This window comes from Perognathus longimembris, chromosome 1 (assembly GCF_023159225.1).
Source record: "Perognathus longimembris pacificus isolate PPM17 chromosome 1, ASM2315922v1, whole genome shotgun sequence".
NCBI classification, from domain to species: domain Eukaryota; kingdom Metazoa; phylum Chordata; class Mammalia; order Rodentia; family Heteromyidae; genus Perognathus; species Perognathus longimembris.
Genome location: NC_063161.1, coordinates 69255256 through 69528129, shown reverse-complemented (window position 1 = coordinate 69528129; position 272874 = coordinate 69255256). Strand labels below are relative to the sequence as shown.

The 272874-nt window shown below is 47.4% G+C and overlaps 4 protein-coding genes across 15 annotated transcripts; 3 read left to right on the top strand and 1 right to left on the bottom strand.

Moving 5' to 3' along the window:
* The first annotated feature begins 44190 nt into the window (after window positions 1-44190).
* On the top strand, window positions 44191-68078 carry LOC125350276 (importin subunit alpha-8-like). Its single transcript, XM_048344712.1, is given in 12 exon segments — window positions 44191-44256; window positions 47899-48024; window positions 51001-51083; window positions 51694-51718; window positions 51720-51963; window positions 54261-54343; window positions 55354-55478; window positions 55480-55615; window positions 57233-57466; window positions 59028-59210; window positions 63295-63441; window positions 67980-68078. Coding segments are annotated over 12 exon segments (1551 nt in total).
* Window positions 68079-71607: 3529 nt separating this feature from the next.
* Smurf1 (SMAD specific E3 ubiquitin protein ligase 1) lies at window positions 71608-145558 on the top strand. 2 transcript variants are annotated; one of them, XM_048367665.1, is made up of 18 exons: window positions 71608-71937; window positions 130604-130642; window positions 131538-131646; window positions 133770-133903; window positions 134246-134311; window positions 135149-135224; window positions 137251-137492; window positions 137831-137915; window positions 138545-138691; window positions 139107-139305; window positions 139569-139672; window positions 141359-141473; window positions 142064-142242; window positions 142575-142712; window positions 142804-142924; window positions 143144-143345; window positions 143697-143772; window positions 144430-145558. In XM_048367665.1, the coding sequence occupies exons 1-18, from the start codon at window positions 71883-71885 to the stop codon at window positions 144527-144529; spliced, it is 2187 nt and encodes a 728-aa protein (XP_048223622.1). In that variant the 5' UTR covers window positions 71608-71882; the 3' UTR covers window positions 144530-145558. The 2 variants fall into 2 exon arrangements, with proteins under 2 accessions (XP_048223622.1, XP_048223617.1); XM_048367660.1 differs by having other exon boundaries at window positions 143688-143772.
* Window positions 145559-146029: 471 nt separating this feature from the next.
* Window positions 146030-251265, bottom strand: LOC125366930 (transformation/transcription domain associated protein). Of its 11 annotated transcripts, XM_048367626.1 has the most exons (72): window positions 251193-251265; window positions 248932-249093; window positions 248475-248524; window positions 246215-246325; window positions 244278-244382; window positions 242408-242491; window positions 240886-240942; window positions 239714-239839; window positions 236835-236912; window positions 236041-236129; window positions 234916-235012; window positions 234107-234245; window positions 230474-230552; window positions 227913-228147; window positions 226382-226748; window positions 226197-226294; window positions 225158-225352; window positions 224642-224833; window positions 213283-213448; window positions 212472-212728; window positions 210864-211064; window positions 209747-209898; window positions 207191-207390; window positions 205915-206132; window positions 205633-205830; window positions 204548-204808; window positions 203490-203651; window positions 202314-202410; window positions 200584-200705; window positions 200196-200366; window positions 197382-197450; window positions 193077-193196; window positions 190796-190915; window positions 190171-190335; window positions 189913-190094; window positions 189537-189735; window positions 189033-189161; window positions 188296-188562; window positions 186383-186589; window positions 185195-185353; window positions 184969-185103; window positions 183671-183781; window positions 182274-182420; window positions 181030-181243; window positions 180493-180618; window positions 178625-178771; window positions 177736-177938; window positions 176795-176916; window positions 176306-176519; window positions 172947-173126; window positions 170325-170471; window positions 169021-169140; window positions 168360-168647; window positions 168087-168224; window positions 167276-167388; window positions 166778-166913; window positions 166235-166426; window positions 163607-163835; window positions 162831-163096; window positions 162300-162400; window positions 158865-159066; window positions 157455-157619; window positions 155638-155728; window positions 154058-154257; window positions 153150-153411; window positions 150534-150759; window positions 150113-150330; window positions 149113-149297; window positions 148649-148852; window positions 148366-148564; window positions 146520-146811; window positions 146030-146458 (listed from the first exon to the last, which is right to left on the bottom strand). In XM_048367626.1, the coding sequence occupies exons 2-71, from the start codon at window positions 249029-249031 to the stop codon at window positions 146531-146533; spliced, it is 11586 nt and encodes a 3861-aa protein (XP_048223583.1). In that variant the 5' UTR covers window positions 249032-249093; window positions 251193-251265; the 3' UTR covers window positions 146030-146458; window positions 146520-146530. The 11 variants fall into 11 exon arrangements, with proteins under 11 accessions (XP_048223583.1, XP_048223585.1, XP_048223605.1 ...); XM_048367628.1 differs by lacking the exon at window positions 251193-251265 and having other exon boundaries at window positions 146520-146815; window positions 148370-148564; XM_048367648.1 differs by lacking the exon at window positions 251193-251265 and having other exon boundaries at window positions 154058-154203.
* Window positions 251266-254352: 3087 nt separating this feature from the next.
* Tmem130 (transmembrane protein 130) lies at window positions 254353-269114 on the top strand. The gene is made up of 8 exons (XM_048367654.1): window positions 254353-254484; window positions 258268-258573; window positions 260958-261117; window positions 264756-264922; window positions 265561-265645; window positions 266151-266353; window positions 266896-267008; window positions 267879-269114. Exons 1-8 carry the CDS (start codon window positions 254397-254399, stop codon window positions 268026-268028), a joined length of 1272 nt encoding a protein of 423 aa, XP_048223611.1. The 5' UTR covers window positions 254353-254396; the 3' UTR covers window positions 268029-269114.
* Window positions 269115-272874: the final 3760 nt, after the last annotated feature.

Below are 272874 nucleotides of genomic sequence, written 5' to 3'. Positions count from 1 at the left end.
GGGATAGCTCGATTTCTTCCTTGCCGGTGTGGATCCCTTTGATGTCCTCCTCTTGCCTTATTGCTATGGCTAGGGATTCCAGCACTACGTTGAAAAGAAGTGGGGAGAGTGGGCATGCTTGTCTTGTTCCTGAGTTTAGGGGGAATGATTTAAGTTTCTCTCCATTTAATATGATGTTAGCAGTTGGTCTGTTCTATATGGCTTTTATTGTTTTGAGGAATGTTCCATCTATTCCTGTTCTCTCCAGAGCTTTTAATAAGTATGGATGTTGTATTTTGTCAAAGGCTTTTTGGGCATCAACTGAGATAACAATGTGATTCTTGATTTTAGTTCTTTTGATTTGGTGAATTACATTGATTGATTTACGGATGTTGAACCATCCTTGTGACTGTGGGATGAAGCCTACTTGGTCATGATGTATAATTTTCTTGATCAGTTTCTGGATCCTGTTAGCTAATATTTTATTGAGGGGCTTTGCGTCTGTGTTCATTAGTGATATTGGTCTGTAGTTCTCTTTTTTGGTTGGGTCTTTGCCTGGTTTGGGAATGAGTATGATATTAGCTTCATAGAATGAGTTTGGGATTTCTCCCTCTGTTTCTATTTCGTGGAAGATTTTGAGGAGTACTGGTATTAGCTCCTCACTAAAGGTTTTATAGAATTCATTGGTGAATCCATCTGGGCCTGGGCTTTTCTTTGTTGGGAGGTTCTTGATTACCCCCTGTATTTCGCTGTAAGTTATTGGTTTATTTAGTTGATTTATTTCTTCTTGGTTCAGTTTGGGCAGTTTATACTTCTCTAAGAATTGATCCACTTCTGTAACATTATTGTTTTTTAGTGAGTAGAGGTTCTGGAAATACTTCCTTATGATTGTTTGAATATCGTGTGTACTCGTTGTTATTTTTCCGGTGGAGTCCCTGATTTTACGTATATGAGTCTTTTCTCTTGTGGTTTTATTTTGTTTTTTTTTTTTTTGTAAGTCTCGCGAGGGGCCTGTCAATTTTATTTATTTTCTCAAAGAACCAGCTTTTAGTCTTATTTATTTGGTGAATGGTCTTTCTATTTTCCATCAGATTTATCTCTTCTTTAATCTTTGGGATCTCCCTCCTCCTAGTCATTTTAGATTCGGTCATTTCTTGTTTCTCCAGTTGTTTTAGTTTCATCGTGAGGTTATTCACCTGCTCTGTTTCCATTCTTTTAATATGAATGCTGAGGGCGATGATCTTGCCCCTCAGTACTGCCTTAGTTGTGTCCCATAGGTTTCTTTGTGATGTATTTTCATTGTCATTGTGCCTTATGAATTCGTTAATTTCATCTTTAATTTGGTCTGTGGCCCAAGTGTTGGGTAACAATGTGGGGTTTAGCCTTCAAGAATGTGTATAGCTTCTGTGGTAACCATTGTTATTGAGGGTTACCTTTAATCCACTGTGGTCAGATATAATACATGGGATGACGTCAATACTTTTGTATTTGCTGAGGTTCTTTGTGTGGGCTATGACATGGTCTATTTTAGTATGATCCATGGGCTGCTGAGAAGAAGGTGTATTGGGTCTCTGTAGGGTGGAAGATTCTGTATAGATCTGTCAGATCCATTTGGGATATGGTATTACTTAGGTCCTCAGCTCCCCTGCTAATCCTCTGTGTGTTGGATCTGTCTCTTGGAGAGAGTGGGGTATTAAAGTCACCCACTATGATTGTGTTTGGGTCTATCTTGTTCTGTAGTTCTGTGAGAATTTGCTTGACATATGTAGGGCCTCTTTTGTTCGGTGAGTATACATTTATCACCGTGATGTCTTGATTCTGGAGTTTTCCTTGTATTAAAATGTGTGTCCTTCTTTGTTTATTTGAGTTGATTTGAATGAGAAGTCCAGCTTGTCTGAGATCAGAATGGCTACTCCTGCCATTTTGGTAGGTGCATTTGCTTGGAAGATCTTGCTGCATCCTTTCATTTGGAGCCGGTTTTTATCCCTTGCTGTAATGTGGATCTCTTGTAGACAACAGATGGCAACTTTTTGTTTGCGGATCCATTCTGCCAGTCTGCTCCTCTTTATTGGAGAGTTTATACCGTTTATATTCAAAGAGATCAAGGATAAGAGTGTTTTTTCTCCTTCCATTTTCTTGTTGGGCTGTTTTCCTCTTTTTTTTTTTTTTTTTTCCTTGTCTTTAGTGAGCTGCTCTTTCTGTTGGGCTCTGGCTATTGTAGTTTCTTTCTGTTTCTGTCTGTGTGTCCTGTACGGTTTCTGTTGGATGGGAGTCCCCTCTTAGAATTCGTTGTAGGGCTGGCTTTTTATTCACATACTCCTTTAGATCCTCTTTGCTATGGAAAGATCTGGTTTTCCCCTCGAATATGAACTCCAGCTTCGCTGGATATTTTATTTTAGGTTGGCAATTGTTGGCTTGTAGGACATGGATGGTGTTCTTCCATTCTCTTCGTGCGTGGTAGGTTTGTGTGGACAGGTCTGCTGTTATTCGGATCCTTTTCCCATTGTAATAAATTTCTTTCTTCGCTTTGGCTGCATTCAAAATTTGCTCTTTATTCTTGAGATCTGAAGTCTTGAATATTATGTGCCTTGGCGTGGCTTTTCTAGGATCTTGTCTGCCAGGTGTTCTATAGGCTTCGGTTACCTGGATGGGGTCCCTTGTGAGATTGGGGAAGTTTTCTGCGATCACTTTAATGAGAATATGTTGAAGCCCTCTGCTCTGGTATTCGGCTCCTTCTTCCATTCCAATTATGCGCAGATTATATCTCTTGTCTTTGTCCACTAGCTCCTGGATTAGTCTGCCCTGGAGCTTTACCGTTTCTTGGAGTGTGGTAATTTTCTGGTTCTTATCGGCTGCATCATCATCCAAGAGAGAAATTTTGGCTTCCATATGGCCAATTCTTTGTGCTGTGGATTCAAGTGCAGAGTTTATGGATGCCAGAGAGCTATTTATGGTTGCCAGATTAGCTCTGATTGTGGAAATTTCTTCCTTTAAAGAGTTGTATTTTAAATCTATTTTTTTCATGCATTTCACTTCTCAGGATGTTAAGGTCTTCTTTGATGGAGGTTTGCACTGTATCCATTTTGCTTCCATTTCTTTCTTGCCTTCCTTGATGTCCTTCGAGACTTCCACTCTGAACTCCTGGAATTGTTTTCTGATTTCGTTTCTGAGGCTTTCCATCATTTCTGTTAGCATAGCCTCAGTTGTTTTTTTATTCTCCATCTCCTCTTCAGTCGCGCTGCTTTTTGGAGCTGGCGAGTTGGCTTGCCCTGTGATGAAATTTGTTATATTTCTTTGTGATTTGCGCATCTGGAGATCTGAGGGTGGCTTCCCTGGTTTGGCTTTGTGTTGGTTCCCGCTGGTCCGTCAGTGGTAGACTTGCTTGTGTCCTGGCTCTGGGTTTGAGTTTGGCGGTTGAACCTTACTGCCCAGTGAGCTAGCGTGCCCATCTTGGTTGTTGCCGAGGTGGTCACCCTCACTGCACTTGGGGATGGGTAGGTTCTGTGTCTTTCTCTGCGGGATAGTGTCCTGCCGCTGTGTTGTGCTGACCCTAGCGTGCCCCTGGTGGGGGTTTGCTGGTCGCTGATTTAGCGTGGCGTGGAGGCTTTTCTCTTCTTCGGTTCTTTTTTCCACTGGGTACCTTGGTCAGAGGAGCTCACCTCTCAGATTGAGAATTGCCGCTGAGAGGCGGCTTGCCCCCCTGTGTGGCGCGCGCCTATCAGAGCAGGCGCTGCCATTGAGGGGCCCTGTTGCAGCTTGCCTGCTTGTGTGCTCCCACAGGGGGTTGGGCAGACGATCCTCCTGCTGGTGGGCTAGCACGCTGGCCCATGCTGGCTCTCCGGGGGGCACGAGCGCGTGCACTCTAGTGCTTCCTTTGGGGGAGTGTTGACCAGAGTCGTTGGAGAGTGCTTGTGCCCTCTCACGAGTTTGCTGTGGGGGGCGGTATGGGTGGGCCCCGGTAGGATCAAGTGTCCGGGCTCGGGTTGGTGCCCACAGACTCTATGCCTCCGCTGTGAGTGGGGTGTGTGATCGGACCCAGATGTCCCTGCTGGGCTGGTATTGTACACCGGCGAGTCTGTGGTTGTTGTTCAAAAAGACTGCGAGGACCAGGCGCCTCAGGTGAGGCTTCCAATGCCTACCAGACCCCGGGCCCCTGCTGGGGAGGGGGCGGGGCCAGTGTGGCCAGGTTCTGGCTCCTCTGCTGGTGGTTTGGGGGGGGGATGCCTTGGCCCTGCTCCTTTGTTCCCTCGGGGTAGGGAGGGAGCTCTAGCTTCTTTGTAGGTTTTGGGTCTCTGCTAGGGCTGGTCTCCCGTTTGGGGGGGTGGGGGGGGTAAGGGGAACTTACTGGTCCTGGATTGTGTGTGTGTCCCGCGTTGCTGTGGGCTTTCGGGGCAGGGTGTCGGGGTGTGGCGATCGGTTGTTTGGTGGTGGCGGTCCCCAGTTCCCGGCCGCTCGGTCCCGCGCTGTTGTCTGTCTCAGTTGGTCTGCGCTCCGTCTGGGGTTTGTGGAACTCCTGGCGTGACTTTTCGGCTGTTGCTTCTCTGGTGGCTGGAGGTCTGTGGCCCCGCTTGCCAGCACTGGGTCCCCTTTTCCAGCCTGGCCCTGTTTGGGCCAGGGTCGGTGGGTGGGGGAGGGTACACTGGAGATTTTCTGGCTCCGTGTAGGTTATAGGCTCTTCTTTTCTTTTTTTCTTTCTTTTTTTTTTTTTTGTTTGTTTCCTGTGTTTCTCTGTTGCTTCTGGTTGTTGGGTTTGCTGGGTTCTTGATGGGGTGTTGGGTGCTGGAGTTCCCAGCTCGCTATTCAGTTGGAGCGAGTTGGGGTACCTCCTTACTGTGGTGGCACCATCTTCCCTTGTCACCGGCTGTTGACTCTTTTTTTTTTTGGCCAGTCCTGGGCCTTGGACTCAGGGCCTGAGCACTGCCCCTGGCTTCTTCCCGCTCAAGACTAGCACTCTGCTACTTGAGCCACAGCGCCGCTTCTGGCCGTTTTCTGTATATGTGGGGCTGGGGAATCGAACCTAGGGCCTCATATATCCGAGGCAGGCACTCTTGCCACTAGGCTATATCCCCAGCCCCGGCTGTTGACTCTTAACGCCCCACTTCTGACGGGGTCCCCTTCCCCCGCCACTGTCACCGGAGTTCTTGACTAAATGCTGGGAGGACAGGGGGCAAGCAACATCCCTACCTCACACCCCATCTCACTTCAGCTCCCCAAACCAAGAGAAGCCACCACTAAGAGACTTGACCCCTGGGCCTCATGCTTGCTAGGTCAGCGCTATGCCACTTCAACCATGCCCTCAGTCCTGGCTTTCATTCTTTATATTCTCTTCAGAATGGGTAGAAATGGAGTGGCTGGTAGGTTCTGCATGGGTGAGTGTGGTAGTGCGGGGCACACTCATGCCACCTTGGAGGATCCCAGTGCAGCCAAACTGGCAGGGGACAGGGGGCGGGAAGAGCAGGGTGGGGGTTATCAAATGTCGTTTCTCAATGCTTCCTAATTACATCTTTCTCTTGATGTTTTCTTCCCTACACATGGGGAAAATCAGTCTATGCTAATCACATAAGTGTCTCTTCTGTATCCCGGGCTATATACATATAATTAGGTCGGTACCTTACACATATAATTAAGCTTTCTTAGATTAATTGGGAGACTCTGAACAGAGCTGGCAGGCAGGGAAGGGGCTCACCTGCTCAGCCAGTAGGAAGGCGGCCCCACAGGCTGGTTGTGCAGGCTACAGTGGGGTGGGCTGTGGATAGGAAGGTGGGTCTCATGGGCTGGGAATGTGGCTTAGTTGTCGAGTGGTTGTATAGCATGCCCGAAGCCCTGGGTTCAATTCCTCAGTACCACATAAATAGAAAAAGCCGACGTGGTGCTATGGCTCAATGGTAGAGCAAAACAAGCTCCAGGACAGCGCCCAGGCCTTGAGTTCCAGCCCCACGGTTGACAACCACCAACAAAACAAAAGTTGGCTCTTTCTGTGACCCCCCCCCATTCCTCCTGCAGGGGAGAATGTAGGGCTGGCAAGACAGGGAACAGGAAGAAGGGCATCCAATACTTTGCCAGCACCGGAGCTTCTGGAAAGATCATCGGATAACAAGGTAGGGCCGCTGCGAGAACCATCCACAGCCACGCGCAATAGAGGAACAGGCACGGGACCCTCGGCCACTCTGAGGGTTAGGACATGTCCCACATGAGAAGACCGAGGAAAGACACAGGGAGGAAGGGGCCTCAGAGCCGCTGGGCTCCACAGAGAAGAATCAGCATAACTCCTTGTCAATGCCTTGTGCCCCGGGGAACACATGGAACATTCTCTGGGCAAGTGGCAGTGGTGCAAAGGAAACAGCGATCTGAAGCCTGACCGCAGTGACCAGGGCCAGGTTTCAGGCCCACTCAGGGTCTCTGCACCAGGAGCTCCATGAGAGAGGGCCAGCTCGCACCCCCCCTGCCACTGTCCCCAAGCGGCAGGGTGACCAAGGCACACGCTGTCCATCTGGGGCTTTCGTCTGGCATGATGTGTGGCCCCTGCATCCTGATTTCCCAGCCTCTTCGGTGCCATTCAGTCCTGGCTTGGGGCACACAGGTCCCATTCCCTGTGGCCCTCCCCGAGGTTCCCCCATGGCAGCTGACTGCTCCTCCCTGGAGGATCAAATCATCCAGACAAACCCAGTGATGGAGGGCTTTGGCAATGCCAAGACCACCAGCAACAACAGGTCTTCTTGCTTTGTGAGAATGCACAGGGGCAGTGGGGGCCATGGGTGGGGGATAGGATGGGTGTCAGGAGGTGAGAGTGATTTAAATAAGGGGAAGGGACAAAGGGGTGCGGCATCTCCTCCCTCGGTGTTCAAGGGGTAGCAGGTTCTAATCCAGAGAAGGATGTAATCAACTCCCAGAGCCTGCTTCCTAGTTGCATCAAGGGCTCAGCTGTGGACTTGGCTTAGGGGCAGAGGAGCTGAGAGCCATGAAGGGTGAGCCAGGGTTTAGAAGCTGCAGGAGGTGACCCTAGGGGCAGAGCAGAATCTTGGGTGGGGTTGGTCCTGAAGCCCGCAGATCTGCCAGTGGGGAGCTGCTGTCATGGAGGGAACTTGCCACTGTGAGCCTCCTTCACTGGGAAGCCGGCTGGGGCTGACCCTCCTGCCAGGCCACAGAGCCCTTCTCTGCTGAGCCCAGTGGCCTTTCTGGAGGCCTAAGAAGATGGGCCAAGGGTCAGTGAGGAAAAGCAGGTCAGGAGGGGCTGAGAGAGGCCTGATTCCAGGGAGCTAGCCTCTGGACACCTTCCCTGGGGCCTTGGCCTCTTCTGTGGAGCACACCTGTTGTACCAATGCCCCTACCTGGGTAGCTAGCTCTGACCCGCTACCTCCCCTGCACACCTCTGGGGTACCTCCACAGCACCCTCCACGTCCCCTTTCCATTCCTCACAGCCCACTGCAATTCACGGGCCACATCTGGCTCAGGCAGTGAGCATCGTCCCTCAGGATCCTCTCCTCTCCCCCTGCTCAGGGCAAGTTCATCCAATGCACTTGGGGACCACTGGCAAGCTGGCAGGAGCAGACATGGAGAGCTGCAAGTCAGGGCCATGAAGAGGGCTCATCCTAGCAGAAATGTCTATCTCATGTTTCAGGCCCCAGGCCACATGAACATGAGGAGCCTTCATTAAAAAATATATGAAGAAGTTCAAGTCAGATGTGGTCGTGCAGGCTTGTCACCCCAGCACCTAGGAGGCTGAGCCAGGAGGATTGTGAGTTTGAGGCCAACCTGGGCTACATAGTCAAATTCTGTCTGTAAACGTAGAAGGATTAGATTTGTGGCTGAAGTGGTCGAGCACTAGCAAGCGTGTAGCCCTGAGTTCAATCCCCCAATCTGATCATGAAGAAAGAAGGAAAAAAGAACAAAAAACTAAAAATGCAAAATTTTTTTTTAAAAAAAAGATGACTGGGCTGGAGACATGCTTGCTTAGGGGCAAGAGTGCTTGCTTCCTATATATGAGACCCTTGGTTCCATTCCTCAGTACCATGTACGTAGAAAAGGCCAGAAGTGGTGCTGTGGCTCAAGTGCCAGAGTGCTAGCCCTGAGCAAAAAAAGAAGCCAGGGACAGTGCTCAGGCACTGAGTCTAAGCCCCACAACTGGCAAAAAGAAGAAAAAGAAAAAAGATGACGGAAGTGGCATACATCTTTAATCCTAGCTACATAAAAGTCAGAGGAAAAGGATTGTGATTTGAGCAAAACAGGTTTTTTGCTGAACTCAAAAAGGAAGCTGGCATGATGGCTCACACCGCTAATCACAACTACTTGGAAGGCAGAGGTAAAAAGCCTAAGTTTGAGGCCAGCCTTAGGCAAAAGCAAAAGACCCTATGTGAAACATAAACCCAAGCAAAATGAGGCTAAGGGTATGGCTAAGTGGTACAGTGCTCATTCACCAAGTACAGGACCCTGAGTACAAACCTCAGTTCCCCGTAATAAAAAGGGCCTGGGGCCTGGGAATTTGGCCTATTGGTGCTTGCCTCGTATACATGAAGCCCTGGGTTCGATTCCTCAGCACCACATATTTAGAAAAGGCCTGAAGTGGCCAGAATCCAGGAACAGTGCTCAGGCCCTGAGTTCAAGCCCAAGGACTGGCAAAAAAAAAAGTAAGAATATAAATTAGAAAACAAAAGTAAGTACTTCACACAGCCCCAGTGGAGCATCCAGGACCTCTCTGAGCACTTGCCGTCCTGTACTCAGGGGCCGTCCCTGCTCTGGACCTGCCGCCCTGGCAGTCAGTGAACACACATGTTCACACAGAGGCTGTGGGACCCCATAGTGACTGTGCCTGGTTCTAGGAGAGGGGCACCTGCTCCCTAGGGAACCTGATCCCCTGGGGATATGCTCCAAGCTTCTCCCCTCTCTTCTTCAGATCTCTTAGACAAATCTTGGGTGATGTCACCATAGGTAGCCGAGAGGAGCCACCACATTTTCTACCAGATTCTCTCCAACAAGAAGCCTGAACCGATTGCTAAGAGGCCTGGTGCCCAGTTCTCTGCCCTTGAACTTGCTTTGCCTTTCTTTCCCCTAGTGAAGCGTTGGGGATGGCTATACCTTTAAGACCTGGGACTGCTTGGCTGTTATCCACTCTTACCTTCTCCCCGGGTCTGGAACCTCCCCTGGAAGAGGGAGCTAAGCCAGCCCCGCCATCCATCTGTAAGCACGCATGCCACCATGGCGCCAGCCTGAGCCCAGGGGGCCGGTCCTGGGGGGACTGTGATCTCCGCCTCTGTGGGAAGTTCCGTGACATCACTGTGATGGACAGTTCATCAGCCAATCATTAATACCCAGTTAGTCCCTCCTCTTCCTGCTGCCATTACTGTTATATAAACCCCTCCCCTGAATAAAACTGCGGGAAGCTCCTGAAGCTTACTCCAAGCTGTCCACCCGTGTACCTGGCCTACTTGGCGAGTATAGGAGGGGGAGGGCATTCTCATGGCCACACCCGGTCTGGAGCTTACCCGTGGCCCTCGCTCCCGCATTACTTCCTACTGGCCAGACGCTATGTGTGAGAGCGAAAGGGGAACACATGGAGGGGGCAAATAGGCCCGGGATCTCCACGGAAGGGGGTTTAAAGTTAGCCCGGCAGTGAAGGAATTCCCCTGTGAGCATTTGGTTTAAAGGTGCTTGTCAGGGCAAAGGGCAGAGGACAGAGGGCAGAGGACAGAGGGCAGAGGACAGAGGGCATGTGGCCCCAGGCCTGACAAGTGGCAGTGGGAAAGCTCACTGGTGGCATCATACACTGGGAACATGAAGTTTAAGAAGAACCCAAGAGGAGCAAGCTGAGATGAACACCATAGGGGGCAGCTGCTGGGCAGGTGCTAAAGTCCAGGAGCTCCCGGCCACTGCAGAGACAGTCCAGCTATCTCTAAATCAAGCATGCTCCTTCAAGTCTTGCACTTGAAAGCCATCAGAAAGGCATGAAACAGAGCCTGAGGAGTGAGTTTGGCTTGGTTGCTTGCTTGCTTCCCTTTTATGACTGGCTCTCCCCATGTAGCTCAGGCTGGCTTCAAACCTACCAGTCTCCTGCCACCTCCTCCTGAGTGCTGGGATTACAGGGCTGCACCTCAAAGCCCAGTTGATTTTGGTTTCTTTGCCTTTCTTTGCTACCTTGAGAAAGTAAGGAAATGGCCTGGGATTATCTCCTGCCTCCCCTATTTTCCTCCCAAGAGCACAGTTGAAGGTGCTTGCTGTCTCCTGGGTGTGCCACCATCTGCCTTTCACCCATCTGCTTTCTCCATCCCCCATGGTGGCTGACAAAATCTCCCATCTCATGGGTCTCAATTCCGAGGATCTCCAGAAGGGCTTCACCAGGCCCCATCGACATCGGCAATGAATCTGTGCAAAAGGGGCAGAACCTGGAGCAGTGCCAGCGCTCCATTGGGGCTCAGGGAAAGGCTATCTAGGACAAGATGTTCAAGTGGCTGGTGGTCAGGATCAACAAGACCCTGCACCCCAAGGTGCAGAGGCCATTCTTCACAGAGTGCTGGACATTGCAGGCTTTGAGATCTTCGACCTGCATCTGGTCTTGTGTTCAGTGTCAGCTCTTGAATGGCAAGCCCCCTCCCTCCTCTCTGCTGAGGTGGTTTAATCTCACGTCTTGAGCTTGCTAGGCTGGTGAGTTATGGCTGAGCCACACCTCCGGTCCTGTTTTTTGCTAGTTATATTTAGGATAGAGTCTCACCTCCACCACTACAAGCATTGAGCCTTCCTCCCCCTCTTTTAGGCTTCCCCAGTGGCTGGGATGGCAGGTGGCAGGTGTGTGCCGGCTTCCCACCATGGAGACAATGTCTCATGCACTTTTCTGCCCAGGCTGGCCTGGATTTGTGATCGTCATAATTTCAGTTTCCTGGAGCTTGGATAATAGGCATGTGCCACGGTGCCCAGCTATGACAAGGGGTCTTAGGGAAACATTTGGTTTGTGGTGTCCTTGAACCTCAATCCTCCTGTTTCCAATCTCCCAGTGCCAAAAGAGTCTGGTTTTCCATCGTCTTTTTTTTTTTTTTTTTTTTTTTTTGGTGCTGGTCTTGGGGCCTGACCTCAGGGCCTGGGCACTGTCTTTGAGCATTTTTGCTCTAGGCTAACACTGTACCACTTGAGCCACCGCTCCAGCTTTTGTGCTTCCAGCTTTTGTGGTGGTTCATTTCCTGCAGAGGCTGGCATCAAACCACAATACTCAGATCTCAGCCTTCTGAGTAGCTTGGATTACAGGCATGAGCCACCAGTGCCTGGCCTCTCATCATTCCATTTATAAAGTACTTTTCACTATGGTTGTCATGTTCATCACTGGGGATCTGGGTCAGGACAATCTCAGTTTGCTACTGGATTTCCTGACTTTTGGATTCCAGGTATTTCCATCTCCAATTCTATGGTGCTGAGTTGCAAAGAATGGAAGGAATGTGTGAGGTGCTAGACCCAGCCTGTGCTGGCTGAGTGTTACATTTTCAGGAACTTCAAGAATTTTGGGAGCTAACTGATACTATGTGAAATTCACCATGGTGGGAACATTTACCCCATGGAAATTGGCAAATGCCACAAATACAGGTTGGCTTTCGTCTTGTTTAGGGTGAGCTGATCTGCTGACACATCCCAAGTGGCACATGATACGTCAGTCCACAAAGGCTCTCTGGGAAAGACAGTGGTTCTCTCCACAAAGGTTTTAATTAGCCAGAGGAGCTTGAGTCTAGGCTGACTGGGGTTTCTCTCCCAGCACCCCCACTACAGGGGAGATAACTGAGAACCTCTTCTCACTACTTGACCTGACCTCAGCCTAGTCAGCACTTAGGCCTTCAGGGCAGGGCCCAATCCTGGTGGGCCTGAATACATCCTTGCACATGTGCACATCTTGCTCCCCTGGGCCTGCATTGATGACATTCTCTGTCCTTCCTCAGTTCAACAGGTGAGCTGTTCATCAACTTTCCCAACACGAAGCTGCAGTAGTTCTTTAACCCCCACGAGTTGGCGCCGGCGCAGGAGGACAGAGGGAAGGCATCAAGTGGACGTTCATTGACTTTGGCCTGGACCTGCTGTCCTGCATTGGTCTCCTGGAGAAAGGCCCTGGTCTAAACAAGGCTTTCAGGGATGTCATAAGACCCATAGGAGGTGACAATTGGCTGCGGAGCAGTGGGAGACACCACTGAAGGTCTCGGAAATCCTGACCCTTAGCTCACCTTCTACAAAATGGCCACAGCAGGGCTGGGGATATAGCCTAGTGGCAAGAGTGCCTGCCTCGGATACATGAGGCCCTAGGTTCGATTCCCCAGCACCACATATACAGAAAACGGCCAGAAGCGGCGCTGTGGCTCAAGTGGCAGAGTGCTAGCCTTGAGCGGGAAGAAGCCAGGGACAGTGCTCAGGCCCTGAGTCCAAGGCTCAGGACTGGCCAAAAAAAAAAAAAAAAAATGGCCACAGCAGTAGCCGCAGTGGCCACTGTTATACCACCCCACAATGGACACTCACACCCACTGTGGGAGGGAGGGACTTCCATTACACCCATTTCACATTGGGAAGTCACCCACCAACTCCCCCAACCTGCAAGTGTCAGCATCAGACTCTACCCCACCTGTAATCACACCTCAGGGAATTTTTTTGTCATGTCATGGGGTTTGGTATCGGTCATGGGGTTTGATCTCTTGGGCCTAGGCGCTATCCCTGAGCTCTTCGGTTCAAGGCTAGCACTCTACCACTTGAGCCACAGCACCACTTCCCTCAGGGAATTTTTTTTTTTTTTATCAAATGGTGTACTTCAAGAATATAGGCAGGCATCATACCACACTCCTATAATCCTTATAATCTGGACACATGAGAGGAAGAGCAGGAGGATCCTAAATTTGAGGCCAGCCTGGGCTACCTGGGAGTTTGAAGCTAGTTTGAACCTACATAGTATGACTCTAATTCCAAATAATATACACACACATGCATTTATATATTTCCTCAATACAGGTCCAGCCTGTACTAGCAGAGTGTCACATTTTCAGCAACTTTAGGAAAATATTGTTCATAGTTGAGGGTATCCATGCTAAGCCCTAGCTTTCAGTACTGTATAATAATTAATGTCAATGTGCAGGTTGGGTCAAGAGTCTGTAGGAAGAATTTGTGTTCTTTGCAGCAATCTGCAAGTTGCTTGCATTTTTTTTTTGCAAGCCTGAGGTTATTTCAATGTGAAAACTTTGAAGAAAGAACAAGACAACATGAGGGGCCAGGTGGGGCTGGGGCAGATGGGGGGGTGGAAGCATGACACTGATTAGGGTACACTGTGTTCATAGACGGACATGTGAAACTGAAAACCCTTTGTATAATTAGTTAAGGGTACTTTTAAAATATATTTTAAAAGAAAAGGACATGTCTTGTTGTGGAGGCTCATCCCTGGCCAGCAGCAGTCAGACTTGGAAGCCTCCCAGCCAGGCAGAGGCTCCTGCATGGTCCCCTGCCCTCCAGTGCCTACACATGCCTCACCGAGAGCTGGACATGGCCTCATTTTTGAGCTTTGGATTTAGGCACTGTTTCTTCCATAAATCATCTTTCAAAATCCAGACCCTTAGGGTTAGGCCTGGTGGTGCATGCCTGTAATCTCAGCTACTCAGGAGGTGGAGAGAAGCAGAATGCAATCGGAAGCTAGTCCTGACCAAAGTCACATGACCCCATGAGAAAAATAAACTGAAAAACAAAAAGGGTTGGGCCACAAGGCAAGTGGTAGAATACTGGATTAGCAAGTGCTAGACCCTGAGTACAATCTCTAGAACCTCTGAAACAAAACAAAACAAAAGCCAAACCCTCCTTGGCTTGGTGACAAATGAGGTCACTAACAGCAGCTGTTATTTTCCCATTTTTCAAGTGAGAATCAATTTGGAACAGCATGAGGCCCCAGGCAGACAGAAGGTGGGACAGAGCAGCAGGCACAGGAGAAGAGGAAGCAGGGAGGACCCATCTATGGTCCAGGTTTTCCTCAAGGCCAAGTTGCCCTCTGCTGATAAAGGTGGGACCGGCACTCAGGGACCTAGTGCCTCTTCCAGCCTCAGCCTCCCTTCTGTTAGACTAATGATTCCTTTCGCTTTCATGTCTAAATGGCTATGTCTTTTGAAGATGAGGCCAGGAAATGTCATGAGCTGTTTCTGGGTGTCATGGCTCCAAGTTCTGCTTCTGGATCACGTGGGTAACTACATAGCCTGGTAACCAGCCCCAGCCTAAGGCCCCCTCCAATGCTGCTGCTCTTCTCCCTCCTAGCCCACGGGGATCTTCTCCATCTTGGAAGAGCAGTGTGTCTTCCCCAAAGCCACAGACACAATATTCAAGGCAACCCTGTATGACAACCACATAGGCAAATCCAGCAGCTTCCTCAAGCCCAAGGTGGGCAAGGGCAGTAGAGTGGCTCTACAAGGTGGCTTAAGCACTAGAGTGCTATACTTGAGGAAAACAAGCTCAAGGACAGCACCCAGGCCCTGAGTTCAAGCCCCACAACCAACAAATAACAACAATAACAATAAAGAAAGTACTGGTCCTAAGAAAGGATGAACCTTCTTTATGAGCACTAGGGGTACTGTATAGCAAGAAACTGGGCCTGCTAGCATCTGTGGAGAGACGCTGCACCTGCAGAGACACAGCAACCACGATGTCTGAAGTCAATTCTGAAGCAGATATGACATAGCCCATTGCCTAGTCCACCTCCTGCCCTGACAAAGCCTGCCCTCCCAACACTATGGGGTCACTCATCACCCAGGTCAAGCCACTCCTGAATGTGGCTCTACAAAAGGAAGAGACGAAGGCTAAGGAGGAAGATCTGAGGAGCACCATGGCCAAGACGCAGGAGCTGGTAAACAAGGTGAAAGAGCTAGAGGAAAAGACAGCCTCACTCAGCCAGGAGAAGGCCCTCACCATATAACTGCAGGCCGTATGTGGGACTTGGGGAGAAGGGTAGGGGCTGGGGTGGCCTTGGTAATGGCTGAGGCCTCTGGCTGCTTCAGTTCAACCCTGAGAGAGAGAGAAAGCTAGCCTCTACTACTTGAGCCACAGCTGCACTTCTGGCTTTTTGCTGGCTCAGGTGAGATAAAAGTCTCAAGGACTTTCTTGCCCAGGCTGGTTTCGAACTGCGATCCTCCTGAGTGGCTAGAATTACAGGCATTGCTACTGGCACCTGGCTTTGCTTTTGCCTTTGACTAAGGCTCTTCCTCGCAACAGAACTAGAGAACATGACAGACATGGAGGGGCGGATCTGGAGAGCCAGATTTCCCACATGCGCCATGCGGGAGCAGCTGGAGGAGGAGGAGGAGGAAGAGGAGGAAGGCACAGCAGACTGGCTGTGCACCACCCAGGGCAAGCAGGAAGGGGAGCTGAGTGATCCGAAGTGGGACCTGGAGGGCCTGGAGGCTGTGTGGGCCAAGACAGAGAGGGAGAAGCAGGTGTGCAACCCCGCAGCCGGCTCAGGCAGGACCATGCTGCGAGCCTCCCCGTGCACCCCTGCCCCCAGCGGCCTGCCATGGAGGATGTCTGAACTCCCATTGGCCCAGCCCAAGTTCATAAAGCACCTCAGTTGCCCCAGCCACATTCTGAATGGCTGAGGGGCAGCAGGTGGAGGTGGACAGCTCGCAGAAGGAGTGCTGTGTGTACATGACAGAGAGCACCTGGAGTCGGTGAAGAAAGGGAACAGGACCCTGCAGGGTGAGTGGTCCACCCCGTCCCATTCCCAGGCCTGGCTCCTGTGGCTGTGCCCTGGGAACTAAGACGTGTGAGTTTCTGTATCTCAGTCCCCTCATCTGCAAAGTCAGGAAATAATTTCTCCTTGCCAGGTTCATGTGAGAATAACATCTAACATGTATGACATCTTTGCCTGGCACACAAGAGCTCAAATGACTTTCTGTATCGAGTCCATGAGTAAATAATCCATGTTGCATGAATGTGAGACTCAGAGACTGGAGTTGTATTGCATTGGATATTGCTTTACATGGTTGGCCTGTGTAGCTGGGTGCCGGTGGCTCCTGTCTGTTAGCTACATGGGAGGCTGACATCAGGAGGATCGCAGCCCCAGGCAAGGTCAGGCAATCAATCAATCAATAAATAAATAAATCGGTGGGACACCATCTCCACAATTGAGAGGTTGCATTCTTTGGTGCATGCCCGTGATCCGAGCGATAACAGATTAAGGCCCAAGTACACCCTTGAATAGCAAACATCTTAAAAATAACCTCCCTGAGCAGCAGCCCCTCCTCTGCCTTTTATGTAGCTAGGGTAAAAGATGTATGCCACATCAATCATCTTTTTTTATAAAAAAAAATTTGCATTTTTAGTTTTTTGTTCTTTTTTCCTTCTTTCTTCATGATCAGATTGGGGGATTGAACTCAGGGCTACACGCTTGCTAGTGCTCGACCACTTCAGCCACAAATCTAATCCTTCTAGGTTTACAGACAGAATTTGACTATGTAGCCCAGGTTGGCCTCAAACTCACAATCCTCCTGGCTCAGCCTCCTAGGTGCTGGGGTGACAAGCCTGCACGACCACATCTGACTTGAACTTCTTCATATATTTTTTAATGAAGGCTCCTCATGTTCATGTGGCCTGGGGCCTGAAACATGAGATAGACATTTCTGCTAGGATGAGCCCTCTTCATGGCCCTGACTTGCAGCTCTCCATGTCTGCTCCTGCCAGCTTGCCAGTGGTCCCCAAGTGCATTGGATGAACTTGCCCTGAGCAGGGGGAGAGGAGAGGATCCTGAGGGACGATGCTCACTGCCTGAGCCAGATGTGGCCCGTGAATTGCAGTGGGCTGTGAGGAATGGAAAGGGGACGTGGAGGGTGCTGTGGAGGTACCCCAGAGGTGTGCAGGGGAGGTAGCGGGTCAGAGCTAGCTACCCAGGTAGGGGCATTGGTACAACAGGTGTGCTCCACAGAAGAGGCCAAGGCCCCAGGGAAGGTGTCCAGAGGCTAGCTCCCTGGAATCAGGCCTCTCTCAGCCCCTCCTGACCTGCTTTTCCTCACTGACCCTTGGCCCATCTTCTTAGGCCTCCAGAAAGGCCACTGGGCTCAGCAGAGAAGGGCTCTGTGGCCTGGCAGGAGGGTCAGCCCCAGCCGGCTTCCCAGTGAAGGAGGCTCACAGTGGCAAGTTCCCTCCATGACAGCAGCTCCCCACTGGCAGATCTGCGGGCTTCAGGACCAACCCCACCCAAGATTCTGCTCTGCCCCTAGGGTCACCTCCTGCAGCTTCTAAACCCTGGCTCACCCTTCGTGGCTCTCAGCTCCTCTGCCCCTAAGCCAAGTCCACAGCTGAGCCCTTGATGCAACTAGGAAGCAGGCTCTGGGAGTTGATTACATCCTTCTCTGGATTAGAACCTGCTACCCCTTGAACACCGAGGGAGGAGATGCCGCACCCCTTTGTCCCTTCCCCTTATTTAAATCACTCTCACCTCCTGACACCCATCCTATCCCCCACCCATGGCCCCCACTGCCCCTGTGCATTCTCACAAAGCAAGAAGACCTGTTGTTGCTGGTGGTCTTGGCATTGCCAAAGCCCTCCATCACTGGGTTTGTCTGGATGATTTGATCCTCCAGGGAGGAGCAGTCAGCTGCCATGGGGGAACCTCGGGGAGGGCCACAGGGAATGGGACCTGTGTGCCCCAAGCCAGGACTGAATGGCACCGAAGAGGCTGGGAAATCAGGATGCAGGGGCCACACATCATGCCAGACGAAAGCCCCAGATGGACAGCGTGTGCCTTGGTCACCCTGCCGCTTGGGGACAGTGGCAGGGGGGGTGCGAGCTGGCCCTCTCTCATGGAGCTCCTGGTGCAGAGACCCTGAGTGGGCCTGAAACCTGGCCCTGGTCACTGCGGTCAGGCTTCAGATCGCTGTTTCCTTTGCACCACTGCCACTTGCCCAGAGAATGTTCCATGTGTTCCCCGGGGCACAAGGCATTGACAAGGAGTTATGCTGATTCTTCTCTGTGGAGCCCAGCGGCTCTGAGGCCCCTTCCTCCCTGTGTCTTTCCTCGGTCTTCTCATGTGGGACATGTCCTAACCCTCAGAGTGGCCGAGGGTCCCGTGCCTGTTCCTCTATTGCGCGTGGCTGTGGATGGTTCTCGCAGCGGCCCTACCTTGTTATCCGATGATCTTTCCAGAAGCTCCGGTGCTGGCAAAGTATTGGATGCCCTTCTTCCTGTTCCCTGTCTTGCCAGCCCTACATTCTCCCCTGCAGGAGGAATGGGGGGGGGTCACAGAAAGAGCCAACTTTTGTTTTGTTGGTGGTTGTCAACCGTGGGGCTGGAACTCAAGGCCTGGGCGCTGTCCTGGAGCTTGTTTTGCTCTACCATTGAGCCATAGCACCACGTCGGCTTTTTCTATTTATGTGGTACTGAGGAATTGAACCCAGGGCTTCGGGCATGCTATACAACCACTCGACAACTAAGCCACATTCCCAGCCCATGAGACCCACCTTCCTATCCACAGCCCACCCCACTGTAGCCTGCACAACCAGCCTGTGGGGCCGCCTTCCTACTGGCTGAGCAGGTGAGCCCCTTCCCTGCCTGCCAGCTCTGTTCAGAGTCTCCCAATTAATCTAAGAAAGCTTAATTATATGTGTAAGGTACCGACCTAATTATATGTATATAGCCCGGGATACAGAAGAGACACTTATGTGATTAGCATAGACTGATTTTCCCCATGTGTAGGGAAGAAAACATCAAGAGAAAGATGTAATTAGGAAGCATTGAGAAACGACATTTGATAACCCCCACCCTGCTCTTCCCGCCCCCTGTCCCCTGCCAGTTTGGCTGCACTGGGATCCTCCAAGGTGGCATGAGTGTGCCCCGCACTACCACACTCACCCATGCAGAACCTACCAGCCACTCCATTTCTACCCATTCTGAAGAGAATATAAAGAATGAAAGCCAGGACTGAGGGCATGGTTGAAGTGGCATAGCGCTGACCTAGCAAGCATGAGGCCCAGGGGTCAAGTCTCTTAGTGGTGGCTTCTCTTGGTTTGGGGAGCTGAAGTGAGATGGGGTGTGAGGTAGGGATGTTGCTTGTCCCCTGTCCTCCCAGCATTTAGTCAAGAACTCCGGTGACAGTGGCAGGGGAAGGGGACCCCGTCAGAAGTGGGGCGTTAAGAGTCAACAGCCGGGGCTGGGGATATAGCCTAGTGGCAAGAGTGCCTGCCTCGGATACACGAGGCCCTAGGTTCGATTCCCCAGCCCCACATATACAGAAAACGGCCAGAAGCGGCGCTGTGGCTCAAGTGGCAGAGTGCTAGTCTTGAGCGGGAAGAAGCCAGGGACAGTGCTCAGGCCCTGAGTCCAAGGCCCAGGACTGGCAAAAAAAAAAAAAAAAAAAGAGTCAACAGCCGGTGACAAGGGAAGATGGTGCCACCACAGTAAGGAGGTACCCCAACTCGTTCCAACTGAATAGCGAGCTGGGAACTCCAGCACCCAACACCCCATCAAGAACCCAGCAAACCCAACAACCAGAAGCAACAGAGAAACACAGGAAACAAACAAACAAAAAAAAAAAAAAAAAGAAAAGAAGAGCCTATAACCTACAGGGAGCCAGAAAATCTCCAGTGTACCCTCCCCCACCCACCGACCCTGGCCCAAACAGGGCCAGGCTGGAAAAGGGGACCCAGTGCTGGCAAGCGGGGCCACAGACCTCCAGCCACCAGAGAAGCAACAGCCGAAAAGTCAAGCCAGGAGTTCCACAAACCCCAGACGGAGCGCAGACCAACTGAGACAGACAACAGCGCGGGACCGAGCGGCCGGGAACTGGGGACCGCCACCACCAAACAACCGATCGCCACACCCCGACACCCAGCCCCGAAAGCCCACAGCAACGCGGGACACACACACAATCCAGGACCAGTAAGTTCCCCTTACCGCCCCCCCACCCCCCCAAACGGGAGACCAGCCCTAGCAGAGACCCAAAACCTACAAAGAAGCTAGAGCTCCCTCCCTACCCCGAGGGAACAAAGGAGCAGCTCCAAGGCATCCCCCCCAAACCACCAGCAGAGGAGCCAGAACCTGGCCACACTGGCCCCGCCCCCTCCCCAGCAGGGGCCCAGGGTCTGGTAGGCATTGGAAGCCTCACCTGAGGCGCCTGGTCCTCGCAGTCTTTTTGAACAACAACCACAGACTCGCCGGTGTACAATACCAGCCCAGCAGGGACATCTGGGTCTGATCACACACCCCACTCACAGCGGAGGCATAGAGTCTGTGGGCACCAACCCGAGCCCGGACACTTGATCCTACCGGGGCCCACCCATACCGCCCCCCACAGCAAACTCGTGAGAGGGCACAAGCACTCTCCAACGACTCTGGTCAACACTCCCCCAAAGGAAGCACTAGAGTGCACGCGCTCGTGCCCCCCGGAGAGCCAGCATGGGCCAGCGTGCTAGCCCACCAGCAGGAGGATCGTCTGCCCAACCCCCTGTGGGAGCACACAAGCAGGCAAGCTGCAACAGGGCCTCTCAATGGCAGCGCCTGCTCTGATAGGCGCGCGCCACACAGGGGGGCAAGCCGCCTCTCAGCGGCAATTCTCAATCTGAGAGGTGAGCTCCTCTGACCAAGGTACCCAGTGGAAAAAAGAACCGAAGAAGAGAAAAGCCTCCACGCCACGCTAAATCAGCGACCAGCAAACCCCCACCAGGGGCACGCTAGGGTCAGCACAACACAGCGGCAGGACACTATCCCGCAGAGAAAGACACAGAACCTACCCATCCCCAAGTGCAGTGAGGGTGACCACCTCGGCAACAACCAAGATGGGCACGCTAGCTCACTGGGCAGTAAGGTTCAACTGCCAAACTCAAACCCAGAGCCAGGACACAAGCAAGTCTACCACTGACGGACCAGCGGGAACCAACACAAAGCCAAACCAGGGAAGCCACCCTCAGATCTCCAGATGCGCAAATCACAAAGAAATATAACAAATTTCATCAAAGGGCAAGCCAACTCGCCAGCTCCAAAAAGCAGCGCGACTGAAGAGGAGATGGAGAATAAAAAAACAACTGAGGCTATGCTAACAGAAATGATGGAAAGCCTCAGAAACGAAATCAGAAAACAATTCCAGGAGTTCAGAGTGGAAGTCTCGAAGGACATCAAGGAAGCCAAGAAAGAAATGGAAGCAAAATGGATACAGTGCAAACCTCCATCAAAGAAGACCTTAACATCCTGAGAAGTGAAATGCATGAAAAAAATAGATTTAAAATACAACTCTTTAAAGGAAGAAATTTCCACAATCAGAGCTAATCTGGCAACCATAAATAGCTCTCTGGCATCCATAAACTCTGCACTTGAATCCACAGCACAAAGAATTGGCCATATGGAAGCCAAAATTTCTCTCTTGGATGATGATGCAGCCGATAAGAACCAGAAAATTACCACACTCCAAGAAACGGTAAAGCTCCAGGGCAGACTAATCCAGGAGCTAGTGGACAAAGACAAGAGATATAATCTGCGCATAATTGGAATGGAAGAAGGAGCCGAATACCAGAGCAGAGGGCTTCAACATATTCTCATTAAAGTGATCGCAGAAAACTTCCCCAATCTCACAAGGGACCCCATCCAGGTAACCGAAGCCTATAGAACACCTGGCAGACAAGATCCTAGAAAAGCCACGCCAAGGCACATAATATTCAAGACTTCAGATCTCAAGAATAAAGAGCAAATTTTGAATGCAGCCAAAGCGAAGAAAGAAATTTATTACAATGGGAAGAGGATCCGAATAACAGCAGACCTGTCCACACAAACCTACCATGCACGAAGAGAATGGAAGAACACCATCCATGTCCTACAAGCCAACAATTGCCAACCTAAAATAAAATATCCAGCGAAGCTGGAGTTCATATTCGAGGGGAAAACCAGATCTTTCCATAGCAAAGAGGATCTAAAGGAGTATGTGAATAAAAAACCAGCCCTACAACGAATTCTAAGAGGGGACTCCCACCCAACAGAAACCGTACAGGACACACAGACAGAAACAGAAAGAAACTACAATAGCCAGAGCCCAACAGAAAGAGCAGCTCACTAAAGACAAGAAAAAAAAAAAAAAAAGAGGAAAACAGCCCAACAAGAACATGGAAGGAGAAAAAACACTCTTATCCTTGATCTCTTTGAATATAAACGGTATAAACTCTCCAATAAAGAGGAGCAGACTGGCAGAATGGATCCGCAAACAAAAAGTTGCCATCTGTTGTCTACAAGAGATCCACCTAACAGCAAGGGATAAAAACCGGCTCCAAATGAAAGGATGCAGCAAGATCTTCCAAGCAAATGCACCTACCAAAATGGCAGGAGTAGCCATTCTGATCTCAGACAAGCTGGACTTCTCATTCAAATCAATTCAAAAAGACAAAGAAGGACACACATTTTAATACAAGGAAAAATCCAGAATCAAGACATCACGGTGATAAATGTATACTCACCGAACAAAAGAGGCCCTACATATGTCAAGCAAATTCTCACAGAACTACAGAACAAGATAGACCCAAACACAATCATAGTGGGTGACTTTAATACCCCACTCTCTCCAAGAGACAGATCCAACACACAGAGGATTAGCAGGGGAGCTGAGGACCTAAGTAATACCATATCCCAAATAGATCTGACAGATCTATACAGAACCTTCCACCCTACAGAGACCCAATACACCTTCTTCTCAGCAGCCCATGGATCATACTAAAATAGACCATGTCATAGCCCACACAAAGAACCTCAGCAAATACAAAAGTATTGACGTCATCCCATGCATTATATCTGACCACAGTGGATTAAAGGTAACCCTCAATAACAATGGTTACCACAGAAGCTATACACATTCTTGAAGGCTAAACCCCACACTGTTACCCAACACTTGGGCCACAGACCAAATTAAAGATGAAATTAACGAATTCATAAGGCACAATGACAATGAAAATACATCACAAAGAAACCTATGGGACACAACTAAGGCAGTACTGAGGGGCAAGATCATCGCCCTCAGCATTCATATTAAAAGAATGGAAACAGAGCAGGTGAATAACCTCACGATGAAACTAAAACAACTGGAGAAACAAGAAATGACCGAATCTAAAATGACTAGGAGGAGGGAGATCCCAAAGATTAAAGAAGAGATAAATCTGATTGAAAATAGAAATACCATTCACCAAATAAATAAGACTAAAAGCTGGTTCTTTGAGAAAATAAATAAAATTGACAGGCCCCTCGCGAGACTTACAAAAAAAAAAAAAAAAACCACAAGAGAAAAGACTCATATACGTAAAATCAGGGACTCCACCGGAAAAATAACAACGAGTACACACGATATTCAAACAATCATAAGGAACTATTTCCAGAACCTCTACTCACTAAAAAACAATAATGTTACAGAAATGGATCAATTCTTAGAGAAGTACAAACTGCCCAAACTGAACCAAGAAGAAATAAATCAACTAAATAAACCAATAACTTACAGCGAAATACAGGGGGTAATCAAGAACCTCCCAACAAAGAAAAGCCCAGGCCCAGATGGATTCACCAATGAATTCTATAAAACCTTTAGTGAGGAGCTAATACCAGTACTCCTCAAAATCTTCCGTGAAATAGAAACAGAGGGAGAAATCCCAAACTCATTCTATGAAGCTAATATCATACTCATTCCCAAACCAGGCAAAGACCCAACCAAAAAAGAGAACTACAGACCAATATCACTAATGAACACAGACACAAAGCCCCTCAATAAAATATTAGCTAACAGGATCCAGAAACTGATCAAGAAAATTATACATCATGACCAAGTAGGCTTCATCCCACAGTCACAAGGATGGTTCAACATCCGTAAATCAATCAATGTAATTCACCAAATCAAAAGAACTAAAATCAAGAATCACATTGTTATCTCAGTTGATGCCCAAAAAGCCTTTGACAAAATACAACATCCATACTTATTAAAAGCTCTGGAGAGAACAGGAATAGATGGAACATTCCTCAAAACAATAAAAGCCATATACAACAGACCAACTGCTAACATCATATTAAATGGAGAGAAACTTAAATCATTCCCCCTAAACTCAGGAACAAGACAAGCATGCCCACTCTCCCCACTTCTTTTCAACGTAGTGCTGGAATCCCTAGCCATAGCAATAAGGCAAGAGGAGGACATCAAAGGGATCCACATCGGCAAGGAAGAAATCGAGCTATCCCTATTTGCAGACAACATGATCTTATATCTGAAGGACCCAAAAAACTCAGTCCCCAAACTCCTACACCTAATAAACCATTTTGGCAAAGTAGCAGGATACAAAATCAATCCACAAAAGTCAGCAGCTTCTCTGTACACCAGCAATGTACAGCAGAAAAGGAAATTTATGGTAACAATTCCATTTACAGTAGCCAAAATAAATAAATAAATAAAGTACCTAGGGATCAACCTAACCAAGGACGTGACGGACCTATTTAATGAGAACTATTAAAATCTAATAAGGGAAATCAAAGAAGACACAGGAGATGGAAAGACCTCCCATGCTCATGGGTAGGCAGAATCAATATAGTGAAAATGGCCATATTGTCCAAATTGTTATACAAATTCAATGCAATCCCTATCAAAATCCCAGTTACATTCTTCACTGAAATAGAGAAAGCAATCCATAAATTCATATGGAACAGCAAAAGACCTAGAATAGCCAAAGCAATTCTAGGCAAAAAAAGCAGTGCAGGAGGTATCACAATACCAGACTTCAAGCTCTACTACAAGGCCATCATAACAAAAACAGCCTGGTATTGGTATAAAAACAGACCGGAAGACCAATGGATTAGAATTGAGGATCCAGAAATAAAACCACACTCTTACAGTCAGGTGATATTCCACAAAGAAGCTAAAGATATACAGTGGAATAAACATAGCCTCTTCAACTAACTATTGGTGCTGGGAGAACTGGGCAGCCATATGCAGAAAATTCAAAGTAGACCCAAGCCTATCACCATGCACCAAGATCAACTCAAAATGGATCAAGGACCTCAATATCAGACCTGAATCCTTGAAACTACTGAAGGACAGAGTAGGAAAGACGCTAGAACTTCTAGGCACAGGAAGGAACTTCCTGAATATAGTCCCAGGGGCACAACAAATAGGGGAGAGACTCGACAAATGGGACTACTACAAATTAAAAAGTTTCTGCACAGCTAAGGACATAGCCACCAAAACAGAAAGACAGCCAACCATATGGGAAAGGATCTTTACCAACACAGCAACAGACAAAGGCCTAATATCTGTCATCTACAGAGAACTCAAAAAACTAAGCCCCTCCAAGCCCAATAAACCAATTAGGAAATGGGCAAAGGAGCTAAAGAGAGACTTCACAAGAGAAGAAATAAAAATGGCAAAGAAACATATGAGGAAATGTTCAACATCCCTGGTAGTAAAGGAAATGCAAATAAAAACAACCCTGAGATACCACCTCACTCCAGTTAGAATGGCCTATACCCTGAACTCAGGCAACAACAAATGCTGGAGGGGGTGTGGGGAAAGAGGAACCCTTCTCCATTGTTGGTGGGAGTGCAAATTAGTACAACCACTTTGGAGAACAGTATGGAGGTTTCTCAAAAAGCTCAATATAGACCTACCCTATGACACAGCCATACCACTCTTAGGCATCTATCCTGAACAGCAGGTCCCAAGATATCAAAAAGACATTTGCACTTCCATGTTTATTGCTGCACAATTCACAATAGCCAAAATATGGAATCAACCCAGATGCCCCTCCACAGATGAATGGATCCAAAACATATGGTTCCTATACAAGATGGAATACTACATAGCGATTAGGAATGGTGAAATATTGTTATTCGCAGGGAAATGGTCAGAACTTGAACAAATAATGTTGAGCGAGACAAGCCTAGAACACAGAAAACAAAGGGGCATGATCTCCCTGATATATGACTGTTAAGAAATGGAGACGGAGAGACAGTAGTGACCAGGTCTGTGAAACCAAAAACTGCTTGTCAAATGGTAATTTCCCACAGGATTGGAGCAGCGACCCAACAGTATGTAAGTAAAACCAAACAACTACTCAACATATAAAGGTCAAAAATTGACCTCTCAGTGGAATACAATAGCTCAAAAGCTATGTATGTACGTTCATATAAGACTACTTTCGACATATAGTCTAATATCGACATTACACTTAAAGACCTAGGCGAATTTTCTTGGGCTTGGCCACGTGGCTACTGTATATGTTCTTGATACATTGTGTATTGTATATATGTCTACCTGACCTAGAGAAGGGAAAGAAAAACAGGGCGTAAGATATCACAAGAAATGTACACACTGCCCTACTATGTAACTGTACCCTTTTTGCACAACACCTTGTCAAAAAATTTTGTGTTCAATTAATAAATAAATTAAATTATAAAAAAAGAAAAAATACTTTGTACAAATAATATATGCAAATAAAAATAATCTGAAAATTAAAAAAAAAAGAGTCGACAACCACAAATGGCCAAGGAAGGTCTTTGTCCCCGGTGCCAGGAACTCACCCATGAGCATGTCCTGAGGCCCTGTCAGTGGTGGAGAAGAGATGTGGGGTGTGCTGTTCTCTCCCTTGTCAGTGTTTGCCACGTGGCTCTGTAGATGGGCAGCCTCCTGGAGGCGCCGGCTGCCATGCAGAACAAGCGGAGCAGGTGTGGTGGAGAGAAGACGAGGTCCTGAGGCGACCACAACCCCTCTGGGCTGGGCGCTGCATTACCCTGTTTGTCTCTCCAGGAAGCACAGCAAAGCCTACACGGTAGCATGCATTAGTTTCATTTTCTTTGGCATGCCGGATTGAAAGTAGGCGGCACACAGTCCTTTGTGGGCATCACAGTACCATGTCCTCGCTTGGGGTCTCCCTGCCCTCCTCCCATGGGGGGCGCAGGGTTCTTCCCTCCCCTGTGGCTCCAATGCACGCCAGAAGTGAACCCGGACGCATCCTGGTGGAGTCCCAACATGTCAACACCTGGGCCCAGGATCCTTGTCTCCATCAGGATGGCTGCTGGGGGGAGCGTGGGAGCACCCCAGCCCTGCCACTCGCATCAGTCCTCCTGTGGGTGGAGCGCTGGCGCAGGCTGTTAGCTGGCTGTCCTCATTCAGGAAGGGGGTGTCTGCCATGGCGCAGGCTCATCTGTTGGACGGTACCCCTCTTCCCAGCGAGCGTCTGGTGTTGGGAAGTGGTGAGCACATGAGGAACTGGGCCTTTGTGGCCCTGGGTCACCCAGCAAGCCCCACAGGGCCCTGGTGTTCTGGAGGGGCCGGAGGGAGTCGGGCTCCTGGCCCAGACACAGCGGCCTGCACCCTGTGCTCTCTGCAGCAGGGACAGCAGGAACTACATGAGACACCTCACCTGCCTACACAGTGCTCATCCCCACATGGCAGCCCATGGGCCCACTTTTTGTTTGTAGTACTGGGGTTTGACCTCCAGCAGGTGCTCTACCCCTTGATCAGGCAGGGGAGAGCTATTTTGCCTGGGGCCAGCTTGAGGCCAGCCTGGACCAAGATTCTTCTACCTATGCCTACAGATAGCCAGGGTTCATAGGTGCCTGCCACCACACCCCCCTAATTGATTGAAAGGGGGTCTTGAGAACGTCTTTCCTGGGTTGGTGTGGAACCATGATCCTCCCCATCTCTGCCTCCCAAGTGCTAGGATTATAGATCTGAGCCTCCACACCTGCCAGCTTTTTCAATGTCTTTTTTAGTATAATTTTATTGTTATGTTATTTGTTATTTTAAAGAAACACAGAGAAAGCAAACCACCTTTAAAGAAAAATTTGAACTGGGAGCCAGTTGCTTACACTTATCATTCTAGCTTCTCAGGAGGCTGAGTTCTGAGGATGTTAGTTTAAAGCCAGCCCAGACAGACAAATCTTTAAGACTCTTATCTCCAATTAACTAAAGGCCAGAAGCAGAGCTGTGGCTCAAGCTGTAGAGTACAAGCTATGAGCAAAAACGGCAAGGGATAGCAAGAGGACATGAGTTCAAACCCAGTATACAGACACACACAGATACACACGTGTGTATGTGTGCATGCAGATGGAAAATGTAAATGGCAGCACAAGCCTAGCAATTGATGTGTCTTGCTCCTAGGTGAGGCAAACAGGTTCACCCCTCCTGCCCACAGTTTCTTCATCCATATGAGAACAGGACCAGCTCTTAAGTTCCAGTGTCTAGGACACACGATTCAGAACAGAAGTCACAATAGGACCAGCACGGGGTAGAAGTGACAGCTTTCATTGCCATCTAACATTCCCCTCATGTCAGATGTGACATTATGGCCTCCTGACACCAGCAGCCAGATACCATTACAATACCACAAATACATTTGTAATTTATTTTATTTTTTTAAATGTAGTTTACCTATTGTGGGGCTTGACCGCAGGGGCCGCACATTGTTCCTGAGCTGTTTTCCTAAAGGCTAGCACTGTGCCACTTTGAGCCACAGAGCCCTTTCCAGTTTTTTGAATGGTTAATTGGACATAAGAGTCTCTTAGACTTTTTGCCTGGGCTGGATTTGAACCTCGATCCTCAGATCTCAGCCTCCTGAGTAGCTAGGATTACAGAAGCAAGCCACTAGCACCTCACTCATGTATAATTTTTTGAGAGGTTGTGTTAGAGGCTCAGGCTGGCCTCTAACTCATGATCCTCGTGCCTCGGCCTCCTGATACTGGGGTTACAAGTGTGTACCCAATTTACCATTAGTATTATAATAACAATATTTCAATTTGGCTTCCTTTGTAGTCTGGTGTGTTTGATTTATTTAAAAATACTACCAATGGGCTAAGTGCTGGCGACTCACCCCTGTAATCCTAGCTACTCAGAGGCTGATATCTGAGGAGCACAGTTCAAAGTGAGCCTGGGCAGGAAAGTGTCTGTGGGACTCTCAACTAGAAAAGAAGTAGTTCAAGCCCCAGGACCTGCACAAAAATAATAATAATAATAAAAAAAATCTAAAGGTTGCAGGAATGGGGTAAAGAGGGAAAATGGAAGATAACAAAGGAAAAAGTGGCACTGTTCCAAAAGAAATGTACTCATGGGGGCTGGGAATATGGCCTAGTGGCAAGAGTGCTTGCCTCCTATACAGGAAGGCTTGGATTTGATTCCTCAGCCCCACATATATAGAAAATGGCCAGAAGTGGCGCTGTGGCTCAAGTGGTAGAGTGCTAGCCTTGAGCAAAAAGAAGCCAGGGACAGTGCTCAGGCCCTGAATCCATGGCAATCACTGACACCTGGCTAACCTTTTTGTTTTGTTTTGTTTTGTTTTTGACAAGTTCTCACTGTGTACCCATGTTGATTCTCAAGATTCTCCAGCCACTGCTTCCCTGGTGCTGGGATTTCAGGTGTGTACCACCGCTTCACAAAGGGCAGTCTTCTCCAAGTCACCTTGAGCAACTTGGTCTAGGGCTTCTCCTAGGGCTTTCCATCCTCCCAGGCCCTCTTTGGGAAGCTACAGTCACTCCATAGAAACTTCCTTTTGTCCTTTGTTGTTCCTTGATGGCTCCAGTAGGGTATCTTTTTGCTGTCTAGTTCCTGTGGTTACACGGATGGAAGTCTCTGGGAAGATGAGACCAAAATCCACAGGAAAAGAAAATGTAAGGATCGGGGCTGGGGATATAGCCTAGTGGCAAGAGTGCCTGCCTCAGATACACGAGGCCCTAGGTTCGATTCCCCAGCACCACATATACAGAAAATGGCCAGGAGCGGCGCTGTGGCTCAAGTGGCAGAGTGCTAGCCTTGAGCGGGAAGAAGCCAGGGACAGTGCTCAGGCCCTGAGTCCAAGGCCCAGGACTGGCCAAAAAAAAAAAAAAAAAAGAAAATGTAAGGATCAACCAAGTCATATTGAGCTACGCTGGGATGTCATTAGTGCAGAGTCTCTGCCCATGTCTTGTGGTTCTTTTGCCTGGCCCTTCCACCCTCCCTCCCTCCCTCCCTTCCACCCTCCCTCCCTCCCTCCCTCCTTCCCTCCCTCCCTCCCTCCCTTCTTCTCTCCCTCCCTCCCTCCTCCCTGCTCCTCCACCTCCTCCTGCTCCTTCTCCCCCTTCTGTCCCTCTCTCCCTCTCCCCTCTCCTTCCCCCTCTCTCTGTTTCTCTTTGTTTCTTTCTCTCTTTGTGATTCTGGGCTTTGGACTCAGGGACCCTGTTTTCTAGCTTAGTGCTCTACCACTTGAGCCCACTCCTTTTCCTTTTCATTTTATTTTTCAGACAGACTATTACACTTGTTCCCTGGCTAGCCTTGAGCCCAGATCCTGCCATCTCCATATCCCCACTCATTGGGATTACATGTCTTCACTACTAAATCCGGGTCCCTGGGTTGTTTTTCAGTTGTGGGTGAAGTCAAGACAAGACACTCTCCTTTGTGGATACCATAGTGTGCTTATGTATATGTGTTTAATTGTCCTGCTATGGACCACATGTTTCTGTCATGGTATTACCTGGGGCAGACACCTTGCCTCCTTCCCAAGGAGTCATGTCTTTCGTACTGGTCTCCTCCCCAGCTCCCACCAGCCCCCACTGTATTCATGGCCCCTGGCAAGACCCGTGGACTCACCCCACTCCGACTTTCCAAGACTGTAGCTCTTCTCAGGCATTTTCATAACCAGGACCCAGGTGCTTTTTTTTCTTTTGAAACAATGAACCAAAATCACAAAAAACTAAACTGGGCTGTAGAGTTGGGAAGCTTCAGGCATGGCTGGGTCTGAGGCTAGCGTGGCTCTATGTGCCTTCCTTCCCCAGTGGATAGGGCAGGGGAAGGGAGCAGATCTGGTTTTCCATCCTCCCTGCCTGGGTCTCCCTGTAGCTTGGCTCCCTCCTGTCCCCTGGGAGAGGGCTGCCAGCACCCCTCATGGACGCCATCTTCCTGGAGGAGCTTTCTGCTTGTCCGCAGCACCCCCCACTCCCTGCCTCCCATCTCCCCACACCTCCCTGAGCGCACACTGGGAGAGTCTGGGTGTCTGGCCAGGCCAGGGGGCAGTGCCTTGTATACCTGCCTGATGGTCTGAGCCAGCAGACCCTTAGAAAGGAAAAGAAGCCCTCGGGGCCCTGGAGGTTTCTCTGTCCTGCTGTCCAGGGACACGCTGAGGGTTCAGGACACTCACCTTCCTCTCCTTGGCCTTGGGAACCCAGTCACCTCCGCTGGGGTGCAGGCCAAGGACAGAAATAGACCAGCAGGGTCATAAGCTCTCCTCTAAAGCTAGAGGCAGAGCTGTGCCCAAGTCGGTTCACCTACAGGCTTTGGTGTGGAGATGCTTGGCAGCCGTTTGGTTGATTTCTTAGGGCCTTCCCCGTGCTTTGAGTGGACATCGTACTTGGGGTCACACCCACGGCTCCCCAGCTCCCATAGCTTGCAAAGGCAGCATGTGACATGTGACTGTATTGTGCTGACCTCTGTCCTGAATCCCTGATGCTGGCTCTCAGGGTCTCCCCAGGCCAGCAAGGCCCTGCTCCCCGCTGGTCTCTCCCATCTGTGACATGGTGCTGGGCTGAGCCCTAGTCCTCTGCCCAGGTTTAGAGATGAGCCTCGGGGGCATTCCTCATACCAACCACCCTCACCTCCCTCTCCATCCATCAAGGTTCCAATGACTTTCCTTCAGATTTAGGTGAAATGGATATGACAGAATAAACCAACCAAAAGATCCAGTGGCATGTATTGTATAATTGGGGTTGTGCGAATGACACTTGTGCCTAGTGTCCCAATGTCTAGCTCTATCTGTCCATCATCTATCTGTCAGTCTGACTCATCTACGTGAGACAGTCTCCCACAGAGCCGAGACTGGTCTTGAACTCGCCGTCCTCCTGCCTCAGCCTTACAGATCCGCAACTCCACCCACAGCCAGTGTGGCAACATTCTTATCGGACCCCCCTCTCCCAAGGAAACCTAGTGTCCCATTATATGGTTTCTCCGCAGCCCCTAGGAAGTCCCACGTTGCCTTCTGTTTGTGGATGTGCCTGTCCTGACTGTCTCCTATGAGCGGGGCCTCCGACACACGCAGCCTTCCTCCTCTGTCGTGTTTTCCACGGGGCATGTTTTCCAGAGTCACAGGGGTCAAAGCATGTCTGGAAGCTTCTTCCTGAGTGGCTAACAAGAGTCATGGGGAGGAGGCCCCAGGGGGTCTGAGTACTTGCCAGCTGAAAAGCACATGGGCCACTCCCACACTGGCTGCTCAGAACTCTACTGGGAACTGCTGTGCAGAGTGTGTTTGTGTGTGTGTGTGTGTGTGTGTGTGTGTGTGAGAGAGAGAGAGAGAGAGAGAGAGAGAGAGAGAGGGAGAGGGAGAGAGACAGAGAGAGAGACAGAGACAGAGAGAGAGAGAGAGAGAGAGAGAGAGAGAGAGAGAGAGAGAGAGAGAGAGAGAATGCCTCTTTTCAGTCCTCCTAGCTCTTTGTGTAGGTCTGGCCATCATTCCATGTTCAGCTTCTTGAGGACGCACCACGCTGTCTCCCAATCATTTCACACTCACCAGGGCTCCCGATTGTCCACTCCGTGGCCAGCACTTCCTCCTCTCTTTTTCTGGTTCTTTGGTTTATATTTCCTAGTGAGGAATGGTATCGGGCACTCCCTGTGCTCCTTGGCATCTGTGTTCCATCTTTGCGAAATGTCTCCTAAGTCCTTAGCCACTTATTTTCCTGTGAATTTGGAGACAGGGTCTCACTGCGTGGTCCAGGGGGGGCCTGTTTCAGCTTCCTCCCCAAGTGCTGGCATTACAGGTGGGAGCCACCACACCTGCCTCCTTTGGCCAATTTTCACTTGGGTTGTTTGCTTTTCTGTGGTTGGGTGGCAAGTCTCCTTTATATATGTTGGGCACTGGCTCCTTACTACATATATGACTTGTCAATATTTTTCCCTATTATTTTGCTTTTCCATTTTTAGATAATATCTTTTGATGCCTGATGCTTAATTCTGATATAGTCCTATTTATTCTTTAGTTTTCCACTTGTGCTCTTGGTAAATTCAAGGTCTTAAAGATTTGCCTGTTTTGCCTTGTTTCTGTTGTTACTGGGGTTTTTTGTTTGCTCACCTGAGACAGGACTTCATTTTGTAGCCAGGGCTGGCCTTGAATTGACAATCCTCCTGCCTTCTCCCTCCTGAGAGGTGAGATCACATGTATCCACTCCCGTGCCTAGGTTTTCTTCTATGTGTCACCTGGTTTCTGATTCTGTATTCACGTGTTGACCAATAATGGGCTATCTTTTATTTTCCCTGAAGTGTTGTGGATTGAACTCCGTGGCATGCTAGGTAGGCAGGCAATATACCATCCGAACCCTTCTGCCACACTGGTCATTTTCCTTTTGTTTTATTGCAGGTGTGGTCTCATGCTTTTGCTTGGAGCCAGTCTGGGATCTCAGTCTCTTATTTACACCTCCCGCATAGCGGGGCACAAGGCTCCTGGATGTCTATGAAGGAGTCTTAAGAGGACACAGATGAAGAGTCATGTAGAGAGAGCAAAGTTTGGAGGAGTCCAGGCAGGCAGGAGGCGCCTCGCTCCTGGACCTGGGGTGCAGAACCCTCTCGCACTTGAATGTACCATTGCTCACACCCAGGGAGCTGTCTGCACCCGGCAGCTCCAAGATTACTCAGCAGGCTTCATTGCCCAGTGCCTGTCTATTATTCACTCAGTTTCCAGTCCCTTTTTCTTCATAGATGATGGGTGGGGCTGGGAGCCCCAGGCTGACAGCTGCTGATTTTCCTGGTGAGCTCACTAGGAGCAACAGGGTTAGAACAAAAGATGCCCTGTCACCTGGGGAAGCCCAGAGGACCTGGGAGCTCTGAGGTAGGCTGGGCGTGGTGGTGGCAAGCCCAGCATCCCAGCTACTTGGGAGGCAGAGGTGGAAGGATCCTGGTATAAGCCTGGCCCATTCAGAAAATTAACTGAGGGCAAAAAGAAGGAGAAAAGAAAAGAGTTAGGAGGGAGGCGAGTTATGTGGCCTAGTGGTAGAGTGCTTGCCTAGCATGCATGAAGCCTTGGGTTTGAATCCTCAGCACCACAGAAACAGAATAATCCAGAAGTGGCTAGCCTTGAGCAAAAGGACAAAGCCAGAGACAATGCTCAGGCCCTGAGTCCAAGTCCCAGGACATGCAAAAGAAAAAAGAAAGAAAGAAAGAACGAACTAGGAGGGAAACCCTGAGTTCCATGCCGGGTGCTAACAAAAAGAAAAAAGAAAAGCAAAGGAAAAACGATGTCTGGGTCAGAAACATGGGCTTAAATAGCAAGTAAGGAAGTACAAGGCTGGCTTGCCATCCCGTGACTCAGGAAATGATCCGGGCATAGGGTGGCAGAGCAAATGTGCATTTTCTGTGTGCCACACCTCAATGCTTCCCTGGGGCTGTAGATCTTGCCAGTCAAGAGCTTGGACTCCGGGGGTTTGAGCCACCCCTCTGCCCCATGCCTGCTCTTTTGCTGCCTCACTTTTCTATCCAGGAAATGAGTACCACAGAGCCACCTTCCTTAGTAGCTATTAAATGTGTTCATCTAGGTGAAGTACTGAGAATTCCAGAAGCATCAGGTGGGGTGAATGGAAGCCAGGCCACCACAGGCAGGGCTCCCTGTGGTGGAGGGAGCAGCAGGGGTAGGGGCAGAAGGCCAGTCTACCCCACAGCAGTGAGGAGCCCCCCTCCCCACTCCCCACCCCACCTTGCCTGTGTATCCCTCCCTCCCTCTTCCCTCTTCCTTTCTTTCCCAGCTCTGTGTTGGCTTTTTCTTTTCTTTCAAGGAACTAGCAAAGACAAAAATAACTAGATGCTTCCTCTGCCCTTAGGCTTCTGTCTCCTTCCAGGAGTTTCCTTTGTTTTTCTCTGGACCTCCAGCAAGCAAACCCTGAGCTAAGGCAGCCCCAGGAGAAATGAGGAGTTGGTGAGACAGAGGCTGAGGGGTGAGGCCTGCTCCCTGCTAAAACCATGGGCCAGATCGGGATAGAACCCAGTTCTCTGTCTAGACAAGCCAATGTAGGCCCCGTGTGGTGGCTCATACCTGTTATCCCAACTGTGGAGGTACGGTATTTACAAAAAAGTTGAGCATGGTAGTACATGCCTGTAATATGGGCTGGATATGCCCCCCACCCCCCAGATGGCCAAGCAGGCGGCGGCCTGAGTCGAGGACTGGGCATAGGGCTGGGCCCTAGGGGTACTCAGCCGGCTCTGTGGCAGGTCCCCTCCACTGGCTGCCAGTGCTGCCCGCACCAGGTCCCCAGAAGCCCCTTGGGTTCATAGAAAGGGGCAGCTCCAGAGGCTTCATTTCCCCATCTTCCTTCTGCACGTGTCGTATTTGTCTTGGGGTCTGGTTTCTTTCACTTGCCATCATGATCTTTGGCTCCATCTGGTTTCTGCTTGGTTTTTCTTCTGTAAATCACATCCTTTCACATCATTGCATGCGTCTCCATGGCTAATGTCCAAAGTTTTCATGGCCAGCACCACAAAAGGCTTCTGGAATCTGAAATGATTTTGAATGAAAAAGAGGCCAAAAATGCCAGTGGATACCAGGGGGCTCCCCTCAGATCCCCACTGAGCGGCTGGGAGGGTCCTTTCTGGAACCTTCCCAGAGGTTCATTCCCAGCTGTCTTTGGCCACCAGGGAGGAGGAGAAGGAGGAGGGGAGGGGTCAGCGCCCTCCCAGCGGGGATATGGGGTGAAGCCCTGGCCAGATCACTTTGTGCTCTTGAAAGACCAAACATGGACACAGAGCCTGGGCTGAGAAATAGCCCCTTGCCCCAGAGAGCCTTGGAATTCTGCAAGGTCCTCTCAGGGAGGGGCACGGGACACAGCTGCTGGAACCTTCCTTCCTGACTTTGATGGGGAAGATGAGGGCCTGCCACCCGCTGCTCTGCACACGAGGCTCCTGCATGTCCAGCCCAGGGCCTGAGTGAAGATTTCCCCAGTGCCAATCCCACCTCAGGAGTCTCTCTTCACAGCCACCTGGAGATGTCCACCCAACTGGGATCCGTGGGCGCCCAGGGCATCTGGGGCAGCCTTGCAGGTCTCCTTTCTCTCTCTTGTTTGCTTGTGGCTTACAGGGCAGCTAGACTTCTATCTCATGTATGCAAGTCACATCTTCCTTTATTATTACCTTGGGAATATATTTTTTTAAACTTTCTAGCCTTTTATTTCCCTTCCCCTCTCCCTTACCTCAGCATGACAGCACTGGTGTTTGTCAAAAAGTGTCTGCCTGTCTCTGTTCCTCTCTGTTTCTTTAGGACAGGGTCTCATCCTGGGGTCCAGGCTAGCCACATACTCACAATCTTCCTCCCTTTGCCTCCCCAGTGTTGGGTTCGCAGGTGTACACTACCTTGACCAGCCTTCGTTTGGTTTTCTCACAGGAGGGGCATCTATCAAGCTCAGCTGCATCCGGCACATCCATGTCCTCAAGTGGCTTCAGTGATCCCAGGGTTCACTCTGGCTGGCCGGCTGGCTGTGGCTCATCTCTTCACCTCTGTTGAGTTCTCACAGTGCATTTGTGTCTCCTTTCAGAAACTGGCCTCTGCCTATCTCAGGCTTTCAGAGTCTCAGTTAGATGTCACAGCTGCTGTGGCCAGTGTTTATGGCACAGATGTGGACTGGGCTCCACAGCTGGATAGGAAGGACGAGTAGCAGCAGAAATGGTGAAGAGGCGATTGTCCTGTAGAAGCACAGGGAGGCTGGGAGTCATTGGTGGGTGAGGAGGGGAGGAGAGAGGAGGGATGGGGCTGCCTGAGCTCCATGAGGGCCTGGAGAAGGCAGAGGTGTGGGGGTGAGGGCCTCCAGATAAGAGCCCTGGTTCCTGGCATCACTGGGAGCCATTGCTGGTCCTGAGCTATGGCTTCCTTATCTCAGATGCTGACACTGTGTTCCCTCTCCTCCCTCCCTCCCTGCCTGCCACTCCTCCCTCCTTCACACTGTGTCCTGTCTTCTGCTCTTCCTCAGTTTCCTCCTATGGGAATCTCCATGAGTGACACAGCTCCCCTGTGCAATGGGGCAGGGAGGGACTGCTCAGGGAACAGCGGGAAGCGAGGAAGTCAGGAATGTTCAGCACTGACACATTTATATCCCTGTGTGCATCTAGGGGGTGCACTGACACATTTACATCCGTTTGTGCATGTAGGGGGTTGCTGGACACTAGACACAAGTATGTATGTAGGGGGGTGCTGGACACCAGACAAGGGACCTCACGTGCACTCAACCACCGAGCTACATGCCCATCCCTTTTTGGTTCTCATTTCCAGACAGGATCTGGTTAAATTACCCAGGCTGCAATCTGGCCAGCCTCCTGCCTCAGCTCCCTGGGTAGCTGGGATTATAGGCACACATCCTAGACTGGCTCATGCCTGTCATCCTGACTACTCAGGAGGTTGTGATGTGAGGAGGTTGAGATGTGAGGATTGTGGTTCTAAAACAAGCCTGGGCAGGAAAGTCTTTGAGACTCTTATTTCCAATGAACCAGCAAAAAAGCTAGAAGTAGAGCTAGGGCTGAAGTGGTAAAGTGCTCACCTTAAGCAGAAAAACTCAAGGAACTACAGAGCTCCTGAGTTTGATTTCCAGGGCAGGCAAACAAGCACACACACACACACACACACACACACACACACACACACACACACACACGCTGACACTCTGGGGGCATGGTCCAAATGGTAGACCTTCCCACCAACACAATGACCACAGTGGCTCATGGCTGACATCTGCCACTCAGGAGGCTGAGGTAGGAGGATCATGGTTTGAGACCCATCCCGGGGAAAAGTGCAAGTTTTGATCTGACAAAAGAGTGAAAGCCAGAAAGGCTGGGCTTGGTTCAAGTGACAGAGTCTGTGCCTAGCAAGTGTGAACCCCAAAAGCTACACCCCTTGATGGGAGTGGGCATGGCTTTGGTGGCTCTGGGAGGTGAGCTGGAGCAGCCCCTGGTGTCCACTTGCTGCCACCCCCACCAACATCCTGTCTCCTTTGACTCCATCTCCTGGTTTGAGGCCAGATTCCTTCCACAAGAGCCTAAAATTAGCTCCTGGAGGAGCACAGAATCTACCCCCCTCCCGGGGGGGGGGGGGGACTGTGCGGCAGTTGGATGCCCATGGATGGGGGGTGTGGCCACCGCCAGTCCATGTCAGCAGCCCGGGGTGCTGGGGGCTGACCTCGGGACCAAGTCCTTCCTGAGTCCCCCCACCCGACTCCCCAGGAGCCATCCCAGGGACTTGGAGTAGAAGCCCTTTTATAGTAACATGATAAACAAGTGTTGCTATGGCAGTGACTAGTGATGACCAAGTTAGGATGGTAAGGTCACCCAACTCCCCTGCCTGGGGGGATCCAGGGGGTGGGGTTGTAGGGGGCACCATCCTAAAGGGAGAAACATGAAAACTGCTTTTGTTTTCAAGCACACAATCAGAAGGTAAGAAATTCTTTCTCTTTTCTTTTTTTCTTTGAGATAGGGTCTTACTGTGCAATGTAAGCTGGCCTTGAATTTGTCGTCCTTTCGCTTCAGCCCCCAAGTGCTCCGATGACAAGCAAGCACCACTTTGTGGGGCCACACACAAGGCAGCAGATCTTTAAAAACTTTTCTTTTGTTTTGTTACACATTAATTTTTACTGCACCATTATGTCATAATTAAAGTTTGTATTTTTTATTAATTAAATTTTATTGACAAGGTGTTGTACAAAACGGGTACTGTTACATAATAAGGCAGTGAGTACATTTCTTGTGATATCTGTTACACCCTCATTTTTCTTTCCCTTCCCTAGATCAGGTAGGCATATATACAATATCCAGTGTACCAAAATCATATACAGTAACCACGTAGGTACGCCAAAGGAAATTCACCTAGAACTTTAAATGTAATGACAACAATAGAATCCTCCTGTGTCCTTCTTTTGGAGTTGTTTTAGCTTATCCTTGTCTTATATGATCATGTGTACATAGCTGTTGAGCTATTATGCTCCACTGATAGGTCTATTCTAGACCTTTTTATGTTTAGTAGTTGTTCGGTTTTAGATACATAATATGAAGTCGCTGATCCAAACATGTGGAAGTACCATTTGAAAAGACGTTTGTTGTTTTGCAGACCTGGTCTCTACTGTCCCCCCACACCCTAATAGTCATATATCAAGGAGGCCATGCCCCTTTGTCCTCTGTGTTCTAGGCTTGTCTCTCTCAACATCGTTTGTTCAAGTTCTGACCATTTCCCTGCGAATACCAATATTTTATCATTTCTAATTGCTATGTAGTATTCCATTGGGTATAGGTACCACATTTTTTGGATCATTTCATCTGTAGCAGGGCATCTGGGTTGTTTCCATATTTTGTGTATTGGGAATTGTGCAGCGATAAACATGGAAGTGCAGATGTCTTTATCATATCCTGAGGCCTGCTGATCAGGATAGATGCCTAGGAGTAGTATGGCTCCGTCATAGGGTATTTCCATGCTGAGCTTTTTGGGGAACCTCCATACTGTTCTCCAAAGTGGTTGTACTAATTTGCACTCCCACCAACATTGAAGAAGGGTTCCTCTTTCCCGCATCTCCTCCAGTATTTGTTGTTAAGGCAGCAGATCTTGACACACAAGTAATTGAGGATACTGGGCTGAGCGAGGCAAGCCAGGCCCAGAGGGTAACAGCCATGAGCCACCCCTGGGGGTCCCTCAGAGGTGGGGACCAGAGCTAGGCAAAGCAAGAAGGGGATGTTTACTGCGATGGAGTCAGTGAGGGATAAGAAAGCATTGCAGACAGGGATTCATGCCTGTGATCCCAGCTACTCAAGAGGCTGAGATCTGATGATTATGATTCGAAGCCAACTCAGGCAGGAACGTCTGAGACACTTAGTTACAATTAACCACCAGAAAACCAGAAGTGGAGCTGTGGCTCAAAGTGGTAGAGCACTAGCCTTGAGCAGAAGAGCTCAGCTTAGTGACAGTGCCTAGGCCCTGAGTCCAAGCCCCACGACTGACAAAAATAAAATCACTGGAGATGAATGTGGTGGTGGTTGCACTCTGAACATGAGTTGTGTGCTGGACTGTCCCTTAACAGCATGGTTAAGATGTGAAGTGGGAGGCAAGGAGGAGAGAGTGAAGACAGGACATGTCAGCTTCCCTCCTGTCTTGTGTGACCTTGGACAGGTCCACCCTACCCACCCACCCACACATGCCAACTCGAGAAGAGCGTGACAGTCAAGCCTACCTCGGTGATCCAGTCTCAGGAATGTGGGAGATTGTTAGAGGGGCTCTAAAGAACCAGTGGACTGGTCTTCCCCATCCCCCGCCATGGGCAGCTGGGAGGACTGAGGTGACAGGAGTGCAGGTGAGGCAAATGTGGGGAGGGAGGTGGGAAGGGGACAGGATTGGGATTTCAAGGTGCACTGGCTTCTATTTGAGGCCTCAAATCACACCCAAATGTTTTGCTTCCCCTCCTGCATCTCTGATCTCTTTGGGTCAACAGTTTTCAGGAAGGGAATCACCCCACCTAACCGTATCATAGGAGCCAGAAATCGTCAGGCTGAAGTGGGCCTCAAAAGAGCTGCAGCTGTGGAGGCTGAAGGCTGAGGGCTCCACCTGAACCTGAGTATGGCCTGGGAGGAGGAGGTGCTGGGGAGGGGCTTGCCGCCCTCCTGGACCCCAGCCCCCATGCTCCACATGATCCCAATGAGGGTCAGAGGAGGCCAGCTCCACCAGGAGCCACCTGTGGCCCAGAGGGTATTTAATGTTGCCCCAGGAGCCAGAGGCAACTGCTCTGAGCCAGGTGAGTAAGAGGAGGCTGGTGCTTGTAGCTAGATCCTGCATGGATGGGTGGCGGGGTCTCTGGGGGGCCCTTGAGCCCCTCTGGCTCTGTGGCAAGGGAGGGGGTACATTTCTCTTGTGCTGGTGGCTAGCCAAGCAGCTGAGGCCTTGTCCGGGAATAATGCCAGAGGCAGGTGGCCTGACTCAAGCAGGCCTTCTGTGTGCCTGGCGGCTATGTCTCTACTGAATGGGGCCTTGGGGTTCAGGGTGCTTGCCTAGCCTGTGCAAGGCCCTGGGCTCCATCCCCAATACTGAAGATTCAAAAACAAAATAGAATCATGGGGCAGGGGAAGGCAATTATCTGGTTGGGTGCTGAGGCCGTGTCAGCCATTGAGAGGATGAAAATATGAGATTTACCCAGGTAAAAAGTTAGCAAGACCCCATCTCAACTAACAAGCCAGGGGTGGTGGTGATGCCTGATATCTCAGCCCCCAGCAAGCTGTCAATAGGATCACAGTCTATGCTGGCCCCAGCCCAAAGCAAAACTATCTGGAAACAAACCTAAAGTGCAAAGGGTTGGAGGATTGGCATCAGGGGTTGAGCGCCTGCCTAGCAAGCTTTAACACTGGAATTTAAGCAACTTCAGAAACGTGAAAACAAGAAAAGAAATCAGAAGGGTCCGCCTGACTTCTGGCAGAGTGGATGAGGATGGGTGGTTGCTTAGCTCCTGGTGTACACAGGGCAGTGGCCTCCTGAGCCGCTGGCCGTGGCTTGTGTGCTCAGTGGGCTGCCCTGAGTACTGTGCACTGGAGTCTGCCTGAGAGACCTGGTCACAGGGAGGAGGGCCCGCCTGGCCTTGAACCTGGCTCTGGAGCCCACCCCGCAGGCGGCACCCATGCTGGTGAATCCTCTCAGGAACCAAAAAGCCAGATGGAGGCTCAGCCTCTGTGGGAGACGCTGCTGGGCCTGGGCTGCTGCTCTCCCATTGTCCCCAGCTTGTGGACACAGGGGTCCAAGTAAGTGGGACCCCTTGGCTCGCCTTCCTGCTGAGTAGGGGTTGCCTCAATGTGTGGCTTTCAGCTGCAAACCAGCCCTCCTTGGAGGATGCACAGCTGACCATAGGAGCCCAGGGAGGCAGGAAGGGGAGGACCCTTGTGCTGCCCACCACACATGCCCCTAGTGAGCACTCCCGCGTGTATGTGCATGTGCGTGTATGTGCATGTGCGTGTGTGTGTGTGTGTGCGTGCATGGCATGGTTGTGGGCACAGAGGCCCCTGCCCACTCACCTGCTTAAGCACCTGGCCTTGAGTTGGAGACTTGAACTTTAACGCTGCCTGGCTTTTTTGCTGGTTAATTGGAGATGGACTCAGGCTTTTCTGCCTCCTCTAGCTTTGCACCATGATTCTCTAGCAGCTTTCATCCTCCTTAATACCCCGGTTTATAAGCTCAAGCCACCCTGTCAGCTTTGCGGCCTTGGCCTAGAAGTGTGTGTATGTGTACATGAGTATGTATGCATATGTATGAGTGCAAGCTGGTCCTGGGGCTTGAAATCAGTGCTGAGCACTGTCCCTGAGATTTTTTACTCTAACACCTGAGCCATGGCTACACTCAGTTTTGTTTCCCCCCCCCCCCCCCCACACACACACTGATTTCCAACTGTAGTCCTCAGACTTCAGCCTCCGGAGCAGCCAAGGTTCATGGCAGGACCCCCATCACCCCCGCTGGGTGCTAGATCTTAAAGGTGGGCTTGGGGCTGGCATGGGATGGTGGAAGCTGACGCTCAAGGGTTTTCTGACACTACAGATGCGTCCAGACTTAAGATCGGCTTTACAATTACTGGGTTTTTTAAAATTAAAACAATACAGGCTGGAAACATGGCCTAGGGGCAAGAGTGCTTGCCTCCTATACATGAAGCTCTGGGTTCTATTCCCTGGCACCACATATATAGAAAACGGCCAGAAGTGGCGCGTGGCTCAAGTGGCAGAGTGCTAGCCTTGATCAAAAAGAAGCCAGTGACAGTGCTCAGGCCTGAGTCCAAGGCCCAGGACTGGCAAGAACAAACAAAACAATACGTTATGTATTGGGTAGGAAATTCGTTCTCCTCTTTCCTGCCTTTCCCTCAACCCTCCCACCTCTCTCTTCCTTCCCCTTTCTGAATACCTCCTTCTCTCTCTTTCTTCCTCCTCCCATCCCCCTCACCTTCTCTCTCTTTCTCCCTGCCTCCTTCCTTTCCTCCCTCCCTGTACTTGGGTTAGAATGGAGCTAGTGCTCTGAGGCAAGCACACCACCACTGAGCTACATCCCCAGTCCTAAGTTTGTATCTTTCCACTAAAGGCACTGGATTTGACACTGTTGTGACATGCTGTCCACTATGGATCAAAAGGGGAAGCAGCCCATTAGACTAGAGTTACATAAGGTATTTAGCTCATTTATAATGTAATCTATGTAGCACAGAGTTTTGATCAAGTATAGGCTACTAGTTATGTCTCCCAAGCTGTCGAGGGTAAGCAAGGCTACATTAGCATGTATAAGTGTATTAAATGTTTTTGTTTTTCTGATACGGAGTTTGAACTCAGGGCTTTGGCTTGGTTGGTGTTCTAGAGCTTGAGGCATACCTCCAGCCCAGTTTTTTGTTGGCTTAGTTGGAGATGGAATCCTGTGGACTTTTCTGCCCAGGCCAGCCTCCAACTGACATCCAGATCTCTACCTTCTAAGTAGCTTGGATTATAAGCAAGAGCAACCCGTGCCTGGATTTAAATGTATTTTTCATTTCCATTATCAGCTCATGGTTTTTTATGGTTATGAACCCATCTTAAAGAGAATCATTTTTACATGTTACCTCAAATGTAAAAGAAAATAAAGACTGGGCTTGTGGGGCACATCTATAATCACAATCACCCTGCAATTCAGAGGTAGGATTGAGAGTTTGAAGTCAGCCTGCAAAGGGAGCAAGATTCTGTCTCAAAAACAAAATGTTAAAAAGGCGCTGATGTATGATCAAGCAGGTGAGCACTTGGCTCATGAGCTGGACTCCCTACTTTCAATCTCCAGCACACACACCAAAAATAACAGTGGAGGAAGGGGGCCTGGGTGCCAGTGACTCACACCTGTAATCCTAGCTACTCAAGAGGCTGAGATCTAAGGACTGTAGTTCAAAGCCATTCAGGGCAGGAAAATCTGTGAGGCTCTTTTCTTCCTATTTAACCAGCAAAAAAGCCAGAAACAGAGCTGTGGTTCAAGTGGTAGAGCATTAGCCTTGAGCTAAGAAGCTCAGGGACAGCACACAGCCTCAGGACTGGCCCACGGGCACTCACATGCCCACACATACACACACACAGGGGCATTTATGTTTTCTGTCCAGCTTGTGTTGGCCACCGATGGTCAGGTTCCAGCCTGGTTTCCTTTTAAAGGACGTCTTTACTCCTGCCTCTTAGGAGCGGCCCCTCCACATTCTTGCCACCGTGCTGCCATCGATTCCCCGAGAAGCTTTGACCTAGGAACCCAGGCCCTGGGCGCTGAGTATCTTTGTGATTGTCCACCAACACGCGTTTCCCTTCCTCCCGTCAGCATGCCTGCCTTGGATGCTCCTGCAGAGAGGATGAGAAAATTCAAATACCGAGGCAAAGATGCATCCGTGAGTATGAGGGCCAGGCAGCGGAAAAGGGTGTGATGGCAAGGCGTCAAGATGGGATGCCAACTAGGTATGGTGGGCATGCCTGCAATCCCACCCCTGGGAAGGCTGAGGGAGGCTGACCTCCAATTCCAAGCCAGCCCAGGGGCATAGTAGGACCTTGTCTCAAAACCAAACAAAGATTGTGGGGGCAGAGGACAAGCTCAGTCGCATGTACCAGGTCTCCAGCTCCATACTGAGAACTGAAAAAAAAAAAAAAAAGTGTCGGCTCAAATCAGGATTTCTATGTGGTCTTGAAACCACATTTTTAAAAATGTAATTATTACTCTTGTTTTGTGTGTGTGCCTGTGCTGGTACTGGTACTATCCTTTATCTAGGATGACATGTGTTTGGGGCACTAGAGCTGGCCCGAAAACACATTTTTTTTTGTTGTTTTGTTTTTGTTGCCAGTTTGGGGCTTGAACTCAGGGCCTGAGCACTGTCCCTGGCTTCTTTTTGCTCAAGGCTAGCACTCGGCGACTTGAGCCACAGCGCCACTTCAGCCTTTTTCTATATTTGTGGTGCTGAGGACTGGAACCCAGGGCTTCATGTATACGAGATGAGCACTTTACCACTAGGCCATATTCCCATTCCCCAAAATCACATTTTTTATCGATAAAATGGAACTAAAGCCAGATACAGTGTTAAATGCCTATAATTCCAGCTACTCAAGGCACAGAGGCAGGAGGATCCTAGGCCAGGTAGGGCAAAAGTCTGAGACCTTATCTACAAAAAAAGGGGCTGAAGACATGGCACAAGGGGTGGAACACCTGCCTAGCCAGTATGAGGTCCCGAGTTCAAACCCAAAACTGTCAAAACAATAATAATGGATACTGATAAATACTGATAAATTCTAAATGGGCCTTGGCCAGCTGCATAGACACTGAGCTGCAGTTCTTTCTTCTGCTTTTTTTTTGGGGGGGGGGGCCAGTCCTGGGGACTTGGCTCAGGGCCTGGCCGCTGTCCCTGACTTTTGCTCAATGTTAGCACTCTACAGCTTGAGCCACGTTCCTAGCCCTGCAACTGTTTCTATCTGGGAGGTTGACAGAGGCTGCAAATGGTGCCGACAAGCATACCTTGCAGAAGTCAGACTCAAATCAGAGAAGTCTAGACTGTTTGGTCTTATGGTTGAGACAAGCAGGGGAAGGGACAGATGTATTTTGCGCGCACAGGTGCCTGCTGTGTGTCTTTTCCTCCCATTCAACCACTCTGTCTGAAAGGCTGCTGCCTCTTTTATGTCCTCTGTGTGTGTGTGTGTGTGTGTGTGTGTGTGTGTGTGTGTGTGTGTTACTCATGTCACATAAGATTGGCAACATCTGGGATTTGAAAGGTAGCTGAGATCAGGGGAAGAACCTGCTTCCCCCAGCACCAGTGACTCTTAGAGCAGTGCTCTCCAGTACGCATGGTGCCTGGCTTCTGAAACCACTGCATGATAAAGAAAAGTAGTTAGAAGCCAGGCGTGGTAGCTCATGCATATAAGCCCACCACTTTGTGACTAAAGCAGGAGAATTTTGAGTTTAAGGCCACCCCTGTCTACGTAGTGAGACCTTGTCTGAAAAGAAGGAAAGTAGTTAGCACAAAGCCAGAACAAAGGCTAGCAGCCCAGCAGCTGGGGGCCACACCGACAAGATCTCCTTTCAACCAGGAGATGTGATTTGGCCGCCGTGCCACAGGCACCATAGCCCTCAGAGGTGTTCCTGCCTTGCTGGGTGGCACTGCCCTGGCCCCACATTCAAACAGGAATCACATCACTTGCCTCAGGATCTATAGTCCTGATGCATATGAACTTCTTGTATGGCTAGTGAGCCAGTCAATCTTTGTCTTTCTCTGCTGGTGTTGAACTCAAGGCCACAGGGCCTGACTCCGCCTTGGTTGTTTTCAAGATCTGTTCTGATTTGACCCCCAGGCCAGCCTGGGATGTGATCCTCGAGTTTGTGCTTCCCGGTGTCACTGGGGTGATGGCTATGAGCCATGGCACCCAGCCACTGTGCTTTCCCCATAGCGGGGATTGCAGGCTTGTGCCCCCACACCCAGCCCTCTTTGAGAAGAGTGTTTGCAACTCCTCTGCTCTGCCTAGCCCTGATCCTCAGTTCCTCCACACTTCATCTACCAAGTAACTGGGATTACAGGTGTGAGCCACCAAGCTGGGCTATCACATCCTCTGTGGTGGTCCCCTAAGACTTTAATGCCTTGTGATCATTGAAGCTCTCCTAGTTTTTGTAACCTCATTCTGTCATGTGTGCACAAGACAAAGCAGTCCTACAGCCCATTTCTCCCAGTGCACCCTTGTTGATAAGCAATGCATGATTGTAATTACTATTTCAAAGTTTAGTCAAAACTCATCAGGAACATGGATATATTTTCTTTGAGATTCTCAATACTGTCAAGTCTGTGAGCTGTCCAGACATAAAAGAAAGTTTTTCAAAAAAAATTAAGGTCAGGCACTGGTGTCTCATGCATCTACGATCCTAGCTACTCAGGAGGCTGAGATCTGAGGATCGGGGCTTAATGTCAGCCTGGGCAGAAATGTTGGTGAGACTATTATGTCCACTAATGTCCTAGGGGAAAATCATTTCTGGAAGTGGCACTGTGGCTCAAGTGGTAGAGTGCTAGCCTTGAGCCCAAAAACGTCAGTGAACAGTACAGAGTCTCTGAGTTGAAGCCCCAGAACCAGTACGTGCACACACACACACACACACACACACACACACACACAAACACACAAACACAAAATGTAGGGCCAAGCTTTGATGGTTCACTCATCCCAGGTTCTTGGGAGGCAGAGATGGGATCATGGTTCAAGGTTATCTACGGCAGAAGTGAGACCCTATCTACAGGACAAATAAAAGCAAATGGACTGGGGGTGTGGCTCAGTGGCAGAGCACCTGCCTAATAAGCCTAGCTCTTGAGTTCAAGTCCCAGGACTACGAAAGTCTAAATCTCCCAAAGATATCAAGGTCTGGATCACGGCCTGGAAACTCTGGTCAGGGCATCTAGATCTGGATGGTCCCTAGAAGTCCCCCCTCTCAACTGTCTATGTGGGAAGGCCTGGGCCCATTCAGGAGGCAGCATGATCTCCAGGAGTAAATGGGCATTAGGTGTGAATCCTGGCCTGTCAACGCCCACACAACCTTCCTTTACTTGGGACCAAAATGAAATCATTTATTGTTTAGGGGAGTCAGGTCTTAGATCAGGTGAACGCTCAGAAATATTTCCTGTCTGTGTTCTTAGCACTTCCAGATCATCGCATCTATAAAAACTAAACCAAGCCAGGCACTGGTGGCTCACGCCTATAATCCTAGCTACTCAGGAGGCTGAGATATGAGAATCACCGCCAGCCTGGCAGAAAAGTGTCCTTGAGACCCTTATCTCCAATTCATCACTCAAAATCTGGAAGTGGTGCTGTGTCTCAAAGTCGGAGAGGGCTAGCCTTGAGCTGAAGAGCTCGCAGACAGCACCCAGGCCCTGAGCTGAAGCCCCATAAGTGACTAAAAGCAACAACAAAATGCAGCCAGATGCTTTGAGACGTGGGGAAGTGCAGCCGTTGACATCCTGGGTGGACTTGCTGAATTGTTTCTCCTCCCCCCACCCCCTTTCCCTCGACAGATGCTGCGGCAGCAGAGGGTGGTGGCCAGCTTGGAGCTCTGCAAGGCCAAAAAGGACGAGCAGACCTTAAAGAGAAGGAACATCCCTCTCCTGTCCTGTGATCCGGCTTTGGAAACTCCAGGCAAAGTGGTGTGTGGGCATGGAGCCTAGAGAGCAGTGTGCATAGAGTCCCTTCTCCACATAGCACTCTAAAGTGACCAAGTCTGAGAGTCAGCTTGTGACTTCTCATTTCTTTTCCTTCTTAAAAGGGGAGTAAAATAGCCAGGGGCTGGTGGCTCACAGCTGTAATCCTAGCTACTCAGGAGGCTGAGATCTAAGAATTGTCACTTGAGGCTGGAATAGTTCTGAGGCAGGGAACTCCACTACAATCTGTCTCCAAAATAACCAGCAAAAAAGCAGGGCTTGGAGGTGTGACTCAGGTGGTAGAGTTCCAACCATGAGCCAACAAGCTGAGCAAGCAGTATGAGCAAGTTTAACTCCAATGCCACCTGAAGGGGGTGGTAGGAAGTAGTGCTGAGGGATCAAGCTTAGAGCTAACATGTCTTTGCTAGAAGGCTAAGACTCTTTGAAGCTTAGAGCTAACATGTCTTAGCTAGAAGGCTAAGACTCAGAGTCTGGGATCTGTGTTCTATTGGGGGTAGAGAAATTGCTCCCTTTGTTTGGCTACTACTACTACTACTACTACTACTAGGGATGGAACTTAGCCTTGAGTGTGAGGAAAGAGATCACCGTTGAGCTATACTGCCTGTTCTTTTCCTTTGTAGGTTTTCAGATAAGGGCTTGCACTTGGTACTTTTGCACAGGCTGCCCTTGGACCATGATTCTCCTATCTCTACCTCCTGAGCATCTGGGCTTGCAGGCATGAACCACCATATCCAACCCTTGTGGTTTTGTTTTGTTTTGTTTTTCTCTTTGAGACCATTTTTTGCAGCCCAGGCTGGCCTCCAACTTGTGATCCTGCGGTCTCAGCCTACCGAGTGCTTGGGATTAGAGCTATCTAACACCATACCTGGCTAGAAATGATGACTTCTAATTGAAATTCTTCTTTTTCTCCCTAAACATGGAAACAGAGGAAAATGGGCACTTATGTAGTTCTAGGACCTACAGGGAAAATCACTGGATGCTGACATTCTCTGCATTGTTGTGGAGATCCCGGCCATGTGTCCTGTTAAATTAGCAAGCTTTTGTGTTCCACTCACAAAGGAATGAAGCAGAACGAGGAGGAAACATGGTTTTTTCCTCCACACGAACAGTTTCTTTTTCTTAAGAAATTAAGCTATAATTCAAAATTGAGATACAATTGACTGCTTACAGGGCACACTATGTGTTCTCGACCTCAACGTTGTTCAACTAGATCATGCTCATCACCTGCAGCTGGACCGCCATTGCTGCCAAGTACTGCCTCCCAAGCTCCCGGCCAGCACCCAGCCACTTTCTGCCTGTGTAGAAACCTGTGTTGAACACTTTATGCAGATGAGAATGTATGCCGTGTCACCTTTTAAAATTTGTTTTTTTGTGTGAGTTCTAGTATTAGGTCTCTTGTTTTCCTTTCCTTCTTTCCTTCCTTCCTTCCTTTCTTCCTTCCTTCCTTCCTTTCCTTCTTTCCTTCTTTCTTTCTTCCTTCCTTCCTTCCTCCCTGTCTTTCTTTCCTTCCTTCCTTCCTTCCTTCCTGTCTTTCTCTTTCCTTCCTTCCTGTCTTTCTTTCCTTCCTTCCTGTCTTTCTTTCCTTCCTTCCTTCCTTCCTTCCTTCCTTCCTTCCTTCCTTCCTTCCTTCCTGTCTTTCTTTCCTTCTTTCCCTTCCTCCCTCTCTCTCTCCCTCCCTCCCTCCCTCCCTCCCTCCCTCCCTCTCTCTCTCTCTCTCTCTCTCTCTCTCTCTTTCTTTCTTTCTTTCTTTCTTTCTTTCTTTCTTTCTTTCTTTCTTTCTTTCTTTCTTTCTTTCTTTCCTTGTCAATCATGGGGCTTGAACTCAGGGCCTGGGTGCTGTCCCTGAGCTTTTTGCTCAAGGCTAGCATTCTATCACTTTGAACCACAGCTCCACTTGCAGGTTTATTGTGGTTGGTTGGAGAAAGAGTTTCCTAGACTTTTTCCTTCCCAGGCTGGCTTTGAACCACGATCCTCAGATCTAAGTTTCCAGAGTAGCTAGGATTGTAGGAGTGAGCCACCAGTGCCGAGCTAGTTTTCTATTTCTTTTGGTGGCTGAACATTTCTAGGATTTTGATTTAGGTTCATTTTTGTGTATCTTTGTTCATAGTTCCCTTATTATTTTTTTTAGTTCTATAAGCTCAACAGTTATTTCTGTACTTTTCATTCCTGAATTTAGTAACTTGGATCTTCTCTCTCTTTTTCTCTTAGTAAGTGGACCTGAAAGTGTTGTTGTTGTTGTGTTGATCATTTTTAAGATAATTAGAAAAGATTTTTTGTTTCATTGTTTTCTATTTTCCCATTCTGATTCGATTTAGTCATCTATCTACCTTCCTCCCTTCCTTCCTTCCTCCCTTCCTCCCTTCCTCCCATCTATCCTTCTTTCCTTTCTCCCTCCTTCCCTCCCTCCCTCCCTCCCTCCTCCCATCTCTCCATCCCTCCTCTCCATTTCTCCATCCCTCCCTCTCTGAAGACTGAGCCTAGGACTTTGCACATGCTCTATCCTTTGAGTCATATCTTATCCCTTCCTTTTGTCCTTGAGATAGTCTCAACTACTTTTGTTGGTCTCAAACTCTCAATCCTTCTGCCTCCACTCCTCAAGTACTCTAGATTAAAGGTATGAGCCACCACACCTGGCCCTAGTCTTGGTTTCCTTCTTCTGCTTAGGTTTGTGTTCTCTTGCTTTCATAGAGGATAGAAATTTTGGAGGTCCTCACTTTCCTTTTCTATTTCTTTTTCCTGCTGTATATACAGGCATGTTCTTATTGCACAGGGTAAGAAAATAAGGTCCTGGGGAATCTATGTGTGGAATTCTCCTCGACCTACAACCTGTACCATGGACCAGCATGCACAGTGGGCCTGCAGCTCATGCTGGCCTGTGTATTCACCTGGACACCCTGCTCCATGATGTTTATGCTTCCTTTTGGTGGGGCCTCTCACCTGGATGTGTGCTTCTTGCAGGCCAGCTTCACTTTGGAGGAGATCATCGCAGGTCTGAATGGATCAGATCCAGACCTCTGTTTTCTGGCCACCCAGGCAGCCAGGTAGGGCCAAGCCCTTGGCTGTTCTTTGCAGGCTTATAACCAGAAAGGTGTCCCAGTGTGTGGCATCTTGGGATTGGTCAAACACCCACCCACAAAATTCAGGGGAATGCTCCTGCATTCAAAAGCAGGTGGCTAGGCTACCTTGTCCTTGAGGCAGCTCAATAGACGCTGGTGTTGACAGAGATGAATGACTTCATTTACATTGGCCTCTGCAGGAATGTAGCTCATAGATAATTCCTGAAGGCAAAATGCTGCTGTGTTTCAGGGCTGCAGAGCAAGTGCTGCAGGCTGAACAGCAGATTTTGAAGAAAGTCTGGGGCGTGGCTCTGGTTGTGGGCGGGGCTTGGAGGTGGGGCGGAGCTGCAGGAGCAGGGCCTGGGTATGGAACTTGCTGGGGTGAGTCCCTGGGGTGTGTGTGTGTGTGTGTGTGTGTGTGTGTGTGTGTGTGTGTGTGTGTGTGTGTGTACACGCGCTCATGTATGTGAGTGCGTGTACATATATATATATATAATATCACAGGGCTCTCAGGTAGGTAGAGCAGATGTTCCCTTAGGGTGTACCTAGGAAGGAGGCCTTCGTCCTCTTCCCACTTGCCCCTGTCACTGCCCAGGAAGATGCTCTCCCGGGAGAAGAACCCCCCCACTGCATGTGATCGTGGATGCAGGGATCATTCCCAGGCTGGTGGAATTCCTGAAGCCCTCGCTGCACCCCCACCTGCAGCTCGAGGCTGCCTGGGCTCTGACCAACGTGGCCTCGGGGACCTCGGCACAGACCCGGGCCGTGGTGGAAGGCGGCGCGGTCCAGCCCCTGGTGCAGCTCCTGTCCTCACCCCACAAGACCGTGTCGGAGCAGGCCACCTGGGCCCTGGCCAACATAGCGGGTGAGACGCCATCCTTGGCGGGGGCTTGCTTGGAGGGTGGGGTGCCCCTGATATCCGGGGCCCCTCCAAGTGCCAGGGAAGAGACAGTTCTTTTGAGCCATAGTCAAGTTCAGAGACGATAAATGGAAGCTGGAAGTAGATGATGGGTGAAAGTAGACACCTGTGGGTGATGGATGATGGGTGAAAGTAGACACCTGTGCCAAAGGTGGAAAAGTTGGACTGGCCGCAGGAAGGAAACACCAGGCTGCCTTCGGCAGGTAGAGACTGGGGGAGCTTGGCGCTACCTTACATAGCTCAGAACCCGCAAAGTTATTAAGGGAACATACTGGAAAATGTATTCCTAGACTGACTATCCTCTGTACACATACTGACATATTGAACTGGAACCCCTTGGTACACATCTACAAACTTATTGTCTTAGCTTAGAGAGTCTGCTCTGAAAATGAAGCCTTGGGGTGGGGGGCGGGGGTCACTCGAGAGTGCTTACCTAGCATCTATGAGATCCTAGATTCAATCCGTAGTACTACCAAAAAAATTTTTTTTTTTAAATTTAAAACTAGGCCAGCCCTGGTGTCTCACACCTGTAATTCCAACTACTTAGGAAGTAGAGATAGGAATGCAGTTCAAGGCCAACCCAGCCCCAAACAGGAATCAAAACTTTAGCTGACAAACCCAACCTGGTGGGGTGTCCCTGTAACTCTGGCTGCTTGGGAGATGGAGGGACGGGGATCTCTAAGATCAACCTTGGGCAAAGACATGAGACAAGAAAAAGAACTGAGAACCTCACTCAAATGTAGAGCATTTGTTAGCAAGTTTCAAGTCCAAACTTCAGGTATCCCTCCCCCAATAAAACCATAAAAGCAATCTTAAAATCGCCATATGGATTTGGGGCTTGATGCTATACTCCCTGTATGGCCTGTGAAAGCACAAGGTAGGAAATTAACACGGGAAGAGTTGGAAGTCCTATGTTTTCTGACTGAAATCAAATGCTCTCTAGGGGGACAAAAACTCAACTGGGCCCCTCAAGATTGTGGGGGGGTGGGGAATGTGTGTGCCCATGTATGCTGATACTGGAACTTGAACGCAGAGCTTCTTGCTCTTGCCTGGGCTTTTTTTTTTTCCTCCCTGCTCATAGATGGCACTGTATCACATGAGCCAAACCTCTAGTTTTCATGGTTTGGTTTCTTTGTTTTGTTGGTTTATTGGAGCCAAAGAGACTATGAAATATGCCTTCCCAGGCTGGCTTTGAACTACAGTCCTCAAATCTTGTCTTCCTGAGTAGCTAGAATTATACACCTGAGTCACTCTTACTCAGCTTTCTGTGAAGGTTTTTGGCAACTTAAGATGAGCCAGATCTTAACCATTTCAAGTATAGAAAAAAATAGAAGCCAGCATCATGAGCCAGCACAAACACTATCAAGCAGGACATAAAATAATGACTTTAACAATGCTCGCAGAGGTGATACATGCATTACAGATGCTGTATCTTGTCTTGCTACATGCAGTAAGAAGCAGGCAAGAGTGAGTGGTATAATGTGACATGTCTTGCTTTAATGGCTAAAGAGAGAAGTTGAAGAGCCAACCCCAGTGGCTCATTCCTGTAATTCTAGCTAAACAGAAGATGAAGATAGGAGAATCATGGAAAAAATTAACCAGACCCTCTCAATAAGGGTGTGTGGTAGCAGAAACTGTCCACCATAGCTTCTCAAGAGATCTTATTCTGAAGGGCAAAATCTATTTTTTTTCTTTTTTGCCAGTCCTGGGCCTTGAACTCAGGGCCTGAGCACTGTCCCTGGCTTCTTTTTGCTCAAGGCTAGCACTCTGCCACTTGGGTCACAGCGCCACTTCTGGCCATTTTCTGTATATGTGGTGCTGGGGAATTGAACCCAGGGCTTCTTGTATATGAGGCAAGCACTCTTGCCACTAGGCCATATCCCCAGCTGAAGGGCAAAATCTGGAGCCTACCTGAATCACCCTACCTGGCTACCCTGTGTGTCAAGCCCTGTGGACCCCCAGATTTTCTTCTGAATTGCATTTGGAAGGTATTGTTGTAGCCAAAGCTTCTGCCACCACCTCTGCCGCCAGCTGCCACATAGCACCTGCCCATAGCCCAGGGAATGTCCATCCAACAGACCCCTAGGAGAGCCAGCACCTGGTTCTTGGCTTGCCTGGCTACTTGACAAACCCAAAGAATGGGTTGTAGTCTCTGATCCTTTGTATAAACTTTTGAAGTTAGATACCTATTGCAAGATTCACTTTGTTCTCTCTTTGGATGTCACGTTTTGATCTATTTGTAGGCGACGGCCCAGAATTCAGGGACCTCGTTATCTCCAGCAATGCGATTCCTCACCTGCTGGATCTTATGACATCAGACATATCAGTGAGTGTTTTTAAGCCACCACACCCAGGAAGATGACCCTATTCAGGCAAGAGGCTGGGAAAGGACTTCCATGTGACAGCTGGACTGGGGGCTGGCAACTAGATGTTGATAGGATCTTTTGGGTAAAGACTGAGTTAGACTGGTCTTTAGCAGCCAGTAGCATGAATCTTTCTCTGAGAGATCTAACAGAGGTCTATTAGTTAGTTTTTTTATATTTCTACAATGCCATGATTTGAACTCTGAGCCTCATACTCACCAGGAAAGCACACTAACACTTGACTACCATTCGGGCAGCCCAGACAGATAGCTCCAGTTTTGATCATGGTCAGTAGGGTCTAGGTTTGAGGCTCAGGGTCCAAGTTAAGTAAAGTGGTTTAGAAATTGTCTTCTAGCCAGGTATGGTAGCTCCTGTCTATCATCCCTGCTACCAAAGGTGGGGATGGAGGGGGTTTATACATAAAGGCCTGCATTGAGCCAAAGTATGAGACCCAGTCTGGGAACAAAAACCACCCAAAAAACTAAAAGCAAAAAGACTGGGGTGGGGCTCAGTTAACAGTGTTTGACTTAGCAAGTAAGGCTCTAAGCTCAATTCCTAGTACTGTAAAAGGAAAAGGAAGCAGAGAAAGAAGAGAAGAAGGGAAGAGAAGAAATGGAATGCAAGTCAGGAGGGAAACATGGGTGGAAGGAAGGAAGGAAGAAAACAGAGGCAGAGTAGGAAGGAAGATTCTGGAAGAGGTCACAAATTTGGTTGGGACGCTATTGCTAAAACTAGACTGGCAGAACGAGTGTGTAATTCCTACTTGGAGATTTTGTTGAAGATGAAATTAGGTCATGAGGGCAGTAGTAAGGGAAAGGACATGTTGAAGGGCTGTCCTCTGTGAGACACCCTCTGTATTTGAATCCTGTTTGGTGACAAAAGCATTGGCTGGTCCTCGTTCCTCACATGGATCTGAGATGGGTGGGAAGGGAATGCCGCCATTTGTTCTGTTTCCTGTTGGGCCTCGTTACAGATCAGCTTTCTGCGCAACCTCACGTGGACCTTGTCGAACCTTTGCCGTAACAAGAACCCATACCCCAGCAAGGTGGCTGTGATGCAGATGCTGCCCTGCCTCACCCAGCTCCTGTGCCACCAGGACTAAGATCCTGTCTGACACCTGCTGGGCCTTGTCCTACCTCACCGATGGCCACAACGAGCGCATCCAACAGGTGGTCAACATGGGGGTTCTGCCCCGGCTGGTGGAACTCATGACCTGCTCAGAGCTCAGTGTCTTGGTAAATGTCTCCCCACATTCTCACCCCATGCACCCAAGTTCTTCTCAGCCAGCTCAAATCCTGTACCTGGAACTCAGCTTCCTGCGGGCATTGTCCTGATCCTTGCTACTCTCTAACCGGACAGGCTGGAATCCCTTTTGACTTGCATCCTAGTGGACATTCTAGAGCCTGCTCTTCCTTAATCTGATAACTAGGGAAAAAAATGAAAAAAAGTGATAAACAGCTTAGAATCCTGCCATTCAGGAAAAGGCCTTTGCCTCCTTTCCTTCTCATTGTGTAATTTGGATTTCTTATGTAAATATAAGGGGAGATTTCCTCTTCTTTCTCCAGTTGCTTCTCAGATTACCTAGATGCAGTTCAAGCATTGGAGACACATTGAATACGTTCCTACCCCTCTGAGTTGTGGGTGCTGGCTTAGTGCTTCCCCTGGGACTGTGTATGGTCACGTAGTGGCCATCTCCTCTGAGTTGGTGTCCTGTTGCCCAGGTGGCTTTGGCAACAGTGCCAGGAGCAAGGAGGGTCAAGGGAAGAAGAATAGATTTTCTTTGTAGACAGTGGTGAGGGCCTCGTGCTTGCTAAAAGCCTACCACATGAGCCACACTCCCAGTTCTGTTGCTTGTTTGTTGCTCATGTAGGGTCTCCAGCTTTCACCTGGGCCGGCCTCAGTCCTCAGTGTTTCTACCTCTACCTCTTGAGTAGCTGGGATTAGAGACATCCCCCATCCTGCCAGTGTGGTATTGAGATAGTGTTCCACTAACTTTTCCCTCTGCTGGACCAGGAACTGAGATCCTCTTATCTCTGCTTCCAGTGCAACTGGAAACACAGGCATGTGCCACAACGCCAAGCTTTACAGCTTTATAGAAGTGCTGGGGCTCAGTTGAAGCTGCCCTGACAAGGCTCTGATCGACCTGCAGAGCTGCTTCTCTGTAGAGTAGCAGGTATACAATTCTGATAGGTTAGGAAAACTCTGGAAGAGTTATCAGACTCCATTGTCCCTGGGGCAGAGAACTCAGATCAATCCACAGTCAGTCTTCAGGGGCATTTGTTGAGTCCCATCATGAGCCATCTGCAGACCTTCAGGGTCACTGCGAGGCAGTTTGTGAGCACACTGGCCAACGCCCCTGTGTTGTCCCACGTCCCACTTAGAAATACAGCACTGTCACTGGCTTAGCATTTGCCCCAGCTGAAAAGGTCATGTAAGTGGCAGCATTTCCTTTTGACTTATTTCAGGTACTTGCTGGGCAAGCCCTCTATCACTTACACCACTCCCCTAGTCCTTTTTGCTTTAGTTTAATTTTTCTGGCAGGACCTCATGCTTTTGCCCAGGGTAGGCTGGACCACCAGCCTCCTGTGAATGCCTTCCCCAGAGCTGGGGTGACAGGGGCTCACAAGTTAGCTGCATTCCTTGCTATTGCTGTCCTTGCCCCCTAGCCAATTAATGTAGAAAGCCAGCAAGCTCCTGAAAGTAGATGACAAACAGCTGCCATAACTTGATGCATGACAAGGGTCATGAGTATGGTTATGGTTCCAAAGCTGGCCCCGGGGGTCCAGCCATCGTGTTTGGGAGGGCAGGGGGCTGACGTGATGATAGCCTTGCCTCTTGCCTTGCTCCTCCAGACCCCCTCCCTCCGCACCATGGGGAATGTCGTCAGTGGAACGGACGATCAGACACAGATGGCCATAGACGCAGGCTTGCTGAAGGTGCTGCCCCAGCTCTTGAAGCACCCCTCGTCCTTCATCCAGAAGGAGGCCATGTGGGCCCTGAGCAACATAGCCGCTGGGCCCCAGCAACACATCCAGCAGCTGATTGCATGTGGCATCCTGCCTGCTTTGGTGAGGATGCTGAGAAATGTAAGTGTCACCCATAGCATGTCAGCCCGTGAACCCTCCCTGAGGCCCCATTCCTCCCTGCTGTTGCAGGTGAGAAAGGGAAGCCTGGGGCATTGGATGCCTAGTTCCAGCCACTCTGAAGAGGCAACAGACATAGCAAGTATTGGTCAGTGGATAGGGGACCCCTTGGCCCCAGAGAATGTGAACCTGCCCCAAAAGTAAGAGTGTAGTGCATGCTGGTGTAGTTCAAATGGTAGAGTGTCTGGCCTGTAAGCCTGAGGCCCTATGTTAAACCTCAATTTCAGGAAAGAGAGGCAGAAGATTTTAATATAAAAGTAAAATACAAACATTTCCTTCTTTTTTTCTTGCTCTTCCCTGAAGAGAAATTCCTACCATCTGAGTTTCCTTTTGCCACCTTTTAATGAATGCCTAGTGATTAAACTATCTGCATGCAATTGGGCTATGGTGGGAGGACATGGGGCGGGAAATCAAGGCAGTTTTGCAGCTCAATGGCCTCTTTACATCTCTCACATTCTTATCTTGCCTCCTATTTGTTGAGTATGTACAGGATTTTTCTTGAGGTACTGAGGTTTGAACTCAGGGCCTTATGCTCATTAGGTAGGAGTTCTAACACTGAGTCACAACTGACCTCGCTATGGCTAGCCTGGAACTTAGGATCCTTCTACCTTCACCTCCTGATAGCTGGGATTATAGGTGTGCACCATCATGCAGAGCTTCAGAACTTGTATATTTGGTTTTATTTCACAAGGAGGGTAACTTTCCCTAGTCATAAAATGAGACTAGCCCTCTTCCCAAGAACGGCAGGGTCCATGAAGAATTATGCACATATCTCAGGGGCCAAACATTCATTGAGCAATCTTTCAAGAGTCTGCTTGTTCCCTCTGGCCTGACTCGGGCCCCTGGTTGGCATCTATGTGCCCTGCCATGGAACTTGTACAACTTTTATTAAGCAAGAAAGATGGGAACTGTGGCTTATAGCCACTGCCCTTGGAAACTGAGTGTAATTCCTGGTTTATATTCCTGGCTGGAGTGATGGTTTGTTTTCTCTGTATATAGAGATAGGAAGAAGCTTCCCCATCCTCCCTACTCCTTCCTCCTTTCCTGACTGAGGGCTTCATGGCTTCATATAGATACCATCTCCTGATCAAGAACTGGAGGCAGGGACAGGTGCAAAGAACGGTATGATCACAGCTTGAGGCCAGCTTGGTTAGGAAGTGAGTGAGAACCCATCTCAGCAAGCAAGCCATGTGTGGTGGTACACACCTGTGGTTCCAGACACAAGGATAGATAGGAAGATTGTGGTCCCAGACAAAAACTCCAGACCCTATGTGAAAAATAACTAAAGCAAAAAAGGCTGGGAGTGTGGCTCAAGTGGTAGAGCACATGCCTAGCAAGCCACAGGGCTCTTGATTTTAATTCCCTGTCCTGGAGAAAAAAAAGGTCGGGCAGCCAGGGCCTTCTGCAGAAATGGCCTGTATAGACTTGAGTGAAGGCAGTTGGCCTGGAAGGCGAACCTTCAGGTTTTCAGGATCCTGAGAGTGTAAGCATTGTGTTCCTGCAGGGAGAATTCCGAGTCCAGAAGGAGGCTGTGTGGACGGTGGCTAACTTCGCCACAGGGGCCTCGGTGGACCAGCTGTTCCAGCTTGTCAACTCAGATGTCCTGGGGCCGCTGGTGAATCTACTCAAGGCCCCAGATGTGAAGCTCATCAGCATCATCCTGGATGTCATTGCCTGTATCCTCCAGGTGGGTGCGAACCCACGGCTCTGCTTCTGCATCCTAGTTCACTTTTGTGTTTCCACATAAATTTACTATTATGAAGGTGCTGTACAAAGGGGTTACTGTTCCATAGGTTGGAAAATGAGTACATTTCTTTGTTTGGACAATGGCACCCCTTCCTTTGTTTTCCTCCAGTTTACCTTCCCTACCCACAAATTTTATATGTACTTAACATTTGTTGGGGAGGGGGCCGCGAATGTGGTAGAGTGCTTGCCTAGCATGCATGAAGCCCTGGGTTCAATTCCTCAGGACTACATAAAGGGAAAAAGCTGGAAATGATGCTATGATTTAAGTGGTAGAGTGCGAGCCTTAAGCAAAACAAGCTCAGGAACAATGTCCAGGCTCTGAATTCACACCTCAGAACTGGCAAACAAAAAATAATGTTCTGGGTGGAGGTTGGTACTGGGAATGGACCCGGAAACCTTGTACTTTCTAGGCAAGAAGAGCTTAACACAGATGCTCATGATGACTGCATCATTTCTTTATCCTCCAACAGTGCTTTTATTTTGTGTTGTTTTTATTTTTATGTGTGCATCACTTGGCATGTACATGTTTGTGTATGTGTATATGTGTGTATATGCCTAGGCCTACACCCTGTTCCTAAGCTTTGCTGCTCAAGGCTGGCGCTCTACCAGTTCAGCCACAGCACCATTTCCAGCTTTTTCTTTGTGGTGGTTAACTGGAAATAAGTCTCACAGACTTTCCTGTGTGGTCTGGCTTCAAACCATGGTCCTCAGATGTCAGCCTCTTGAGTAGCTAGGATTAGAGCTTCACCCTCACTGGCCCACCTATCCACACACTCTGCAAACAGCACAGAAACAGACATCTCACAAAATGACCTCTGCCTTCATTTCCTCACATCAGGGTCTGTGTGCCAGGATTTTTTCTGGGTGCTCAGAAAATGGGATGTTTAGTCCTGTTATTTGTTGTTTGTTTATTTTGTCCCAGGGCTGGAGCTTGAGTTCAGGGTCTGGGCACTATCCCTGAGCTTTTGTGTTCAAGGCTGGCAGTCTACTTCTTGAGCCACAGCTGCACGTCTGGCTTTTTGGTGGTCAATTGGAGATACAAATCTCATGACTTTCCTGAGTGTCTGGGCCTAGAATTCAGATCCTCAGATCTCAGCTTCCTGAGTAGCTAGGATTACAGGCGTGAGCCACCAGTGGCCAGGGCCTTGTTACTGACTGAGATGCAATGGCACAGGCTGGTCTCCTGCCTCAGCCTCCTGAATGATGGGGTTATTCTTCTGCATGACCGCACCCTGCTCTATGTCTTTGTGCTAGTGGAGCCTGTGTGTTGGGGGGAAGGGAGTGGTGGGGAAAGTAAACCAGATTAAAGGGCAGTGACTAAGGGTGCAGGTGGGGAGTAGGCAGAGCCTTCACCTGGTGACAGGATAGGAATGGCTTGGGAGCAGAGATGTGGGGTGAACCAGGAGTGGTGAGTGTGTTGGCGGAGAGAATGTGGTCGGAGCTGAGGCCTGGCAGTGCTGGGTGATGAGGCCCGTGGGGGCAGCAGGCAGGAGGCAGTGACGAGTTCTTTGTAAGGCAGAGAAACCCACTGAAAGTTTGAAGTGTGGCCAGCAGATTAGAACAGCAGTGCTCCAGGGAGTAGCAATCGGTTACAGACCTCAATACTGAGGACTGTGGGGAACTTGTGCTCCATTCACCAGTGCACCTGGGAGGGGAGGGACTGCAAAGCACTGACTCACAATTCTAGAAAAGTCTTGTTTCTCACATATACCAAAGTTAAACCCAATAGTTATATACTACTTGAGTTACTTCTATATTATGGCACCACAAATTCCCCATTGGTTGTATGCAGCCTCCTAAGCCCACCCTCCTCTTCCAGTCTGTCTGCAGAAAGTGTCTCCCACTAGGTTTGCCTGGGTTGGCCTCAGATCACAGTCCTCCTCCCTCTGCCTCCAGGGTAGCTGCATACTACCATAGCCAGCCTCCATAGTGTCTGAACACAAATAGGTTTCTGGAGTTAGGAGTCAGGGCCGGCTTAGCCAGAATGTTCTGCCTCAGGGTTAGTGATGCATAAGGCTTAGTTCAGGTGTCATCTTGGCAGATGGGGAGGGGGCAGACACTGTGACTCACACCTGTGATTGGAATCCCAGCTACTCAGGAAGTGGAGATCTGGAGGATGGTGATTTGAGACCAGACTGGGCATAATTACAGAAACCTCACCTTAGCTGAATAGTATTGGTGCCTATCATCCTAATTAATGGGGGGGGGGGGGCGGTTATAGGTGTGAAGACCACATTCTTTTTTTTTTTTTTTTTTTTTTGCCAGTCCTAGGGCTTGGACTCAGGGCCTGAGCACTGTCCCTGGCTTCTTTTTGCTCAAGGCTAGCACTCTGCCACTTGTGCCACTGTGCCACTTCTAGCCATTTTCTGTATATGTGGTGCTGGGGAATCGAACCCAGGGCCTCATGTATATGAGCCAGGCACTCTTGCCACTAGGCCATATCCCCAGCCCAACATTCTAAAGGTTTACAGAAAATGCAAATATGTATCTCCCTCCTTCCCTTCCTTTCTTTGTCTGTCCTTCTTTCCCTCCCTCTCTCCCCCCTCCCTTCTTCTCTCCTTCCCTCCCTCTCACCCGTCTTCCCTCTTTCCTTCCTTCCCTCTTTTCTTCCCTCCTTTCCCTCCTTTTTCCCTCCCATCTTATTTCCTTCCCTCCCTCTCGCCTTCCTTCTCTCCTTGCGCCAAGGACTTCATCCTTTGTCAAGCTGTCGCTGCTGTGATGCAGGACCTCATTTCTCTGGTCAGGCTCCAGGCACACAGGACCGAGCGCTCATGTTTCCATAACCTTACTTGACATTCTATATTTAAAAAACCTACAAGGTTGGGAATATGGTCTAGTGGCAAGAGTGCTTGCCTCATATACATGAAGCCCTGGGTTTGATTCCTCAGCACCACATGAATAGAAAAGGCCAGAAGTGGTGCTGTGGCTCAAGTGGCAGAGTGCTAGGCTTGAGCAAAGAGATGCCAGGGACAGTGCTCAGGCTCTGAGTCTAAGCCCCAGGACTGGCAATAAATAAATAAATAAATGAATAAATGAATGAATGTTTTATTTTTTATTTTATTTTTACATTCATTCATTCAATCTACAAGTTGGGCCCCAGTGCACTGCTCACGGCCCGTAAGCCTAGCTATTCAGGAGGCTGAGGATTACAGTTTGAAGCCCAAGCAGGAAACTGCAAGCCTCTTTATCTCTACTGAACTATCAAAAAAGCCGGAAATGGAGGTGTGACTCAGGGGGTAGAATGCTAGCCTTGAGCAAAAGAAGCTGGGAGACAGCACCCACGTCCTGAATACAAGTCCCAGAACGGGCACCAAAAATACAATAAAAACTTTCTTGGCTGGAGTATAGCGCTTCCCTTTTAAGTCCTGGGTTTGATCTCCAATACCAAAGAAGAGATAGTCAAAAACTTCCAAAACTTCTCAGTAATTAGAAGACCATTTCTACAAACTAGTCATAAAAATATATTTAGTTAAACAAAAAGACATCATCCTAAAACCAAGTGTGGTGGTTTACATAATCCCAGCAACTTGGGAGGCAGAGATCAAACCCCATCTGAGAAAGGAAGTGAAGAGCTGGGAGCATGGCTCAGGGTGGACAGCACAGCCGAGCAGGCAGGAGATTTTCCATTCATACATGACAGAAAAGAATACAGTGTGTATGTGTGTGTGTGTGTGTGTGTGATAAACATGTACTCCTGCAGTACTGTATTTTGTGCATAAGTGAATAGGCAAAGAATCACGCGCATCTCTGTGCTATGTACATGTTTGTTTTACACGGACATGCATGGATCTACATGCATGATAACTGCTGTGTTCCTGCCTAGGACATCCTATATTCTCCATATCACAGGTATGTGAGGGGGAGGTGGCAGTGCCATTTCTGGCCCCCCTGGAGGACACACTGGAGTACTTGTGGCCAAGCAGGGGTCTCAGTTCTTGTTCCTGAGATGAGGAGTCAGGGCAGAGGGTCCCCCGGGGTGCCTAGGTTCTCATGTGCTGCCACCTCCCCCCTTTCCCCTTCCCCAGGCCTTAGAGAAGACATCTCAGCAGGAGCACCTGAGGTTCCTGATGGAAGAGCTGGGTGGCATGGACGTCATCGAGGCGCTGCTGGTGCACGACAACCATCAAGTGAGCCACAGTGCACTGAGCATCATGGAGAAGCACTTGGGCGAGGTGAGTGAGCCCTGCAGCCAAGCCCTGGCGCCCTCTCCACCCTGCTGGGAGGGCAAGGGGGATAGTGTGCAGCTTGACCTGTGTGCTCCTGTGGGTGCCAGGCCTGGGGCTTGATCTCCGGGCCTAGGCACTGTCCCCAAGCATTCGCGCTCAAGGCTGGCACTCTACCACAGGAGTCACAGCTCCACTTTCTGGCATTTCTTTGGATGTTAACTGGAGGTAAGAGTCTCACAGGCTTTCCTGCCTGGAGTGCCTTCGAACCTCCATCCTCAAGATCTCAGTCTCCTGAGTGGCTAGGATGGTGGGTGTGAAGCGACTGTTGCTCAGATGTGCAGCTTGTCTTGTTTCTGCAAATTTGTGCTTTGCAGCCTTTTGGAGAGCATGGGGTGGGACAGGGAGTACTGGCCTGGCAAGCTTGAGTCCCTGAGTTCAAAACCTCTTCTCCCATGTGTGCCTGTGGACTTGTCTGTTGGTGGGACTCAGTATGTGGAATTTACCATCCCGTCCCTTTGTGACTGGCATATGTCTATTCAGGTTCACCGGAGTTAAAGTGTGTGACAGAATTTCATTTTTTAACCAGATGCCAGTAGTTAACGCCTATAAAATCCTAGCTACTTAGGAGGCTGAGATCTGAAGAAAGTGGTTCAAAGCCAGCTCAGGCAGGAAAGTCTGTGGGACTCTTACCTCCAATTAACCACCAGAAAACCAGAAGTGGTGCCATGGCTCCAGTGGTAGAGGACTAGCCCTGAGATGAAGAGCTCAAGGACAGCACCGAGGCCCAGAGTTCAAGCCCCATGACAAAAACAAAAGAACAATAACAAAAAAAACCCCAAACACCTGTAGAATTCCATTTTTTATTGAATTTTATTTTATTTTATTTATTTATTTATTTATTTTTTGGCCAGTCCTGGGCCTTGGACTCAGGGCCTGAGCACTGTCCCTGGCTTCTTCCTGCTCAAGGCTAGCACTCTGTCACTTGAGCCACAGCGCCGCTTCTGGCCGTTTTTTCTGTATATGTGGTGCTGGGGAATCGAACCTAGGGCCTCGTGTATCCGAGGCAGGCACTCTTGCCACTAGGCTATATCCCCAGCCCAATTTTATTTTTTATTGTTGTTAGCAATACCAGGATTTGAACTCAAGGTCTCACATTTGATAGTCAGGTGCTCCACTGATGAAGCATATCTCCAGCCCCCTTTGCTTTAATTTTGGATAGGGTCTGATGCGATTTGCATAGAGCCGGGCTCTATGTAGCCTCCTTATATACACCTGCTAAGTAGAAGAGATGACAGATGTGAGCTGTAGCTTTTCTGTCGAGATGGGGGTGTGCTCACTTTTTGCCTAAGCTGTTGACCATGATTATCCTGATCTCCAATTCCTAAGTAGCTGGGCTTGTAGTCATGTACTACTATGCCCAGCCCTTCATGCTTTTTAAAAACAGTATAATATTCAATCTCATATATATATATATATATATATATATATATATATATATATATATATATATATATACCACATTATGTTTAGAAATCATCCATCAGTGGATTCAGGCTGCTTCCTCCATTTGAGTATTATGAATAACAAATAATCTGTTAGAACTCCAGCTTCCAATTCACAAGTAGAATTGGTGGGCCACAGGGTATTCTGTATTTTTGTTTTCTTTTTCTATTTTTCATTTTGTTTCCTGGTTACTGGGGTTTGAACTCAGGGCCTCACACTTGTTCAGCTTGCTTATTCATGGCTGGGATTCTACCACTTGAACCACACCTCCAGCCTGGCCTTTTGCAGGTAGGCCTTCTCTGGTTATTTTAGAGATGGAGTCTCACAGGCTGTCCTTGAACCAGGATCCTTTAGTTCCACCTCCTGAATAGGGAGGATTACAAGTGTGAGCCACTGGTGCCGGGCTGGTACCACTGTGTTTTAGCTTCTGAAGAACTTCCACACAGTTCTTCCAATGTGTCTTTTCACTGCCACCAATAGGGTTGAAGTCTTCCAGTGTCTCCATCCTGACCAGCAGTGGCTTTGTTCTATTGTTTGGATAGTCGTTGTCCTCATGAATGTAAAGCACAATGCTTTGTGCTTTGGACTTAGGCACTCCTTATTTGTCCATTGATTTTTTTTTTTTTTTTTTTTTTTTGCCAGTCCTGGGCCTTGGACTCAGGGCCTGAGCACTGTCCCTGGCTTCTTCCCGCTCAAGGCTAGCACTCTGCCACTTGAGCCACAGCGCCGCTTCTGGCCGTTTTCTGTATATGTGGTGCTGGGGAATCGAACCTAGGGCCTCGTGTATCCGAGGCAGGCACTCTTGCCGCTAGGCTACATCCCCAGCCCCCCCATTGATTTTTTTTTCTATAACCAAATACCTGAGGCTGGTACTTGTAAAGAAAAGAGGTTTAGTTGGGCAGGTGCTCTACCACTTGAGCCACATCCCAGCTCTTTATGCGTTCGTCATTTTTTCAGATAGGTTCTTGGGATTTTTCTAGGTGCAGCCTTGCAGCAGCATCTTCCTCATCATGCCTCACAGACATTAGATACTTTGCCTGGCTTATTGGTTGAAATGAAATCTTGTTAACTTTCTGCCCAGGCTGTCATCGAACTGCGATGCTCTTGATCTCTGTATTCCAAGCAACTGGGATTACAGCTGAGAGCTACTGTGCCCAACATTTGAATATTGTTAATGCCACCAAACTCTTCTACTTTCAAATGGTGAGGATGATGGATCTTTGTGCCGAATGTTTCACCAGTGATCCAGCTGCATTTAAAGTTCACCCTGAGCCATTCCAGCTCTCTCCTCAGAGGGGGCTCCAGGCCACTGAGAGCAAATGATGTGGACCAGGCTGGGCCCCTGGGCGGTAATGGTGTCTGTCTTCTCTGAAGGAAGAAGCAGCCATCATTTTCTCTATCCTCTGCCTAGACTGAGGGTGGAGGTCCTCAATGTGAACTCAGTCTTTGACGAGAGACTGAAACCCAGATAGTCTAGGCTAACTTCTTGGAGAGGCAGGACTCCAATATCTATCAGTGTCACAGATGGAAAACTTTTAAGACTTAATAAAATGTTCAGTACTTTCACCTGTTAGTATGGTTTGGAATCTTGAAAATCCCCTGAAGGGCTAGACACTTGGTGGGCAGCCTGTGGTGCTGAAGTAAGGGCCTGGCTACTTCCTGTTCTCTGTTCCCTGGCTGCAATCCATGCATATTTTTAATTTTATTAGGATTATATTCTTTTTCCACTTAAAAAAAAACTATTGTCAAAGTGGTGTAGCTAGGGGTTAAAGTTTCATACATAAGGCAGTGAGTACATTTCCTATCAAACTCGTTACCTCCTCCCTCATTTATCTCCCATCTTTCCTTCTCCTTGATTCTCTCTCCCCACTCTTTTTTTCCCTGTTAACTAGGTATTGAACTCAGGGCATCACTCTCTAGGTTTGTACCCTACTATTTGAACCATGCTCCCAGTCCCTTTGCTTTTCGCATTCTTTTCAGAGAGGATCTTGCACGGTTGTTGCCCAGGACAACCTCCAACTTTGATCCTCCTATCTCTGCCTCCCGAGTAGCTGGAATTAGAGGCATTTGCAACCATGTCAGGCTGCTTTTTAACATTTAAAAAGCAACATTTCTCCCATTTATAGACTGAAGTTGAGAGGAAGCCAAAGGTTAATTACGTTTACAAAAATACATCTATGACATTTGTTCTCAGCACTGGGCTTTTTGAACTCAGAGCCTCGTGCTTTCTAGGCAGACATTCTTTCATACTGGCCACACCTCTAGCCCTTTTCCGTGCTATTTATTTTTGAGATAGGATCTCACTTTTTGCCCAGGCAAATGCAGGCCCCATGTTACCCCATCACAGTGGAGATGGTGGGTATGCACCCCTGTCCCTAGTTTTTTTTTTTTTTTTTTTTTTTTTTTTTGCCAGTCCTGGGCCTTGGACTCAGGGCCTGAGCACCGTCCCTGGCTTCTTCCTGCTCAAGGCTAGCACTCTGCCACTTGAGCCACAGCGCCGCTTCTGGCCGTTTTCTGTATATGTGGTGCTGGGGAATCGAACCTAGGGCCTCGTGTATCCGAGGCAGGCACTCTTGCCACTAGGCCATATCCCCAGCCCCTGTCCCTAGTTTTTGATTGAGATGGAGGAGGAGGGGTCTCCCTCACTTCTGCTTGAGCTTGCCTCAAACTGTGGTCCTTCCCATCTCAGCCTCCCTAGTAGCTAGGGTTACAGGCATGAGATACCATTATACATGTGAGAGACAACTTTTGAAAGTTAAAACAGTTGTAAACTCTTGAAGTTAAGTCCCTCTGCCCACGTGGTCTAACTTTGACTCCACTCAAGTTTAGCCTCTTGCCTCTCACTCAACTATTCTTCATTCCAGTGGTGATGCAAAGGGACTTGTGTACTTGGAAGTTACTGGTCACTGGCTGGTCTAGCAGGGTTTTTAAAAAGCAGCAATTTGTTCTGAGGACCTGGCCTGGGTGCACACTGAAGCTGTTAGTCACTTTCTGGCTGGATGCCTGTGGGCCTGCACTCAGCCTTTTGGGGTGACTGGCAGGGTAGCAAGGACAGGAAGGCCAGAGTGAGCAGCAACCGGCTGGCCTTCAGTGGACAAACCCACCTGGAATCACAGACCTTGCCCGTGGCTGCACCTTAGTTCCACAGCACAGAAGAGCCATGGTCTCTGAGCTCCCACAGTACAGGCAAATCTGCTGTCCTTCAATATGGCACCCATGTCCAGCTGAGCACTGATGGAGGGCAGAGTGGAGGGGCAGGCCAAGGGTCCAGCACCTGTGGCTTCAGCCAACGTTGATGGAAACATGGTGGTCAAAGTATCTTAAGAGCACACACAACCATCCATATGCACATGTGTGGCCCTATGTACACGATTGCATTTGCAGATAGACCCAGAACAAGTATGCACCTTCTTGGAAGGGGAAAGGAAGAAGTGAATCATTTAGTATTACAACTGTATGGAAACGGCTCAGAGCTGGTGATGGGTAGTGGGTTGGGGCCAGGGAAAGAGAAGCAGGCTTTGTGGGTAAGTATGAGCAGAAGGGGGGTGGTTTCAGAAGGATGAGGAATAAGTGAAGTAGTTTGTTTGTATATATGAAGTGGGGAGGATACATTGTAAAAAAAAAGTGGAAAATATCAGTTGAACCCCCTTACCTTTTGTAACTAATGTAAACTAACAAAAGCAGGGGGGAGGGGGATGGTATCTTCAAAAATGGATACAGGAGAGAAAAGGGAAGACTTAATTACATAATTCCTCTTTCATAAAGGAGCCAAGATAATCTTAACTTTGTGAATCAAGAAGTTACAGGGTGAGGCTGTGCACCCCTGTAATCCTAGCTACTCTGGGGGCTACAATAGGAGGTTCGCAGTTTGAAGCCAGCTCATGCAGGAAGGTCCAAAAGCGCCTTGGGTTCAATTACCCAGCAAGAAGCTGGAGGCAGAGGTGTGGCTCAGGGTATAGATGGACAACTTTGGGTGAGAAAGCTAGGGAAGGGAGAGTACAGGTCCCTGAGCTCAAGTTCCAGGGTGAAGTTTCAGGTCAATCTGACCGACAGGGAGACTGTTTACAAAAGGGGAGGATAGTATATATGATTATAAGTCATATATGTGGCTTTTATTGTTGGTCATGGGGTTTGAACTCTGGACCCAGGTGCTGTCTGGATCCAGGTGCCCCTCAGCTCAAGGCTAGTGCTCTACCACGTAGGCCACAATGCCACTTCTGGTCTTTTCTGTTTATGTGGTACTGAGGATTAGAACCCAGGGCTTACTGCATACTAGGCAAGTGCTGTACCACTAAGACACATTCTCAATCCTCCAAGTTGGGTTTTTAAAATCAGTCCTGGGGGTTGAACTCCGGGTCTTGGTTCTAGCTAGGCAGGTGCTCCACCACCTGAGTCACACCCCCAAGCCGTTTTGGCTTTATCTGTCTTTCAGGAAGGGGCTCCCTCTTTTACCCAGTGTTGGCCCAGACCATATCCTCTCACCACTAATCTTCCACATAGCTGGGATCACAGCTTGGTGCTGAGCACCACCACACCCAGCCTCACACAGTAACAGTCTGATAAAGGGTCTGGGAGTTACCTGGCAGCAAAAGGCATTTCCTTATCAGAGCTGCTCTCCTCCAAAGAAAACAGTCTTTGTTCACATGGAGTGATTCATAAACGGGAAACGGTCCAGTCCCTAGCTCACTTGTCCTAGAGGAATTGCACTATTTAGAAAACCTCTACCTTTTTTGTTTCTGTTCCATGATGGGGAGAGAGGAAAGGGAATCCTGGTCACAGTCAATGCTTTCTTTTGAGAAACTGTATGGAGGAAATGACATTTTCTCTGGTGACAGTTTTAGGCACAAATCTGCTGAGATCAAGAACTCTCATTTACCTTCACTTAAAGGATTTCTTTGTAAAGTACTTTCACAGACATCCTCTCTCCCTCCCTGCTCTCCCACCATCTTTTCCATGCTGAGGGGTGGAGAACCAGGGCTTTGTCACTTTCCCAACCTTTGTTTTTTTATTTTACTTTTTAATGCAGGGTCTCATTATCTACCTCATGCTCTACTCTAGATTCATGATCTTGGTTTCTCAACCCCTCATGTGTGTATAGACGCATGCCACCATGCCCAGGTGAACAATGCTATGTGTATTGTTCATAAACTTGAGTTAGTGTTGTCTCTGGGTTATAGATGAGGAAGTTGGACATCAGATTTAAAGGATCTCAGGGTAGCAAGTAGGAGAGCACTTCAGCCCATCCTGTTGATGTCTCGCTGACATCTCTACTCTGGAAATTACCAGGGGAGTCATTCTTCTGGGATCTCTTGTGGTTCCTGAGTGTGTTGGGTGTTAAGTTTTCTATGCATTCTGTGTGCTGGAAATGCAAGTTGTTTTTTTTTTTTTAACAGAATAGCTTTTACTCTGTAGGTTTAAGTAAAAATAATGTTTGGGTGACCAAGAAATCAGAACCCCAAGGAGGAGTGAAAAGGTTACAGGTGTTCTCCTTTGGTACTGGGGTTTGAACTCGGCTTTTGCTTGGGCGGCAGGTGCTCCACCACTTGATTCTCACCCCCAACTCTTTTGGGCTTTACTTATTTTTTGGAGAGGGTCTCATACTTTTGGACATAGGTGGCCTCAGACTTCACTCCTACCTGTGGCTTGCTGAGTAGCTAGCCATGTACCATCATTCCCAGCTCTATAGGAGTCTCATCCCTGAGGCCTTGGTATACAGTAAACACAGACTTCCTCTGGTGTACAGCCTGAATTTTAGTCCTGATTTATAGGCACTACTGAAACCCTAGGAACCTTATAATGTGAGGGACAAGCCAAGATAAGAACGTGGATTGCTTGTAGTGGGGTTTGAACTCGGGGTCTCACTCTAGCTTGCTAGGCTGGTGATGGACCACTTGAGCCACCTCTGCAGCCTGTCTTTCTTGCTGGTTAATTGGAGATGGCATCTCAAAGACTTCTGCTGCTGGCCTGGAACCACGATTCTCCAGGCCTCGGTCTTCCAAGCAGCTAGGATTGCAGGTGTGCGCCACGGGTGCCCAAGGGCAGCTTTTCCTTTTCAACTTCCAGGGCAATTTCTTTGAACAAAATAACTTTCCAAAAAAAACCCCAAAACAACCAACCAAAACGCCAAATCCATATTCTAGGCAAGTGGCCGGTTCCTTACTTTCCTTAGTGTTTTATTGGCACCCACAACCCACCTCCATTCGTGTCTCGGTGTCAGTTCTACTGAAAAGTCTATAAAGGCAGAGGCTCATGCCAGTCATGCCGGCAGCAGGAGGTGGAGGTAGGAAGACCCGGGCTGAAGACCAGCTGGGCCCACAGCGAAGAAGGCAAATGAAGAATAAGAAGTCAAACGCTACAGGACGTGCCCACGCGAGAGCCCGAGCCGGGCCTGGCGGGGCTCGGCGGGTTCCCACAGCCTACCTCCGCCTGCCTGCGCGTCCGCACCGCCCAGGGTCCCGCGCGCCGCCGCCCGCGGGTGACGTGAGACGCAGGAGCGCGCCCCGCCCAGACGTGTCGCGCGCGCGCACGCACACTCGGGGGCGCGCAGGGCCGGGCCGGCGCGGCGACGGGCGCGCGAGTGGCTCCCGGAGGCGGCAGCGCGGCGGAAGCGGCGAGGGCGGCGGGCGTCCGGCTCTGAGGAGGTGGAGGGAGGAGGAGGAGGAGGCGGCGGCAGCGGGAGCTGCGGAGTGGGCTCGCCCAGCAAGATCAAGGGTCCGGGCGTGGGGCCGAGCACGGAACCCCCACCCCCTCCCACACACACCCCCGGCTCGACCACCCTGTCGGCCGCCCCGACGCCTGGGCCGCGGAGTTCGTGTCCCGGCTCGGACCCCGGCGCCCAGCCTGGAGCCGTAACCTTGAGGAGGCGGCGCCGGCGGGGCTGGGCCGGGCCGGGCCGGGGGGCGGCGGCGGCGCTGGATCCACGGTTGTCGGAACGTTGGCGGGAGATGTCGAACCCCGGGACGCGCAGGAACGGCTCCAGCATCAAGATCCGCCTGACAGGTAAGGCCGGAGCCAGGCCTCCCCGCAGCCCGGGCGCCCCCTGCGTCCCCGGGCATCCCCCACGCAGGGCATCCTCGGATGTCGCCCGCCCCCACAGCGCCCTGGTCCCCGGACCAGCGGGGACCGGTTCCCCCCTGGGCGGGAGCCCCTCGCTTCCCTCTGCAGCCCCGCCCCCGGCCTCGTGCCCCGCCCCCTGGCTGCTCCTCTCCTCCCCCCCCCCCCCCCCCGGCGCTGCCCTCCCTCTCCCCCACACCTGCGGGTAGCTGCTGCAGGCCCCGCCTCCGGCAGCGAGGCCACGCCCCCTGGCATCACTCTCTTCCCTCCTTCCCCCACCCCCCTAGAAATCCTGACTCTGGATTCTCCAGTTCCTCCCCCAACCATCAAGGCCACGCCCCCTAGGTTCACTCCTCCCCCTCACCTGCCGGGGCTTCTCTTTGTCCCTCCCGCTGCTCCGAGGTCACGCCCCTTACCTCTTCCTTGGTACCCCTTAACTGCCCTTGGTTTCTCAGGGCCCCACCCCCCGGCTACCAGCCCCAAGCCCCTGACTGCCTTGTCTCCTGTCAGTCTTTCCCTCCATCCCTGCCCGGGTCTTCTCAGACCCCCGCAGCCACGCCCCTTGGTGGTTTCATTCCTCTGTCCCCTTGCCATTCGTGCCCCTTGCTTTTCCAGTACTTCATAGTCTCCTTTCTCCCTCATTCCGCCCATACCTGTCCCTGGGTTTTCTTGTACCACGACATGCCCCCTGGCTTCAGTCTCCTCCGGGCCCCCTCCCCACCTGCTCTGTTTCCCCCCAATTCTTGCTCCTGGCTTCTCCCACCCCGCAGGTCAGGCCCCTAGGTTTCACTCCTCTCCCCCCCCCACCCCCATTCGTGCCCCTTTCTTTTCCAGTACTTCATAGTCTTCTCTTTCTTATTCCCCCATAGCTGTCCCTGGGTTTTCCTGTACCAGTACATGTCCGCCGTTCCCGCCCCCCCCCCCATTCCTGTCCCTGGCTTCAGTCCTCCCTCCCCTGTTGTTCTTCACCCCTCACATACCTGTCCTTGTCTTCTCCCCAGCCCCGCTCCCTCGTTGTTCCCCCTTTTTCCCACCCCTCACTCTCCCCCACCAGCCTCCTCCCTGTTTTTTCCCTCCTCCAAGCCCTCCTGTCACCCACCACCTTCCCACCTTCTCCATGGCTTCCCTCCCTCATCCCCAGCTTGCTCTCACTTCTCCCTTCTGTGCCGCCTTCACGCAGTTTTACTCCCATTCTCTGCACCCACTCATGCACTTGTTCCCCTTACCTATTTCCCTTGGACCCCCATCTTCAGCCCACCCTCAACTCCATCCTCCTTCTATCTCCAAGCCCCCAACCTTGTTCCCTCTCCCCTTGGGCCTTGCCCACTGTCCCCAAAGTCCCACCCTTCCTTCCCATGTAGACCCACCCTCTCCCATCTCTCCACCTAGCCCCCTCCCTTCTGTCCAGCAGTCACCCTTTCCTTCCTCCAGCCCCAATTCCTCCAGCCTGGCTTGGAGAGAGAGGCTCCCAGGCCTATTCTCTCTTTCCGCCTGGTCCAGACCTCTCCTGTCTCATCCACTTCCTTCTTCCTGAGGCCAGGCCACTGTTTGTGGTCCCTTCTGCTTGGTCTCTTCATCCCTGGCCTCCCCCCACAGCCTGGGGTCTGTGGCACCCTTTTGGGTGCAGGCTCCTAAATCCACTGAGCCTTCAGTGTAATACCTATGTTTCCTAGGTGGCTTTGGAGTGCCACCTTCCAGGGCCAGTGCTGAGCCCTGCTGTGGGCTTGAGAAGTGGTTGTGGTGGTTTGGATGCATGGGGAGGCGAGGTGCTTGTTGTAGCCACCTCCCTTCCCCCTGGGGCTCCCCAGGTTCCTGGCCACAGGGCATCCCATCTCCCCTTCTCACTCTGCAGTCCTGGCTGTGGGCTGCAGCCTCCTCCCCCTGCACCTCCCTTCCCTGCCAGGGACAGCAGGTCCCTCAGTGGTGCAGATAAGGTTCTGTTTGGAGACTTTCAAAACTCCAGTATTTCCAGTCCTTAAGGGAAAGAAAAAGTTCATTCTCAGGAATTTGACTGGATTTTCCTGCTTGGTGGCCTGAGGACTCCAGGATCAGGGCTGGCCAAGTCCCTTTAGAGTGAGCATTTTGAGCTTTTGGGAACAGATCATTACCATGTGAACAATAGATGGCTTTTTCGTACTGGAATTTACTTAGAAGCCTAAGAAAGGGATTTATATGAAGATGTCCATGAGGTTATTTGGCCCCAAGGAAGTAAAGTGACAGTTACATTTGTGAGAGCTTTGCTGTTGGAAAAACACGCTCATTTGTGCTAGGGCACTGAAACCCTTCTAGCCAAGGCATGCTATATATATATATATATATATATATATATCTTTTGTAGTTACCTTAAGTCATTTTTGATATTGCTATGCTTGTAAAGCTTTAATTACAGATTTGGTTCTGGTTTACAAGGAAAGAGGCAATTGACATCAGATTGGTTTCAGTTTTCTTGTTAAAAGGAGAAGTAATTGGTTTGGGAAGTTGCAGTAGAAAGGAGGTCACTGTTTTAGGGGAGACTAGAGTTCATCTACAGTGCTTGTGTCAGATGTATGTATATTAACCAGTCCTAGTTGGCTGCTCTGGTTTCTTTCCTGTCAAAAGGGAGGACTTTGTTCATTTAGGTGTTACAGATGCAGAGCTGCCTCAGTTTGGGGGTGTTCTTTATATGGAAGAGGTACTGCAACTTTGCAATGACTATCACAATAAGCATAATTAATGGAGTTCCAAGTCTGTAGGACATTTGAGTTCTTAAAAAACATGAAGGACTTTGGGCTCACAATGGCTCATCTGTGGTGGTGAGCATGTGGTGGAGGTAGGTTAGGAGCCTGTGTTGTTGAGATCTGTACTGTGTGAGTGTTTACCATTGCTGGGTCTGAGTTCTTGGACATGAAGAGAGGTTTCCACTCACTTACACTTTCAGATGTCCTCAGGTGATATAGCCACTTAGCTGTCCACTTGTTTGAAGTGACTGTTGGGTGTGTATGCTTTCTTGTTCTGGTCCTGATAGCAGAACAACATCCATGTTTGATTTAGGCCCAGCATTGATTTTGTGTGCTGATTACATTTGTGCTGTTTTTCATCCTGGGCGACCTGTTTTGATTTTAAAAGCTGTTGGGTAATATATTGAACTACATTTGGAAGTTTGGTCCAAACAGAAGAAGAATGTCTGAGTCTTTGAAATAATATCATCTTAATGAATGTCTTTGTGGTCTTTTCATAGGGAAATAGTTTCCCAACAGTTTCATTAAGTTTGGGTATATAATAAACACAAAATCAAGTGATGTTTGGTAAAGAGCATTATCCTGCACAAGTCTTAGCGCCCATTGGCAAAGCCAACACTTGCAGAAACATTTTGATTTCAGACTCAAGCAGAATTGCAAAAGCTTTGTTCTTATGTAGTACACAAATGAATCCCAGACATTCATCTAGGTCACTTTGGGTAAAAGGATGAAATTTGGGGCTCTAAGGATTCCATGGTGCTCTTCAAGAAAATTATACTCTGATGTTAACTTGTTAGTTAACATCCTAAACTTTTATGCCTGAACTTTGTAAGTGCTTTAATGCCAACACCCTCCTAGGCCACAAGACCTCCAGTCTTCTGCCTTTTGGAGCATGACTATCAAGACCAAGGTTTCCTTATGGAAATGTGAGTCTAGTTTTTGTTTTTTGGTGCCAGTACTGGGGCTTGAACTCAGAGCCTGGGTACTGTCCCTTTCCCTGTCCCTTAGCTTTTTTTTTTTTTTTTTTTTGGTCAGTCCTGGGGCTTGAACTGGCGGCCTGAGCACTGTCCCTGGGCTTTTTAGCTCAAGGCAAGTGCTCTACCACTTTGAGTCACACAACTCCACTTCCGGTTTTCAGGTGGTTAGTTGGCGGTAAGAATTTCTCCGACTTTTCCTGCCAGGCCGGTTCAAACCATGATTCTCAGATCATGGCCTCCTGAGTAGCTAGGATTACAGAGGTGAGCCACCAGTGCTCAGCTCTGTTCCTTAGCTTTTTCTCTCTAGGTTTTCACTGTACTACTTGGCTCACAACTCCACTTCTGGCTTTTTTCTGATTAATTGGAGTTAAGAATCTCATGAACTTCCTGCCCAGGCAGGCTTTGAAGTATGATCCCCATATCTCAGCCTCCTACTTCTGATCCTGGCTCTCAGCATAGGGCTGTTTGCAAAGAAGGGTCACAGGTAGGTGATGGAAAGTCCAGTTGTTCTGCAATGAAATAGCAGCCTTCAGGGCTTGCTGCTCTCACTATTTCCTCTGCTCAGGAGCAGTTAGGTGGCCTAGTTGTTCAGCATTGTTCACCTTCTCTTGAGAAGGCTTAAGAAAACCACTAGGCATGTTGCTCTTGTCCACTGTACCAGCAAAGAGCCTCACTCACTGGCTGGCCTTAGTAAGAGGTCAAACTTCACCCACTCTGGTAAGATGCAGCTAGTGTCAGATCATGATGTAGCCATGTACTGCATCTCAGTTTGCTTGATGGTTTCCTTAGCGTTTGCATCAAATCTAAGCAGGAACAAGATTTAGGCCCCACAGTCTTTCATACCTCTTATTTGTGCATGTAGTTTTGGTTTTGTGTGTGTGTGTGTGGGGGGGTACTGTGATTTGAACTGAAGGCCTTGCTCTTGCTAGCCAGAGGCTTTGCCACTGGAGGCAAGCTCCTGTCCTTTTGGCTTTAGTTATTTTTCAGCTAGGTTCTTGCTTTTTGTCTTTTTTGTTGGTTTGTTTGGGGCTGGGGGAAATGCTAGGCTGGTCTGGACTTTGATTCTCCTATTTGTGCTTCCTGGGGTAACAATGGGTACCACAGCTCCTGATTGAGTGTCTGACTTGTGGCTGGGGCTGGCCTCAAACTGTGGTTTTCTTTATCTCTACCTCTGAGTGGCTGGGATAACAGGTATGAGCCACTGTGCAGTGTGTGTGTGTGTGTGTGTGTGTGTGTGTGTGTGTGTGTGTGTGTGTGTGTGTCTTGTGCCAGTTCTGAACCTTGACCTCAGATCCTGGGTATGGTTTCTGAACTGCTTTGCTCAAGGCTAGAGCTCTACAATTTGCTCCACTTCTGCCTTTTTTTTTTAAAGTTCATTGTAAGTAAGATTCCCAAGGACCTTCCTGCTCACGCTGGCATCTCAGCCTCCTAGGATTATAGGCCTGAGCCACCACTGCCTATGTGTATTTTTTAAGTAACTGTGATCCATCAAACTAAAATGTTTTACTCCGTGTTTATTACTCAGAGTTCAGTGTTGCTATTTTTGCCACCATTAAAGTTGTTTCTGGACATGGAGTTTTTTTCTCCTATAAAATTTTGTCTTCTTAGGTCAACTCTGCAGGCTGACTACTAGTAAACTATTTTCTCAGGGATTGAAAAGGAAGGAAAAAAATGAAGAAACACCAAACACATTTCAACATCAGCCTAATGGTCCAGTTAAGTAGATGGGCTATTTTGTAACTCATGTGTGGCACCATTCAAAGTTAAAATAGCCAAATTGTGCAATTCAGTAAGTGGTTGAAAGCTCTGTTGGGTGGAACATTCGATATCTTTACAGTGCTTTGAACTTCTGCTTGAGGATCTTTTTTCTTGGGTCAATTTATTTTTATAATTTCACAACTTCCAGAAGTTAAATACTTTTCTGCAAGAAAGGAATGAAAATCCTCGTCACTAAACAACTAATTTATGGTTTGTCGCTTTCTAAGGGCATTTTATCAAGAGCAAGCCTCAATTTACATTTGCTTGTCTGCAGCTTGCTGGCTTTGACTCTTTCTGTCTACAGCTGATGGAAGTCCCAAAGGCCATTGCTAGTTAAAGGAGAGCAGACATTACATAGCCATATGGAGCAGGCGTATCTTCTTTATATGGCATTATAATGCATTATACTGCATTATACTGTTGGGTTTACAGATGCCATTTAATCCATGTAGATGTTTAAACCTAGTGGAATGTTGTTTCCCACTTTCTGGACTAATGGGTGGGGTGTGCCTGGGAGAACTTTCATTGTCTTAAAGCAAGGCTAAGTCATGTTCAGTGCCCTGCCACTGGGCCAGCCCTGCCATTCCAGCTGTGTGCACCTCCTTTGCAGCTGAAAGGAATTCTAATAGGCTGAGGAATGTTGGCAGCGTCATGTGTCACTGAGCAGAAACCTATTCAGCTGCCTGATGCATTTCAGATGTTGCCAGCTCCTGACTTCAACTTGGAAGTGGTGCTTAGGTTATCAATGGCAGCCTGCTTTCTTTATGTGGTGGGCGTGTGCTCAGTTCTCAGCAAGCACTGGTCCTTTTCCGTGCCAAGAAGCCACCGGCTTGGGAATTGGAAGGCCTGAATTTGACTTGTAATTCATGAAAGTATCACCATGAAGACAGGAGATGTGGAGAATTACCATGTTCTTATGCCTCCATTTCCTGTCTGTAATATGAGCTATCTTCCTTTTCATACCATGCTAGACCTGAATAGGATGGGTTAACTGTTTTGATGAATTCTTTATGGACTAGCACAGTGTAATCCTGGGTTGCTGGTCTGCCTTGTGCCTGTGTGACTGCAAGTGGTAAAGCTCATGCTGTACGTTGACACTGGAGAAAAATCTCTGGAACTGATTGATAAACATGGAATGTGATACTCAGAAATGAATAGTTTTCTCTGTGTCCAGAATGTTCCTTGGGGAGATAGTGTTACAAGCCAAAGCTGCATCTGCAATGGAGAAACCTTGGAAGCATTCCTGTTAAGATGAGGAATCATTCGGTGATGCAGTGTCTCCATGTTTATTAACCAGAGAAAGGTGTCAGTATATAGGAAACAAAATGGCTTGTGATTTTCAGGTTATGTGTTTGTATATATTTTAGCTCCCCACAATCATCTGAAAAATAATAAACAATAAAGATTTTTTTGGTAAAGTAGCTAAATAGAAATTGTCTCCATTGTAAATATATGATGAAACCAATAGGCAAGGATAAACTAGGGAAACAATTTCAAATCTATATGGAAATGAATGTCTGGGAGCCTTAGCATAGGTAGTGCATGCCATGCAGAGATCAAGAGGATCATGGTTCAAGGACAGCACTAGCAAAGAGCCATATCCCATCTCAGCCAATAAGCTGGGCATTGTGCCTTGATTCTTATGCCAGCTACATGGGATGTGTATATGTGTGTGTGTATATATATGTGTGTGTATATACATATATATGTATGCATATGCATATATATGTATACACACATGTGTACATACATACACAGTATATATGAGAGGATGGAAGCCCAGGACAGAAACACAAGACCCTATCTGAAAAATGACTGAAAGGGGAAAGAGCTGAGGGTGTGGCTTAAATAGTAGGGAGCTGAGGTCCTGGGTCCAAACCTTACTACTGCCCACTTAAAGAGAAAAGAACAGAAAATCTGGTTGGCTGGCTGGTTGGCTGGATGGCTGGATGGCTTCCTTCCCTTTCCTCCCTTCCTTCCCTTTCTTTCCTTTTTTCCTTTTTTTTTTTTTTGGTTGTGGGGCTTGATTCCGGGCTGGGGCACTGTCCCAGTTTTGTTCAGAATGCTAACATTTTACCACTTTGAGCCATGGCGCCACTTCCAGTTTTCTGGTGGCTAACTGGAGCTGAGTCTCTTGGATTTGTCTGCCTGGGCTTGCTATGAATGGTTATCCTTAGCTCTTGGCTTCCTGAGTAGCTAGGATTACAGATGTAAGCCACCAGTACCTGACTTTGAAATCCATTCTGTAAAATTAATATACACTAATAAACACTTTAAAGGTTAATCAAGAAAAGGGCAGTGACAACAACAAAAATATAGACAGTTCACAGACAACAAAGTGAAGGTGGATTTCAAACACATGAAAAGACACTGAAGCCTAGTTTTGCCAAAAATACTTTCCATTTAAAAAGTATCTTTAAATTCATAGCCTCCTCTGTTCACATAGAACAAAATATAAATTGGAGATTGGGTGTGATGATTTTTCATAGCTCCCCTGAGTAGGCAGGAGGAGGACATGTGGGAAAAGCAGTTGCAGTGGGCTGCAGACCCAGGGCAGACTTGTGCCGGGAGGTGCTGTCAGGTAGGGAGTGTGCACATCCAGTTAGCTCTAGGCCCCCGCACTTTTCCTCACAGTGGTATTGAAATCTCATGAACAAAATGATTGGGGCATTGTTTGCAATTACAGAGAAGGAAATCAGTTTAAATATATAGTCAAAGAGAACTACTTAAATAAATTACTGTGTATCCCCAAGGGTGTGTAGCTATTCAAAAGAATAAGATAGTGCTTTTGTTGTGATTAGGAACATTCTCCCAGATATGGGGCTGAGTGGGAAGGGGCATGACTCAGTAGAGTGCATAGTGCACATACTAGTTAAGTAATAAAATTTTAAAAGGGTGGGGATGAGGTTTGTAGATACGTTTGTATAGAATGTCTTGGGAAGGCTGCTGTTGACAATAAAAGGCTGTGGGAGAGGGAAGAAAATGCTAACTGTGATTTCTCTCAGGAGGGGAAAGTCTTCTTATTGAATTCCCTTTTTATTTTTACTTATTTATTTACTTGTTTGTTTGTTTATTGTGCCAGTACTGGGGCTTGAATTCAGCTTTGTGCTCTTACTTGGTTTTTTTGCTCATGGCTGGTGCTCTTCTACTTTAGTCAAGCTCTACTTTGGCTTTTTGCTGGTTAATTGGAGATAAGAGTGCTGTACTGGCTTCAAACAGTGATCCTCAGATCTCAGCCTCCTGAGCAGCTAGAATTGCAGGTGTGAGCCGCTGGCACCTGGCTTCATTGAATTGCTTTTGTGTGGTTTAGTCTCCTCTACCTTTTACCTTTCACTCTCTTGAGTATATATTGGAAAGAACCTATAGCTCTTACGTTTTTAATACATTAATTTCCAATAGTAGTTGTTTTACAATATAAGTATTGTGAACATCTGAAACACTGGTACCAAATGTATTTTATTTATGTATATATTGAGACAGGGTCTCAAGATGTAGCCTCAGCCTGGTGATTCTGCTTTAACCTCCCGAGTGCTGGGATTGAAGGTGTAGCCAACATTGCTGGCTCCAAATACAGTTTCAGGGCTGGACCAGCATCCCTGAAGTGCCACGTGTCTGGTGTTTCCTACAGGAGGGCTTCAGCTTCTGCACAGTGAAACACTTTGTACACTCAGAACAATCTTGTTTTCCTAGAGAGTGTGTTTACTCTGATGCTGAGACATCATTCCTCTCAAAATCCTGTTAGCGCCTGTTACATTAAGCCTCCGTGATTCTTTCCAGATTCAGAAACTGGAGCTCTGGAGTCCTGGTTCCCACGGAGTTCTTGGAAAAACTGCAGTCTCAATTCTGAAAATTCATGCTGGTTTTGTAATTTATTTGGAAGGTTAGTTGGGGTTATCACCATTTGTTGTAAAATAACCTCTCTAGAGTAGGGGGAACCTTTACTCCCATAAAGCAGTGATAAGAATCTGCTACTCTCCAGGTGTTTGTAATCATCGTGCTTGCACTGAGTTGTTTGAAACCTTTTTAACATTTTTGTAGCCTTGCCCGAGAAAGAAATTTTGGTATCTGTCTCATGCAGAGTAGAAAGGGCCATGGCCTCATGTGTTATTTTGTGTGTGCTTTACCGTTTAGCTCTTGGGATGAAAACCCCAAAGTTTTACTCACTTGTAGGTTACTGCTGATCCCATCCCACTACAGATTGGCCGATGCTGGGCTACACACTTGTCCGCAGCTGGCTGCAGTGCTAAGTAAGGCCTCAGAGCCGTCCGGAGCTGCACACTGAGCCTCAGACTTTCCAACAAGTGTGCCTACACAGCTCTCCCTTGAGCCAAGTCAGAAGCTTCTTTTTTGGTGGTGCTGCTTTTATGCTGAGTTAAAAAATAGCATGCAATTTGTTTTATTCTCTAAAAACATACTGTACCAGAGAGAAAAGGGATGTTCTCTTGTCTAAATGGATAATGCTCCAGCGTACAGATACGGAACACTCAGAGGCACACTTTAACCATTAGAGACTCATTTGCTTAAAATAATCAATAGTCACATGACAGAGAAGGGATACATTTATTGGTGGACGCCGACAAAACTCTTAACTCTTAGGCTGCTAGGTAAAGCTTGGGTTTGTTTTTGGACAGGTAGCTTTTTACACTGTAATTCTGCAAGGCTGGAAGCTTGATATCTTTTGTGTGTGTGTGTGTGTGCCAGTCTTGGGGCTTGAACTCAGGGCCTGGATACTGTCTCTGAGCTTCTTTTGCTCAAGGCTAGCACTCTACCACTTGAGCCACAGTGCCACTTCCAGCTTTTTTTTCCTGCTTATGGATAACTAAGGAATCAAACCCAGGGCTTCATGCATGCCTGGCAAACACTTGGTAGAGTGCCACTAAGCCACATTCCTAGCCCATTGATACTCTTTTCTCTAGTGGATGTTTGAAGCTTAGTGAGTCCACGGAGTCCTCTCCAACCACAGACCTTCCCCACTCCTCAAGTCTACCCGGATGCCCGAATTAAATGTCAAGAATGAGTGGGGCACTAGTGGTTCACACCTATTGTAGCTACTCAGGAGGCTGAGATCTGAGGATCGTGGTCTAAAGGCAGCCCGGTCAGATAAATCCTCAAGACTGTCTTTCTCTAATTAACCAGAAAAAAGCCAGGCTGGAGGCATTGCTCAAGTATTGAGCTCCAGTTGTGAGCAAGAAAGCTAAACAAGCAGCCCCATCCCAGCATATACACCCCAAAATGTCAAGCTCCATTGTTATTTGCTGATTCATTATTAGATCCTCTCGTTTCTGCCACTATCATTTCCCTAGACTTTGTCTTTCCTCCCTACCCATTGTTCCACCCTAGTTAAAGTGTGAACATCTCTTTCTTGCTCACCCAGCTATGGCTTACCCTGTTTTATCAAATGCTCATGATCTAATTACTCATGACCTAAGCCATCCTGCTACTGTGTTACTTGTTTCCGATAGTAAAGGATTGGGTATAGCCAAGCATGGTGTCATCCCAACACTTGGGATACTAAGATCTGAGTTCAAAGACAGCCAGGTCTATGCACTTAGATCTTTTCTAAAAATCAAGGAAATAATGAAAGAAAACAAAAACAAAAAAGAGGTCTGAGAGCTTAGTGGTAGAGTGCCTCCCTAGCATGCACGAAGCCCTGGGTTCAATTCCTCATTACCACACAAACAGAAAAAGCCAGAAGTGGTGCTGTGGCTCAAGTGGTAGAGTGCTAGCCTTGAGCAAAAAGAAGCTCAGGGACACTGCCTAGGCCCTGAGTTCAAGCCCCAGGGTGGGAAAAAAAAAAAGAAAGAAAGAAAGAAAGAAAGAAAGAAAAAGGAAAAGAAAAGGCAAGCATGGTGACTCATGCCTGCAATTTCAACTTCCCTGGAGGTGGAGACTGAGATTCTGGTTCAGGACCAGCTAGGGAAGAAAGCCAGACCTCATCTCACTGAGTGAGGTGTGGTGGCACATGTCTGTCATTCCAACTATGTAGGAGGTATAACTAGGAGTTTCACTGTCTGAGGCTGATCTGGGTCAAGAAAAGCTGGATGGATGGCTGTTTCTACTCCTCTTTCCAGCTGGCCAGAGTCTGCCCCTGCCTCTAGCACAGCTCTGAAAGTTCCAGGAAGGTCTACCAGAGGTCTTTGTCAGGGTGAGGTGTGATGACTTAGGGATGGCCGAACACAAGCCTAATGTATGTCCAAGGCAGCCTTCTGGGGAGGGGAGCTGAGCAGAGACCCCAGCCTAGAGACCCCAGCCTAAAGGCCCCAAGACCTCGCTTGGAGAACGAGCAGTAGTCTTTTCTGGCCCAGAACCCAAACCCGTTCCAGTCCTCTGGTACAGCAGAGCACACTGGGAGCCTGTGGGTAACATGGGGTTCCATAGCCCTTGCCACCTTTTCCTGGAGACACTCACCTATCTGTCCCAGCTTTGTAAAGTGACACCGCCACACAGGGAATTACCCAAACTGCATTGTCTCCAGTCCAGACCTCGAGCTCCTCTCAGCCAGTGTCCTCACTGTGTCCTCCACTGCATTCCACAGCTGTCACCCCTGATTCCAGACCCTTCCCGCTCCCTGGGGTGTGTCTCCAGCTCTCCTTGCCTCTGTCACTTATTTACAGACTAGGGCACTGGTTGGTGTGTGGATATTTTATAAATCAAACATGCTCATGGAATTAACAGCTAGGTTACAAGTGAGGCAGCTAGCAGGGTCTGGACCCTGTGGCTTTGTGGGTGATTCTGATATCCGGCAGGAAGGAGGAGCCCAGGGAATCTGTTAAATGCTCTCCAGTGCAGGCCCTCCCAGGAATTTATCCAGTCTAGAATGTTAGTACTGTCAGCGAAGTCCGAGTCTAGATGAAGAAACTAGAGTGCTGGCCAAGCGTAGTGGTGCACACCTGTCATCCCAGCTACCTGGGAGGAGGTAGAATGGGAGGATCGACTTTCAAGGCCAGCCCTGAGGGAGAACATGAGAGCCTATCTGAGAACAAGCTAGATGAAGAAGGGTTAGGGTTACCTGAACTCCACCCCCCCCCCACCCCAGTACAGAAGAGAAGAGGAGAGGAGGAGAAGGGAGGGAAGGAAAGAATCTGTCCACTGGCCCCTAATCACCGTCATGACCTAGTGAAACCCTTCTGGGTGTGTTTGTGGGAATTGCAGGTTGGGGGTATAGAGCACACATCTTCTCTCTTGTTCCAGGGTTCTGGCATGTGAATGCACCAGGACTTCTGTCCACCTGTTGCTGGTTCCCTGTGTCCTTCCAGGCTTTGGCTGTTGTGACTGGCGCTGCAGGAGCACCTCAAATGCCCTTCTGTGGAGTGTGTGTTTTTCAGTGTATTTGGAGGACTAGAACTGTGGGTGAGAATAGGGTCAGCATGGCTCGGCTGTAACAAAAGTTGCCCAGCACTGTCCCAAAGTAGGGGGACAACAGTCTATTTCCTCACCAGCAGAGCACAAGAGTCCTGCTCCACATCCTCTCTGGCCGCTGTGTTCTGCTGCGTTCCACATGTGGTGTAGTGTAGTACCATGCTGAGCTGAGATTCTGTTTCTTTCTCCCCCCCCCTCCCTCCCCTCCCCTTCTCCATCCTGGGGCTTGAACTCGGCCTGGGCACTGTCTCTGAGCTTCTTTTGCTCAAGGCTAGCACTCTACTACTTGAGCCACGGTGCTGCTTCCAGCTTTTTTTGTTTATGTGGTAACGAGGAATGGAACCCAGGGCTTCATGGATGTTAGGCAAGCACTCTACACTAAGCCACATTCTCAGCCTGAGGATCTGTTTCTTAATACTTCATCATCTCTCTGAATAGGGAGCCCCTGTGAGTTCTTCCCTAAGCCTCCCTCATTCTATCTGTCTGTCTAGATATCTATATCTATCTGGGCAGTATTGGGGTTTGAACTCAGAACCCTGTGGTTTCTAGGCAGGTGTTCTACCACTTGAGCCAACTCTCTAGCCCCTTTTTTTGGTTTAGTTTCCGATAGTCTTGTATTATTGTTCAGGGTCATCTTTGGACTATGATCCTCCTACTTACTTTTCTTGAGTAACTCTGACTACAGGTTTCTACCACCATGCCTAGTTATGGTTGAGATGGGGTCTTGGTAACTTTCTCTGAGCTGGCCTTGTACCTTAATCTTGATCTCTGCCTCACGTGGCTGGGATAATAGGCGTGAACCGTGTGTGGTGTTCAGCTGATTTATTTCTCTCCTTTTTGTTTGTTTTTGGTGCCAGTTCTGTGGCTTGAACTCAGGGCCTGGACACTGTCCCTGAACTTTTTTTGCCTAAGGCTAGTGCTGTACCACCCACTTGAACCACAGCTCCACTCCCAGTGTTTGGATTTTTTTTTTTTTTTGGTAGTTAATTGTAGAAGAGTCTTGTGGACTTTTCTGCCCCTTCTGGCTTGGAACCATGACCCTTAGATCTCAGTCTCCTGAGTAGCTAGGATTACACATATGAGCCACTGGTGCCTGGCTCTCCTCCATTTAATTTTTTTATTTTTGGCTGGTCCAGGGGCTTGAACTCTGGACCTGGGCACTCTTCCTGAGCTGTTTTTGTTCAAGGCTAGTGCTCTACCACTTGAGCCACAGTGCCACTTCCAGCTTTTTCTGAGTAGTTTATTGGAGTCTCACAAACTTTCCTGCCTGGGCTGGTTTTGAACTGTTGTCCTCAGATCTCAGCCTCCTGAATAGCTACAATTATAGAGTGAACCTCCAGCACCCAGCTTAAGGTGTAATCTAGGGTAGTCTTGAACTAGTGATCCTCCTGCCTTATCCTCCTTCCTTATTCCTGGCACATGCTGTGACGGCCCACCTCCATTTTTAATATTTTAACCATAACTTATCAAGCCAGGAAATTGACCATCGCCATTGGTATAGTTCACAGAATTTGTTCCCATTTCCCGTGTCTATGAGCATGTGTGTGTGTAGTATGTGGATTGATGTAGCCATCACCACAGCGAGGATGCAGAACTGCCCCTCTGCCAGGCTGCTTGGTGCTATTCGTCATAGCTGCGCTCCTTCCCTCCCTGGGGCCTGCCACCAGATGTTTTCATCTGGAATTTTCTCGCTAGCTTCTGGTTTCCGGGCCTTCCCTTAGCTCTTCTCCATTGGCTGTTGAAACTAGTGTTGGGGAGAGTAGAACAAGGATTTTAATTTTCCCCTTGCTTGGGCCACACATTTGCATCCTAGACAGTGTTTTCTGTTTGTGGAGGAAGAATACCTGTGTGGTGCTTGGAGCCTGGAGTGGTAGCTCACATCTGTACTTCCTACTTGTAGCAAGGAAGAGCTAGGGGGATTGCACTCTAAGTTTGACCCTTGGCAAACGTGATAGACCCTATCTGAAAAACAAGCTAAAAACCAAAGAACTGGGGATGTGGCTCAGCAAGAGAGCCTTTGCCCAATTGAGGCTTTGAGCCACATACTCAATCCTTGAGATAATGAGGTCAGCCCTTTTCTATAACAAGTGCTGAGAAGTAATGTTTGTTCTTGATATTTAGAGCTTTGTATTGTCACTTTGGGATTCTTTTTTAAAAAATAATCTGGTACCACTGGCTCATGCCTACTCAGGAGGCTGAGATCTGAGGATCGTGGTTTTACAGCCAGCCCAGGCAGGAAAGTCACTGAGACTCTCGTCTGTAATTAATCACAGAAAAAGCTTGAAGTGGTGCTGTGACTCAAGTGGTAGAGTACAAGTCTTGAGCAAAAGAGCTCAGGGACAGCACCAAAGGTCAGAGTTTGAGCCCCAGGACCAGCATTAAAAAAAAAAAAAAAAAGTCCTTACAAGAGGCTGGCTGATGTTTGAATTTGTGCCCCTGGAGTGGTCTGCTCTCCCAGTCCCCCAAGCTCTTCCCTCTGTGGTGTCAGCGAGGTGGTGGCCTAGGCCAAGGGCTTTACACAGTGACCCCCTTGCTTATAGCCTCAGTTGTGAAAGGGGGTAGAGAACTGGAACCTGGAGGTTGTGGGTGATGTCATCACATGAGTGCAGTCATTGTGTGTTAGCTAGTGTTCACACTGTTTTATTTCACCAACTCCAAGATGGCTCTACCTGAAAGTCACATCATTACTTTAGGTACCATTGAAAAGAAGCTCCAGTCATTTCTCTAGAATACTTGATTCACCTGAGGAGTTCAGAGAGGCAGGGATGGCCTTGGAGTGTGTGGTCTGTGGCATTCCACTGCTACCCACTCAGAAGTTCTGGAGGATTTGCCTCCCCCATGTGGGTACCACCCGGATTCAGCCACTCACTAGGATTGCAATCTGAGGCTTTTCTTCATTTTCTACCTCCGCCCTGAACTTACACTGGCTTTGGTCTCACATGTTGCAGTATTGGAAATTGAACAGCATGGATTCATTCCAGTGGTTTCAAGATAGGCTTGGTAACTGCTTATTTGCCCCTTGTTAGCAAATGAACAAGCAGTCTGAGCTGTGTTTTGGAAGTCATTATTGTGGGAAGCTGGAGGCCGGTTAGATGGTGAGGCTCAGACCTCCAAAGTAAACCCCACGTGGTCTGTTTGGAAAGCAGAGGATTGATATTTCAAAGCAGTGTGCAATTGTTGACTTCTCATTAAAATTTAATTGTGGACAATGTATTAGAGAGCCTGCATGACAGTCACCCCATATTTCAGTGCCAGCTCAGCATGGTAAAAAGTTGTGATGTCAAATGCTTAGCATTTAAATGCAGAAGTGCTGCAGAGAAGATAGCACACACCTGTGTAGAGCTGGTTTCCCTTTAAAGTCTGCTGGTTTGGATATGTCAGTGCCTGGTCCACAGCTGGTCTTTTTTATATTAATTTTGCTGTGAATTATAGAAGTCTTTGGGGACTTGACCTGTTTGCTTACTACATTATTTGTAGCTTACCTCATCAGCTGTGCGTTGGCAGATTGTACTTTGAAGAGAGCTACATAAGAGGCACCCATGTCCTGGTGGGTTCTCTTGTTGTGAGCCCCAAAGACTGCCTCCTGGCATGCCTCACATGTGTCACACTTGGATATTATTTGAGGACAATTAGAATTTACAAAAGACTGCTTCCAGTGCTGGGAACTGGTGGCTCACATCTGTGATCCTAGCTACTCAGGAGGCTGAGATCTGAGCGTTGCAGTTCAAAGCCAGCCTGGATAGGAAAGTCTGTGAGATCTCATCTCCAATAAATTACTCAGGAAAAAGCTGGGTGTGGCACTATGGTTCAAAGTGATAGAGCGTTAGCCTTGAGCAAAAGCAGCCCAGGACAGCGCCCAGGACCAGAAACCAGGACCAGAAACCAGGACCAGCAAAAAAAAAAGAAAGAAAGAAACAAAACCAAACAGAAATAAGATGGCTTCCCAGTGTTGTATTTTAATGCTTCCTGAAGCAGCAGTGTTTTCTGAAGCCAGCAAGCTTTATTTACTGCATCTGTGGTGTGGAGAATTTGTTTAGTGGTACCTGAAATTCACTTTTATTTTCTTCTGCCTCAGTTTTTCTGAGATAAAGTCATGCTGTGAGTGTAGGCTGGTCTGGAACTCAATGTGTAGCATAGGTTGGCCTCAAACTCATAATTCTTCTACCTCTGCCTCTTGAGAGTTACAGGCATGCACCAGAAACATGTTTTTATTTTAGAAAGGCAGTTCCGGTTTTAGAAGATGGTTCCTGAATTGAATTACAAAGGAAATGGCTCTTCACTGAGGCAGGGTCTTAGGAAGTCCTGTTCATGTCTCCTATGTAGCAGGTGGGGAGCTGCTTACGTTTCAGGTAGATGGAGCCGGACCACGCCCTCCCTGCCGGCTCACTGGGCAGCAGAACACAGCCACTGAATGGCGTTCCTGAATGGCTTCATTTGCCAGCAGAATGAGTCAAAGGATTCTTTGATTTTACTAGAATAGATAGACTTCATTTAGAAAAGAAAGGCTCACTAATTTGAAGTAAATGCATACCTCATAGCCTAAAATGTATTTTAGTGTTTTTAAATAGATAGTGTGTGCATATGCTATCAAGGGATATCCATTAAAAATAGGCCTCCCAGCCAGGCGCTGGTGACCCACGCCTGTAATCCTAGCTACTCAGGAGGCTGAGATCTGAAGATCAAGGTTCAAAGCCAGACCTGGGCAGGAAGGTGTGTGTGAGACTCTTAGCTTCGGTTAACCCCCAGAAAACTGAAAGTGGTGCTATGGCTCAAAGTGGTAGGTTGCTACCTTTGAGCAAAAAGAGCTCAGATACAGCACCCAGGCCCCAAGTTCAAGCCCATGACTGACCAACCCCCTCAACCCCTCCCCACCCGTCAAGCGCTTTGCCTGCAGAAAAGCAGCTCCTTTGCCCCACCTTCCTGTCCATCTCTCCTCTCCTTCCAGGGCTTGGTGTCTCCCATCCTCACTGATAGCACGCTGTGTGCTATGTTTGTCACTTGTCGGCTCTACTGCTTCCCAGAGGACTGTGTGGCAGGCCCTGCTCAATGAGCCATGGTGCTTCACAGTTTCCTCCTGCTTTGCAGTGATGTGGAACCACGTGGCAGGCTCAAAGCTCCTGGAGTCCCACTTTGGGGCTGGGGCATTGGGGCCTTCCCTGAAACTATGTCATATGCTGTGTCCTGTAACCTGGGTCACCGTGTGGCCATGTGGAGTGACCGCCCTTACTCCCATGTTTCTGTCACCCCCACCTCTCCTAGTCAGTAACAGCCAGTTTCTTGTCAACAAGTGGGAAGTGACTAACACTTTGAAGGAACCCAGTGCAGATTATCAAAAGAAGCACCTAATTAAGTAATAATAATGGAAACAAATGCCAGGTAAACCAGGTAAACACACATTACCCAAAGTGTTACTATACCAGTAAATTGATTTTTTTAAAATAATAAAGGACTATATATTTAGTGAAAAATGTAAAGGAGGAATAATTATTTTAATGAGGCTTGATTCTTTTGATATGTTTTTCTTAGGATTTGATATTTCCTAATCATTGTTTTTTGGTTTTATTTTTATTTATTGAATTTTTTTCTTTTTGTGCTGGTCTTGGGGCTTGAACTCAGGGTCTGGGTGCTATCTATCACTTGAGCCATGTCTCCATTTCTTCCTTTTTGCTGCTTAATTGGAGATAGAAACCTCACATACTTTACTGCCTGGGCTGACTTTGAATTGTGATCCTCAGATCTCAGCCTCCTGAGTAGCTAGGATTACAGGTGTGAGCCACTGGTGCCTGGCTTTTATTGAAGTTTTTGAGACAAGGTCTGGCTATGCATGCAGCTCAGCCTTGAACTACTGATCTTCCTGCCTTGGCCTCCTAAGTGTTGAGATGACAGGCTTCAACACATGGCCTCTAAACAAGTTGTTTCTAAAAATTGCTGAGCACAGAAGCCACATTACCAAGTGTGATAGAGAATAATCAGTATGGCAGAATGAAGAGTACTGGAAAAGACAGCAGTGTCCAGCAGGAATGTCCCAGGATAGAGGAGGAGACAGATATTCAATAGATGACAGTGAAAAATACCCCACTGAGGGGGCAGTGCCTTGTGGGGCTGTAAGCTGTACCTGCCCCCCGCTCAAGTCTGAACAGGCCATGGAGTGATTTGGATGGCAGAGGGCTGTGCTGTGCCTGCATTCAGAGACTGTGGAGCAAGAGTGAGGCCATTTTGAAGGCTGAAGTGAAAGGTGGGTGGGTAGAGCCAGCCTTGGGCATGTGGCTTATTCGACTTGCTCAATGGTGTGGGCAGGGGTTTAGCACAAAGGGAGCAGGAACCCTGAGGATCAGTTCTAACTGGTAGAAAGAAGAGGCACATTCTTTTCCATGCTTGGAAGGCAGCACAGGTGTCAGGAAATGGAGTGGCTGGTGCCTGAAGCACAGGGCCTGAGTCCCAGCCTTGGCCTTGCTGGGAGTGTTGGGACGGTGCACAGAGCCAGAGTTTAGGGAGCACAGTCGCACGTGCGTGCGTGCATGTTGTGTGTGTGTGTGTGTGTGTGTGTGTGTGGTGGAAGAAATGTAGTGACAATGTCTGATGAAGGAATTCATTAGTCCCCTTGATGAAGTATTGAGTAGGGTGTTGTTACTTTGCTGTGCAAGCATGCTGGATGAGTCTTCCTGAGGTGTTTCACAAGGACTTCTTTATTTGTGGACTTCTTTAGGTTGAATACAAAATTTCTTTTAAAAAAAACAAAACACAAACCCTCTTGTTGCATTGTTGCCCTGGATTCTCTGGTAAGCTGGAGCCTGGCTGTAAGAAATGGGCATAGGGTGGAGGGAGTGCTGTTGATATTCAAAGCATCGTTACAAAGTTAGTACCAAATTCCCATGAGCCTAGGAGAGCTGTCGGCTTCTTAAAGCAGCTCTGTGGCTGGCAGTCCTGGTCTCCTCTTTGTTTTTCCTGTGGGGAGCACGAGCAAGGCGAGGCACAGGGTGCAGGGCCCGAGGGGTGGAGGGTAGACTCAGTGTGGGGAGGCTGTCGGCAGTTCCTGCCAGCTCCGGCCCTCTTCTCCGCTTCTGCCCTGGCCTCTACATGGAGCTACACATCCTTCACACCCAAAGCTTGGAATATCTCCAGGAATATTCTAGAACAAGGTGCTGTCAAAGGCGAGCTTTAAAAAAGCTCAGGATCGGGACATTATTCTTCTGTGTGCCCTTTCTGTACATTGACTTTTGTTTTTTTTTAATGGGAATGAGGTCAGATTTAGCACCCTGAGGTTACCACGTGGGTTCTGGGTGGGTGTTAGGTGCAGCTGCTTCCTATTCCAGCCTTGCTGCTCAGGGGCTGGGTGGTTGTGAGCAGTGGTGATAAAGTCATGTGTCACTTGCTGAGCTGTCACTCTGGTCCAGACCGGAAGCGTGCAGAATGTTTTTGCTCTCTCCATTCAGGTCCCCTTTTAGAAACATGAAGGGACCCAGTTCCCCACATAACAGTGACCTTGGGCAGAGCCTCACACAGGCCCTCCCTCTGCTGTCGCCCAGCCCATGCCTGGCAGAGGCCCTGCTCCTTGGAGGGCATTTTGCAAATGGACTCAAGCTGAACTGTGATGTGAAGCACTCTGCGTCTTTCTTAATAACAGCTGGAGTAGAGATTGTTTGCTGATCTTATCTCTGTCTGTCTGTCTGTCTATTTATCTATATCTGTATATAATTTCCAAATTACGTTCTCATCACTATTCAGTTAGGAACTCCTAAGGCCAGCCCAGGAAGCAATCCATCCAAGTTGTATAGAGGAAAGTAGTTTTAGCTGCAATGGGACTCATAATAATGAGTATTATTATATATGAGGGAGAAAGAATATTCACAAGCTTCAACTCCTCCCCCCTTTACCAATCCAGTATTGATTCTTTATTTTTGTTGGCACTGGAATTTGAACTCAGGGCCTCATATCTGCTAGGAAGGTGCTCCAGCACTTAAACCAGCACTCCAAGTCCCTAAAACAAATATTTTGCTTCCATTTACGATTGCTCTCCACTTCTGTTGATTATTTACTAAAATCAGAATGGACTTTGCCTATTAATTTATTGCATGTGTAAATACGTATTTGTGGCTTATATGTTTTGAAATGTCTGTAATGTGGTTTTATGGTGACTACCCACAGTTTGAAAAGTCTCCGTTACAGGCTGGAATTGTGCTGTGGTTTGGGACATGCCACCTCCCGCTCTCTGAAACTTTGCTTTAGGTTCCTTACTAGGAGAGGAGCAGTTTGTGGTTCAACATAATCAGCCTGTGAACTCTCAAAGCAAAAGGAGAGCATTTGCAAGGATGGATAATTGCAAGATCTTAGAGACATTTTGAACAGCACTCATATACATTTGTAGTGGCAGTCCAGGAGACAGCAGAGACAGATTTGGGATTCTGAGGATGTGAAGGGCTCTCGGGAGGCAGTGGGATTGGGTTGACCTCTGAGTAGTGCTGAGGCCATGGCACACACTGAAGACTGGCTGTTCTAGTTCACTTCATTGGTTGCTCACAGTAGCTCCTGACAGTGGCTCAGTGAGGAGCTGGTGGCTGGTATCTTTCCTCATTGCCCTGCCCCCTCCATTCCTGAACACAGTCCTGTGGGTGCTGTCTGAAGAGTGCTTTTCCCTATGTTTGAGGGCTTTTCTTGGTGTGTGCAGTGATTTTATTTTCCTACATGTAAAAATACAAAATGCCAGGCTGCGTGCCAGCTGGTACGATGCATTGTGACCTCCTGCGCTAAGTTCCTCCATTGTGTAGAGCCACAGCTTTCAAACTGGGCCTTGCTCTGAGTCATTCCATTGTATGGAACAGCAGTTTGCTCCATCTTGACTGCAGTTGTGGAGGAAAAATGAGTCTATATGTGGGTTTTTTTGTTTTCTTTTTTGTCAGAACTGGGATTTGAACTCAGGACCTTGTGGTTGCTAAGCAGGTGCTCTTAGCTGCTAAGCTACACCTCTAGCCCTGATTTTTGCTCATTATTTTTGCGATGGGATCTTGATTCCTGCCCAGTTTGCACCTGTGTGCAGTCCACCTGTGTTGGGTTTCCAGTAGCTAGTCCAGCTTTCAGTTAAGTAGGGAATCTTCCAGACTTTTTTTCTGTCCAGGCTGGCCTTGAGTTCAGATCCTCTCAATTTCAGCCTTCCAAATAGCTAAGTACAGATGGTGCCAGCTTTACATCTTGTTTAGCAACCTCTCCCTGCCCAGCAAGCACAATGGACAAACTGAGAAATTATTGATGTAAGTTTAGGAGAGCCACCTATTAAACTAAGTCAAGTATACATGGACATATGGGCACATCAAACTCATACCAGAAAAATCACACCCATGAATTTATTAAACACAAGGGACCCAGGGATGAACTAACTCCCTCACTGGAATCATTTAAAAGGAGGGGCACCTAATTCTAGCGCACCAAGGCTTATACTAGCCTTGCCATGCAAGGGTGATCCGATCTGCAGGCAACTCCTGACTCTGGGCCTGGGCTTCCGCTCAGCTTAGCTCAGCTCAGCTCAGTCCCCCTGCTTGTCCAATGTAGTAGTCCCAGAGCCAGCATTGTGCTTGGGACCCACCCTACAGGGAACGTCCAAGGCCTTACTGCGTGCGGTAGGACTGGATACCCTAGGATATCTTATTCTGCATCCTTAAGGAAATCTCTGCTCTTGTCTTCAGCAAAGCCTCTTGGAAACCTGTGGCTGCTTTAACCCTTTCTTAGCAATCCTGTAACCTCTATATTGTCTACAGTGTAATGTGTGATCTTAGTTAATTATCCATAAGTAAGATCGGAGAACATGAACCCGTGTTGCCTATGGCTCAGGGCTAACAAGCAACATCAGCAATACTTGGCAGGTTAATGGCAAAGAAATTGTTGTAACGTGAATTTATTACTATCCAATAAATTCTGACATTGTGGAAAGACACAAACAGGTCTGGCGGTTTGTGAGGGGCTCGCTACAGCAGGAGGGAGTTAGAAAACTGAGCTCTTGGTCTGTCTAAGTGGTCTGCCATTGCAGGCATTTCCTGGCCCACACGCTTTCCTTCCACACTGAGCATGGACAGAATCTGGGAAGGGCTCCCAGCCGCCCACTGGGGTGGGAGGGGAAGAAAGGAGACACCTCCCTCCCTTCTTTTAGTGTTTACAGGTTCTCCTGGAAGTCTGTCCACAGATGTGCTTTGCAAAACAGAAAACACCTCACCCCCCCAATAGGGCTGCTAAATGTTCATTTGAAAACCATCTAGAATGATTTTATTAGAAGACTGGACTTCAGAGATTAGCTTTTAAATGAATCAGCTTTACTCTTGAAATTATTTTTAAAATGCATGGAGCATAGTTTCCTTTCTCTCTTATCTACCTCAGTAGCTAGCTCTGACCCTGGTCATCGGAGTGGGCTACCGGAAGTAGCTGGTTTCCCCTCTGAGGGACTGTTCTAGACAATGTGTTGATTTCAAGTCTCACTGATATAGAGTGGCTTATTAAGCTTTTGTTTTGTTTTGTCCTCTAAGACTATTTTGCTACATAGCTCAGGCTGCTGGGAACTCAGTCCTGCTTCAGCCTCCAAGTTCTGGGATTTCAGGCAACTATCACAATACCTGTGGCCTCCATGTGCTTCTTAGTCAAAGTCTTATATAGATAGCTCTTTTTGTGTGTGTGTGTGTGTGTGGGGTCAGTCCTGGGTCTTGAACTCGGGCCTGGGCTCTGTCCCTGAGCTTTTTCGCTCAAGGCTAGTGCTCTACCACTTTGAGCCACAGCTTTGCTTCCAGTTTTCTGGTGGTTACCTGGATAGAAGCATCTCATGGACTTTCCTGCCTGAGCTGGCTTTGAACCATGATCTTCAGATTTCAGCCTCCTTAGTAGTTAGGATTACAGGTGTGAGCCACTGGTGCCTGGTAACTACTTTCTTTTTTTTCAGATTATCATGAAACACAGCAAGGGGGTAGCGGGTAGCAAGATCACTCAAAGGCTGCCTGCTTTGTTTGGCTGGGGCCTTGACTTAGGGAAACAGCTACCTCCTTATTTCAGTGTTTCTTCAAAGTTTTTGTAGCTCTTTTGTTCCTTTGCTATCCAATGGAGAGCCCAGAAGTCGGCTTTCTGGGCTGTGCATTTCCCCTTCCTCAACACACAGACACATTTGTCTGCGTTTTGAAGTCGTGTTTCGCTCCCCGCCCCAGCTGTACATGTGGCTTCCTAGCTGCAGAGGCTGGCAGGGTTGGTGAAAGGCTTGAACCTAAGTTTAGATCCTCATCCTCTTCTGAGGTTTTACAGAATATTCTCAGATGGAGTTACAGATTATGCAGAGATGCTGAGAAAGGGGGTTTCAGGAAGAAGCAGGGCAGGACAGGCTGGCTCTCACCCAATCTGTTTGCAGCTTTCCACCCTCTAAGCTGAAGACACAGAGCATATATACACAGCCCATGAGAGCAGGCGGCAGTGTTTGTTGGCAATCTAACATAGGGGAAGCAATCTGAGTGTTGGGAGCGTGGGGAAGACCAATTATGCTGTTGGGCTGTATTACAGGTCATGGGTGCTAGTTTGTCTGCCGCCTGTGACTGCACACAAAAACTTAAAATACCATGAGTCAGTTTTAGGAGTAGCAATGCAGTTCGAAGATCTTCAGAGACAAGAGTTGAAAATGGGGTATTGAACCATGATCATGGGTATTTTATTCAATCTCTTCTTATGCAATCCCCTCCCCCTTTTTTTGTGTCAGTACTGAGGTTTGAATTGAGGGCCTTAAGCTCTTGCTTAGTTTTTTTGTTGAAGGCTGGCAGACTATCACTTGAGCCATACCTACACTCCTGGCTTTTTGCTGGTTAATTGAGATGAGTCTTGGATTTGTCTGTTTGAGCTGGCTTTGAACTATAATCCTCAGATTTCAGCTTCCTGAGTAGCTAGGCTTACAGGCAAGAGCCACTAGTCTTCCTCCCCCTTCCCCACGTTGGCTCCTTTTAAATGTTACTTGGTGTTTGAATTCAGGGCTTAACACTTCCTAGGCAGGTATTCTACCACTTGAGCCATGCAGGTAACCCTTTAGGTTCTTATGTTTTGTGTCTCAGCTGGCCTGGACCATGATTCTCCTACCTCTGCCTCATGTATAGCTAGCAACAGAGGTATGTGACACCATGCCTAACTCCTCTTTGCCCTGTATTGCCTCAAACTGCAATCCTCCTGATCTCAGCCTCCCAAGTAGCTCAAGTAGCTGAGACTGTAGATGTGAGCCTTGCACCTGACTCTCTCTCTCTTTGAAAATAGAAATGATGGCTTAAGGTTCTCTTCAATCTGGAGAACTCCTTCACTTATCATTACTGAAGGCTCAGCCCAGAGAAGTCTAGAATGGAGAGAGCAGGAGGCTGTTGCCCGGATTTTCTTGCCCATAGAGAAGTGTGAGTCCTGACAACATTCACACCCTCACACACCTCCCACTTGTTCTGGGGCCGTGGCACTGTTACCAGACCCTACGTGGGGAAAAGCCTCATCAGATCCTTCACAAATCCCTGCAGTGTCCTCATGGCCAGATCTATCCCTTGCCCTCTCCTTCCCAGTGTTCTCTCCCAGCCCCGCCATCAGTCTCCTACAGCCAACTTCCCTTACATAACTCCCCTGTCCTTAAATATTTACTCTTTAAAAGATTCATTTGTTTTTTGGGGAAAGTCACACATACACAGCACAGCACTGAAACTCTATGAGATGGGTATTTGAAGTGTCTTCACATGGGCCCCTGACCTTCAGGTCCTCTCCCCAGAGGACTGTGGTGATGACTTCTCATGTACTTTTGCAAAGATATATGGGGTACAAATGTTTATTCCTCTTCCTCTACTCCTTGCCCTTTTAAGGGTCAACATGCTACCTACATTGTGGGTTTGGGTGGTTTATTGGAGCTAAGAGTCGCATGCACTTTCCCACCTTTGAGCCACGGCTGCCTTGACCCATGGGCTGCCTTTGAACCACGATCCTTAGATCTCAGACTCCTGAGTAGCTAGGATGACAGCTGAGTAGCTGGTGGCATGAGCCACCAGCATCCTGCCTGCATCCTTTTCTAATGTAGCACCTGTCTCCCTGGATTGCCCTTCCTGCACTGCTCTTCCCCAGTTGCGTGCACTTAGATATTCTCCTTTTCATTCGCTCTTCTCATTTTCTGACTCCCCTTGTTGTTTCTCTTTTAGTTAAGTGTGGCTTAATTCAGATAATTGTGAATCCAGGTTTCCTTATATTACTGAGTTCTAATTTCATTCTCCTTTGGTCAGAAAAGGTACTTGGTATAATTTTGGCATTTCACATGTTTTGAGATTTATTTATGTCTCATATCCAGAATGTTCTGCATGCTTTTGAGAAGAATGTGTTTTCTGTCGTTGCTGTCTGATGTGCTTTGTCTGGTAGGTCTGGTTCGTTGATCATCTTGTTGACCTTGTTCACCTGTTTGGCTGTCTGCATCCATGACTGAAAATAGGGAATTGGTGTCTCCAGCAGGGACTGGCCTCGTCTTTGTCCTGTAGTGCTGTCTTTCTCCCTTTCTACATTTGGGCTTTTGCTCCTTGGTGCATGCACATATGTTTGTAATTGTTTAATCTTCATGATGATCTTACTCACCTATCATTATATAGTTTACACCGTCTCCTGTTAAAAGTTTTTGGGTTCAGGTCTGTTGTGGCTGACATGACCAGTCGTTGTGGCTGTACATGAGTGACTTTTCCTGTCCTGTTCCTTGGCCTGCTCATGTCCACACACTACATCTAAAGACTCCCTTGTAATCAATTCTGTTAAATTTCTGCCTTCAATTGAAGAGTTTATCATATTTATATTGATATAATTGCCAGTAAGGAAGATTTCTACCTATTTACTTTTTCTGCCATATCTTTTTTTTTTTTTTTGGCCAGTCCTGGGGCTTGGACTTAGGTGAGCCTGAGCACTGTCCCTGGCTTCTTTTTGCTCAAGGCTAGCACTCTGCCACTTGAGCCACTGTGCCACTTCTAGCCATTTTCTGTATATGTGGTGCTGGGGAATTGAACCCAGGGCCTCATGTATCCGAGGCAAGCACTCTTGCCACTAGGCCATATTCCCCAGCCCCTGCCATATCTTTTTATTATGTTATATTCCCGTTACTGCCTTGTTTATGTTAAGTAGATATTTTCTACCATATTATTTTAATTTTCTTTTACTTTGAGTTTAAGAATATTTTCTGAGTGGTTGTGCTGTGAATTACAGTTATTCATAACCTAGTTTGACTTGATGATCGTGTAGTTTGAATAGTAGATTAAAACACACACACACACACACACACACACACACACACACACACACCTATGTTTCTAGCTGGTTCTGTCTTCCTGTTTATCTTTCTTTTTGCCTGTTTTATTATTTTGAGGCAAGGTCTTGCTTTCTGTCTGGTCTAGACCTGGGATCCTCCCCTCTCAGCCTCCAGGGAGCTGCGGGGGGGGGGGGGGGGCGCAGGTATGCATCTGGCTTTCTGACTGGGTGCCTGTTGTCAGGAATGGCAGTTTGTCTGTAGGGCTGTCGTGGGCAGCTCTTTATTCTTTACTCTGTTCTCTTACTTACCAGAAGTTTGTCTTTCTTGCTCACTTTGTGCTGTTACTGGGGTTTGAACTCAGGGCCTTGTGCTCTTGCTTAGATTTTTTTTTTTTTGTCTCAAGGCTGGCACTTTAACACTCGAGAGCCACATTTCACCTCTGGCCTTTTGCTGGCCATCTGGCGATGAGTATCTTGGATTTGTCTTCCCAGGTTGGCTTTGAACTTCAGTCCTCAGATCTCAGCCTCCTGAGTCCCTGGGATTTTAGGCATGAACCACTGGTGCCCAGTTTGCAGTAAGTTTTTGATTGTTTTCCAGAATTTTGAAGAGTTGACTGTGACAGCTTTGACTAGTCTTTCATTGTTTTTAAGAGAGTGACAATTATTGCTGGATGCTCTGGCACTTTCATTGTTTTTCTGCTTTTTAATCATTTTTGGTGGTACTTGGTGATTGAACTTAGGACCTCATGCTTGCTATTAGGCAAGCACTCCACCACTTGAGTCATGCCTCTGGCCCTGATACCTCATCTTTGTAAGAACACTCCTATGAGATGGGTGTCATATTCTTTTTTTTTTTTTCCTTGTCTTTTGTCAGTGCTGGGAATTGAACTAAGGTGTGGTGCTTACTAGACAGGTATCTACCACAGAGCCACACCCCAGACTTTGCTTTCAGCTTCTTTTTCAAATAGGATCTTCAGTTTTTGGCCCAGCTGACCTTAGACCACTTCTGCCTCCCAAGCTGGGACTATATGCATGTACCACCGTGCTCACCCACTTGCCTTCTTTTTTAATGGCTTGCATGGGTGTGCACTGATCACCTTACCCACTTTGATGGACGTGTAGGGCATCTCTAGTCCTAAGTTTCTGTTGACAGTGCTTCAGTGAGCACGCACAGAATTTCATAGCCAAACATATGTGTGATAACTTTGCTCCATTGGGATTTCTGTATCACAAGTGTGTGTGTGTGTGTGTGTTTTAAATAGTTTGTCATAGAGATGCTGTTCATTTGTATGACAGGGCCTGTTTCTCTACATTCTCCATAGTGTGCCATCCAGTTTCTTCATCTTTCAGTTGTAATAAAAAATGCCTAGCCATTTTTGGTGTGAATTTTTCTGGTGATTGTGGATAAGCACCTTTTTTGTGTGTCTTTTATGATTTTACCTGCTTTTTTAAAAAATGTCATTGACTATCACATCAGATCGTTTTCCTTTCCTGTTACATTGTTTTGTTATTCCTGTTGACTGGTTCAATAATCAAAGTGATATAAAAAGAGTATGAAAGTCTTGCACTGCCTTTGCCTGCTTATCCTCTCCTCATCTCCACAGGTAGGGATGGTAGCCCTTTTGTAACTTTCTTCTTTGCTTATTTTGGAGTTAGTGTGTGTTTAGAGGAGGTTCCGTTGTGATATTTCCATGCATGTACACAGTGTACTTTGAACAAATTCCCTCTTCCTTGAGTGTGTGTGTGTGTTTCCAGTGGTTTTCAGAATGTGAGCACTAACACTGCTCTTCTCATCCCTCTCCCTTATCAAGCACCCTGGGTATGTAGCCTGGGTCTAGCATTCTGCATCTTGCTTTTGTCACTGGTTCTCCAGTGTTTGTGACTGAACAGGAATCTGGTTCAATAGGTTGTGTGTTGCTGGGCCATTTGGTCTTCGGGAATGTGGTGCTATCCCAGGCACATGTCACTTCTGTACATGCGCCACTTTGTCTGTGGACCACAGCTTTTCTAAAGCAAAATTGTCTTTTTAAAAACTGATAGATAGGACTGCATTTCTCTCTGGAGGTAGTGTATCATTTTGCATTGTCCTCGTCTGATCCCTCTGTGTGTGTTTTCTTCTTGTTGTTGTTTTTGAGACATAGTCTCACTGTGTAAACCAGGCTGGTCTCCAACTTGAAATCCTCCCTCCTCAGCTTCCCAAATGCTGGGATTATAAGTATCACCATACCCAGCTCCTCACAGTCTTTTCAGTACATTGCTGTCAAACTTGGATTTTTGCCAATCTCATAGGTGAGGAGTAACATGTCAATGTAGGTTTTTTTTCTTGTTTCTCTCTCTCTCTCTTTCTCTTTCTTTCTTTCTTTCTCTCTCTCTCTCTCTCTCTCTCTCTCTCTCTCTCTCTCTCTCTCTCTCTCTCTCTCTCTCTCTCTGGCAGTATTGGGGTTTGAACTCAGGACCTCATGGTTGCTAGGCAAGTGCTCTGCTTAGCCACATCCCCAGCCCTGTTTCTCTGGTTGTTGTTGTTATTATTATTTTCTGGTGCTAGTACTCAGGGTCTGGACACTGTCCCCAAGCTTTTTGACTCGATGCCTGTGCTCTACCATTTATGCCACACTGCTGCTTCTTGCTTTTTGCTAGTTTATTGGAAATAAGAGTCTCACAGACTTTTCTGCCCAGGCTAGCTTCAAACTGCAATCCTCAGATCTCAGCCTCCTGAGTAGATGGGATTACAGGCATGAGCTACTGGCACTCAGCTTTCTCGGGTTGAGAAAGGGGTTTCTCTCCCTGCCTGCCTGAGCAGAGTCTGGAGCATTTTGGCCTATTTCGTTTAGGCTTCTTACTGTCCCTGGGTGACATGCACCCAGCACTGTGTCGCACATCATCCCATTGAGATGGAGTCTCACAGCTTTTCTTCCAGGCTGGCACGGAACCCCTTTGTCCTAATCTCAGTTTGGGATGTCCAGCATTGGCCACTGTGCCCAGCGGGGGTTTGAAAGGGATCTTTTGAATGCTTTTGCCTAGGCTGCCTTGACACTCAGTGCTCCCAAGTAGCTGGGACTTGAGGTGTGAAGCATCAGAACCTGGCATTGTGTAGGCTTTTAATCTATATCCCTCTATGCTTATGTAAAGTTGGGCATTTTTTTAAACATGCGAGGGCCATTCAAATTTATTTTCTTTGAGGTACTTGTTGACACCTAATTCTATGTCTTTTCCCCAAGAGTAATCTCATTGACAATTTAAGTTTCTAGATTAATTTGGAAAGAACTGATGGTTAGAGTGTTGATCTCTGCAAGTTGTGTTTTCTCAGTTGTTCAGTTTTTCATACACAAAGTTTACTTTAGGTTTATTTCAAGAACTTTCTCCTTTTCACTACTAGTTTAAATAAGGTATCTTCACACTCTGGAGGTAAGATTATATGCACAAAAGATCTCCATTTCTTTACTGTGTTTCCAGTTACATTACAGAATTATTCTTTACAACAGTGTTTCAGTTGGTTCACTTGATAAATAATCATAGCATTTAAAATTAAAGTCTGCTGGAGGATCTTGTGTTCTCCTTCTGGCTCTTTCTCCTATCCTGTTGAGTCATTCCTGCCTCCATTTATCGATGGCTTTGGCTCCGGCAGTGCCGGGAGGCGTGCTGGCGCCAGGGAATGTCCTGGCTTGCTCTTGGTGGATGGAAATGCTGTTGTTTGCCCATGAAGTCAGTCTCATGACAGCTTTTCAGTTGCAATATGTATCTTTTCTCATGTGGAGAAAACAATCCCTTTTTCCTTGTATCAAGTTTGACCTTCAATCCTGGTTTTATCAAAGGCTTTTTGTATCTTGGTGACTGAGTCAGCCCAGGGCAGCATGGAGCTTAGGCCCCCAGCATGCCCGCCCACGGGTGTCTTTGAGGGGAGGTGGCAAAGCTAGGGCTAAGAGTGAGGAGAGAAGGTGGAGGCTGGAGCCGCCTGCCATCTGCTGCTGGGGTACTACTGACAGAAATGGGGAAGGCAGAAGGGACGCGCTCTCTTCTCTTCTAGCCTTTCCTTATGTGAGAGTCAGACTTCTCATCACCCCGACAACATACCTGAGAAACCACTGAAGGGGGGGGAGGAAAGATTCTTTTTTGCAGCTCCAGAGGCTTCAGTCCAACATGGTGGACAGGAAGCAGAGCAGAGTGGCAGCAGGAAGGGGCTAGGGTGAGATCTAGCTCCTAAGGTGGAGTGCTCAGTACTCAGTGATCAGCTTCCTCCAGCCAGGCCCCACCTTCCCACCATGGTTCCATCACTTCCCCAGTCTGTTCCAGTGCTGAGTCCATCCGTGGATTCACTGATGGGTCCAGAGCCCTGGTGGTCTGAGAGTCCCCTCCCTCTCTGACACTTGCCTTGCCATCTCCTGGGCACTGACCATTGAGATCAGCCTTCACAACTCAGGAGTTCACCCAGCAGCCATTGAGGTCAGGAAACCCATCCATAGAGCTCAGCTCAGTGTCTGTGAACCGAGTGGGTTTCCCACTCCCAGGGGGAGAAGCGGGGCACAGAATTCCACAGGGAGCCCCGCCCTGCCCTCACATTGTGGTAGATATGCGCCATGATTTTCATGAACTTCTCAACATCCTCCTAGGAGAAGTGGAACAGACCACACCACAAAGACTGTTCACCTGTGGGCTCTGAGCCTCACCCCCCACCCCCTATGCCTGCTGACCTCCCTCTTGAGTTAAGGTGTGCAGATGATGGGGCTGGCAGCCAGGTCTTGTGACTAAACTTTTCAACTGGCTCTGCCAGCATACAGCAGTCTATGGGAGAGAGTCTGCCCTGTTGCTCATCTGTGTCTTTTGTTAGAAGATGTCTAAGGGCAGATGAGTGGCTGCATCATGTGCAGATGTTGGGCATCTGTACCTGAGGACTGAGGAGGACGTTATCCCAGGCCAGCTGGGTTTCCAGCACTTGCCTGTGGTCCCCACATTAGGCCACCAGGTGCCCTGGGTTGTTTGATATGGTCACCAGGGAACACCTGTCTGGCTGTTGGGACAGTCCTATTAGAAATTCTAGGAGTTCAATGGCTCAGATGTTGAGCTGTGTTAGAGAGAGGCCATTGTCTGGCTTGGAGGGAACACAAAAGCCTGCAGCCTTTCGACCCCCACAAGTGAGCAAGAGCATGAGCACAAGCCCTGCAGATTCCTTCCAGCCCATCTTCTGAGCTGTTACTCTTTTATAAAGGGCGGCCTCCTGGGGCCAGTGGTGTGGCTCATGGTGGGGTGCTTGCCTCATGTGGGAGGCCCTCAGTTCCACAGAAAAAGGAATAATTCTAGCTGAGAGATCTCATTCATCTTTTCCAGTTGTAAGTGTTGAATACAGGAGCATAACAGGGAATGCCTGGCCCGGGTCGCTTGTTCAGGCTGGGCACAGCAACAGTGGCCTCGTGTCCTGTGAGTGGGAGCAAGGTGGAAGTTTCTGTGGGTTTGGTTGTACTTGCTCCGTTTGTGCTTTCTTTCAAGGGATATTGTTGAGCTGCTGAGTTTGGCAATGTGTGTTGGAAGGAGTTATTGAGAATGACTTTGGGAGTATTGATACCCTCAAATTCCGTCCTTCCTACACTTTTGGGATATTTGCCCCTTGTTTTCTGGGACAGGTGGGTACCCATGTGAAGTCGTGTTGTGGAAGTGAACAAAAAATGTCTGCAGTGATAACTGCAGCACTCAGGAAGCTGAAGTAGGAGGGTCACAAGCTCAAGGTCAGCCTGGGCTGTGTAGTGAAGCCCTTGCATAAGCAACTGAACATTGTATTTCTTGTTTCTAAGTCCAGGAGGAGTTGTTCCCCATTTGTTTGTGGGCCAAGGAGTCTTCAAGAGCCTGGAGGCCCTGGTCACAAGAACTGACTGGCCTACCAGAAATGGCCTGGACGTGTGCTGTCAAACTTGAGATTTTCTAAAAGAAAGACATCCCCAAGAACCACTGGGAGGGGTCCTCCAGGTGGGCAACACACTCACTATTGGCCCTTCTAGTCCTCTTCACAAGGGGTGGGTGTGTTCTACCTGTGGTCTGCAGGTGGTGTGGACCGTGGACCCCCTTTATTTCTGCATACATCTTGACCAAACACCAGTGGCTACCCCCAGGAGGGTGTTCTTTCTGCTTGGCGAGTCATTAGACCTCTATGAGGATGTCTTCCTCCCATCCAGTCCCTCCTCTGCCCTTCCCCGTGCACCTGGGGAGAATGCAAACGGGCATTTGGTCTTTTTTGCTGTGGTACTGCAGAAGTCTGTGCAGAGTGAGCTGACAACCCGGTAAGGTGCCTCACAACTTCCATTCCACCCATGGATCTCTGGAGGAGAGCCAGTGGCATGGGGAAAGGAGGCTGCAAAAGGCCATGGTACGTGGGCCTGTGTGTGTGTGTGTGTGTGTGTGTGTGTGTGTGTGTGTGTGTGTTTACTGGGATTAGCACTTGCTAGGTAGGCACTTTAGCTCTTGAACCATGCCTCTAGTCCTACTTTTAGTTATTTCTTAAGTAGGGTCTTGCATTTTTCTAGGCCATCGTCTGACTTGTGATCCTCCTATTTATACCTCCCCCATAATGTGATCACAGATGTGCATTGTCATTTCAGGCTTATTCATTGAAGTCTCTGGTTCTTCTACTCTTGTCTTTCTAAGTAGCTGGGATTACAGGAGTGTGCCATGTGTTCACTTGGCTGTGGGATTCTTAAAGCCAAAGGCCTGCAGTATTTACCCACACTGCTTGCTGCAGAGATTGCCAGAGTGTAGCCCAATTTCCTTGTGGTTCATGTGACCTTGTGTGCCTAGTGTTTATCCAATGCTTCAAATAGTTTTCCTCTGAGTTCCTCCTTTGTTTTGCACAATGTACACATGTAGACCATGGAAAGATCCATGGATAGAAATGCTAATGTTTCACCAGTCATAGAGCATCTTACTAGCACGCTTTCGGACTGAGATTTCTAGGTCACTTAGTGGTTTAACGGAAGGGGGCTCTTGTGAGTCCTTGCTGTTTTTAGTTTTGTTTTGGGACTAGATCTTGGTAGAGGGTTTCAGCCCTTTAAAAAAATATTGTCAGGATGATGTCCAGAGGTGTTACAGTTACATGCTTAAGGTAGTGAATACATATAACATTTCTCGTCATACCTGTTTTCCCCTTCCTCGTTTTTCTCCCTCCTTTCCTCCCTCACAACCCCTCACCCCCTCACCCCACCCCCTTGCTTTCTTATTTTTTCAAAAATCAAAATTTAAAGTAAACATATCTTATCCTTAATGTCAATTGTCACTCTTGTCCTCTATGATTAGTGACTGTAAAACAATACCTTCCAGCTCAGGTGATATTTACATATACATCTCGTTTCTTTTGCTTTGTGTAATCTTTCCTTCCTTTTCTCTGATTTTTCCCCCCTCCATGCTGCCCTTGAGTGCTCATTGCAGCCATTGGACCCTTTCTATTGTATTTCACCCCCTATTTTCCATTCATTCTGTGTCCTTCTTCCAGCTTCTTTGAGATGTGTACCTGTGTACATCTTGTGTGAGGAAAGGGTATAGGGTCCTTTAGTTCCTCTAAGATTGATTATGAAGAAGTCTTTCGCTTCTTTATCTTTGGTGTTCTTTACAGCCTGGATATTAAATTATGTATATATGAATTTATGTACATATAATTTAGAGTTTGTGTTTCACTTTTAGGTGGCTTTCTCCCAAGGCAGTCCCCCCCCCCTTTTTTTTTTGGTCTCCCTGTGAATTGGTACCTTGGGTCCTGCTTTCTGTGTCATGTCTCCTTGTTTTTTTATTTCTAACATCTACATATCAGGGAGACCATGCACCTTTGTTCTCTGTGTTCTAGACTTGTCTCCCTCAACATTTTTTGTTCTAGATCTGTCTATTTCCCTGTGAATGCCATTATTTTATCATTTCTAATCGCTGCGTAGAATTCCATTGTGTAGAGGTACCACATTTCTTGGATCCATTCATCTGTAGTGGGACATTTGGGTTGTTTCCATATCTTGTCAGCCCACTTTATTAATGTTAGTAAAGATGAATTGAAGAGGCTGAGGGAAGAGAACTTGTCCGGTGATGTCTCTTCTTTCTGGAATTTTACCTTGTTGGGGAGAGTAGCAGTCGGTGGTGTACTGGGTGGTAGGTCACAGAGGGGAGGTAGAGGCACATGCCTACCTCAGGAGGGTTTTGTGGAAGATTTATGGAAGACATGTATTGATTGGCTGGAAAGAGGCAGGGGGATGGGTTGGGATTGGCTGGAAAGAGACAGGGGGATGGGTTGGGCAGGTATTGTCACTCATGGAACTAGCTCAAGCAAAGGCTTGCAAGCAGAAAGTACTTGTCTTCTATGGACAGAACATAGGCTTAGTTGAAGAGAATCTGTGGTAGATGGAGCACACATTTATGGGGATCCAGCTGTGTAGACCATTTAAGTCCTGTCTGTGACAGTAATAGAGAAGATATGATCAGAATTCAGATGTCTGCCATAAGACAGTAACCTGGTGGTTGGGACACAGCATTGGAGGCTGGCTTGCCTGCATTTGGGTCCTTGGAGGCTGCGGGGGGTAACTCAGTGGGTGCCCAGCATGGAGACCCTGGTTCCACCTCCAAAACCACACAGTTTAGCCTGGGTAGGGCACTCCACATCTCCAATGCTTTTGTTTCCTCGCGCTAATGTGGGGCTAATAATGCTGGTGAGAAGTTTGCTGCAAGGATTCGCTGCTTATGATGTGACTTGTCCACAGCAGGGCTTGGCGAACTGCACAGGATTAGTAGCCAACACTTGCTCTGGTTTTGTTTATTTGTTTTGTTTTTGTTGCCAGTCCTGGGGTGTGGACTCAGGCCCTGAGCACTATCCCTGGCTTTTTTTGCTCAAGGCTAGCACTCTACCTTTTGAGCCACAGTGCCACTTTCGGCTTTTTTCTATATATGTGGTGCTCAGGAATCAAACCCAGGGCTTCATGTATATGAGGCGAGCACTTTTACCACTAGGCCATATTCCCAGCCCCTTATCCTGATTTTAGTATTAGTACTTGGGCAAAATGTGCCAGGTAAGTTTTGTCCTCTGAGAGTCATCCGGTTGGTTTTTCTGTAGATTCACACTTGTGTGTAGTTTTGCCTTCTTGGGATTACAGCATCCTGTGCGTGCAGTTTATGAAGAACTGCAGCCAGATTTTCATGGGGATGAAAGTGGTCTTCCTGGGAACCTGAGCTTAGATCTCAGCTGTCTAATTTTACTGGGTGCTCCATGATTTGTGGCCAGTCATAATGGTGGGCACTGCATGTGCGTGCGTGTGCACACAAAACACACACACACTGCATGATGCCAGCGGGTCAGTTTTGACACTCAGGTTTGTTGTGGAAGGCGATGATTCCTGACTGTCAGTGGGGTGTTTTGGTTATGAGCCACAGAGTCTGGATTTGCCTAGCTCAAGCGAAAGCTTGACAATCTGAGGAAGCTGTTGGTAGCCATGAGAATGGCTAGAAGGTTGGACATTGAACCTAAGAAAAGGAAGCACGGCAGTCAGGTTATAGCCTGGTGTGGGCTGTTGGCATCATCTTCCAAGCGCACTGCTGTCCCTGGCTAACTGCTCCATTACATAGCAGCAGAACAGTCAGAGCCAGGAACAGCTGAAGTGTGGCGAGGGGCTCTGACTTGACTGTACATTTGCCTTGTTCTGGAATCCTTTGCAGTCCTTACAGGTTTTATACAAGAGTAACCGAGTCAGGGATGGTGGCTCATACACCTGAAATCCTAGCCGCTTGGGAGGGGAGGTGGGAGGATTGTAGTATAGGACCAGCCTTAGGCAAACATTACTGAGACCCTTACCCAAATAACAAGCTAGCATGGTGATTCATGTCCATAATCCCGGCTAGGTTGGAGAATCTTGAAATGACACCTGAAAAATAACATCAGAAAGGACTTGGGGCTGCAGGTGTCAGTGGCTCGCGCCTATAATACTAGCAGCTCAGGAAGCTGAGATCTGAGGATTGCGGTTTGAAGCCAGCCTGGGAAGGAAAGTTCGCCAGACTCTACTCTCTGATTAGCCACCAGAAAACTGGAAGTGGCTCAAAGTGAGAGAGCACTAGCCTTGAGCAAAAAAGCTTAGGGACAACACCCAGGCCCTGAGATCAAGCCCCATACCCAACAAAAAAAAAGGACTTTGGGGCATGGCTGAAGTGGTATAGAACCTTGCTAGCAAGGTTCAAACCTCAGTCCCACCAACAGTTAATGACACAGAGGTTCTTGACACATTCTTATGGGTGCACACAGTGGGTGGGAAGATGGTGGGGGTGATTGCATTAATCACTTGGTGCAGGGTGCTGCCCTGTGGTGCTGAGTCTGCCATGTGGGAAGTAAGTAGAATAAGGGGCTGAACTTGGGAGTTAGACACCAGGATGGATGCTGTCGCTTCCTTTGTTGTGAGATGTCAGAGAAAGCACTTTGAGGGGGTGGGGCAATTGTGTTTTCATGGCCATTTTGTCATTTCTGTGATGCCTTCATGCCACCTCTTGTGACCAAACATGATTCTTAAGATAGCGTAGAAATGTTGGCTTGCAGGGTGCTCTTCTGGACGAAAAGTAATTGCTCAGAGATATGCCCTGGAAGTTTCTCTTTATGTGTAACAAGAAGACAGTAATCATCTCCTTGAATGTAGGAACCTCGGTGTTGAGTTTGCAGGTCATCTTGTGTGTTTCTCATTGCTGGGACCAGCAGGTGCCTCTCTCAGGAGCAGCAGAATACACTGGAATTTCACACTCAGTGTTGCTTCATATTCAGGGTTACATAAAAAGCTTTGATGAAGTAGTTGGTGCTTTAAGTGAAAGATGAATCTGTGAGGCTTTTTCAGATTTTTGTTTGCCATGTCTTGGCATGAGTTTCTTGTTTGTAAAGTCTGGTTAGGAAAAGATCATGGTGTCCATATGTATATTTAAAAACATCGAGTCATGCATCTAAATTAGTAATTGCCATAATATCTATCTATAAAAGGTCTGCTCTGTCATGTCTTGACATGAAGGCAGGCAGCACATTTATTTCAGGTTCTCTCTCCCCCACTTTCTCCTTCCCTCCCTCCATCCTTTCTCTTTCTCTCTCTCTCTTTCTCTTTCTCTCTGTCTCTGTCTCTCTCTCTCTCTCGACCTAGCATTTCCTAGGTAGCCCTCTATCTCCTTCACCCTTTTTAATTTTTGGTTATGGACTTGAACTCAGGGTTTAGACACTGTCCCTGAGCTCTTCAGCACAAAGTTAGTGGTGCTCTACCACTTTGAGCCACAGCACCACTTGTGGTTTTCTGGTGATTAACTGGAGATTAGAGTCTCACAGACTTTCCTGCCCAGGCTGGCTTTGAACCTCCATCCTCAGATCTCAGTCTCCTGAGTAGCTAGGAGTACAGGCACGAGCCACTGGTTCCCAGCTGCCCTCTATCCCTTGAACCATGCCCCAGCACTTATTTCAGTGATGAACAGCGAGCATATTTAACTGAGAGATGGTGTTCATTGTAAATCCTTCCTGGTGTCTGCTGGGAGTTTGCAGGCATGGCTGCAGTGGGAAAGAGGCTCTCTGGCTTCCGGGTTCCTGTGTACAGGTGTACATAGGTGCTGTGGGTGCTGCATGGAGAGGTTTGTAATCTCCACTTCCATGTCTGCATTCCCACAGTTACCAAGTCTAATCCTCTAAAATCACCTTGATGGGTTGGGGTCAGGGGTCAAGTGGGAGAGTACTCACTAGCATATTGGAGGCCTTGAGTTCAAATTTCAGTACCCCCAAAACATAAACTGTAAGATCATATTGCGTGTGCACCATCAGTTAACGTGTGCATCACGAGGGCAGAGAATGTGACAGGACTTCCATGATGACAGCGTTTCCCATCCATGGAGAAGGTAAGAGAGCTCATTACTTAGGTTCCCATCGTGTATTCCTGCCTACAGAAATAAAAAGCAGACACCATGGATTCCAGAGCTGGAGGCGGCCCTGTGGCCACCAGAGGTGGATGGGTGGATGGTTCAACATCCCCTGGACAGCACTGAGCGGCCACTGAAGGGAACCCACTGTGAAGCATGGTACCACGAGTGCACATGCACAGGGAATCACACTGAGTGAATGCAGCATTCCAAAATATCACACACATCCTGTACTGTTCTGTTCATAGCACATTTTCTGTGTGTTGGTTTTCTTGTTGTTTGCCAATTCTGGGGCTTGAACTCAGGGCCTGGGTGCTGTTCTTGAGCTTCTTTTGCTCAAGGCTAGCGTTCTACAACTTGAGCCACAGCACCACTTCTGGCTTTTTCTGTTTATGTGGTACTGAGGATTCAAACCCAGGGCTTCATGCATGCTAGGCAAGCTCTCTACCACTAGGTCATATTCCCAGTCCTTCTGTGTGTTTGGTTGAGGTAGCAAGGCCTTGCTTTGAATCCCAGGCTGTTGTGGAACTCTGCCATTTTAGAAACAGAGGGTCACGGGGCTTCAGAGGGGGAGCATGAGGGGCCTGAGTGATGCTGGGATTATTTACCATCTTGACTGTCTGTGGACACACAGATCTCAGATTGCATAGGATTTACATACAGATGAGTGCAAAACAAAGTAGGGAGATCTGAGACAGTAGGATTGTGTTAATCTCACTGGGCTGTTGGTGACAGTACATGGAATGTCACCACTGAGAGAAACTGGGCAGAGGGCACAAAGGGCTTCTGCATTTCTCAAGACTTCATGGGACTCTACATATACCTCAATAAATATTTTCCTTTAAAAGTTAATGCAGTCATTACATTCAATGTACAGTATGTGAAAACTGAACTGTGTAGCTTGAGGGTAGGGATGGGAAAGGATAGGAAGGGGAATGATGGAAGGGGTGACCTTGATCAAGAAGCATTGTACTCATAACCTGCCTATGGAATTGTAACCCCTTTTTACAACTATTAATAATAAAATCTTTTTTTTATTTTTATTTATTTATTTTTAACTCTTTTATTTTACTAAAATCTTTGTTAAAGTTCATTTCAGCTACTGAGGAGATAAAGGAAGGAGGGCCAAGATCCAGACCAGTCTAAAAACAAACTAAAACTAAAGGGCTAGGAGGTGTGGTACAAGTAAGTGGTAGTGCCTCTGCCTAACCAGCTCAAGGCCCTGAATTCAAAACCTAAACTAGTGTTAACCAACTGTGTTGCAGGATACAAAGCTTTCAAAGTGCACCTTAGGCTTAGTGAGGCTACACACAGCTGTGGAGCAAAGCCCGTGGCTAGTGCTCTCAAGCAGTGGATAGCGTTCACTGTCTTTGGCGGTGGAGAACGTGTGGATAGAGGATAGGGTTGAGAGCAGTACCGGGCATTCATGTCACCACCCCTCTGTCTGTGACCCCTTATCTCCACTGCCTTGACCAACAGACATGAATGCTGCCTATGCTATGCCCTAGATCAAGCCTCTTGCACCTCTTGTGGCCCATCTATCTCTCAGGCAGAATTGTGTAACGCCTGGGCTAGCCTTCTGTCTTTATCCTGTCCCCAAGTCACATTGTTCGTGTACTGCGCACTGCACCGTGGCTGACCACGGGGTGGGCGAGCAGGGTGCTGAATGAACGAGCAGTCCCTTCCATCTGGAAGGTCCTCAGGCAGCTGGTGGTGAAGCGCTGACATGTCTATGCAGCTGCACCTTGTGGAGCGGGAAGTGACTTCTAGTAACCTCCAGAAGCAAGCTGGTGACTCAGGAATTGAAGGCAGGTGAGACACGTAGGCAAGTCCGTGAAGCGGAGTAAGCCACACAGTTTGTAGGTCAGGAAGCACAGAGAGTGGAGGGAGAGGCGTGGTAAGGAGTAGGCTGGGGAACCGGGGCCAGGAATGGGGGGGGGGACATGTCATCAGTGTGGGAGACCACAGTGGAGACCCCGGGTCTTCTGCTGCTGCCTCCCAACACAGAATCCCTGGAGTCAGAGCAGCCTTGTGCAGGTGGAGATGGCCTTCTCTGATAGACTGAAGAGCCTCGCCATGCTTGGCTCATCTGGGGCGGTGGGCTAGAGCTCATCCAGCCTCCCCCTGGCATTTGTGAGGCCAGGGTTCCCTCCCAGCACCGAGTCTAGTGTGAAGATTGACTTTGGGAATGTGCCTCCAGGCTTTGGCTGCCAGAAGCATGGGCCCAAGGCTTGATTTCCTTGAGAACACAAACCAAATAAAGGCACCACAAGCATTTGTGTATGACAGGCTGGAGGTGTGGCTCTAGTCATGGAGCAGAAGGCCCTGACTTCAAATCCTAGTACCTGACAAATAGGGCACCATGTGAAATTTAGGTAGCAAATCAAATATAAGTTGGATGAACAAAGTCAGCTTTTCCTCTCTAGGAACATTTGATTCCTCTTTATAGCACATTACCATGGAGATGAGTTGGTTTGCTGGAGAAAGCATTGCTCTTAGTTTTACCTTCTGTTCTGGGAGGAGAGGAGATTCAGGAGGCAAGAGGCCATTCTTGCTGCTTTTGGTTTGGTTACGTTGTGTGCAGACTGTATGATAACAAAGCAGCTTGTTGGCTTGTTCATGTAAGGCACTAACTGTGAGTCTAGAAATTAGTAACTGTTGACTAGAACACACTAGTTGCACACAGCACACCAAGGCCATTTTGTGTCTTTGAATAGGATCTAAAAGCCCTTTATTCAGCGTGTCAGTATGCAGGGTGAGCCCAGGGCTTTGGGTCTGAGCTGTGGTAAAGCAGTTCTGTTCTTAGAACCTCCACTGTTCAGGCTCCAGCCTGTAGGTCTGGTCACCCAGACCTTGTGGTTGAGGCGAGGTGATCATGCGCTGGTGGCATATGAGTTCATTCACTTCCCAGCGTGTCTCCTTGTTTCTTTGTTCCCCAGGCCCCAGCTCGAAGTCACAGCCCCAGTACCACCCAAACAAGTTCCCAAGTTACTGTTTGTAGAATCCTATCTTGCCTGTCTTTTCAATAGAGTGCAGATTGAGGGTAATCACAATTTATAATTCTTCTATGAAAAGATGGCCAGTAAGCAACAGCTTGTCTTTAAAAAAATTAATTGTACACCATAACAGTCAGATTCTAAATCTTTAAATTTGGATAGTGGTTCATGCCTTTAATCCCAGCAGAAGGCAGAGATTATGAGGATACAGGGTCACTGACAGCCCAGGCAAAAAGTTAATGAGACCACCTCTCAACTAATGGCTAAGTGTGGTAGAGTGGGGCCTGTCAGCTGTGATGGGAAACAAATGGGAGGATTGGGGTCCAAGCCAAACTGATCAAAAAGCAAGGTCCTATCTCAACTATAACAGAACAAAAAGGGCTGGAGGCATGGCTGAAGTGATAGCAACCACCTCTCAAGCACAGAGCACAAAGTCCACACCCAGAGCTACCCAGTAAAATGAATGGTGACCTTTTCCTGTATTAATAAGTCTTAAAACCCCTGTGCTCTGTTCCCTTCCTGGGATTTGTACTTGAATCTAGTAAAAATGACCCAGGAATCCTTTTGTCTGCAGATTCTTACTGCTTCACAGAGTATGACCACTGGAATTTCATTCCAATCTCAAGTGTTTATTTGGTTATTACCAGAGGGTCCAGGCTGTGACTGGGTCAGTGATCACTGGTCTCAGGAAGGCAGGACACTCTCCCTTCTCTAGTCTTCTAGAAGGCAGGTACTTGTTTCTCTGCTGCTGACTTGGCACTAGGAGCCCGAGTCTAAGTTAGGGTCAAGCACCAGTACCCTCTCTCTCCTGGCAAAGTGCTGACTTTGCCGGGCTCACCCTACACATCTCCCCACCCGTGTGCGCACCTCCCTGTGTAAATGAAGACTTGCATATTCGTTCTTAGCTTTAGTTTTTAGTAATGATTAAAAGTAAAGTGGCTTATTATTTTCAATAAAAGGCAGTGTCCTTTCTTTTCAAACACATTTGCTTCCGACTTTGTGAGGCCCTGAAGAGCTGCCTGTCACTTGTCACAGTGTGTGTTCAGTGGTGATGGCTTGCCTAGTGTTTGGCCCAGATGTCTGATGAGCTCTGGACTTTCAGAACAGAGACGACTGTTCCAGCAGATCCTAAATGAGACGTGTTTAGGGCAGTGAGAGTATAACGTGTTGGCATTATTCAAGGTAAGTCAAGACCTTTTGTAGTTGGTCTCAGTGCTATTGTCCATCATTTTTGTGATGACTTCATGTTTCTTTTTCTGGCAGTATTATTGCTTGAACTCAGGGCCCTAAACTTGCTATGCTATTCTACTTCTTGAGCAATGCCTCCTGTCCATATTGACTTATTAGTTAACTTTTTTAATACTGATCAGTTTTTGCTAGATCTGGCCTCAGATTTCCAATCCTACCTATGCCTACCTTGTGGCTGGGATTACTGGAGTGCACCACCACCTCTGGCTTCTTAGTTGAGATGAGTCTTGCTAACTTCAACTGTGATTCTCCCATCTCATGTTGTTGGGATTGTAGATGTGGACTACCATACCTGGCCTTCAAATTATTTTAAGCTGTTTGTTTATAAATGACAAATACTTAACACAGGTGCCAAGTTAGCTAGTAAACAACAGATGGATACCATGTGTTTTAGCATGCGTGTGACAGCTGTATTGAAATAAGATCCCCAATACCATGAAATTCACTATTTTGAGCACAATTCAGTGTCTTTCAGTATATTCCCAGAGTGGTACATCCTCCACCACCATCTCATTTTTCAGCTTTTTCATCCCTCTGAAAAGAGCCTCTGTGTACTGGCACCAGTGTAATCTTCCTAACTATTCAGGATGCCGAGATCTGAGGATCATGGGTTGAAATCAACCCAGGCAGGAACTCCAGTTAGCCAGCAAAAAGTCAGAAGTGGATATGTGGCTCAAATGGTAGAGCGCCAGCTTTGAGCAAAAAAGCTAAGGGACAGTGCCCCAGTCCTGAGTTCAAGCTCCAGTACTGGCATGAAAAGAATCCCTGCTTATTTGCAGTTACTTTCTATACCCGCTGGCCTAGACTTTGGCCATCACTCACTGATTGACTTTCTGTCTCTGTGTTTGCCTGCCCTGCGCATTCATCTCAGTGGACCCATACAATAGTGTCTTGTGTTTTTCCTTTGTTAATACAATGTTTCCAAAGCCCATGCTTGTTACAGCATGCCACAGCCCTCCATTTCTTCTCATCATTGACTAATGGGGAACAATATTGCAAGATGGGTGTGCCCAGGCTGCATTCATACATAGGTTGATGGGTGTTGGCACTTTCTATCCTCATCCCAGGCTCCTATTGAGCTAGTGTGTGTGAAGGTTTCCCTTCTGGTCCTGCCATCCTGCCCTCACATACACGTGCACATTCTCTCTCTTGAGTCTCAAGCCCCATCCCCACATCTTCCTCACATTTAGCTGGGCCAGTGCTCTACTGCTGGCTGCAGTCCCATCCTGGAGTATGGGCTGTAATACCTGGCTGGGATTGGGTTGGAGTTTCACTTTAGAAATCACCTGTAGAGTTATTTAAAAATTCAGATGATATATATTGTTGTGAAGTGCACCATGTTAGCCCTGTTTCTGATGGAGTAAACTCTTCTTTTTCTTACAGAAGTTGTCCATGAACTTTTAGCTTGATCCAAATACTTTTAGTTTGCCTCCCTGAAGTATTTAAGACTTCTTTCAGGCAATAATCATAGGGTTTTAACTTCAGGATTAATTAATATATAACTTTTTAATTTTGCTTATAAAGTTCAGCTAAACTAGTCATGAAATTCACAATTTGAGTTAATCTGGATTTTGATTATCTGTTTTGTGTGTGTGTGTGTATGTGCACGCGTGTGCGTGTGTATGTCTGTCCCTTGAGACACAGATCCACTTCTACCTTTCTGGTAGTTACTTGGAGATAAGAGGCTCACAGACTTTTCCTGATCCAACTGGCTTCAAACCGTGATCTTCAGATCTCAGCTTCCTGACTAGCTAGGATTATAGGCCTCTGGGATTGTTTCTTTTCTTTCTTTTTTTTGTCCAGTCCTGGGGCTTGAACTCGGCCTGGGCTCTGTCCCTGGCATCTTTTTGCTCAAGGCTAGCTCTCTACCACTGACTGAGCCACAGCACCCCTTCCGGCTCTTTCTAAAGTTTTTGAGGTGTTGAGGAATCAAACTCAGGGCTTCATGCATGCTAGGCAAGCACTCTACCACTAAGCCACATTCCCAGCCTGCATTGTTTCTTTTTTAATCACAGGAACATAACTCAAGGACACTGAGCATGCTAGGCAAGTGTTCTCCCCCACAACCATACTCCAGCACCTCATTAGCTGTGAATTTTGAAATTTCAAATTAATTACTACAACGTAAAAAGCCTGTCAGCTCTACTATTTACACTGTAAACTTTTTACTTCAGCCTACTTATAATAAGCTCATAGCTCACGAATTGGTCTCTTAGTTTAGCCTGAGGTGTGCGTATGTGTGTTCACACACACTTCTGTGGAATATGCATACAGAAAAGCAAGTATATGAAGAACATTATACTTGGTCTTTAGTTTGTCTTGTAGGAGAGCCCCTGTCCATGAAAAGCCAGAAACTGTGCTTGACACTGGGGGCCGTTTGCGTGACATTTTCACACAGGGAACAGCAGGATTGCTCAGGCTTTGGGTGGCATTCCCTGGGGCTCTGGCAGTGGTGGCCAGTGGTGACTTTGTTGTGCTTTGCTGGAACGTTGACATCTTTTCTCCAACCTGAACCTGCACAGGGTCTGGGGCGGTGACCCCTTTCCCACTTGCCATGCTTCCTCTAGGAGAGCAGAGACAGGGATGCCAGCTCTGCACAAGCCCCAGACTCAGTGGAGACAGCTCCCAACGCCATGTATTGGCATTTCATCTTGGGGAGACATTTTCCATAAAGCAAGGGGCTTCAGAGGACACTAGAAGTGGAATGCAGTGGAATGCGTGTGTTCTCTTGCAGTGGCTCACTCCTTTCCCCTCCAGCCCCAGCCCTTCTTTCCATGGGCCTCCATTAGAGCACCTGTGGTCAGCTCCCACCATGTGGGGCTGGGCCCCATCACCCAGTCACAGCACCTGTAGGATTTGGAGCTCAGGCTCCTTTTGAGCATCTACCCCAACCTTTTCCTCAGCTGGTTAATACATAGCCTCATTTTCTGTGTGCTTAAGCTGTTTAAAGACACCTTTCCTATGTAACAGTGAACTCTTGGCTCCCAGCTGCGGCAGGAAGCACATGCCACACACGACCTCCTGGAGGCACAGCTGGGCCTTTGCAGCCGGCAGTCACTGAATGTGAACACTGGCACTGAGTGGTCCCTGAAAAGACCACTTGTTTGCAGCCCAAGGCTGAAGGAAGACCACAGTGTTGCATGTGTCGCTCTGCTGGTCAGGCCCAGGTAGGACTCAGTTTGCTGCTGCCCTGAGCGGTACCCATGTGACAGATGCCAGGGCCAGTGATGGAGCCCTGAGTAGTAAGGGCCGCTGCCCTTGGAGGATGAGTACTGCCCTACCTCTGCCACTTGGTGCTGTTCACATAGGGCTGGCACAAGACTCACAGTCTTCCTGCCTTGGCCCCAGATGACTGGGGCTATAGGTTTGTGCCACCACTCTTGTTCCTTTCATGGGATGACCTTGGATAGGGCCTCATCCTCCCACAACTGGTCTTTACAGGTGGGGGAAGTTGGGAGCCCTCCAGTTTCTTGTGTCACCCTCATTCTTTGGTGGACAAAGACCTCCACCGGGCCCTCCCCCCTCCCAGCAGTGGAGCACCTTTCAGAGCCAAGGCCAGGCAGCATTGTGAATGCCCAGACTCTCACACAGATGCACACACATTTTTCAGCAGCCTGCAGCAGCAGAAGGGAGGAGCGACTTGCAGAATGCCTGTGGACTTCTTACGGATGATTACATCTACTTCACATTTGTAGATAGACATTGCTTGGTTCTTACCAAATTGCGTGTGTTTCCACTCTGTGAATAAATGAATAAGTAGTCAGAAGCGAAGGAAGTATTTGGGGAATGTTTTTTGTACTTTCTGGGGATTACAGGAAAACTCCTGAAATGCCCATATACTAAATATTGTATGCTTTGCAGCCATATGGGCGCTGTGGCAGTGACTCAGCCCTGCTGTGTAGTCATAGAGACCACTAAACCTACAAGTGTGGCTGTGTCCCAATAAAGCTATTCACAAAAGCAGGCATGGTGGCTGGAAATGTGACACAGTGGTAGAGAGCTTGCCCAGCATGCAGGAAGCCCTGGGTTCCATTCCTCAGTACCACATAAACAGAAAAAGCCAGAAGTGGCGCTGTGGCTAAAGTGGTAGAATGCTCTACCACAGTACTACTTTCAGTTTCCTGGTAGCTAATTGGAGATAAGAATCTCATGGAGCGCTGGGAATATGGCCTAGTGGCAAGAGTGTTTGCCTCGAATACATGAAGCCCTAGGTGCGATTCCTCAACACTACATATATACAAAAAGCCAGAAGTGGCGCTGTGGCTCAAGTGGCAGAGTATTAGCCTTGAGCAAAAAGAAGCTAGGAACAGTGCTCAGGCCCTGAGTCCAAACTCCAGGACTGGCCAAAAACAAAACAAAACAAAAAATAATTCTAAGTAGTTCTTGGATTAAAGACAAAACAGAAATGAAGAGTATCTGAAACCCAATGAGAACACTCTATGCCATCACCATCATCATCATCATCATCATCATCATCATCATCATCATCATCATCTCATAGACTTTCCTGCCCAGGCTGTCTTAGAACTGTGATCCTCAGATCTCAGCCTCCTGAGTAGCTAGGATTACAGATGTGAGCCACTGGTGCCCGGTTGTGGGGCTTGGACTCAGGGCCTGGGCCTCTTTGTGCTCAAGCCTAGGTATTACCACTTGAACCAAAACACCACTTTCAGTTTTTGAGTGATTAATTCGGAGATAAGAATCTCAGGGCTGGGGATCTGGCTCAGCGGAAGAGCAGCTGCCTGGCAAGCGCAAGGCCCCAAGTTCGGTCCCCAACTCTGGGGAGAAAAAAAACAACTACAAAAAACTACAAAAGAATCTCATGGGGACTTTTCTGCCCAGGCTAGCTTTGAACTCCAGTCTTCAGATTTCAGCCTCCTGAATAGCTAGGATTACAGGAGTGAGCCACTGGTGCCTGGCTTAAAATATTTTTTGACAAATTCATATTATCATAAATGGTGCTGAGCTCAGACATTTGTGTGCCACGCATTAGAGAGTGAAAAGTGTATTATTCATCTCTCCAACAGATAACTGTTTCTGGATGAAAATGAATTAGAGCAAAGAGATGCCAGTGCCTGTTGTAAAATTTAAACACAGGCTGAGTGTTGCCTGGAACAGAGCAGAGCAGTGAGACAGATGTGCAGACTTAAGGCTGTTACAACAGACTAATTGGTACAGTGCTTCACAAAAGGAGTCTTCTCTACTCCATTGTTTGGTTTTCTTGGTGATGATTTCAGTGAAACTGTCAAGTCTTAAGGAATAAACGACATCTTATAGTCCTGTTATAGTGTCTGTTTGTCTTTTTGTCTCCAGTGCTACACACTCCACACAGCACAGCATTTTAAACATCAGTTTATAAGTGCCCTAATAAAATAAGGCTAGACTGAAAAGTTTGTCTTATAAGAAACAAAACTAGCCTGGCATGGTGGTACACACTTGTAATCTCAGCTGGTTGGAAGGAGGTAGAGGTAAAATGATTGAGTCTGACACTGGCCCTGAGAAAAAGCATGAGACCCTATCTGAAAGAAAAAACTAGAAGCTAAAGGACCAGAGCCGTGGTTCAAATGGCAGAGGGCAAGCTGAAGACCCTGAGTTCAAACCTCAGTAAAGCAAAACCAACCAGCCAACCAAACACCTCCCCAATACTAATAGAGGGTTTTATATCACAGTTACGTTTAATTGGTCAATTACAATTTGTTAGCCTACATTCTTTCTATGGAGACGTATCATTAACACATTACATCCCAGGTATACAATATTTCCAATTACTCTCGTTCCCTAGATCACTCTCTTCCCCTCATCCTTGGACTGGAATATAATTACAAGGCCCACATGACCTGTACAAATTGGTGTCTTAGCATATCTTCAGAATCCTTCCTGGTCTTGGCTCCAGCCCCTGACAGCGCTGTTCCACTTCCTCTCCAGGCTGGTCTGGTCTGAATAGTTCCTGTGAATGGAATCATGCACTAGATGGGGTTGTTTTGTTTCGTATCTTCTCTTTCTTTAGTGCAGTGTGGTCAACGTGCATTTATGTAGTAGTATATATCAGAACTTATTTCTTGTGGCTAAATATTATTTCTTTATTATGGGTTGTAGCTATCATCCAGTGAAGAGCATTTGAATTGTTTTCACGTATTGCAGAGTAGGATACTACTGCAAATATTACTGTGAAGATTTTGCGCCACCATGTGTCTGTAGATCTCACAGCACTCTGTTTAGGCACAGAATTGCTGGCTAATATGGTTCCATGGACAAACCCTGCACGTGAGGAACCAGCAAACTCAGAGTGGCTGCGTGTGAGGAAAAAGAGCGGAAAAGTACAGCGATGGAGCACACTGGACATTGGTGAAAGTGAACTATGCAGCTCGAGGGTGGGAATGGGAGAGAGTGAGGGGACAGATGACACTGTATGCAAGGAAATGTGCTTATTACCTCACGTATGTAAATGAAACCCTGCTGTCTATCACCTCTAGAATAACAATAAAGTTAACTTAAAAAAACAAAGCCAAGTGGCTGTGCTGGTCCCACTGCCACAGTCAGCATTGGTATGCCCAGTTTTCCACCTCCCTCTTGGCGCGTGTCCTCCTTGACTGTCGCCCCCAGCAGCAGTGGGGTTCTCGGGCCACCTGTCTCATTCTCCCGGAATGTCTCTGTGGCTCCATTGTCTGTGTTTTATTTATTTATTTATTTATTTATTTTTCGGGTATACTTCCTTTTTAAAAAATTTTTATTGTGAAACTGATGTACAGAGAGGATACATTTTCATACTTTAGGCATTGGATACATTTCTTTTACTGTTTGTTACCTCCTCCCTCATTCCCCCTCCCCCTTTTTCTTTTCCCCCATGAGTTGCTCAGTTGATTTACACCAAACAGTTTTGCAAGTATTGCTTTTGTAGTCATTTGTCTTTTTACTCTGTGTCTCTCGATTTTGGTTGTCTGTGTTTTAACTGGATAATTTATCCTTTTACTGTTGGTGAGTAAAACTAAGTGAAGGAGGTCAATTTGAAAAAACTACACACGAGCTGGGCACCTGTGGCTCACATCTGTAATCCTAGCTGTAATCCTCAAGAGGCTGAGATCTGAGAGTCAGGGTTCTAAGCCAGCCCAGGGAGAAAAGTCCATGAGACTCTTATCTCCAGTGAACCACCAGAAAACTGCAAGTGTTTCTGCCATTGAGCAAAAAAACTCACGGACAGTGCTCAGGCCCTGAGTACAAGCCCCATGATCTACTAGAAAAGAAAGAAAGAAAGGAAGGAAGGAAGGAAAAGCTACACACTCTATGGTTCCAACTCTAGGACATTCTGAAAAAGGGAAAGCATGGAGTGGCTGTGAAGAGAGGGCTGCGTGGAGGAGAGTGCCCACGTGTCCTGTGCTGGCCATACCGGACACTGCCTTCTCTAAGCACAATCCCCCATTACACACAATCTGTTTCATGCTTATCACCTAACTGCTCAACGCAAGAAGCCAGGCACCAAGGTTATGGTGCCTCACTGCTTTCTTGGACTTCCCAGAGCCATTGTGGAGGTTGCCAGGAGGAGAGGGGACAGTGATGAGGCATCAAACCCCACTGAAGTGGATACTTTGTGGCGGTGTGTGAATCACAGACTTTCCTATCTGAAAACACAATTCCTTCCTCTAGGCAGTGTGGGGTTTGTGCTTGCTAGGCAGGTCCTCTGCTCCACCCTATCTCTCCAGCTTTGGTATTATTATGCAAATATAATGAAATACTGTTACTAAATCATTTTTTTCAGAATTAGGGGCAGCACTTAGCAGAGTTGCCACTTTATGTTTTAAGTCTGGCTGCCTGCTGTTTGCCCCCGGTTCTCATCCTCCGGCTGTGGGCCAGTGTTTGTTGCTGTGTGGTTCGGGATGGGGCCTGCGCTCTGGAGGGAATGGCACACAGAGCCTCAGCACCCGAGTCCTCAGGCATGTTCCTCATCTTGTGTAATAAAATGGAGTCATTCTTAACAGCTGGGCCCCGTGCAGTAGGTGCTCAAGCTAGTTTCAGCCCAAGCTGGGTGACATAGGGAGACCCTGCCTCAAAAAAAAGAGCTCTTTGTATGCTACTTAATGGTAATAAAAATAGAATTAAAAATAAACACAAAATAAGCCCCATCACTCAGTTCATGGCATATAATTAGCTCCTGTAATTATTAGCAGTTACTAACATTTAACATTAGCTTCCTAGTTAGTTATTAAGTTGGTTCCTTCTCTGTAGGTCTGTACTGGAGATATGGTTGCCTACATTCTGCCATGTCCATGGTTTCCCTAATTTAAATGAAGATGTGGAAGATGGAGAGATATATTCTGTACTTATGCCACAGTAGATACAGAACATAATGCAGTGGTCAGTGTAGTATTCTGTCCATGTAAAGCTCTTCTACTCTAAGACATTTCTTTTGGTGTTGTGAGATTCTTGCTCAGATGTCCAACCCTTGAATGACTTCCCTCCTTCATCTTCTCCTTCCTTGTGGAAAGACAAATGTCAGGCTCAAGCCTCCTATGTGGGGCCTGCCCCCTTCCGTCTCAGCCTTCCTTCTCTCTGTGCCTCCCTCTGCGCCACCTTCAAGGACCATCACTTCCTATTGCATAAGCATTGAGACTGGTCACAGAACACTTCTGGAACTGCTGGAATCACCATGGCCTCAGCTGGCTTCAAACACTGTTGGGAAATGTAGTTTTCCATAGACTGTGACCCGAAGTGTCTTTGGACGTAATTTTAGCTTATGTAGTAGCCACATGAATTCAGTTGGGGTATCACTCTTATTTTAAATTTAATTTATAAGGTAAGAGCTGTCTGCATCTTGAAATCTTTGTAAGTTGTTGTTACCTGTAGAACTCTCTGGCTTGGTGCCTTCGTTTTGTGGGCAGCATCAGTTAGTATTTCTACTTGAGCCAGGGCTCTACTACTTCTTGGGCTAATTTTATAAACTAGGACAGTTTGCAGGTAAGTATTTTCTTGTGGCTTTATTTCTTTTGTCTTCTGTGTATGATTTGTGTTCCCTGCTTCCTCCTATTCACTGGCACAGGTTTGCTCTTTGTTTTATTTTAACTTCACCCCTCCCCTTTTGCCTCCCCCTCTCCTCTCCCTCCTCCTTTCCCATGGTACTGTTATTTAAAACTGAGGGCCTTATACTTGCTAGGGCAGGCGCACTACCACTTGACCTGCATTCCAGTCCTATTTCTGTTGCTTGCTTTGGGGATAGGGTCCCACTTTATGCCCAGACTCATCTGGACAAAATTCTTTTTGCACCCTCTTGTGTAGCTGGATCCTGGGCCTGTTCCACCGAGGCCAGCTGTTGTGCTGCCCAGTGCCTGGCTTCTCTCTGTTGAAATGGGGCCTCTCCTACAACTCCATCCTCCAGATCTCTACCTCCTGAATAGTTAGGATCACAGGCCTGAAGTACCATACCCAGCTATTTGAAGTAGGATCTCATGTAGCCTAGGCTGGCCTGAAACTTAGGATCATCTTTCCTTAGCCTTCCTTGTGCCTGGGTTACAGATATGTACCACCATACTTAGCTCTTCCTACATTTTTAAGGAATGAATTGAGTCTGCATTTTGGCATAGAGTGTTCTCATTGGGTTTCAGATACTCTTCATTTCTGTTTTGTCTTTAATCCAAGAGCTACTTAGAATTGTTTTTTGTTTTGTTTTGTTTTTGGCCAGTCCTGGAGTTTGGACTCAGGGCCTGAGCACTGTCCCTGGCTTCTTTTTGCTCAAGGCTAGCACTCTGCCACTTGAGCCACAGCGCCACTTCTGGTCATTTTCTGTATATGTGGTGCTGGGGAATCGAACCCAGGGCTTCATCTATATAAGGCAAGCACTCTTGCCACTAGGCCATATTCCCAGCCACTAGAATTGTTTTAAAAGTTGAAGAATTTGGTAAACTTTCCTTTGTAGTTCTAAGTTTAGTAAGAATGGAAATTCTCTTTTTGAGGAGGGAAACTCCCACAATGTGACATCATGCTGTGTGTTATTGTCAGAGCTGGTCTTCTGCTCTTCAGGCAGGGCAGGCTCTATGGGAGGAGGCAGAGGTATCATCTGTGGCTGTTAACTTTGTGCACTGGCCTTGTGAGCCCTGCCCTGCCCTGCCCTGCCCTGCCCCTGCCTTATAGCTGGTGCCCAGTATGGCGGGCATGCCCAAGCCACAGGGAGCCTGGCTGCATGCGCCCCCCTCCTGGTCATCACACCGGTGGCCTCTCCTGGGCCTTTGGGTGCACGTGCTTGTGTGTGTGTGTGCTGTGTGTTTGATGTCTTAGTTTTCACTTAAATGCCAGATCCACACATTGCATGTAAGCACTGGTACACAATAAGGACCTCAAAGTGCGGGACCAGCCTGGGTTACCTGAGGGGGAAAAAAAGTTAAGTGAGAAGGTGATGATTTCTGTGGCTTCTCTCCATTGGCCCAGATTCTTCCCTGTTGATGTATTTAAGGGTGATCAAATCTAGCTTACCCAGTGTCAGGCTTTGGGGGATTCAGTTTTATACTATACAACTTTAATTGCAAGCTTTTTTTTTTTAAAGACATAAATCCCCTGAGTGATTTGAGCTCAAACTGCCTAAGGTAAAAGCCTGGGGCTTACACAGAACCCCAGCACACCCTGCCTGGGTTGCTCACATGCTTCTTCAGATGAGAATACACCCATGTGTGGTCCTTAGGAATAGTCTTTCCATGAGAAATTCCTTTGAGAAATTCTGTTAAAATCAATGCATCCCTCTCCTTCCCCCCCATCTCTTGTGTGTGTGTGTGTGTGTGTGTGTGTGTGTGTGTGTGTGTGTGTGTACCTATTGTGGGGCTTGGACTCAGGGCCTGGGTGCTGTCCCTGAGCTTTTGTGCTCCAGGCTGGTGTTCTACCCATTGAACCACATTTCTGCTTTGGCTTTTTAAGGTTAATTGGAAATAAGAGTTTCATGGACTTTCCTGCCTGGGCTGGCTTCAAACCATGATCCTTAGATCTCAGTCTCCCTCCTGAGTAGCTAGCATTACTGACATGAGCCACTGTCACCCGGTTTTGCATTTCTTTTCTAACTGACAGTGATGGATGCATCCAGCCTTGGTTTTCTGGCCAGTGAGAAGAATGCAACAGCAATGTGATCAGCCTGTACAGCGCACTGCCTAGTCAGCAGTGATGAGCGTTAGTTGCTGATGCTGGTGTGGATGGCAGGCCGGCAGGCCTGTGGCTCACCGCATTGTCTGGGCAGCATTGTCAAGGGTGCAGCTGCACTGGGCTCTCCTCACAGACTTCTGATACTTCTGGGTTGTAAAATTACCAAGAGCTTTTCAAGCCCTGTGAGGTAGAGGATGTCTAAGGGTGAATTGTTGGAACTGATAACCATATGAAAGGAAAATAGGCCTGAGAGACGGATCCCTGGTGTCCTGGCCACTTGAGAAGCTGAGATCAGGATCATGGTGGTTCCAGCCAGCCCAGGAAACACATTAGCAAGACCCTATCCCAACCAATAAAAAAGCTGAGCATGGAGGTGTGTGCCTGTTGTTCGATCGCAGCTGCGTATGGTGGCTCAAGCCTATAATCCTAGATTCTGGGAAAGTTCGTGATGTCCCATCTCAGTCAGTGGCTGTCTGCATGCCTGTCATCCCAGTGAGTCAGGAAGCACAATCAGAAGGAATTCTAGGCATGTAATTGCAACATCCAGTCTCTAAAGTAACCAGTGGAAAAAGAGACCTACACAGTGTAGTAAAATAGAATACAGTCATTAGCGTTTGAGCCTTAGAACATGGAAATGGCATTTCAAAAGACAAATTTGTGATTGGACATGGTTGTGCACACTTGTCATCCCAGCACTTGGGCAGCTGAGGCAGGAGGATCTCAAGGCCAGCCTAGGCTACGTAGGGAGATTGTTTCCTAAAACAACAATAACATTTCAGGAAATGGAAATAAGATGTGTTTTTTTCCTTAAATAATAAGAAGATCCAACATGACACAGTGCCACTGTGTTTATAGTCCCAGAAGCAGGCTTTGCTGAGTCCAGGAGTTTGAGACCAAAAGAGGGAAATGCTATCTCAGAAAAGAAGAGGAGGAGGAAGAGGAAAGCACCTGTGGATTTTGGTTAGGGAGGGTGCTGTCATGAGTAGATGGAGTATCAGACAGAGGGAAGGACAAACGAAACATTTACAAGAACTGATACCTAGATAAAAGAAAAAGAGGCGGGTGCCAGTGGCTCATGCCTGTGATCCTTGCTATTCAGGAGGCTGAGATCTGAGGATCATGGTTCAAAGTCAGCCTGGGGAAAAAAGTTCTGTTAGGTTTTTAAAGTAGGTAAAGTAGGTAAAGTAGGTAAAGTAGGTAAAGGAGAACACCATGTGGTATTCAGGCAGGAGAGAAAAGTTTATTACTGAACTGCTGGCCTGTGGCGGAGATGATCCATGGCCGGAGAGAAGGGGCGACCCCCTCCCAGCCCTGCCTTATCTAGGGCATGGGGTGTGGCCAGGTGGATTAGGATATGACCTCAGGGAAAGGGGAGGTAACTGCCTCCAGGTCTGCTGGGTACCCAGGTAACTGGGTGAAGACTTAATGAGGTGGGGGCATCTACATGGAGCCTTCCAGGGATGGACCTTACAAGTTCATGAGACTCTTATCTCAAAAAACAAACAAACAAAAACCCTACTCAAAAACAGTCAAAAGTAGAGCTATGGCTCAAGTGGTAGAGCACTAGCTTAGCCTTGAATAAAAAGCAGCTCAGTGGGATGGGAATATGGCCTAGTGGTAGAGTGCTTACCTCGCATACATGAAGCCGTGGGTTTGATTCCTCAGCACCACATATATAGAAAAAGCTAGAAGTGGTGCTATGGCTTAAGTGGTAGAATGCTGGCCTGGAGCAAAAAGGAGCCAGAGACAGTGCTCAGGACTGGCAAAAAAATAAATAAAAGGCTCAGGGACAGCACTCAGGGACTATATTCAAGTCCACCAGCATAGGAAAAAAAAAAAAAAAGAGGCTGATGAAAGAGGATTGAGTTCCAGGGCATCCTTACCTTTGTAATGAGGCCCTGTCTCTAAACACAAAATATTCTGTGGCACATGTACAGCCCAGAGTTGTAGGCTCAGAGGGCAGAAGTGGTGAGGCAGTGTTGGCACATGAGCACCTCTTCAGCTGGAGCAGGCCGTCGCCTTTGCATGCGCCTCCTGTGGGGGGGTGGGGGGAGTGGAGGGCGCTGCGGTGGAGGGTGCTGTGCCATGTGTCCTAACCGTGGAATGTGGTTAGGAAACCAGAAACTGCAGGATGTGACTGGCCAAGTTCAAGGGGCACTTGAGAGTTGGGGCACAGTAACCATGCCAGGGCTGCCCTGAAAAGTAAGCCAGCCTTCTGTCCTTCAGTGTGGCCCCACTTGGCATCCACTGACGCAGAACTCATCCTGTGGCAGAGCTACATAACGGATTTATACCACGGGATGGATTAGCTCCCAGTGAGAACAAGGGCGTTCTTTTTCAAGATCATAAAATTATTTCAATAGGAGAAATCACATGCTTTTAAATTCAGGATGACCCTAAATAACCTTTTCTACAAAGTTGAGGCAACATTTGCTTTGCATTGCCGTGGTTAAGACCGCCTCCATTTCCTGATGGAAGCAGACCCTCTGGAGTGGGTGTGGAGAAACACACTGCTGCCCTGGAAATTGAACAAAGATGGAGATTTTTGAGATAGGACACAGAAGTATCCTGTTTAGAAGCTCTGGCTTCCCAGAGGGCCACTGCTGGTGAAGGGAAGTATGTGGGGGTCAGAGTGCCCCCCCATCCAGAGCTAGAGCTTACCAATGGGAGGTACTGTAGAATTTCACAGGGAGGGGTAACTCTTGTTTTGACTGACCTTTGTGACTGGCTCTGGGAACTTGGGTGTAGGGGGCTGAGGGGTGGGCACATTGGGGGTGAGCAGGAGGTAGAGGAGCACCTGGGATTGGGAGGTGGATGCTAGGACATACAAGACTTGAAATGCTTGAAAACTTCACATAATGGCCTTAAAGACGGATTTCATCGATGTGCCACATTTAAGTAGGAGAACACTCAGTATTGTAAAGAGGTCAGAATTCCTCTCTCGGGTTCATGAAGTCATCTTTTCTGACGCTTACTCAAAATGATCCTCCAGTATAATGAAAGGAATAGGCATGCACAAGGGGAAAAGGGACAGCAGCCGACAGTGAGATTGATTGAACATGCCGTAAACCTGTGTGGGGATCAGCAGTGAAACTTCCCTCTATACAAGCTAGTAAAAATAAATAAAAGGAAACAAAGGCGTGTACAAGACTAGCAGTCCTTAGAGAAGCAACTAAAAACAAAACAATAAAAAAATCTGTCAACTGGCAATAATGAAAACTTTCCCAACTGGCATGAGATTCAACTGATTCAAAGACTGAATAGCAGAACCTTTTCCCGAAGGCAGTTGGCCAGTATCTCTCATTCTGAGATCAGACTTTCCATGTTGCTTGAACAAATCAAAGGTATCTATCTTCTTCTTCTTTTTTTAATGCCAGTCCTGGGGCTTGAACTCAGGGCCTGAGCACTGTCCCTGGCTTCTTTTTGCTCAAGGCTAGCACTCTACCACTAGAGCCACAGCACCACTTCCAGCTTTTTCTATCTATGTGGTGCTGAGGAATAGAACCCAGGGCTTCATGTATACGAGGCAAGCACTCTACCACTAGGCCATATTCCCAGCCCAGATAATGCCATCTTATATGTAGAAAATAAAGGCATCCAGAAAAGAAGTATTAGAGCTAATAAGTTGAATTTAAGCTTATAAGGTACAAGATGTATATATAAAAACTGAGGTCTTTGTAGACCATCAATGGACAGTCTGAAGGTAAAATTAAGAAAACTCCTCCAACATATTTTTTGGTTGTCAGTACTGTGACTGGAACTTAGAGCCTCACACTCATTGCTTGGTTGGCATTCTACCACTTGAGACACAGCCCCACTTCTGGATTTTGATAGGTAATTGGAGATAAGAGTATCCTGGGCTTTCTCCTTAGGCTGGCTTTGAACTGTGATCTTCAGATCTCAGCCTCCTAAATAGCTAGGATTATAGACATGAACCACTAGCATCTAGCTAATAATTCTATTTGTAATAACACACAAAAATGATTACTCACTAAAACACCAAAATGCTCTTGTTAGCAGTTGCAATAAAAAGAAATACTTTGTACAGGTTGTAGGTATTTGTTTTTCATGTGCTCCTATGTAGTCAAAGGACATATTGATAAATCCATCTCTGTGTGTTAAGATTTAAACTAAAGCATTTTATATTTGCAGTAGTTGGTCCTGTTTGAGAAACCACATTTTAGATCAGAACTGACTTTTTGTTCTTGGGATACTAAATTTAGAAGAGAAATCATTGGCAGAGAATTGTTGCAATCCTTTCCCCCCATAGCTGTGGTGAAAATCTTGTCTATAAATGTTAACCCTAGTATTTTTTGTTTGTTTTTAGTATTGTGTGCCAAGAACCTTGCAAAGAAAGACTTTTTCAGTAAGTAAACATTTTTTTTTTAATTTCCGAAATCTTAAAAACTCCATTGAGTCTCCTAAAAGTCTCCATCTTCCAGCTGACTTGGACCACACCAGGACTCCCTAGAGTTAATTCTTCACTCCTCAGACCTGCCTTTCCTCCCCAACCAGCCACCCCTCTCCTACAGGCCCACCCCCATGGGCCTTCAGCCACACCCACTTCCCTGGGTCACTGCTTCTGCTGCTAGAGCCTCTGCATGCAAACTCACAGGACACATTTTTCTCTAAAACATCTGCTTTGACTAAAACCATAAATCTAGTTTTACAAACAGAATCTCATTTTCAAAGTACTGTAATTAAAGGAACTGTAAAAACAAGTAGAGAATATTTTTCTAAAGGAAAATATCACTCTTTAAGGTAAGAACTTCACCTGCGTTTAACCACATGAAGTCAGGGCCAGCAGCTCAGTCCTTCACACTAGTTGATCCCCCCAGAGCTCCTGGCTTTGTCAGGATTATTCCCACTCCAGGCAAGTGTCTGGGAAGCTCCCACTCGGCCACCTGTTTGCGGGATTCCTGCTCTGCCTGTGTGTAAGAACTCAGGGAGTTAGGACTCGGTTCAGGTCTGCTTCCATAGGCCAGATCGATCAGCACTGAGTAGGGTTTCTAGGAGCAGTGACTTGAGGGCACACACACACTTTTTCTCCATGTAATTGGCCCTGCTACTGTTAGTAAGCTCATCAAGAGATGGATGAAGCCTATTTTTATAGTTGCCTTTACTGTAAGAGTGAAGCCTACAGGTGTCCCCTAGAAAGCTGAACTATGCACCTCCCTTGCTTTACTTTTCTGCCACATGATCTCCAACCTGGACCACTAGTCCCCTGGTCTCACCAGGCATCTCCATCCTCTCTCCTTCAGGACTCCCTGACCCCTTCGCTAAGATTGTCGTGGATGGCTCTGGGCAGTGCCACTCGACCGACACTGTGAAAAACACATTGGACCCAAAGTGGAGCCAGCACTACGACCTGTGAGTTGAACATCCTGCCAACTATTTGGGGGGAGCTGGAAGCGGGTGTGGAGTGTTGAAGGAGAAGCATTTTACAAAGAAAGAAAAGTGATGGATTACAAACTTTTATTGAAAACAAAGCAGATGGCAAGCTTGGCTTGGGGGGACCCAGCCTGTAATCCTAGCTGCTCAGGAAGCAGAGATGGGAAAATTGAAAGTCTGAAGCCAGTGTGCATAACTTAAAATTTTAACAAGAGCCAGGCCCAGTGCCAATGTCACACCTGTAATCCCAGCTACTCAGGAGACTGAGATCTGAGGATTGTGGTTTGAAGTCAGCCTGGGTAGGAAAGCCCATGAGGCTCTTATCTCCAGTTAACCAGCAAAACCCAAAAGTGGAGCTGTGGCTCAAATGGTAATGTTAGCCTTGAATGAAAAAGCTCGGGGCAGGAATGTGGCTTAGCGGCAGAGTGTTTGCCTAGCATTCATGAAGCTCTCTGTTCAAGTCCTCAGTACCACATAAACAGAAAAAGCTGGAAGTAGCATTGTGGCTCAAGTGGTAAAGTACTAGCCTTGAGTAAAAGAAGCTCAAGGACAGTGCCCAGGCCCTGAGTTCAAGCCCCAGGACTGGCAGGAAAAAAGAAAGCTTAGGACAGTGCCCAGGCCCTGAGTACAAGCCCCATAGTACTAGCACAAGCATATTTGTATGTGCACACACATACACACACACAAGGCTGAGGATGTAGTTCAGTGGTCAAGCATTTGCCTAAGAGGCCCTGGGGTCAATCCCCAGTCTAGAAGAAAAATATGTATGGACAAGTGAATACATATTGCTTGATCTTACTGTTTGTGTACTTGGAAATTTTTGCCTTTGACATTCTCATAGATGTTTCTGTTGGCATGTGTCATGACATTCCCATACATGCACATAATGTGCTTTGATTGATTGTATTCATGCCTCCATTTCTCTTTCTGATTCCCCATCTCCATCCCCCTTCTTCCCCATCCACCTCCTTTACTTATTTATTTTGGGATTTTTCTTCCTAACTTAACTGAACTCAAACTTCCTTCCCCTAGCCATTTGGCAGAAAGAAGGGCTGAAATTCATGTCTCTGACATGCTGTTTTTTCAGTGAAATCACAAACTTTATTGTAGTTTTTATAAAACTACATTATAATGACATGTATTTAGGTTGATTGTGTGTGTGTGTGTGTGTGTGTGTGTGTGTGTGTGTGTGTGTATGTATGTGTTTGTGGTAGTGGTGTTTGAATTCCTGGCCTCCAGTTTACCAGGCAAGTGTTCTACCATTTGAGCCACAGACCCTATCCCTTTTTATTTTAATCCCGCCCCTCCCCCACATAGGGTCTTGTTCTTCTACCCAGGCCAGTTTTGAACTGTGAGCCTCCTAACTCTATCTCTAGCACTAAGCTAGGATTACAGGTAAGCACTGCCCCACTCAGCTTGTTTTCCAGATAGGGTCTTGTGAACTTGCCTGAGCTGTCCTCCAACCATCCTCCTCCCATCTCTACCTCCTGATTGTTTTCTTAATGTTCTTTCAGTACAGAAGTACTTTCTATAGGTGAAACACAGTTTTGCCTAGTCAAACATACCTAAGTTCAGCAACAACCAAACAATACTGTATATTCTGTCAAAAAGAGTGGATTGTACTTTGAAGACCATACTTCATAGGCCACCTTACTTTCATAGGCAGGCTGACAAAGTTTTGTCAAATAACACGGTGGGGCTATTGATTGTATTCTGAGATTTCCTTTCAGTGACATGGAAGGCCCAGAAATGGCTTGGAACGTGGCTGCCATTTCTTGTCCTGCCAGTTTCCTGAGTAGCTGCATGTGGGTTGGTGTGCTTGAGACGGAGCTATGCATTTCTAAGGAGTCTCTTGTTGCAACTTGATCAGGGGCAGCAGCATGGATGTCACTGCCATGTGCAAGTTCTAGAATGTAGTAAACCTCAACCTCGGCCTTTCCCAAGTGACTGGAGTGCCAGGGCTGTGTCTCTTGACCCCACGTTCCTTGGGAGACACACAGCCAGCATTATTTTGCACCACTTCTTAAGTCGCGGGATGGACTTCAAGGAGATAGTTCTAACTCGGAGTTGTGAGTTTGACATGATTTGCATGTTTTGTGCAGATACGTTGGGAAAACGGATTCTATAACCATCAGCGTGTGGAACCACAAGAAGATTCACAAGAAGCAGGGAGCAGGCTTCCTGGGCTGTGTGAGGCTGCTTTCCAACGCCATCAGCAGATTGAAAGACACTGGCTGTAAGAAGCAGCGCTGCCCCTCCCTCTCAGCACAGCTGCACAGTGTGCAGGCATCTCCCTAGTGCGCTCTCGCTCTTTTATTCTCTCTCTTTCTTTAGTGTTGGTGCTTGGGCTTGAACTCAGAACCTGGAAGCTAGCTGTCCCTTAGCTTTTTCATTCAAGGCTGGTACTGTACTACTTGAGCCATAGCACCACTTCCAGCTTTTTACTAGTTAATCAGATTGGCGCCTGGCTTTGTAGTTCTCCTTTTGTTTTGTCTTGGATCTGAATGCTGATTGCCGAATCCCTGCCTCCCCCCCAGAGCCCTCCCCTTGGGTTACATTTTGCATTGTTTGTTTGCAGACCAGCGTTTGGATCTGTGCAAACTAAATCCCTCGGATTCTGATGCAGTCCGTGGCCAAATAGTGGGTAAGAATCTTCTCATCTGTATGAAGGCTGCTCTCACAGAACCTGACTCACTCTCCAGCCTTCTCTTCTCCAGTGTGCTTTATCCTTTGAGCAGGGGGAGTTCATAAGATTCCACTGCAGAGGGGCTCAGGCGAATGGGCGGTGGTAAGCACAGTGGCCCCTGTGCTGGAGTGGGGCAGGTTCCTTGGGCACCTGCATCATGTACAGACAAGACCATCTGTAACGAAGTCTCAGCCCTGTGTGAGTCAGGGTTACAGTGTTGGCTAAAGGGATTCTTAGGATAGGGCTGCCCCATCATGCCATTGCTGACCCCGTCAGGGTTGGAGGGGAATGCAGGGCACTGGAGGAAACGTCCCATGGCAGCTCCAGGTTAATGCTGTCACTGGCCAGAAGCAAAGGCATGGTGTGAACCCATCCTGAAAGTGATGATAATAAAGAGGGCCCTACTTTCTTCCATCTGAGCCTCACTCTTCCTTGTGGAGGGGTGTGGGGGGGGGGGTGTACAAGGACCAACTTTATGAATGTCTCTGCTCATCAGAGCATAAACATTAGTCTGATCTTGACTTCTGGACACGCAAGTGCTGTATGACCTTATGAAACTTGGGCACAGCTTCTTAAGGCATCGGCGCCTTGAAGAAACTCAGTACAGCCTTGTGCTGCTTTCTGGAGAGCATGAGAAATGTGGCACCTTTTCAGGGCTTCTCCAAGTGGTGGTATTGCGCAGCAGTGGGAAGACCGGGGAGCATGCGTGGATGTGTGTCTTTTGTGTGATTCTGCACAGAAGCAAGAGCTGTCACAGCCCTGAATGCTAATGCGCACCCTCACGTTCTCTTTTAGTCAGTTTACAGACGCGAGACCGAATAGGCACCGGAGGGTCGGTGGTGGACTGCAGGGGATTGCTAGAAAATGAAGGGTACGTATGACCATGGCTTACGGCGCTGACCCCAGCTCCTTAGGTGTTCTCTGCTCCTTAGGCTCATGGCCTATGGGACATGAGTGTCCCATTTTGTGTCCCACCTTGTGTCATGGTGTGCATTCACAGGCTTCCGGAGAAAATTGCTCCAGCCTATGTACTTAAAGGATCCGACTTAGGCCTCTCCAGCCAGAGCTGTGACAGTTTAGCCAGATATGTGGTACATGCCTGTAATCCTAGTACACTAGAGGCTGAGGTAGTAGGGTCACATGTTTGGGGCCAGCCTGGACAGCACAGTGAGATCCTGTCTTTCTCCACCTCCAGTGGAGTTTGAGCATCAGTAAGAATATTTAAAATCCATTGAGGGGCGGGGCTAAGACATGAATTAGGCACTCTCAGTTTTGCCATCCTTCGTGATTGCTATCAACGTCCCCAAAGACAGATGGCCTGGCATTTATGCCACTCTAGCTACTGAGTAGGGCAGACAGCCCAATGTCTTCAGTGCCCTACGAGAAGATGGAGAGTCCAAAGGAGAGACAGAGGACCTAGATCAGTAAGGAGAAACAAGACCTGCACCACATGCCAGGCATGGGCTTGAGATCGGCATGTCAGAGATGCCTGGACAAGTTTGAACACAGACGAGGACCTGACAATCTCCTTTCAGAGTGGAACCCACTGCCATTGGCATAGAAGAGAGAGTGTGGGCTCTTCTGGGCACAGTGGGGTCGGGTGCTGCACTGCCCCAACATGGCTATAACTGGTATCAGGGGCCAGGAAGACTCATTGCTCTAGTCTCTCAATTTCTGTATGTATTTGAACAATTTCAGTATCAGAGAAGTTTTTTCTTAAGCAATTGCTTAATAAGAGATTTAAAAAAAGCCCATGAAAGTCTTCAAAATTGCTAAGGGAGCAAAGATTTATGTTTAAAAAGTCCTTAGCGTCATTGTGGCCTGTTCTGTAGCCTGGAATTCCATTATAGAGTGAAGTAGTGGAGTACTTTTTTTTTTTTTTTTTTTTTGCCAGTTCTGAGGCTTGAACTCAGGGCCTGGGCACTGTCCCTGGCTTCTTTTTTGCTCAAGGCTAGCACTCTACCTCTTGAGCCACAGCCACTTCTGGCCTTTTCTGTTTATGTGGTGCAGATGAATCGAACCCAGGGCTTCATGCATGCAAGGCAAGCACTTTACCCCTAAGCCACATTCCCAGCCCTGGGTTTAATTTTAAATCAAGAAAAATGAAATATTTTACAAACCTCTTCATAGTGCAAGGTTGATAGTGTTGTTTTTATGTTGTTGTTGTTGTTGTTGTTTTGTGGGAGGGGGGGTGCCAGTCTTGGGGCCTGAACTCAGGGCCTGGAGTCTATCCCTGAATTTTTTTGCTCAAGGCTAGAGCTCTGCCACTTGAGTCAAAGCTCCACTTAAAGCTTTTTGTGGTTAACTGGAGATGAGTGTCATGAACTTTCATTCCCGAGGCTGGCTTTGAGCCTTGATCCTCAGATCTCCATCTCCTGAGTGGCAGGTGTGAGCCACCATGCCAGGCCAGGTTTGGTGCTTTTCTCCAGTGTTGGGTCGCACCCAGGGCCTTACATTTGCTAGACAGGTGCTCTTACACTTGAGCTACATTCACACTCAGCTCCTTTTTGCTTCAGTTATTTTTTAGATGAGATCCTCCTGTTTTCCCAGGCTGGCTTTGGATTTTCATCCCCGCACCCATGCCTCCTGCTTAGATTACAGATGTGCACCATTTTGCCTGACTGTTGGAGATGGAGTCGCCCTCATTTTTTGCCCAGGCTAGCCTCAAATAGTGGGCCTCCTGGTCTGTTTCAGAAAGTTGGGCAATGCTGTTGGTCTTTCCCTAGGTGGCCCCTGGCTGCGCTCTGGCCACCTGCCTCTCTATCTTTTTCTTTCATTAAAGCACTTGAACACCCAACAGTTGAAGAAGACTTGAGTGTGCATGCTGGCGTGTGGGGGGTCTGAGTGTTCTAGGATGTGCCCACAGGTTCCCATGCCCACTGCACCGTATGTTCCAGAACCGTGTATGAAGACTTGGGGCCTGGAAGGCCGCTGAGCGGCCTCATGGAGGAGCCGGCCCCGTACACGGATGGCACTGGAGCGGCGGCGGGCGGCGGGAACTGCAGGTTTGCGGAATCCCCGAGTCAAGATCAGAGACTGCAGATGCAGCGGCTGCGGAATCCCGAGGTGCGCGGGTCACTGCAGACACCCCAGAACCGACCGCACGGCCACCAGTCACCAGATCTGCCAGAAGGCTACGGTGAGACATGGCACCTGCCCTGCACTGGGGTCCATGGGAAGACCCGAAGCTGGGAGTGGGTGGTTGCCAGCAGGTGCCACAAGCTCTCAGTGAGGAACACCACGTTAGGCCACAGAGGAGCCAGAGGGCGGGCAGCTCTGAGGCCTGTGGTGACCTGTGCCACATAAGGCCACCATTTTCTGGGGAGCTGGTGGAGGTGGAGGAGGGCCAGCGCCACCCCCTGGGGCAAACACTCTGAGCATGTGGTGAAGACACCTGGAGATCTCCTCCCCTCATACCAGGAAGAGGAAAACAACCTGCACCACTGACCTTGTCTCCCTTCCCCCACCCTCCTGCAGAACAGAGAACAACGGTTCAGGGCCAAGTGTACTTCTTACACACGCAGACTGGAGTCAGCACGTGGCACGACCCCAGAATACCAAGGTAGACCAGTGGCCGCATCCCACGCAGTCCCTACCTGCCCTCCTGCAGGGGCCTCCTTCCCCCACACAGCTCCCCCACCCCGCTCCCACGCGTAGCCCCGGCTCCCACTGCAGCACCCCAGCGACTCTGGGGAGATGAAGCTTTTCCATTCCAGGTCCTCCAGTGAAGTCTCTCTACCTGTTTTCCCTCTGTCCTTGTCTTCCTCCGAATAGCATTGCTACCTGCTGAGTAATGCTCAAATGAGCATTATTGCTTGGAACTTGCTCACGTGACAGTGAGCTCCCGTTTGGTTTCCAGGTCTGGGGGTGACTGGCGGTCTGTGTGCGGATATTTTGGGGTACTCATGGCAGCGCCTGGTGTAGCTCTGCTCCAGTTCGACCGTGGGCCCCGGGGCCGCCGGTGGAGCCGGGTGGAGCCAGGACAAGCTCTGTGAGCTGCCTCCCCTCCACCTGCAGAGCAGGGCGGGCCGGCTCTGCCTGACCAGGCCTCTGTTGGGGTGCTGCCTGGCTTGGGCGGCCGTGAGGTGGTGTCAGGCCCGCGCCTGGTAGTGAAGCCCAGGGTCTGGTGCCGGGGCTTGGGGCACACCGCTCGGCTTTCGGTGGTCAGCGTGTGCCCTCTGATGTTGGCAGAGACCTTAACAGTGTGAACTGTGATGAGCTTGGACCGCTGCCGCCAGGCTGGGAAGTCCGGAGCACTGTGTCGGGGAGAATATACTTTGTAGATCATAATAACCGCACGACTCAGTTTACAGACCCCCGGCTGCACCACATCATGAGGTGAGGCACCGCGCACCCGTTCCCGCTGGAGTGAGTGACCCACCCCCACATCCGCCCCCAGCCCCGCACGCACGCGTGCTCCTGCGGTCATGGGGAGCTATCCCGCGAGCAAGTTGCCCCCACCACGAGGCGCCGGTCACACAGTGAGCATGCGCCACCTGGGGGCATTGCCTCCTAAGGCCAGCCGGCATGTGTGTCCTGGCTGCCGCCTTCTTGCTCACTTGCAGAAGCGGGTCCTCCTCCCTGGCTATGCAGCACCTTCTAGAAGAGCCTGGGCCTGCTGTGGCTCCTGTACGGTGCTGCGGCCACTGGCGTCCAGCGGCCCTTGGGGCGGGCGGCCGGGTTGCAGTGCCCCCTGGGGAGGCAGCTGTGCGGCCCTGCATGGCGCCGAGCGTGACGGGCTGCTCCCCCGCAGCCACCAGTGCCAGCTGAAGGAGCCCAGCCAGCCGCCGCCGTTGCCCAGCGAGGGCTCCCTGGAGGAGGAGGAGCTGCCAGCACAGCGCTACGAGCGCGACCTGGTGCAGAAGCTGAAGGCGCTGCGCCACGAGCTGTCGCTGCAGCAGCCCCAGGCCGGACACTGCCGCATTGAGGTCTCCCGCGAGGAGATATTCGAGGTGTGTGGCGGGAGGCCCGGAGAACCTAGGGCGTGCCGGGGGTTCCCCGCCTCCTGGTCCTGGGTCCCAGCAGGGCTGCCCGTGGGTGAGCCGCCCCGCCCCACCCTGGATGCCGTGGGAGGGGAGGGAAGGTTCCTGAGATCAGGGACAGGACAGATGCACACCAGCATGGAAGTTTTATTTCACACACCCAGCCCCACGTCGGGGCGCAGTGGTTTGTGAGTGTGCGCATGTGTGTCTCTGAAGTTTGGCTCGCATTGCAGGAGTCTTACCGGCAGATCATGAAGATGCGGCCCAAAGACCTGAAGAAGCGGCTTATGGTGAAGTTCCGCGGGGAGGAGGGCTTGGACTACGGTGGCGTGGCCAGGTGAGAGGCCTGTCTGCCATAGGCCCACATTTGCCCTGGCTTTCTCTGGGTCATGTCCACGCACGCAGCAGCCCCGGGCGTGGGAGGTCCTGGACATCACCCCCTCAACTCTCCTGCTCCCATCTCACCATGAGCGAGGGGGGCCGAGGGGCTGGCAGTAGCTGGTAGCTAGTTGTGTTGTGCTGAAGGACTTTTGTGCAGTGGTGAAGGTTTGGTCAATATAATTCAAGGAAAGGATTTTACACTATTTTATAGAATAAAATAACACCATCCAGGGGCAAGAGGCTCACCCCTAAAACTCCAATGAACTACCAAAAAGCCAGAAGTAGACCTGTAGCTCAAGTAGTACAATGCCAGCTTTAAGCAAGCTCAGGAACAGCACCTTGGTCTTGAGTTCAAGTCTAGGGACAGCACACACACAGCTGACAGCTGGCGAATGGGGCATCCAGTGCTCTGCTTGGGAAATGGGTGTTTTTCTCCTCCTGTTCTCCATTCTCCCTTCTGCCTCTTAAAACCCTGTCATCTAAGGGCTGGAAATATGGCTTAGTGGTAGAGTGCTTGCCTTACATGTATGAAGTCCGTGGGTTCGATTCCTCAGCACCGAATAAACAGAAAAGGCCAGAAGTGGCGCTGTGACTCAAGTGGTAGAGTGCTAGCCTTGAACAAAAAGAGGCCAGGGACAGTGCTCAGGCCCTGAGTTCAAGCTCCAGGACTGACAATAAAATAAAATAAAATCCTGTCATCTAAAACACCACTTTCTTGTCATCAGTGTTGGTTAGCATTCTTCCCTGTAACTCAAGTCTGCCATCTCAGCCTTTATTATAACAGTAATAATTTATTTTGTTGAACCAGTTTTGTTTTGTCCAGGGGTTTTGTTCTTTCCATTTGCAGGACGGGGTTTTGAACTAAGCAAGTGTCCCCCCTCTGAGCTATGCCTCTGACCCTCTTCTTCTTCTGTCTCAATCAGGCCTGGTCTCTCTCATCAGCTCAAATATCCTCCAGAAGTTACTTCCCCTTTTCACCCTTAAGACGTGTGCATGTGTAAGTGACACACGTACCCACTGAACACATGCACCTGTTGATACTAGGACTTGAACTCAGAGCCTCATGCTCTTGCTTGGCCTTTTTTCTTATGGCTGATGTTCTACCACTTGAGCAAAGCTCCACTCCTGACTTCTTGCTGGTTAAACGTTGCTGTTGTATTTCTTTCATCTCCTCTCACCCTACTTTCTAGGGGGCACACTCCACTTGTCTCCTAGTGCTGCAGGGATTTTTGGCCCTGCTCCCCCCTTTTCATTCAGCAGCTCACACTGCTGGGCAGGTGCTCTACACCTTGAACCATACTCCAGGCCTTTGTGCCTTAGTTATTTCTCAGATAGGGCCCCGTGCTTTCCCTGGACTGGACTGGACTGAGGAGGTATAGGGGAGCGCCCCCCCCCACTCCCCTGGGCCCTGGACTGCCCCCTATGCCTTGAGCACTGTGGAGTGCAGTTTCTTTTCCCGTGATTTGTCACGATCCACTGTTGTGTGTCATCCGCAGCAGATCTGCCCGACTGAGGGACAGAGTTGGCTTGTGTGAAGCGCATGGTGCCTGCCAGGCTGCACACATTGCGCGTGTGCCTTGAGTAGTGGCTGGCTTCCTGCTGGTGGGGCCTGGACTACAGGGTCACTATGCTGCTCTTTCAGGGAGTGGCTGTACTTGCTATGCCATGAAATGCTGAACCCCTACTACGGCCTCTTCCAGTACTCCACAGACAACATCTACATGCTGCAGATCAACCCCGATTCCGCCATCAACCCGGTGTGTGCTGCCCGCCCGACCTCAGGGGCCCTGTCCTCACCCAGTGATTGCCAGCACCCTCGCTACGCGAGCCCTGGTGCCTTATAACATTCTTAGCAATTTTCTGAGATGATTTGCATTCAAACCTGAACACAGAAATGTGAAACCCCTTTATTCAAACCCAGCCCAGCTCTAGTTTCCCAATGGCTTGTCTACCTGCTTTCATGGTGTGTTGGCACACCACTGCCCAAGGACTGGGTGGCAGAGGAAGGAGGGGCTGCCCTGGGGAAGAGCAAGGTCCCTGCTGGACACAGTAGAGGCCCAATTCTGAAGACCAGTTTCCCTGTGTGTAAATGTCTAAGCTGGGCAGGATTGGGCACGCCTATAATCCCTCAGGCAAGAGATTTATAAGGTGGGGGCTACAGCAAGACCCGCCCCCCCCAAAGCAAAAGCACCATGCCCTGCTGCTCTCCATGGAAGATTGCTCTAGATGGGCTGTTGAGAGGCCTTGGGCTGCCTGGCCCTGAGGGGGACCCTCAGAAAGTGGGGAGCCCGGGGACAACCCCTTTCTCCCTCTGGCTGTGCTCTGACGAGGCTCACGGAACCCCTAGGACCACCTGTCTTATTTCCACTTCGTGGGGCGGATCATGGGGCTGGCGGTGTTCCATGGGCACCACATCAACGGTGGCTTCACAGTGCCCTTCTACAAGCAGCTGCTGGGCAAGCCCATCCAGCTGTCTGACCTCGAGTCTGTGGACCCGGAGCTGCACAAGAGCCTGGTGTGGATCCTGTGAGTCCCTGGCCCTGCATGCAACTGTGTGTGTGTGTGTGTGTGTGTGTGTGTCCGTGTGCATATGCACACCTGCCTGCCTGGGGTCAGGTGTGAGAACAGTGCTTTACAACCACAACTGTCACAATTCCATGCTGGCTTGTGTCCTGCATGCCATCCAGGCTGTGTCATGCCTGTGTTCCCATGTGCGCATGTTGAGGCCCACACATACTTGTTTTGAACAGCAGCCCGGAAAGCAGGCCTTGCCTCCCCACGAGGGTCTGTCCCCTCTACCCCCCACACCCTCCCTTTTCCCACACCCTTGGCCGCCCTCACATCACTCCCATGTACAGGGAGAATGATATCACGCCAGTGCTGGACCACACATTCTGCGTGGAGCACAACGCCTTCGGGCGCATCCTCCAGCACGAGCTGAAGCCCAACGGCAGGAACGTGCCGGTCACAGAGGACAACAAGAAGGAGTACGTGCGGTAAGCGCCCCACGCCCAGTGCTTGTGCACTCGCTGGCCAGGCCTGACTCCGGGCAGGCAGCGTGGCTCTGATGCGCTGGTTTGGCTGCAGGCTGTACGTGAACTGGAGGTTCATGAGAGGCATCGAGGCGCAGTTCCTGGCGCTGCACAAGGGCTTCAATGAGCTCATCCCGCAACACCTCCTGAAGCCCTTTGACCAGAAGGAGCTAGAGGTGCGCGCACAGCCCGGTGCGGGCAGGGCGGGGCAGGGAGGAGGGCAGCGCTGGGAGCACAGAGGGGGAGGAGAGTGGGGAGGAGGGCAGGGCGGGGCAGGGAGGCGCAGGTCCCTGCTGCCCGCTCGCCAGCCGGGCCTTGGAGATGAAGCGAGGGCTGGCAGGGGTGGGGAGGCCGCTCTGGCCGGGTGGCGTGGGGTGACGCCGCCCCCCTCGCAGCTGATAATAGGTGGGCTGGACACTATCGACGTGAACGACTGGAAGTCCAACACACGGCTGAAGCACTGCGCAGCCGACAGCAGCGTGGTCCGCTGGTTCTGGCAGGCGGTGGAGACCTTCGACGAGGAGCGGAGGGCCCGGCTCCTGCAGTTCGTGACGGGCTCCACGCGGGTCCCCCTGCAAGGCTTCAAGGCTCTGCAAGGTGACTGAAGGGGAGGCGGGGCCTTGTGACTGGCAGGGAGGAGGGCGTGGGGTGGGCGGCTTGGGGCTGACCTTGAAAAGCCCTGTGGCCCCTGCCCCCCCCACCTGTGCGTGGCCCCTCCCTCCACGGGAGGCGCCATCTCTTGTGGCTTTTTCAGGGAGACGGACGGTTGCATGTGAGCGAGCCCAGGCCAAGCGTGCAGCCCCGACGCTGGCGGGGGGGAGGGGAGGGGGAAGGCTGTGGGCAGTTGGCCTCTTGTGCAGGTCCACCCGTGCTCCCAACAGGGCGGGTGCGGGCGGGCCGGCACCCCTGAGCGCATTAACTACCCCGCTGTGTTGTAAGGCTCTACAGGCGCGGCAGGGCCCCGGCTCTTCACCATCCACCTCATCGACGCCAACACCGACAACCTGCCCAAGGCCCACACCTGGTGAGTGCGCGGCCGTGAGCCAGCCCCAGGGACAGGGACGCGCTTGCCCCGCCCCCCTCAGCCCTGGGGACAAGCCTGCCCAATTTCCCCCCTCAGCCCCGAGGATGCGCCTGACAGGCGTCCCAGCCTGCGGACGGGCCTGGTCCCCTCCCTGCGGCCTCCGCCCCCGCTGCCCATCAGCGCAGCGCATTTTGCTCTTTGGGTAGCTGTGTTGGGCATCAGCTTTCCTTCTGGAAACTTCACTATGACAGACATCCCTCACCTATTGAAAAGTCGCAAAAATAACTCAAAATCAAGTTGCTGAAGCCGGAGGCCCGAGTTCGAACCCTGGGAGGTCATGGCAGTCTCTGAGGCCGGGATTCCTGGTCATGTTTCTCACCTAGGAAACGGCGGCCTCCAGACACGCGTGCTCGTGAGCGTGCACGAGACCGGACGACACGATGTGCGTGTCGGGGAGCCGCGTGGCCTGGCGCGTGGGGGTGGGGCAGGGTGGCGCTACACGGCCCAGCCTGGCCTGGCCTGAGATTGAATCCCAGCCATACCAGCCAGCGCGGGGCCTAGTCCCCGACGTGAGTCCGGCCATCTGGCCCTGGAGGCCCGTGGGGCAGGTCCGTGGCTGACCGTGCGTGCCGCGACCCTGCCTGCCCTGTCCTGCAGCTTCAACCGCATCGACATCCCACCGTATGAGTCGTTCGAGAAGCTCTACGAGAAGCTGCTGACGGCTGTGGAGGAGACGTGCGGCTTTGCCGTGGAGTGAGGACGGCGCTCGCCCCACCACCGATCAGAGGCCTCTGCGCAGCCAGCCGAGAGGCCGGCACCCCAGCCCCGGGCGGGAGGACAGGGACACCGCGGGGCGCCCTCCACCGCCACCCAATAAAGCGCAGCCAGGTTTCACCCCGGCCTCGTGGCACGGCAAGCAGGCGGGCCGCCAGCCCAACCCACGCGGGGACGGCAGCTGGAGGCCCCGGCCGGCCCGCAAGGTCCCTGCGCTGTGCCCCATCCACCCGCTTGCAAACGGCCACGTGGGACAGCGCGGGCCGGAGCGCCGGCACCCACGCGTAGCACGGGGCAGCACAGGGTAATAGCCGGCGCTGCTGCCCGCGGCTGGGCTCCCGCACACAGCCCTGCCCAGCCCGGCAGCCACCGGTGCCCACGGAGTGAGCGCGGGCAGCACCGACTGTCCAGGCCGGAGTGGCCTTCCAGCCTCACCCCACTCGCGTTTCTGCCTTGCCCCCTGGGGCTCATCCCGTTCACAGCCACCACGAGGGAGCCGGGCTCACGCCGCCCCTGCGCCTTCAGCAAGGCCTGGCCTCCGGCCTCGCGTGTCACTGACCCCACCCGCCAAGTCCCATCCCGCGCGACTGCGTCCCAGCCTGTGGCACAGGCCTCGGCAGCCTCATCCATCACCCACCGGCGCTTCCCTGCCCGTGAGCTTCAGGGCGCGGCCGCACTCAGGGATGCGGGGGACTGCGGCGCCCACCTGAGACTCTGCCCCAAGGCGGTTCCGGCCCCACGCAGCCGGCCACGCGGCCGCCGTGGCCTTCCTGAAACATAGTATGGATTTTAAAAATCGGTTTATTTTTGTTTCTCAACCACTTTATAATGTATTTTTAATTTATTTTGTAACGTCGTGTTGGGAGTACTGCTGCTAGCCCCCGGCCGCGGCCACGCGCGGCCAGCACAGAGCTCGGAGCATCCACGCAGCGCCGGCGCTGTGCCTGCGGCCCCACGGCGCTGCGGGCCGGGCGGCCAGGTCCATTTTGTTACACATGCAATAAACTCACGATCCGTGCGTGGCGTCTGTTGTCTTGGTGTGGGGCCCGGGATCCGCTGGGGCTCTGCCAGCGGGCCGCGGCCACCCCCCGCCCAGGTGACCCACTGGCGGCGAGGCCGGGGCGGTGTGGCACTGGCGGCTCGGCCCTGCATGTCACCTCGGGCCTTTCCTGTCTCAGAACCTGGAGTTTTCTTGGGTGTGGGTGCGTGGCGGCACTCAAGCCTTGGCCAGGTGCTCGGCCAGCCCGTATCCGTATCCCGAGCGGAAGGTGTGCCGGTGGGATCTGTGGCGCCCAGCCTCGGGCCCCGCCATGCCACACGGGGGACTCCCAAGCACTGGAAGTCCTCCTGGGGCGCGGCCATTTGCTGGCCAGGGTTCCTTGGCCCTCGTGACCTGGGTTCAGGTCTCCCCACAGACCCACTTGTTGGGGAAGAGGCATCGGAGCGGCGCGAGGTGGAGGCCAGGCAACAGCAGCCACACAAACCCTTTTATAAAATATTTATTCTAAAAAAATCACACTGTGCAAATTCAGACAGAGCGCTCACAGCCGGTTATAAAAGGCGGGCGGAGCGGGGCAAGCTCCCCGGCTCCGCTTCGGTTGGGAGGGGAATCGGTCCGGGCACACTGATCGCGAGGTCTTGGGGCATGGGCGGCCGCGCAGCGCACGTCCCCTCCCCTGCCCGACTCAGAGGGCGGGCGGGCATGCGCACGTAAGGGAGGCGGGGCGTACGTAGGGGGCGGTGCTCAGCGCACGGCCGGCCGTGTGCTGCAGTCCCTGGGCCACACCCACCCCCGCCTCACCTGCGGGGGCAAATGGGCTCGTGTGTCAGAGGCCCGGCCCTGCAGGGAGCACCGTAAATAGAGCCCTAGGCTAGGCCGAGAACCCGGGTTTTCAAAAAGCCACGCGCGGGCCGGGCTGGGGGAGGCCGTCCGCGTGGATCGACCGGGGCGGGGCGCCCCGCATTGGCAGCTGGCGAGCGCGGGTCACAGCCACGGGTGCCAGGCGGGGTCCATGCGGCACAGGTTGTCCAGGCTGTTGGCCGCAGCCACCAGCGTATTCACCTTGCTCTCACCGCCCTCAAACTGTGCCAGGTTGTGCAGGCGCGTGACGATGGCGGTGACGGCCTTCTGCACAAGCGACACCAGCTGCTGGCCGTCCATGTTCTCGGGCTGCCCTGCGGCCGACAGCGGCGAGGACGTGTCCTCCTGCGTTTTCTTGTGCCACGCAATCACCTCGTCACGGAGCACGGTCTTCAGAATGCCGTCTACCTGCACGGGCCGGGTGGGAGATGTCAGGACATCACACACACACACATGGGGTGACACGGAGCGGGGCGTCCCTACCTTCCGGCCTGGGATTTCAGAAAGCCCACGCAGCGCCCAGGGCACCAAGCCTTGGCCAGGACTCTGAGGTCCCAGACCCGCGTGGGGGAGTGGGGGCAGGACAGGAAGGAGGGACAGGAAGCGCTGGCAACAGTGGAGGCCACGAAGCCAGAGCAGCTCGGAGAGCTCACAGGGCCGCAGTGATCCGTTGGGGCCCAGCTGGGATGGTGGGCACTGGGCAGGCGGGAATGGACTGAGGGCCTCCATGTAAGAACCAGGGGGCGTTGAACTCGGCCTCACACTAGCTGGGCAGGTGCTTCAGCACTCAACCACACCTCCAGCTGTTTCTGAGGCAGGATCTCCATCTGCCTGTATCGGCCTTCACCTCACAGAAGGAATGAGTTGGCCCATCTCCTGAGCTTCCCTGCCTTGGGTGGCCTAGAACCACCATCTTAACCTCAGCTTCCCACAGAGCTACCATGCCAGATGGCCAGTGAGCCCTGCAGGCTTGACCAGAGGCCTTGTGAATGTGCGAGAGCCACTATCCCAGGCACAGAAGATCACCGTGCGCAGCAGCAGGGCCCAGACCTGAGTGCCATGCTACCTGAACAACAACTTCCCACCACCAGCTGCCATCCGTGAGCAGCCCACTGACCCTGCACTAAACTGGGGTTGTAGTATGGGACTCAGGTTTGATCTCCAGCACTACAAAACAAAACAACCCCCCCCCCAAAAAAAACATAGGCCCTATTTGAAAGGAAAGAGCAATGAAAGCAAAATAAGAAAAGGGTAAGGGGTATGGTTCAAGTGGTGGAGTGCCTGCCTAACAAGCACAAAGCCCTCAGCTGACCCCAGCCCCAGCATTGCCCTCTCCAAGCCATTACAAATGAGAGCAGCCAGGCCCCAGAGACTCAGGCCTGTAATCCTCACTACTCCGGAGGCCCGGGCAGGAAAGTTGGTGAGACTCTTAGCTCCGATTAACCACCTGAAAACTGGAAATGGCCCTGTAGCTCAAGTCTTGAGCAAAAGAGCTAGCACCCAGGCCGAGTTCACCCCCATGACCTCATGACCGAGCAGAAAAAACAACTTGAGAGCACATGCAATGCGCAGAGTGGCATTGGGCAACTTCCGAGCTGCTAAGTAAGCATTCCTGGTGCCTTCTCTAATGCCAGCTGCTGCCCAGGGTCACAGGCAGAAACCAAGGACCCCCATTCTCAAAACAGCTTCTCTGGGGTATCGAATTCCAGGCTGCCACCCACCCTCCTAGCACCCCGCCTTGGTGACTTCCTGCCTGCCAGGTCCCAGTGCCCTGGCTGCGGGCCTGGCCACCCCTTAATGCAGCTCTGGGGCACGGCCCTGGAGGTAAGGCAGCACAGGACTCCTGAGCCCTCGGGGCAGTCACCATGCGGAGCAGACCTCACATGGCTGGCAAGGGCGCGTTGTCAGGGGCAGGTCATGTATTTGAACCTGCAGCCCAAGAGGGAGGACCCTGGGACCCACCTTGAAGTTAGGCTGGGCGAAGCAGCGGGCCACAGCGATCATGGAGGCAGTGAGCGGGCCCGACACACCGATGGTGGTGAGGAACTCGGAGATATTGGGGGTGAGGCGGAACGGGACGGGCCGGTTGGCATCCAGGTCCCCAGTGGCATCATTGATGTCGAACCGGAAGTAGGCGACATTCAGCTTGCCTGTGTCCTGTGGGGTGGGGTTGGGGGGAGCCTCAGTGACCCGCGAGCAGGGCTGGGGCAGGTGCAAGGGTGGGGAGCTGCATGGTGCTACCTGTGCGATCTGCAGCATCTCGGGGTTGAGGCGGTTGAGGTGCAGCACAAACTCCGCGAAGCCGATGAGCGCCAGCTGAATGGTGAACATCTTCCGGAAGGTCCAGTAGTCGGTGGCGTTGGGCAGTGCATGCAGCGCCCACTCCTTCAGCATGCTGCGGGGTACCATGTTGCCCTGCACCTCCTTCAGGATGTCCCGCAGGACCTGCAAGGCACGGCAGTCCCACTCGTGTCACAAGCCTTTTGTGGGGGGGTCACGATGACACGGCCTCAAGCTAAGGGCAGGGGTGTGCAGGAGAGGGGGTGCAGCTCATTCTTGCACCATGCTCCTGCCGTGTGTTTCCGGGTCTGCCACTTTTAGGGTTGAAAGGCCCATGGGGGGGGGGGGGTTGGGGGGGACATGCGAGGCCGCCAGGGTGCCACACCAGCCCCCTAGAAGTTCCATGGGGGGCCCTGGGCCCAAACCTGGTGGCTGGCCTGGGTCCCACGGGCCTGCACCGTGGCCAGCCTGTCGTAGTAGCGGGAAATGGGGTTGTCGTGCTCAATGCCTTTCTTGGCACAGCGCTGCTTGTAGATCTCCACGAGGGACAGCGAGGAGGGGTTGTCCTCCACCAGGCGCATCTGCGGGGACACGGCCACCACCCGCGGCACTGGGGTGGGGCACAGAGGGGCGCAGGTCAGCCCCGGACCCAGCCTTGCCTGCAGCCATGCCCCACAGCCAGCCACCAGTGCCCATTCTTCATGAGGTCTCTGCCCAACACGCCTGCTCACGGCCTTGGCCCTTCCTGAGGACCCACAGCACCCACCCTGTGGCCCTCGGCACCCAGCTCCAGCTCTGCAGTTCCTGCCTGTGGCCTAGGCTCCGATGTCACAGCTCACGTGCCCCGTCCACGCCCACTGACCGACACCCTCCCCTGCCCTCTTCAGCCCTCTTGGCTGGGAAAAGGCAGGCAGGGAGCACGCCAGCGGGGCACCCGAAGACAGCAAACTGTGACCCCCACGGCCGCTAGCTGGCCGCCCTGGCTACCATCCACCCGTACTTTCCAAGATGACTCTGGGCCGTCGCCAAGTGTCACCATGGTGGGGACACGAGGCTAGGACAGGGCCGAGGACGCCACACAAGTGCCACAGGCTGCCCGCAGACGCCTCACCCCCCTCCCCCACCCATGCTGAGATGTTAACATGAACAGCCAGGCTGGGCATGGTAACGAACACCCATGATCTCACACTCATGAGGCAGAGGCAGGAAAATAGAGTTCCAGGCCCACTTGTCTCCAAAACAAGAATAAAGGGGATGGTGCGGGTTCGTCCACTCTGCCCCACTCATGACAAATCCCGCATGGGAGTAGTCGGGAAGGCCTTGCAGTGCGCTCCACACCACACCTCGGCGCCAGCGTGGCCTGCATTGTGCCTGCGCCCCCAGCCCAGCGGGGTCTCAGGGTGTGGGAGAGGGGCAGCCGTGCACCTGTGAAGAACAGGTGTCTCTTGGTGGTCTCCTTCCGCTTCTCCAGGCAGGGGTTGAGCAGGCGCAGCAGCTGCAGCACACGCTCCTCACGCCGCGACTCGGTGAGGCACGCATCGTTCATCACCAGGTACGGGTAGATCTTGCCATTGTGCCCACGGATGTACAGCCGGCGTGCCGCCGTGTTGTGCTTCTGCACAATCTCCACCCGCGGCATGAACCTGCCATGAGGAAGCGGGAAGCCAGTGTGAGCCTCTTGCCCACTTCTTGGCCGAGCCCGGGGAGACTGCAGTTAGGAGCCGCAGTCAGTTGCTCTGGCACATGCAGCTACCGGCATTGTCCTTGCCGGCGAGGGCGCAGCTTCTGCCATCAGAAGTACCTGAGTTGCCGCGGGCCGGGCGGCCAGGCACACGCGCTCACTCACCGGGCAATCTTGATATAGTAGTGCGTGGGCTTGGGCATGAGGAACTCGCCCGGGATCTCCACCTCGGCTGTCTGCGCGGAGAAGTTGCTGAGGAAGCGGCACTTCTCCTCGATGAGGAAGAACTTGGGCAGCTGCTTGGTTTTCGCCTCCAAGATTTTTATCCACTTTTTCAACTTAGAAATGAGATTGTGAAGCTTCATGGATCCTGGGACACTGAAGTCAAAATCTGCAAAATAAAAGCCATGGCTGAAAACAGTGGTGACACAGGCTATGCTCAGTCCCTGCGAGTCCCCGCCTGGTGTGGCTGCCCATGGGGGTTCCAAGAGGCTGCTTTCAGCTCACCCACAGTGCTCCTAGGCACCACCCACCCTGCAATTCAGGTTCAAACTTTCATTTCCAAGAGGTGGCAAAGAAACACGCAGCAAGTCCCAGGCACCTTCCCTCCTCCTAGGCCCACATCCTGTGCCAGCACAGAACATGGCAGGACCAGCAGTGCCCAGGGCACACTTGCAGGGTGGGTTCATTCTGCTGATTAGTTGTGCACTGTGCGTATGGGGGCAGTGTCCATGAGGAACCCTAAATTACCATCATTACTGCAAAGAAGCTCAACTGTGGTCGGGTGCAATGGCTCATGCCTGTAATCCCAGCTAATCACAGTTCAAGCCCATTGCAAGCAAAAAGCAAGCAAGATTTCACATCAATAAAAAGCTGAGCAAAGTGATACTTAAAGATCATGAGCTGGGGTTGGTGGCTCACACCTGTAATCCTAGCTACTCAGGAGGATGAGATCTGAGGATCACTGTTCAAAACCAGCCTGTGCAGGAAAGTCCATGAGACTCTTATGTCCAATTAACCATCAGAAAACTGGAAGTGGCCCTGTGGCTCAAGTAGAAGAGCGTTAGCCTTGAAGAGCTTAAGGACAGTGCCCAGGCCGAGTTCAAGCCCCATGAACAAAAAAAATCATTGTCTGGGTCAGGCCAAAACATGAGACTCTATTAGAAAAGTAACTACAGGGGAGAGGCATGGAGGCCCTAAGTAGAAGAAACAACAGCAAATAAAAACTAAACTGTGCTCTGTGTCCTCAGACTCCCTCAGACTCTCTCCCGCCGCCCTTTCCCAGCCGCACCCTCCTCCTCTAGTGTCACTGCATCGTCCCCACCTCACAAGAATGCCAGGGCAGCTAGCTCTGAAAAGGTCTACTGAAAAGCATGGAGGAACACACTCCCCACGTCACTGAGCGTGATGCAGCTCCCACATGAAGCCCATTCCTCCCGAGCACAGGGCGCCACCTGGAGGATGTCTGGGCAGAGGGCAGGCTCTCTAGCAGCATAGCAGCAGTGCTGTGGTCGCATGTTACAACATGCGGGTACTGTGGGTACTCTCCCGTAGCCCACGTGTGGTGGGCAGGAAGCCTGGGAGCTGATTTCACATGCTCTGTTCCACGCCTCATGTCCTGTTCAGACTACATTTGATACAATGGTCACATTTCAAGCAAGATACTGAATGCTACTTTACTTTTTGTGCAGCTTGAACTCAGGGCCTGGGCCCTATGAGTTCTTTTGCTAAGGCCACAATTCCTCTTCCAGTTTTCTGGTGGTTCACTGGAGGTAAGATTCTCATGGACTTTCCTGCCTGGTCTGGCTTTCAACTGTGATTCTCAGATCTCAGCCTCCTGGGTGGCTAGGATGATAGGCGCGAGCCAGCGGCACCCAGACACTTATTAAGTAAAATCGGATGGAGCCTAGAAAACCTTTCTATCAGAGATGGGTGAAGACCCATGCAGTGACAAAGGATCCTTGGCACTTAAGGTGTGAGCATGGGTCATTCTTTAGCCTAGACTGGCCCTGAACTTTAACTCTTAATCTTCCTGCCTCTGCCTCTCAAGGGCAAGGATTACAGGTACCCAGGACCATGCCTGGCTTTTATACTCTATTTTCAAACCAAACTTTCCTCAGTCTACGTCTACCATGCAAAAGTGTGAGGCTGAGGTGGGTCATTCTGCTCTCAGCACCTGTATTGCACGTGGGTATCAGGATGTGGCCTGCACAGTCACATAGCCCTCAGGAGCCACACCGTACTGAGAGCATCCTTCGTAGTCAGTGAGGGTTTTCTCTCCCATTATTTCAACACCCCTCCCACTCTGTATTCTCTCACACATTGAGTCTTAGAAGTCAAAAATTCTTTCTAAGGCTTAATCATCAGTAAACAGTGTTTTACAACATAATTAAAGAGACACGTTTAACTCTGGGGAAGTGCGCCAGGCAAGATGGACACAGGAAGGAGCGCATGTCTCTGCGCACTGGGGCAACGCAGACCGGGGCCAAGGGCAGCTGGCTCTCCCTCCTCTCACCCTGGGCAGTGAGAGGCAGTGCTGGGACAAGAGGTCCTTGGGGCCTGGGCCAGTCATGAGAATGGTTCTCACCCCAACCCTGGACCCTCTGTCCTCTACCTGCACTGACCAAGTGAGGGAAAGTATGAGGCAGGGCTTGGAGCTGAGCCCCAAGCCCTTACCCTCCAGCAGAGGGCACAGTCCAAGGCTGGCCTAGAAGGTAAGAAAGTGAAGAGACACCATGTTTACAGAGGAAGAGGCACACAGGGAAGGCATGCACAGCTTACCTGTCGTGAACTGGCTTTTCAGCTTCTGGAAGACGGGGTCCTGGGCTGTGGCCTGTGCGCGGCGGGCCAGTGACTCAGAGGCCGCACTGGAGAACATGGTGGACACGTTGGACACATTCTCCAGGCCCACCCCAAACGTGCTCACCAACTTCTTGACAAAATTCAGGGTGTGAGGAGTGATTTTGGCATCGGACACTGCTCCGCTTTTCTCAAAGGCGACAGAGTAGCATTTGGCCAGGCCCTGCTGCAGCTGCCTGAGCACCTGGCGGGAGAGAGGCCGGGCAGGGCAATCAGCCAGCTGCCTGAGCCTGGCGGGAGAGAGGCCAGGCCCTGCTGCAGCTGCCTGAGCACCTGGAGGGAAAGAGGCAGGGTGATCATGCTTCAGGATCACTTCGGGATGCACATCTACGTGCACCACACCCAGAGCACCTCCAACAGGATCCATATCCCCGCCTGCTGTCTAGCCAGGGAAAATGTTGTTTCCAGCAGCTTTGCTGTTCCTGTAGCATGTGTATGTGCATGCTGACGAAACCTCCAAGCCCACCTCCAGCTGACCCTGGCAGTCAATGGCTGGCTTATGCAATGACTGCCAGGAAGAGGGGACTGCACTGAAGGACATGGAGGGAGAAGTGGTGTGTGCAAATGCAGCTGTGCATACCCACCCTCCCCTCGCTCACTCAGGCCATCCATCAGCAATGGCCGCAGGACGGCCAATCATACCACCCTATGCCTTCACAGGCTTCTGCCTCACATGGTTGAGGCTGGACTACCGAACAAGCCTGGTCATGGTTAGTCCACAGCAAAGAGGCAATGGCCAGGCAGCCGAAGTGAAAGACAACATGGCTATGGAAACATCCAGAAGGACCTGTGTTCTCCACGGCAGAGGCCCCAGAGGCGCACAGGCATACCTCCTCGTGCCAGTTCTCTCGGAACCAGACCATCTGATCCACGATGCCTTCGAGGGAGGACAGCAGGGTGGGGTGCAGCTCCCGCTGCATGTGCATGATTCGGCTGCAGCGCCACATGGGGGCCGTGGCTCTTATGGGCCCTGGATCTGATGCAGAATGGGACTGGTTACCCACTGAACTGGGCTGCTGCTGTCCAGAATCTGAGAGCAACACACACAACGCCAATGTCAGCGCACAACGAGCAATGCCGAGCCTAGAGCTCTACAGGACCCCTGGCGAAAAGAACGCAGGTTCCTGCTGTGTGGGAAGGGGTGCCCTGCTTCTGCCAGTGGTGTAGAATGACGGGGAGCAGAGAACCATTGACACCCTGCTTCTGTGGGAGTCCCCCACCCCCTCGGTGCCCAAGCAAAGCACACCAGGGGCACAACCAGCTTCTACACTTTCTAGAAACTCGAACATTTTAAAACTAAGTATTTGGAAAGATACTTCATAATATATTCCTAGATACTCAAGCTCAAGGACTCTCAGAAAACCCAAACCACACTTGTAAGATGACATTTTTGAAATAATTTCTCAATGATAAATACATTGCAGAACTCTTTATGCCCTGTTTTCTGGATTTACCTCTCTAAACTTCATTTTTTTTTGGGGGGGGGGCAGTCCTGGGCCTTGGACTCAGGGCCTGATTACTGTCCCTGGCTTCCTTTTTGCTCAAGGCTAGCACTCTGCCACTTGAGCCACAGCGCCACTTCTGGCCGTTTTCTGTATATGTGGTGCTGGGGAATCGAACTCAGGGCCTCATGTATACGAGGCAAGCTCTCTTGCCACTAGGCCATATCTCCAGCCCCTCTAAACTTCATTTTGAGATTAAAAATAAAACCTTAATTTTCAAGTAAGAGAGACACCGACACCCCAACCTTCTTCCTAATGACTACCTCGTGTAACAGCACTCAAGGCTGGGGTGCACCCAAATACCACAAGGAACAAGAAAAACCCAGAGCATATAAGACAAACAATTCTTTCTTTGTTTGCAAAGTAACATGCTTTATGTGACAAAGCTAATCCATAGATTCAAATCCTTACACTTTGGGTCTAACCCCCAACCCCACCAGAAGGGACCGGACTCCAGATCTCTAAGTGCACTCAATCCCTCTGCCTGTGCATTTGCTTCTGCTGGTCTCTTGCTTTGGTCTGGGCTGGCCTGGGACAGCTGCCTCCTGAGTAGCTGGGATTACAGTTGTGGATCACCGCACCCAGCCTGAGTTGATTTTTATTAGCAACTAAGACTGACAGCTGGCCTGGTTCTGACAGCTGAGGACATTCCTTCTAACCAGAACATGCTCTGCAGCTGCCAGTGCTGCTCGGCTTACATTACCAAGGAAAAAGGAAATCATACGATTATAGTTGAAAAATTATAGGGTTTTTTTTTACTTATGTATTAATCACTCCAATGAACTCTCTACAATGTTGTAGCAAAGAAACATACAAACTACTCACAGACCATGGGGGGGGGGAGGGGGAAGAAATCACAAAGTAAGAAGCCCTTCAAGGCCCAGCAGCCAGCCATAGCTGAGACATACCACTCTTGTAGCGCTCCCGTTGTTCTATTTTCAAGGTCAGGTAGAGAGTCCGGATAGGAAAGTAGACAGCTTGGGGGTAGACTCGTCCAACCTGATCAGAGACAAGAAGTTATAAACAGTACAGCTCCCCACACTGTGGGAGAGGACAACTTGCACCAAGAATGACCAATGACAAGCCAGAAATGGGCTTCCAGCCTATAGCTGGATGACATATTTGGTAAATATGGCTATCGGCTCAAAAAAACTTGAGACAAAGATATGCCTTTCATCCATTCTACCCAGGGCAATCTGCTCAAGACAGAGAAACTACACTTCCATTTTATATAGTAAACCTGAGGAAGGTTAAAGAAGATGTGTCTCCAGATCTTACTCAAATAAAAACCATAAATACTAGTTAATTTATATTTCTATTAGGCACAATTCATTGCAAATGGTAAACTAAATCTGTCAGTCCCATCATCAGCTAACCTCTATGCTGCAGAACTATAGGAAGGAGAGGGTTGTCAGGTGTCAATGAAAGGTACGAAACACCAGTGCTACTGAATGAGAGCTTGTGGCTGAGTGGACATTATCCAGTCACTCAGATCCTTCCAGAAGTGCCTGGCAGGGGAGGAGATAGGGAAGGGGGAGCAGCTGGCTAGTGTGTGTTAGGGATTGGGCGTGCATGCCGACTGATAAACTCTAAGCAGAATGCCAGGACAAGCAGTAAATCCACAATGGAGAATGCCTGCATCACAGAGCAAGCCAAATGGGCATTGTGGACTGGAGTATGTGGCAGCTCTACTACTCATCTGTGAGGCCATGTGACACCAGTATAAAAAAAGAGGAGCACTGGGCATCCCAGGCCTAACTGTACCCAAGCCTCTGCTGTTTTCATTCTTTCATCCTTTGGTCTTTCTGCAGACAGATGCTCCCTGGAACCATGGGCAGGGATTGGGAAAAGACATCTATGGGGCTCGATCTGCCCCATTTCCCAGCCCCATCTCCACTTCCCACAAGGACTGTGGTCTCTTCGAGATGCAGCTGAACTGCATAAATAGTGAGAGACACATTTAAGTTTAAGTACTTGTTTGAAAGGAGCAATGAAGTACTAGCGCAGGACAGGAAAGCAGATGTACAAGGCTGACTGGACCCTGGCTTCACTCCTCAGAACCCCAGCAATGTTACATTTCAACAGGACTTGTATCCTATGTGGAAAAACAGGCAAGCAACAAAATTGCCATTGTAACACAGTAATGCTTTATTCCCTATCTCCTTTGAGACCCAATACATTCTTCTGTAACTGTTTTGCAGTCCCAGCCAACCTGGCTCAGCCTCCAGAGGGCTAGGACTCAAGGTGTTTGTCACCACATGGGTCAGCATTACCTTTCCTGCCCTTCCTGTTCTGAGACAGGGTCACCCTACAGAGCTCAGGCTGGCCTTGAGCTTACTATGTAGCTCAGGCTGGCTTTGAACTTTTGACCTTCCAAGTGTGGGGATTACAAATGTAATCCACAGCAGGTTCTCCTCAGCTTGCAGCCAGCGAGCCACATGCCCACACCTGTGCTCCTGAGTCAGAATCACAGGTCCCAGAAACACCAGATCCAACTTCTCTGTGCTTGTGGTACCAGGGCGCCCCCAGGCCCTTGAGAATCTTAGGCAGCTAGTGACAAGTGCTACACTACACCTCAGCCCTGTATAGTAATCTTCACAGTGTATATTAACTGATAACCAAGCACTTCTATCTTGTCATCTCTCGGTCCATTTTCAGTACTTCAGCCTTGGCTTTGTAAAGCGTCAGGACAATGGTTTTGTGCAGAGCGCCCTGCGGTGCGCACCTGGCTGATGAGGTTGAGAAGCAGCTTGCCCTCGGAGCCCACCAGGCAGGTGAGCAGCTGCGGGATCCAGGCCAGCCACTGGATGGGCGGCACCCCAATGCAGTACTTGTCGACAGCATCTGCCAATGTGTTCTTGTCATCATCAAAACTCAACAGCCACAGCACCTAGTACAGAAGGAAAGTTCTACAATTGAACCATTACTCAGAAGCTCTCTCAAGTCACCTTTTTCTCCCAACTTAAAAATTTTACATAGATTGGCTTTGCCAACCATGTAGAAAAACAGCTACCAGAAGGCATATATTATCACAAAACATCATGTTCAAGTCTTACACAGTGGGGCTGGGAATATGGCTTAGTGGTAGAATGCTTGCCTGGCATGCAAGAAGCCTTGGGTTCGATTCCTCAGCACCACATAAATGAAAAAAGCCAGAAGTGGTACTGTGGATGAAGAGGTAGAGTGCTAACCTTGAGCAAAGAGAAGCCAGGGACAGTGCTCAGGCCCTGAGTCCAAGCACCATGACTGGCAAAAAGAAAATCTTCCAATAAAGTATAACCTCAAATGTGGATTGTTTTTCTCTAATGGCAATCACTACTTGATCTAATCTGTTGGCTTTCAGTAAAGCAGTAACAGATGGCCAGGGCCTGCCAGCTCTGCCCATTCACATGTATGGCCTCACCCCTGTAAACAAGAAACAGAAAGCCAGCTTCTTGCTAAACTTCTCCTCACCCTGCAGCACGAATAACCCAAGCCTGCTGCTCCAGGTGTGTGACTCACAGGCATGAGAGCAGGCAATTTCAGGTCAGATACCTCAGTCCCTTGTTTGGGTATCTATAATTGCCTTTAACTACATGGAATTCTAAGAACTCCAAAGCTTCAAGCATAAAACAGGAATGACAATGGACTCCTACATTTTTTGCAAACATTATTTCTGAGTTTATATGATCCTTGGGAAGGAAGAGAGGAAAGAACACAAAGTCAGAATGTCCACCTCAGGATCCTGTGGGACAAGTGCATGCCCATGGCTGTCCTGCACTTGGGGGCAGGCTCTAGGCAGCACACAGATGATCAGTGAGACGCCACCATCCGCAGGTATGCCAGCGGTGAGCCTGCACTCCAGTGCCCCTCCTCAGTCTAGGAAGCATGGCCCCACTGACAGCAATGGATGTGGAGTCCAAGGACCCAGAATCTAGGCAAGGCTTTGCCTCTGTTATGTGCAGGGATACTAAGGACGCCCAACCCTCCTTTACCAGCTATACCACAACTGGGGAATACATTTGGAAGAGCAACAGGAATCAGGAGTTAAGTAAGAAACCAGGCCTCTACCTAGCAAAGATCAGTAAGCTGCAGGTGGATTTTGACCCACATGAGAGCTTCAGGATCAACTTTGGTCAAAGCTGAGTTGTCGTACCTTGGCCAAGTATTTCCTTGATTTGCTCTCATTCTGATGTCGGCATGCATGTAGGTAACAGGTGATGGCAGACACCCCGAGATGCAGCTGCCGCTCCTTCACAAAGATGTTTTCCAGGTAGTCCCCCCACATGGCCCAGGCCTTCACCAGCACGTCATGCATCTGCACAGCGGCGGAAAAGGCTTTGTTGGCTTCCTCGGACCTGTGAGGAGATAAAAAATTAAACTGTAATTCACATGGCACCAAATTAACCATTTCAGATTTTTCTTTTTCTTTCTTTTTTCTTGGCCAGGCCTGGGCTTCAACTCTAGGCCTGGGTGCTTCAGCTCAATGCTAGCACTCTACCACTTGAGCCACAGCGCCACTTCTGGTTTTCTGGTGGTTAACTGGAGAGAAAGAGTCTCATGGACTTCCCTGCCTGTGCTGATTTGAACAACCACCCTCAGATTTCAGCTTCTTGAGTAGCATGCCTGGCATCCCTGAGCTTTTTGGCTCAAGGCTAGTGCTCTACCATTTAAGCCAATTTAATTGCAGATAAAAGTGACTTTGAAATCAGTTTCCTCAACAGTTAATGATTATAGGCTTGAGCCACCAGCAGCAGGCTGAAATTAACCATTTCAAAATGTAAATTCTAGGCTAGATGTGGTGGTGCATGCCTGTGACCTCAGCACTCAGGAGGCTGAGGCAGCCTGGGCTCTACAGCCAAACTGCCTTCAGCAAGCAAACGAGCAAAGAAAAGTAAATGTTCCAGGAGCTCCAACACAGCTATGCAGCCACCTCCTAGGCAGTCTCTGATCCCCATCAACCCAGGCTCTGGCAACGGCCACTCTGCCTTCTGTCCCTGTGCACCACACAGAAACCCAGTCATACAGTTTGTGACCTTTGGAGTGTTTGAACTTTCAAATAATACTCCATGCACACACACCAAGTTTTGGTTATTCCATCCATTTGTACTGTTTCCACGTTTTAGCTATGGTGGCTTTTCTGAAAGATCTGTTTTTCCACAGCAGTAACGTTTTATTATCACATTCACAACATGGGAGACATATCAAGAAAACTACAGACCCATCCTTCTTCCGAGTATAAACATTCCCAACAGCAACAAAACTATCTCAGCAGCATCTGGAAAGGATTATGACTAAGTGGGATTTATCTAGCAATATGAGTGGTTAACCATTAAAAGAAAATCAGTGACACATATTAATAGAAAGATACATGATCTCATCACTTCAACACTGTACTTAAGGTTCAAGTTAGGGCAACTGAGCAAGAAATAAGGGCAATCTAGCTAGAAGATGCGAAACTAGCTCTACTTGCAGATGCCATGATCTTATAAAACTCGGAAAACTCTACACAGCACAACAAAAGCTATCAGCAGAAATAAACTCAGCAAAGTTTGAAAAGTTTAAAATCAACACAAAGTCAGTTGTAAAGCTAGGCATCGGTGGCTCACACCTGTAACCCTAGCTATGCAGGAGGCTAAGATCTTAGGATCACTGCTCAAAGCCAGCACAGCGGGCAAGTCCATGAGACTCTTACCTCCAATTATCCACTAGAAAACCAGAAGTGATGCTGTGGCTCAAGTGGTAGAGTGCAAGCCTTTAGCTGAAGAGCTCAGGCCCCATGACTGACCAAAAAAAGTGAGAAAGGAAAAAAAATTACTTGTAGAGGCTAGGAATCTGGCTTAGTAGTAGAGTGCTTGCTTTGCATGCATGAAGCCCTGGGTTCAATTCTCAGCACCACATAAACAGAAAAGGCCAGAAGTGGTACTGTAGCTCAAGTGGTAAAGTGCTAATCTTGAGCAAAAAAGAAGCCAGGGACAGTGCTCAGGCACTGAATTCAAGCTCCACGACTGGCAAAAAAAAAAAATAAATTAGTTCTATTTCTATATATGAACAATTAAAAAATTGAAAATGAAGTTATGAAAACTTATAGTAATGTCAAGAGAATCTAAATATTTAAGAATGTTACTAATAAGTGCAAGGCTTGTATTTTGAAAAAAATTGCTAAATGGAAAAAAACAAAACACTCTGCTCATGCACTGAAAGACCTAATAGTGATAAGATGACAAAACAGTTCCTAAACTGATCTGCTGACTGAATAAAATCTCTATTGCATTTCCTGCTTTTCTTCTTTGGAAACGGAGTAACTTAAGATTTATATAAAAATAGAAAAGACTACAAATAGTAAGCAGAATAGAATCCACTAATAAACCCATACATATCTGGTCAGCTGATTTTTCAATTCAATGGGGAAAGAAAACTTTCCCACAGATGATGCTGACAACAGGCTGGATCCCACCTCACATCACACACAAAACAAGCTGAAGTGAGCCTAAGAGCCAATCTATGAAGCTCTTAGGAGAAAAAACATAGATGTAAATGTGACCAGTTGCTTAGATCTAAGACAACAAAAGTGAAGAAAATAAACAAAGACAGCCCATAGAATGTGAAACTGTCTTTCATATTAGATATCTGAAATTTTGTACCCAACAGAACAATTGCAACATCATTACTCATGAAGGAAGAGACACAGCCACAGGAGACAGGACTGCTCTCACCAGGGCGTCTTCGGTAAGAAACTCTGTGGGATTCAGCAACACTGAGGACACCCTAGCACAAACTATGTTCACAGAGGCACTGCTCACAACAGCTACAAAGTAGAAACGCAACTGCTGAATAGGCAGACAAAAAGGAACTGAAAACGTAATGTTGTCAGGGAAAAGGGGTATAGCCGCTGAGAGGACAGAAGTATTCTAAAATTAGCTATCAATGATGGCTCTAAATATACTGAACATACACACACAAAATCTCACATTTCAAACACGTATCTAGTGACAAAGTTGCTTCTTTAAAAATAAGCCAAAAATGCAATCCTTATACTTTAAAATGTAAAGAGTGGGCACAAGGGTCTTCTAAGTAATTTTCATAACATGTATAAATTCCACCTAATGCTTGGCACATGCAGTATATAGCGGGCCATGGGTGGTGTCACTGCTCACCTAGGGACCACGGGCCAAGGCGGCTGTGGATGGTGTCAAGGGTGTGGGCGTGGCCCTCCAAAACCCTGCTCTAAAACAACAATCACCTCTTAGGTGTGGAGGTGGCACCTGAGGCAGGAAGATCACGAGGTCAAGGGATGTGAAACTTGTCTAAGCCACAGTGGGACTTCAGCGTGAAGAGAATCTTCATCACAGAGAAAAGCCAATACCGCTTCGTAATGCCCACTAGGCAGCAGGTCCTCTGTGAAAAGCTGTCCAGTACTACATAACCACTGACTTCTCCACCAGCTGCCTATTTTCTCTCTGTGTCAAGGTTGACAATACCTAGAAATCCATGCTGAGCACCATCAGCGTCACCCCAGCTATGGGTGGAGTGTCCTGGTAGCTGCAGTGTACTCAGAATCTATCACCCTCCCTCCACATCACATACGTACTTGTTGATTTGAGCCAAAAACATTCCCTTCAGTGCATAAAATTCAGCTGTCATCTCTTTTGTGAAGTACTTTAGATTTGTAGACTCAATAACTTCAAGCCCCTGTTCAGGAGACAATAAAAAAGGAGAAAAAAGGTTCCTGAAAAGTCTAGTTAGTAACATAAAAGCATTTATCTAGGCTATGGATATTATAAATTATTGACAAACATACTTTTATTGAAAACAGACTTGCCTTCTCTGAATATGTTAATAGTACTGAAAATCAATCACTAAATATCAAAATTAAATCTTTTTTTTTTACATTCCTCTGAACATGAACACAGACAACTTACATCCTCATGATTCTACAGCTTAAACACGTTAAGTACATGGCAGAAGAGATCATATATCATACAATCCCACTCCTCACGGGCCCCACTTCTCACTTGAATCCACTACCAAGTGCAGTGTGAGAGGGTCTAGTTCTCCCGGAAGGTGCTAAGGACAGGGTACCCTCCAGCTGTGAAAGGGAGGGCTGTGCCTAGGGCCCTACCTGCATGCACTCATTCTTGCCCATCACTCCTGCCAGCTGAAGGTAGCATTTAACTTGCTGCCGAATCTTCTGGAAGCAATCCACGATAGGCACGGTTGGGATCGTATGAATTCGACTTAAGATATCCAGCGCTACATTGACGAGTCCTTGTTTCCGAGCAATTTTGCCATACTGAATGATAGCCGAAGCTGAGGCATGAACCCCAAGCATAGCATTATTTGAACTTGGATCGTGCTGCGAACTATTTTCATATGCAGTTACAATAGCTAGAGAGCAAAGGAATAAGTTATCAGCCCACACCACTCAGTTGTCAGCAGTTCATAAGGCTTAAGAAAAAAATGAAAAACGCATACATGGCTTATGAAAACAGGAAGCTGTGTCGAGCCCACGTTACTTTCCCAAACAGTTTACATCACAAGCTATCAAAGACACAAACTAGCGTCCAGCAATCAGCTCACCATGTGACAAAATCACAAAGGTGGTCCTAAACACATCCATGCGGGAGGAGCTAGGGATGATGGGGGCGGGGGGGTTGAGAACAGAGATGGCTAGAGAGCCTCAGGGGCCTGTACCCCTTGTATGGCAGCAACTGCATTCTAGCTAGAAAAATGTGACAGAAAAGAAAAAACGGCTCCCCAACTCCCCGCCTCTTCCCCACATCATCTTTTCCCTCACCATTATCTGTCATGCCCACCTCAAAAAGAAAAAATATGGGGGGGCGGGGAGAACAACAACAAAGACATGAGAGCAGCACAGCGGGGTGCCTGGGCAATTACATGATGAATGCATGCCGGACCAGGTCGGTTTACCCTGGTAATGGTGCTGCCTCCACATGAAGATGCTGCTCCAGTGGGACAGGTCGTCAGACACGATGGGCAGCCGGTTCCTCCAGGTCTTCACCACCGTCTTCATGTCATGGAGGCTGTTGTTCCTCCCTAGGTTTGTGGGCTGCAAGCCTGCGTTGATTTGGGCCGCTTCTTGAAGCTCGATGATCTGCTGAGCTGCCTAACAGGAGCAGCACAAAAGATCCCCCAATAAACACTCCATGAGATCACAAGCAACAAACCAGAGTCAATGCACAAGCCAGTTACATGCCCAACTTACCATACCATTACCACGAAAGCCCTCCGCACAGGCACCAGAGCCCCACCACTGCTCCATATCACCCTCGCTTTGCACACCTTGCTTGGGTGATGTGATAGAAGACTGGGGGGCAGTGGGGTGGATGTGGAGTCTCAGTAACCCAGATCCTCTAGTCTTCCATGTTCCATATTCCCTCTGCCAGCAACTCCAACTTGTTCTGTCTCCCTGTCCTGCAGGCTCTGCTTCCACCCAATGATTTTCCATCCCAAAGCCATACTAAGCACCTTCTCACTCAGGAGCTCTCTCTGTGCCACTCATAGATTCTGAGCACCTTCCTTTTAGATGGAAATTTTTAGATAGGAGGAATAATCTTTCACTGACAGACTCGTGATAAATTGCACAGAATAGAGACTATAATACTATGGGTAAATTATAACTACTTAGTAAAAATAATATGCCTTATAAGACTATTTCTTGCCAGGCTGGGAATATGGCCTAGTGGTAAAGTGCTCACCTCATATACATGAAGCCCTGGGTTCAATTCCTTTGGCTCAAGTGGTAGAGTGCTAGCCTTGAGTAAAAAGGAAGCCAGGGACAGTGCTCAGGCCCTGAGTTCAAGCCCCAGGAGGGGGGAAGGAGGAGGGAGAGAGAGGGAGGGGGGAAGAGAGAGAGAGAGGGAGAGAGGGAGGGGGAGGGGGGGGAGGGAGGGGGGGGAGAGAGAGAGAGAGAGAGAGAGAGAGAGAGAGAGAGAGAGAGAGAGAGAGAGAGAGAGAGAGAGAGAGATCCAAAGGCAACAGAAAGAAAAATAAAAGAATATTTCTTGCTGTACTCTGGTGGCTCATGCCTGTAATTCTAGCTACTCAAAGGCTGAGATCTGAGGACTGCGGTTCAAAGTCAGCCCAGGCAGGAAAGGCTGTAAGACTCTTATCTCCACGATTCCCCAGAAAAATGCCAAAAGTGGTGCTGTGGCTCAGGTGATAGAGGTTTACTTTAGCTGTTTCTGAAGTTGAAGGATCACACCTGGTGACAGGCTTCCTGATGGCAGAGGACTAGGGTTCTGCAGGGCATTAGAACCAAAGGGCCTGAGAACATGTGTGCTGCTTCTTGCCTCCCTTACAGAGAACGCTTCATCCTGATGGCCCATTCCTTCCCGGAGGCCAGCCCCAGGGCCCACTGCAGAGCATGGCTGGACTGAGTTTACATTCACAAGGGAGATGAAATCCCAGTCCAGAGCACTGTAGTAGTTTATAAATGTGCTGGGACCAGATATCTGTTGAACAATGCCTTGTTTGTATGTTTTTACTTTGTATCAGCCTAGTGGTAAAGTGCTCGCCTCCTATACGTGAAGCCCTGGGTTCAATTCCTCAGCACCACATATATAGAAAAAGCTGGAAGTGGTGCTGTGGCTCTAGTGGTAGAGTGCTAGCCTTGAGCAAAAAGAAGCCAGGGACATTGCTCAGGCCCTGAGTTCAAGGCCCAGGACTGGCAAAAAAAAAAAAAAGACACACACACAAAAAACCCAACAACAACAAAACCCCAAATACTTTGTATCTATTTCCTTTTGAGGGTTTTTCTGAGAGTATGCCTTCTAAAGCAGTATTTAGTTTTCAAATATGTAGTAGCTCTCATCCTTATTATTAAACTACTGTATTCTAAAGATTTTGCTTAAGAGGACTTTTTCCTCTGAAAGTGCAAGCGTGCCTTGCCTAATCTTTAGCTATTGGAAAAGGGTTGTTTTTGCTTGCAACCTCTTTTCTTTACAATGTAGCCAGTCTGGCAATCAGCTACAGATAAAGGACTTATACACTATGATGAAATCAATATACTGGGTTAGTCTCAAATCACTGTGGACTAAGTATGACATACAGGGTGACAACAATGACACGGATCTATCAGCTCACTCACAACTCTGCACCTGTAGCTGCTCCACACCAGGCAAGACAAGTAAGACAGGGTATGACGGTATCCACGCCCAAGTGCATGTACATGTGTGGAGGCCAGTAGAAATGTGAGGAGTTCTGCTGAAAGCAATATGTTCAGGGCCTATAGGCAGAGGTCAGCCTGAGGAAGGGTTCAAGTAGCTCACAGTGGCTGGAAAATGGCTACAACAGCATACAATCCAGGGGATTCAGGTTACTGGCACCAAAGATGTCTTAAGTCACCAGAACCTTAAGTCCCCCAGAAATCCCCAAAATCTCCCTGCGATGAATCAGTGGGAAGGGAGGAAAAAGTGGAGTTCACTCTTTGCCTGACCCAGTCTGCAGGCTTGAGTCTGGATTGCAGCACTGGCTGGGAGCTGCACTAGTGGAGGGGTGGCTCACCTGCAGGAGGGGCGTGTGCACGTGTGACACCACATGGGGCAGCCGCCGCCACTCTCGGATGGCCAGGCTGCTGGCCATTTCCACCAGGCGCTCGATAAAGCTGAGCTGCTGTTCCTCAGGGTGGCAGATGGCCAGGTACCCACGGTACATGTTGACCTTCCATGCCATCTCTTTGGGACAACTTACTTCTACCTGTAGTCAAAGATCAGAGGGAAGGGAGGGCAGTGGGAAAAGCTTACTTTGTTTTGGCCAATTGTGCAAGAAACAACATTAGCTGTAAGTAGAAACATCATATTCTGAGAACAAAAGAAGTAACAAAAAAGCAAAAAGCTTCTTCTCTCCTAAGAGCTGCTTTCCAACTGCCAAAGTACCCAGCTGAGCTCAGCAAAGAAACCTATGGGGCAGACACAGACACACAGAAACACATACTTGCATGAGCACGCGCACACGCACACACGCACACACACACACACACAATATGATGGGCCCTAGGCAGGCCAGCGTTCCCTATCACTACTGCAGGGGTAAGGGTGGGGGCCTCACCTGCACCAGCGCCTCCTTCATGGCAGTCCAGTTGGACACCCGCCATGCACACTCCAGGACGAGGTAGGGATTTATGTGGCCTTTGGACTGGCCATACTCGGTCAAGGCTTCCCACTGGTTCAACTCCTTGGAGCACCTAGGACATCAGGGGTGGACAGCCAAGCCTCAGCCACAATACGCTGGTGGACGGTAGAAAGGTGCAGCACCTTGTCACCACAGAACCACAGCCATATGGCAAAGGACAGGCAGACCCAAGCAGTCCATCATGCAGTCAGCACACAGAGCACCAGAGCGCAAGGTGAGGATGGAATATTTGTTTCTCATCTGCATATTTAAATTACTCGGGCTCTTAAATGCATTCCTTAGATCTGATTGTTTTCTATGCAGTCATTAAACACCAATGATGCCTCTTTGAAACACTTACTATGAGGAATTCTCAAGAGATTTTCCCTTGATTTCTTGCACTGGCCCTTGAACCAGTCACTGTTTTCAGCTTACCGAATCCAGTGGTCTTCCCAGAGTTGGTATTCAGGGAAAATGGCAGGGGATGCGTTACTTCGCTCATGTTCCTTTTTGGCTTTGTCCATTGCTTTTTCATAGGATTCCTGAGCCTAGAGCATCAACAATGCACACCTCATCATCACCACCACGTGACCATTTGGGTAGTGGATTACAGGCCTGGGAAGGCCTTGGGCTCTTCGCCAAGGCCACTTAATGCTCCTGACTCACTGTGCAGGGAGAACAGGAGGGGAGCAAAGCAGGGTGACCCCCATATAGAACAGGAGAGGCTGTCCACACTTGGGACTCGTTTTCTGTCTTTCAACAATCAAGGGCTACAAGACTGGGCAAACATTTTGAGTTTCTGTGCCCTTCTCTCACCACAGTGGAGCTCACACTCCACAACTACAGCCTGAACCACAGCAGGACACTGCTGGCTTGGAAACTGAAGCGCTAAAAACAATCTACTCACCATTTCCAACAGGACCAATAAAAACAGCTTTAAAACATCTTAGTGACATCCAATGCTGAGAGACTTATGGCTATACTTTAAACATATTCCTGTCACTCTGCACACTTCTCTAATGTTAAGGGATTTATGTAGGATTCAAATGCTCCCAATAAAACAGTATGGACCGGGGGGGGGGGGGGGGGTGTGTGTGTGTGTGTGTAATTCAGTGGTGTTTGCCTTGCATGCATGAGACCAAAAAAACCTAAAAGGCTCCAGTTGTAATTTTCTCCCTTACAAGTGACCTGACTTGAAGACGATTGACATTACCAAAGCTCTAGACACAAGATTTAACTGAGCTACCTGCTCAAAGAAGCCATGCTGCTCATAGGCGATCGCAGTTGCCGTCTCTGAGTATTTGCACCGCTTCTGCCACAAACCAGCCCACATGTCCTCCTCTTGCAGCAGGGAGTAAAGCTCAGCAAGGGAATCCAGGATCTCCTGAAAACAGATCATTTCTGGTGCTTAGGACAAATGTGTGCTTCAGTCAATATAGCAATTTCACTGCATTGTAGTTTAAGTATCACTTGGGAGATGGAACAGGGAAGTGCTTAGTGGAGCAAGGTGAGGTCTCACCTGCTGCGGTGGTGTTATGCTCTCCTGCTCATAAAACTCTGTCGTTTGCTTTGGCTTAATCTGCAGACTCAGTCCTTTTTCGAAAGCCTGGTGCTCCAGCATCAATGTAGAGCGGAACCAGAGGTTGTGTGTCTTCCCCAGATACTTCAGAACACAGGGCCGGATGGGGATGGGAGGGACACACTGGGACATGGCTTCCACAAAGCAGTTCAATGCGCTGGGCTGACAGTCCCGCTGTACCTGGTGACTACCACTACACAAGAATGGACTGATCTCCCCCGCCAGGGCCTGCAAGCACAGAGCGCACCTGTTACGTCTGTATTCAAAACTGTCCAGTCCGAGTCAAGCATGGTAGTACACACCTTAAATCTCCAGTACTCAAGAAGCTGAGACAGGAAGATCCTGACTTACAGGCCAGGCCAGCCTGGGTGACACAGCAAGACCTTCTCCCCCCAACCCCCAACCCCCACCCCCCGAGAAAAACTCATACCCACAGCACAAATAATAAACTTGGCAAGTCCTTGCTTCCACTCACAAGGCACCTGGGGATGCATCAGGAATTCCCCTATGGATAACAGCAGCTTCTTCATCCTCTGAAACTGAAGACTGTTCCTCCTGAATACTCAGCAAAGCTCAGGGCAGAATTCAGAAAACAACTCACATGCTGCTGTCTGTCCGAGAGGATCTTCCAGAGTCTGGGGAAAAGCTGGACCCAGGTCTTCTCCGCCAGCGTCGTGGAAATGTGGCACAGCTGAACAAAGGCACCAAGCAGGGCTCCCGTCTGGGACAGAAAAAGATGTGCTCAGGTGTGCCCCAAATCCATGCCTCCTCAGTATCTATGCAGTGACCATCACCCATAGGAAGCCTCTGGCTTTTGAGACCTTCTTTCTGGTAGTAAAAGTGGCAGGGAAGGGCAGGGAGCTATGTGTGAGGGTTTCCACCTACATATATCAGGGGCTCCGCTTCCAGCTCCACCCAACAGGTTTTTTGAGGGGGAGAGGGGCAGATATGAGGCTTGAACTCAGGGCCTGGCCACTGTCCCTGAGCATTTTTGCTCAAGACTAGTGTAGTGCTCTGCCACTCTGAGCCACAGCACCATTTCCAATTTTTTGGTAGCTAATTGCAGTTAAGAGTCTCATGTACTTTCCTGCCAATGCTGGCTTCAAACTGTGATCCTTGAATTTTAGCCTCCTGAGTAGCTAGGATTACATGAGTGAGCCACCAGTGCCTGGCTTTTTCTTTATTTTTTATAACTAAGTCCTGATGTGAACAATTCACAGAATGATTGCTGGTTCTGTGTGATTACCTTCTAAGGTGACACAGTACATGGATCCTTAACTGATCCTTCTCAGAATTACAACACAATTAACGATTACACCCAAGCCAGGCCCTGCTGGTCATACCTGTAATCCTGCCTTCTCAGTAAGCTAAGATCTCAGGATCACAACATGAAGCCAGCCTACGCAGAAGATCTGTGAGACTTTTATCTCCTATTAATCAGTGACAGCTGGAAGTGGAGATGTGGCTCAAGTGGTAGTGTCAGGCCTAGCACCCCCTGCCCACAGAGCCAAATAGTACACAGCTATAATCCCTTCACTGAGGAGACTGAGAAAAGGAGAGTCTTGAGTTTGAGCTGGCCTGGGCCAGTGACCCTGAAACAAAACAAACAAAACCCCAAAACAAAACAAAAAAGCCCCAATCGATCCCTCCCAAAATTAAATGGAGTGCTTATGGAGCCAGAGTTTCTATCTGACTAAATCTCAACATCTGAGATGTGTTGGGAGTAAACGATTTACCACATCCACTTGTTCTTTTTTACCTCTTTTTTTTTTTAATAGTTTCAACTAAGGCAGGAGAGAAAAATGAATGGAACTGCAGAGGGGAAAATCTCTACCACAATGGAGAAGCGAATTCAGGACTGAGAACACAGCAGAGAAACAACTCCCTCTCAACCCTGACACAGACCTTCACTTCCCGAAGAGTATCGAGGAACTTGTCATGGCGGTTGGTTAACATGTGCAGCTGGTTCCCAATGTCCTTTTCAGAAAGTTCTTTGGTTTTGGGTGTGCTAGTCTGATCTCCAGGCGCTAGTTCAATATCTATCTCGACATCCTAAAGAACAAAGAGATCAAGCAACATCAGAAGGTCACTCCTACCGATGACCTAACAGTTGTAACAAGTCAAATTCTCATTTTTCTCAACTTCCTGGGAGGTTCAAAGTACAGGAAGAGCATCCCTCATATGGGCTACAAAAACAAAGCTTTAAAATCCAAGCCTTGGATGGGAATATGGCTAGTGGCAAGAGTGCTTGACTCATATACATGAAGCCACGGGTTCAATTCCCCAGCACCACATATACAGAAACAGCCATAAGTGGTACTGTGGCTCAAGTGGCAGAGTGCTAGCCTTGAGCAAAAATAAGCCAGGGACAGTGCTCAAGCCCTGAGTCCACGCCCCAGGACTGGCAAAAAAAAAAACTAAAATCCAAGCCTTTGGGGCTGGGAATATGGCCTAGTGGTAAGGTGCTCGCCTCGTATACATGAAGCCCTGGGTTCAAGTCCTCAGCACCACATATATAGGAAAAAGCCAGAAGTGGCGCTGTGGCTCAAGAGGTAGAGTGTCTTGAGCAAAAAGAAGCCAGGGACAATACTCAGGCCCTGAGTCCATACCCCAGGACTGGCAACAAAAACAAAACAAATTTTTTTTTAAAAAGCCTTTTTGCCTGCCAATACAAGACTCATAAAGCTTGTGGTTTTGAAGGATTTCGGGTATTAGAACGTTAGATTATACGTAACTGTGGTAAAGTCTATTCAAATATTTAAAAATCCAAAAACCTTCAAAAGCTGAAATATTCAAGTCACAAGCATTTCTGATAAAGGATACTCAATCTGTATAACATAATCTTGAAACCTAATAAATATTAACTACACCTAGATTAACTAATTTTTTCTAAGTAACTTTGGAAAGATTGTAAGTTTCCTTCTACATCCAGGCTATGAAAAGCAAAATAAAATAGTGCAACTTTAATTAGTAAAAGAAGTAAATATTAGGAATTACAGCCTATCATTCCTCAGAACAGTGGATAGCTGCTTAGTTACCACCGTGGTGACTGTTCTCTATGACTCAGTCCTAAACAGAATGATAAGAGTGAACCTTATTTCTACCCAAAGCTCTCATAATCAGTCAACTAAATCATCAGACTATTTTTATAAGCTGACAGAACAAGTATCAGAAATGTGTTCTTTAAACCTTTAAAACCATTAAAGATGACAATTCATTTCATATAGAAGATTATAAGATTAAGCCATTAAAATAATCTACTGATATAAACCTAATGATTTTATGTTTGTCAACAGTGAAGGAAATTTTAAATCATTATTCTTTTTGGTGCTGGTTCTGGGGCTTGAACTGGGGGTCTTGAGCTTTTATGCTCAAGATCATGCTTTACCACTTGAGCCACACCTCCATTTCCTGCTTTGTGCTGGTTAACTGGAGATAAGTCTTGTTTTTTGTTTTTTTTTTTGGCCAGTCCTGGGCTTGGACTCAGGGCCTGAGCACTGTCCCTGGCTTCTCTTTGCTCAAGGCTAGCACTCTACCACTTGAGCCACAGCGCCACTTCTGGCCGTGTTCTATATATGTGGTGCTGGGGAATTGAGCCCAGGGCTTCATGTATGTGAGGCAAGCACTCTTGCCACTAGGCCATATTCCCAGCTCTGGAGATAAGTCTTATGGACTTTCCTGCCTGGGCTGGCTTTGGAACTACTATCTTCAGATCTTAGCTCTCTGAGTAGCCAAAATTACAGGCACGAGCCACTGGCTCCTGGCGTTTGATCATTTCTTAGCATGAAGAGGAAATAGCCTGCACAGAGTAGGAACTCCTCCTTTAGGCAAAGAAAATCAATGCTCTCTGAGCCTCCACTGGGTGACTGTCCATTAAAATCCAACATTCCAGGTGGTCTGCACCAACTGTACCTAAAAACTGCCTGCAAGACTGTCAGACACTTCCCCACAGAGCACTGAAGACCACAAAACAAAGGCTGCATCAGCCTTGGTTGGCAGATCCTGGTAGGCAGAAATGGAAGGTTTAGCAGCTGCTGAAGGATCAGTTAGTGCCAGGGCTCCTATATGGTGCAAGCCCCCAGAGTGGGCTTTAGAGTACAAAGTAGGTGACTTCCACTAGGAGCAAAAAGTCTGCGAACACTAAAATATTCTGTCCTGAGCAGTTCTAGCTCATAAAAAGTGAATGGTCCCCACAAACAGAACGGGAATACAGTACATGCTCCTTCTGCATTTTAACTTTTCTGAATTTAAACTTAGGAATATGTAATCAGTGGGATGGATGTGAGGGACATGCCTGAAATCCCAGCACTTAGGAGGCTGAGGCAAGAGAACTATGAGTTTCAGACTGGTCTGGGCTATATAGCAAGACAATCTCAACATTTGAGAAGAAATAAATCCAATCTAACAAAACTCAGGGACCACATTCTGGGATTCAGGGTAGACACAGATTTTGTTTGATCTGCTATTCTGGCCAACATAAAACCCTCTATGGGAAGGGGAATTTGCTTCGGGGTCCCAAAGCCTCACCTCCTCTTTGGATTCACTGTTCTCTCGCTCCCGAGGCTCCTGCTTGACGTGCGTGACCATGGCAAAGGCAGCTCGGTCATGGCTGTCAGCTAGGTTGATGACATTGGTTATGGATGGAAGCATAGCCCCCTGGCAGCTGGTTCCAATTGGCGTACTCTTCTCACACACAGCCAAGAGGAGCTACAGAGGTTTGTGGGGGAAAAGACCAGCGTGAAGGCAGTCATATGGTATGTGTGTACATGTACAATGTGTGTTCAACTCAGAAGGCAGGCACATGGTGGTATGTCCATGTACACGCATGTTCAAGTTGGCAGCTATACACACGTAATGGATCTGAGTCCACAGTCAGGTCTCCTGAGGCTAGACGTGTTTCTAACTTCCCTTCCAGCCATACTGACATCACTTGATGTCACCCAGCATGCCCTTCCTCCCTACCAGAAGCATGTCCTGGTCCCCAGCAGAAGCCATGGAAGCCACCCTTCACTTGCGTACTTTCCCCTTTGTCTCGCTCGGGTGGCTCACAGTACATCTCTAGGCCCTGACAGTATCACCTCCTGCCTAGACAGAAGCCAGCTCGACTCTAGAGCAGCTCTCAAGCTCAGGGCTCCCACTCTCTCACTGCCCTGTAGCTCTTAGAGGATCCACAGCCTTGGGAGACACTGGAGGCTACTCCAGGTGGCACACAGGCTTTCTGTGATTTACCCCCTTGCCTGCTTGGCAGTGCCCTCTCCCCACTGCTCTTTAACTTCTGAGGTTCTCCTTCAACAGCAGTCCAGGTACACCACAGAGCCTTTGCTCAAGCCACAGTCTGTAAATAAGCCAAGCACCTACTGGGTGCTGTGGAGGCCCTGGGTGTTCATTTGTCAGCTTCAGCTGTCTCCGCCCCACCCTCATGGAGCTGAAGCAGCAGAGGACAAGCCCAGACAGATAACTGAAACTGCAGCCAAAACCCAGGCTGAATAACACAATGAAGAGGGCACCACTAAGGCTTAGCAAGAAAGTGGTATGTTCACAAACCCAGGTGGGTCAAGGGTACAAAATCTCAGCTGGACAGGAGGAATACTGCTTTTTGAGATCTACTGCAGAGAATGTCAAATACAAATAGAGTGACTGCTAAGATGGCAAAGTTTAAATGTTCATTCCACACAGAAACTGTTATGGATCTGAAGTTACAAGTAGTTAAATTGAGCTAGTTAACCTAACAATGAGCCCAGCATAACATCACCTTGTTCCCATCAATATTCTTCAAATTGTCTTAAATGTTTTTAAAGGACACACAAGACAACAGAAGGCTAGTTTGCCTGGAGATTGATGGAGAGGGACAAGCCCAGTCACCTGGGACTAGGACACCTAGCTTGAAGGCTGACATTCATACCAAGTGCTGGGGAAGCACCAAGTACGTAAGAATAACAGAGACACAGAGGAACCCAAGGCAAACAGAAGGGGAGGTAGGTGGATTGTCCTTGTCATCTGTGTGAGGGAGGTGGCTGTGGAGGGAGGGTGTGACCTGGAAATGTTGGTGGTGGGGTGGGGACAGGGAGACCACAGGAAGGACTGAGGGAGATCCTGGTTCAAACTACTACTCCAGTGAACTCATGTGTGTACCCCAGGACCAGGTCTTAGTCATCTCTGAATTCCTCAAACCTGGCCTGGTGCTGGGGCCTAATTAGCAGTTCACGAGCACTTAAGTGAACAGTAACAGAAAGCAGGGACTAGGCCCACTGTGCAGCCATTGGCAAATATTCCAAATCCTTGCTGCATATGGTGCCTAGGTGTCTACTTAGCACAAACAGGATGCGCACCCTCACAGGCCCAGGGCACAGGCCCCTCCTCTGCATCAAACAGTTTTGCCACAGTTGCCACAAGGTGGTAGCCTGGAGCCATTCATCCTTGGTGAGCAGATAAGTGCTGAGTGCTGCTAACCTGTGGCAGGAAACTGCAGATGCTCGGAGTCTAAAGCTGATGAGTAAGCCAAGCCAAGGAATGAAGGACAGCAGATAAACAGCGACCAAGACGTCTCCCCGCGTTCCTGTCAGAAGCACCAGGAAGGCCTGGCTTCGCCTCCACTGAAGCATTAACCCCAATCCAGGCTGGACTCCAGTATCCTAACAATGACCAATGTACACCTGCTTAAGCCCTCACACCCAACTCCTACACAAACCAACAGGCTGCTCTGCTTTCTTGCTTTAAGCATGATAGCTTGCCAGTGCCAGTGGCTCACACCTATAATCCTAGCTACTCAGGAAGCTGAAATCTGAGGATCCTGGTTCAAAACCATCCTGCGCAGAAAAGTCAGTGCAAGTCTTATAGTCAATAAACTACTCAGAAAAAGCCACAAGTTGTGCTGTGGCTCAAGTGGGAGAGTGCTAGCTTTGAGCAAAAAAAGCGCTCAGGGATAGCAACTAGGCCTGAGTTCAAGCCCCACAACCAGGAAGAAAAGGAAAAAAAGGTATGATGAGAGGCTAGCAGGGAAGGATGGCTAAAGCCTGTAATCCTAGCTACCTATAAGGTAGAATTGGAGGGGGGAGGGGAGAGGTTATGGTTCAATGCTAGCCTGGTAGCGTGGACATAAAAGTTCATGAGATTCCCATCTCAATCAATAGCTGGTTACAGTGAATGGCTATCATCCCAGCCATGGGATAGTACAAATAGGAGGAACAGTCCAGGACAACCCAGGCATAAATGAAGAACCGGAAACTAGCCAATGCAAAAAGACACTGACAGAAAATCTTAAGTGGCAAAGTGCCTCCTTATTAGCAAGCGTGAGACTTTGAGTTCAAATCCCAGTACTGGGATTAAAAAAAAAAAAAAGACGAGGCTGATAGTACTAACTGAATTTCCTAGAATACACATATGTATACACACACACACACACACACACACACACACACACACCCCTTTGCCTACCAACTAAATGCTATTCAACCTTTCAGTAAAGTTTTATTTGCTTAGTGCAAGTCCTAGGGCTTGAACTCAGGGCCTGGTCACTGTCCCTGAGCTTTTCTGCTTAAGGATAGCACTCTACCACTTGAGCCATAATGCCACTTCTGGCTCTTTGGTAGTTAATTGGAGATAAGAGTCTCACAACTTTAGAACTTTTCCAGCAGGCTTGGGTTGGCTTCAAACTGCAATCTTCAGATCTCAGCCTCCTGAGTAGCTAGGATGACAAGTGTGAATGACCAGTGCCCAGATTGATAAAGGTTTTTAATTAGTCCCAAACTCTTCAGATGAAGACTGGGAGCTATGGCTTGCTTTCTCCCTGGAGAGCCACAGCAGGTTTTGTGTGGGGGAAATGCCTTCTGCGTCCCGGAAACCCACAGCTGTCCCCAGATGCAGATGGAGAGCTACATCTGTCCTACCTCAATGCACTGCTTGATCCAGAAGTGGTTCCCCATGGCCTCCCAATTCTGGGAACAGGTCACATATAGCAGGCGCTCGTAGACCCGGTGTTTCATTGAGTTGTCAAAGACCTCAAAAAACTTTGCCCTGATGAGTGGTTGGGCACAACGCAACCCTGAGAGGAAAGCAGGCTCCAGCTTCGCGGTCAGCTCACTCCCAGACAGGGCCTCATCTCTGTAATCAGAGGAGTCATGAGGCTCAGGTCCTAGGCAAACAAGCGGAGGGCTGGGCAAGGGGAACAGACAGACTGCTGTGCAAATACCACAATGGTGGCCAAGAGTACGTTTTCAATCCTGACAGGCTTAAGTAACAGTGCCCTAATACAATATATGAATTGGTATTTAAATGAATTTTTTTTTTAATTTAGGTATAAGACTGAAGTCATGTTGCATTGGTTGGAGTACATTCAGACCAATATGTAGTAACATTTGACTAACTATGATAATTACCTGTAGACATAGTTAACAAGGTCTAAAAACTGGGCGTTTAATTCGAGGTCTTCTGGGAAGCGTTTTTCTATGTAGGTCATCATTTTCACCAGCAAAATGGACTTCTCCCGGAGTGTAGGCGTCTACAAATGTGTTTTTTAAAAGAAAAGCTTCATTACTTCAATTTGAAAAAAAGGACACATTTAAAAGTATTTCAAGTGGTTGCTGGTGGCTCATGCCTATAATCCTAGCTACTCAAGAGGTTGAGATCTGAGGATCATGGTTTGAAGCCAACCCAGGCAGAAAATCCTCCTGAGACTCTCATCTCCAATTAACCACTCAAAAACCAGTGCTATGTGTGGCTCAAGTGGTAGAGCACTAGCCTTGAGCACAAAGAGGCTCAAGGAGAGTGTCCAGGCCCTGAGTTCAAGCCCCACAAAGAACAAAAAAAGAAAAGTTATTTCGGCAATCTACTCTGCTACTATATAAACTCCTAAAAATTTCATCAAGTACAACAACAAAGGTAATTTCTAAACAGAACTCCAAGATGACTGATTATCTTAAAATCAATACATGCCAATATAGGTTTACATAAGAGCTATAACTGACATCAGAGAGAAAGCAACTAAATAATAAGGCAAATCCCAAGTCTACGGAACCTCACCACTACCCCCCCCCATGAGCCATCAGAGCACTGTGCTATTAGTACAAGTATTCTCTGGTTCATCTACCACCACAAAAAGGGTAGTAAGATTCATTCAACACTTGAACACAAATCATCAATTAAGCTCAAGATTCTATTAAGCTCAAGATTCTATTTAACATCCATTTACTGCACAGAGCACTCGATTCTAAGCAAGCAAAGCTAGTAAACCTAAGAGAAACTGCTTTGCTTGAAGAAGTTTTGGAGGGAGAGGTGAGAAGGTGCGGCTAAGGCTTCTTTTCTCATGACTCTAGCTCACCTGGTTGGCTGCCATTGGAGAATTGTTCTTAACCCACTCCTCCACAATTTTCACCACAGCCCGGAGGATCTTGGCATCTGGGGACTTCTCAATGAGGGACGTCAGAATGGCTTGGATAAAGTTCTTGCGCATCTCCATGCTCATCACAGCCAGCCTCGTCTTTACCAGCTCCAGGCTCAGCATCACCAGCTCGCTTGTTCCTGCTCGTGTAGCAAAGACAACACACCCAACATGCCTCTCTACAGACATGGCCTAAAGGACCATCACCTCGCACTACTTGGGGTATTTCCCCTTCAATCTGTAACCTAGCAACTGAAACCATGGGATTTAAAGCAACTTGCCAATATTTTAGTGCTACACCTTACAAGTGTGGCTTTCCAGGAGCCCTGACCACCATCAAGGAAGCTAATATAGAGACCACCCTAACTTCTCCATACCCTCCCCCCCAAAGCCACTCATGCATGGCACCTGGGTCCTAAGATATGCTGTCTATCCAGACCTGCTAATGACAGCACCCTGCCAGCTCCCACCCCACCCACTCAGAACCACAGCTCGCAGGAAGCTGTGACCTGCTTCTTCAGAAACACCAACTAGGACTAAGGAGTCTGTCTTAGAGCAGTCTCACCTACTCACTCAGTGGCATTGGTGAAGGTTTCAGGTAAGAGTCCAATAACTACATTTTTTTTCATTTTTATAACCACCAAATTTTAAAAGTAGTTTTCTAATGGTTTTACTTGGAGTTGAAACCTCTGTTTTAGAACAATGTAACAAATGTCATGTCAACCACAGAACTGTAAGCCACATTTACATTAGAGTTCAGTGGCACAGCTAGCACCATGCAGGTGGTTGGCACACTAGAGTCTGGAGAGAACCCAGCCCAGGTGGTCACCTGCAGCTGCCTCAGTGCTTCCGGATGCGGCCTGTGGGTTTAAGTGCTCCCGGACCATCTTCTGCAGGGAGCGCATGAAGACAGAGATGAGCCTGTCGATGTAGCTCGGATTGTTGCTGCAGGCTGACTTGAGGATCATCAGGGTCCCTGTGGCATAGAAATTATTTATGATGAAAGTGAGTAACAGAAACATGCTTTTCAAACATTCTGACAGAAGTGCAAACTAATCCCAATGCTAGCCTAGAAGTTTCTCTGGAGCATATCCTCCATTTTAGTTTTTTGGCTGCGGTCCACTACTTGAGCCATACCTCCAGTTCTACACCCTACATTCTGAAGCATCGCATTTCCATTTTTAATCTCAGCTATGTCAGCACTGCGCTCAGCACAAACCATGCACTTCCCCCAGTTCTGGATTCTTTTTAGATTTTCACCAACCACTTTAGTTAAAATTTTTTATTCCATAATAAAGGAAGAAAGACTTTTCTTTGTGGCCTCATCTATCTGATAATAAATTCTGTACTTTATCCTAAAAAGGCCTATCAGGACACAATAAATAAATATTTGCATTTGATCCTGAAAAGTTGGGTAGTATCAGTTAAAATCAGCAAAGTCAACAATGGAACATTAACACTAAGTACATAAAGAATTTATCTTTCATACTTTATATCTTGATTATCATCTTGACCCTGATATCAGCATTAAATTTTGAACCTGTGTCCATGGCTCACACCACAGGTCAAATCTTAGGATACTTTCTATTGACAGGTGCCAGCACCCCAGCCTTGAACAACGGTAGGCTGCCTTATTAAGAGGCTAGTCCTTCGTGGAGCAAGGCAGGATGCGGCCCCACTGACTACTAACACACACATAACGCCTAGCGCTGGTGACATCAATGAACATGAAATGCATCCTGCTGTTCCTGGCTGCGGCGCTCTCCTCCACCAGGCAGATGCCAGTGGCAGAGCCCTAGGACCAGCATGGACATCACCCAGGCTTACTCGCCCTGCCTGCCTGCCTGCTGTGAGCCCTACAAAGAGGACAGGACCTCTAGGGGTCAGCTCTTCTCATTTGGAGTCCTTAGGAGTGAGGGATGACCATGGATCCATGATGGAAGTGGGAAATCAGCAAAGCCCTCCTCATTTTCCATATCAGCCCAGCTCTTAACACAAGTTTGACAGTAAGAAATAATATTTAAACCAAATGGTCCTGTCTCCCAATTTCAGAGAGCAAATGCTAGAGTTAGAAAGCAAGGAATTCATGCAAAAAGAATGAATTTATAGACACAGGCGCATATCTAATAAAAGTGGTGTATATATGTGCCTGTGTACAGAAAAATGACCCACACCAAAATGTTAACATCGAGGCTTATAGGTGACATTTAATTTTGTCCTCAACAACGGTGCAATAAGGGAGAAAAAATCCTTTAAGGCACCACCCAAACTCTGATCCCAATCAGAAAGAAAAGTGAGTTTGGCAAAAGGCAGTATTTACACATCTGACTTCTAAGTGTCCAATAGCCAAATGTTTTCCAGCCACCATGATCACCAGTCAGCCAGAGCCTCGCTGACTAGTCAGGGACAGGGCTAGTAAGTGGCGACTGGCAGCATATTTGCTCTCAGCGGCTCTGGTGGCTTCTGAGCCAGGTATCACTCTGGTCCATGTGCCATGGCAGTTCCTCTCACTACCAAACCTGCACCAGAGGCTAAAGCAGGAGCAGAGAAGCAGCAGTGCTGGGCAGGTGGGTTCATTCACCTCAGAGAAGCCAGGATGATAGACAACCAGGTGAAACACAGACTCCTGAAGAATATGCCCACATAGAGGCCCCACAATGGCCTCAGTGTCCAGTGAGCCACTACTCAGATACACACCAAAGAGCTGGGAGGGATTTGCGCTGGTCGCCTTCTCATAGTTGGTGAGTCCTTCATAGATGACCTTCCCCACAGCGGCATAGAGACACTCCAACTCTTCGTACTTAGAGGCAACGCTGGAAGTACCTGGAACGCAAGTTGGGATTGAGCGTGGCTGAAATATCACGGCCTCTAGCACAGCAGCCTCTCCTGAGGAATGATGTGGCCTCATCTTGGGACAGCTCTGACCTCCCCATGCCTTCCCAGAATGTGCTCCAAATACAATCTGCCAAACTGTGACCCTGTAACTGCTCAACATTTGCCACAGTATCTGAAACCAACTTCCCTTTAATACCTGAAGGAAATGCTAGCATTCAGCAGGTAAAGAACTGAATGTCTAAAAACAGACCAAACAATGTGATGCTGTTAAGTTTCTATGTCACTTTTTTTTTTTTTTAAGAAAAGTGGGCTGAGGAGGTCCACTGCAGCCCTAGGGGATGCACAGCCTCAGTGGCAGAGCACCGCACTTCCCAGTGCTCCTGGGAAAAGGCCACCTACTTGGTTCTGTTGGGAAAATGCTCATCAGGCGAGAGAGGAGGCTGTGGACGGCTCTGAGTACTTTGGTGTTCCCGCACGTCATACAGGCAGCGATGCCCCGCTGCAGGGGCTTGAAACTGCTGAGGATGGCCTGGGATTGCAGAACACTCAGCAAGAAACTCAGCACTTCCAATCCGGTGCAGATATTCCCATAGTTCACTTGATTTGGTTGCTCCTGAGATGAAGAGCACAGGGTGCTCACGAATTAAAATTAGTACTTAAGTACAGGCTCAGAGAAGCACAAACCCAACAAGTCTGAAAGCTACATGCCACTAGGTATTTGAAAAGGCTGCTTCAAAATAAGCATATTAAGCCAGGCACCCTGGCTTAATTCTAGCTACTCAGGAGGCTGAGATCTGAGAATCATGATTTAGAGCCAGCCCAGGCAAATCAACCCACAAGACTTTTATCTCCAAATTATCAGCAAAAAGCCAGAACGGGAGATGTGGTTCAAGTGGTACAGCCCCAGTCATGAGTGAAAAAGCCAAGCAAGAGTTTGAAGGCCTGAGTTCAAGCTCCAGTACCAGAAAACAAAACCATGAAAACCCAGGAAGCTAAAAATGTCAAACCTTGGTTTGTAGGAAGAACAGGCACTGACTCATGGAACTTCTGCTTTCATGGCATGCACGCGCACACAGGCAAAGGCACAGGCACAGGCACAGGCACAGGCACAGACACAGACACAGACACAGACACAGACACAGACACACACACACATCTTACATCTTGTTTACTATGGGTAGCAAAAATAAAGGTAGAAAGCCACATTGCCAAGCCAGGCTGACAAGTGCCAGAGATTGCCCACTGAGGCTGAATATATTTGAGAGACTGCCCCAAATGCTGGTTACTTGACAAGTCGATGAAGTCCTGCATGTAGTGCTTGAGACGAACTATATATCATTCATTTACTTGAGTTTTAAAAATTCAAGTTTATTTTACAAGATATTCCATAAATCAACTCAGATTCTTTTTTCAACAGGTAGGTCGATTTAAGGAACATGTCTACAAATGCAAGACAACTGATGCCATGCTTTCACAGGCCAAAGTGTATGTGGGCTGGGGAGGAACCCAAGTTCTGCCCGCTCCCCATCAGCAGAGGATGAGGCCGGAAGAGGCCCTTGAGCAGCTAGGGTGTGGAGAGCAATCTACAGACACATGCTGGAGCCCACGCAAGCTGCTGACCTCACACTAGCCATGTCACCTACCACAGTCATCAGCAGCTTGTCAAACCACTGTAGTTTCAGCTCTGACTTGGACCACATATCCGGTCGTAAGGCAGTCTTCAGGAGCGTGACACAGCGGCGAGAGAGCACCTCCCCAGGAGAGCCTGCAGTATTCGTGTTGTCGTTGACCTGCAAATGCAGCTAATTAAAACTAGACTTTCACTGAGTGCCCATGCTGAATGCCCCAGCTCCCCCCCCCCCCCCGCCACCATCATGGCTGCCTTCCCTGAGATCCGCCCTGTTCACTGCAGCTGCCTGGCGCCAAGAGCGGTTTGTGCCCCCGCCCCACATGCCAGAAGGACATGACTGACTCACTGATTGAGCAGTTTAGAAATTGTTTGCAGTTCTTAGAATATTGAACTGTATTACAAGATGAATTATTATATTTAATAACTTAAGATCTCAAAACTTGCTAGGGACTGGTGGCTCATGCCTGCAATCCTAGCTACTTGGGAGGCTGAGATCTGAGGATCGCAGTTCAAAGCTAGCTTGGGCAGGAAAGTCCATGAGATTCTTCTCTCCAATTAACCACCAGAAAACTGGAAGCAGCGCTATGGCTCAAGTGGTAGAGTGCTAGTCTTGAGCTAAAAAGCTCAAGGACAGCGCCCAGGCCCAGAAGTCAAGCCTCATGAGCAACAAAAGAAAAAAAGAAAAAAAAAGATCATGAATTTTAAAAAATACTTAGAAAAAAATCCCATTTAGTGCCTTTTGGGGGTAGGGTGTGGATTAGGGATAGAACCCACAACTTTTTACATACTAGTGCTGGGCCACTTTCTAGCCCTTGTTTTTTGGGTCAGTTGTGGGGCTTTAACTCTGGGCCTAGTCGCTGTCCCTGAGCTGTTTTACCACCTTGAACCACAACTCTACTCCCAGTTTTTTGGTCGTTTATTGAAGATAATAATCTCATGGACTTTCCTGCCTGGGCTGGCTTTGTAGCCCTTGTTTTGTTTTTTTGAGATAAGAGTCTCACTGTGTAACCCAGGCTGGCCTGTAACTCATAGTCCTTTATCTGTACAGTTATGCCCTACTGTGTATGGTTTTTATGAAAACTACACTGCTATGTGCAGCTTTATATTTCTGAAATATGAACATAAACTGGGTAACCGTGCCACATGCTCATAATCTCAGGACTCCTGAGGTCCAGGCAGGAGGATTATGAGTTTGAGGCACTCTGGCCAGTACTGAGAGACCCTGTCTTAAAACAAACACAGAACAGCCCCTATCCCTGAGAAGACAGCAAAGTCTGAAAGGAAAGTGCCTGGCACCCAGCAGACACCACGCTGTGTATCACTGGTCAATTCCACACCCAGCACAAGACACCATGTTGTGTGTCACTGGTCACTTGCGCTGTGTCACTTGTCACTTCCACAGTCCCATACCTGACAAGCCACTCGGATGAGGAAGTTCACCACGGTGTCAGTGTGCTGCTTATCAATGGGCTTAGAAAGAAGAGAGTCTGCCCCAGGCAGCGACTGGCTCCTCCCGAACACCTAGAAAAGGGCTGTTCTTTATAACAAGAAAGGAATTCTGGGCAAGAATTGTCAACACTGTGCAGACTCATTCAGCAAGCAACAGGTGCTAGAACTCACAAGGATGGGCATGAGAGATACCAAGAACAGATGCCAGCAGGTGAGCAGGCTACAGAGTGGCCCGTGACTGAGGAAAGGGAGACTGGCCAGACGGTGACAGGGGAGTTATCAATAAGAAGCTGGTCCCCCGAAATGAGCAAGTGGCTCTAGGCAGAAGAGACGGGGCCAGGGTGTACAGGAGCAAGTTCTTGAGAGGGAGGAAAGGGCGTGGTGGCAAGAGCATGGTGAGAAGGTACCTGGAGCCACACACCATCAGTGAGACCTGCTCACCTACATGCTGCGGGCTTCTGCCGAGGCACAGCAGTCTAAGTTCATTTTTAACTTGAGTTTTAAATCATTACAAGATCCACAAGACATTATAAAAACAATATAGAGATTTTCTGTAGCCTTTACTCTGCCTTTTACATTCTGATGGTACTGTGAACAAACATCCTAAGAATTCTCTTTGCTGATAAGAATAGTCAGAAGCATGAGCCCCAGGGATGGGGCAGAGGCTGGGTGCTCACAGCAGGACAGGCAGGGCTTGCCCTCAAGCTAATATGGGGAGAAGGAAAGGGACAAAGTGCGAAGGATCCAGTTTCTGCCTGGAGCCATAGGATGTAGAGCCACGTTAGACTGGGCACTGGGGACCGGGAATATACACAAAGTTGGAAGTGTCAGCCAAAGGCCAGTGGCCTATATTAACAGTCGAGCCCAGAGCCCAGGGCTGCCATCCCAACAAGGACTAAGAGCAGGAAACCCACCACAGTCTTGGAGGGTCCCCTACAGAATACAGGACAGGTGCATTCTTTTTTAAACTTGATCAAATGTGTTTATGTTCTCAAGTTTCTTGCTTCAAGTATTTTTTTCTTTTGGTGGTGCTGAGGCTCACACCCAGGCATGCTCTACCACATGTGACATCCCCAGCCCTCATAGCATTTCTCTTCATGCCATTTAGCAAACTGCCATTACTAACACAATTTTAATGTTATTAGGTGAGTGTGAAAAAAATGTCTAGAAACTTGGGGGCAAGCCTGAGGGTGAAATACCCTGGGGCTGCCAGCTGCCTCACCAGTGCACAGGCCCACAAGGAAAGCACTTGCTCTTACTGCACTGATGGCACCGGTGGCCGTCCGGAAGCGCTTCACTTCCTGGGCAGAGTCCACGGACAGGCCTCTCTTAATGGAGGACGAGACAGAGTTGACGCCTTCTCCACTGGAATTTGGGTCCATATCTGAATCCGGCTTAAACACACACACACACCTGATTTACTGACCAATTTCCAGAAGTATGCAAAACATAAGTAGGGACAACAACCAGGAATGATATTCCTACCTGCTGATCCTTGATCCTCTGCAATTCCCACTTGATGACGACTTCAGACAAGTCCACAGCCAGCCTCCTCTGCTCAATGGTGACACTGGGCGTGAAGCCCAGTCTCTGCATGGCACTCACCATGTGCTGGACCAAGTGATGTCGCACTGGGTAGTACACCTGTGGGTAGACGGGTCCCATCAGGGAGGCTGGACCTTGGCGCCGGCCTATGTGTACATACCTGTACACACACACGTGCACTGCCCCTCCCCCCCAGCCTCACCCTCATTCTCTCTTCCCAAGTATGTACTACTACCTCTCTCCCTGCTCAATCTCAACAGAATGGTGCAGTTCAGTGCCTCTGTACCATAGTTACAATATGTTAAAAATCTAAACCAGGAGCCAATGGCTCAGGCCTATAATCCTAGCTGCCCTGGAAGCTAAGCTCTGAGGACCAAGATTCAAAGCTAGCCAGGTAGATAATTCTGAGAGACTCCATCTCCAATAAACCAGCAAAAAAGCCAAACTGAAGTTACAGCTCAAGTGGTAGAATACTAGCCTTGAGTAAAAAAGTTGAGTCCAAGTCCCGGTACTGACACAAGCAACGAAAATCTAAATTATTTACATATATAGGGAAGTCTAGTCACATATTAAACTTAAAAATTGACATCATCAAAGTTTAAGATGTACTAAAAAGCAAATTTCCAATTCTAAGAGATGGCTGCAAAAATATGAGCTTTGATTCAAATCTTTCCTCTTCCCAATCTACAAGAAATCCCCAAAAGTGGGTGATTTGGTTATTGAAGAGGTGCTGTCAGCATGAGTATCTCATGAAATTGTTTTTACCCAAACCTAGTTATTGACAACTACCTTTTACCTACGTAATTCCTTAGTGTGCAGACAAGGTTAAGTAAAAAGTTACAAGAAAGCATACTCTTTACTTGACTTATATAACTATAAGCCCCCTGTAGATCACCTTTATAGTAACAATAAAAATTTAAAACAAAAGAAGTTACAATAAAAACCATGTTTTCATGGTAAAAAAAAAGCAGGGAAGTAAAGACACACAAGATACTATCTGCACCATAGCCACTTCCATGTGCTTACAGCCATACCCAAATCAATCAATGGCCACTTTATTACAGGAAGAAAAAAAAAAGAGCAATGCCAATGCCTGAAAAAGCATTTCACACCCATCTTCCTACACACCTTAAAATGCTGTACTATCAGATGCAAAATATGCACCAGCTGTGGAACTGTGTGCCCCTCCTCGACGATGATCTTCCTGGTCCAGTGAGTCAGCATCTGGTGCCCATCCTCCATACGAGCAGGCACTGCTGGAGTCAAGATAGCCATTGCTTGTCTGACGATTGCTCGGGCTTCCATTGCATGAGCCTTGAGAAGACTGTGGAAAACCTGAACAGGGAAAAAAATTGTATGGGGGTGAGAATGATGGCCTTGAAAAATAAGACACTCAATTACGCCAAGATGTGCTGTTGTTGCCAAGCAATTTAAGAAATCCTTAGGACTCATCAGAAACAAACTACTTTCTAGTCTTTATTGAGCATCTCCTCTGTGCAGGTACAAGGCAAAAGCCAAGGCACCCAGAAATGCGAGCCAGCCCTTTGCAAAGATCTTCCATTTAGACTAAGTAGCAGAAAGGTAGCTGAGGCAGATAGATTTTCCCACAATGTAGTGTAGGAAATGCAGGGAAAGGTGCCAAGCCAGAGGGAGTGGTCAGCAGCAATTTCAAGCTCTTTTCTGTTCTTCAAATGAGAGGTAAAGGCCTAGGTAAGGTCACAAGAAACACAAGGGAAGACACCTGACTGCACTGAAGGTAAGAGGACAGACAGGAAGGGGGCTGGAATCAATAGACTGCTGAGCAGAGAAGGCCCCCATGTGGTTCTCTGGGACAAGTGGGAGTAAGGAGTGTCTGTCCCAGAGCCTAGAGTTGCACACCAAGTGCCTATGGGCAGTGAGGACTTGTGTTCCCAGTGTGGAGTTTAACATCATGGAAATTTATAAGTCAGGGAAAACTGGGAGAGGTAGTCTCAGGACCAGAACTGCAACTGCCCAATGTTGAACATGTGTAACTCTCATACAGTGACACTGCTGCCTCAAGTGTGGAACCAAGACTCAACTCAGGCCTGCCTGCTATCAGAACCCAAGCCATTGGCAGGACTCAGGGAAGATATCCTAAAGCAAGTCACACAGAAAACAGGTGGTAAGACATAGGTCCAAAGAGGCTATCATTTTTGGCTAAGAGTGGCGAGGCTGGTACTCTTCATGATCTCACTAGATCCCCTTCAGGATCAGCCTGAGCAGGAGTTTCAATGAATGTCAAAGGAACTAAAATGCATAGGAGCTTGAGGTGGAAAAGAGACATTCTCTTTTAAGAACAAAGCTGTGAAGGAACCAAAAGGCAGAACAATAGCTAGAGACAAAGGAGATATGGAGGGATTATAGTGTGCCTTTTCTTTGTTTTCTTTTTTTTTGGCCAGTCCTGGGCCTTGAACTCAGGGCCTGAGCACTGTCCCTGGCTTCTTTTTGCTCAAGGCTAGCACTCTGTCACTTGAGCCACAGCGCCACTTCTGGCCGTTTTCTGTATATGTGGTGCTGAGGAATCGAACCCAGGGCCTCATGTATACAAGGCAAGCACTCTTGCCACTAGGCCATATCCCCAGCCCCAGTGTGCCTTTTCTTTTCTTACTCAATTATTCTTTCACTGTCGTATACACACATTAACAAACTTCCATCTGAGCCATCTTCAGCTCTGCAGCCCAGCTGAATCAAGCACAATCTCGTCAAGCACAATCATCCTCCCTCCAGAACTATTATTTTATCTTCCCAAACTGAAACTTTCCCATTAAACACTAATTCCCATCCCTCCCTCTCTCCAGAGCCCGAAAGCCTGTGTTCTATCTCTACAACTTTCACTATTCTAAACACATCATAAGTGCCAGCATATGGAATTTGTTCTTCATTGTTTTTATAAGAAGACAGAGATGAGCTTTTCTAAGCTGGTATTGGGAAAAGACAAAAAGAAATGGAGAGGCTGAGGCTGTTGAGGTGCCAGGTGAGAACAGGTTGGGGTGTCAGAGGGAGGGAGCCCAGCAAAGCACCTGGAGGACTATTTTCTTATGTATTGCAAATTTGGCAATAATGTGAGCCAGAAGTAAGTGCCCGCTGTATTTGCACGCGGGATCCACACAGGCTTTGGAGAGCAGGCAGGGCCAAGCGAAGGTCATGAGGCGGCGCAGCTTGCTATTGCGGTTCTTGTTGTTGTCGTGGATGTGGTGGGGGGCGTGCTCCACCAGCAAGGTGGCATACTGCAGAAGGTAGATGCGTAGAGAATCCAGCATGTCTGCTTGCTTCTCTGGGTCCAGGACCTGATGACAAAGATGAAAGAATGGAACTCAATGCTGGTTTTGAACTGTTACTTACTAAAACTCAACTCTCAAGCAAGCAAGCAAGCAAGCAAACAAGAGGCCAACAACACAAATTTCAGGCACCACGAATGACATAACCCTCTTTCAATAACGTGGTGATTACAGGTCACAAAGGCTATCCCATCCTGTCTACTACTCTCAGTGGCTCATAGTAGACTTATTCAAAGCTGATGTCCACAAATGAACTCACATTTGAATTCTCCTTGAAAATATTTCTGCTCTGACTGGAATCAATGAAAGCATGGCACCTTCAAAAATTATAACCAAGTATTCTGTCATGAACATAATCATGGAAACTAAAAGCCTTGGAAAACTAAATGGAACAACATATTTCCATGACCCCCTCACACACGCACACACATTCAGTCATTTCCAAGTCCTCACTCCCAAGACGCTGCTGGGCATCCTACCTTGCTTATAAATACACTAGTGATGCTCTCTGGGTTGTCACCCTCAGGATTGGGAGGTCCTAAGAGCTGCTCTCCTTCTCCCTTCTCAAAGCTGTATAAGAAAGCAGGATTCAAGATATGCTGCAGAACCTACAAAAAGATTAAAAATTAAACAAATGAGAGATCAGATTAGGATGGGACAGTACCTTGTGGCTGGCCTGAACCATGAAGTCAGAGCTAACCAAGTCACCAAGTGGTGACTGCAAAGGTAGCTAAAAACTTGAACAGGCCAAACCCAAGGTAGCCAAGTCTTACTGCAAACTTTCTCAAAAGAAAACTAACAACCCACTTCTCAACAAACTATGGTCAACCAATGAACCTGCTGTGTCCCTCAGCAGGGGGTTCCCCCACCCAGCCCTGCAGGCTTAAGTGTCAACAGACACAGGGCAGAGTTTCCCCAGGAAGCCAACCTAGATACCCACAGCATCTACCAAATAACCTTCTGTCTAACTGGGGGGGCCTTACCTTTGCCTTTAATTCATCTCCAAAGTTGGGGTCATTGAAGTCCACAAAACGAAAAAACAGGGCCCGTTTTTGAGCAATGCTATAATTTTTAGGAATCTCTTCTTCCATATACTCTTTCAGGAATGTCATATTGCAGAGAAAACGACCAGTGAAGGCTCGAAGCAGCTGAAACAGCAATTCTATATCTCCATAATTCCTTCTGAAGGGTTCAGAATAGAAAAAACAGGTTAGCCACAGGAAAATTTCCTAAGTATGACCCAATTTGTCTCTTCAATGGTTCAAAGTTACAGCCCACTCTGTAAAAAAATTTTTTTTTTTAATCTGGCTAACTACATCCACTGAATCCCAAGGCATACAGCTCACTAGATGCACCTACTTGCAGTAGTTCAGCAGACAGAAGGCCAGCAATTTGGGCTCCTTCCAGTTGGTGGCAGCCATGTTCTCTTTGCGGTGTCTTTCTTGAAAGGTCTCGCTAACCCACACTCTTCTCAGCTGGCTCACCAGAGAATGCTGATTGGCCAGCCAGGAGTCATCGTTTTTCACGATAATACTGATGATCTGCAATGAAAAGACAATGAAGGAACTGTGGCTCGGTCTCACTCTGGGAGCGTGGGGCTTAACCAAGAGATTCTACCTTGATAGCCTGGAACTGGAGGTCCAGGCGCAGGGTACTGGTGCTGGGTGAGCCAGGGCGCACAGCAGCCTGGGCACCACCCGGCAGTAATAGAGTGATGAACCTGTTGGGGTTAGCTGCCAGTACGTCTCGCAGAGGCCTGGCATCTTTGTGTTTTAAAAAACTCTGAAAAATAGAAGAGGAAAACTAATTTGGACAAATCAAACTCACAGGACATGAATTCAAAGGTCCTTGCTAATTCTATACAGATAAGCTTAAGAAAGTATCACTACAAGCACCTTTGAAAAATAAATGATGTTTTAGCTAGAAATGGAACTGTGAGTACTAGCCTTGCGCAAAAAAGTCCAGGAAAAGTACCCTAAGTTAAAGCACCAAGACCAGCATACACACACACAAAGATACGTTTAAGTAGTAACCACACATCACAATTATGATTTTACAATCCTAGTAGAGAGCTCACTTGTCATGTACACAACCAAAAAGCAATGGGGTTTGCAATACTCAAACATCCCTGAGGAACATGAAGTCGGGACACTGACTAGAGAAATGTGAGTTTAATGGGGACACTGGGCACACAGCTGACATAGATCTACTGGGGCCAGACGGAGGCTACTCCAGCTCCTACCATGAACATTCGGCTCCACTGGGGATCATTGAGGGTTGCTTCCATCATGAACAGCTCCACTGTCTGCGAGGGGTGCCGTGTCAGGAACTTGATCAGAGGCTCTCTGAATGGACTTCCCGCCTGTGAGATATGGGCAAAGCTGCATGCCACTCCTCCCCACTCACAGCTCATCCACCTGATCACAGTGAGGTACAGTGACACACACCTGAAGAGGCTAAGGCAGGAAGATTGGGAGTTTGAGGCCTATCTGAGCTACATGATAACTTTTTGTCGGTCATAGAGCTTGAATTCGAGGCCTGGGAGCTGTCCCTGAGCTCTTTGGCTCAAGGCTCTACCACTTTGAGCCACAGCACCACTTCTGGTTTTCTGTGATTAATTGGAGATAAGAGTCTCACAGACTTTCCTGCCTGGGCTGGCTTTGAACCACACCCCTCAGATCTCAGCCTCCTGAGTAGCTAGGATTGCAGGAGTGAGCCGCCAGCATCTGACCTACATGGTAACTTTTTGAAAAAAATAAACAAACAAAACATGCATTTTTTAAAAATGTCTAAAAACTACAAGCAGATAATTTCCCTATTAAAATGTAACAAGCCGGGCAATGGTGGCTCATCTTAGCTACCAGGAGCCTGAGATCTGAGGATCGTGGTTCAAAGCCATCCTGGGCAGAAAAGTCTGTGAGAGTCTTATCTCCAATAAACTACTCAGAAAAAGCCAGAAGTGGCGCTGTGGCTCAAGTGGTAGAGTGCTATCCTTGAGCAAGAGAAGCTCAAGGACAGGGCCCAGGTCCTGAGTTCAAGTCCCAGGACCAGCAAAAAATAAAGTAAAATGTAACAAAATGAAGCCAGGCACCAGTGGTTCATTCTTATAATCCTAGCTACTCAGGGATGAGATCTGAAGGTACTACTGATTGTAAGGCCAGAGCAAGAAAAGTTTGAGGCTCTTATCTCCAGTTAAGCAGCAAAAAGCCAGAAGCAGAGCTGTAGCTTAAGTGACAAGAGTGCCAGCCTTGAGCTCAGAGGCTCAGGGACAGAGCCCAGACCCTGAGTTCAAACCCCAGGAGCAGCGAAATAAGACAAAACAGAATAATAAACTAAGGGGCTGTTTCAGTCCCTAGTTCTAGGACTAAATATACAAACAAGCTGAAAAGCAAATCACAAGCAACACATAAAGAATCCCTCGGGGCTGGGGATATAGCCTAGTGGCAAGAGTGCCTGCCTTGGATACACGAGGCCCTAGGTTTGATTCCCCAGCACCACATATACAGAAAACGGCCAGAAGCGGCACTGTGGCTCAAGTGGCAGAGTGCTAGCCTTGAGCGGGAAGAAGCCAGGGACAGTGCTCAGGCCCTGAGTCCAAGGCCCAGGACTGGCCAAAAAAAAAAAAAAAAAGAATCCCTCAATGTGCATCCAATCATACAAAATATTTACCGAAGTGAATTCCAGGAAATGGAAACAACAGGTTTTTTTTTTCTTTCTGGCTATTTCTGCTTTCTTTTCTTCTTGTTCATTTATATGTCTTTGAGAGTATAAGGGAAGACACAGAAATGGAGGGACAAGGGATGGAAAAATGTAGCAGTGGTACTCACTGGATACTATGTTGAAAATGAACTATACAACTTGTTGGTGGGGAATGGGAGGGGAAAACTGAGAGTAAGGGAAGAGGTGACGTTGTCCAAAAAGAAATGTAGGGCTGGGAATATGGCCTAGTGGTAAAGCGCTCGCCTCATACACATGACGCCCTGGGTTTGATTCCTCAGCACCACATATATATAGAAAAAGCCGGAAGTGGTACTGTGGCTCAAGTGGTAGAGTGCTAGCCTTGAGCAAAAAGAAGCCAGAGACAGTGTTCAGGCCCTGAGTTCAAACCCCAGGACTGGCAAACAAAACAAAACAAAAAGAAATGTACTCTTTATCTGACTTATGTAACTATCACCCCTCTGTACATCACTTTTATAAGAACAATCCTTTTTTTCAGGCATTAAAGAGTTTATTGGGAGGAGAGCAAACTGCCAGCCCACACAAGATGGAGGTGTGGGGAGATGGAGGGAAAAGAAGAAGAGAGAAAGGAAAAAAGAGAGAAAGACAGGTATAGTAACCATTTTTTAAATTAAAAAGTAAAGACCTTGTTTGTCAACAGTGAAACTAAAATTAAAAAGTGCCCAAGAGCCATCCCAAAAGATCCTTCTACTTTCTGTGTCCTGGATTTTCTGAATAGCGATGGTTGAAACGAAGGTACAAAGATTTACACCATTAAAAAAAAAATCCTTCAGTTTGGTCCATACCTCAATCAACATGGCCCGTTCTGTTTTCATTACAACCTCTAACAAAGGCTTGACTAGAGTTTGAGGTGCAGCTGGGATCAGATGAAAAAGGTTTATAATTGCTGAACAAATCTTCATTTCCTAACAAAGAAAACCAGAAATTATAAATATGCCAATTAGTTTTGTGAGCCAGACAGCACTACAGACCCGACTACAGTCTAGCTACATTCGCAAGGCTGGCCATCAAAGCAAAGAGTTAACATGGAAAAGCCACCACTTACCTGTCTTAAATCAGAACTGTGTTTTGTCCAGAGGAAACTCACTGCCCCTAGCCTTCAGTTCAGCTGTCATTAGGGGATGGGAAGAATGGAGGCCCTGAGGGGACATCACTGTTTATGCCTATGTTGGGGGTGATGTGGGGTCTCCTGTGGTAGTCCCTCTCAGATTCTTCACTTTGCTACACTATCCACTAAGGACTAACTACACAGACTTCTCTTGCCCTCAAAACCTAGTCAAAGAAATTCTTCAAAAAGCACTTTAAGTGTTTACCTACCAAGTATCAATGTAAACAAAGGACTGAAGATGGTACTAAGCATTTGTCAACCTGGCCTCAAAATGAAGCTGACAAAATGCTCCACTGAATCACATGAAAATGCCTGAATGCAAGGCTCTGCGCTTTCTCATGAGCTGCCTGCTGTACAGGTCACTCCAGTGTCCTACTCTGAAAGGCAGAGGCTTTGCCTCTGCTGTTCCAAGGACTCTTCAGGGGCACAGGAAAGGAATGGGCCCACTGCAGCACGCTACATCGTGTGCGCGGTGGTATGGGAGGCTGTAGGCAGGTAAAATGGAGATACTAAACACCAGTCTGGAGGGGAATATTCCCAGCAGTGTCTCAGATACGTTTCAGGCTTTCTCTTATAAGGTGTAAAAAGGAGGCAGGTCAGAAGTGAGAAAAAATGGCTCATTCTCACCCACTTTTAAAGCTCTTTCAAGTCCTTAGATAAAATATGTTCTGTCCCCAAAATACTGCGTTTTAAATAGTTCTTTAATGGCATGAAAAGTCATGAAAGTCCTTGTTTGGTCTTTACAATATTGCTGGGAGGCTGAAACAGGTGTTATCATCCTCATTTTATAGAAGGAGAAAGCTCAGAGTTGGACAGTGTGATTACTACAAGTTGTGTGGTGTGAGTACCTGTGTGTGTGCCTGAGGGAAGGTGAGGGGGAGAGGGAAGGGTAGAATTGGCAGGGAGGCTCGAAATCCAAGGCAGTCAGTAAGTTAGCAATTCTGAAGGAAATACAATCACTCCCCATTTCCAGCAGAAGTATTCTCTGCAGTTTCCTCTCAGGAGGTTCTTACATATATATCTATGAGTATGCATGAACACTATGATGGGAAAACCAACTCGATCTGAAACAGTATTGAAATATTGCATTTCTCACATGTAGAAAACAAAAGAACTTAAAAGAGTCTTGCTTAAAATGTCCTAATAAAGAACATGCGTGGCATCCGGACAGGTTACAGCAAGGACACTAATACAATTCTGCCACAGACAGACAGTACAGGTCACCGCACTCAAAGGCACAAGGCACTCTGTCCACTACAGAATCACGACACAGCAAAACCAAATGCAACAAAACCCCCTCCTGCAACTCCACTCAGTCTCACCTCTACCCCTTCCATGGCAGGCTGAACCAAAACAAAAATTACAGCATGAAAAAAGGCAACAAAAAAGTAAAAAAAAAAAAAAATTAAAAAAGAAAAAATAACAAATTAAAGTGTTCTTCACATTGCAAGTCATAAACTGACTTTTAATAGGTTGTTCTCACCTCAAACTGACAGAATGGAGACAAGGAACATCTCCCGCACTCTGAAATGCTTTCCTGAGGATGGGGAGGAAAATCATCTTTTCCATTTATGTCATTTACATGAAAAACTTCCCACATTCTCAAACACAATAAGGGTTATTGGGGTTAACAGGACAGTAAAGACACAATTATCAGAAAGCATAGAATTAACAAATGCTCAGCAGCAAAAAAAACACATCTCAGATGTGTCAACACGGCCCTTTCATAGTGTCTAACACGGTTCCCTAAGTTTAACATTTAAAAGTAGGATTTCAGTATTTTTGTGTAAAGGGAGAAATGGTGAGACTCAGTTGTTATGTAAATACCTTTTAAAAAGACATCTCTCTCAGGATGAGTAATTCAAGATTTCATGTGAAGTACTAAGGCAATTCGAAAAGAAAAACCTCCTTCCCCAACTAGTAAGAAGAATTAGGGTGGTAGTGTCCATCAATTAGTCATGGCCAAGCCCCGCCCACAGACAACAATCACAAGGTCACCCACTCAGCACTAGCTGCTGTGCACCAGGCTGCAGTCTTCACAAACTAGCTTTGCTGGCACACAATAGTGCCTAAGTCACTGAACTAATAGGTCGACATGTGCTGTTCCTTATAAACTCAGTGTCAAAAAGGAAGCCTTAAACACGGTGACAGTGAAAAGCTATGGTCTTCGTGGACTTAAGTTAGAGAAGAGGCTTTTATATTTTTAGTCAACTACTTAACACCTCCAAGTATGGTGACTTGACAGAGCAAAGTAAGCTGGGAACAATAATAGGAGTAAATTATTTTCCAAGATCTATTCATTTGTCCTGAATAGCATCACTAATAAAATAACTGGAGCAAAAAACCTGAGTGGTGGTCTAGCTTTGAGCTAAGGCAAAGAAGCCACAGCTATCCTATCTGTTTTTGACCCCAATAAGCCATGAAGTGAATTTCAGACACAGTCTGATGGATCCTGCTAATTCAGGTAGTAGATTCATAGGATGCTGAAAATATCCCAGCACAGCTGCCCCATACAATGGGCTACAGAAGTTTATGGGATCTTTTCTGAATCAATGGAAATCACTCATTTGCCCATGTTTATTTTAAACTATGTGTTTCAGTTATTTTTTTAAGTGAAATTTAGAGCAAAAACACCTAACAGATGAGAGATGGAGAAAATTATCTACTCTCAACTCAGCTCTTATCAATATGCTCTGCTCTCCTATATGAAGATGATTTGGTTTTGCACATATAAATAATAAACCTTCCAATAGGTCATATAGTGTATAAAACTTCTTAAAAAGTTTAAAATCCTATTTTAGTTCGGCTTAGTTGGCTTGTGTAGAAGCAGCAGAAAGTGAGATATATGTATATATTAAAAAAAACAACAACAAACCTAGATACAAAATGGTCAAAACAAAGCATAATAAAGCCAAAAAAAAATTCAAGTCAGGATGAAACATAGCATCCAACAAATAGGCACAGTAGGACAAAAGCCACAGTAATTACGCCTCTAAAGAACGGTGAGGAATTCTCTAATGAGAACACTGCTGTATGTAAAATGTCACCAGGGACAGAACTTCTAGAAACTATAATTTCCCTAATAGGACATCATCATAAAAAGTAAAACTATGTAATAACATTCACAGCAGAAAGCATGCATCTTTTAAATAAATAAGAGGTGGGTGTTTTTGTTTTTGTTTGGGGGGGGGCACCTGTCTTGGGCTTGAACTCAGGACCTAGGTGCTGTCTTTGAGCTTTTTACTCAAGGCTACACTCTACCCACTTGAGTCACAGCCTTCATTTCCAGCTTTTTGGTGCTTAACTAGAGATAAGAGTCTCTCAGATTTTCCCACCTAGGCTGGCTTCAAACAAAGATCCTAAGATCTCAGCCTCCTAAGCAGCTATGATTACAGGCATAAGCTATGAATGTCAGGTTCTAAATTTTTTGATAAGCAACTGCAGTGAAAACTTTAGACCTAGAAAATACACATGTGAGTGTTTATGTGCTTATTACAGTCTCCTAAATGCTTTGATAAACTCTTAAGGGCTTCTAGTTCATTTTACCAGACAATAATTTAAACACAAGTGTTTACCAACCACTGAGTGATGGAAAGCAATGGAAACAAGAGCTGAGGAACGCGCCACCATGTAAACTGCAGCTGCCAAGAACAGTCTAGAAAATACACCTTTTAAAAAGCAAGACTAGTGAAATCAAAATACTAACATTTCAGGATTCCCAGACTCATATCAACAGAAATATCACATTTAAATGATCAAAAGATTGATTTTAAAGAAATGTAAAAGGGAATGTTCAGCCGTTGAGAGATAAGAGCAAAATGTAGTGCTAACAAAAAATTGAGTTTTTAACAATTTACATGGACAATAATCACAGGCAATCCCATTTTGGACAGGCACTGTACTTAAAGCACTGCTCCAGCATTAGCACGATGCTGTCAGTGGTGGTGCTGGTGCCCTTTCCAGAAACAAGCGAGTTACTCACGTTGCCGTCGCTCCTCTGGCCCCCTTTGTGGGTGATGACCACAACTTCCATCCACTTGCGCAGATGTTGCTGTTGAGAAAACAAAACCTTTAGACACAACTTTTCCTTGATGATCATAGGAGCACTTCACTTCCCATCACTGCTTTGCTGTTGGGAAATTGTCAGCTTGAATTTGAATTTAATGTGAGGAATGCAGTAGCCTAGGTATCACTAGTAAGGTGGTACATGGGCTTCTGTTCTTGTTCTGAGCAGCAAGAATGAACTTGACAATACACCAGGAAGCAGCCAGACCTGCCAGTTTCTGTCCACGCTGAGTACTAGAATGGGCCAGCAGACCTCAGCTGTGCTGGGAAAGCCTCCTAGCCAGTGGGGAGGTAAAACATAAGGTACATATTGTGTGCAATCACTGGAGGGACAGGAACTAACTCTAGGGAGGGGTAGGGTAAGGAGGCTGTGATGTCTAGGGAGGGCTAGAAGGAGAGAGAGGGAGAAAGAAAGAGGGAAAGGGCCCTGAAGCCAACATGGGTCAGGTGGCCACTTGTGGCTGAGCAGACAGCATGAATCTAGGCTGTGCAAAGGTGTGGCAGCAGGCAGCAGTTCCTTTCCATAAAGAATAAGGGCAAATCCATGGGGAGAGAGAGCGAGCTGGCTGCTAGCCAATCCAGGTATGTGTGGTATGTGGCAGTCATGGTCCAGGCCCCTTGACCAGCTAACCTACACAGACAAGCACTTAGAAGCCTAAAGCTAAACCACAATAATGTGCTCAAATAGCAAGTTTCCTTACTATCCTGCAATGTTCAAATTTATTCGTTAGAATACTGATACCCCACGAGAGGTTAACAAGCTACTTTAAAAGACCTTCTAGGCCTTTAATATCCTTACAGATATCCACCCAGAGCTGCACTTCCCAAACTCACATAGCCAAGAAACACTATGCAATGTGGGGTCACTACTCCATACTGAGGAACAAAGAAGAGAAGACACACTTCTAACAAGGCCATAAACTAGGGTAACAAAATTCTCTGAAGCTGTAACCTTATCTCATACCATATACAAAAAATGAACTAAAGGGCTGGGAATACGGCCTAGTGGCAAAAGTGCTTGCCTCCTACACATGAAGCTCTCGGTTCGATTCCCCAGCACCACATATATGGAAAACGGCCAGAAGGGGTGCTGTGGCTCAGGTGGCAGAGTGCTAGCCTTGAGTGGGAAGAAGCCAGGGATGGTACTCAGGCCCTGAGTCCAAGGCCCAGGACTGGCCAGAAAAAAAAAAAAAAAAAAGAACTAAAAATGGATCAAAGACCTAAATGTAGGAATTAAAACTGTAAAACTTAAGGGAAAATATTCACCATTGTGAACAGCTAACCTCAAGAACAACAGAGGACAGAGGGGCAGAGACCGGATGATTTCTCAAGCCATTTATAAAACCTTCAGGCAAAGCACTGGTGGCTCATAGCTACAAGTCTAGCTACTCAGGAGGCTGAGCTCTGACGACTGAGGTTGAAAGCCAGCCTAGGCAGGAAAGTCCACGAGACTCTTACCTCCAATTAGCCACCAGAAAACCAAAAGTGGCGCTGTGGCTCAAAGTGGTAGAGCACTAGCCTTGAGCTGAAGAGCTCAGGTTCAGTGCCCAGAGTTCAAGCCCCACAATGAACCAAAACAAAAAACAAAAACAAACAACTGCATGGCTTTCCTATTTATGTGCTGACCATCTACACTCCAAATACAGTATTTCTACTCACTCCTACTTGCAGCTGATGGGAAGGGTACTGTCAGACACAGAAAAAAGAAATCAATAGTGAAAGGCTACTTAGGAAACAAAAGCATGAAGAAACATATATGCTTGCAGTGATGTACAATGAATCCTAAGCTAACAAAATGATTCTTTATTAAGCTATTTGCCATAAGCAAAATGGAGTGAACAAAAAAGCTAACACATGAAATCCCCTCTCATCTGCTTACAGATCACTGCTAAACACTGTTAGATCTTTTATCTGCATAATGATTTTCTTGAGTAACTCTAAACCACAAAGAATTTCTAAAATTCCTGCTCTGGCTGTATGTTCTATTGTATGTTCTATATGTTGTTCTATTCTGCAGAAGGGCAAAAGTGGCAGGGTCTCTTCAGAGAGAACTCAACAATGCACCTGGGGGCTGGGGATATGGCCCAGTGGCAAGAGCTCTTGCCTCGTATACATGAAGCCCTCGGTTCGATTCCCCAGCACCACATATACAGAAAATGGCCAGAAGTGGCGCTGTGGCTCAAGTGGCAAAGTGCTAGCCTTGAGCAAAGAGAAGCCAGGGACAGTGTTCAGGCCCAGGACTGGCAAAAAAAAAAAAAAAAAAATGCACTTGGATTAACATGCACGTATTCCTTCTGACCTGCAAGTTCTACCCTATGCCACTGGTAAACACTCACCAATTATAGCAGCAAGAGAGTGAGAACGATCTATTGTTTCCTTCTGGGGGAGTAGGCTAGGAGCCCAACTAATGAAATACAATGCAACCAAATAACCACAACGAAGTAGCAGTATGTATTCATATGAAATGGTAAGTGTTCGTGGAAACAGCAAGGACTGTTATGCAATTTATCCCTTGGTGAGATAATGCTACATGCCAAGTTCTTCCAGAAGGACATCCAGGTAACTGTTAGTCATCAAGGAAGAAGTAGTACTGGACAGTAAGCAAAAAGGATTTTTGTGCTTATCTTTTACAGCTTTTGCATTTTAAATCATATGAATATATTATTTATTTTAAAAACAATTTCCATTTCCAAAGTTCATTACAGAATATGTATAAGTGCATTTAGCTTACCATCATCTGATCGCAAAATTTATCATTGAAGGAATTTGGGAAAAGCCTAGTAACTGATGTCAGCCGATTTACAACATTCAATGTCAAACTTCGGTAATCTCCCAGCATCATCAGCAAGGGGCGCATATGTGTATGAATCTGGTCCACTTCGATGGTAGCACCTTCTAAAAACTATTACAAAAGAGAAGGTATCAAGAAAAAGAGGCAACAAGAAGATTGTAGCAGACCGGAAGTCACACTTGACTTCCCTTGGGGAAAACAGAGTATTAACCATGCTTTGCAGGAACCCGATTGATCTGTTTGTTTTTAAACTTCAGGCAGAAAACTTGTAATACATGATACCCAAAGAAACTTCTAAGTGTGCCAAAGGAGGTCGGCATCCACCCACCTTTCTCATACAAGCTTCTCCCGCCTCTTGGAGTTCACTGTTGGTAGAATTAAGAGCTTTGAAGAGTGCGGCGATGATTTTCTCCCTGGACTGAGGAAGGTAATTGCAGGCAGCAAGCGCATCTTTAGGAGAGAAATCAGTGTAATTTCATTAGTAACCTGAAAAATATATGAACAGTTTTGTGCTCTAAAAGATCCTGCCAACTAGGCTGGGAATGTGGCTTAGTGGTAGAGTGCTTGCCTCAGCACCACATATACAGAAAAGGCTGGAAGTGGCGCTATGGCTCAAGTGGTAGAGTACTAGCTTTGAGCAGAAAGAAGCCAGGGACAGTGCTCAGGCCCTGAGTTCAAGCCCCAGGACTGGGGGGAAAGAAAGAACAAGATCCTGCCAACTATGAGTCACTAATCCTATTTCTTAGCATCTGCATTCAAGAAAGACTAAGGTCTTCCAGCCGCCCATTCAGTACTGACTTAAAATGAGACAATGTCCTACCCAAAAAGCCATGGTCAACCTTTCACCTCCAGATCCCCAGGTCCCCAAGACAGCCTCATAGATCACAGAGCATGGATGGCCTGGAGCAGTCACGTCTGAAGTACAGAAGGTAGTACCTCTCAACTACTGGTTTTAAGTGACTTCTTTCAACTACCAGAATCTAATCAGTTGATTGAAGGCTTTATGTCTTCAAAAAAATGTGAATACTGTTAAGAAAGGGGACACATCTCTATTCTGTTTTAATTAAGCGATGACATTCTACCAAGAGTTAATACTCGGGCTGGGAAATGTGGCTTAGTGGTAGAGTGCTTGCCTAGCATGCATGAAGCCCTGGGTTTGATTCCTCAGTACTGCATAAACAGAAAAGGCCGCAAATGGTGCTGTGGTTCAAGTTGTAGAGCACAAACCTTGAGCACAGAGAGTCTCAGGGACAAAGCAAAGGCCCTGAGTTCAAGCCCCAGGATACACAAAGAAAAAAAAAGGTAATATTCAAAAGTTGAAAGTTGCCAATGAAAATGAAGTACCTAAGAGTAAGCTTTAGACAGAAACCCCCAAAGAGGAGCTTTCATATAGTCTGGCATACCCCAATCACTTTGACTTGTCTTGTATGAAAACCCTCTACCCCCATTCATTAGGTATCATGGGTCTTCCTCTCACTTTTTCTATCACTAATTCAAAAGAGGAGGTATCCTGGACAATATTTTATTAATGCATAAAAATCCAAGCAACAACTAGCCACTAGAAAAAAAAACACCTTTGTATTATGTATTTACCACAAAAAGGAAAATGACAGTTTCTGAATATAAAGTAAAGTATATACAGTTGTCATGCTAAACAATGAAAAACTGGTGCTCCTATAGACCACAGGCTCCCAAATACTTCCAGCACACTGAAAAGCCTATCAAGGTTGTAACAAACCCAGTAAGATTATACATGATTCTGATGAAAATGGCACTATGAGGATGTTAGGACAATTCTCCTAAATCAGAACACTAGAGGCCTAAAAGAATTACAGAAAAAAGAGTTTACTAAAGAGTAAACTCCAGTTTAGAGTACAAGATTACTTAAAATCATAATCACAACATTATCCAATTTCATAAACATGATCTTTGATACCATCTTTAAAGGACCACATAAAAGCCAAAATTACCAATTAGACAGCAGCAATAAAAAAGGCTACTTACCATATCTTTTCACATTTATACTCTGTAACTTACTTCTGATTTACATTCACTTACTTAATGCTGCAATCCGTAAAGGAACAAGTGATGGAAGGCTCTTGTAACATGGCAGCTTGGTCAAAGCTGAATCCTCAGCCTCACACAAATTCAGGAGCTGTCAATAGGAAATGATTTAGGTGACCCACCCCTTCTGAGACAACACAGTGACCTTGCAAATAACAGGACACAGCAATCTGCCACACACACTACAACACAACCCACAAGCCAAATTCAGATCCTGAACAAGCAGGAAAATATGACTGTGCTCCTTTTCTAAAGCAGAACTCCAGTGAACTCTTGTGGATTCTTAGGGACATTCTCACTCCCTTGATATCATGATCACTCTATCTGTAACTACAAATCCCACAAGAGGAGGTGCATCTCCCTCTTCTTCAGGACTGCTTCCTCAATGCCTGGACAAACCCTCAAGAAACAGACCATAACTTGAGCAGTGAGTGGTATTTCTTCTTCTCCAGTACAGAAAAACATAATAATGAAGTAGACTGAATGTCAACCAACCCTTCCAGGCATTTTAGAATCCAGGTGTATATTCAGATATCTAATACTTAAAGCATTAGGATGATGTTCTATTGCTATTTTACACCTTCTCTTTATGGATATCTCAGAAAATAAGACATCTACCACTTTTTCCCCTCAAAAATTGCAATCTGAGCAGGGTACCAGTGGCTCAAGCCTGTAATCCTAGCTACTCAGAAGGCTGAGATCTGAAGATCTCTAAACTGAAGCCTGCCCAGGCAGGAAGAGACCATGAGACTCTATCTCCAAGAGACCACCAAAAAGCTGGAAGAGAAGAAAGTGGCTCAAGTGGTAGAGTGCCAGCCTTGAGCGCAAAAGGTAAGAGATAGCGCCCAGGCCTGAGTTCAAGCCCCAGTATGGCAGACATACACATACTTAAACACATAGACAATTCCTATCTTGTAAAAGATTTTATTTTTACTGTGTTAGCTTTTATTTTGAAGACTGTGTCTATGTGAGTGTGTGTATGTGCACATGTGCGTTTGTCTGTGTGCTGGTACTGGGGATTGTACTGAAGGCCTCCCGCTCTCGCTCAGCTGATTACCTGCATCACTCCCTGAGTCTTCTCTGAATGTTGCCTGACCAGTCCTCATGTACAAAGACAGGCATGGGACTCAGTCATCACCATCCACACGATCCACACCACCACCCCCCTACCTCTGTGTAGAACACCTTATGCTCCACCACATTGAGATCCATTGTGAAGAGCCGGGGCTGCAGTGTGGTACAGAATGTGTTCCCTTCCATCAGGCCAATCTGTGCATTGGCAGGCTGGTGTCGCAGCAGGTGCTTCTTAGGTGGAACCATATCCTGGAGGACCTGGGAAGGTAGAGGAGGGGTACTGCTAACCAATTGCTCCGTGAAAAGCAAAGACCCCCTTCATCAACATGAATGAAAACCAGGGGGTGATCTTAACAACAGATGCCCTAAAAGTAGGCATGGGAGGACATGCTTCATAAACTAGAACTGGGTCATACACTAAGGCTCCAGCACAGCCTCTCTTAAAACAAAGCAAAATGAGCCTGGCAATGGGGGCTCATGCTTATAATCCTAGCTATTCAGGAGGCTGAGATCTGAGGATCATGGTTCCAAGCCAGCTCAGGTAAATTACATCCCTAAAATTCTTATGTACAATTAACCACCAGAAAACTAGAAGTAGAGCTGTTGTTCAAAGTAGTGGAGCACTGGCCTTGAGCAGAAAAGCTCAAGGACAGCACCAAGACCCTAAGTTCAAGCCCCAGGACCAACCAACCAACCAAAAAAAAAAAAAAAAAAAACCAGGCAAAATGAGACAAATCTACCAGATGGTGTTATACAGACTCAGAAAATCAGCCTTCTGGGCTGGGAATATGGCCTAGTGGCAAGAGTGCTTGCCTCCTACACATGAAGCTCTCGGTTCGATTCCCCAGCACCACATATATGGAAAACGGCCACAAGAGGTGCTGTGGCTCAGGTGGCAGAGTGCTAGCCTTGAGGGGGAAGAAGCCAGGAATGGTGCTCAGGCCCTGAGTCCAAGGCCCAGGACTTGCCAAAAAAAAAAAAGAAAATCAGCCTTCTATTACCTTAGTATTATCATTGAGATACTGCCATAAACATACTGTGCTATCTGAATATCTGAGATTAAAAAGAATATGCACAGTAAGAGTGCAACATGGACAAAAAATATAAACTATTTACAACTCAAATGTAAAAGAAAGTGATGCAAAAAATCTTACCTCTTTGTGGGGTTCCATTATCACAGTCACACTTTTCCCCGTGACCTGGGCCAGTACTTGAAGGGAATGCATAGCCTGTTTTCTCACAGTAGAGTTTGGGGAGGTGACCTCTCGAACCAAGTCGTGGGTCACATGGTGAAAAGATTTCTCCTGAGCTGCTACAATCTCTTCGGCTCTCTCCTCATCTTTCAAAGGAGTTGCACACCTCATGAGGAGCTGTTCCAGGGTGGTCTTTGCCATGGCAACTGCCCCATTGGAAACCTGCAGAGCAGGGAGGCCTTAGAAAGTAGGTTGATGCTGCCTACCACAGCTATCTGCTGGGCTGCAGATAAAGGCTGCTGGGGAGAAGAGGGTCATGCCCCTACTATCAACTGCTTTAACAAGAAATCTACCACAATCACTTCTTGTAGCTCATTTCTGTGTGTCATTCTGCCAGGAAATCATGACATAAAATGATCCTGGCACTAGCCAATCTAAGGACCTGGCAATGCCCACCACGTCCTAATGGAGTGAATTAAATCCACATATGAGCCATAGAGAATATTGGCATATAGGTCATAAAGAATATTGGTTTTACTTTTTTCTTCTTGGGGAGCGGAGAGAGAAGAAAAGGGTGGGGCACAGAAAGGGAGGGGTAAAAAAATGCAATCATGCTACACAGTACACATTATGTAGAAAATGACCTATGTAACTTGTGGACAGGGGTTAGAGGGGGAAAGTAAAGGAAGGGATGGTATTGTCCGAAAAAAGTGAAGTGCTTATTATCTGACTTATGAAATGGTAGCCCCTTAATAACAATAAAATTATTTAATAAAAAAGAAAAGAAAAAAGGAAGAAAGAAAAGAATACCAAACTTGGAGGAACTTGTGTAGCACACAGGAAACAACATGAGTGCCATTCTAAATGAAACAATTATTTGTGTCCCCAGAAGCTAGACTCTGGGCATCGGGAGCTGTCCTAGCATTAAAGTCACCATGTCACACTGACTACCAAGGATCCCTCACAGCAGAGTGGGCACTGTGAAACCATCTCAAGCTGACTCTCCAGGAGGCCAGTTCCTTGACAACACATGATCCATCACCCACCTCTCCGGTTAAGTCCATCATGACAAACAGGAGTGCTTTGAGGAACGTCTGCTGGTTCTGGAGAACCCATGTGAGAGGAAGTCGCTCCATGAGAAACTTAATGGACACCACACCTCCAAGCTTTGCATACCATGCCTGCTCGTAGCAACATGCACACAAGCGCTCAACAATGTAGGAAAAGAGGGGTAGCTGGCACGCCTGGAGAGAAAGAAAAAACTGTGTGGCATTACTGCAATTTTCACCTAGCAGCTTCCAAAAGGACTTCCCTCACTATGTCCGTACCCTCTCCTTTGAGCCCAGGATGATGCTTGCAACGTCGAATATCACAGCTAAGGCTACCTCTCCTATTTTGCAAAGTTCCTTCTCTTCGTAGGCCATACAGATAGCTATAGCATCAATAAGAACCAAAGGATCCATTCCTTTTGACCCGTTCTCTTCGCTGTGAAACATGGCGGTGCTGGGCTGACTGCCCACCTGGTAGCAAGGCAGCAGGAAAGGACCTGAGGAAAGCAAGCACATGGGAAAGTGGAATTCATTCCCACAACAGTTTTCACCCTCAAAGCTAAAAAACTCAATAAAACCCAGCTTTGGTTACTTTACATCAACTTTTATTAGTTGCAGTGATTTGTAAACTGAGCTAATAATTCGCAGGCTAATTTTGTGAATGTTTTCTATGGTATGCTGTACTGTTTTCTGATTTTCTCAATTAATAACTCAAAACTGAACCACAATGTAAAAAGCCAGTAAACAGGCTAAGGAGACAGAGCCTGGGAATGGCCTGATGTCCTGACATTCCTCGGGCAGCAGTGCCAGGGAGTACCTGTGGTCAGTCAGAGAGCGCTTGGCCACAACAGACTGAAATGAGTGCCCCAAACTGGGCAAAATATGGAAGCTCCTAACTCCAGCCTTGCTAGAGATAGAATGGCAGCATAGGGGAAGTGCTGAGAAATGACAGTTATATAATGTGGAGGGAAAAAGGGAAAAGTTCTATGGAGCTCACCAAAAATTGCGGTTGGCCTCAGGATCTGAAGCAAACTGCAGCAGGGTTAATTCAAGTGTGTTCTGGAGACTATAAGTGGTCTGATACATTTTCAGAAAATACTGAAACTGTTACAAAAGCATCCCATGAAATGGAACAGAGCAAACACAACTGACCCTTCACCACCAGAGAGTGAGAGCCACTGAGACAGGGGTATGCAAGCTATTCTAGGTAGGAGGAACAGAGCAGAGGGCTGTGGAGCAGACTAAAATACTGCAGGGGAGAGCTGACTGGAGACCAGAGTGTGTGGGAGGTGAAGCAGAGGGGAGGATGGCATTGGGAGATACTGCAGGGAGAAAAACTGGTTTATATACAGCATGTCCAAAGGGGCCTGTAGCTTAAAATCAGTACATTTTACAGACAAAAAATAAGAGCTATTTTGATCAATGTCATTGAAAAAAAGACACAACAAAATCAATCAGCCACTCAGCTTCTCTGAAGCAACAACATACACTAAGTTTTTTGCAGCAAATGAAGAAGGGAGTAAGCACCTCCTCTCCCCAATAACCCCATACTTACCACACTGCTGGGCCACTGCCACCATGGTGTAGTGTCGTATCAAGCTAGCTACAAAAGGCAGGGCACTGGGCCGTAGGTCCTTGATAACAGCAGACATAAACGCCCCTGTGAGAGCCTGCTCAAAGGTCTTCCGTGCTGGAGTGTCTTGTGCTTTGTAGCGATGTGATATGATGACATTCGGTATGGCCTTTTCAGTAAAGCTGAAAGTCAAAATCAGAACTCATCATGATACCCAACTCCTAGCCAATATTTCTACTGTGACTCCATGGCCACTTCCCTCTTATTCAGACAGTGTTGGATGGGTTAATTTCAAAACTTTAATTATTATGACAACATCTAGAACCGAATATGAATTTTATTGTCAACATTGATGATCCATGGTTCAAGACACATCAAGTACTCTAAGCCTAAGAAAGGAATAAGATATAAATTACACAATAGAGTTTTTCTTAAGAGTTGATGATTTTGTTGGGTGCTGGTGGCTCATGTCTATAATCCTGGCTACTTGGGAGGCTGAGATCCAAGGATTCTAGTTTAAAGCCAACCCAAGCAAACAAATCGAAGAGACTCACAAAAAGCTGGAGAAGATTGAGATCCTGTCCCTGAGCTTTCTCCCTCAAGGCTGATGCCCTTAAGCCACAGCACTCTTCCTTGCTTTTTTCAAGAACTGGAGATCCAAGAGTCTCACAGACTTTCCTGCCAAGGAAGGGTTTTTTACTATGATCCTCAGATCTCAGTCTCCTGTATTGTTATGATTATAAACATGAGCAACCAGCACTCAGCTAACTCTGATCTTTTATAATTAAAAAAGTCAACTGGATGCCAGTGGCTCACGCCTATAATCCTTAACTACTCAGACAGCTGAGAGATCTGAGAAATGCAGTTCAAAGCCAACTTGTGCAGTAAAGTTTGAGATTCTTATCGTCAGTTAGCCATCCAAAAAGCCACTAACCATGAACAAACAAAACTCAGGAGCTATGCACAGGCACTTAGGTCAAGCACCAAGACCAGCACAAAAAGAAAGAAAAAAGAGGAGCCAGTAGCTCACGCCTATAATCCTAGCTATTCAAAAGGTTAAGCTCTGGGGCTGGGAATATGGCCTAGTGGCAAGAGTGCTTGCCTCCTACACATGAAGCTCTCGGTTTGATTCCCCAGCACCACATATATGGAAAACGGCCAGAAGGGGTGCTGTGGCTCAGGTGGCAGAGTGCTAGCCTTGAGCAGGAAGAAGCCAGGGACTGTGCTCAGGCCCTGAGTCCAAGGCCCAGGACTGGCCAAAAAAAAAAAAAAGGTTAAGATCTGACAATCACAAGTTCAAAGCCAGCCCAGGCAGAAAAAAGTCCATGAGACTCTATGTCCAATTAACTAGCAAAAAGCCACAAGTGGAGCTGTGGCTCAAGAGATTAGGAATGCTAGCCTTGAGCAAAAAGCTCATGGAATTCACCCAGGCTGTAAATTCAAGCCCCAGGACTGGCCAAAAAAAAGTCTAAGAGACAGATGGGCACCAGTCCTGGAGGTTCCAGTCATTATGTCTCCTTCACGCCATTCTTCAAGTCTCGTACTCTTCTTAATACCTTTATCTTTGCATGTATGCTGTACTTCTCTAAAGGGTCTTTCTTGTACATATTCTCTCAATTTGGGCAGTTTCTATAGATTCCTAGTTCTCACAGGTATTTACACATCTTTTATTACTTGTAAATATCTCCACTTCAACTTAACCAGAAGGCTGAGAGGCAATGTGTTCGACATCTTAAGCATCCTAACCCCAGGTCAGTCAATGTGTGCTCGTGATTTCAGCTGGGTTTCCTGGCTGGCTCTCACTCATGTTGCTATATTTCCTTGTGTATGTGCTTCTCTCTGACAGCTCTACCTTCAATATTTTTCCCTCAACCCCCTTTTGCAATGGTAAGGATTGGACCCAGGGTCTTGTACAAACTAGGCAAATATGTTACCACTGAACTGTACCTCCAGCCCTTCAGTGCCCTCTATACAACTGATTAGACTCTATAGACAACTCAGCAATCCTTTTTAAAAGAAAGAAAAAAGACAAGGTCTCACTATACAGCCTAGGCTAGCCTTCAACTTTCCATCCTCCTGCCTTAGCCTCCTGAGTGCTAGAATCACAGGCATATTCCACCATGCTCAGCATGACACTAATTTGATTCTGTGAGAAATGTAAAAATACACGGGAAAAATTAATTCCCTGAAGCTTACAACACTGAAATATACAAATGTCATCTCAAAAAGCCATTATATAAAGGTCATATACAGCCTAAAGTGGTCAGAGCAAAATACAAATATCACGATAGCATTTGAAAAATTAGTATAATGATGCCTCATATTCCAGATGTTATGGAGAGGGAGAGGTAAGAAACAGCACCCTTGATTTCTTGAAGTTTATAGCCTAAAGGAAGGCAGAAGAAGCAGTTCAGTTGTATTCTCCACACCCAAGTTCTGCCTCCCATTTGCCCTAAGGCGAAAGGAGACTGAGCAGATGCCCAGTCCTCCGCCTTTGCAGAAAGGTATGTGCAGCCAGAGTATGACAGGGCCACCTACTTGGGATGTGCAAGCAGCTGATAGAGTGCATGCTTGTTGTCTTCCAAGCTCATCATAGCCACCAGGAAGCACTTGATCACCTCCCAGGCCTGCCTGCGATAGTAGGGCTCTGTGTTGGCACTTTTCAGGCAGTCCAGGGCAGTTTCAATGGCCTGTGACAGAGATACAGAAGCTATCATGTGTACTGAAACCACATGATGTTTAAAAAGCTTTCACTAAACACTGGTAGAACCCAAAAGAACCTTAGGCTTTTGTTCTTCTAAAGTGATCACAGTGGACCAGTACAGGCATTCACTAAAGAAAAGTTCCTGAAAAGGTGGTAGAAGTATCAAATAAGAAGTTGTGCAGGTCAATTTAGAATCAGGAGAGTCAATAATTTCCTGTTAACATAGACAATGAACAGGATGTAACAATAAACTAAGTGAACTCAGCTGGGCCTTATATGTGGTAGGTTTGCAGGATTCAACTACAATCCGTGTCATCGATACAAACCATGGTACTCTAACAAGAATCATCAACTTTCTACACACCACTGCCTTGCCTGTATCTAAGTTTAAACCTGAAAAACAGCTTCCTAGGCTCTTCTTTAATTCTCTCTTTAAAAAAATAGTTTGATATCACAGTTACATAAATGAATACACACACCACATGTGTTGTTATCCCAATTAATTTCAATTAGGTTGTAAAGGAAGATAAAAAGGTACAATTACACACACATACACACGCACACAATTTGAAGCCTTTAATAGCTAAGACATTATTACATACATGTAAGAGTCAAGAAGAAGAGAATAAGAGCTATGTTCAGAGAGATTCAGGTTCTGGGGTAACAGAGGTGAGAGACAAGTATGAGTTAACTTGAGTTCTCAAAAGTACTTAAGACAAAGCCCACTGGAATCAAAACAAACCAAGAGTTCAGAAAAGATGGCCTGCTCAAGGATCCTGAGTCCTGGGGCAAAGCCCTCCACTAGCCCCCCTGGCCTTCTGCAAGATTATTACCCCACAACCTCATTCTACTATGTTAAACAGCACACCTTAAGTAAATATTTTCAAGCAGAACTAGTGTTCTTAAAATCAAATATATCCACTCAAAGCTCTCCAAGACTTTCAACTTTACCTTCTCCATGGGGAGCTGAAGAGAGGCTTTGCAATCAGAGAACTCCACTGTAATGCTGGGGCCTTGAACTTCGGTTACAACGTAGTGTAGCTTCTGGGATTCTTTTAACATCTTCCTGTTGCTGCCACCAAACTTACCAAGCACCCGGTAGGCCACATGGGAGATGCTATCGGCAGGATTGCGTAACGTACGCCATAAAGCCTAAAAACAACACACTCTCATGACGTGCTTTCAAAGCAGCTATTTCCTAAGTCATAAAACCCTACTGGCAAAAATTCTTCCTACTACTCTATCCCCAAACACAGTTTCCTTCTATTTTCGGAAACGCCTTGTTATTACTTTTATATGTCCCATTTCTTTGCCAAAAAAAGTAAAAAGACATAGTGTGTGTGGGGTGTGTGTGAGTGTGTGTGTACTCACAAATGTGCTTTGGAACTGTGTAAAATAGGAACATGTGGCTATAATTAAATTAAAATTGAAGCTGGGGGCTGGAAATGTGACTTAGTAGTAGAGTGCCTAGCATGCATGAAGCCCTGGGTTCGATTCCTTAGCATCACAGACACAAAAAAGCCAGAAGTGGTGCTGTGGCTCAAGAGGCAGAGTGCTAGCCTTGAGCCAAAAGGAAGCCAGGGATAGTGCTCAGACCCTGAGTCCTATGCACCAGAACTAGCAAAAAAAAAAAAAAAAAAAAAAAAGCGGGGGGGGGGGGGGGGAAGCTGGGTACCAGTGGCTCACGCATATAATCCTAGCTACCCAGGAGGCTGAGATCTGAGGATCAAGGTTCAAAGGCAGCCTGGGCAGGAAAGCCCATGAGACTTTTATCTCCAGTTAACTATCAGAAAACTGCAAGTGGTGCTATGGCTCAAAGCAATAGCTTTGAGCGAAAAAGCGCAGGGACAGCACGCAGGCCTAGAGTTCATGCCCTACAACTGACAAAAAACAAAAAGAAAAACCTTTCTGGGCTGGGAATATGGCCTAGTGGTAAGAAGTGCTTGCCTCGTATACATAAAGCCTTGGGTTCGATTCCTCAGCACCACATATATAGAAAAAAAGCCGGAAGTGGCACTGTGGCCCAAGAGGTGGAGTGCTAGCCTTGAGCAAAAAGAAGCTAGGGACAGCGCTCATGCCCTGAGTCCACACCCCAGGACTGGCAACAAAAACACAACAAACAAATAAAACCTTTCTATACACTCTGCTCTTTCTCCATGTGTCAGGAGGGTGGATGCCCATGCCTTCCCTACAGATCTGCCTTTTTGCACTATGGAACCCAAAGTCTTTGTGGATAAAGAAAGGTTCTTGCTGGTAACAACAGTCATACATACCTGTAACATCTGTCTTATCACTTTTCAGAGAATCTAACACTTGTGAAACCTTTCCAAAATAGGCAACAATGCAAAACAAGCATCCATTCACGAACTAAGGTGTTACTGAACCTTTTTTACAACACCTGAAAACTCATAAATCAAGTGCTAAAATGTTTTACATTGTATTGAAGAGAGCCCACCTCTGAGTTTATATAAAGCCCAAGAACGGCAGATTCTTCAGTATCCGAGTCAAGACGCAAGGCTCTGGTGCCTCCTGCGGGCAATCAGGGAAAGGTGCACTTACCTGCATGAGCTCTGCACGCACAGGCTGAATGTGGTCATACAGGAAATCAGGCTGCAAGTTGTCCACACACAATTCCAGAGTCCTCAGGCCTTGGCTAACCAAAGTCTGAGACCCATTGAGTGCAGACACCAAAGGATCCATCAACATGGGCAGGTAAGGTAAGAGAGAGCTCAGTCGCACAGGCACGGTGAGACACAGTTCTACAAAGAGGTCCTTCATGTGCTGCTTATGCAGGCCACTCTGCAACATGTTCAGTCCTAAAAAACAAGGTTTGAGACCATCGGAAAAGGTGTTGCTTTCCTGACACATGCCAAAGTTGGCAGCACAAAATCATAGTCCACCCTTCATCATGAACACTGATACACTCCTCCAGTTAAATCTGCTCTCTAACTGCACTAACTGCAGTCTGCATGAAACTACCATAGATTACATTACATTCTCATAGTGCAACATAGTAAATTTTTGCTAAAACATCATGTTACACTATTTGTTTGTGTGTAATGGTACTGGTATTGAACTCAAGGCTTCAGTATTTTTTTGAGCTTTTTCTCTCAAGACTGCCACAGCTCTAGTTCTCGCTTTTAGCTGGTTAGTCTCTCAGATTTGGCTTCAAACTGGGATCCTCAAACTGAAAGCCTCCACAGTAGGTAGGATTACAGGTATGAGACACCCATGCCCATTATGTTATACTATTTGCTTTAAACATACCTCCTCCTCCCGCCATAGCTAGGAGCTTCACTAACAAGTACAAACCCCAGCAACTATGGGCAAACGCATGCACAAAATAACACCAAAAGTGCACTGCTCTAACCTTGGAGGAGGTTCGGGAGGAGAGGTAGAAATTCCTGATACAGGAGATCGTGACTTCCTCCACCAATAGAACGGAAGAGTGCACGGAGTAACAGAAAGTAGTTGTAGGGCTCCTTGGCTGTCTGTGCAAGCTCCATGGAACTGTTCACAATCTTGTGCAGGTGAGGCTGTGGTAGAAAGAAGGAAAGGCGAATTAGTGAGCAGATCTATGCCCGCTACACTAGAGCTAACACATCAGTGCAATAGTAATGTGAAGTGATGCAAGAGTTGGTGCAAAAGAAAAACCAAGTACTTCTCAACCTTCATTTAGTTTTTCTTTAATGTACACACTGGTCCACCAGGGTATCTGTGACGTCCCTGTGGCACTATGTGACACAATGCAGCAGGACAAAGGGGCTGGCTGCTATGAAGTCCTGGAGAATAGGGTTGCCCCTTAATAGGATTATAAAGTCACAGTGGGTCAAAACTTCCTGCTTCCAGGAACTTTTTTTTTTTTTTTTTTGCCAGTCCTGGGGCTTGAACTCAGAGCCTGAACACTGTCCCTGGCTTCTTTTTGTTCATGGCTAGCATCCTACCACTTGAGCCACAGTGCCACTTCTGGCTGAGGAATCCAACCCAGGGCCTCAAGTTATAGGAGGCAAGCACACTACCTCTAGGCCATATTCCCAGCCCCTCCAGGAACTTTAAATGCAAAAAGTAGCCTAAAGGTCCAAGGCCAGCAGCAAAGCTAGGTCAATCCTATATGAAAAACAACAAACCGGAGAAATATGGCGACGACAGAATAGGGAGGCACCCCGACTCGCTCCAACTGAATAGTGAGCTGGGAACTCCAACATCCAACACCCAACACCCCATCAAGAACCCAGCAAAACCAGCAGCCAGAAGCAGGGGAGAAACGCAGGAAAACAAAAAGGAGCAAAAAAGAAGAACCGAAAACCTACACGGAGCCGGAGAATCTCCGGGTCACCCTCCCCCCACCAGCCGACCCTGGCCCAAACAGGGCCAGGCTGGGAAAGGGGAACCCGGCGATCGACAGACAGGCTGCCAGGAGCGCAGAATTCATATAGCGGGAGACCCCACGGACTCAAGGCAGGGTGCGGACCAAGACACACACCCGCAGCGACGAGAAGTTCGGGTCCACACCGGGTTCGGACAAGGAAACCCAGTGCGGCAGAAAGAGGCAACCGGGGAAACCACCACGACACTTCGCCAACCCCTGAAGGGCCAACGGCTGCGCGGGACACACACACAAAGCAGCAACTGTGAGTGCCCCATTATCCCCTCCCCCAACGGGAGACCAGCTATCAGAGACCCAAGCCCGACAAAGAAGCTAGATCTCCCTCCCTCCCTCTCCCCACCCCCGAGGGAACAAAGAACCCCCAAATCCGGCACTGGGAGGTCAGTTTAGCAGGGGAAGGGTGGAGCAGCCCCAAGGCCCCCCAGGTTCCTGAACTGGCAGAACAGGCCCCGCCCCCTTCCCAACAGGGGCTGGGGGACAGCCGGCAGTGCAAGCCCCACCCAAGGTGCCTGGACCTCGCAGACTCTTACAACTAAAATCACAGGCGCTGGTGGGCAATACCAGCCCAGCAGGGTCACCTGAGCCTGATCACGTCCCCCCCTCGCAGCGGAGGCGAGGTCTAAGGGTGCCAAGCCACATTCGGACAGTCGATCCCACTGGGCCCCACACAAACTGGGCCCCACACATACCGCCCCCCCCCCCACGGACCCGCGGGAGGGCGCAAGCACAACCCAACAACCCGGGGCTCGCTCTGGGAGGCATATCCCGCTAAAGTGCCTGTTGAAGTGGACACATAGCACACAGGAGGGCGGAGCCCCCAGCGACAGCGCCCGCTCTGGTAGGCGTACCCTGCACTGGTGGGTGGGGCCACAGCAACAGCACCTGCTGCCATAGACACGCCTACACAGAAGGGAGGGAAGACCTACACAGATCTCCAGATGCACAAATCACAAAGAAACATAACTCAGTTCATCAAAGGGCAAGCCAACTCGCCAGCTCCAAAAAGCAGCACGACTGAAGAGGAGATGGAGACTAAAAAAGCAAATGAGGCCATGTTAACAGGAATGATCGAAAGCGTCAGAAATGAAATCAGAAAACAATTCCAGGAGTTTAGAGCGGAAATCTGGAAGGACACCCAGGAAGCCAAGAAAGAAATAGAAGCAAAAATGGATACAATGCAAGCCTCCTTTAAAGAAATGGAAGCAAAAATGGATACAATGCAAGCCTCCTTTAAAGAAAATCTCCACATCCTGAGAATTGAAATGCACGAGAAAATAGATTTAAAATACAACTCTTTAAAGGAAGAAATTTCCACGATCAGAGCTGATATGACAACCATAAATAGCTCTCTGACATCCATAAACTCTGCAATTGAAACCATAACACAAAGAGTGGACCATATAGAATCCAGAATCTCTCGCCTGGACGATGAAGCAGCTGACAACAACCAGAAAATGACCACACTCCAAGAAAAGGTGAAGCTTCAGGGAAGACTAATCCAGGAACTAATGGACAAAGACAAGAGATATAATCTGCACATAATTGGAATAGAAGAAGGAGCCGAATATCAGAGCAGAAGGCTTAATCATGTTCTCAATAAAGTTATTGCAGAAAACTTCCCCAATCTCACAGGGGACCCCATCCAGGTAACTGAAGCCTATAGGACACCTGGCAGGCCAGACCCCAGGAAAACCACCCCAAGGCACATAATATTCAAGACTACAGACCTCAAGATTAAAGAGCAAATTCTGAATTCAGCCAAGGCGAAGAAGGAAACTTTTTTCAATGGGAAGAGGATTCGAATAACATCCGACTTATCCACACAAACTTACCAAGCTCGAAGTGAGTGGAAGAACACCATCCAAGTACTTCAGAATAACAATTTACAACCTCGGATCAAATATCCAGCGAAACTGGAGTTCACATTCGAAGGGAGAACCAGATCTTTCCACACCAAAGAGGAGCTAAAGGAGTATGTGAATAAAAAACCAGCCCTACAGCGAATATTAAGAGGGGAAGCCCACCCAACAGAGATCGTAAAAGACACACAGACAGAATCAGAAAGAAACTTCAATAGCCAAAGTCCAGCAGAAAGACCAGCTCACTAAAGACAAGAAGAAAAAAAAAAAGAGGAAAAAACAGCCCAACAAGAAAATGGAAGGAGAAAAAACACCCTTATCCTTGATCTCTTTAAATATAAATGGCTTAAACTCCCCGATCAAGAGGAGCAGACTGGCAGAATGGATCCGCAAACAAAAAGTTGACATCTGCTGTCTACAAGAGACCCACCTTACAGCAAGGGACAAAAACAGGCTTCGAATGAAAGGATGGAGCAAGATCTACCAAGCAAATGCATCCACCAAAACGGCAGGTGTAGCCATTCTGATCTCAGACAAGCTGGACTTCTCATTAAAGTCCACTCAAAAAGACAAAGAAGGACACTACATATTAATACAAGGAAAAATCCAGAATCAAGACATCACGGTGATAAATGTATACTCACCGAACAAAAGAGGCCCTACATATGTCAAGCAAATTCTCACAGAATTACACAGCAAGATAGATGCAAACACAATCATAGTGGGTGACTTTAATACTCCTCTCTCTCCAAGAGACAGATCCAACACCCAGAGGATTAGTAAGGGAGCTGAGGACCTAAATAACATCATTTCCCAAATGGATCTAACAGACCTATATAGAACCTTCCACCCTACAGAGACCCAATACACCTTCTTTTCAGCAGCCCATGGATCATATTCCAAAATAGACCACGTCATAGCCCACACAAAGAACCTCAGCAAATACAAAAGTATTGACATCATCCCATGTATTATATCTGATCACAGTGGATTAAAGGTAACCCTCAACAACAAAGGATACCACAGAGCCTATACACACTCTTGGAGGCTAAACCCCACGCTGCTATCCAACACTTGGGCCACAGATAAAATTAAAGATGAAATCAACGAATTCATAAGCCACAATGACAAAGAAAACACATCACAAAGAAACCTATGGGACACAGCTAAGGCAGTACTGAGGGGCAAGATCATTGCACTCAGTACCCACATTAAAAGAATGGAAGCAGAGCAGGTGAATACCCTCACGATGAAACTAAAACAACTGGAGAAACAAGAAATGACAGAATCTAAAACGACTAGGAGGGGAGAGATTACAAAGATTAAAGAAGAGATAAATCTGATTGAAAATAGAAAGACCATTCAACAAATAAATAAGACTAAAAGCTGGTTCTTTGAGAAAATAAACAAAATTGACAGACCCCTTGCAAGACTCACAAAAAAAAGAAGAGAAGAGACTCATATTCGTAAAATCAGGGACTCCACCGGAAAAATTTCAACAAGTACACACGATATTCAAACAATCATAAGGAGCTATTTCCAAAATCTCTACTCAACAAAAAACAATAATTTTACAGAAATGGATCAATTCTTAGAGAAGTACAAGCTGCCCAAACTGAACCAAGAAGAAATAAATCAACTAAATAAACCAATAACTTACGGTGAGATACAGGAGGTAATCAAGAACCTCCCTACTAAGAAAAGCCCAGGCCCAGATGGATTCACCAACGAATTCTACAAAACCTTTAGTGAGGAGCTAATTCCAATACTCCTCAAACTCTTCCGCGAAATAGAAAAGGAGGGAGAAATCCCAAACTCATTCTACGAAGCTAATATCATACTCATCCCCAAACCAGGCAAAGATCCAACAAAAAAAGAGAACTACAGACCAATATCACTAATGAACACAGATGCAAAGCTCCTCAATAAAATATTAGCTAACAGGATCCAGAAAGTGATCAAGAATATCATACATCATGACCAAGTAGGCTTCATCCCTAAGTCACAAGGATGGTTCAACATCCGTAAATCAATCAATGTAATTCACCACATAAACAGAACTAAAATCAAGAATCACATTGTTATCTCAGTCGATGCCCAAAAAGCCTTCGACAAAATACAACATCCATACCTATTAAAAGCTTTGGAGAGAACAGGAATAGATGGAACATTCCTCAAAACAATAAAAGCCATATACAACAGACCAACTGCTAATATCATATTAAATGGAGAGAAACTTAAATCATTCCCCCTAAACACAGGAACAAGACAAGGATGCCCACTCTCCCCACTTCTGTTCAACATAGTACTGGAATCCCTAGCCATAGCAATAAGGCAAGAGAAGGACATCAAAGGGATCCACATCGGCAAGGAAGAAATCAAGTTATCCCTATTCGCAGACGACATGATCTTATATCTCAAGGACCCAAAAAACTCAGTACCCAAACTCCTACATCTAATAAACCAATTTGGCAAAGTAGCAGGATACAAAATCAATCCACAAAAGTCAGCAGCTTTTCTGTACACCAGCAATAGACAAACAGAAAAGGAAATTATGGAAACAATTCCATTTACAGTAGCCAAAAAAAGAATAAAGTACCTAGGGATCAACTTAACCAAGGACGTGACGGACCTATTCAATGAAAACTACAAAAATCTAATAAGGGAAATCAAAGAAGACACAAGGAGATGGAAAGACCTCCCATGCTCATGGGTAGGCAGAATCAATATAGTGAAAATGGCCATATTGCCCAAATTGTTATACAAATTCAATGCAATACCTATCAAAATCCCAGCCACATTCTTCACTGAAATAGAGAAACCAATCCATAAATTCATATGGAACAGCAAAAAACCTAGAATAGCCAAAGCAATTCTAGGCAAAAAACATAGTGCAGGAGGTATCACCATACCAGACTTCAAGCTCTACTACAAGGCCATCATAACAAAAACAGCATGGTATTGGTATAAAAACAGATCGGAAGACCAGTGGATTAGAATTGAAGACCCAGAAATAAAACCGCACTCTTACAGCCAACTGATATTCGACAAAGGAGCTAAAGACATACAATGGAATAAACATAGCCTCTTCAACTACTGGTGCTGGGAGAACTGGGCAGCCATATGCAGAAAACTCAAAGTAGACCCAAGCCTATCACCATGCACCAAGAACAACTCAAAATGGATCAAGGACCTCAACATCAGACCTGAATCCTTGAAACTACTGAAGGACAGAGTAGGAAAGACACTAGAACTTATAGGCACAGGAAGGAACTTCCTGAATAGAGTCCCAGGGGCACAACAAATAGGGGAAAGACTCAACAAATGGGACTACTACAAATTAAAAAGTTTCTGCACAGCTAAGGTCATAGCCACCAAAATAGAAAGACAGCCAACGATATGGGAAAGGATCTTTACCAGCACAGCAACAGACAAAGGCCTGATATCAGTCATCTACAGAGAACTCAAAAAACTAAGCCCCTCCAAGCCCAATAAACCTATTAGGAAATGGGCAAAAGAGCTAAAGAGAGACTTCACAAGAGAAGATATAAAAATGGCAAAGAAACACATGAGGAGGGCTGGGGATATGGCCTAGTGGCAAGAGTGCCTGCCTCATATACATGAGGCCCTGGGTTCGATTCCCCAGCACCACATATACAGAAATTGGCCAGAAGTGGCACTGTGGCTCAAGTGGCAGAGTGCTAGCCTTGAGCAAAAAGAAGCCAGGGACAGTGCTCAGGCCCTGAGTCCAAGCCCCAGGACTGGCAAAAAAAAAAAAAAAAAAAAAGAAACACATGAGGAAATGCTCAACATCCCTGGTAGTAAAGGAAATGCAAATAAAAACAACCCTGAGAGGGCTGGGGATATGGCCTAGTGGCAAGAGTGCCTGCCTCATATACGTGAGGCCCTGGGTTCGATTCCCCAGCACCACATATACAGAAAATGGCCAGAAGTGGCGCTGTGGCTCAAGTGGCAGAGTGCTAGCCTTGAGCAAAAAGAAGCCAGGGACAGTGCTCAGGCCCTGAGTCCAAGCCCCAGGACTGGCCAAGAAAAAAAAAAACAAAAAAACAACCCTGAGATACCACCTCACCCCAGTTAGAATGGCCTATACTCTGAACTCAGGAAACAACAAATGCTGGAGGGGCTGTGGGGAAAGAGGAACCCTTCTCCATTGTTGGTGGGAGTGCAAATTAGTACAACCACTTTGGAGAACAGTATGGAGGTTTCTCAAAAAACTCAATATAGACCTACCCTATGACCCAGCCATACCACTCCTAGGCATCTATCCTAAACAGCAAAACCCAAGCTATCAAAAAGACATTTGTACTTCCAAAATATGGAAACAACCCAGATGCCCCTCCACAGATGAATGGATCCAAAAAATATGTTACTTATACACAATGGAATACTACATAGCGATTAGGAATGGTGAAATATTGTAATTCACAGGGAAATGGTCAGAACTCGAGTGAGACAAGCCTAGAACACAGAAAACAAAGGGGCATGATCTCCCTGATATATGACTGTTAACAAAGGGAGATGGAGAGACAGTAGAGACCAAGTCTGTGAGTACTGTATATGTTCTTTTTTTTGGCCAGTCCTGGGCCTTGAACTCAGGGCCTGAGCACTGTCCCTGGCTTCTTCCCACTCAAGGCTAGCACTCTGCCACTTGAGCCACAGGGCCGCTTCTGGCCGTTTTCTGTATATGTGGTGCTGGGGAATCGAACCTAGGGCCTCGTGTATCCGAGGCAGGCACTCTTGCCACTAGGCTATATCCCCAGCCCGGTATATGTTCTTGATACATTGTATATTGCATATATGTCTACCTGACCTAGACAAGGGATAGAAAAACAGGTCGTAAGATATCACAAGAAATGTACACACTGCCCTACTATGTAACTGCATCCTTTTTGCACAACACCTTGTAAAAAAAATTTATGTTCAATAATAAAAAAATAAAAAAAGAAATATTTAGAACTACACATTTAATTAGCATATATGTTGTGGATTAAATATTTGTACCCCACTCCAAACTCATGCACTGAAATCCCAATTCCAGGTGACTACATTTGACATAAGGCTTCCACTAAAATACTTAAGGTTAAATGAGTTCGTAAGGATGGAGTCCTAACTGGATGGAGTTGGTACACTTCTATTGAAAAGAGACTTCAGAGTGGAACCTCACTCCATTGTGTGTTTGTCTGCATAAGAACACAAAGGTCATTTGAAGGAATACCAACCTACAAGCCAAGAAAAAAGGTTTCATAATGAAACCTACCTAGCCAGCACCATGAGCTTGAACTTTTCAGCTTCCAGCACTGACAAATAAATTTCTTAAGCCACTCAGACTATGGTACTTAGCTTAATCAGACTAAGACAATATATGTTTCACTAAATTCAATACTTCTACTTGATAATATGAGCAAACCATTTTCATTTTTTTAATTGTGGGTTTTTTGGTTTACAAAAGATAGTTTACCTAAATTCTTCTAATCAATAAATGTTTCTCTTTCATACTGTTAGTAATTTAAAAAAAAAAAAAGAAAGAAAAACAACAAAGCAAAAAGGCCTGGGGAAATGTAGGTCAAATAATAGAGAGCTTGTATAGCAAGCACAGGCCTAGTTCAATCACTAGCACTGAAAAACAAAAATTAAAAGCAAAAAGCTTATCAGCTTACAAGTAACTTTAATCAACATTTTGTGCCAAATTAGCTTATTTTCTATTTCCAATCTTGGTTCAGAAATGTCCTGGGAATGGTCTCGGGACATAATTGTGTCCACAGGAAAAAGGACACCAACTGAAAAAGGAAGAAGTCAGCAAAGCAGGACGTCAAGTAAGCAGGCACGGGGTTCACTCCACTCGGGTGTCATCCCTAATGTATTAGTGTCCTTTGTTGTGATTGCTCAAAACTCAACTCAACAATCTTGCAGGACTATTCTGATAAGGGTCAAGTTTATCTGGGCACTCAAGCAAAACTAGGACAATTGGCCAAAGCTGATCAGAAAAACAATTCTTACTCAGTTGACACTCTACCACTTGAGCCACACCACCAGCCCCTACAAAATGAATTCTTATATCAAGTTGTGGCTTAAAGTAGCTTCTTATAAGATAGAGGCTGCCCTTAAAATGGCAGTGCTTACCTTATGTCAAGCAATTACTTTTATGGAAGATTCTGACTCCTATACATCACAGGTGAAATCTAACACTAAATCCTTTTGAACATATATTTGAAATATAACTATGTCACTTATATAGTTAGTTACTATAAGAAGTGGTGCTGTGGCTCAAGTGGTAGAGCACTAACCTTGAGCTCAAGAGCTCAGGGACAGCAGACAGCACCCAGGCCCAGAGTTCAAGCCCCAGGACCGGCAAAATTTTGTTTAAAAAGGTATCATATATGACATGGGTTACATATGGCATGGTACATTTATCCTATAAACTGCACACATTATTTTCTTAACAAATGTTCTGGGGAATTTTTTTGACTATTTGTTTTTGGACAATACTCAATGTCAGGTTTGTCCTGTTAGGTTTGATTCTGGTTGTTATTGTTGTTGTTGTGCTATAGAGTTACATGTATTGTAAGCAACAATTGAAATATTTGAAGTAATGAAGACAGATTGCCAGCAAGTTTTATAGCCTAAAGCAAGTTGAGTATTTTTCTTTCATATTAACATGAAGGTGGTGTTAAGTTAGTTTATAGTTATTTCTGTATAACTGGAAAAATGTGAAGAAGCCATGACATAAAAGCATGGCTTACTGGCACCTGGACTGACCAGTGACCTCATTCTTTTACATTTTCTGTCTTCCCATGGTCCCCCATGTAAAGCACCCACCTGCTAACATAGCTGTTGAGAATACTCTACTGTCTATATGAAGGAAAATGTTCTGCCATAGACACGTTATTTTTTTAATGATTTTTGTTCTGCCATCTGCTGCCTTTAGTGGGCAATGTCATCATGGACCGGTTTTAGCATTTACAACAGATGAGATTTAAATATACAGGTTAGTCATCTATGCAAATGTGTTATGAGACACACCTTTAAGGTGATCTAAAGGAAAACTCAAACTAATTTAGGTTAAATTTAAAGGGAAAAAGCAAATATTCCTGATGTGTATTGAGAATACATTGCCACAGGAAGAAACCAAACCCAAGTTTGTGGAAGACCACTGATCTAATGAGATCTGTTACAGGGCAAACTCTCATTGGGTTTGAGAGACATATCAACACATTTTGTTTTATATTCTTTTTTTTTTGGTCATTCATGGGGCTTAAACTCAGGGCCTAGGGACTGTTCCTGAAAGGCTAGCGCTCTACCACTTTGAGCCACAGCACCACTTCCGGTTTTCTGATGGTTAACTGGAGATAAAGAGACTCATGAACTTGACTGTCTGGGCTGGCTTTGAACCACAGTCCTCAGATCTCAGCTTCCTGAGTAGCTAGGATGACAGGTGTGAACCACCAGTGCCCAGCTCCCTGTACTATATCCTTTTGCCTCATTTCATTTTTTAAAAAATTAAAGACATGGGCTGGGAATATGGCTTAGTGGTAGAGTGCTTGCCTTGCATACATGAAGCCCTCAGCATCACATATATAGAAAATGGCCAGAAGTGGCACTGTGGCTCAAGTGGCAGAGTGCTTGCTTTGAGCAAAAAGAATCCAGGGGCAGTGCTCAGGCTCTGAGTTCAAGCCCCAGGACTGGCAAAAAAAAAAAAAAAAAAAAAAAGAAATTAAGACCAGCCAGGTACTGGTGTCTCATATATGCAATCCTAGCTACTCAGAAAGCTCCGATGTGAGGATCATGGTCCAAAGCTAGCCCAGGCAGGAAAGCACATGAGACTCATCTCCAATTAATCACCAACAAACAAAAGGCCAGAAGTGGAGCTATGACTCAAGTGCTAGCCTTGAGCAAAAAAGCTCAGGGACATGCACAACAAAATAAATAAACTTAGGAACAATGTGCTACTATTTTACTGTGTCACCCAGAAATACTGCATTTAGAAAAGTAGTGGTGGCAATAGTAACACACTGGTTTACCATTAGGAGTTATAAATAAAATGAGCTCTGCTTAGAAACAACTTGAAGTAGCTGGGCACCAGTGGCTCATGCCTATAATCCTAGCTACTCAAGAGGCTGAGATCTGAGGATTGCAGTTCAAAGCCAGCCCCAGCAGGAAAGTCCCTGAAACTCTTATCTCCAATTAACCACCAGAAAATCGGAAGTGGAGCTGTGGCTCAAGTGGTAGGGTGCTAACCTTGAGCTGAAGAGCTCAGGGACAATGCCCAGGCCCAGAGTTCAAGCCCCACAACTGACCAAAAAAAACAAAGAAACCCCATAAAGTCTTTTTCACCCATGGCCTTTATTTCTTGTATATCAAATTCAACAAGCACTGTACAAAACATATTATCCAACAGTGAAAACAAAAATTAAACAACAAAAAGCCCCTTACCACAAGTGACATAAAATCTAAATGGGCTTTACCTTCAGCATTTGCTCATTCTCAGCTGCAAAAAGGGAGACTGAGCCAAAGACCAATTTAAAGAGCTTGAGGTACAGGTTGGAAAGCTCCACATTGGAGCCCATCTCCGGCAGGCGGTCCAGGAGGTACTCCACCAGGATAGTGGCAAACAGGGCAGAGGTAGTAGGGTTTGCCAGGAAAGAATTGGCAACAATCTGTTAAAATAAAAAATGCACAAGATAAAATAGTATCTTCCCCAAAGCAACTTAAAGACAAAGTAACAAGTCCTTGAAAAACACAAAAGTAAACTAGTAGAAAGAAATGAAATGCCCTGCTGAACCTAAGCCAGGAAGGTCACTTTATAAATTTTAACTGTAACAATCTGTGTTTCTCAGCCTCCTGAGTAGCTAGGATTATAAGGCCTGAAACACTGGCACCTAACAACAGGTACAGTATTTTTTAAATTTTCTAAATAAAGGAACACAAATTTTAAAATGTATGTTCAAAGAATGCAAAAAAAAAAAAAAGGAATTTTGTACCTGAAGAGCGTAATTTTTCGAGATTCTTTCCACCATATAAGGAACTGTAGTTTGAAAGATCTCTTTAAATGTTAAGGGATTCATCATGGTAAAGACACCAGCGAAGTGTTCCAATACCTCCTTCTCTTCTTTCATTCTAACAGTTTGGCAATTTGCTACTCGAATGTATGTTTGTCCATTTCCTGCTATCTGCACCTAGGAAAGGAGAAATCACCCCAGGTATTAAAATTAAGTTTCTCTATATGGACTCCATTTCAAAATCCCTATTTAAAATAGCCGTAGAAGATGAATAGAGATCAGAAAGGAGTAGATATGGTCAAAGTACTTGATATGTACACAGGAAAATACAATAATGAAACCAGTTAAATTGTTTTAAATGGAGGAGAGAATAATGGAATACACTGTGGCATATATGGAAATGTCATAATGAACCCCCTTGCTTGTAAAACTAATGTATAATAAGGAAAACATCTTTTTTTGTGTGTGGTTCTTTTTTTTTTTAATTAAATTTTACTGACAAGGTGGTGTACAGAGGGGATACAATTACATAAGGTAGTGAGGACATTTCTTTTCATATTTATTACACCCTCTCTCATTTTTCTTTCCCTTCCCTAGTTCAGATTAAAAAAAAGAATAAACACATTTTCAAAATGCCACCCCCCTTTGATAAGGACTCAGCTTAATTTTGGAATTTTTACAGAGAACCTTAATATAGGTGCTCAGATCCTGAAAAAAAATCTAAACTTTATTCCAGGACATTCCATCTATACCAGCTCTCCTCCCCATGCACACACTGGACTCTTAGACTTTTTGTTTTGATTGGTTATGAACTGAACTCAGGACCTGGGCGCGGTCCTTAAGCTACTCTGCTCACTTGACCACTTTGAGCCATGCTCCACTTCCACTGGATTCTTATAAATACAGATTACCAAAATGCACAAGTAAAGCAAACCTCAGACCATCCAGACAGTAACCAAGCTTTCAATTCTAAGGGGCATCTTCCACACTCAGCCTGACTGACTTTCAGGCACCTCCTCACCTGGTAAATATCTAAGGCCTGCATGGCGTACTTCACAAGTTTTATGTAGATCTGAGTTTCTTTAGGTTGTAACTGCTTGTTGGGAATGAACTGAGCTTCTGGAAAAGACATAGCACATTAAGTTAAGGCCAACTAAAAGCACTCAGCTGAAAATGCCATTTGTCTACACAATTTCCCAGCATTACCACCAGGTGCTTTACACGATGTGATGCCCCACGTGATCGTCTTGACGCCGCAGACCAAGGTTTTCACCAAACTTCGGCAGTCTGTGACCTGGAATGTCTGCTTGTCTTCCTTGTCTTTTTCTCCTTGCTTCTCAAAGGGAGGCACAGGGGCTGGGGTTACAGGGGTGGCAGGGGTTGGGGGAGGTGGGGGAGGAGGGGCAGGAGTGGGAACAGGGGCTGGGGAGGGTGCAGGGCCAGGGGCAGCAGGGGCAGTGGGCACCCCAGGCAGAGCTGCCTCCACGGCTCCGAGTTCAGATTGAGGCTTGCACTTCTTAAAAATGGCAGAGAGTTGGTACCGAGCAATGGTGTGGAACTTGAGAACAAAAACCTAATGAAAAAATTAATTGAGAAAAGACAAGTCATAAATAGGCCAACCTATCCTTCCAGATGACATTAAAACAAGATGATGCCAGGTGCTGGTGGCTCATGTCTATAAAATTAACTACTCAGGAGGCTAAGATCTGAGGGTCATGGTTCAAAGCCAGCGCAGGCAGGAAAGTCCGTGAGACTCTTCAACTAAGCACCAGAAAACCAGAAGTGATGCTATGGCTCAAGTGGTAGAGTACTAGCCTTGAGCTAAAGAGCTCAAGGACAGCACCCAGGCCCAGAGGTCAAGCTCCATGACCGACGAAACAAAAAATGCCTGCACAAGTCCTCCTGCTTATTAGTTCCTCTCAAGAGAGGCAAAAGGGGACTGGGAAGGTGGCTTAGTGGTAGAGTGCTTGCCTAGCATGCATGAAGACGTGGGTTCCATTCCTCGGCACCACATAAACAAAAAAGGCTGGAAGTGTGCTGTGGCTCAAGTGGTAGAGTGCTACTAGCTTTGAGCAAAAGAAGCTCAGGGACAGTGCCCAGGCTGAGTTCAAACCCCAGGACTGGCAAGAGGAAAAAAAAAAAAAGAGGCTAAAGGCTAGCAGTACCAGAGCACCTCGTGTGTCAGTTATCAAGGAAAGGCACATGCCAGGTTCGTTCCCTGGCTGTTAGCATTATCATACACTCAGAAATGCAGACAACTAGTCTCACAAGCAGGGCCCTGCCTGGAGTCAGCACTGCTGGACTGGTCCCTTAGGGCCCCACCATCAGCCACTGGCCATAAAAAACATCTTTCACCCTTCATCAAAGCACCCATTGGGCTCTTTCAGCATGCCCATGGCTGAGTGCTTTTCTGCTGCTCCCCAGAAAATATCCTTCCAGTTATTGCCAGCAGGATGCAAAGAGCACACACACACACACGGTTCTAGCTCCTCCAGAAATCCTATGAGGCAGATGCCATGATTTACCTTGGTTAGAAAATGAACAAGCTGGCACAGGGGAAAAAACAAAAACAAGAAAACCTCACCCAAACACCCTGGCCTAGTGGAAGGAGACCCCAGGTGAGTTCAGGGGACCAAGAGGGCTATGGGGGCCCTCATCAACTTGCCAGTCAAACACTACCACTCAGCAACGCGCAAAAGAAGTGTACAGGCAGAACGCAGCCTGGGAAAGATGGTACCTCCAGCATCCGCATGAGGACGTCCCTCCCATTGCCGCTCTCCTGCTCACTCTTGGAGCGGATGCAGTCTACCAGGTTCAGCAGGAGCTTGCAGGACATGGTCTGGATGCTACTGGGCAGGGACTCGTCATCAATGTTCTTGGCAAAGAGTTGGACAGCGAGTGAGAGGTCACTGAGGGGCAGGTGCTGGCGAACATGGTGTACGAGGTCAGCCAGTGTGCTGTAGGCAAGTGGACTGTGGACAGAGACCCTGTTAGTGCTGCTTCCTCCTGGCCACCACAACACACACTGGGACTACATAGCCAAGTTTGCTATGGCTCTGGTCAGGCCTCCCACCCTCAGGACTAAACTATAGGCCCCAAAGTCTTTTTTTTGGCACTACTGAGATTTGAACTCAGTCCCTCACATTTGCTAAGAGGCAGTTTACCACTATGCTGCCTATGTACTGGGATTACAGGTATGAAACACTGTACTAAAGTCTTGTCATGATACTACAATCTTGCCATTAAATTTCCTAACAGACACTAGTACTTCTGGCTAAGCTGAGCAGGAATACTTTGCAGCAGCATCTTGAGGTATTGATGCTCAAAAATAAGTAGTGTATATGGGTCGGTAACGTATACTATAATCATCTTAGAAACATAATAACATTCTAGGCTCGGTATATGTGTGGAAACAGGACAACAGAGATATCACAGTGACTTTAGAACACAGAAAGTTCTCCCTCATAGAGCTTATTTCATGGAGAACATGCAAGGAGGGAAACAGATTGGAAAAGCTGACAGGTGATGAGAAAGAAGGGCCAGGAAGGGAACTTCTCTCAGGGGAAGTACCTTTGAGGTAACATTGAAGCTGAGCCTTAAGGACAAAAAGTGGCCACAAGGCAAAAATAGCCAGGGAGTCAACAAGCCAGAGTAGCACCTGGGCTAAAGAGGGCAAGTGAACACAGCAAGTGGAGGGGGCAGGGATGGGGAGAGCAACACAATTTAGGACCAGTGTGAAGAAGCTAATTACAGAGACTTACATGCTACTGCCAAGAGTTTGGATTTTGTCTAAGGACAACAGAAAGCTATACATAACAATCTCAGATCTAGTTTCAAGTAAGTTCAAGTCCTCCTGTTAACATTATATAACAATAGTTTATATAATAATGTACAGGATTTAAAGTGACAAACACATTTTTCTAAAGACTGACCATATCTCCCTTACTAGAAGCACAAAAATTCCTTATTGCCTGGCACCAGTGGCTCACACCTATAATCCTAGTTTCTCCAAAGGCGGTGACTAGAAGTTCATAGTTTGAAGCCAGCCCAGGCAGGAAAGTCTGTGAGACCATTATCTCCAATTAACCACAAAAAGCTGGAAGTGGAGCTGTGACTCAAGTTGTAGAGCACTGGCCATATGAGCACAAATGCTCAGCAGCAGACCCCAGGCTCAGAATTCCAGCCCCAAGACCATCACACACACACAAAATTCCTTATTTAAAGATGAATACTCCTTTTTCTCCTCTATGACCATACTACATTTTCTCTTTTCTTTTTTTTTTTGACAGTCCTTGGGCTTGAACTCTGGGCCTGAGCACTGTCCCTGAGCTTCTTTTGCTCAAGGCTAAAGCTCTACCACTACAGTGCCACAGCTTTTGCTGAATAGTTTATAGATAAGAGCCTCATGGAGGGCTGGGAATATGGCTAAGAGGTAGAGTGTTTGCCTAGCATGCACAAAGCCTTGGGTTCAATTCCTCAGCACCATATAAACAGAAAAAGCCAGAAGTGGCGCCGTGGCTCAAGTGGTAGAGTGTTAGCCTTGAGCAAAAAGAAGCCAGGGGCAGTGCTCAGGCCCTAAGTCCAAGCCCCAGGACTGGCAGAAGAGTCTCATGGGCTTTCCTGCCCAAGTTGGCTTCAAACTGTGATCCTCAGATCTCAGCCTCCTAAGTAGCTAGGATTATAGGTGTGTGCCATGTGCCCACCTATATCTTCCTTTTTAAAGTAACTTTTTAAAAAGTAACAATGTTAAAGTAACAAAGAGAAAGGGAAAGGGAATAGCTAAGGAAATACACCAAAATATTAGTCATGTTACTTGAACTTCCTGCCAAGTGGTGAAGGCTTTCTTCTCTCTTCTTGGAAGGTACTACTCTGATTTCATTTAGTGAAGACACTAACAGCAAACTCAAGCCTTTCCAAAAAATTGCTTTTTTAAATCCCATGTTTAAGTGCTAGTGGCTTGCCCCTGTATTCCTAGCTACTCAGAAAGCTCAGATAAGAGGATGTCAATTCAAAGCCAGACAGACACACAAATCTGAGAGGCTCTTATCTCCAAATAGCCAGCAAAAAGCTGGAAGTAGAGATGTAGCTCAAGTAGTAGAGTGCCAACCTTGAGCAAAAAATCTAAAGGAGAACACCCAAGACCTGAGGTCAGTCCTGCTAACCCCTCAACAACAAAAATCCAATTTATAAAGTCAAGACCCAACAGCCTGCATGTGTTGAAACACTCATAAATAACATTAAGTGCCATTCATTACTGCCCCTGGTGCTTAACCAAATACGATGCATTTCATTGCATACCGTAGAGTCTCTCGAGCAGTATATCCTGAGCCAATAAGTATGGATTCATCGAACAGTTTGTCCATGCAAGGAATAAACTCTAGAAAACAAAATATATTGCATACATCACCTACGAGAGTAATTAGACATGGAACTATTTCATAGAGCTTTTAAAGCTGACAGTCTGAAGCCTGTTAAGCAAAGAAAATGGACACACAGAAGAGCAGAAAGGGACATGTGCTGTCTCAGGCTTAGGCACTGGCTCTGCTGGACCACAGAAACCACTTACCCGCAAAGATGTCATGGGTCATGTTCAGTCCCAGAGAATGGACTAAAAATAAGACAAATAAGCCAGTTGCTCGTGGTTCACACCTGTAATCCTAGCTACTCAAGGAAGCTGACATCCAGAAGGTCATGGTTCAAAGCTAGCCTGGGTAGAAAAGTCCATGAGACTCCATCAGCAAAAAGCAGGGCTGGATGTGTGCGTCAATTGGTAGAGTTCCAGCCACAAGTTGAGCAAGTGTGAGGCCCAGAGTTCAAACACTGGTACCAGCAAAAAACAGGATAAGTGAAATAAACATCCAAATGGACATTTAAATTTTGTGGAATAAGCCTGACGATATGGCCAGCCCAGTTTCAATAAGTACACCTGCACAGCAAAGAGCCACTAAGTGACATATACTTGAGAGACAACATACATTGCTGGTAATTTCCAAAGCAAGACAACACCAGAAATGCCAAATGCCACTGGAAAGCAGCAACAAGCACTCTCCTCAAGTCAGGAAAAGATGAGTAATATTCAGGAGACACAGAGGAAGGATGAAAAGGGATTAAAACTACAAGTAATGGGGGAAGTTACAAGAAACTGAAATGCACAGCCACTGGTTCCCAGATCCTCTCCAGATCCTCTACATGATCCAAAATCAGAATCTCTAGAAAAATTCAAATTCTGCTAAACACTCAGGATTTCTCAAACCCACTGGGTTCCTCACAATTTGTACAAATGGGTTACCACTTGGTATCATTTCAGATACCAAGGAAAGGAGGCTAAGAGCTAGGCACTGGAGGCTCACACCTATAGTCCTAGCTCCTCAGAAGGCTGAGAACTGAAGACTGTGGTTCAAAGCCAGCCCAGGTAGCAAAGTCTGGGAAACGCTTATATCCAATTAACCACCAAAAAAGCTGGAAGTGGATCTGTAACTCAAAGTGGTAGAGCATTAGCTTTGAGCAAAAAAGCTCAAGGACAGCACCCCTGCAGGCCAAGTTCAAGCCCCATAACTGCCAAAAAAAATAAAAATAAAAATGGGAAGACTAAAAGAAAATGATGTAACTCACACATTCTTAATATGTTATGATAACTAAGAGCATGAGTCTTTTTATTATTATTTCTTCCAATTATCCTTTTTGTGATGTGATGCTCTTACCTACTCAAACCCAGGAAGTACTTACTATACAAAGTTCAAAACCAAGTTTGCTTTAAAAAAAGAAAAAGTCCATCATTAAGGGACTTAAGAATGTAAAAACTAAACTTAATAGGTCTAAGAAGGTCAGAGCCTAGAAAAGAGCAGCCTGAAGTCAGCCTAGGTGAGCAAGTGCTGACGATGACCAACACCAAGCTTTACGGCCCAAAGAGCCCGATTGTGCCGTTATGATCAGGTTTCCACCCAGGAACCTGACAACCATGCTGCCACAGAAAACCTGTACTACCCACTTGCTCAGACAAACTCCCAGTTCTCACTATACTCCTGACAGGGACACTGGAAAGGCAATGTGACAGTGGCACTGCAGACACAGGTCACATCTCAGTATAGTAAGCCTGCCATATTCACTGATTACTCCTGCTTTTGACCAAGTTGGTTAAATAATTTTTTTCCAAATTGCAAAATCAGCCAGGCACTGGTGACTCACACCTATAATCCTAGTTACTCAGGAGGCTGAGATATGAGGCTTGTGGTTCAGAAACCAGCCGGGCAAGAAAGTTCGAGACTCGTATCTCCACTAAACTACCAAAAAAGCCAGAAATGGAGCTATGGCTCAAGAGGTAAGAGTGCCTGCCTTGAACAAAAAGTTCAAGGGCAACATTGAGGCCTTGAGTTCAAGCCCAAGGACTAGCACACAAACAAACCAAAAAAAAAACAAAACACACTGCAACGACAAATATTTCAAATTACCCCATGCTCACCACTTGATCTGAGAAGTTCCATCAGTCCCATATTATCATCAATTGGGTTATACTGTAATGGGATCTGAATTCTGCAAAACTATGCTTCCCAAAAAGCAAATAATGCCTGAAAGCAAGGTAAAAATTTGGTACTCCTTTACCAAGCCAAAAAGGCACATAATGTGCTTTGATTCAAGTGATAAAGTGAATGTTTTAGATTTGTTGAGGATCAACATGTCTAGCAGAAGTTGGATGGTGCTATGAATGCTCTCTTTGCATTGGAACACCTGTGGGTTTTCTCTGGGGAAGTCACCTTGGAACCAGAGACCCACACATACCAAGGGTCAGCTATGAACAAGTAAACAAGATTTGAGATGTTCCTCTTAAAGTTCTTCTTTTTGGTATTGTTCAGAGATGCAAATGGGAGGAAAGGCCACACATTGCAAAGGAAGCATCCCAGTCAAGCAGAAGTGGCATTTGGGGAGCTCTGGAGGCAAGCGGGGTCCCAGGCAGTGTGTGATCTCCAAGTGTGGCTAGAGTGATGGACACTTAGCTTTTGTGCACTTGCAATATGTACTGAATGCATACGGGAAACAGACTGCAATCTTTTCTTTCATGTTTGAAAACTATAAGGAAGCCCAAACTCAGTTTTACACACTCTCTGGCTTATAAGCTCATGGCAAATAAAACAACTGTTCCGAATTATCATCTCTAAATAATTAGGATTTAGCTTTAATCTAAAATTTGGACATATCACATATGCAAAGTATTAATAATTATCCATCAATATTCACAGAAAAACTATAATCATCAGATCAGTAAAAACCAATCTGGTAAATTATTAGATTAGAAAAAGACCAGCCTTGTGCAGAGAAATAATCATTTTCACAGCATGGACAGAGAAAACATTATATTTTGTTCTTCTTTGAAAGACTGCTAGCTATAATTAAGCAACAGCTATTTGCAATTCCAAAAAATTTACAAAGTCAGAAAAGTATCAATCAAGATACATAGAACTTAAGCTAAGGAAATAATCAGCACATTAACTGAGGATTTTGAAAAAATAAAAGGAGACCTCTGATGCCAGGAAGAAATTGGGATTAGAGGTAGGCAATCAGAGATGATGCAAGAAGAAAAAAGAATACACCCAAGAAAGCAATTGAATAAAAAGTACAAGGGCTGGGAATGTGGCTTAGCAGTAGAGTGCCTGCCTAGCATGCATGAAGCCCTGAGTTCAATTCCTCAGCACCACATAAACAGAAAAAGCTAGACGTGGCTCTGTGGGTCAAGTGATAAGAGTGCTAGTCTTGAGCAAAAAGAAGCCAGGGACAGTGCTCAGGCCCTGAGTCCAAGCCCCAGGATTGGCAAAAAAAAAAAAAAAAAAAGTACATGTAGAGATGCAACAGTGTAATGGTGGAATGCCATGGAGGGCCTTTCCCCCCACCCATATGGCAACAGGCTCGGACAAGCATTCGAAGGAAAGACAGCCATACGGTTTCTTAGTTCTGTGGTAAGGATGTGTTTTGCAGCAATCAGAAGTTCCTTTCTGAGGTGCGCAGTCTCTGCTGGACAATTTGAAAGTAACTGTAACATTCCTTTTACCATCTGCTGCGAGTACTTGGTTACCAGCTCCTGTAAGAGGGAAACAACAATGACACTAGTGGCTCACACCTGTGCTATTTAAACCGCCCATTTTAAGGGTTTACTAAGGTTGCTGACATAGTAAGACAATGACCCTGCAACAAAGGAATTCTATGAGCAATGGTGACTCATGCCTATAATCCTAGCTACTCAGGAGGTTGAGATCTGAAAATCACAATTCAAAGTGACCCCAGCAGAAAAGTCCTCATGAAACTCTTTTCTCCAATTAACCACTCAAAAACTGGAAGTAGAGCTGGTGGTAGAGCACTAGCCTAGAGCAAAAGAGCTCAGGAACAGCACAGCGCCCAGGCCTGAAGTTCAAGCCCTATAACCAACAAAAAAAAAAAAAAGAATTCCACCCCTGATGAAATAACAAGGATAGCTAGCTTTTGGCATTATTGCTAAGTGACAGTAGTCACTCAAGTTACAGTCACTGTGCACTGGACAAGTTGACCTCTGAGACAACCAAGGAGGCGAAACTCTGGAGGCAGAAAACATCACTGTGTGCAGGGACTAGAGACAAGAGGAAGAAACACCACAGTAATGGAAATGTTCTACATTTTGACATCCCAGGGCTTACCACTGTTAGCAACTGTAAATTCAAAGCCATATACTCACAAAAGGTGACTTTCACTACAAAAAAAAAAGTCAGCAAACTCACCTGGTAAATTCTGATGATATACGCCAAAAATGACAATGTTTTAATTTGAGCAGCAATGAAGTCAGCATACAACTCCTTGTTGTAAAGCTTATGTTGCCTGAGTAGGAATAAAATTGAATAAAATTTACAGTATTAGCTCTCATTCACATTAAGTTTTACAGCTCTCACGTTAGTTTATTAAATGCCTACAGTAGTTAGCAAGCCTAAGTTCATTTCTATCCAGACTAGAACACAGAAGCAATAGGAATGTGTCTATACTTGTTTGCACTTCCAAATAATACAAAGTGCTTCGAGACCCCAAAGCAAACAGTGTGCCAAACCATTTCACAGAAGCCACAATGCATGTGCCACAAAGCCAACACAACACAGATGCAGGGAGTGTGCAAGTATCTACCCAATACAAACCCAGGGCTAGTGGATCACATCAGACCTTGCCCTCAAATGCCTCATTGAGAGGCCACAATTCAAAACAGAAAGCCATTAAGGTCAGAGGAAGAAAGCTATAAAATTGGAGACACGGCTCAAAAGGACGAGTGTGGGATTAGCCTGTGCACAGACTCAGCGCTCAATGAGGTGGAGCAAAAAGGTGGTTGCACAGAAACAGCCAGAACAAAGGCTTGAAAGTGATAAATGCTCAGACATCCTCAGGTCTCAATAATGTTCAATGATAAACCAAGATAACAGAAACCAAAATACTGTAACATCTTTTCAAATAAGGGACTAAAATAGCTAAAATCCATTACCACTAAAATAAAAGTTTAAAAAAAATCAAAAGTGCATAAAACTTGACCATTTTTTTTCTTTTTTTGCTGGTCCTGAGGCTTGAACTCAGAGCCTGAGTACTGTCCCTAAGCTTCTTTTGCTCAAGGCTAACACTACCACAGCACCACTTCCAGCCTTTTCTGAGTAGTTTACTGGTGATAAGAGTCTCACAGACTTTCCTGCCTAGGCTGGCTTAAACCACAATCCTCAGATCTCAGCCCAAGTGTGAGCCACTAGCACCTGGCTTTACCAAAATTGTAAATCCTAATTCTCATCAGTGTACAATGACAGCAGTGAGAATATTATTAATTGTCCACAAAGCTCTGTGGCAAGAAGCAACACAACGACTGGAAGAACTCTCACCTGGCTTGTGCAGAAACCTGAATGGCAATGGTATTCATGATCAAGGGCACAAATTCAGCAACAACGTTGTGGATGTTCAGCTTGTAGAGCTAAAAAGTAGATACCACATTTTTATGTTTTTACATTCCATTGTAGCAAAATTAGATGGCACATCAAGGAAACTGTGAGATCTAATACATTACTGTGGTTTTGTTTTTTATTCTTGTCTTCTTTTTCTTATACTAGGCTTTGAATGTAGGGGCTTGTGCTTGCTCATCTTGCTTGTTGGGCTGGTGTTCTACTACTTGGGCTACCATCTCCAGCCAGAATTTTTTCTGGTTATTTTGGAGTTTCACATACTTTCCTTCCTTTTTTTTTTTTTTCTGTCAGTCATGGAGCTTGAACTCTGGGCCTGGGCACTGCCCCTGAGCTCTTCAGCTCAAGACTAACACTCTCCCAGTTTAGACACAGCGCCACCTCAGGTTTTCTGGTAGTTAATTGGAGGTAAGAATCTCACACTTTCCTGCTGGGGCTGGTTTTGAACTACGATCCTCAGATCTCAGCCTCTTGAGTAGCTAGGATTATAGGTGTGAGCCACTGGTGCCTAGCTTCATGAACTTTTCTACATGGGATGGCTTCCAATCACTATCCTTTGATGTCAACCTCAATAGTTAAGATTACAGGTATGAGCCACCAAAACCTGGCTTAGTTTGTACTTTTCATACACATCTTTTTGCTACAGATGAGAATGTTTTTAAAGATAAGCCAAAAAAAGAAGGAAAAAAAGGAAAGAAAATCAAAAGCAATACACATACCTGATACATTAAAACAACAATAATGGGCAATTCTGCCAATACTTTGAGAGAAAGCGATCCTCTTGGAATGATGGAGTGCTGTAAGATGTAAAGAGGAATGTGATTATCACTGTAGCACCAACAGGAGGCCCAGCCAGTTCTCACAGCTAAGCATCACCGTGGTGAGCCCAGCCAGTTCTCACGGCTAAGCGTCACTGCAATGAAGCAGAAAAAGAAAAAGAAAAAACAAAAACCCACTCTTAAATCATTGCAAATACCTGTGATGAAACTCTAAGTACAGGGCTGGGGATATGGCCTAGTGGCAAGAGTGCTTGCCTCGTATACATGAGGCCCTGGGTTCAATTCCCCAGCACCACATATACAGAAAATGGCCAGAAGTGGCGCTGTGGCTCAAGTGGCAGAGTGCTAGCCTTGAGCAAAAAGAAGCCAGGGACAGTGCTCAGGCCCTGAGTCCAAGCCCCAGGAATGGCCAAAAAAAAAGAAACTCTAAGTACACAGACCTATTGTTTAACATGAAGGATTTTATACTTTCTAATGTAATAATGGGGGCGAGGGGGAACTTCAGGGAAATCCACCAAAGGAGAAAAATAATCAAACTAATAGTTCACTTAAAAGAAAATATTAGCCAGGCACTGGTGGCTCACACCCATTCAGGAGGTTGGGATCTGAGAATCAATGGCTCAAAGCCAGCCAAGGCAGAAAAGTCCTTGAGACTCTTATCTCCAATAAACTACTTAGAAAAAGCCAGAATTGGCACTGCAGCTCAAGTGGTAGAACGCTAGCATTGAGCACAAAGGCTCAGGGACAGTGCCCAAGCCCTGAGTTCAAGCTGAACTGAAAAAGGGAAGGGAAAAGGGAAGGGAAGAGAGAAGGGGGAAGGGGGAAGGGGGAAGGGGGAAGGGGGAAGGGGGAAGGGGAAAAGGGAAAAGAGAGGGGAGGGGAAGGGAGGGGAGGGGAGGGGAAGGGAGGGGAGGGGAGGGGAAGGGAGGGGAGGGGAGGGGAAGGGAGGGGAGGGGAAGGGATGAAAGGAAAGGGAAGAGGAAAATGAAAGGAAAGGGAAAAGAGAGAAGGGAAGGGAAAGGAAAGGGGAAAGAGGAAAGGGGAAAGAAGAAAGAAAAGGAAAGGAAAGGAGGAAGGGGGCTGGGAATACGGCCTAGTGGCAAGAGCGCTTGCCTCGTATACATGAAGCCCTGGGTTCGATTCCCCAGCACCACATATATAGAAAACAGCCAGAAGTGGTGCTGTGGCTCAAGTGGCAGAGTGCTAGCCTTGAGCAAAAAGAAGCCAGGGACAGGACAGTGCTCAGGCCCTGAGTCCAAGGCCCAGGACTGACAAAAAAAAAAAAAAGAAAGAAAGAAAGGAGGAAGGGAAGAGGAAAGAAGAAAGCAAAGGAAAGCAAGGAAATAATTTTAAAAATACAAATTACCCATCTGTTTTGCTCAGATGTTTGTAAACAATTATGTTCCATATGCAAGAAAAAAATGAAATAATTTTATTGAGGACTCTCAAAACAAAAAGGACATAGGAGGAAAAAAACTGGAGAAAGCAGGGAAGGGGTAACATTGTCCAAAAAGAAATGTGGCCTTTTCCTGACTTGTGTAATTTTAACTCCTCTGTACATCACCTTTATAATAATAAACACTGCAAGAACAAAAAGCAGCAAAGAAAAACGTCAGATCCAAAATATAAACACAAAATGGCTGTGAACAGATGAGCAAAACACAAGGTGAGGGGCTGGGGATATAGCCTAGTGGCAAGAGTGCCTGCCTCGGATACACGAGGCCCTAGGTTCGATTCCCCAGCACCACATATACAGAAAACGGCCAGAAGCGGCGCTGTGGCTCAAGTGGCAGAGTGCTAGCCTTGAGCGGGAAGAAGCCAGGGACAGTGCTCAGGCCCTGAGTCCAAGCCCCAGGACTGGCAAAAAAAAAAAAACACAAGGTGACACAAAAAAATTTGTAAGAAAAACAAAGTAGTAAAACCCTACCCTTTGTGGTTATTGTATATGATTTTGGTACACTAGATATTGTATATATACCTACCTGATCTAGGGAAGGGAAAGAAAAATGAGGGTGTAAGATATCACAAGAAATGTATTCACTGCCTTATTATGTAACTGTACCCCCTTCGCACAACACCTTGTCAATAAAAAAAATAAAATAAAACGCAAGTCTCATGTTCGTACAAACTGAAAAATTCCACACAATTGTTTCAGAAACACAAACACAAGTAATGAAATACTCTTAATTCAATGCTATGAATATGCAGCATGGTAACACCTCAATACTAGGGGTATGGCTCAAGTGTTAGAGCACCTGCTAAGCAAGTGTGAGACCCTAAGTTCAATTCCCAGTCCTGCTCCCACCCAAAAAGGCTCAATACATGTTACCCATGTGGCAGACACTACAAAAACAATACAACATATTATCACTACACCACCAGTGCTACCTTCACAAAATCCCATAAGCCAGGTTTTCCAGAGAGGAAGAGGAAGAATAAGGTCAGAAGGATCCCCAACGTCAGACAACTCAAGAGGTAGGGGTGGGACCCTGTTCTGGAATTGCCCCAGGGCCTATTTTCTTCAATTATTGAACAACAAATTTATCTGTGACTTCAAGGACTTCATCAATGTCCTAAGACATACTGATCTTTGTACTCTGGCCTCCCGAGGACCCACTAGCTCTCTTTCACCCCTTCTAGCTGAGTGAGGCTCTGCCAGGTAATCACTTATATCAAATGCTTCCAAAAAGTTAAGAATAAAGAGAGATAGAAAAAATTTCAGTGATTTTTAAAGACCTATACTAGTTCATTTTGCCCTCTGCCAAGTGGAGGAGCCCCAGAAAAGTAAGTAACTGGGTGGGCCAGGTGCCAGCACCTACCGTCCGTGTCTCACTGTCCTCCCGCTCAGGGTTGACTTTGACAGCAATAGTTGTTATCATACCAACCATTTCTGGGGGTGGCACAGTGTTCTCAGGGATCACCTGAGGGTTCTCAAAGTAGCGGTTCTACAGTGAAACAATAGACATTGCCAGAAAGTCAAATACAATATACCTTATGAAAATACATCTGTCATTTGGTAGAAGAAAGCAAAATGCTTGTAAAGACTTAATAAAAGGGGCTGGGAATATGGCCTAGTGGCAAGAGTGCTTGCCTCGTACACATGAAGCCCTGAGTTCGATTCCCCAGTACCACATATATAGAAAATAGCCAGAAGTGGCGCTGTGGCTCAAGTGGCAGAGTGCTAGCCTTGAGCAAAAAGAAGCCAGGGACAGTGCTCAGGCCCTGGGTCCACGGCCCAGGAATGGAAAAAAAAAGACTTAATAAAACACCAGAAAACAATTATATAGTCATATATAAATATCACAATATAAAACTACTCTCCAAAAAAAGATTTTTGAGCTCTATCATTTATATAAAATGCACAAAGTGAAAAATAGGACAATATTCAATGTCAACAGTTGCTTTCAAGTGAGATTATGGGTAATTTTTTGCTTTTACCAAAATTTCTACAATAAAAATGTAATGCTTTTATGTTAATAAAAAGTAAAAGTTTTTAGCTGGCCACCAGTGGCTCATGCCTATAATCCTAGCTACTCAGGAGGCTAAGATCTGAGGACCATGGTTTAAAGTCAACCCAGGCAGGAAGCCCCATGACTGACAAAAAATACAATAAAATAAATAAATGTTTTTAAACTAAATAATCAAAAGAAATATTTTTGGCCCCAGGCCTGAACCTCTTTGTGCTCAAGGCTAGCTATCACTTTACCCCTTGAGCCACAGAGCCATTTCCAGCTTGGGCTGGCTTTGAACCCTGATCCACAGATCTCAGTCTCCTGAGTGGCTAGGATTAGAGGCTTGAGCCACTAGCACCTGGCTAAAATCAAAAGACAATTTTTATCTTCGAATTGGTATTTACCAACCTAGATTTTTGCTATCACTAAACCTTCCCTATTATAAAATTAGCAATATCCCTTCAATTGTTTCTCCAAGTAAACCATTACAAATCCCAGATAATAAATGTTAATAAATACAAACTACAGTACAAACATACCACTACTTTTGGCAGCTCCTTGTAAATCTGTTTCACAAAATCCAAAAAATGATGAATCTGCAAAAAGAAAAAACTTATAAGAATACACTTATAAATGGAAAACACTGAAAAATTGTAATTACTTTAATGTACAGAAAACACATGGGGTGATGCCAGACCCAGACAATATATAAACAGACAATGGCTATGAAGTACAAAACAAAGAGAATGAACAGAATTCCTAATTCTAAAGGATAAAAACTAAAATACTCATTTTGCCTCTCAGAAATATTAACACACAATACTCCAGAGAATATAGTAAGAGGGAGAACCTCATACTAAGCAACCAGAAATTGCTGAACCCTTTCTAGAAATCAGCTTAGCAATATATCAGAACTAAAGCATGGACACATTTGACTGACTCAATGAGTTAACTTGAATTATAAACAAAGATATCTACTGCTAGTCACAATTTTTTTTAATGGAAACAACTTTATGTCCAGAAATAAGGAAACCCATAAGAAAAAATAATGTACACCATTAACTTTATAAGGAATTTTTAGGGCTAGGGACATAGCTCAGTACTAGAGTGCCTTGCCTATCAAGTTTCAGGCATAGTTTAATCCCAAGTATCACCAAACAAATTTTTTTAGTAATTTTTCTATGATTAGGAAAATGCTTAAGAAGTGAAATAAAATCATTACAACATAAAATGTTATACACAGTGCTGTAACAATTATGCAGAAATATATATATGAGAACAGCGAAATAGTGCCAAGCAGAACTTCTCTATCACATTTATGCTTAACTTCCAAGTGATCTGCAGCAAGAGTACTAAGGTTATCTATCCTACGAGAAGAAATGTGTATAATTATGGTGAACACCCTGTGCTTACTGCAAATATATGCCAATAACTGAGCCTAATTTTTATAAATTAATAGCTCTTATAAATTAACTGTAATATGGGCTGGGGATATGGCCTAGTGGCAAGAGAGCTTGCCTCGTATACATGAGGCACTGGGTTCAATTCCCCAGCACCACATATACAGAAAACGGCCAGAAGTGGCACTGTGGCTCTAGTGGCAGAGTGCTAGCCTTGAGCAAAAGGAAGCCAGGGACAGTGCTCAGGCCCTGAGTTCAAGGCCCAGGACTGACCAAAAAAATAAATAAATAAATAAAAATAAATTAACTGTAATAAAGTCCTCACACATTTTGAGACTCTCAGGACTATGATGCCATCAAACCCCACTTAGGTACTGAGTTGCAGAGCTGATGTCCCCCCAGCTATGGCTTCACAACTCCCATCCATCTTAAACCTTCCCTTCTTCAACAGAATATGACCAGAGCCTTCTAGCACAATTCATGGGGACAAGTTTAGCAAAATATTGGCATATACATTCAAAATAAATGAACTGGCAAACCCATAAAGTGCCCAGATGTGGGCTATGTTTTCTACAGTGTCTAGTCAATTTTAAAAGAATCAAAAATTCATGAGCAGAAGGAACCTGACCCTTCATAAATGCTACCAGGATAAGGAACTTACTTCTTGTGTGATCGGTGGTCTGAACTGTTTGTGTAGTTCAATAATTATTCTTAGGCAAATAAGAACATTTTCTTCATTTTCCGTCTTTTAAAAAAAATGTAAAAAACAAGTTATGCTTCTGAAGATGTTTTAATCTCAAGATCAAAGACTAATTTAATTTTCTAAGCATTTTCTGAATACACACTTCCCATATTTTAGTTGATTTGCTAAAAATTCATAACCCCCCAAAACAAAGCTCTCCCAAAACGGAAGTATCATGGGCATCAATGAACCACCTGAAGGGCATCCTGCCAGCCAGTTCTATGGAATAACACTGAGAAACTGATGAACTAGCATAAATGGCAAGTCACACCTTGAACTAGTATCTTCAAGGCCAAACTGACACTGTTCACTGCTTAGAAATATAGGCTGGACATCCCTAATCCAAAAATACCTAAGCCCAAAATGCTTTTAAATCCCAAATTCTTTGAGTACCCAACATGATAGCACAAGTGAACAGTCCACACCTGGCCTCACATGTTGGGCCAATCAAACACAGACACATTAAAAGTAGGATACAAAATTACCTTCAAGTGACACATACATATAAAGTTTAAATGGTTGTAAGTGAATTTTCTATTTAGATTTGGGCTATAACATTAAAATATTTCATTATGTATATACAAATATTCCAAAATCCAAAAGTATTTCAAGCACTTTCGGTTAGGAGTACTCAATCTGTACTGCCAAGACCAAAAAAGAACAATTACCAGGTTGGAACCCACAATGCACAGGACCTCTCCAGCACTACAGGCAATGTAAGGGATTCCAACCACATTTTACCTATGAAGTTAAAAGCCTCACAGAAGGTAAGCAACAGGGTATATAGCTAGCAAATCCAATCAATTCCTGTTTTGGAAAACTTATCTTGCCAAGAGGCCCAATGATACAACAGAATTCTAAACACAATAAGGACTAAGACAACAAGAAAACAACTTTACAGATCATAAAGAAAATGGATCCCTCAAGATTTGAAGCACCCACTTCTGAGCACCCACTACAATGAAGCAGTGCTATAGACTCATACAACACAAAACACCAGGCAAGTGAGCCTGGGCCAGTTTGTGAATCACAAGTTCATAATCTTCCACTATATGATTTCCACTATATGAAAAGTTACCTTAAGTCAATTCATCTTCCTAAATTAAAACATTTGTGACTTTAATTTTTAAATTAATCTTTGGGATTTTTTTGGTGCTAGTCCTGGGGTTTGAATTCTGGACATGGGCACTGTCTTTGAGTTTTTGTGCTAAAGGCAAGTGCTCTACCACTTGAGCCACAGCTCCCCTTCAGCTTCTTGTAGTTAATTGAAGATAAAAGTTTCATGGACTTTCCCACCAGGGTGGCTTCGAATAGGATTCTCAAATAGGATTACAGGCGTGAGCTACCAGTACCCAGCTGAATCAATTTATTTTTATTTTTTTATTTTTATTTTTTTGCCAGTCCTGGCTCTTGACCACAGGGCCTGAGCACTGTCCCTGGCTTCTTTTTGCTCAAGGCTAGCACTCTACCTCTTGAGCCACAGATCCACTTCCGGCTTTTTCTGTTTATGTGGTGCTGAGGAATCCAATCCAAGGTTTTGCGCATGCTAGGCAAGCACTCTACCGCTAAGCCACATTCCCAGCCTCTAAATCAATCTTTATAACTAAAGTTTGTTTTCTTTTCCTTAATGCCCATAGGGAAAAGGTGCATTAAGAAAAAAAAAATGTTACTTACATGAGTCAGAATTAGTGGAAGGCAGACTACTGTACAATCCTGGATTTTGCTATAACAAAAATCACTGAAAGCTCTGAATCTGGCTAAATAATGAGACTTAATTCCTAAATCTTACCTCTAAAAAGCGAAACATGACAGACAAAACATTTTTTGTGTGAGGACGAAGATGCTCGTTGGTTGGTATTCTATGAATTATTTCAAGCACTAGCTTCCGAAGTTGCTGGTAAGGAAAGAAGAAGCTTCAAATTAATTGTGTCACCTTTTATAAATGTCACACAGCTCTTAAGTACCTAGCAACAGCAACCACCATACAACAAGATGGATCTAATTTTTAAGTATCCTGTAACTATTTAAGTGAATCCAGACTATCCGGAATATATTGCAAACATATAGAAATATAATGATGAAACCTCTCTCCCCCATAACTAACGAACGCTAATATAAAACATAATTCAAGGTATCAGAATTTGTTATTTTCAGTATTTCCACAACTGTGTACCTAGTCAACTAAGTGAAATTTTCTCTTTTTTTCGAGACGGTGTCTTACCACGTAGTCCAGGAGGATCTCAAACTTGAGATCCCAAGTGCTAAAATTACAGGTGCTTGCTACCATGCCTGGCAACTTTTCCTCTCCACAACTTACAGTATCTCCAGAAGACTGACACTAGTGTGAATATGGAGTAAGATGAAAGAGCAAAACACAAACTGAACTCAGCTTGAGGTATCCCTTTATACCTCAGTCTAGCTCCCATGATGCAATCTCCCATTAGTCTGGGCCTACTAAGTCAAGCTTCTATGACTGTTTGTAGAGCTGACAGACAAGTAAATATGTAAACTCATAAACATAAATATATGTCATACAAATGAACTTTCACTGGTGGTATGGCCAGTGCTTTTTACAAGATGTAAGCTGATGGGAACCAGTGGCTCCTATTTGCAGAAAAGCTTGCTAGACTCTATCTCAAAACAACAAAAAAGTAGTGCTAAGGACATATGGTAAAGTGCCAACCTAGCAAACAGCAAGCCTGAGGACCTGAGTTCATATATATAATGTATATAACACATCTTTATGTATTATGCATTTATACATACATACGTGTGTGTGTGCGCGCGTGTGTGTATAAAAAGTCCAAAATAGTTACCAAAAAAAGTGGAATAAGGGGCTAGGAATATGGGCTAGTAGTAGAGTTCTTGCCTCGTATACATGAAGCCCTGGGTTCGATTCCTCAGCACCACATATATAGAAAGGCCAGAAGTGGCGCTGCGGCTCAAGTGGCAGAGTGCTAGCCTTGAGCAAAAAGAAGCCAGGGACAGTGCTCAGGCCGTGAGTTCAAGCCCCTGGACTGGCAAAACAAACAATAAGTGGAATAAGGGGACTGTTTTAAGATGATCAATGTATGGAGACCAAAGTGAGGAATGGTATAACCTGTCCAGGTATTAAATGGTATTGAAATTGGCTACAAGAGGTGGCATCACTCAACTATTTTTCTTTCTTAGTATTTGCCTAAATTGACTATAATAAACAATGTCGCTATAGTTAGATACAGATATATATGCGATATACGAATAAAACTAAATCACTTAGGTGAGGAGGCAACAGTCTTGGACAAAGCATGAATTGACAAAACCTCTTTCATTCTCCTCGTTGTCCCTGGGAAGTGACTGGGGAGTAGATTCACTGTATCAACTGAGTTATGCCCCTGGCCCTTTTTTCTTTATTTATTTTTTGGATAAGGTCTCCTATTTTGTCCACATGGACAAGGATCCTTTGGCCTATTTATTTTATGTTCAACTGGGTCACAGATGTGTAACCATGCCTGGATTTTATTGGTTGAGATGGGGTTCTGACAATTTTCGCTGACCACAAGCAAGTTTCTCCTGATCTCTGCTTCTCCAGATTCTGGAATTATAGGCAAGTCTCAGCATGCTCAAATAATACCTCTTTCATTATTAAATAATAACCATGTTTCCTGAGTTGTCTTAATTTGTAAATGCTTGCAAATGTATAGCATGAGACTTTTCTCTCACTACAACTCTGGAACACATTATTACCTGGGCCGGTTTCTCCTGAAGAAATTGGACTTCGCCATCTTGGAGAAATGTAAGAAATCGAGGGATGATGTGTTCCAGGAATGTTGAATATTGAGGAGATGATGTTACATTCTAACCAAACAAAAATTAAAGATAATCCTTTTAAGTAATATGCATTTACTTTCATTTCAACTCCACAAATTATAGTAATCTCAAAAGACTATCTGGCTATTTTCAGATGCTTTAGTGGTAACATAGCTTAATTAAATTAAGATGACTTTTGCTTTGGTAAGAGATCTAAACACAATAAAGTTGATAAAGTTACAAATGCTGGAAGGAGGCAGAGCAAAATGGCATATTAGAACATCAATCATTTTATTCCGTAAATGAGTAGAGGAGTGACAAGAAAGAGACCAGATCCTGAAGAGAGGAAGAGAATCAAACAGCATGGAGATGCTGACAAGAAGGCATAAAACTACAGAGAAACCAAGCCAGCAGGAGACCTGTGCCTCCTGCCTCCCATCAGGGACAGTGGAGCTGAAAACTCCATTATGAGGTTCTTCCTAAATAAGGAAGATACATCTTGGTTCCATATTCATCTAAAGACACTGCAGCAATGGTGACTGGTCTTCATTAGGGATTGCTGCATACAAAGGTTGTAGTTGATCAACTGTCATAGCTTGTGCAGGCAAGCTTCCTCATTTTGAGTGGAGAAGAGGTCTATAGTGTCTAGCACTAAAATTAAATGTCAGGGAAACCAGTGGTAATGCCAGCTCACTCCTGTAATCCTAGTTACTCAGGAAGCTGAGATCTGAAGATCATGGTTCAAAGCCAGCGTGAGCAGAAAAGCCTGTTAAACTCTTATCTCCAACTAACAATCAAAAAGCCAGAAGTGGAGCTATGGCTCAAGAGGGAGAGCACCAGTCTTAATTGAAAAAGCTGAGACAGCATCCAGGTGCTGAGTTCAAGGCCCACGTCCAGCACACAAAAAAGTTAAGGAAATCTACAGAATAATTCATAATAACTGTTGATGACAGAGCTTCCAATATCTCCTCCAGACCAAGCCAGGTAATCCCAGCAATTAGGAGGTTGCCACAGGAGAATCACCAGTTTGAACTCAACCTTGGCTACAATGTAAGATCCCATCTCAGAGAGAAAGAGAGAGAGAGAGAGATTCATTCATTCAGCAGGTTATCTAGTTAGTATGGCAGTATTTCAACTAATTGACTCAGCAACTAGCTTTTTTTGATACGATGAATTCATTTCTAACATGAAAGTTTCTATTCTTTGTCTTGAAAAAATAGCCCAGTTACTTAGCCTAAAACTTCAGCCCTAAGGAGTTAACGAAATAATAGGCTAGGGGCATGGCTCAAATCATGGAACACCTGCAGACACGGAGAAAGAACTGAATTCAAACCCCTGTACCTCCAAAAAAGGAAAAGAGAAAAATGAAATCAGTCATAAACCCTTCTGAATCACTAGAAGTGATCTTTTCTTTAAAAAAATTTAACTTGCTTCATTGAAATATGAAGACATTTCCAGAGACAGTCTACACATGGAACAGTAACTGAGGGGGACAGATGAGCCCTGAATGTGGGCAGCACCATCCCATAGGCTGGAGTCTAGATGGAATAAGTGTGAGAAAAGAGGACATCAGCTAGCACAGGCGTTCTTTCCCTCTGCTTCCTAGCTGTTATCATGTGAGCAGCCCTCCTATACTCCCAACAGGATGAACTCCGAAAACTCCTTCCTCCCTCAAGTTATTTTTCCTTTGGTACAATGTCACATTGATAAAAAATCTAATGCAGAAATGAAAACTTGTTTCAAAAATAGTAACAAAACAAAACCAACATTCCTCAACACAGTTTGGTGTTCATTTCCACCAGTGTGAAGACAAAAGCATGGTGCACAGTCTCAAATTTTTTTTTTCACAGTCTCAAATTTTAACATTAGAAATACAGTAAGTTAAAATGAGTTTTGAGTTGATAAGAGTGACAGAACAGGGCTGGGGATATAGCCTAGTGGCAAGAGTGCCTGCCTCGGATACACGAGGCCCTAGGTTCGATTCCCCAGCACCACATATACAGAAAACGGCCAGAAGCGGCGCTGTGGCTCAAGTGGCAGAGTGCTAGCCTTGAGCGGGAAGAAGCCAGGGACAGTGCTCAGGCCCTGAGTCCAAGGCCCAGGACTGGCCAAAAAAAAAAAAAAAAAAGAGTGACAGAACAAGCAATAGAAGCATACATGTTTACCTCATAAAGAATATAAAACATAAAGCTCATACCTCAAAATTTTCACTAACTTCTTGCATCATTTTTAACTTTGTTTCATCAGCTGTAAATAGCAAAACAATTCATCAGGTAATGGAAATTATGTTTAAGCATGTTCCTGAATTCCTAATTTGAACATTGAAGAGAAGCAGTCAGATCTTATCAGTTTGACTGTCACAGCCCAATAAAAGAAGGCACATAGCAAGTTCCCTATAACCAGCCATCATACATTCATCCAACACACACACACACACACACACATCCACATGCCTCTTTGGGGCTCCTGCCAGTAATACTCATCATTTGGCTTCTCCACAAAGTAAAGAAAGAAAAAACAAGGTGTTTTTTTTAAATAAAAGTTAATGTTATTATGAATATCAGTGGGTTTACCATTTGAACGTGGTGAATAATATTAATCATATTAATTAATCATATTAATGCACATCTTAACTATAAAAAGCACCAACTCACGTGTATTCACATCAGTGAGAGCTGCCACAAACTGAAGGTATTTTTTCATCAGAGTGGTTTGGTCAACCACTGTAGCCCCTTGTGTTGCAACAAACGCCATTTTGTTTTGAGAGCTGGTTTCTTTCTCAGAAGAAAAGTAACAGGTCCATGAGTTTCCTCAGCCTATGAAAAGGAGCATCCTGTTAGCTAACTTACACGAGCACATGCTCACAACCTCTGAAAATCTAAATCGTTGCACTTGCATAAACCTAAATGCACACTTGCACTTGCCTAAATAACTTAAGGTCTTTGGTTCACAATCACCAGTACTAGGGAGGGAAAATCTTCCCAAGTTAAGTCTTTAAAATCCAAAAACAAAACCAGAAACATTCAGAGGGTTAAGGGCATCCTTCCATAGCAAAGAACTTGCCTAGAATGCATGACGCCTGTATTTCAACCCCCAGCATCACTAAACACAATAAAATAAAAACCACCCTGCCAGGCATTACCCCAGAGATGGCCTAAGAAGGTTTCAATTTTGTTTGCGAGTGAAGCATACAATGTTCTGGAAAAAACGCTCCTCCAGGGTGAACTAGGGGCAGGCTGACCATTCTTTGAGAACTGCTCCAAGCTACACACAAGCGGAAACTTGGATTTCATCCAGAACTGTCACATGGGGGTGTGTAGCTCAAGTGGGAGAGAGGGCTTGCCTAGTAAGCTTTAACATAAGGAGTTCAAACCCTAGTTCCATAGCCAAAAAACTACCACAAATATCCAGACAGATCCAGTTGGAATTGCTTGTCCTCATTCTTGCGTTGTCTTAATTCCACATTATGAAGTGGTTGCAAGGTGGTGTGGCACATACCTATAATCCTAGCTGAGCTGTGAAGTGTGCTGTTCGAGGCCAGCCAGGGCAGAATTAATTACCAAAAAGTGGAGCTGTGAGTCAAGTGGTAGAGCACTACCTTTGGAAAAAAAGGAAGGAAGGAAGGAAGGGAGGGAGGGAGGGAGGGAGGGAGGAAGGGAGGGAGGAGAGAGGGAAGGGAAGGGAAGGGAAGGGAAGGGAAGGGAAGGGAAGGGAAGGGAAGGGAAGGGAAGGGAAGGGAAGGGAAGGGAAGGGAAGGGAAGGGAAGGGAAGGGAAGGGAAGGGAAGGGAAGGGAACCAGCTGAGGGACAGCACCCAGACCCTGAGTTCAAACCCCAGTATGAGCACAAAAATAAAAAGTGGTTTCCTGCAGATGATGGGGTCACCCTGAGGCACAGGTATCACTTCGATGCAGCAAGTGAGGATGACCATCCACCTCACAAAACATCCTCCCGTAAGTCCCCAACCAGAAGCCCAGGAGGAGAAAGCCACAAGGACACTGGGAAGGGGCCCTGCCAGTCTGACAGGGGTAACTTGGCCTTCTTTGCTTGCCCTTTGAGGACACAGTCCTCCCAAAAGTCAACCTCATCCCCATCCTCTAGGACCTAAGACTTACGGTGACGGATTCGGAACCCTCATATTTTACCAAACTTTGGGGAAAGCTGGCTTCTGCTCTAATGAAGTCCTCAATGTGTGCGCCTTCCCAGACCACCACCACCTCCGGCCGCGCTTCCCACTGCGCCCCACCCTCCCACACAAAGGGAAAAAGTCCTAAGGTCCTATCTCGTCCGGTTCTGGAAACTGTTGGGACTCCCCGAAAGGCTCACCACGTCCCGGGCGACCCAGACACTGCGCCACGCCCCCTGGCCCCAGGCCGGGACAGGCCCGCCCCACCCACCGCGCGGCTCCGCACCGCCGGGCCGCCAGAGGCGCTGTCGCAGCTCCTACCTCTGCTCCCTGAGACGATCAAGCCCGCCAGGTGCTCGCGTGGAAGCCCCGAGGGGTTCAGAACCGGCCCCTGGCTCCAACAAACAGGACAGAAACAGCCCCCAAGCCCTGGCGGGGGCGCAAACAATCCCGGAGTAGCCCTGGGCGGCGGCGGCCGGCGGCTCCGGTCGCCCAAGAGCGACCGCCTCAGAAGCGGCCTACGGCGAGCGCCGAGGCCCACACCGCGCGCGCCCGAGCCGCGCGCCGCGAGCCGCCCCCAACTCAAGCGCGCGCGGCCAGCCCGGAACCGAGCGGCGCGGGAGGCCCTTGCCACTTGGGGTCGCCGACTTCCGACGCGGCCTACGGGGTCGCGGCCGGCCCAAGGTCCAATTCCACCGCCCTGCAGCGACCTCTCAACGCCTGGAGCGAATGAGTGAGCACCGTGCCCCCTCTCCCCCGGCACCGTTAGCTCCAGCCTTACCGCACTCACCAAGGACCTGGCATCCGGCGTCCAGCAACCGGGCCCGCGCCCCAGCTGAGGAGCGGCCGCCGCCCACCGCCGCCGCCTGGGCCTCCGCCGCAGCCGCTGCCGCCGCCAACGCCGCGCAGAGCCCCGCCCCCACTTAAAGCGCCAGCGTCTGGGGCGGACCTGACCCCGCCCCCTAGGGGGTGAGGCCTGGTCGGAGGGGCGGGTCCTGATGGGCGGGGCGGTCCTCGCCGCTGGTCGGTACAGCCAGAAAGTGCTCTTCCTCTAGCTGGCTCCTTTTATTCTCGCTCAGAGGGTTTTTCCGGAAGGGACAGAAAGAACCCTTCCCCTTGTCTTGTTACTGAGTTCCCTGACTCCCCTGTGAACCTCATCATCCTTATTTACCCAGCTATCCCCCCCACCTAGATGTATTCCCATTGCTGATGGGATGAAGGATGGATGATTGGATGGATTTCCACCCACCCCATCCCACCCCACCCCACCATCTGGAGCTTAAACACAGTGTCTTGTGTTCACATTGGGCTTGCTTTGCTAAGCTGGTGCTCTTTCACTTGAGGCCCACCTAGAACATTTATAATAACATCGCAGATCCAGACATGGTGGTAACACCTCTGTAGTATGACAGGCACTTGGAGGCTGATGCAAGAGACTCAAGTTGTTGGACGCCATCCTTTGTTACACCACCTAAACCCTGTCCAAAAAAAAACTGGCCAGCTGCTGGTGATTCACACCTGATCTGAGGATGGCAGTTCAAAACCATCCCAGACAGGAAAGTCTATGAGATTCACCAGAAAACCGGAAGTAGTACAGTGGCTCAAAGTGGTATATCACTAGCTTTGAGCAAAAGAGCTCAGGGTCAGTACCCAGGTGGAGTTCAAGCCCCACAATTCACACACACACACACACACACACACACACTAGGGGTCCAGCCAGTGGATGTAGCTTAACTGGTAGAATGTTATCATGCATGAGCCTTGAGTTTGATCTTCAACATTGGATATAAGTGTGTATATTTATTTAAATTCTTCAGTTTTACGAGGCTGGGATCTAAGGATCACAGTTCGAAGGCAACCCAGGCTGAAAGTCTATGAGATTCATATCTTCAATTAACCACCAAAAGCCAGAAGTGGAGTTATGGCTCAAGTAGTAGAGTATCACTTGAGTAAAAAGGCTAAAGAACAAAAAAAATTTTAATTAAAAAAAAAAAAAGCTAGGGGCTGGGAATGTGGCCTAGTGGTAGAGTGCTTGCCTTGTATACATGAAGCCATGAGTTTGATTCCTAAGCACCACATATATAGAAAAAGTCAGAAGTGGCGCTGTGGCTCAAGTGGTAGAGTGCTAACCTTGAGCAAAAAGAAGCCAGGGACCATGCTCAGGCCCTGCGTTCAAGCCCCAAGATTGGCAAAAAAACAAGCAAAAAAAAAAAATCTAACAAAGGACAGTGCCCAGTAGAAGCAAGAAACTAATTTAATTTTATAAAAACAAAACTATAGATGCTTGTGAGGGTTTTAATTTTATTTTGTTTATTGTCTGTACTGGGGATTGGACTCAGGGCTCCACTTCTAGCTTTTTGGTGTTTAATTGGAGACAAGAGTCTCATGGACTTTCCTGCTTGGGCTGACTTTGAACCACAATCCTCAGATCTCAGCCTCTTGAGTAACTAGGATTATTTTACCAAATTAAACAGCCTCAAATATTTGAAACTCTAACTTAAAAAGAGTTCCTTCCAGATTCCCAATAAAGAAGTCAAACTCCTCCAAGTCCTTAAGCAGTTTTCATGATTACCACCAACCCGTTTCAAAAGGGTTTTCTATCTTCAGCCTTAAAGCATTTTCCCAGGCCAGGACTATGACTAGACCCCTTTTTTAAAAAGGGAAACAGAGGTACAGAGTTGACTATTCCAAGATCACACGGGGAGAACCCAGTGTCCCCAGGCCTGGTGTGGCCACTGATGGAGGGACAGGTCTCTAGGGCTCTTAGGGTTTTTGAAGAAGGCTAGCTCACATGTGATGTGCCCCAAGTCTGGATGCTGAGACCCATCCACGGAACCCACTGCTGTCCTCGAGACAGGGGACACACCCTCAGAATGTCTTGACACCCCTGCAGCAGCCAGCTCGGACAATTACAACCCACTATTGCTTCCCAGGCTGGAGAGGCCATCCCATCCCTTTATGGTGTGTCAGGATGGCCCACCCCGGGTGCGTGGCAAGGTACAGGCAGAGCTGAGACCACAATCCAGACCCCATCCAGTCTAGCCCAGCTTGCAAAGGTGAGGCTCTCTTTGCTCTAGAAGAGATGAACAGTTACCTGCTTGGATCAAAAAGCAAAGCCTCACCCATCACAAGGCCCTCAGTGACAACCCAGTGTCTTGGGGCCAAGAGTGATTGTAAGGCCCACCCCTGGGAGGGCTCCATGCAGATGCCCCCTCACCTGTTTAAGTCTGCGCTCAGTATCTGAGTTACCTAGGTAACTGGAACACCTGGAGGCAGTTACCTCCTCCTTCTCTGAGGTCACATCCAATCCACCTGGCCATATCTCCCACCTTTTCCTATATAATCTGGCTCAGCACAGTCTGCTCTCTTTCCTTTTCTCTCTTACTCTACTCTTTTTCCCTTCTTCCTTCCCCTCTGTCTTCCCAGCCTCCATCTTGTGTGGGCTGGCAGTTTACTTTCCCCCCACTAAACTCCTGAACCATGTGGTGGGTTTCCTTTCTGGCGAACCTTACAGTGACCACAAGCCCTGTGTAAATACTTTGTGGGGACCAGAGTGTGCCAGGACTCCTTTTGAAGAGTAGTTCCAAGGTGATCCCAGGCCCTTTGCCAAGTGCCTGGTACACAGTTGGTGCTCAATGTTTCTGGAATGTAGAGCTGTCCCTTCGGGCCACCAGCATGCAGATGATGATGACACAAGCTTGGAGAAGCCCCCAGCACCCCGGGGCCAGCGCGGGTGCCCCAGGCGAAGCTGAGTCAGAGTGCGCGTGGACCCAGGGAAGGAGGGACGCGTGGGCGGGGCAAGGGCGCTGGAGGGGAGGGAGAGAGGCTCGCGTGGGCGGGGAAGGAGTGTGGGGAGGGGCGCGGCGCCGCGGGCCGGGGTCGCGCGCGAGCTGTGGGCTGCGGCTGCGCGCAGCCATCCGGCATCGAGATTCTGACCTGCGAAGCCGCGCCCGCAGCCGCTCTGCGCCCGACCACTCCCGCCCCAAGCCTAGCCATGGCCTCCGCGATCTGGTGTCGCCTCGGCGGCCTCCGCCTCCGGCTCGCCTGCCTCCTGTCCTTAACACTCGTAAGGGCGGCCGCAGGTAAGGAAGGCGCTGCGCCCCGCAGCCGGCCCGCGGTCAGCGCTTGGATCTTCAGGGTCGCGCGCTACCGCGGAGGGTGGGCCGGCGGGGACCAGCGATGCCTCCCCGCTCCCCTTTCATCCTAGGAATCGCCCGTGCCCCTCGGGGCCTGCTTGTCCCCCTCGGGCTGGCGATGCCTGAGAAGCGCGTGGCATGGCCGACGGGTCCACCTGCCTGGGCCTCCGGAGCCCGGGCACCCACTGGGGGTGGAGACCAAGAGGACGAGGCCCGGAGGCCCGGGTGGGTCAGTGGTGGGCCTCGCCACAGACCACCCTTCCCCACCCTACTTTTGCCTTAAAATGTGTTTTAGGAGGTTTCCACTTAGGGGATTATTGGGGTCTGGTTCGAGGGGGGGATTCAATTTTAGAACCCCAAGAGGCTAGTCTGCCATTTCCTCCCAGGGAGTGATTTTCAAAATGGACCCCAAGATACTGCCCAACGCGTGCCTACCTCCCCTTTGCCCAGAGACCAACCAGCATGATGATTCCGCCACATTTGGAGATCAGATCGGAGGGACAGGGGGACCGTGGGCAGCTATGGGCAGGGTAATTAGTAACAAGCATTTTTCATCTCTGCTCCCCACACTCACAAATAAGAGCAGTAAGGAAAGAAAGGGACCCCACGAACATTTGTGAAAGAGATCCAAGCTGAACTATAAACCTGCACGACTGAATACTGTAGGAATTGTGCTGTGCAGGATGGCCTGCCCCCTGTTGGGGGAGAGGATCATATAGAAATGGGGTCTCTTACCCATTAGGGTTACATAGAGGCAGACAGTCCATGAGACTCTTGCCTCTAATTAGTGACCAAAAAGCCAGAAGTAGAGGTATGGCTCAAGTAACAGTGTCCTAGAAAAGGCCCCGAGTTCAAACCCCATGACCAACACACACACATACACACGGACTTCAAAATGATGTGTGGTTCCCAGGCTGGCATATATTTAAACCAATCCTGGAGCTTGAACTCAGGGCCTGAGTGCTGTCCCTGGCTTCTTTTTGCTCAAGGTTAGCACTCTACCACTTGAGCCACAGCGCCACCTCTGGCCTTTTCTGTTTGTGTGGTGCTGAGGAATCAAACCCAGGACTTCATGCATGCTAGGCAAGCACTCTACCACTAAGCCACATTCCCAGTCCCCAGATGACACTTTTGATATGGTTAAAATTACAGCAGCAGGGGGCTGGGGATATGGCCTAGTGGCAACAGTGCTTGCCTCGTATACATTGAGGCCCTGGGTTCAATTACCCAGCACCACGTATACAGAAAATGGCCAGAAGAGGCGCTGTGGCTCAAGTGGCAGAGTGCTAGCCTTGAGCAAGAAGAAGCCAGGGACAGTGCTCAGCCCTGAGTCCAAGCCCCAGGACTGGCCAAAAAAAAAAAAAAAATTACAGCAGCAAAGAAATAAGAGGCTCAATTTCCTTTTCCACCATGCTTTGTGGGGTGTAAGTCAACCTGCACGAATGTGCTGCACCCTGGACATCCCAAGTTATAAACGCTGTACACTAATTTATCCCAGGTTGTGTTCCCCAGAGGTGCACTTGGCAAGTAGTTGGGCTATCTATGTGTGCCATGTGAAAGGGCTGGTGGTAGCCATGTTCTGGAACATTCTAGAACATACCACATGATATGGTAATGAATCCCAGTGGCCTGGCAGGTGTTTCTTTTAGAACAAGGCTTTGGGAACACTTGCCCTTTGTGCTTAGGCTCCTTTAGCCCACGGGCACTTGCAGGTCTCCTCAAGTATCTTTCTTAGTGGCTGGATTCTGACTCCCAGGTGGGGTCACTAGGGTTCCCAAACCTGCAAGGATTAATCAGGATGGTCAAGTGTCCACATCTTCATGATCCACTTCAGCCTGGATATCTAGACCCCTCCCAAAGCTTCCCTGTACCCCCTACCCCCAGAGGACACCATCACCTAGAAGGTGTGAAGCTCCAGCTTTTGAAACTCCAATCTGAAACCAGGCACAGGTATCTCACACCTGTCATTCTAGCTACTCAGGAGGCTGAGATCTGAGGCTGGTTAGAAGCCAGCCCAGGCAGGAAAGTCCACAAGGCTCTTATCTTCAATTAGTCACCAAAATGCTGGAAGTGGACCAGTGGCTCAAGTGGTAGAGCACTAGCCTTAAGCACAAAAGCTAAGGGAGAGCACCCAAGCCCTGGGTTCAAGCCCAGGACTGGAACAGCAACAACAACAAAAATCCAACTTGAGGGGCTGGGAATATGGCCTAGTTGTATACGTGAAGCCCTGGGTTCGATTCCTCAGCACCACATATATAGAAAACAGCCAGAAGTGGCGCTGTGGCTCAAGCGGCAGAGTGCTAGCCTTGAACAAAAAGAAGCCAGGGACAGTGCTCAGGCTCTGAGTTCAAGGCCCAGGACTGGCAAAAAAAAAAAAAATCCAACCTGAGACTTTGGGACCTGCTAGAAGGCAGAGCTGGTAGAGGGCTCCCAGGAAACAAGCCAGCTAATGCAGAAGTCAAGCCAAAGCCCCACCTACCCTCCCCCCACCCCCTCCCAGCCCCAGCGTGCACCTCCAGATTCCATCCCCTTGGCAACCTATCTGTATCACTTTGCTGTTTGGCCCCCCCCAAAGCAGATTCTGAGTGGCCATTAGCAAGAGGCCCTAATTCCTCATCAGCCAGTCTCCAAGTGGCCCCGACTCCTCCTCCACTGGGGGAGGGGGATACTGGGAGTCAGAGGAAGGAAGGAGGGGGTAGCCTCTCAACCAAGCAACCCTCTGGGAAGTCTGGCTAGACTATGTTCACCTCCTACCCCCTCAACCAAAGGAGGGGAGAAGAGCCTACAGCAACAACCAAGGCCTCTTGACTCAATTATAAATAAAAGAAATGGCCTTAAGCAATCAATGTTGCTCACACCAGTAATCCTAGTTCTTCAGGAGGGTGAGATCTGAGGTTCAAGGTTCAAAGCCAGTCCAAGCAAGAAAGTCCATGAGACTATCTCCAAGGAAACACCAAAAGCTAGAAATGTAGCTGGGACTGAAATGGTAAAGCACTAGCCCCGAGCAAAAACAAACCAAACACCCAAGGACAGCACCCGGGCCCTGAGTTCAAGCCCCAGGATCATTACCAAAAAGAAGAAAAAGAACTAGTCTTGTAGAACAGGGAACACAGGGCTTGGCAAGAGGAAAAGGCTGCCCCAAGGCCCCACTGGGGACAGGCTGTGTTGCATGGAGTTGAGGGGGTGGATGCTGTGAGGACCAACTCACCTTCCTGTTCTGCAGAACCAACAGGTGTCCTGTGAAACCCTTAGGCAGGAACAAGGTGCTCTTCGAGGTTGGGTTCTTCTGGGGGAGTGGGGCACACAAAAGGGGCTCATTAGTAGCACCTGGGTGGACAGCCTCCTAGAAGCAGCACCAGGTGGGCGGCCCCATCTGCCAGCTGTCACTTGGCTAAGTGATAGTGCTGAAGTCCAAATAGATGCCCAGAGATGGCTGTGAGAAAGTTTCTCTTCTTCATCCAGCATCCTGCGCACAGAGGGGGAAAGGACACAGGAAGGGCCTCCAGGAAGTTATATATGCATAAATAGGTGGACAAAAGCATATGCAAAGGTCTTGAGGCCAGGAAAAGCAAAACAGGTGTGTGAACAACAAGAAAGTTCAAATTGTCTGGCAGCATGGATATTTTCTAAGATTTGAATCTAGAGGTCTTGAAATATATCACAAGATGCCCACCCAGGCAGGTTCCTCAACATAGCCCCTGGTGACACAGCCTGTTGCTGGTCTCCTAGGTGTGTACGAACTCAATCTCACCACTGATGGCCAAGCCACCACGGGGGCACAGGTGACCATCTCAGCCGCCCTGGTGGCCAAGGACAACAGCAGTCTGACACTGCCCACCAATGCCCACCTGTACCATTTCTACTGGATCTACACCCCACTCATGCTCACAGGCAAGACTGAAAACGATCTCACCTCCACCATCCACGTGGTGAGCAGCGTGCCCGGGGACTTCCCAGTCTCCGTCTGGGTTACTTCTGCCGACTGCTGGATGTGCCAGCCCATGGCCAGGAGTGTTATCATCCTGTCCTTCACAGGTGAGGGACTCCCCTGGGCACTAATTGCACTCCGTGTGTGTGTGTGTGTGTGTGTGTGTGTGTGTGTGTGTGTTCTCATGCAGTAGTACTGGGGCTTGAACTAAGGGCCTGGGCACTTGCTCTATGCTAGAGCTCTACTGAGTCACAGGTCCACTTCCAGCTTTTATTTTTTTAATTGTTATTATAGAGGTGATGCACAAAGAGTACATATCTTTTTGAACAATGTTACCCTTCCCTCCCTCTCTCCTAGTTTTTCCCTCCCCATTCACAAATTGTATGGTTCATTTTCAACATAGTATCTAGTATCACTGCTGCATTTGTTTACCCTTTGTTTCTCCATTCCTGTGCCTCCCCTTGCCCTCCCCAAAAGACAGATAAATGAACAAACAAGACAAAAAGGAAACAAAAACCGCAACCATGGTCAAAAAAAAAAAAAGGAAAGAAAACCTCCTTTCCATTTCCTGGAGTTCATTTCAATAAATGCTATTTTATATGATCAGAGGCACACGGGCATTGTGCCTCTGTGATCTTTTGCTGAGAGTATCCTCCTTTGGTCTGTGTGAATCTCTCCTTTGGTCTGTGTGGTCTGTGGAGTCTCGTATAATTTATCATGTGCCAGTACATTTTAGATCTAGCTGCTGCATATGAGAGGAAATATGCACTGTCTGTCTCTCTGAGCTTGGCTCACTCCACTTGAGTTTTTTCTAGGTCTATTCATTTCCCTGCAAATTACATGATTCTAATGGCTACATAATATTCCATTGTGTATAGGTACCACATTTTTTGGATACACTCATCTATTGTAGGGCATCTGGACTGTTTCCACAATTTGTCTCTGGTGACTAGTGTGTCACTGAACATGGATGTGCAAGTGTCTTTACAGTATCCTGGCTTGTGATGTCGTGGGTAGATGCCCCCAAGTGGTATGGCTGGGTCATAGGGAAGGTCTAGGTTTAGTTTTTGAGGAACCTCCAGACTGCTGTCCAGAGAGGTTGTACTAGTTTACATCCCCACCAACAAAGTAATAGGGTTTCTTTTTCCCCACATCCACACCAGCATTTGTTGGTTGAATTCATGATATTGGCCAATCTAACTTTTGAGATGGAGTTGTTTTTTTAATTAAATTTTATTGACAAGGTGTTGTGCAAAGGTGGTACAGTTACATAATAAGGCAGTAAATACATTTCTTGTGATATCTTACACCCTCATTTTTCTTTCCCTTCCCTAGATCAGGTAGACATATATACAATAATCCAGTGTACCAAAATCATATAAAGATGGAGTTGTTTTGGTTTGCATTTCATTTATGGCCAGGGATGTTGAGCATTTTCTCATGTGTTTGAAATTCTAAGCTCTTCTGAGAAGTCTCTCCTTAGCTTCTTCCATTTCCAGCTTTTTAGTGGGTAAGTACAGATTAGTCTCATGGAATTTCCTTCCCAGGCTGGCATTGAACTGCCTATCCTCAGAACTCAGCTTCAGTAGCAAGGATTACAAGTGTAAGCCAATGGTGCCGGCTCGAACTCAAATTCTTGATACAGAGAAAAGCATCAGCCAATAGACAACAAAATCTACAGCTACTCAAGTCCCTTATGAAAACTGGCGTGACTTATAATAATTGTAAATACTATGCAAATAGGTGCTGGGAATATAGCCTAGTGGTAAAGTGCTCGTCTCATATACATGAAGCCCTGGGTTCGATTCCTCAGCACCACATATATAGAAAAATCTGGGGGGGGGGGCTGGGAAGATGGCCTAGTGGCAAGAGTGCTTGCCTCTCATACATGAAGCCCTGGGTTCGATACCCCAGCACCACATATATAGAAAACGGCCAGAAGTGCGCTGTGGCTCAAGTGGCAGAGTGTTAGCCCTGAGCAAAAAGAAGCCAGGGACGGTGCTCAGGCCCTGAGTTCAAGCCCCAGGACTGGCAAAAAACAAAAACAAACAAAAATACTATGCAAATAGTTGTTTGACTGTATTGTTTAAACAGTAGCAAAACTATGGTTTGTTCAATACCAAGGTGCCGTTTAAAGCTTCTAATTTCCTTCTGCATGCAGGCATTATTAAAATTATTATTAGTAAATTACTGGTATCATTGAAATTACTGAGAGGTCTTACAATGTACTGCATGATGGTTTTGAACTTGTGGTCCTCTTGCCTTGAGAATTAGGATTACAGGCGTGCACCACTGTGCTTGGCATCATTACCAGCAGTGCCCACGTAGCAGGAAGGTGACTTGGATGCCTCTGTGCTTAGGAATTTGCAAGTTCCCCTTTCCCTACCCCCCTCTGGTACCTGGAAAGTCTGGGTCGGGAAGCAGTGGCTCTGCTCCCAGGATCCTCCTGCCTTGGCCCCCTGTGGACTCGCCATTCCCTTGTCTTTCCCAGAGTTTCTTGTGGGGGACCTTGTCGTCACACAGAACACCTCCCTGCCATGGCCTAGTTCCTACCTCACCAAGACAGTCCTTAAAGTAGCCTTCATGCTCCATGACCCCAGCAACTTATTCCAGACAGCCTCCTTTCTCTACAACTGGGACTTCGGAGATGGGTATGTCCTTATTTTCTCCCCCCCCCCCCCTCTCTCTCTCTCTCTCTCTCTCTCTCTCTCTCTCTCTCTCTGTGTGTGTGTGTGTGTGTGTGTGTGTGTGTGTGTGTGTGTGTGTGTGTGTTTATCTGTCTCTGTCTCCCTCTCCCCATACAAGGTTTGAACTCAAGGCTGCATGCCAAAAACTGTATAATTGAGGATTACAGGCAGAAGCTACCAGCACCCAGCTGGATTTGTTTGTTTTGTGCCTGGGTGCTGTCCCTGATCTTTTTGTGTTCAAGGCTAGTGCTCTGCCTACTTGAGCCATACATCCACTTGTGGCTTTCTGTGGTTAATTGAAGATAAGTCTCTTGGCCTTTTCCTGCCAGAGCTGGCTTTGAACTAAAATCCTCAGATCTCAACCTTCCGAGTAGTTAAGATTACAATGTGAGCCACTGGGGCCTGGCTACTTGTTATTTTGGAAGGTCTTGTACTTTTGCCTGAAGTAGACCTCAGACCATGATCCTTTCACTCCTCCCTCGTAAGTAGCTGGGATTATAGGAATGAGCCACCATACCCAACCCCTTATTTACCCTCTAAATGTTTCAAAGCCATGGCCAGTGGCCCGGTGTGGGCTCTGCAATCTCACAAATTTTACAGACTGTCCCCCATTTTCCCATCAAACACTCCTTGAGCACTTGCTTTGCTCAGTGTCAGGACCTGGGGAACCTACATGAATCCATCTCTGGGCCTTGCCTCTGAAGTGTATCTGCCCAGCACAGGCAGGTATTAGTACCTGCACAACCCTCTCAGGAAGACAGGCCAAGATAGGATTTTCTTACCTGTTGACTCTGAATGGCACGCCTGAATTAGACAGTTTCCAATGCTGTGACAAAATGCCCAGGACAGGGTGGTAGTGCAGACAATTTAGAAGTAGGAAAGATTTTGCTAGGTGCCAGTGACTCACACCTATCATCCTAGCACCTATCACACCTATCATAAGGCTGAGATCTGAGGATTGTGGTTTGAAGCCTGTCTGGGCAGAAAAGTCCCCATGAGACTCTTACCTCCAGTTAACCACCAGAAAATGGGAAGTGGAGCTGTGGGTCAAAGTGGTTAGAGCACTAGCCTTGAGCACAGAAAGCTCAGGGATAGCACCCAGGCCCTGAGTTCCATCCCCACTACCAATAGCAACAAAAAAAGTATGGTTCAGGAACAAGAATAGATTCCCAAAGTCCCACCCTACCTCCAGTAACCTACCTCCTCCAATGTGCCCCACCTCCAAGTAGCCTAATAAAGTCATCAATGGGTTAACACCTCATGATTTGACCAATAGCACCATCAGCAGGGACCAATCCTTAACACAGAAGGCTTTATTTTTGGTCAGTCATGGGGCTTGAATTCAGGGCCTGGGTGCTATCCCTTGGCTTTTTTTTTGTTATTGTTCAAGGCTGCTGCTCTACCTTGAGCCACAGCTTCACTAGTGGCTTTTTGGTGGTTCATTGGAGTAAGAGTCTCATGGACTTTTCCTGCCAAGACTGGTCTTGAACCACAATCCTCAGATCTCAGCCTTCTATGTAGATAGGATTACAGGTGTGAGCCACCAGTGACCATCATTTTGTGGTACTGGGGATTGAACCCAGGGCCTCATGCTTGGTAGATGAGTGCTCGACCATTTGGGCTATGTTTGAGGTCACTTTTGTTTGTTCTTCCACTTACACTGGCTTACTTACTGTCAATGCAGTACTGGGGTTTGAACTGGGCCTCATCCTGGCTAGGCAGGTGTTCTACTGAGCCACACCTCCAGCCTGGGGGGTGAGGGGGCGACTTTATATCCAAGCCACAGGGCATCCAGCCCTCATAAGACCTGTTTTTTTTTTTTGCCAGTCCTAGGGCTTGAACTCAGGGCCTGAGCACTGTCCCTGGCTTTGTTGCTAAAGGCTAGCACTCTACCACTTGAGCCACAGCACCACTTCTGGCTTTTTCTATAATATGTGGTACTAAGGAATGGAATCCAGGGCTTCATGTATATGAGGCAAGCACTCTACTATTAGGCCACATTCCCAGCCCTCATAAGACATTCTTTAGAGGTTTTGCAAAGGCTTTGATCTGATATCACCTCCCTGAAAAATTTATTTTGGTATATTAGAATATCAACATATATTAAGGAGACCAGAAGCTGGGGCTCATGCCATTAATCCTAGATACTCACGAGGCTGAGATCTGAGGATCATGGTTCAAAGCCAGCCTGGGCAGGAAAGTCTGTGAGACTCTTATCTCCAATTAACCACCACAAAACCAGAAGCGGCACTATGGCTCAAAGTGGTAGAGCACTATTCTTAAGCAAAAGAGCTCAGGGACAGTGCCTAGGCCCTGAGTTCAAGTCCCATGACTGAGAAAATATTAAGGAGGTCCTGTTAAATTACCTAGAAAGACAGTAAAAAGGAACAAAAATAAATGTTTGTCATCAGGCGAGTTTAATATTCCATACTCGGTACCAGGGTACTAAGCAGGACCTCATGCTTGCGCCATTTACTTATCACTTGAGCCATTCCTGTTTTTGCTGGTTAATTGGAGATAGAGTCTTGAAGATGTTTCTGCCCCAGGCAAGGGTTTGAACCAGGATCCTCTGGATCTTAGCCTCCAGCATCACTAGGATTACATGTGAGTACTGATGCTCAGCCAAGCATAAGCATTTGTAACAGGGTTCCATTGCAAACATAAGAACAACTGTCTGTGGTCACCACATCAACCCAAAGCCTTCATTCAAAGTTACATTGTTGGGCTGGGAATATGGCCTAGTGGCAAGAGTGCTTGCCTCCTATACATGAAGCCCTGGGTTCGATTCCTCAGCACCACATATATAGAAAACAGCCAGAAGTGGTGCTGTGGCTCAAGTGGCAGAGTGCTAGCCTTGAGCAAAAAGAAGCCAGGGACAGTGCTCAGGCTCTGAGTCTAAGGCCCAGGACTGGCAAAAAACAAAAAACAAAAAACAAAAAAAAACCCAAAGTTACATTGTTAACCTATCCACAATGACTCAAAGCCACTCCAGCAAAGACACACACCAACTTAATACTGATTCCTGTTGGTTAATTAGAGATGGAGTCTTGCACACTTTTATGCCCAGATTGACTCTGAACAATAATCCTCCTGGATTTCAGCTTTCTGAGTAGCTAGGATTACAGTTGTGTGAGTCACCGAACAACACCTGGCTTTCTAGCTCTTGATGAAAAAAAGAGATGCCCAGTCAGTCAAGTACTATTTGTGAATCAGGTTTGTAGGAGCTAGTACTGTTGAAGGTATCAGGTGGTTCCCATAGCAACCTGTGGGTGAGTCACCATCCGCCCCTACATTGCAGGGCCCATCTGTTTCTTGGAGGACACAAACATCTAGCCCACAGCGTAGCCTCATGGAGAGAGGAGAGGAAGATGTGGAAGACCTTCCCTGCCTTCTCTGGCCTGTTTCTTTATTTGTGAAATAAAGAAAGGCTAGCCAGCTGAACCTTAAGCCCCGGCTGGTGAATTCATGACAGGTGTACTCTGGGCTGGCTGAGTGTCACCGTACTGCTGCTCCTTATTCTATCAAGTTCCACAAATCACTAAGTTTCGGGAAGTGGAAACAGCTTTGCAGCTTCCTCCCCCTTCCTCTTTGTCACCTCATAGGACCCAGATGGTGACTGAAGATGGTGTGGTCTATTATAACTATCCGGTTATGGGAGACTTCACGGTGAGGCTCAAGGTGGTGGCAGAGTGGGAGCAGGCACAGCCAGATGGCACCAAGGCCATTATGCAGAAGACCGGTGACTTCACTGCCTCACTGAAGCTGCAGGGTAGGTCTCCCCAGCTAGTGTGGGTCAGCTGACAAGTGTCCTAACCAGCTGGCTCCTCATCACAAATTGTCTGGTTCTCACTGATTCTGTGTGTGTGCGTGCACATAAGTGTGCATGCACACTCTGGGCCTGGGTGCTATTCCTTAGCCTTTTCACTGGAACTCTTTCACTTGAGCCAGCTCCACTTCCAGCTTTTTGGTGGTTCACTGGAGATAAGAGTCTCCCAGACTTTCATGTCTGAGCTGGCTTTGAACCTCGATCCTTAGGTCTCAAGCTCCTGAGTAGCTCCGTTTATAGGCATGAGCCACCAGCTTCCAGCTCCACAGATTGTTCTCTAGTCCTATCAACCTTTGTTCTAGGCTCACCCAGGCAGGGTGGGGGGCCTCAGGGAGCCGATTCCCATGGGCATCTCTCTGATTTGGGGCCACTGCAGGGGATTTCTTGGGCTTTGCTAACGGAGTGGGACTTGCCTCTTGCTAAGAGCCAGGGGACAAGAGACTTGGCCTCTGCCACATCTCCTCCCTGAGTCAGCTCTAGCACCTGCACTGATGGGGAAGGGAGAGGGCCAGGTGGTGGCCAGGCAGACCTGGACTCTGGGACCCCCTGGATGGGTCTAACAGGCTCCTGTTTCTACACAGAAACCCTACAAGGCATCCAGGTATTCGGGCCTACTGTAATTCAGAGCTTCCAAAAGATGATAGTGACCTTGAATTTCTTGGGGAGGTAAGTGAACCCCAGAGGGTGCTCTGGGTGCCCTGTGCCCTTTTACAACATGACAGATGCCCCTGAGCCTGCTCTACCCTCTTCCTTCCTCTACTTTAAAATTTCCTTTTAGAAAGGACTTGCTATGTAGCCAAGGGTAGCTTAGAACTTTCCATATCTGCCTATCTTTGCCTCCTGCAAGCTGAGATTATGGACATGAGCTACCATGCCTGGCAACCTACTCAAAGCCCCTTCTCCTTTCAGATTCTGCTCCCACACTGTCTCCTCCAGGAAGCCTTCCCTAACTTCCTCATTCACAGCGTGCCCATTCTATACCTCCATGGCCGCACTTCTCATTCTTTAGCTTCCCAGGAGCCCCTAGGCCATTTCCTCCGTGACACTGTGCTCTTGGGCTAGACTCCAGAGCAGCTTGATGTCATGCCTTGGGAAAGACCCTGGAGTCCATGTCCATCTGGGCTTCTGCTCCAGGCCAAGCCAGTTCTGAAGGTCATCTGTTTCCCCACAGCCCCCCACTGAATGTGTGCTGGCGGCTCAAGCCCGAGTGCCTTCCACTGGAGGAGGGGGAGTGCCACCCCGTGTCCGTGGCCAGCACAGCTTACAACCTGACCCACACCTTCCATAGTCCTGGGGACTACTGCTTCAGCATCCGAGCTGAGAACACCATCAGCAAGACACACCAGTACCACAGGATCCAGGTGTGGCCCTCCAGTAAGTGATACCTCAGCCCATCCCCACAGCCACCTCCCATCCCCACAGCCAGCACTGCCCTGGCCATCACAACTGATGACTCCATCCACACCACCACGACTACAACCAGCCTTCCTGACACCTCACCACCACCAAACCTTTCCAGTACCATTGACAACTCTGTACCAACACCAGTACCACCACCAAACCCTTCCAGTACCATTGACAACACTGTACAAGGCCAGTACCACCATGGAACTCTCAGTACCACCATCACTGATATTGTACCAACCTCTGTATCACCACCAACTCTCTACCGACATAAGTACCACCATCAAGTTACCAGTACCACAGATAGCACTCTACAACTTCAGTACAACCACCAAGCCCTTCCATTACCATTTACAATATATCAACCCCAGTACCAATACCAAACTGTCATTACCATCAACAATACTCTCCCAACCTCAGTACCACCACCAAATTTCTAGAACTCTTGACAACACTGCACCAGTGTCAGTATGGAGTCTACCCAATCCATGGCATCCTTTTTCTCCCCGCAGGCCTCCAGCCAGCTGTCTTTGCTTTTCCATGTGCCACACTTATTACTGTGTTGCTGGCCTACATCATGTACATGACCCTGCGGAATGCCACCCAGCAAAAGGACATGGTGGAGGTAGGTATTCAATAGGATGGGAGCTGGATCAAGGGCCTCACACAGGATTTCTGGAAAGGGTGTGGGGCCAGGCCAGGATTCTTGGAGGGAATTCTGAACAAGTCCCCCAGGATGGAGAATATGGCTTAGAATCTTGTCTAGCATGGTTAAAGCCCTCCATTTAATCTCTAAGGCCCAACACAACAGAAAAGTTCCTGAGGATTGGAAGCAGCTGGAGACTGCATAGAACTGCTGCTGGCTCATGCCTGTAATCCTAGCTACTCAGGATGCTGAGAGCTGAGGGTCACGGTTCAAAGCCATCCAGGAAAGGAAAGTTTGTGAGACTTTTTTTTTCTTTTGGCCAGTCCTGGGGCTTGAACTCAGGGCCTGAGCACTGTCCCTGAGTTCCTTTAGCTCAAGGCTAACACTCTACCACTTGAGCCATAGCACCACTTCTGGCTTTTTGTGTTTATGTGGTACTGGGGAATTGAACCCAGGGCTTAATGCATGCTAGGCAAGCACTCTATCACTAAGCCACATTCCCAGCCCATTTGTGAGACTATCTCCAATTAACTACCAAAAAGTTGGAAGTGGAGCTGTGACTCAAGTGGTAGAGCATCAGCCTTTAGTGAAAAAGCTCAAGGACAACACCCATGCCCTGAATTCAGGCCCCAGTACAGAACTGCTGAGTTAGTTGGTGTCCAAACTGACTTATCTCCTTCCTTGCTCTCCCCTTGCCTATGGGTATTGCCAGATACATTCCCACATGCCCAGACAACTGATCTCTAAGGCGACCAGATGGGGCTCCAGGTGGGCGGTGAATGACCTATGTTTACTATAGGTGGTTGATTTTGACTCTCCCCCACGCCCCACCCCTGCATGTCTGACAAGAACCCAGAGCCACACTCTGGGGTCAGCTGCTGCTGCCAAACGTGTTGTGGACCTTTCTGGCTGGAGACACCATCAGAGTACCTGGAAATCATCCGAGAGAACCACCGGCTGCTCCCTCCCCTCAAGTCTGTCAAAACATATACAGTGTGAGTGCCCTGCTTCCACTAAGCTCAGTGTTACCTGATGACTCACTAGGAGGCTCGGGGAGGGTGGCACATGTGGCTTAGGGGGGGTCACGTGCATGGGCTGTTCTCTTCACCCCTGTATGAAGCCCTAATCCTCCTAGCCCTCCTCTCATCTGTACAGTTCAGCCACTGTAGTCAGCCTGTCTGTGTCCCCTACCCCCTACCCTATACTGAGCACATCTCTGATATGTGGTTTGCTCCTTTGGGACTTTCCCAGATGGACATGGCTGTCACCATTCATTCCATATCGGCCTATCCGTTGTTTATAAGGGGTTCCCGGTTCCCTCTCCTGGGGTGGCCCTGCTTATACTAGAGAACTAGGAAGGAGATCACAGATGGCTCAGGATACAAAGTGAAAGGTCATGCACAGAGAGAGTCACACGATGAGACAGTGTATTACATGGGCTTCCCAGAACTGCTCTGGAACTGTAAGGGCCATTACTGGAATGAACTTGAACTAGAACTCGGATGAAATTTGGCCCCACACACTCTGCCCCCAACAGCTCTGGGGCTCAGCTGCCCCCTCTGTGCTTTGCTTCTGCAACTCTCTGGTCCTATTTTAAGGCCACTTACTTGGTGAGTGTGGTGTGCCTTGTATATTCATCTTACTTACTGAACCGCAGAAGTTCATTCCCTTATGGGTTGAGTGTGCTGGCCCAGGACACCTCAACCAGCAGCTGGAGAAGAAGCAGGTGCAGGTGTCCCTGGCTCTCCCCCTCCAGCCAAGTGACCCAGGTAGGCAGAGAAAGCAGGGAGGGCAGGTGCAGAGGGAGATGCGGGTTAGGCTATGTGTATGCAGCAGCCTGCACCTGATGAGCCTGCACCTGATGGACATGCAAGACAGAGGGTGTGGGGCTGTGTGCTGTGTCCTTGTGCTCTTGGACTTCGTGATGGGAATAGCATTCATGCCGTTGTACAACTCATGCCCATGAAATACCGCCATAACTGCTGAATAAAGCTCCAATGCTCTGAGTAACGTTAAGCATGGTCCCTGTTGTGGAGTCTTTTGCTGCCAGACACTGGGACCTGAGGAGACACCACAGGACATCCATGAGAGAGAGCCCCTCGAAGGTCCCAGGGGCAGGCTCAGATGTTCCATGTAACCCGGGCCTGCAGCCCACTTGGAGATGCCAGATAGACACTGTGGAGAACCTGTGGGCATGTAAGCTCAGCCTCTCCCTTGGGTCAGCGCTTGGGGAGGGACAGACACCCGTATTCACAAGCTTCAGGCGATTGGAGCGTGTCCATGAAGATGTCGTTGCCCTGGACAGGTCGGGGGCGGGCGTTCTTTAGATTCACGCCTGACCTACATTAAGATGAGTTTCCGTGTAGACACATAAGAACGGGTGAACAGTGTCCCTGGTCAAGAGCACGTCAACCTGGCACTTGGTGCTGGTTTTTTTTTTTGTTTTGTTTTGTTTTTTTTTTGGCCAGTCCTGGGCCTTGGACTCAGGGCCTGAGCACTGTCCCTGGCTTCCTTTTGCTCAAGGCTAGCACTCTGCCACTTGAGCCACAGCGCCACTTCTGGCCGTTTTCTGTATATGTGGTGCTGGGGTATCGAACCCAGGGCCTCATGTATATGAGGCAAGCTCTCTTGCCACTAGGCCATATCCCCAGCCCCATCAACCTGGCACTTGGGAATATGGCCGAACAGACCTTTGGTTGGGGACAGGTACTTTATATCTGTAATTAGTAGTTCTCTAATGACAATGACGCTCAATATATTTTCAAGGGTAAAATTTGGGGATGCTCGCAGAACGTCGGTACAAAGTACATGGAACACACAAACACATTACGTCTTACAGGCAACAGGGACTACAGCTTGTAGAGGATTCTTTTGCAGGGCCGAATAAGCACTAGCGGGACCGCGGTCTCCTTCCGGCAGCCGGAAACAAGCGAGAGCCCTTCTTCTCTCAAGAACGGGCGGAGCCTCCCGGGTCCGGGCGGCGAGGCACCACCACGAGGGTGAAGCGGGAAAGGTGGAGACGGCTCCCCGCAGGGAACGAGCACCGTCGCCGTGGGGCGGGGGAAGGGAAGAACACGGGCCTGAGAAGAACCCAGGGCATCGGGAAAGGAGAAACGGGCGCGCCGCGTCTGAAAAGACCGGCGCGACGACGTGAGGTCCTTCGACGCCTCCGGCGCAGGGTTCTCAAGGACGTCTAGCTCACTGCCGGGGCACAGGGCGGAAAGGGGAGCCGCAGAGTGGCAAAAAAGGGGATATATGGCACTCTGAGAGGCGCCATCAAGAACAGAACATAGAGTGGGATGAAGTTTTGGGGTGAAAGGTCCCCAAGAAAGTGGTACAGTACGCAAAATGACCAGGCATCTCGGCGGACAGGCCCAAATCCGGGCCTTCAGACGCCGTTTTTAAACAGCTCCCGGGGCGACGGGCGAGTCAGTTCCGCCCAACCCGGGAATCACGGGTGCGGTTTGCGCGGGAGTCCGGAGGCTTTGCCCCTGGGGTCGCCTACGGTGACAGGAGCTCCCCGGCCGGGTCGGGGTGCGCCTCGCGGTAAGGGGAGCAGCATGGCGCCGCCTCCGGAGACACCCCGGGAAGTGAAGCTGTAGCTTTTGGAGGTTGTGAGGTTTACACGGCTATTTGTTATTTAAAAAAAAAAAAAAAAAAAAACGGGCTGGGGATATGGCCTAGTGGCAAGAGTGAGGCCCTGGGTTCGATTCCTCAGCACCACATATACAGAAAATGGCCAGAAGTGGCGCTGTGGCTCAAGTGGCAGAGTGGCAGAGTGTTAGCCAGGGACAGTGCTCAGGCCCTGAGTCCAAGGCCCAGGACTGGCAAAAAGAAAAAAAAAAAAAAAACCCGCCTCAGAACAGGCTTTGCTGGAGGAATGTCTCTGTATTAAAATCAGTTCGCGGTGGAATCTTAAGCTAGATGTTATATTACGATGAAAGAAAGCTTAAGCGTGTTAGAGGTATTAAAAGAGTTTTAGCATCCCGTGAATGGTAAGACGTAAAGTCAGTTTAATTTCTCATCTTTTATACATGTACTTATTTTCACCATTTCAAGCTAGAAAAATAAGAGGCTTCTTTTGTTTCCTGGAACTTGCTGTGTAGTCTGGAAGTTTCTGCCCTGCCTGCATTTCTCCTAATCTCTTGCCTCCTGAGTAGCTGAGAGTACCTGAGTAGCTGATGAGAACCACTATATCTGATTCATCGGGTATTTTTTTTTCTTTCTTTACTTTTTTTTTCTTTTGCTTGTTTTGTTTTTTTGCCAGTCCTGAGGCCTGGGCACTGTCCCTGGCTTCTTTTTTGCTTAAGGCTAGCACTCTACCCCTTGAGCCCCAGTGCCACTTCTGACTTTTTCTATATGTGTGGTGGTGAGGAATCGAACCCAGGGCTTCATGTACACAAGGCGAGCACTCTACCACTAGGCCATATTCCCAGCCCCCATCAGGTATTTTTCTAAATTATGAAAGTAATATGCCCCTATCAAAGAGAATTTAGAAAGTAGAGGGGAAATTATATATAATCTATCCCCAAAGGCATTGCTGTATTTGTATGGTTTTTTCCCATTTTTTCCCCATGAATTTCTTTAATGGTTCTGTGCAGATGCTGAACATGGTTTGAATTCTTGAATTTGTTGCAGCTTTCTGCAGTGTGGTCAGCCTGGATACCTCTGGCCTTGTTTGTCAAGCAAGGCTCCCTGTGGCAAACTTGGCAGTGTATTAAAGTGTACCTGGCACAACTCTCAGATTTGTGAGCACTAACTTTGTAAAGTAATTTAGGAGCCTTTCAAATTAATTATTGTCCTGCACCAATGGCTCACGCCTGTAATCCTGGCAACTCAAGAGTTGAGATCTGAGGATCATGGTTCAAAGCCAACGCAGGCAGGAAAGTCCTTAAGATTCTTATTTCCAGTGAACCACCAGAAAATTGGAAGTAGCACTGTGGCTCAAAGTGATAGAGCACTAGCCTTGACCAAAAAGAGCTCCAGGACAGCGCCCAGGCCCTGGGTTCAAACTCCATGGCCAACCAAAAAAAAAAAGTGTCTTTCTCTCCCATTGTCTTAGCTTAATGTTGGACTGTCAGTTTAAAATGAAAAGACTTATTAATAAACTTTCACTGTAATTTTGTATTTATTTAAAAATTTTTATATATAAATAGTTGTACAAAGAGGTTTTAATTGGATATGTCAGTTGAGTACAATGCATTTTAAATCAGTGTCACCCTTTTCATCAGCCTCTCCCTCAGCTATCCCAACCCCACTCAACCCCTCAGTCTTCCTAGTTTACATTTATTTAATGAGAAAACAGTGTGAAGCAAAAAAAAAAAAAATACTTAATTTTCCTTTAAATGCTTAAACTCAAACTTTAATCACACCCTCCCAGCAACATGCAAACTAATGACCCAGCCCAACTGGCACAGAAGATTAGCTGTCTTCCTGCATTGCTCTCAGGCACTGTTGCCCAAGCTTTCTTGAACATTGCCGCCCCTCACAAGCGATGGTCGGGAAGGTTGCTGCCAACCATGAGAAGTAACACCTGTCAGCCCAGGGTACCTCGGCCTTGACCAGAAACCAAAACCAAGTCTTCAGCTGTCCAGACCTGATAGCTTGGTTCCCACATCAAATGTACAAAAGCCACACGAAAGTAATTAAGAATATAAAGAAATAAAAAGATGTAGAAGACATCAATAAAAGGCAGCAAAATCAAATGAGAAAAACAGCACCAGCTTCCAGCTGGCACCGTGCATTCTGTCCAGCAGGTGGCAGTGTGTTACAGGCTATACCAGCTGGGAAGACCTGTGAGGTCTTCCGTGGAAGCTTAAGGTTGTGGCTCTAATGGGCCATGGGC

Coding starts and splice junctions, on each gene's coding strand:
- Smurf1 (XM_048367660.1), top strand. CDS start 71,883: ATGTCGAACCCCGGGACGCGCAGGAACGGCTCCAGCATCAAGATCCGC. Junction 142,925..143,143: donor TTGACCAGAAGGAGCTAGAG/GTGCGCGCACAG, acceptor CCCCCCTCGCAG/CTGATAATAGGTGGGCTGGA. Junction 143,773..144,429: donor CTGCCCAAGGCCCACACCTG/GTGAGTGCGCGG, acceptor CCTGTCCTGCAG/CTTCAACCGCATCGACATCC.
- LOC125366930 (XM_048367626.1), bottom strand. CDS start 249,031: ATGGCGTTTGTTGCAACACAAGGGGCTACAGTGGTTGACCAAACCACT. Junction 228,148..230,473: donor ACTGCTCGAGAGACTCTACG/GTATGCAATGAA, acceptor CTCTGTCCACAG/TCCACTTGCCTACAGCACAC. Junction 202,411..203,489: donor ATAAGGTGTTCTACACAGAG/GTAGGGGGGTGG, acceptor TCCTATTGACAG/CTCCTGAATTTGTGTGAGGC.
- Tmem130 (XM_048367654.1), top strand. CDS start 254,397: ATGGCCTCCGCGATCTGGTGTCGCCTCGGCGGCCTCCGCCTCCGGCTC. Junction 258,574..260,957: donor TATCATCCTGTCCTTCACAG/GTGAGGGACTCC, acceptor TGTCTTTCCCAG/AGTTTCTTGTGGGGGACCTT. Junction 266,354..266,895: donor GATCCAGGTGTGGCCCTCCA/GTAAGTGATACC, acceptor TTCTCCCCGCAG/GCCTCCAGCCAGCTGTCTTT.